Here is a 254,208-nt window from a genome sequence, read left to right as displayed (position 1 = left end):
GATTTCACCATGTTAGCCAGGCTAGTCTCCTGACCTCAGGTGATCCTCCCACCTTGGCCTCCCAAAGTGGTGGGATTACAGGCGTGAGCCATCCATTTACATTTAACGTAATACTGATAAAATAGTATTAAATCTGCCACTTAACTACTTTTTTTTATATGTTTTGTGTTTATTTTGTCTCTTCTTCCATTACTACCTGATTTTGTGTTCGATATTTTCTCATGTGCCATTTTAATTACTTCATTTATTTTATTATACATATTTTTGTTGTTTTCTTAGTGGTTTCCCTAAGGATTATAGTGGACAGCTTAATTTATAGTAATTTAACGTGAATGAATACCAATTTAATTTCAACAGGACACAAAAACTTGGCCTCTGTATTGATCCATTTTCTCACCCCTCCTTTGTGCTGTGTCATTATATGAAGTATTTATACTGCGTATACATACCAGCATAGATAACATAAACTATGCAAGTGTCTTTTAAGTCAGATAGGGGACCAAGTGTTAACAAAAAGTGAATATATACTGTGTTTTTTGGTTATCTATGAGTAACTTTTACTACTGCTCTTTATTTCTTTTTGTAGACACGAATTGCTATATAGTGTTCTTTCATTTCATCCTAAAAGATTACATTTAGTATTTTCTGTGGGCAGGTCTGCTAATGAGAAATTGGCTCTTTGTTGTTGTTTTAATTTAGAAATATCTTGTCTGGGCACGTGGATCATACCTGTAATCCCAACACTTTGGGAGACTGAGGCAGGTGGATCACCTGAGGTCAGGAGTTCAAAACCAGCCTGAGCAACATGGTTAAACCCTGTCTTTACTAAAAATACAAAAATTAGCTGGGCATGGTAGTGCACACCTGTAATTCCAGCTACTTGGGAGGCTGAAGCAGGAGAATCACTTGAACCTGGGAGATGGAGGTTGCACTGCCGAGATCGCTCCACTGCACTCCAGCCCGGATGACAGAGCAAGACTGTCTCAAAAAAAAAAAAAATTAGAAATATCTTAATTTATCCTTCACTTTTGTAGGGCAGTTTCAGTTTCACTGGATGGAAAATTCTTAGTTGACAGTTTTTTATTTCAGCACTTCCTTTTTTTTTTTTTTTTTTTTTTGAGACGGAGTTTTGCTCTTGTTGACCAGGCTGGAGTGCAGTGGTGAGATCTCAGCTCACTGCAACCTCTGCCTCCTGGGTTCAAGTGATTCTCCTGCCTCAGGCCTTCCAAGTAGCTGGGATTACAGGCACCCGCCACCACGCCCAGCTAATTTTTTGTATTTAGTAGAGACGGGGTTTCATCTGTTGGCCAGGTTGATCTCGAACTCCTGACCTCAGGTGATCCACCCACCTCGGCCTCCCAAAGTGCAGGAATTACAAGCATGAGCCACTGGGCCCGGCCTCTTTCAGCACTTTCAATATGTCATCCCTTTGCCCACTGGCCTCTGTGGTTACTGATGAGAAATCAGCCATTAATCTTACTGAAGGTGTCTTGTATGTAATGGGTCATGCGTCTCTTGCTATTTTCTAAATTCTCTCTCTGTCTTTGTCTTTTGATAATTTGATTGTGACATACTCAGGTATGGATGTCATTGAATTTATCCTTCTTGGAGTTCAGTGAGTTTCTTAAACATGTACATTAATGTTTTCAACAAATTTGGCAAATTTCAGCCATTATTTCTTCAAATACTCTTTCTACTCTTTTTTCTCTCATCTCCTTTTGAGCTCCGATTGTACCTATGTTGTTATACTTAATGTCTGTATTAGTTTTCTAAGGTTACTATAACAACGTTTCACAAACTACAACCCTGAATGGTTTAAGATAGCAGAAATGTGTTTTTTCACTTTTCTGGAGGCTAGAAGTCCAAATCAAGGTGTGGGGAGGGCCATGCTCTCTCTGAAGTATCCAGTAGATAATACTTCCTTGCCTGTTCTAGCTTCTTGGGTTCCATGGCAATCCTGGGAATTTCTAACTACTAGATGCTTCACTTTAATCTCTGTCTCTGTCTGTCATATGGCTGTCTTCCCCTTGTTTTTATCTACATAGTCTTTTCTCTGGGGGTGTCTGTCTCTTTGTCCAAAGTTCTCTTTCTTATAAGAACAGCAGTCATTTTGGATTAGAGTCTACTCTAATGACCTCAAGTCATTGGACCTTAACTTGATTACATCTGTAAAGACCCTTTCTAAAGGGTCTTTTCCAGGGTCACATTGACAGATACTGGAGGTTAGCACTTCAGCATACCTTTGGGGGAATACAATTCAACTCATAACAGTGTCCCACAGATCACTGAGGCTGTGTTCATTTTTCTTCATTATTTTTCCTTTCTGTTCCTCAGACCGGATGGTCTTAATTGACCTACATTTAAGTTCACTGATTCTTTCTTCTGCCAGCTTAAATCTGCAAATGAGCTACTCTAGTGAATTCTTTATTTCAGTTATTGTACTTTTGCATATTCAGAATTATTATTTACTTCTTTTTGTATAATTTTTATCTATGTTCTCTGTTTAAGACGTCAGTCTTATAGTTTTCTTTAGTAATTTACATTTGTTTTCCTTGGTGGTTGTGTGTGTGTGTGTGTGTGTGTGTGTGTGTGCTTTGTTTTGTTTTGTTTTGAGACAGCATCTTGCTCTGTCTCCCAGGCTGGAGTGCAGTGGCATGATTATGGCTCATTGCAGCATTGACCTCCCACCACGCCTGGGTAACTTTTTCATTTTTTTTGTAGAGACAGGGTCTACCTATATTGACCAGGCTGGGCCTGAATTTCTAGGCTCAAGTGACCCCCCACCTTGGTTCCCAAAGTGCTGGGATTACAGGCCTGAGCCACCGTGCCAGACCCTCATTTGGTTTTTCAACCAAACAGCTGATTTAACATCTTTGTCTAATAAGTCCAGTGTTTGGACTTCCTCTGGGACAGTTTCCGTTGACCGGTTTTTGCCGTGTATGGGCTATAATTTCTTGCTCCTTTCCTTGTCTAATGTTTTCTTTTTGAAAACTGGTCATTTGAAATAATATAATGTGAAATGCACCATGGAATACTGTGCAGCCATAAAAAAGAATGAGTTCATGTCCTTTGCAGGGACATGGATGAAACTGGAAACCATCATCCTCAGCAAACTAACTCAGGAACAGACAACCAAAACCAAACACCGCATGTTCTCACTCATAAGTGGGAGTTGAACAGTGAGAACACATGGACACAGGGAGGGGAACATCACACACCGGGGCCGGTCGGGGGGTGGGGTACAGGGATAGCGAGAGCATGAGGACAAATACCTAATGCATGCTGGGCTTAAAACCTAGATGAAGGGTAGATGGGTGGATGGGTGCAGCAAACCACCATGGCACATGTATACCTATGTAACAAACCTGCATGTTCAGCAAATGTATCCCAGAACTTTAAGTAAAATTTAAAAAAAAAGAATATAATGTGAAAACTTTGGCATTTAGAATCTCCCCTCCTCTAGGGTGTTTTGTTGTTGCTGTTTGTTGTTGTTGTCATTTGTTTGTTTCACAGCTTTCCTGAGCTAATTCTGTGAAGTCTGTATTCTTTATTGTATGTAACTATGGAAGTCTTTGTTCAGTTATCTTCGTGATCACCCGATGACTGGGTAGAGATTTCCCTAAATGCCTGGAAGCAGTAATTCTCCCAGTCTTTGCTAAAAGGCTTTATGTGTTTGCTGGGGCACATGTTATTTATTTATTTATTTATTTAGAGACAAGTGTCTCACTCTGTCACCCAGGCTGGAATGCCGTGGCACAATGTCGGCTCCCTGCACTCTCTGCCTCAAGGTATCCTTCTGCCTCAGCCTCCTGAGTGGCTGGGACCACAAACACAGACACATGCCACCACACCTGGCTAATTTTTGTATTTTTGGTAGAGACAGGGTTTCACCATGTTGCCCAGGCTGGTCTCAAACTCCTGAGCTCAATCGATTTGCCCACCTTGGCCTCCCAAAGTGCTGGGATTACAGGCAAGAGCCACTGCGCCTGGCCTTTCAACATTTAGCCAAGTAGTTTATAACTCTGGCTTAGCTTTTCACTTCCTGCTCACTAGGGATTCAGGGTGTTCTCGGATCTTTCCTGACCATCTTTATAGCACTGGTCACATTCATAGCCCTTTGCATACCAGTGGCCTTCTAGATTCCCTTAAATATATCAGAGCTTTCCAAAGACCCTAAGGACATCTCATCCCCAACTTTTGATTTTGAGCTTATTTGTTGTTGTTGTTGGCCTATTATTTACTCAACTGCCTCGGGCATCCATAATGTTGTCTTCAGCAAATACCCTGGGAAAAAAGCGGTTTGTCCTGAATGAGCTTTGGTCTTTTCTTGTTTTGTTTTGTTTTGTTTTGTTTGTTTTTGAGATAGAGTTTTGCTCAGCGGCCCAGGCTGAAGTGCAGAGGCACGATCTCAGTTCACTGCAGCCTTCACTTCCTGGGTTCAATAGATTCTCGTCCCTCAGCCTCCTGAGTAGCTAGGACTACAGGCATGTGCCACCACACCTGGCTAATTTTTGTATTTTTAGTAGAGACAGGGTTTCATCATGTTGGCCAGGCTGGTCTCAAGCTCCTGACCTCAAGTGATCTGCCCACCTCGGCCTCCCAAAGTGCTGGGATTACAGGTGTGAGCCACTGTGCCCGGCTACCTGAATGCACTTTGAATCACGTCAAATAAAGACAGTTTTGTCCATGGGGTTTTCTAGGGCACCACCAGACATCACGTAGTGACAGTTCTCTGGGAACGGGACTTTGAAGAAGCTGCTACTCTGTTCTACCTCCTCCAGGGGCTGCCAGGCTGCATTTTTTAAGGCTGTTGTGGAACTAGAAAGATGGAGATTAGAATAATGCAAGTTTAAATGCCCTAAAACTCACTGCTTTTATCAAGATTCAGCCATTTTTCTTGATTAAACATCTGCCAGATTGTTGTATGTCTTTGGCTAATATGCAGAGTTCTGAAAAAACTGATTCTGAACATTTTTTACAGCATTTTGTTGCTTCTATGGTGATGATTTTCAGAGATTTTTATTCTGCCATTTCCACCAACTTCTCTCAATACGTTGTTTTTAGATACCTTATTTTTCAACATACTCACTGAACTGTATTCTGATTGACTATTGGCAGTTGCCAGGAAACCAAATCAATTCTCAGAGGATAAAGATTATAATGAGAAAATCCAGAGCCCTGTGAAGTAGTTTCTGCTTAAGTACCCAGCTTCATCTCCCACCACTCTTCCATTGTTCTCTGGCATTAACGGCGCTAAGAACAATGTCCCTAAACTGCACATTTTCCACCTTTGCATTACATTCTTTCAACTTTTTAAATTTATTTATTATTATTATTAATTATTTTATTATTATTTTGAGACAGAGTCTCACTCTGTTGCCCAGGCTGGAGTGCAGTGGCGTGATCTCAGCTCACTGCAACCTCCGCCTCCCAGGTTTGAGCGGTTCTCCTGCCTCAGCCTCCTTAGTAGCTGGGATTACAGGCGCTCACCAGCAGACCCGGCTAATTTTTGTATTTTTAGTAGAGATGAGGTTTCCCCATGTTGGCCAGGCTGGTTTCGAACTCCTGACCTCAGGTGATCCACCCACCTCGGCCTCCCAAAGTGCTGAGATTACAGGCGTGAGCCATCACGCCCAGCTCATTCTTTCAACTTTTATCTCTATTTTATAAATGAGGAAATTGAGCTTCAGAGAGTTTAAGTGCCCTTCTGGAAGTTAAATAGCTAGTATATGGAGTGCAGAGACCAGAATGAAGGTCTGTCTGACTCTGAAGCCAAATTCAATATTCTTTGAGAGAAACTATTTTTAAAGGAATTATACCAATTTATATGTTTGAAAAAGTATTGTCATAACTTTAATCTGTACCTCATATTTCTCAAACACATTTTGGAAAATGGGCATTTAAAGTGTGATAAGAAAATTATTTCTTTAAAGGAAACTTGAGGTTTGAGTTATTTCTAACAAAACTCTAATAATCTCTAAACCCAGATTTTTTGTATCTGAGATTAATGTAACATTAAATAAAATCTTCTTTATGTATAGGAACAGGTTTAGAATAATAAGTTTTAAGATCTTGAAGAGATCTTAGAATCCTCTCTTCTAATTACCTCATTTCATTTTATTTTTTATTTTTGAGACAGAGTCTTGCTCAGTCGTCCAGGCTGGGGTGCCGTGGTGCGATCTTGGCTCACTGCAATCTCTGCTTCTCGGGTTCAAGTGATTCTTGTGCCTCAGCCTCCCGAGTAGCTGGGACTACAGGCACCTGCCACCACGCCCGGCTAATTTTTTTGTATTTTTAGTAGAGACGGGGTTTCGCCTTGTTGGCCAGGCTGGTCTCAAACTCCTGACGTCAAGTGATCTGCCCGCCTCAACCTCCCAAAGTGCTGGAATTACAGGCATGAGCCACTGCGCCCAGCCTAATTACCTCATTTTACACATGAGAAAACTGATGCCAGGAAAGATGATGCCTTGTCCAAATGAGTTAGTAGCAGGTGGTTGCCGCTGATCTTTCTACCACATGGTCTCCTAATACCTTCCCTGGCCCTGGAGTCAAGCAGTAGTCACAGGTATGGGAACAGTCACCTAAACACCAAGTTACTCAATGTGTAGACCACTAATGTCCACTATCAACACACTGCAAGCTTGTTTGTAAGGCAGAATCTCAGGCCCCACCCCAGGCTTAAACCTTTTAATAAGATCCCCAGGTGACTCATATACACATTAAGTTCTAGAAGCATTGAGCCTTGGCTCCTACCTTTTTCTTCCCCTGAGTCTCAGTCTCATCACGGTTTCACCAGTAGGCAAAACCAATGGTGAAATAGTTTCACTTCTGCCTCTCTATTACCCAATATCATGAACTTGCCTGGAGCCATCAAAGCTTTTCTGATTTTTTTTTCTTCCTAACAGTATAAATAAAGAGTATAGGCTACCAAGTAAGTAAGACACTGTTCCAGATAATTCAGAACAAAATGATGCATTAGGTCCTTCGCTCTGAGTAGCCAGAAGTAGGGGGAAAGCCTGGAGGCTTTGGAGAAACAAATGACTTGTCCCCAACTCATCCTTCTGTGTCTCTTCTCTGCATACTTCCAACCCCTGCCCTCCCCCATTCTGTTAGTGTGTCCTTCAATTGGCCAGTGTGACTAATCATTTAGTATGAATTAGTTTAAGGTCTTACTCCTCCCAGGAATATTTGCAAAGAAGGGAAGGGTGGAATTTCAAGCATGCGATTCTGGCTCAGGAAAGATTTAGCTTGGTAAAGGGAGCCACCAAATCACGTGAAACTAGGCTTGGGCCATGGCTCCATTTCAGAAGAGCCTAGTCTTCCATTCGTAGCACAAAGGTTATCTTTGCTCCTAGGTCTGTAAAATTCGCATTGTCTTATATGTAGTATTGCATGATTTTGAAAACATGTTAGATAATTTATTTTGTGTAAGGCTCATAACTATTCTGTGAGAAAGCTGGCATCATCTTCATTTTACAGGACTTAAAGTTGTTTGGGGCCTTTTAGCTTCCGAACCAAACTACAGGCTCCTTGCAATATGCTAATAAAATTGTCTCTCTTATGGGCGTTTGTTTTTTTTCTTTTTTTTTCTTTTTGAGATGAAGTTTCACTCTTATTGCTCAGGCTGGAGTGCGATGGCGCCATCTCAGCTCACTGCAACCTCCACCTCCTGAGTTAAAGCGATTCTCCTGCCTCTGCCTCCCAAGTAGCTGGGATTACAGGAATGCACCACCATGCCCGGCTAATTTTTTTGTATTTTCAGTAGAGACAGGGTTTCTCCATGTTGGTCAGGCTGGTCTTGAACTCCCGACCTCAGGTGATCTGCCTGCCTTGGCCTCTCAAAGTGCGGGATTACAGAAGTAAGCCACCGTGCCTGGTCATGGGAGTTTCTTATGACTGGTTTTAGTTTTGTTTTGTTTGGTTTTGTTTTGTTTTGAGACGGAGTGTTGCTCTGTTGCCAGGCTGGAGTGCAGTGGTGCAATCTTGGCTCAGGCTCACTACAACCTCTGCCTCCCGAGTTCAAGCGATTCTCCTGCCTCAGCCTCCCAAGTAGCTGCGACTACAGGCATGCACCACCACACCCGGCTAATTTTTGTATTTTTAGTAGAGACGGGGTTTCACCATGTTGGCCAGAATAGCCTTGATCTCTTGACCTCGTTATCGGCCCGCCTCGGCCTCCCAAAGTGCTGGGATTACAGACGTGAGCCACAATGACCAGCCTGGTCTTGTTTGTTGATTTATTTTATTTGTACACATTTTTTGAATAGATCATGCTCTCCTAGATTCAGTGTTTGAGAAATAAATTCTTCATGATACTCACTCTTCTGAGGGTATTTTCTTTTCATAGCCCATTCTTGTTTCACCGGTACCTTCGCCGCTTCCTCCCTACCATATCATCATGGCCATCATTGTTCTTTTGGAATGCAGGACCCCTTTAGTCTCCAAGAGAACTGATTCTTATGTTGGAATTCTCTCTAAGCCAATCTGTTCAGAATACTTTGACACGAATGAATGGCCTCACCAAGGTGGACCAGTTCAGAGAAGGCTGACCAAGGAAGCAAAGAGCCTGGAAATCAGAACAGGAGAAGATTTTGCAGGCTTGGGACAAGTGTCTTCAATTATTTAAAGAGTTGTGATGTGAAAGAGAGATTATGTTTTTTCTTAGGGGTAGAGGTAGATTTACTGTGAAGATAATCTGGTTTAAGCTTTAGGGCTATTGTGTGGCCTCCTTCCAAGACGCTGTACCTAATTTTGAATCTTTAAATTTGTGTTATTTCAACTAAAGACCTCCTCCCCCACCACCAAATTACAGTATATGAGTTTCACAAAAACTGGATATACCCCTTTCTGTGTGGAACCAGAGAGCAAACCAGGACCTAGGATAGAAGTGAAAATCTCACATAAGGGTATTCGTTCAATATATTAGTTCAGTAAAAGAAAATCTTTCCATGGGCCAAGACAATGCCACCAGGAAGTAGGCTGTGGTAGGCACCTTCTTTTTTTTTTTTTGAGACATAGTCTCACTCTGTTGCCAGGCTGGAGTGTAGTGGCGCCATCTTGACTCACTGCAACTCCACCTCCAGTGTTCAATCGATTCTCCTACCTCAGCCTCCCAAGTAGCTGGGACTACAGGCGCCCGCCACCATGCCCAGCTAATTTTTGTATTTTTTTAGTAGAGACAGGGTTTCACCATGTTGGCCAGGGTGGTCTCGATCTTCTGACCTCGTGATCCACCCACCTTGGCCTCCCAAAGTGCTGGGATTACAGGCGTGAGCCACCGTGCCAGGCTGGTAGGCACCTTCTATAGCTACCCACAGTTATTTGTCTCAGCAACATCCCCTCTTTGAGGCTAACAGAATTTGGATTTGTTCAAAAAGTTAAGGAGAGCCCTTGGTCTCCAGCTCCCAAGGGTGAATTCTGACTGGTCTAAGCCAGTCATGGTATTCTCTTTCCCTATGGCCTTTAATTGGTATGAGTTAGGGCAGGTAGTGTAGTTCTCGCTGGAGACAGGGGGTGCTGATACTTTCTTCTCTGAATTAAAAGACAAGGCTTCAGATAAAGGTCTTTTTCCCCTTCCCTTTTATTCCTGAAACTCAAGAAAGCTGGAGATAAGCATCCATCCTGTGGCCAGTAGGCTAGAAGCATGAGAACCAAGGTCAACATGCTGAGGGTGGCAGAGCAGAAATGGTAAAGGGGCTTAGGATCCTGACAGCATTGTTGAGGAGCAGAACCAGTACTAACAGCTGCCTACCTCTAGATTACTTATGTGAGAAAAATAAACTCCTTATTTTTCAAATAACGGTTAAAATTTCCCATTACTTCCAGCCAAATGCATTTTTCCTTGATACAGCTATATTTAAGGAGAGGGCTTTCTCTGTCTCTGGTGGAAGTCAATTTTCTGGTGAATTTATCACAAAACGTGTTACAGAGGGTCCCTATGTCTAGAAGACAGGATTTGGGGAGACAATGACTTGTTATTAGGAATAATTTCACAGGCCGGGCACGGTGGCTCACGCCTGTAATCCCAGCAGTTTGGGAGGCCGAGGCGGGCGGATCACGAGGTTAGGAGATCGAGACCATCCTAGCTAACACGGTGAAACCCCGTCTCTACTAAAAATACAAAAAATTAGCCAGGCGTGCTGGCAGGCGCCTGTAGTCCCAGCTACTTGGGAGGCTGAGGCAGGAGAATGGTGTGAACCCGGGAGGCGGAGCTTGCAGTGAGCCGAGATAGCGCCACTGCACTCCAGCCTGGGTGACAGAGCGAGACTCCGTCTCAGGAAAAAAAAAAAAAAAAAAAAAAAAAGGAATAATTTCACTTAATTAGAACATGAACAACTTTCTATGACTTGGGCCCTTAAGTTTCATCCTCCTTTCCTCAAGTCTTCATATTTCCTTTAGCCTATAACCATCTTTCTCAACGGATTTCTCTAACCTCATCCACAGCCTCCTTCAATTCCACCTTTTTTTTTTTTTTGAAGATGGAGTCTTGCTTGCCTTCCTTGAACAGACAGACCTGTCCCCTTGCAGGGCCTTTAGCCCTTGCTGTTCCCTTCGGTTCTCCCCAGCTGGCCACAGGGTTCCTCCCACACCTCCTCTAGGTCTTCACTCAAATGCTACCTTTTTTTTTTTTTTTTTTTTTTGAGACTGAGTCTGGCTCTGTCGCCAGGCTGGAGTGCAGTGGCGTGATCTGGGCTCACTGCAACATCCGCCTCCTGGGTTCAAGCGATTCTCCTGCCTCAGCCTCCTGAGTAGCTGAGACTACAGGCAGACGCCACCATGCTCAGCTAATTTTTGTATTTTTAGTAGAGACGGGGTTTCACAATGTTGGCCAGGCTGGTCTCGATCTCCTGACCTCGTGATCCGCCCGCCTCGGCCTCCCAAAGTGTTGGGATTACAGGCGTGAGCCACCGCGCCCAGCCAAATGCCACCTTCTTATTGAGACCTGCTGTCTGTATAAAATCGCAAACCCTCACTGCCTGTCGTTATTCCCTACTTGTACTTTTCTCTTTAGCATTTACCAATGTCTAACAGTATTTAATTTCACTAATTTATCTCGTTTATTTTATGTCTCGTTTATATTCCTGCTATAACGTAAACTCTAGGAAGGATTTTTGTCTGTCTTGGTTGTCTGTCGTATCTCGTGTCTAGAACACAGAACTCATAGTAAGCAGGCACTTCAATAAATTACCTGTAGAATGAACGGACTGAATGCCACCTTGTTAAAGTACCCCCCTGACCACACTCTGCTAAGCAGTAATCTTTTTTTCTCTTTCCCAGTTTTATTTTTCTTCATTTACACTTAATCACTTTTTGACACCTATTTGTTTACTGTTTCTCACCCCAGTAGAGTGAAAGTTACTTTAACAGCAGAGATTTAAATGTATTTTAATCCCTACAAAGGAGAAAAAGGGAGGAAATACGTGAGAGGCTCTCAGTAAGTATTTGCGAAGGAATTAATCTCTTGAACGAATGGATGAATGAATCTAGCAGCCAGCTCCACCAGCCTCCTTCGTGATAGGACTAACCTGGGGTCTGTCTGTGGGCGTGCGCCTCCTCCGTGGGCGGAGGGCCGCAGCGGGAGCTCGGTTTCGGCAGCGCCCCATTAAACCAGCCGCGGACGCCCGGCTGCTGGCGCTAGTTCCAGCCCGGCCTCGCCAGTTTTTCTCCAGTCGCCCTGCCGGCCAGTTTCCGGGGCGGTGTCATCGCCCGTTTAAGAGCGGAGCGCTCCGCCCTGGGGGCGGTGCTGGGAAGGAGCTTTAAGGGGCGGACGGGCGGGAGGCCGGGGTCCTCTGGGGATTAGAGCCGGTGGGCTCGTTGTGGGCGCCATTTCTCGGCGTCTCCCGAGGAGCCGCCCCTTCTTCAGCCTTGCTCGGCTTTTCTCCCCTCTGGTCGCCGGGGCCGCGCCGTACTCAGCTCAGGTAAGCGCGAGGCCCGGCGGCCCCGCGGTACAGCCCGCTGCCCTCCTAGCCGAGTGGACCCTTCCTCGCCCGCGCCTGCGGTGGCGGCCTTGTCCCCGGGGAGGCGGGCGGGGGCCGCACCCAGACCCTAGGGCGGCCGGCCCCTGGCGTGTCGGGCCGGCAGGGCATTAATCCCGCCGGAGGGAGGGGCGGCGGCGGCCAATGAGGCAGGGCCGCCGAGTTTCGGTCGATACCGCGCGACGGGCCGGAGCGAGGGCCCGGGGCAGCCGGGTTAATGTTTGCCTGGCGGACGCTTTCCTCGGGCCGCGGGCACCGCTCGCTGGTCCGCGAGACTGCCGTCCAGCGGGAGAGACAAAAGTCGCAAGGGAAGGGGAAAAACGAACTGAATTTGTGTCACGGTCTTGGGGACTTTTCGAGCTAACTTGCATTTGAGAAAAACTTGAGTCTCTTGGGAACGGAGAGGCAGGTGTGTTCCCAGGAAAGACGAGGTCTGAAGGGCCCGCCCCGCCCCCACCCGGGACGGTTGTCGTGCTAATGATGGGTTCTTTGGTGTGTAAATGTTAATTGTCTCTGTGGTTACTCGAATTTTACCTAAGAGCGAGACCCAACTCTTAAAACGTTTGGCAATATTTTAGACTAATATTAAAAGTTTTTAAAGAATTACGGGGAAAATTCCCATAACCGTGTACATTTCTAATGTAACCCATAACTGCATTAACTCAGTTTCTAACATAACCCGTTGCTGAGCTCTAGTTAACCTTATTGGATTATTTGTGCGTATAAGGATGGTGTGCAGGCTTTAGAAAATAGGCTAACTTTATTCGAAAACGATATGCGTAACTGCTGTTGAATTACTCGCTTGCATTTTCTTTATTGGGATTACTGGGACAAAATATAGTGTTACCTTAATGGCATTTGCTGTATGTTGTTATATTGCTTTATGAAAAAGCAATTACCATATTGTGGCCACCAGTCATGTAAGAATGTACATATTTCATGACTAACTTTTGGGTTTTGGATACTTTCTTTACCAACTTCTGATAACTTAGGATTGCTTAAATTTGCATTTTATGATTCTAAAGGAAATCCTTCTAGTTAGGAACTAGAGTAGAAACTACTGTTTTTTGGAAGCCACATAGACCTACCATCCAAAAATTCCACTGTGTCATTCTAGTGTGTCAGGCGAGATGTGGGTTAAGCCAGCTGTTGGGCCAAAGTAGTGAACAAGCCAGACGAAGCCTTTGTCCTTGTGTGTGAGTGGGAGAAGTAGCTAGTAAAAAAATAATAATTAACAGATATTTAATGACAATTTCTTTGTTATAACGAAAAGGCTAAGAGTACTAAAAGAGACATCGAATTTAGACTCGCAAGTTTGAGATTGCTTTTCTGAGAATAAGACATTTGAACTATAAGTTTGAAGTTAGTCCAATGAAGTGGGAACGGGTGGAAGAGAGGTGAAGTGGAAAAAGAGCATTCCAGAAAGGTGGAACAGCTAATGAAAAATGGTCCAGAATTAAAAAGACTCATGGGCCGAGCAGAGAGAGTACAAGAGCAGAGCAAACAGTGGGGAGTAGGCTGACAGATGGGTCAGGCAAGTAGGAGGAGCTGCATCTAGGACCAGGGCCATTAAAGATTTTAGAACGGGGATCAGATTTGTGGTTGCCAAAAATCCAGTGGCTTCAACATGAAGAGTGGAATTGGAAGAGTGCAGGTGGGAAGGGAAAAGTGAGTATGAGAAGACTTTTTTCACAATTATTAAAAAAACCCCACAACTTTTAATGACCCATTCATATTATTTTTTTTTTTTTCCATTAAAAAAAATTAGGCCAGGCGCAGTGGCTCACGCCTGTAATCCCAGCACTTTGGGAGGCCGAGGCGGGTGGATCACGAGGTCAGGAGATCGAGACTATCCTGGCTAACCTGGTGAAACCCGCCTCTACTAAAAAAAATAACAAAAAATTAGCCGGGTGTAGTGGCGGGCACCTGTAGTCCCAGCTACTTGGGAGGCCGAGGCAGGAGAATGGCATAAACCCGGGAGGCGGAGCTTGCAGTGAGCCCAGATTGTGCCACTGCAGTCCAGCCTGGGCAACAGAGCGAGACTCCGTCTCAAAAAAAAAAAATTAGGTGGGGTCTTGCTATGTTGCCCAGGCAGGTCTTGAAATCCTGGCCTCCAGCAGTCCCACCTTAGCCCCCAAAGTGCTGGGATTACAGACGTGAGCCACTGTACCCAGCCATATGTTCTTGTTGTGACCTCTGACATGCCCCTCTTCAGAGAGAATCTCAACAGTTTACCTGTGTGTCTGTTTAGTGTCTCTGTGTGTGTGCATGTATCCCATCTCAGTGTAGGATAAAACTGTCTTCAGTGTTCTGTGATTTGATTTTTCACTTAGAAATTTTGTCATATCTAAGTCAACTATTTATTTAAAACAACTGTATTACGGCTGGGCTTGGTGCCTCATGCGTGTAATCCCAGCACTTTGGGAGGCTGAGGTGGGAGGAATCCGATTCCCTGAGGCCAGGAGTTTGAGACAAACCTGGCTAAGTAGCAAGACCCTGTCTCTACAAAAAATCATTTAAAAAACCGTTAGCCCGCTGGGGTGGCATGTACCTGTAGCCCTAGGTGGGAGAATCGCTTGAGCATGGTAGATGAAGGCCGCAGTGAGCCCTGGGTGCTAGAGTGAGACCGTCTCTAAAAAAAAAAAAAAAAAAATACATAAAAATAAAACAACTGTATTGTATGCCATTGTGTGTACCATAACTTGTTTAACTGTTTGCACATTGATGAACACATTTAAAATTTTCTTAAATCAGTTATGCCCCGAAAAATCCTGTTGCTACAACTTAAAGCACGTGTGTGATTTTTTTTTTCTTTAGGTTATCCTTCTGGAAATAGAACTGTTGAGTAAGGAGTATGCATGTTACAATTTTTAATATTGGCCTGGGAAGGTGGCCTACACCTGTAATCCTAGCACTTTGGGAGGCCAAGGCGGGCGGATCACCTGAGGTCAGAAGTTTGAGACCAGCTTGGCCAACATGGTGAAACCCAGTATCTACTAAAAGTACAAGAATTAGCTGGGCGTGGTGGCTGGTGCCTGTAATCCCCGCTACTCAGGGGGCCAAGGCAAGAGAATCACTGGAACCCGGCAGGCAGAGGTTGCAGTGAGCCGAGATCGCGCCATTGCACTCCAACCTGTGGGACAAGATTGAGACTGTCTCAAAAAAAAATAAATAAATAAAAATTAAAAACATATTAATAGCATGGTCAAGTCTCCCTCCAAAAAAGGCCAATGTATGAGGATTATTTTTTCTCACATTCTTTTTAACACTATCTTGAGTCTTTAAATGACAGACAATATCTTATTTTTTTTCATTTGGATTTTCGTGGATACTGTTAAAGGTGTTCGTTTTTATGAACATCTTTTAAATTATCTTTTAGGACTTTTTCGTATCTTGCTCTTTTTTCTTTTTGTGATATAGAGTCTCACTCTCACTCAGGTTGGAGTGCAGTGGTGGGATATCATAAAATGTTTCTTGGGAGATATTGGTGGAGTTAAAAGGAATATGTAGGGATTCTGTGACACAGGATTTTAGAAATCTGGGATAACAAGTACGGTCTTAGGCGGCTGAAATGAGACTGGATAGCAAGTTCCAAAGGGAGAAATATCTGGAAACAAAAAATCTGGAGAAAGAGACTGGGACCAGGTATTATATATGAGTGTTTGGGACACTGGAAAGTTATCTAACTAAAATTTTAGTTATTTCCTTGGGATTAGTTTACCTAATTACACAAGAGTATACATGTGTAAAATGCGTAGGTTAATCTTCAGTGTATAGACATTTTAATATGGTAGTATCTTAAAAATCGGATTTTATCGGGTTTATAAATAAATCTAGTTGAAAAAGTCATTTAATCTGAAGGCTACTCTTGAAAAACAGCATTCTCCTGAATTCTTGTGCTTCCTCTCCCGAGGCAGTCATTTTCACATTTTAAATCAAATGCTCTTACTGCTAATTCTTGATTTTTTAATTTTAGTAATGACTTGTTGGCTTGCTGTTACACATGATGAGGACTTAGCTCTTTCCATATCTGTATCCCCTACCTCTTATTATATACCTCCTCTCTGTTGTAGTTGTTGTTTGATCAGTATATAGTATTTGACATTTAAATCATTAGCAGCTGAGTCGTGTAGTGTATTGTGATTTACTTTTCCTTTTCTGCACAGCTTCTTGTTTTCTTTGGAATTAATAGTCTTTTTGGCTTATTTGTTGGCTTATGTGTACTTAAACTCTTTGTTGTGCAAATGAAACACATTAGGATAGCAAAGTGACTTTTTGTGTTTCCATTTAGTGTGCTATGTTTTAAAACCTGTTTTAACTGTTTTGATTAACATTAATGTTCTTTATAGAGTTAAGGAAAAAAGTAGCATTAAAGTACTTTGACATTAAAAAGATTTATGTTAAGTAGTTATTTAAAATCTGTATGTAATAGAATATTTGACAAAACTTAGGAAATTTGAATTATATTTGTATTTTAGCTGAAATAGGTGATTGTTTTTATATTTTTATTATGAATGCTCAGAAAAGAAATGAAACTTCTCAGGATTATTTTTGAGACAGAGTCTCGCTCTGCCACTCAGGCTGGAGTGCAGTGGTGCATCTCAGCTCACTGCAAGCTCTGCCTCCCGGGTTCATACCATTCTCCTGCCTCAGCCTCCTCTAGTAGCTGGGACTGCAGGCACCCGCCACCGCACCCTGCCAATTTTTTTTTTTTTTTTGAGACGGAGTCTCGCTCTGTCGCCCAGGCTGGAGTGCAGTGGCGCCATCTCGGCTTACTGCAAGCTCCGCCTGCCGGGTTCATGCCATTCTCCTGCCTCAGCCTCCCGGTAGCTGGGACTACAGGCGCCTGCTACCACGCCCGGCCAATTTTTTTTTTGTATTTTTTTAGTAGAGACAGGATTTCGCCATGTTAGCCAGGATGGTCTCAATCTCCTGACCTTGTGATCCACCTGCCTTGGCCTCCCGAAGTGCTGAAATTACAGGTGTGAGCCACTGCGCCCGGCCACTTCTCAGAATTTTTATGATCATCAAAGGATACCTTAGTGTCTGACATCATCTTGGGATATACAAGATGTTGTACGTATAATTTATCCATTTAGAAGACCTGATGAACTTCATGAATGTTTGCCTTCTGCCAAATCAGTTCCTGATAAAATGGTCCAGTAAATTTAGAAAGCTCCAAACTGTAGCTGTGTCTTATACATACAAGTCTTTTAAAACTTTGAATTAAAGTAGCCAGCTGTTTAAATTAATTAATTTACTTTTTAATTGACAAATAAAAATTGTGTATATTTATCATGTATAATGTCTTGAATATTTATAAAAAGTAGCCAGTTTTAATGATTTTTTTTTCAAATTTACTTGACCAGGAGCCCTTTTTATTTTTTATTTTATTTACTTATTTTTTGAGACAGTCTTGCTCTGTTGCCCGAGCTGGAATGCAGTGGCTCACAGGCATGCATCACCACACCTGGCTAATTTTATTTTTAGTAGTGATTAGGTCTCACTATGTTGCCCAGGCTGGTCTTGAACTCCTGGGCTCTAGCAGTCCTCCTGCCTAAGCCTCCCAAAGTGTTGAGATTGCAGGCGTGAGTCACTGCACCCAGCCCAGGCATCCTTTTTAGTAGCATTTCTATTAATGTCCACAGGACTTGACTAAATAATGCCATTTGACTGACTGCAAGTTGTGGAGAATCTCATTTTTTTCCTGATGCCATCTTTTTCTCTCTGTTTTTATAGTGACAAAAATGCTGAGTTTCTTCCGTAGAACACTAGGGCGTCGGTCTATGCGTAAACATGCAGAGAAGGAACGACTCCGAGAAGCACAACGCGCTGCCACACATATTCCTGCAGCTGGAGATTCTAAGTCCATCATCACGTGTCGGGTATCCCTTCTGGATGGTACTGATGTTAGTGTGGACTTGCCAGTAAGTAGGTCTTGCTGAGCTCCAAATTGTTTGCGATTACTGTCTTTGTTTGTTTGTTTAAAAGCTTTGTATTGATAACTTCTGGATGGAAATAGGTAAAGGTATTATGGGTTAGTATAGATCAGGCACTGTAACATTCAGGTACATGGATCAGATACCTGTAGACCAAAAGTACTTGGATTGGTGGTATTTCTCTTTGGAATTAGTGGCAATTACCTGAAACATTTAAATGATAGGGCAGTTACTGGCATGAGTCCATTTCGTGTGTGTTTATATGTGTTCTTTATGATGGCAGCACATGATGTAGTCTAGTGGATTTCTGACAATCCTTGTTGAACCATTATTAAAACATTGTGCATCTTTGAGAATAACAACACTTAAATGTGTACTGTAAGACTTTTAGCTTCTATGCACTTCGGTATTTTTTAAAACTCTTCTTACTTTCTTCTAAATAAATCTTTTCCCACAATTGGGTTTACTTGCAGACATTAATGAGGTGAAGTGAGAAAAAGGACTTTCTACATACCCCTCAGCTCTAACTGCCTGTCTCTTTGCTCCCGAAGTATTTTTCATTGTAGGCTTTTCATACACTGTGGTCTTTATCTCAAGACAGGCTGTTGTAATTATATTTGCATTTTGGATAGTTTTTTTTTTTTTTGCAGAAATGCATAATCATAACTCAGTGTGAAACAATCCGACATGTTTGAAAGGGGTTAGCTTATTTTTTTACAGGCCTTTTTGGGTAGAGGAGGGGAAGAAAAGGTTGGCTTTTTGGTTTTGGGCAGTTGAATATTTTTCTGAGTTGCTTACTAATACCAAATCTCTTTCCCATGTCTTTGTTCTGCGTTCAAAGACTTAACGGTAAATTATGTCATTTGATGTGAGCTTCATAGGATGTTCCTTAATGTCTTTCCTCCCCACAGACTTTTTAGTACACACTCATCTACCCAAAATTCAATTTAAAAAGTCTCTTTAGGCAAAGTGATAGCCTACATGCTGCTGTAATACATAATTGAATAAGCTCGGGAAGACCTTAAACTCACCAAGTTAGAGTATAAGGAATTGGAGAGTTTGTTTAAATGGATGTTCTGATTAACTTAATAATTTGGAATGTATTAGATATGTACATTATACATTTTAAAATCTTAGAATATGATAAAATTAATCAAAGACTCAGGATTTCTTGAAGTGTTTTGAAGTCATCATTATGGGTATTTGTTATCTTTGTCTATAAGAATGTATATTTTTAGGGTTTTTGATTCTGGACAACTTGAAAGCATCTAAATTTTCTTCCTGTAAGTGCTTCTTGAGGGTTTATCAGACATTCCAACATGAAATGTTTTTGTGAGGACAGTTTTCATGCTCATTTCTTATTTGATAAGAATCTTAAGAGTTGTGTTTACTATTTCATTAAAATATTGGATATGTGGTGAAAAGCCTGAGATTGCTGTGTAAGAGACTGGAAAGAAATTTCTTATTACCTAATGTTTGAAGTATGAAGTCTCAGGGTTGTTGATTGATAAGCTGATAGTAGGAGAGTAGAATTTGTAAAAAAAAAAAAAGCTTTTTAAAAACGCAGTGCAGTATGGAGGAGAAATAATACTAGCTTTTAAAGTAGTGGAACAAATGGCGGTTACTGATCTGGGATGGTTTCCTAAGCTTTGTATGCTTGATGAAGTTTGTAAACTAGCTGGTCTCTCATGGGGACAATTGCAGTGAAACAGCTGGAGTTATAGTTTGGACTTTTTGTGAAACAAGAGCAATTGTCGGCCAGGTGCAGTGGCTTATGCCTGTATTCCCAGCACTTTGGGAGGCTGAGGCAGACAGGCCCCTTGAGGCCAGGAGCTCGAGACCAGCCTGGCCAACATGGTGAAACCCCATCTCTCCTAAAAATACAAAAATTAACCGGGCGTGGTGGCATGCGCCTGTAGTCCCAGCTACTCAAGAGGCTGAGGCAGGAGAATCACTTGAACCCGGGAAGTGGAGATTGCAATGAGCTGAGATCGCGCCACTGCACTCCAGCCTGGGTGACAGAGCAAGACTCCATCTCAAAAAAAAAAAAAAAAAAAAAAAAGGAACAATTGGGCAGGGCGTAGTGCTCATGCCGCCGGTAATCCCAGCACTTTGGGAGGCTGAGGTGGGTGGATCACAAGGTCAGGAGTTTGAGACCAGTCTGGCCAACATAGTGAAACCCTATCTCTACTAAAAATACAAAATAGCTGGGCGTGGTGGCGGATGCCTATAATCCCAACTACTTGGGAGGCTGAGGCAGGAGAATCGCTTGAACCCAGGAGGCAGAGGTTGCAGTGAGCCGAATTCACACCACTGCACTCCAGCCCGGGTGACAGTGCGAGACTCCGTCACAATAAAAAGGAACAACTGTCTTTCCAATTCTATAGGTGAAATTGTACTTATTAACCTAACTCTAGGTACATGCATGGATATAAAGTGGTCATTGGCCTGTTTTACTAAATTGTCACTAAAGGAAAAAATAGGCCAGGAGAATAATAATTTCTAAAAAAGAAAAAATGATTTCCCCTTTTCAGATTTATTTTCTCAACCAGTCTACTGTGATTCTGGGAGAAGATTTAGAATTGATCTTAGAAATTGAATGAAGCACATACTCATTTCCCATTAGGATAAGGGTCACTAGTGATTATAGCTAGCCATCTTCTTCCTTCAAAGAAAAAAAATTAAATAGAGTGAGAAGGCCTTTCAGTGAATGACAAAGGTATCAGGTAGAAATTTATATCTAATTTTTAAGTTTTTTCTTGAAAATACGACAGTAAACTTGTTTAATTTAAGAGCTTAGTATTGGTAAATAGCTTGTAATGTAAAATCCTTCTAAGTTTTAAATTAGGAAATGTTTGGTCAATTAACCAATAGATAACAATTTTTTTTTCCTTTTTTTAAATTATACTTTCAAGTTCTGGGATACATGTGCAGAACGTGCAGGTTTGTTACATAGGTATACACATGCCATCATGGTTTGCTGTACACATCAACCCGTCATCTACATTAGGTATTTCTCCTAATACTATCCCTCCCCTAATCCCCCACCCCCTGACAGGCCCTGGTGTGTGATGTTCTCCTCCCTGTGTCTATGTGTTCCCATTGTTCAACTCCCACTTATGAGTGAGAACATGTGGTGTTTGGTTTTCTGTTCCTGTGTTAGTTTGCTGAGAATGATGGTTTCCAGCTTCATCTGTGTCCCTGCAAAGGACGTGAACTCATCCTTTTTATGGCTGCATAGTATTCCATGGGGTATATGTGCAACATATTCTTTATCCAGTCTGTCATTGATGGTCATTTGGGTTGGTTCCAAGTCTTTGCTATTGTGAATAGTGCTGCAGTAAACATACATGTGCATGTGTCTTTACAGTAGAATGATTTATAATCCTTTGGGTATATACCCAGTAATGGAATTGCTGAGTCAGATGATATTTCTGGTTCTAGATCATTGAGGAATCGCCACACTGTCTTCCACAATGGTTGAACTAATTTACACTCCCACCAACAGTGTAAAAGCATTCCTATTTCTCCACATCCTCTCCAGCACCTGTGGAGGTCTGTGGAACAGAATAGAGAACCCAGAAATAAACCCATGCAGTCATGGGTCAGATGGTTTTTGACAAAGATGCCAAGATGTTAAAAAGAATAGTCTTTTTAACAAATGGTACTTGGGGAAGTGGGATTGCCATATGCAAAAGAATGAAATTGGGCTCTCACACTGTATACAAAAATTAACTCAGAATAAAGACCTAAAAGTATAAGCTAAAACTATAAATCCTTAGAAAAAAAATAGGCATAATTTTTGGAATTTCTTATTGATATATCATAGTCATACATATTTTGGGGGTACATAGTGCTATTTCGATACATGTATATAATGTGTAAATGGTCAAATCATGGTACATGAGATATCCATCACCTCAAACATTTAGGAGTAAATCTTTAGATCTTGGATTTGTCACCACTTTCTTTTTTTTTTTTGATATGGAGTCTCACTCTGTTGTTCAGGCTGGAGTGCAATGGCACGATCTCAGCTTACTGCAATCTCTGCCTCCTGGGTTCAAGCAAGTCTCCTGCCTCAGCCTCCTGAGTAGCTGGGATTACAGGCGCCTGCCACACACCTGGCTAATTTTTTGTATTTTTAGTAGAGACGGGATTTCATCATGTTTGCCAGGCTAGTCTTGAACTCCTGACCTCAAGTGATCCACCTGCCTTGGCCTCCCAAATTGTTGGGATTACAGGCGTGAGCCACCGCGCCTGGCCTGGCACCACTTTCTTACATAGGACATAAAAAGCATGATCAACTAAAGTAAATAAATTGGACTTCATGAAAATGAAAAATTTTTCATTTAGCCTTCAAAGGAGACCATCAAATAAGTTACAAGACTGTCACACAGAATAAGAGAAAGTATTTGCAAATTATATATCTGATAAGGGACTTGTATCTAGGATATATAAAGAACACCCAATTTAAAAATGGGCAAAGGATCTCTATAGACATTTCTCCAAATAGGTTATATAAATGACCAGCAAGCGGCCGGGCGCGGTGGCTCACGCTTGTAATCCCAGCACTTTGGGAGGCCGAGGCGGGCGGATCACGAGGTCAGGAGATCGAGACCACGGTGAAACCCCGTCTCTACTAAAAATACAAAAAATTAGCCGGGCGTCGTGGCGGGCGCCTGTAGTCCCAGCTACTCAGAGAGGCTGAGGCAGGAGAATGGCGTGAACCCAGGAGGCGGAGCTTGCAGTGAGCCGAGATCGCGCCACTGCACTCCAGCCTGGGCGACAGAGCGAGACTCCGTCTCAAAAAAAAAAAAAAAAAAAAAAAAAATAAATGACCAGCAAGCACATGAAAAGAAGCTCGACATCATAAGTCATCACAGAAATGCAAAATAAAACCACAGTGAGATACAGCTTTACACCAACTAAGAAGGCTGAAATAAAGTCGGATAATATTAAGCGTTGGTAAGCATATGGACGAATCAGAACTCTCAGACCTTGCTGGTAGGAATGTAAAATGGCGCAGCTGCTTTGGATAATAGTGTGGCAGTTATTCAAATAGTACCACCTGACCCAACAGTTACATTTCTAGGTATATTTCCAAGAGAATGGAAAACATGTTGCACAAAAGCTTGTAACGGATGTTCATATCAGCATTATTCATAATAGTTAAAAAGTAGAAACAACCTGGATGCTCATCAATAGGTAAATGGATAAATAAAATCTGTAATATCCATATAAAGGGATGTTATTTAGCCATAAAGGAAATGAAGTGTACTGCTAAAACAGATGAATTTTGAGAACATTATTCTGTTAAAAGAAGGTATTCACAAAAGACCATGTGATTCCATTCATGTGAAATTCCAGAATAGGGAAATCTGTAAGGGAAAGAAAATAGATTGTGCTTGCTTAGGGCAGCCTGAGTGAGTGGGAACTGACAGGGTGGTAGGGGTTGACAGCTATAATATATGGACTTTCTTTTTTTTAGGGATGGTGTCTTGCTACGTTGCCCAGGCTGGATTTGAACTCTTAGGCTCAAGTGATGCACCACTCACCTCAGCCTCCCAAGTAGCTGGGACTACAGGCACATGCCACTGTGCCTGGCTTAGGGTTTCTTTTTGAGGTGATGAAAATGTTCTAAAATTGATTTTTGTGATGGTTGTATATAACTGTGAATATACTAAAATCTAACGAACTGTTTATTTTGAATGGGTGAAGGTATGTGACTTATAGCTCAATGAAGCTTTTTTTTAAATTTCTTTAAATTTTTTTTTTTTTTTTTTTTTTTTTTGGAGATGGAGTTTCGCTGTTGTTAGGCTGGAGTGCAGTGGCGCGATCTTGGCTCACTGCAACCTCTACCTCCTGGGTTCAAGCGATCCTACTGCCTCAGTCTCCCGAGTCACTGGAATTACAGGCGCCCACCACCACACCCAGCTAATTTTTGTTATTTTTAGTAGAGAAAGGGTTTCACCATATTGGCCAGGCTGGTCTTGAACTCCTGCCCTCAGGTGATCCCACCCGTCTTGGCCTCCCAAAGTGCTGGGATTACAGACGTGAGCCACTGCGCCTGGCCGGAAGTTTTTTTAAAAAAAGAATGCATTGATTTTTGTGTATTTGTATTTTATTCCACTTAAGATTTTTTAGTAGTAAGAAACATGACTGGGTATAGTGGTTCTTGCCTGTAATCCCAGCACTTTGAGAGGCCAGGGTGAGAGGATAGCTTGAGTCCAGGAGTTTGACTAGTCTGGGCAACACAGGGATACCCCGTTTCAACAGAAAATAAAAGAAATTAGCCAGGTGTCATGGTGGACACTTGTGGCCCCAACTATTCAGAAGGCTGGAGGTGAGAGGATTGCTTGAGCCCAGGAGGTAGAGGCTGCAGTGGACTATGATCATGCCACTGCACTCCCGTGTGGGCAACAGAGAAAAAAACAACAAAAGAAAGATATATAGGTTTAATTTAGAGGTGATATGCTTGATTTGTTACAGAAGAAAAAATCATGCCTGGAGACTGCTACGGTAATGTAGATACAAGATCATGAGGCTGCAGACTTACAATGACAGTGAGGCTGCATAGGAAAGAGTGCCTGCTTAGTACATGGATATGGTTGGTGGGAGGGGAGTGAAGACTAGTGCTTAGTACTTGGATATAGCATGGGGAGGGAATAAACATGAGTAAAATACAGTTCTAACTCTGATGAGAGGGGGGTATATCAATTATGTCAAAGATCGTGAGAAGATAATCTGCTGTCATGAAGAGAGAAAAAGGATGGAAGTGAAGCAAAGAGTTTTGGTGGGATGGTGGGTTTGAAAGCCGGATTTTAGAGGGCTAACGGAATTATTATTGGAGACAGTCATATTTTTTGGACCTCTTATAGTCCCTTGCACATTGATTAGTTTGTGGAAGTGCGTGAAGGGAAAATGCAGGATTGCTATGAGATTTGGCAATAGAGGGAAGGAAGGAGATAGCACGGCAGCTGGAGAATGGCTGGTTAGGACAGATCTGAGTTTCTTTAAATGAGTAGGAAAAATGTTCCTCAGTAATTGCGTTTTTTGTTGTTGTTTTTGAGATGGAGTCTCACTCTGTTGCTCAAGTTGGAGTGCAGTGACATGATCTTGGCTCACTGCAACATCTGCCTCCCTAGTTCAAGCAATTCTCCTGCCTCAGCCTCTCAAGTAGCTGAGATTACAGGTGCCCACCACTATGCCCAGCTAATTTTTGTATTTTTAGTAGAGATTTTTAGTAGTGTATATACAGTATACAAATTTTGTATTTCGTATATTGGTCAGGCTGGTTTCAAGCTCCTGACCTGAAGTGATTCACCTGCCTCAACCTCCCAAAGTGCTGGGATTATAGATAATTGGTTTTATATACATAGGTAGAGATGGGAGGAAGAACATTCTAGGAGAAATACCTTCTGCTGAGAAAGACGGAAAGCTGATGAAAAGATAATACCGAAACCGCCTATAATACACCTGTTGTTGTTTTTGAGTTTTTATTTTTCTTCACTTTAGACTAAATCCTAAATTTTTTGTGGACTATAAGTCCCCAAACTAATGCTTTCAGATCTTTACTTTTAAAACTGGAAATTGTACTCAACCTAAAACTCATTATTTACCTTGTAGTACACTGTCCGTTTAAATGCTGTGCTAAAACTATAGATAAAAATACTACCGCCTTTGTCATGCAAGCCTTGGAATCCCAGCCCTGCCTGCATGCACACACTCAGCTGCAAAGGGGTTCCACTCCTCTCACCTTAGGGTCAGCTCCTATTCCCACGACGCCCCGTCAGCAGGAAGAAGCCAGAGTTATTGATGGCTTTTTCCAGTCTTCGTAGCCCACACCTTGAGAATAAGGTGCTATGAAACACAAAGGGAGGGATTGAAACTGCCTTGGCAAAATTATGACTGAGGAAATGATGACAGTGAAAGAAATCAGACCTAATTGACTCCATCTTGCTTCTAACATTTAAGCTGTCCTTATTCATTCCTGGGCATAGGCCTAACTAACTTTGGAAAGGAATTCAGTTCATGGTTTGACTGTGAAACAAAATTGATAATAACCATTTCCCGAAAAGACCCCCTTCTTGCCTGGGGACCAGCCTGGCTTTGCAGGACTAACAAATTAGCTACAAGATTAGAAATTACAGTTTAGGGGTCATGCAGCCTCTGGCTCCAAGAGTCTGAACTTCCCCAAATTGCTCCTGAGGATAACATCACTATTATAAAACCTAAGATCTGTGCTTGAGATATTTTGCAGACCCTGCACTGAATGGATCAGCTGACACCATCCAGATCGGTAATCTGGCTCAACCAGTTCTGCCATCCCATCCAGGAACAGAAGACAGCAAGAATAGCTCACTTTGACCCCTGTGATTCCATCTTCAACCTGACCAGTCAGCATTCCCCACTGCCCAAGCCCCTATCTGCCAAATTATCTTTATTTTATTTTATTGAGGCGGAGTCTGGCTCTGTTGCCCAGGCTGGAGTGCAGTGGTGCAATCTTGGCTCACGGCAACTCCTGCCTCCCAGGTTCAAGTGATTCTCCTGCCTCAGCCTCCTGAGTAGCTAGGATTACAGGCGCATGCCACTATGCCCAGCTGATTTTTGTGTTTTTACTAGAGATGAGGTCTCAACATATTGGCCAGGCTGGTCTTGAACTCTTGACCTCAGGTGATCTGCCTGCCTCAGCCTCCCTCAGCCTCCCAGAGTTCTGGGATTACAAGTGTGAGCCACCATGCCTGCCCTCAAATTATGTTTATTTTATTAATTAATTTATTTATTTAGAGATGGAGTTTCACTCTCATTGCCCAGGCTGGAGTGCAGTGGTGTGATCTCGGCTCACTGCAACCTCGGCCTCCCAGGTTCAAGTGATTCTCCTGCCTCAGCCTCCTGAGTAGCTGGGATTACAGGTGTGTGCCACCACACCCAGCTAATTTTTAGTAGAGACAGGGTTTCACTGTGTTGGTCAGGCTGGTCTCATACAGGTGTGTGCCACCACACCCAGCTAATTTTTAGTGGAGACAGGGTTTCACTATGTTGGTCAGGCTGATCTCAGGTGATCCACCCGCCTCGGCCTCCCAAAGTGCTGGGATTAAAGGCATGAGCCACCACGCCCGGCCCCAGCCTCAAATTATCAGTAAAAGCTCTGATCCCGTAATGCTCAGACTGATTTGAGTAATAATAAAACTCCAGTCTCCCACACAACTAGCTCTGCTTGAATTACTCTTTCTCCATTGCAATTCCCCTGTCTCGATAAATCGGTTCTGTCTAGGCAGTGGGCAAGGTGAACCCATTGGGTGAACCCCTTGATGAACTTAATCATTGCAAAGAGGAGGTGAAGTGAGGACTGGATCTGAAAGAGGTGGTGACCTGAAATAAATTTGTTAGATGGGGATAAAGAACATAAGTAGCAGGTACTGGTGTAGATACAGATGACTAATGAATTTGTAGTGGGCCAGAACTTTGTGGGTCTGTTTTCACTTTCCTGTGTCCAGTTTGTTCATTTTCAATAGCTACAAGGTGAGAAAAACATTTTATTTTTAATTTACGAAAATAAACAAGACATTGACCCTGTAATCAAGATCTCACATCCATATTCTACACACTCTGACCATACTGGACCTTCTTACTGTTGCCTAAACATGATGGACCCATTACAAGTCTATGCTGGCTTTATACTAATTGGAATTATAGGTACAAGATAGTACAGAGGAAGCAGGATTTATTCTCTGTGGGATTATTGGAAGGCAACACTGATATACTGGTTCTTGAGAAACCAGAATCAAGAGTTCATTAGAAGGGCCCAGTGTGGTAACTCACATCTGTTATCCCAGCACCTTGGGAGGTTGGGGTGGGAGGATTGCTTGAGGCCAAGAGTTTGAGACCAGCCTGGCCAATGTAGCCAGACCTTCATCTCTACAAAAAAAATTTTTTTTAAGTTCATTAGAGGCATAAAGGACATTCTAAGCAGAAAGAAATGCACTTTGCAAGGGTTCAGAGGCATGACCTATTGGGGAGATTATAAGCAGATAAAAATGCTGAAATGGGGCTGGGCACGGTGGCTCATGCCTGTAATCCCAGCACTTTGGGAAGCCGAGGCAGGCGGATCACGAGGTCAGGAGATTGAGACCATCCTGGCTAACACGGTGAAACCCCATCTCTACTAAAAATACAAAAAAATTAGCTGGGCGTGGTGGTGGGCACCTGTAGTCCCAGCTACTTGGGAGTCTGAGGCAGGAGAATGATGTGAACCCGGGAGGCGGAGCTTGCAGTGAGCCAAGATTGAGCCACTGCACTCCAGCCTGGGCGATAGAACGAGACTCCCTCTCAGAAAAAAAAAAAAAGCTGAAATGGGCCGGGCGCGGTGGCTCACGCCTGTAATCCCAGCACTTTGGGAGGCTGAGGTGGGCGTATCATGAGGTCAGGCATTCCAGACCAGCCTGGCCAACATGGTGAAACTCCGTCTCTACTAAAAATACAAAAATTAGCCCAGCCTGGTGGGCACCTGTAATCCCGGCTGCTCAGGAGGCTGAGGCAGGAGAATCGCTTGAAACCGGAAGACAGAGGTTACAGTGAGCCAAGATCATGCTACTGCACCCCAGCCTGGGCAACAAGGGTGAAACTTCGTCTCAAAAACAAACAAACAAAAAAGCTGAAATGATAGAGGAAATAGGCTGTGATATGTAATAATAAGCAAGGAACAGCTAGGAAGGACTATTTTGTGCCCTGGAGTTTGCACATTAATCTGTAGATGATGAGGAATGATGAAAGGATTTTAAAGAACAGAGTGACATTCTGTGTGGCAGTTTTAGGCAGATCACAGTACATTGGCAGCTTCTGTCACTTTGTCTTCTGACTCTTGCCTCCAGTCTTTTCTTTCCTAAACCCTTCCTTAGACTGTCAAGATTTCAGATCTTTAGTTTTTATCTGGGTTAACAGAATTCTATTCACATTTCCAGGCCCAGTTTTGAATATAGAATCTTCTGAAGCCTTTAATACTTGAGGCAGAACGAACAACTCACCCTCATTTCTTTAGCATTTTGTTATACTACAAGAGTAACATTCACATTTATTGTGTTTAAAGTAGTTGTTTATAATTTTATTCTTAGTTAAGAACCTTGTGATTGCTTGAGGGCAAATATAAGCATATTCATCTGTATAACTAGCGTCTAACACATAATAGGTGTCTGTCTAGGAATTGAATATTATGTCAAAAATGTATTTTTCCTGTAATGAAAATTTTCCTATATGTACTGTTAAGTGCATAATGAAATTAAAAACTCTGAAAATATAGAATGGGACAGAACTAATTGACTTAGAACACCATTTCTAAGGTTGATACTAGCAGGTTGATAATTATTTCTCAAATTATGATTGAGTCAGGTATTCACTCACCCAGAATAATATTGTCATGACCATGCTTTCCATCTCATCAATGATAACATTTTATTTCTGGGTTAGAATCAGAAATCTTCCTGAAACCAACATACTACAGTTACTGCATTTACTTCTTATCTGTGACTGATTTTCATGAAATGGTATAGTTTTTTCTCAGGAAGGCTAGACTCAATGAACTTTTTAAAGAATTACATGCTATCTCTAAAAGTAAGATGTTCTGAGAAATTCTTTTTTGGGATATCAGAATTTTGTTATTAGGTTGGTGCAGAAGTAATTATGGGCCAGTCATGGTGGCTCGTGCCTGTAATCCCAGCACTTTGGGAGGCCAAGGTGGGCAGATCACCTGAGGTCAGGAGCTCGAGACGAGCCTAGACAACATGGTGAAACCCCGTCTCCATTAAAAATACAAAATTATCCGGGCGTAGTAGCAGGCACCTGTAATCCTGCTACTTGGGAGGCTGAGGCAAGAGAATTGCTTGAACCTGGGGAGGTGGAGGTTGCAGTGAGCTGAGACCACGCCACTGCACTCCAGCCCAGGCGACAAGAGCGAAACTCCATCTCAAAAAAAAAAAAGTAATTATGATTTTTGCAATAGTTTTTAATGGCAAAAACCACAATTACTTTTTTTTTTTTTTTTTTTGAGACGGAGTCTTGCTCTATCACCCAGGCTGGAGTGCAGTGGCCCGATCTCGGCTCACTGCAAGCTCCGCCTCCCGGGTGCACGCCATTCTCCTGCCTCAGCCTCTCCGAGTAGCTGGGACTACAGGCGCCCGCCACCACTCCCGGCTAATTTTTTTTGTATTTTTAGTAGAGACGGGGTTTCACTGTGGTCTCGATCTCCTGACCTCGTGATCCACCCGCCTCGGCCTCCCAAAGTGCTGGGATTACAAGCGTGAGCCACCGCGCCCGGCACCACAATTACTTTTGTACCAACCTAAAATAGATTGTGCATTGTTGCCCACGTGATATGGCTCACACTTATAATCCCAGCACTTTGGGAGGCTGAAGTGGGAGGATTGGTTGAGCCCAGGAGTTTGAGACCAGTCTGGGTAACATCGTGAGAACTCTGTCTCTACAGAAAAAATAAAATACTAGCCAGCTGTGATGGTGCACACCTGTGGTCCCAGCTGCTGGGGAGGCCAAGGTGGGAGGATTGCTTGAGCCGAGGAGGTTGAGGCTGCAATGAGCCAAGATCCCACCACTGCACTCCAGCCTGGACAACAGAGTTGTCCTGTCTGAAGAAATAAAATCATGCATCGTTTACTTAAGGAACCTATAAATGTCTTGTGTTCACTATTGGTTGTCTTAGAACTAGCATCTATTAAGGAGGAGTCAATGTATAACTTTGAAAAGGTTTTTGTTCTGAGGAGGCAGCTGTCTAGCTGGCAGAAGCCCATTCATTCTCACCTTAGAACACAACTGTTGTATTTCAAGAGTCTAGCAAATGATGCTTTGGCAGAATAAGGAGGAGAGTTATTTTTAAAGCAATGCTTCCCTTTGGTCTTGAAGCAAATATAGAATGTTGATGGAATATGAAATTGATTCTAGAGATACGCCTTAGAGTGAAGGGAATGGAAACATATAAGTTTGGTACCAGATAAATGAATTCAGCAGAAGACTTCTGTGGCTTTCTGCTGTAGTGCAGAAATATTCTGTAGTGTAGAATAAAAATACTTGTAGTGTAGTGATTGCCATTAGCAAATTTTAGCATAATTAAATTTGTTAGCTGGGCTTAGCGTGACCACGCTTATAACCCAGGACTTTGGGAGGCTGAGGCAGTCAAGACCAGACTGGGCAACATGGCAAAACCCTGTAAAAAAAAAAAACACAAAAATTAGCCAGGCGTCATGGTGCACACCTGTAGTCCCAGCAGCTTGGGAGGCTGAGCCGAAAGGATTCCTTAAGACCTGGAGGTCAGGGCTGTGGTGAGCCATGCATGCCACTGCACTGTAACCTGGGTAACAGAGCGAGACCCCGTCTCCAAATTAGTCAGTCAAACTGTTAGCAGTGCTTTGTTGTTGTTATTATAAGCATTGTTTAAAACCAGTAGTTTTCTTTTTCATTTCCAATAATGACTTTCTCCTCCTTTTCCATTGTGTTGCTGGAACAGATATGTTGAAATATTCAATTGGTTTGTTTTATTATTTAAACACACACACACAGTTGGGAATTTTGCATTTGTTGTAATTTCTGCTTGGGATTCATTTTCTCTAGATAATTACATAGTTATGTCACTCAGTCTCTTTTCAAATCTCCCTTATTAAATGGGCCCCATGTAAACACCATTCCCCATAGTTACCTTGTTCTGTATAACCTTTATCACTAGCTAGCATAATGTTTTCTTCCCTTGCTAGGATGTAAGCTTCTTCTAAAAAAAAAAATTTTTAAAAATTTTTGTAAAGATAGGGTCTTGCTGTGTTATCCAGGCTAGTCTTGGAACGCCTGGCCTTAAGTGATCCTCCTGCCTTGGCTTCCCAAAGTGCTGGGATTGTAGGCATGAGCCACCATGCCTGGCTGTTTTTTTCTTTAATCGAATATGAGCTGCTTGAAGGCAGGGGCTTACCTGTTTTGTTTTCCTGTTTAGTTGCTTAGAACAGTGCCTGGCACATAGTAAGTGTTCTATTAATGTTTGTTCAATAAACCAACCTCAGTGATAGAGTGCATGTAGTCCCAGCTACTCAGGAGGCTGAGGTGGGAGGATTGCTTAAGGCCAGGAGTTTGAGGCTGTTGGCACTGTGATCACACCTGTGAATAGCCACTGAATTCCAGCCTGGGCAACATAGTGAGACTCCCATCTCTTAAAAAAAATTGTTGAATAAATCAAATTAGGAATAGTATTTGAAACAGACCTTTAATTTTAAAACAAATTCATCCCTGAAGGAAGTTAAGATCATTCCCAATCATAAATTTTTAGTGAGAATTCTTGCCCTGTTTGGGACAAGATATTGAAGTAATAAGGGCTTCTAGTGTCCTCTCCTAAGATTAACCCATGAATGATCATAAAACTTAAGATAGAAAAATTAGCCCCAGGTAAGGAGTGTTGGTACTGGAGTGTGTGTGTGGTAATGGTTGCTGCAGTCTGGCTTAGGGGGCTGCTACTGTGGCTGTGGAAGGATAATTGAGGTAAAAGGCAGTTTGGATGGAGGTCTTATCCCCCTGCTCCAAGTTTGTCTTGATAATTAGTATCTCTTTTAAGGGGTGTGATAGCAATAACTCAGACAGTGGTTGGAAGTGTCTTCAATAATAGCACTGCCTAAAAAATTTCTCACCTCTAAAAATCCTTATCCCTAAAATTCCCTTACCTAAATTTCCTACCCTTCCTCCGCCAAACTCTTAGAGGTCGGTGAATTATATTTAAAAAAATGCCTCCTTCCCAATGCTACTTTCCTTTTTATCTGTGGACAGAGAATGAATTATTAACCTGAGGGAGTTGTTTGTATAATGGAAAGTGATTAACTGTGATTTTCTCCTTGTTAGGGCTCTCCTCCCTAGAATTCTTCTATTCCCCCAGGGATTTCTCAGTGCTAAATGTTGCTGATACAGACTAGAGTCAGGCCTTTCTCTTGTTACACATAATCTAGAGAAAGTAACTCATGTTTCCAAATGAATATGTCCAAAATAAGGAGACAAATGAGCACAAGCACCTCAAAAGTCAAGTAAAAGATAACAAACTGTGTATGTGTGTGTTTTCTTGTTTTATGTTGTTAATATCTTTATGTATATAGTAGAAGCAAAGGCAGATGGAATAAAAAGAAAAGTCTAATATATTTTCTAAAAGATATTAACAACATGAAACAAGAACAAAAACTTACTTAAAAGGACCAAAGGAAAATATTAGGTATAAGAAGTATAATCTATAGAACACATTTGATGGGATGAAATTAGGATCAGTTAACGTGAAGGAGAAATTAGTGAGCTGGAAGATCATATTTAGGAATTCTTTCCATAGGAGGAAAGAAAGGATATAATAGGAAGCATCAAATAAAAATTAAGCAATAAATGAAATTTAAAAGTAGGAGTTCCTTTTTCCCCTAAGATCAGGAACAAGATAAAGATATCTGCTGATGTTGAACAGAATGTTCAACATAGTACTGGAACTTCTGTCCAGAGCAGTTCAGCAGAAAAAAGAAATGCATCCAAATGGGAAGGGAAGAAATAAAATTATCTCTGTTTAAGATGACGTAATCTGATATGTGGAAAACCAAAGATTTTGCGGAAAAAAAAAAAAAACCTTTCGGTGCTAATAAGTTAGCAATGATCTGAAAACAAAATTAAGAAAACAATTTCATTTATAATAGCATCTAAGAGAATAAAATGCTTAGGAATAAATTTAACCAAGGAGGCAAAGGACTTGCAGTATAAAACACTGCTGAGAGGAATGAAAGAACATGTAAATAAGTAGGAAGATATCCCACGTTCAAGAATTTGGAGACTTAATCTTGTTAAGAAGACAGTACTACCCAGAGTGATCCATAGATTAAATGCAATTCCTATCAAAATCCCAATGATGTTATTTGCAGAAATAGAAAAACCCATTCCAAAATCCATATGGAATCTGAAGGGAACCCAAATAGAGCCAAAACAATCTTGAAAAGGAAGAAGAAAATTAGAGGACTCACAGTTCTGATTTATCTCAAAAGTTACTATGAAACTACAGAATCAAAAACAGTGTGGGGCTGGGTGTGATGACTCACACCTGTAATTCCAGTGCTTTGGGTGGCTGAGGCAGGAGGATTGCTTGAGACCAGGAGTTCAAGACCAGGCTGGGCAACATAGCAAGACCCCATCTCTACAAAAGAAAAAAAAAGCAGTGTGGTACTGGCAATACAGACAGACATTGACCAATGGAATAGAATAGAGAGACTAGAAACAAACACTTGTAAATATGGTAAAATGATTTTTGACAAGGGTGCCAAAACCACTCAGTGGAGAAAAGACAGTCTTTTCAACAAATGGTGATGAGAAAACTGGATACCCACATGGAAAAGAAAGGAGCCAGACCTTTTCCTTATACCATATACGAAAATTAATGTAAAGATGGCTCAAAGACATGGAGAGCTAAAACTATAAAACTCTTAGAAGAAAACAGGGAAAAAATCTTCATGACATTAGATATGGCAGTGATTTTATAGGATATGGTAACAAAAGCACAGGCAGCACAACAAATAAGTTGGACTTCATCAAAACTTTTGTGTATTAAAGGACACTGCCAAGAGAGTAAAAAGACAACCCACAGAATGTGAGAAAATATTTGCGAATCAGATATATGATAAGAGATTAATATCCAGAATATATAAAGAACTCCTACAACTCAGCAACAACAAAAAGCCAATTCGAAAATAGCCATAGAACTTATACATTTATCCAAAGAAAATATATAAATGGCTAATAAACACATTAAAATATTTTCAACATCACTAATCAGAACAGAAATTTGAGTCAGAGCAACAGTGAGAGAGACAACAGTGAGAGATACCTATCAAGTGGCTGTTTTTAAAAAGTAAAAGAGAAAGTAACAAATGTTGGCAAGGATGTGGAGAAACTGGAATTGTTATACACTTTTAGAGGGAATGTAAAATAGTGTTGCTGCTGTAGAAAACAGTTTGACAGTTTCTCAAAAAGTTAAACATATGGCTGGGTGCAGTGGCTCACGCCTGTAATCCCAGCACTTTGGGATGCTTGAGGCCAAGAGTTCGAGACCAGCCTGGCCAACATGGTAAAACCCTATCTCTACTAAAAATACAAAAATTAGCCTGGCATGGTTGTGCACCTTAGTCCCAGCTACTTGGAAGGCTGAGGCATGAGAATCGCTTGAACCCTGGGGGTGGAGATTGCAGTGAGCCTAGATCACACCTTTGCACTCTAGCCTGGGTGACAGAGTGAGACTGTATCTCAGAAAAAATAAAAAGTAAATAGCTAAACACAGAATTAGCATATGACCCAGCACTTTTACTCCTAGGTGTATACCAGGAAGAGTTGAAAGCAGGAACTCAAACAGATACTTACACACCAGTGTTCATGGCAGCATTATTCCAAACTGAAAAGGTGGAAAAATCCCAAATGTATATCAACACTTGAAGAAGTAAAATGATATTTATATGCAATGGAATATTTTTCAGCTTTAAAAAGGAATGAAATTTTGATATATTTTGCAATACGGATGAACCTTGAAAATACTATGAGTGAAATAAGCCAGAAACAAGAGGACAAATATTGTTACAATTCTACTTATGTGAGATACATGGGGTAGGCAAATTCTTAGAGACAAAGTATTAATGGGAGAGAGGTTACTAGGGGTAATGGTGAGGGTAAGTGGGGGATGATTTTTTTTAATAGGTATAGTGTTTCTGATTGGGATAGTGACAAGTTCTGGAAATGGACAGTGGTGACAGTTGTACAACATGGTGAATATTTTCAATGGCACTGAATTTTATACTTAAAAATAGTTAAAATGGCAAATTTTGTTATACTTTAAAAAAAGAAGTGAGGCTGATGTCTGTGAAGTTGGGTGAATGTACTGGAAATTCCCAATGTGGTTGGAGAACTTAGGCATTGAAAGTAATTTTGTGGCCAGGCGCGATGGCTCACACCTGTAATCCCAGCACTTTGGGAGGCCGAGTTGGGCGGATCACCTGAGGTCGGGAGTTTGAGACCAGCCTGACCAACATGAAGAAATCCCATCTCTACTAAAAATACAAAATTAGCCGGGTGTGGTGGCACATGCCTGTAATCCCAGCTACTCGGGAGGCTGAGGCAGGAGAATCGCTTGAACCCAGGAAGCAGAGGTTGCAGTGAGCCGAGATCGCGCCATTGCACTCCAACCTGGTCAACAAGAGTGAAACTCTGTCTCAAAAAAAAAGAAAGTAATTTTGTGAATAAGCTAGAAGAAGTTGTTTAAGAAGTGGGGTATCTGACTTACTGATCTCAGGTGACATTCCAGGTGAAATCTAGATCAGGTATGTATTCCTCAGTGAATTTGAACTTGGAAGAAACAGCAAAATTCAAATTCTAGCCTCATCATTGTTTTAAATGTAATTTTGTCATATTACTAAAGCTTTCTGAACTTTTGTCTGTATTTTATATATATATATATTTAAATGGATAAGTAATTTATGCTAAAAAATGGCAGCACTGAAGTAGGAAACTTAAAATGACAAAGGAGAAATATTTGAGAAAACAGTAGAGGTTGACGTCTAGAATTAAAGAAATATGAAGATCTCAGGTTGAGGAGGTCCATATAGAATACAATATGATTAAGAAAAACTCATACTTGTACATAGTACAGTGAAATTAAAGAGTCTAAAAGTGAACAAGTAACATTACGAAGAAACAAAATTGAGATTGACATCACACTTACCAATAGCAGTGTTGACTGCAAGAAGATAATGGAATTTTTTTTTGAGTATTGGAGAAAGTATTGAAAGAAACTGAACCTTGACATTTCTACCCATCCAACTGTCATTCGAGTGAGGGCATGATTAAAATATTCTCAAATATAGAAGGCCAAGGCCTTAGAAGATAAGCCATACAAAAGCCACATGGGAAACATTTTTGGAGAAAGAACTCAAATGAGCATGTGCTAATCTAGCAGATGCTACAAGACATGCAGTGTACACGTGTAAGACATGTACATTTTTGAAATACCCAAGTAGAAGTTGTTGTCTTTAAAAAGTTAGCTAAGAATAAAAAAGAAAAAATAGAAGTATGTCTATAAAACTTGATGGGAATTGGGCGGAGGGGAGATTAGAGGACATGAAGGCATGGTCAAGTTCTTGTCTTGATGAAAGGAAATAATAGATGACAAATTTACTTATCTAAAAAAGCAAAGGACAAGTTGAAATAATAAACAGGTCAGTTAAAAGGCAGAGATTGATACGATAAACTATATGTTCATTTTTTAATAGGAAATACTATAAATCACAATTTAGAATTCTACAGATGGGAGAGGCGTGGATGAGCAATTATGAAAATTGAGGATCCCAACAATGCTTTTGCTTATGTGGATTATACCTACCAATAGTTACAGTATTAGAAATTAAAACTGAAAAAATTTTAAATATTTATTGATTAACTGATTAATAAATAATTGATTGTCTATTAATATAGCAACAACATACCCCTTTTATGTTAACATAATATAAAATATATAAAAATAACTGTTTTCTAAAACAACAAAGAGCTTAGAAAAGTGGCATTGTTTTAAGCGCTTTTGCAAATCTGTTTAATGTCTGCTTTAATAGAAGGTACTTGGATTCTCTTATCTGCTTCTACGTTTACTGTGTTGCAATGTGTTGTTTTGTTTCAGGTATATGAGAAACCTAGGACCTCATGAATCTTTTGAAAGAGTCTTGGAAACCCTCGGTGATCTTGAGACCACATTTTGAGAACTGCTTTTTCCATACAAAATTTCTTTGCTATTTATTACCCTACGATTTGATGTCTTCTGCATCATCACAGTACTTTTCTTATGATCTTGTATTCCCTCCTACCTCCCAGTTTTATTATTTCTTATCTCACATTCTCTTCCAGTTTGACTGATTCTTCTCCATCAAGCCTTCATTGATTATTCTAGTTTCTGTCTCTTCTCTAAAATCTGTTTGCAAGTATAGTTTCACATATTTTGTACTAAAGTACTCTTAAGTTTTTTGTGTTTTCTTTTTCTGATGACATTATGGCCCTTTTAAAGTAGGGACTCTAAAAATTGATGACAACACAAGAATTTATCCTTACACACAAATATTTGTATCTCAAAATAGGTAATTTTTGTTGGTTGATTGGAAGTAACACTCTCCAGGAAAACATAGAGATCACAAATTTGTTTTTGGCCTTAAGTGATTTATTAGAAAACTATAATGTCTTATCCATTAGCTGCCACATGCTAATACTTTTGGTATTGCAAGTCCTCCTTTCTTCAAGAGATCTTGTATAACTAAAACTTTCTTTTGTTCAGTCTTGTTGATCTTATAAACCATTTATTGATTTACTTATTTTCTTGCCATTTCAGAAAAAAGCCAAAGGACAAGAGTTGTTTGATCAGATTATGTACCACCTGGACCTTATTGAAAGCGACTATTTTGGTCTGAGATTTATGGATTCAGCACAAGTAGCAGTGAGTAACTGTTTTTTGGAAGTTTTAGCATAAGGAGAAGAAACAGGAAATTTCAGATGATATACTAATTGCTATAGGGCTTTATATTCTTGATGTGTTATTGTGATACAAAGCTTTGACACTGCTCCCTCCCCCCACCCCCTTGCTTTAGCATCACCTGAAGTACTTGTTTTAAAAAATGTGAGTTCTGGTCCTAATTTCCTAACCTGAATTACAAGAACAAAAGTTTCCAGGATGGGGCTCCAGAATCTTTGTTTTTAATAACTATTGACTTGATTGTTGGGCACACGAGAATTTGAGAAACACTGTGTACTGGAAAGAATGCTAGAATGGGAGTTTCGTGGGCTCTTGGGTAAACAATAGTAGTTTTTAATTTGCAAATTAAGGTGAGTAGACTAGGATATCTCTAAGTTCCCTTTCAGATCTGTGATTCTGTATCTATAAATAGTGGTACTTTGGCATGCATTTCTGACGAGAGAACAGCATATACATAATAGAGTAGAAAGTTGGAGGCTATTCAAATAACTAATTACTATATTAGGATTTTACTGGAGGATGCTTGAAAGAAAGTGGCAGATGAAAACATTGGGAGGTGGTTTAGTGGTTATATCATTCAAACTGAATGCCCAAGGTATTAAATAATAAATTGGCAATATTTACTCTCAAATAATTGGGATTAGGTAGTCTTTAAGCAGGGAGGTTATATTTTCCTTCAGGAAGTTTTATGTAGAGATATGTAGGATTTGGAATGGGCAGAGATTGAAGTCAGGGAAAGTTATTACAAATACTTTAGGATAAAAGTAATATTAAGGCCTGGACAGTAGGAGGCAGAGGAAGAGACCACAGATGATAAGGATATCATGGCATTAAGCCTTTTTTTCTAGAAGTGTGTGTGTGTGTGTGTGTGTGTGTGTGTGTGTTTGGAGGGGAACTCCTAGCTGGCTTTATAAAGCATCTGGGCTAAGTTTACAGCTGTTAATAATTTTAGCTGTCATTTTTTTGTGACAGCCCTTCCCATCATGCCTCCAAATTAAGTAACCATGAGCATTTGGCAGCAGGGTATTGGTTAGGCAAATTTTGGTGCATCCTTGCAATTAATACTATGCAGCTCATTAAAAATAGCTGTTTTTGGCCATGCATGGTGGCTCACGCCTGTAATCCCAGCACTTTGGGAGACTGAAGCGGGAGGATTACGTGAGGTCAGGAGTTCGATACCAGCCTGTCCAACATGGCAAAACCCTCTCTCTACTAAAAATACAAAAATTAGCCGGGCATGGTGGCGTGCCCCTGTAGTCCCAGCTACTCAGGAGGCTAAGGTGGGAGAATCGCTTGAACCCGGGAGGCAGAGGTTGCAGTGAGCTGAGATTGCACCACTACACTCCAGCTTGGGTGACAGAGCGAGACCCTGTCTCAAAAAAACCAAAACAAAAAGGTGATTTTTATTAAAAAAAAAAATAGCTGGGCGTGGCGGTGCATGCCTATAGTTCCAGCTAGCTGGGAGACTGAGGCGAGAGGATCCCTTGAGCCCAGGAACTTGGAGTTGGAGGCTGCAGTGAGCTGTGATTGCATCACTGCACTCCTAACCTGGGTGACAAAGTGTGAGACCCTATTTCTAAAACAAAACAAAATGGTGATTTTTAAGTATTAATATGCTAATTGATATGGAGTGGTAGAAGTAGTCATAAAGGATTATAAAGCAGTATAATTGAATTTTTCTATTTTTTAAAAAAATCTGGGCCAGGAGCAGTGGCTCATGCCTATAATCCCAGCACTTTGGGAGGCTGAGGAGGATCACTTGAGGCCATGAGTTTGAGACCAGCCTGGGCAATATTGCAAGACCCTGTCTCTACAAAAATAAAAAAATTAGCTAGGCATGGTGGTGTATGCCTGTAGTCCTGGCTACTTGGGAGGTGGGAGGATCGTATGAGCCCAGGAGTTCAAGGTTGCAGTGAGCTATGATCATGCCACTTGCACTCTAGTCTGGGTAACAGAGCAAGACCCTGTCTCTTAAAAAAAAAAAAAAAAAAAGATATATGGCAATGCATATACATGAAAAAATTGTGAAACTATTTTTCATAGTTTCAGAGTTTCCGATCTCTTGGTGATGTTAGTGTAGGAGATGTTTCTTTTATTTTTCTTTCTAATGTTCTTAATTCTCTTTTATTAGACTAAATTCACTAATGGGCAAAACTCACTAATGGCAGGGAATTAGTCTTACGTACCTCTGTCCAGCAGGTGGTAGGCACACAAAACATTTGTTGAATTTAATTCTGGACTTCCGTTTAGTTTGATAAAATCTTGGTTGCCTATTAATTTTAATATCATTCAGCTTTCACTTCTAGAATAATAGTAAAGCCTTACAATCAGATGAATAAACAGATGATATTAAGGATAGACAATCTATGACTTCCTGTTTATTGAGGCAGTGTGAGGGAAAAGAAGGCAAAAGTATGCCAAAGTTAGGTTTGAGGTACTTAATATTTAAGTAATTGTGGAAAGAAACATGCAATCATTACTAAGTTGTATTATTAGCTCTTTGCTAATATCAGCAATTACTGAATTCCATATTGATATTTTTTCTCTCATTTGATACACATAAAGTGCCTTTCTTGTCATAATAATAAATTTTTGGTAAAGCCAGGATTAGGATATTTAATCTCTACGCTTTAGTTCTGGTTTATTCCTTCCAGTAATCAGAAATCTAGGCATTAAAATTAAACTTATAGGCTTATCCTTACTTCATTTTATTTTTGCTTCACTAACCACTCTAAACTATGAGTTGAACTGGAAGAAGAGTTAGTAGATTAAAGATACTAAAAATGAACTCCAGATGAGCTCAACTTTTCATGTTCTTACTCACTTGATTCCATGAGTCTCATGACAAAAACAAACAATCAGCTTGTTGTGTGGCCATATTCAACCTCAGAATGAAATGAAACCAAAGTGGGGTGAGGGGCAGCGTAAAAAGCGACCAAGGAATTACATGCTATAATTTCACCTTCAGCATATGGCATGTCCATATATATAAAGTTAATGTGCCAAATTTTAGTTTATTGGTCACTATAGATCAGTCCAAAACGTCTGTGACTGTAGAATTATGGAGTCATCATGGAGATAATCAAAGTTAGTAAATGGATGAAGCTAAAGTTCACTTTTCTTCTTATATAGACATATAATCTGAACTCTGTTTTTTAAATTGTTTACGTTTTATTAGACTGGGTTGTTTTATGTTCATGTACAAATATTTAATTTCATAGTTGAAACAATCTCATGTTTACAGAAAGTTGCAAGGATGGTATAAATAACCATTTTTCTGGGACCATGTGAGAGAGAGTTATAGTTAAGATGTCCAATCATGCCTGAATTCTTTAGTGTGTGTTTCCTGTAAGCAAGCACACTTCATAACTCAATGCAGCCATCAAAACCAGGAAATTAACACAATGATAGTACCACCATCTTGTCTCCTTAGACTGTATTCAGATAATGCTAATTGTTCCTAGTATGTTCTTATACTGGTATGTTCTTAGTATGCTCTTATACCCAAAAGATCCTGCAGAATCATGCTTTGCATATTTTTTCTTTTTTTAAAATTTTTATTATTATACTTTAAGTTTTAGGATACATGTGCACAACGTGCAGGTTTGTTACATATGTATACATGTGACATGTTGGTATGCTGCATCCATTAACTTGTCATTTACATTAGGTATATCTCCTAATGCTATCCCTCCCCCGTCCCCCACCCCACGACAGGCCCCAGTATGTGATGTTCGCCTTCCCAAGTGTTCTCATTGTTCAGTTCCCACCTGTGAGTGAGAACATGCATTGTTTGGTTTTCTGTCCTTGCGATAGTTTGCTGAGAATGATGGTTTCCAGCTTCATCCATGTTCCTACAAAGGACATGAACTCATCCTTTTTTATGGCTGTATAGTATTCCTTGGTGTATATGTGCCACATTTTCTTAATCCAGTCTATCATTGATGGGCATTTGGATTGGTTCCAAGTCTTTGCTATTGTGAATAGTGCCACAATAAATATATGTGTGCGTGTGTCTTTATAGCAGCATGATTTATAATCCTTTGGATATATACTCAGTAATGGGATGGCTGGGTCAAATGGTATTTCTAGTTCTAGATCCTTGAGGAATCGCCACACTGTCTTCCACAATGGTTGAACTAGTTTACAGTCCCACCAACAGTGTAAAAGTGTTCCTGTTTCTCCACATCCTGTCCAGCACCTGTTGTTTCCTGACTTTTTAATGATGGCCATTCTAACTGGTGTGAGATGGTTTCTCATTGTGGTTTTGATTTACGTTTCTCTGATGGCCAGTGATGATCAGCATTTTTTCATGTGTCTGTTGGCTGCATAAATGTCTTCTTTTGAGAAGTGTCTGTTCATATCCTTCGCCCACTTTTTGATGGGGTTGTTTGATTTTTTTCTTGTAAATTTGTTTAAGTTCTTTATAGATTCTGTATATTAGCCCTTTGTCAGATGGGTAGATTGCAAAAATTTTCTCCCATTCTGTAGGTTGCCTGTTCACTCTGATGGTAGTTTCTTTTGCTGTGCAGAAGCTCTTTAGTTTAATTAGATCCCATTTGTCAATTTTGGCTTTTGTTGCCATTGCTTTTGGTGTTTTAGACATGAAGTCCTTGCCCATGCCTATGTCCTGAATGGTATAGACTAGGTTTTCTTCAAAGGTTTTTATGGTTTTAGGTCTAACGTTTAAGTCTTTAATCCGTCTTGAATTAATTTTTGTATAAGGTGTAAAGAAGGGATCCAGTTTCAGCTTTCTACATAGGGCTAGCCAGTTTTCCCAGCACCATTTATTAAAGAGGCAATCCTTTCCCCATTTCTTGTTTTTATCAGGTTTGTCAAAGATCAGATGGTTGTAGATGTGTGATTTATTTCTGAAGGCTCTGTTCTGTTCCATTGGTCTATATCTCTGTTTTGGTACCAGTACCATGCTGTTTTGGTTACTGTAGCCTTGTAGTATAGTTTGAAGTCAGGTAGCGTGATGCCTCCAGCTTTGTTCTTTTGGCTTAGGATTGTCTTGGCAATGTGGGCTCTTTTTTGGTTCCATATGAACTTTAAAGTAGTTTTTTCCAATTCTGTGAAGAAAGTCATTGGTAGCTTGATGGGGATGGCATTGAATCTATAAATTACCTTGGGCAGTATGGCCATTTTCACGATACTGATTCTTCCTATCCATGAGCATGGAATGTTCCTCCATTTGTTTGTGTCCTCTTTTATTTTGTTGAGCAGTGGTTTGTAGTTCTCCTTGAAGAGATCCTTCACATCCCTTGTAAGTTGGATTCCTAGGTATTTTATTCTCTTTGAAGCAATTGTGAATGGGAGTTCACTCATATTTGGCTCTCTGTTTGTCTGTTATTGGTGTATAGGAATACTTGTGATTTTTGCATATTGATTTTGTATCCTGAGACTTTGCTGAAGTTGCTTTTCAGCTTAAGGAGATTTTGGGCTGAGACGCTGGGGTTTTCTAAATATACAATCATGTCATCTGCAAACAGGGTCAGTTTGACTTCCTCTTTTCCTAATCAAATACCCTTTATTTCTTTCTCTTGCCTGATTGCCCTGGCCAGAACTTCCAACACTATGTTGAATAGGAGTGGTGAGAGAGGGCATCTCTGTCTTGTGCCAGTTTTCAAAGGGAGTGCTTCCAGTTTTTGCCCATTCAGTATGATATTGGCTGTGGGTTTGTCATAAACAGCTCTTACTATTTTGAGATACATTCCATCAATACCTAGTTTATTGAGAGTTTTTAGCATGAAGGGCTGTTGAATTTTATCAAAGGCCTTTTCTGTATCTATTGAGATAATCATGTGGTTTTTGTCTTTGGTTCTGTTTATATGCTGGATTACGTTTATTGATTTGCGTATCTTGAACCAGCCTTGCATCCCAGGGATGAAGCCCACTTGATCACGGTGAATAAGCTTTTTGATGTGTTGCTGGATTTGGTTTGCCAGTATTTTACTGAGGATTTTTCATCGATGTTCATCAGGGATATTGGTCTAAAATTCTCTTTTTTTTGTTGTGTCTCTGCCAGGTTTTGGTATCAGGATGATGCTGGACTCATAGAATGAGTTAGGGAGAATTCCCTCTTTTTCTATCGATTGGAATAGTTTCAGAGGGAATGGTACCAGCTCCTCTTTGTACCTCTGGTAGAATTCTGCTGTGAATCCGTCTGGTCCTGGGCTTTTGTTTTGGTTGGTAGGCTGTTAATTATTGCCTCAATTTCAGAGCCTGTTATTGGTCTATTCAGGGATTCAACTTCTTCCTGGTTTTGTCTTTGGAGGGTGTATATGTCCAGGAATTTATCAATTTCTTCCAGATTTTCTAGTTTATTTGTGTGGAGGTGTTTATAGTATTCTCTGATGGTAGTTTGTGTAGTATTCTCTGATGGTAGTCTGTGGGATCAGTGGTGATAACCCCTTTATCATTTTTTATTGTGTCTGTTTGATTCTTCTCTCTTCTTTATTAGTCTTGCTAGCAGTGTATCAATTTTATTGATCTTTTCAAAAAACCAGCTTCTGGATTGATTGATTTTTTTTGAAGGGTTTTTTGTGTGTCTATCTCCTTCAGTTCTGCTCTGATCTTAGTTATTTCTTGCCTTCTGCTAGCTTTTGAATGTGTTTTTTTTTTTTTTTTGAGACGGAGTCTCGCTCTGTCTCCCAGGCTGGAGTGCAGTGGCACGATCTCGGCTCACTGCAAGCTCCGCCTCCCGGGTTCACGCCATTCTCCTGCCTCAGCCTCTCCGAGTAGCTGGGACTACAGGCGCCCGCCACCACGCCCGGCTCATTTTTTGTATTTTTAGTAGAGACGGGGTTTCACCGTGGTCTCGATCTCCTGACCTCGTGATCCGCCCGCCTCGGCCTCCCAAAGTGCTGGGATCACAAGCGTGAGCCACCGCGCCCGGCCCTGAATGTGTTTGCTCTTGCTTCTCTAGTTCTTTTAATTGTGATGTTATGGTGTCAATTTTAGATCTTTGCTGCTTTCTCTCGTTGGCATTTAGTGCTATAAATCTCCCTCTACACACTGCTTTAAATGTGTCCCAGAGATTGTGGTATGTTGTGTCTTTGTTCTCATTGGTTTCAAAGAACATCTTTATTTCTGCCTTCATTTCGTTATGTACCCAGTAGTCATTCAGGAGCAGGTTGTTCATTTTCCATGTAGTTGAGTGGTTTTGAGTGAGTTTCTTAATCGTGAGTTCTAGTTTGATTGCACTGTGGTCTGAGAGACAGTTTGTTATAATTTCTGTTCTTTTACATTTGCTGAGGAGTGCTTTACTTCTAACTATGTAGTCAATTTTGGAATAAGTGTGATGTGGTGTGGTGCTGAGAAGAATGTATATTCTGTTGATTTGGGGTGGAGAGTTCTGTAGATGTCTATTAGGTCTGCATGGTACAGAGCTGATTTCAATTCCTGGATATCCAGAAAGTTAACTTTCTGTCTCGTTGATCTGTCTAGTGTTGACAGTGGGGTGTTAAAGTCTCTCATTATTATTGTGTGGGAGTCTAAGTCTCTTTGTAGGTCTCTCAGAACTTGCTTTATGAATCTGGGTGCCTCCTGTATTGGGTGCATATATATTTAGGATAGTTAGCTCTTCTTGTTCAATTGATCTCTTTGCCATTATGTAATGGCCTTCTTTATCTCTTGATCTTTGTTGGTTTCAAGTGTGTTTTATCAGAGACTAGGATTGCAACCCCTGCCTTTTTTTGTTTTCCATTTGCTTGGTAGATCTTCCTCCATCCCTTTATTTTAAGCCTGTGTGTGTCTCTGCACATGAGATGGGTCTCCTGAATACAGCACACTGATGGGTCTTGACTCTATCCAATTTGCCAGTCTGTGTTTTTTAATTGGAGCATTTAGCCGATTTACATTTAAGGTTAATATTGTTATGTGTGAATTTGATCCTGTCATTGTGATGTTAGCTCGTTATTTTGCTCGTTAGTTGATGCAGTTTCTTCCTAGCATCTATGGTCTTTACAATTTGGCATGTTTTTGCAGTGGCTGGTACCGGTTGTTCCTTTCCATGTTTAGTGCTTCCTTCAGGGGCTCTTGTAAGGCATGCCTGGTGGTGACAAAATCTCTCAGCATTTGTTTGTCTGTGAAGGATTTTTATTTCTCCTTCACTTATGAAGCTTAGTTTGGCTGGATATGAAATTCTGGGTTGAAAATTCTTTTCTTTGAGAATGTTGAATATTGGCCGCCACTCTCTTCTGGCTTGTAGAGTTTCTGCTGAGAGATCCGCTGTTAGTCTGATGGGCTTCCCTTTGTGGGTAACCTGACCTTTCTCTCTGGCTGCCCTTAACATTTTTTCCTTCATTTCAACTTTGGTGAATCTGACAATTATGTGTCTTGGAGTTGCTCTTCTTGAGGAGTATCTTTGTGGCGTTCTCTGTATTTCCTGAATTTGAATGTTGGCCTGCCTCACCAGGTTGGGGAAGTTCTCCTGGACGATATCCTGAAGACTGTTTTCCAACTTGGTTCCATTCTCCCCTTCCCTTTCAGGTACACCAATCAGACGTAGATTTGGTCTTTTCACAGAGTCCCATATTTCTTGGAGGCTTTGTTCATTTCTTTTTGCTCTTTTTTCTCTAAACTTCACTTCTCGCTTCATTTCATTCATTTGATCTTCAACCACTGATACCCTTTCTTCCAGTTGATTGAATCGGCTACTGAAGCTTGTGCATGTGTCACATAGTTCTCGTGCCATGGTTTTCAGCTCCATTTCAGGTCATTTAAGGACTTCTCTACACTGGTTATTCTAGTTAGCCATTCATCTAATCTTTTTTCAAGGTTTTTAGCTTCTTTGCGATGGGTTCGAACTTCGTTCTTTAGCTCGGAGAAGTTTGATCGTCTGAAGCCTTCTTTTCTCAACTTGTCAAAGTGATTCTCCATCCAGCTTTGTTCCATTGCTGGTGAGGAGCTGCGTTCCTTTGGAGGAGAAGAGGTGCTCTGATTTGTAGAATTTTCAGTTTTTCTGCTCTGTTTTTTTCCCCATCTTTGTGGTTTTATCTACCTTTGGTCTTTGATGATGGTGACGTACAGATGGGGTTTTGGTGTCGACGTCCTTTCTGTTTGTTAGTCAGGACCCTCAGCTGCAGGTCTGTTGGAGTTTGCTGGAGTTTCTCTCCAGACCCTGTTTGCCTGGGTATCATCAGCGGAGGCTGCAGAACAGCAAATGTTGCAGAACAGCAAATGTTGCTGCCTGATCGTTTCTCTGGAAGCTTCGTCTCAGAAGGGCACCTGGCCGTGTGAGGTGTCATTCGGCCCCTACTGGGAGGTGCCTCCCAGTTAGGCTACTCGGGGGTCAGGGACCCACTTGAGGAGGCAGTGTGTCTGTTCTCAGATCTCAAACTCCATGCTGGGAGAACCACTACTCTCTTCAAAGCTGTCAGACAGGGACATTTAAGTCTGCAGTTTCTGCTGTCTTGTTCAGCTATGCCCTGCCCCTAGAGGTGGATTCTACAGAGGCTGGCAGGCTTCCTTGAGCTGAGGTGGGCTCCACCCAGTTCGAGCTTCCTGGCTGCCTTGTTTACCTACTCATGCCTCACCAATGGTGGGTGCCCCTCCCCCAGCCTGTCTACCACCTTGCAGTTCGTTCTCAGACTGCTGTGCTAGCAGTGAGTGAGGCTCTGTGGGTGTGGGACCCTCCGAGCCAGGAGCCAAGATATAATCTCTTGGTGTGTTGTTTGCTAAGACCGTTGGAAAAGTGCAGTATTAGGGTGGGAGTGACCCGATTTTCCAGGTGCCGTCTGTCACAGCTTCCCTAGGCTAGGAAAGGGAATTCCCTGACCCCTTGCACTTCCTGGTTGAGGCGATGCCTCGCCCTGCTTTGGCTCTTGCTCGGTGGGCTGCAGCCACTGTCTTGCAGCCACTGTTCAACAAGCCCCAGTGAGATGAACCCGGTACCTCAGTTGGAAATGCAGAAATCACGTGTCTTCTCCGTCGCTCACGCTGGGAGCTGTAGACTGGAGCTCTTCCTATTCGGCCATCTTGGAACCTCCTGCATTTTTTTTTTTTTTTTTTTGAGACAGAGTCTTGCTCTGTCATCCAGGATGGAGTGCAGTGGTGTGGTCTTGGTTCACTGTAACCTCCACCTCCCAGGTTCAAGTGATTCTTCTGCCTCAGCCTCCTGAGTAGTTGGGACTACAGATGCACACCACCATGCCCGGCTAATTTTTGTATTTTTAGTAGAGACAGGGTTTCACCACATTGGCCAGGCTGGTCTTGAACTCCTGACCTTGTGATCTGCCCATCTCGGCCTCCGAAAGTTCTGAGACTACAGGCGTGAGCCACCGCACCTGGCCATGCTTTGCATTTAGTTTTCATGTTTCTTTAGTTGCCTTGTTGCCTTTAACCTGGAATACTGTGGTTTCCTCAGTCTTACCTTGACTTTCATGACTTTGAAGCTTTTGAAGATGCAGGACAGTTATTTTGTATATTGTCCCTCAATTTGGGTTTGTCTGATGTTCCCTCATAAAGTAGAGTAATCTTGGCACCTTTGGCAGAAAAATAACCGAAGTGATCCTGTGTTTCATTCTGTCCTATTGGGTGTCATATACTTTCATTTGGTCTCATTACTAGTGATACTAAATTTGATCCCTTGATTAAGGTGTTTTCTACTAGGCCTCACCACTGTGAAGTTACTCTTTTTTCCCTTTGTCATTAACTATTTTGTGGGCAGTTACATTGAGACTCTTCTTCATCAAACTTTCTATTTATTTATGAACTAATAGATTCCTGTTTTATTCAATGGGTTATATCTGTTACTATCATTTAATTTGTTGCTCAAATTTTCGCAAGTATGGTCAATGGAAGCTGCTTCAAGATGTCTTCTATGTTCATTTGATATGGCCCCTTCATTCTTTGAGCTCTGCCTTACTTTCTGGCTTATGAAGGTATGCCGTGTTCATCTTGCAGTGCCCTACTCCAGCCCTGGAATTAGCCAATTCTCCAATGAGTCTTGTGGCCAGATTTAGGGAATATGTGTTTATGTTTATTTCTCCATATCTCTCTCTCTGTCTCTCTCTCTCTCGAATACCATGAATACCATAACTTCAACACCCATAAATAATTGAAATTCCAGTCTAACACTACAGGGCTTCTTGAAGTTTTTTTTCTCTTTCCATATCTGTAGTTCTCTTCTATAGAAACCAGGCTATGATTATCACCAGTAGGTTTACTATATTGATCACTCAGCATGTATGGAACCAGTCTCTAGCCTCTCCCTGTGTAGATACTGGTCTTGCTCAGACAACCTAATTATTTCTGGACTGAGTTATTATTTTTTATTTTTATTTTTTGCTGTTTCTTTGATCTTGGATGGACTGAATTATTTGGAAAAAGGAAGGGATTGTGAAACTTGTCACCTTACAAATACACAGTGGAACATAAAGCACTCCTTTGACAATTGTATTGAAGAGTTATTACCTCAGAGGTTTGGTTTGGAGTAGGAGGCTTAAAGAGAAGAGAGAAGGCATGCTTAAGTAAAAGAAGGAGTCGGTTTTAGTTAGCTTGACGATATCATTTTTTTCTGTAAAGTAGGCCACTTAAAAAAACATGAGACGGAATTTACATACCATAAAGTTCACCATTTTAGATTGTACAGTTCAGAGTTTTCAGTATATTTAGAGTTGTGTAGCCATCATCACTAATTCCAGAACATTTTCATCACCCCCAAAGAAACCCTCTTACACATTACCAGTCATTCCCCATTTACCCCTCCTCCCAGCGTCTGGCAAACGCTGTCTATGGATTTGCCTATTTTGAAAATTTCATTTGAATGGAATCGTGTAATAGGTGGCCTTTGGAATCTGGAAATGTACTTAGCATAATGTTTTCACGGTTCATCCTTGTTGTAGCATATCTTAGTAGTTGATTCCTTTTTATTGCTCAATAATATTGTGTAGTATGGATATATCACATTTTATTTACTCATCCATTGATGGACATTTGGAGTATTTCTACTATTTGGCTGTTATGAATAATGCTGCTCTGAAGGCTGGGCATGGTGGTCTGTAATCCCAGTACTTTGGGAGGCTGAAGTGGGCAGATTGCTTGAGCCCAGGAGTTCGAGACCAGCCTGGGCAACATGGCAAAACCCTGTCTCTACAACATACAAAAATTAGCCAGGTGTGGTGGTGTGTGCCTGTAGTTCCAGCTACTTGGGAGGCTCAGGTGGGAGGATTGCTTGTGCCAAACTTTTCCAGTGATGGCACCATTCCACACTCCCTACTAGCAGTGTATGAGGATTCCTGTTTCTCCGCATCCTTGCCAACTTGTGATTTCCCCTTCTTTTTGGTTTAGTCATTCTAGTTGGTATGAAATGGTGTCTCATTGTGGTTTTGATTTGTATTTCCCTAATGACTAATGATGTTGAGCATCTTTTCATGTGCTTATTTGCCATTTGTATATCTTCTTTGGAGAAATGTCTGTTCAAATCCTTTGCCTGATTTTTAAAGTGTGTTATTTGCCTTTTTGCTGTTGAGTTGTAAGAGTTCTTTATATTTTCCGGGTACTCAGCCCTTGTCAGATACATTTGCACATTTTTTTCCCCTACTTTTCACTTTCTTGATAGTGTCCTTTGACAAAAGTTTTACATTGTGATGAAATCCAGTTTACCTACTTTGGTTGCTTATGCTGTTTGTATTATATCTATGAAACGATTGCCTATTCTGAGGTCATACAGATTTACATGTTTTCTTCTAAAAGGTTTTTTTTTTTTTTTTTTTTTTTTTTTTGAGGCAGAGTCTCACTCTGTCGCCAGGTTGGAGTGCAGTGGTGCAATTTCGGCTCACTGCAATGTCTGCTTCCCCGTTCGAGCAGTTCTCCTGCGTCAGCCTCCAAAGTAGCTGGGACGACAGGCATCTGATTGATTTAGAGTTAATTTTTGTATATGCTATGAAGTTGGGGTCCACCTTCATTCTTTAGCATGTGAATATCCAGTGATCCTAACACCACTTGTTAAAATGACTGTTCTTTCCCCATTGAAGGGTCTTGTTGCATGCTTGTTGGAAATCTATTTACTATAGACTATAGATATGTGGGTTTATTTCTGGATTCCCTCTTCTGTTCCATATATATATATATATATATATATTTTTTTTTTTTTTTTTTTTTTTTTTTTTTTGAGACGGACTTTCACTTTTGTTGCCCAGGCTGGAGTGCAATTGTGCGAACTTGGCACACCACCACCTCTGCCTCCCGGGTCCAAGTGATTCTCCTGCCTTAGCCCCCCAAGCAGCCAGGACTACAGGCATGCACCACCATGCCCAGCTAATTTTTTAGCAGAGATGGGGTTTGTTCATGTTGGCAGGCTGGTCCCGAACTCTCGACCTCAGGCGATCTGCCTGCCTCAGCCTCCCAAAGTGCTGGGATTATAGGCATGAGCCACTGTGCCTGGCCTGTTCCATTGATATTTATGTTGATCCTTATGCCAGTACCACAGTGTCTTGATTATGGTAACTTTGTGGTAAGTCTTAAAATTGGGAAGTGTGAGTTCTCCAGCTGTCTTCTTTTTTCAGTATTCTTTTGGTTATTCTGAGTCCCTTGCATTTCCATATAAATCTTAGGGTCAGCTTATCCATTTATGCAAAAAAGGCAGTTGGAATTTTCGTAGGGATTGCATTGAATCTGTATATCAATTTGGAGAATATTGCCGTTTTAACAATCTAAAGTCTTCTGATCCGTGAACATGGAATGTCTTTCTATGTATTAGTTTTTTTTGAGATGGAGTCTTGCTCTGTCGCCCAGGCTGGAGTGCAGTGGTGTGATCTCGGCTCACTGCAACCTCTGCCTCCCGGGTTCACGCCATTCTCCTGCCTCAGCCTCCCTAGGTTTTTAATTTTTTAAAACAATGTTTTATAGTTTCAGTTTATAGAAGTCTCACTTCCTTGGTTAAATTTATTCCTAAGCATTTTATTCCTTTGATACTATTTTAAATGGAATTGTTTTCATAATTTCATTTTTGGATTGTTCATTGTTAGCATATAGAACTGCAACTGATTTTTATATATTTATTTTGTATCTTGCTGAACTTGTTTATTAATGTGTTTTTATGTATAAGATCATGTCATCTGCAAAAAGATGGTTTTATGTCTTCCTTTAGAATCTGGATGTCTTGACTTTTTTTCTTTCCTTTTCTTGCCTCAGTGCCCTGGCTAGAACCTTCAATAAAATGTTGAATAGAAGCAGTGGGAGTGGACACCCTTGACGTATTTCTGATCTTAGTGGGGAAAATGTTCAGTCTTCTACCATCAAGTATGATGTGGGAATTTTATAGATGCCCTTAATCAGGTTGAGGGAAGGTCTTTTCTATTCCTAGTTCGTTGAGGCTTTCACAATGAAAGGTTGTTCAGTTTTGTCAATTGATTTTTCTGCATCTATTGAGAGGATGATGTGAGGTTTTAAAAAAAATGTGTTTATATGGTATGTTATGTTTTTTTTTTTTTTTAATGTTGAACCAACCTTGAATTTTTGCGATAAATCCCACTTAGTCATGGTTTATAGTCTTTTTTTTGTTTTGTTTTGTTTTTTTTTGAGATGGAGTCTTGCTCTGTTGCCCAGGCTGGAGTGCAGTGGCGTGATCTTGGCTCACTGCAACATCTGCCTCCTGGTTCAAGCGATTCTCCTGCCTCAGCCTCCCAAGGAGCTGGGATGACAGGCATGTGCCACTGTGCCCGGCTAGTTTTTGAATTTTTAGTAGAGATGGGGTTTCGCCACATTGTCCAGGCTGGTCTTGAACTCCTGTATGCAAGCGATCCTTTTGCCTCAGCCTCCCAAAATGTTGGGATTACAGGCGTGAGCCACCACACCTGACCACTGGTTTGCCAGTATTTGGTGATTATTTTGGTAGTATATTCATAAAGGATATTAGTCTGTAGTTTTCTTGTGACTTTTTTTTTTCTGGTTTGGGTGTCAGGGTAGTGCTGGTCTTGTAGAATGAGGTGGGAAAACCATCCCTCCCCTTGTATTTTTTTGGAAAATCTTGTGAAAGATTAATGTTAATTCTTTAAACATTTGGTAGAATTCGTCATTGAAACTATCTGGTTCTGGGCTTTTGTGAGAAGTTTTTGATTATTGACTCATTCCTTTCCTTGTTACAGGTGTATTCAGATTTTCTTTTCTTTCCATTTTGAGACAGGGTCTCACCTTGTCACCCAGGCTGGAGTGTAGTGACGCCATCACAGCTTACTGCAGCCTCAACCTCCCAGGCTCAAGCGATCCTCCCATGTCAGCCTCCTGAGTAGTGGGGACTATAGGCCCGCACCACGCCTGGCTAATTCTTTATTTTTTTGTAGAGATCAGGGCTCACCATGTTGCCCAGACTGGTCTCAGTCTCCTGGATGCAAGTGATCCTCTTCAGCCTTGCAAAGTGCTGGGATTACAAGTGTGAGCTACCATGTCTGGCCATGTTCTCTGTTTGTTTTTTGTCAGTTTTTCAAGTAGGCCACTTTAGAGAGTAAAAGGGGTACTTAATAAATGAGGGGTTGAGATAGTAGGTACAAGCCGCCAGTATTATTCTGGTAAACCAGAATATATAGTCATCTTTGTTTTAGTGGACTCAGAATACTTCCCCATCGTCTATTTCAAAATCTAAATGTAATTTAATATCCTTTTATATAGTCCAGTGATGATCTTAAACTTAGAGTTATGAAATCTATGGACTCTTTCCCTAGAAAAATGTACATACACATAACATTTTGTCTATACATAGTAATTCAGATCTCCCCAAAGCCCAACTATGAATTCTCCAATTTAGTAACCCGTCTTTAGCAAGGGAATAACCTATAGCTTAAGGGAAGATGGATAATGGTATAAATTTGTGAGTTTTTCTGTTTAAATCTTTAAGACAGTTATGCCATCAAACATTTATAATCTTTTTTTTTTTTTGCTGTTCGTACAACTTTGTTATTAAATCTCATTGTATAACTAAACAAATATTTTTATGGTAATATATTCTTTCTTGATGAAGGCTTGGGGAAACACTTTTTTTTTTGCTGTCATAAAAATCGTACATGTAGCAAAGCCACCCATGACAGGAGCATTGCCAATATTAGTGGTTGAAAAAGTGACAATTTTGGGTAGTTTCTTGTATACAGGACTTTCCACAGTAGAAGTAATATATTTTTCATTTTGATATTGAGTAGTTTTAGGTTAGTACAATAAGACTTTGCAAAATAATTGGAGAATTAACTGTACCGATTTCCTGGAGAACACATTTGATACATTTTGAAGGAACAGTTTTAGTCTTAAAATCAAATGTTTACATGGACCAGGCAGGAGAGCGAAAGAAGGGAAGCAAGTTGGTGTGCACATTAAAGATTTTGCATGGTTATTTACTTCCAAGAAGAAATATGGTTTCTCTCATTTAAAAAAAAAATCTTGCTGCATACTTGTTTTGTTTTGTATTTTCCTTTATTTTTAAATAAAAGGAGCAGGGTTTTGCTGTCTGTGTCTGCCCAGGCTGGAGTGCAGTGGCATGATCAGAGCTCACTGTAGCCTTGAACCCCTGGGCTCAAGTGATCCGCCCACCGCAGCCTCCCAAGTAGGCAGGACTACAGGTGTGCACCACCATGCCTGGCTAATTTAAAAAATAATAATTTTGTAGAGACTGCCCAGGCTGTTCTGGAACTCCTGGCCTCAAGTGATCCTCTTGCTTTTGCCCTCTAAGGTGTTGGGATTATAGGTGTGGGCCACTGTGCCCAGCCTTTTTCTCATTTTTGATAGGGATAGAGACAGAGAAATATAGATAGCGTGATGATAAATCATAGCCGATATCCAGCAGACTGTAGAGGATCAAAGAGGATTGGTGGAGGGGATGTGATGAAGTGGGAAGCATATTACCTTTACCTGCAAAAGAGTATACGGCAACTACCACCTAGCTCCAGGCATTTGCTGTTAAATAGGTTTGTTGTACCAGCATTGCTGGATCTTCAGGTATTTCAAGAAAAGCTGAAATCCAGATTTCTAGGTTAAATTGTCTATTTTTAAAAAGTTGTTAAACGTATTTTTAAAAATAGCGTGGCTGATGGAGAAATCAAAGAAGATAAAAGTAAATGGAAAGACATTCTACATTGAATGGAAGACTCAACAAAGATACCAGTTCTCCCCAAATTGATATACAGGTTTAATGCAGTTTTTCTCAAAATTCCAGTAAGATCTTTTGTAGATATAAGTAAGATTATTCTAAAATTTGTATGGAAAGACAGAGGACTACTAGAATGGCTAAAGTAATTTTAAAAAAGGGGAATAAAATGGGAAGAACCATGCTACCCAATTTCAAGACTTACTATATAGCTTTCATAATCAAAACTGTGGTATTGGCAAAGCGACAGACGTGTAGATCAATGGAAAGAAATAGCCATACACAAATATGACCTCTGATTTTTGTCAAAGGTGCCAAAGTAATTCAATGGAAGAATAGTCTTAATAATGGTGCTGGATTAGAACCTGTGGAAGAAGGAAAACAAAACAAAACAAAAAAAGTGCTCGAGCAGCTGGATATCTGTAAGACAAAAAAAACCTTGACTTAAACCTTATACTTACACAAAAATTAACTCAAAATGGATAATGAGCCTAAATATAAAATGTAAAACTATAAAACTTAGAGACAAATAAACAGGAGAAAAATCTGTGGGACCTAAAGTTTAGAGAAGAGTTACTAGTAAACATGATACCAAAAGGATGATTTAAAAAAAAAAGATAAAATGGACTTCATAAAAAATTAAAAACTTTTGCTTTGGGAAAGACCCTGTTAATAGAACGAGAAGCTAAGCTACAGACTGGGAGAAAGTATTTGTATATCACACATTTGATCAGGAAGTCGTGTCTAGCATATATATACACAATGCCTAGCTGGGCACAGTGGCTCACGCCTGTAATCCCAGCACTTTGGGAGGCCAAGGCAAGAGGATCACTTGAGCTCAGGAGTTCGAGACTAGCCTGGGCAACATAGTGAGACCTTGTCTCTACAAAAAAAAAAAAAAAAAAAAATTAGTTTAGTTCTGTGGCTACTTGGGAGGCTGGGCAGGAGGATCGCTTAAGCCTGGGAGGTGGAGGCTGCTGTGAGCTGTGACAGCCAGTGCACCTCAAACCTGGGCGACAGAGCGAAACTGTGTCTCAACCAAAAACGAAACAAAACAAGCTCCTCAGCTCAACAATTAGAAAGCAAACAGTCTAATTCAAAAATGAACAAAAGACATGAAGAGACATTTCACCTGAGAGGATATACAGATGACAAATTCATGAAAAGATGTTAGACTAGCCATCAGGGAAGTGCCAATTAAGATCTCAGTGAGATGTTTTCACTACACATCTATTAAAACAGCTAAAGTAAAACATAGTGACAACTCCAAATGAATGTGCAGAAATGGGATCTCTCATACATTGGTGTTAGGATCGTAAAGTGATATCACTACTCTGGAAGATAATCTGGCAGTTTCTTTTAAAACTAAACATATACTTAAACCATAGGACTCATCAGTTGTATGCCTGACCATTTATCCCAGAGAGATGAAGACTTATTTCCACACAAAAACCTGAGCATGATTGTTCATGGCATCTTTATTTGTAGTAGCAAAAAACTTGAAACAACCACAGTGTCCTACAGTAAGTGAATAATTAAACAGTGGCACAATCATACTGTGTAATACTACTCAGCAATAAAAAGAAAAAACTATTGATATATAATAACTTGGATGGATTTCAGAGGGCATTATGCTGAATAGGAAATAAAGCCAGTATCAAAAGGTTATATATAATATGATTCTATTTATGTAACATTCTTGAAATGACACAATTATAGAGATTGAGATCAAATTAATGGTTGCTAAGGGTTAGGGATATTGGAGTTGGAGGAGTGGTGACCATAAATGAGTAATGTGAGAGAGTTCTTCGTGATAATGGAATATTTCTTTATCTTGATGTGGTATTAGGATAGGAATCTAAATGTGATAAAATGACACAGAACTATACATGCACTTTGTACCAATGTTAGTTTACTGATTCTAATATTGTACTGTAGTTATGTTAAAATGTAAGCATTGGCAGAAGTGTACACAGAACTGGGCCTCTTCTTACTATCATTCCAACTTTGTGTGACTCTCTATTTCATAATAAAACCTTAAAAAATAAACATAGCGTGGAACAAACAAACCATGTCTTGGGAGCAAAATTTAATCCTCATACATGTTTGTGCTTGGTGAAGTTTGAAAAGGGTATATTTAGAAATTAGAATTTTAACTGGTTCAGGGAAGTGGTTTTTTTTTTTTTTTTTTTTCTTTGAGAAGGAGTCTCACTTTGTTGCCCAGGCTGGAGTGCAGTGGTGTGATCTCAGCTCACTACAGCCTCTGCCTTCCGGGTTCAAGCAATTCTCCTGTCTCAGCCCCTCGAGTAGCCGGGACTACAGGCATGCACCACCATGCCTGGCTAAATTTTTTTTTTTTTTTTTTTTTTTTTTTTTTTTAGTAGAGACAGGGTTTCACTACGTTGGCTGGGCTGGTCTCGAATTCCTGACCTCAGGTGATCTGCCCTCCTCGACCTCCCAAAGTGTTGGGATTACAGGCATGAGCCACTGCACCCGGCCTATTCAGTGAAGTTTTTAAAGAAAAATAAGTTACTTAGATGGTAGGTATCATGCATCAGGTGTATCTTGTATAACATGATACTGTATATTATGCTTTTAGAAAAGGGAAACATAGATAGCATTTCTCATAAATACTTAAAAGAATTTTAAGATGTCAGTATTATGTTTTGTCTTTTTCTTAAATTGGTTGGAAAGCTTGTTCTGTAATTTTTTTTTCAAAACTTCCTTGGTTCTTGATGTAAGCATGGGTAGACGGATGGTCCAACATGTGGCACCTGTGGAGAATAGAGCTGGTAGTTGCTCACTAGCTCTCCATTTTTTATTTTTTATACTGAATTTTGATTTTTTTGAGATCACTAGATTAATAATATAAGCATTTCTAATAAAGAGAAGAAGATGACAAGGATGCCTACTATTACCATTGCTACTTAATTTCATAGTAGAAGTACCAGCAAATGCAGTTATGGAAGAGAAAATTATAAAGATTAGAAGGAAATGAAATTATCACTGGCAAATGATTGCATTGTATTCAGGGATTCAACTGAGAACAGTAGGATTCAGTAAGATAGCGGGAGGTGAAAAACATAGAAATAAATAACATGTTAAATGTATATATGTGTATATTGTAACACACATATTTGCTGAACAATGAAGAACTAAAAAGTTGAAGGAGTAAGTCTAGAGAAGGATGACCTTGTTGAATTTTTCAGGAAAACTCCTGATCTTACTGGTGCCCAATAATGATTGTTTATAATTTATGGCTAATAATATTCTGAAGTTGATCATCTTTGTAAATCCTTGTCAGTATTCTGGATTTTTAAAAAATTAAATTAGAAGGAATGGAATCATCAGGTCAAAGAGATAGACTTTAAAGCTGTTTGATTATATTTACAAATTAAACTTATCAGTGTATGAAAGTAACAGTATGTTTTCTTTTATCTAGATAGTGTTTTGTTTCAGTTAATGTTTATTGCTACATTATAAAATACTGTATTATGAATATTCAATAATTCATTTAAAGAAATGTAGATATAATTCATTTTATTTGTTCAATAATTATGGGGTTTGACGCCATAGTTTTTTAATTTGATCCTCAGAAAAATCTCCTGTGAAGAATAAAAGGTTTAAGTGAGGTCTAGTGATTTCTAGAGACTGGATTTGAATTTATGTATTTTCATTCTTAAGATTAAGATATGGACTGAATACCACAGAGAATTCTGTTTAAAAATAGTGATGAGGAGTGTGGGAAATAAGATCATATAAGGCTCTGATGAACTTTTACTGGGTTCTAAAAATGTGTTTAGCTGTTTTAAAATAGAGGGTATTTTGAAGTGGTCAGAATGTGAGTTCGACTATATTGTAAATAGATACATGGTTGAACAGTAATAAAATAAGTGGGCTGGGTGTGGTGGCTCACAGCTGAATCCTAGCACTTTGGAAGGCTGAGGTGGGCAGATCATATGAGGTCAGGAGTTCAAGACTAGCCCGGCCAACATGGTGAAAACCTGTCTCTACTAAAAATAAAAAAAAAATTAGCCAGGCATGGTGGCTTATGCCTGTAGTCCCAGCTGCTTGAGAGGCTGAGGCTTGAGAATTGCTTGAACTAGGGAGGCAGAGGTTGCAGTGAGTCAAGATCACACCATTGCACTCTAGCCTGGGCAACAGAGTAAGACTTGGTCTCAAAAAAAAAAAAAAAAAAAAAAGTGAATTAAGTGTAAAAATGACTGTCAAAACCTAGTGAGCTCCTATGCAATTTTGGTAGCAAGCTGTCTCCCTTTTTAAAGTGTATTTCCAAAATAGATTATGTACTTTATCTCTGGAAAGTGAATATATAACCTACGTAACTCGTGAAAAAACTACCATATTGCCCTTATAGAGTGTATTATGCTTATTACCTGGGTGGCAAAATAACCCGTATACCAAACCCCCATGACATGCAATTTACCTGTATAGCAAACCTGCACATGTACCCCTGAATCTAAAATAAAGGTTAAAAAAAAAATCCCAGCCACTGGCTGGGCGCAGTGGCTCATGCATGTAATCCCAATACTTTGTGAGGCCGAGATGGGCGGAACGCCTGAGGTCAGGAGTTCAAGTCCAGCCTACATGGCAAAACCCCGTCTCTATTAAAAATAATAAAAATTAGCCGGGCGTGGTGGCGGGCGCCTGTAATCCCAGCTACTCAGGAGTCTGAGGCAGGAGAATCGCTTGAACCCAGGAGGCGGAGGTAGCAGTGAGCCCAGATCGCGCCACTGTACTCCAGCCTGGGTGACAAGAGTGAAACTCCGTCTCAAAAAAAAAAAAGAAAAATCCTTAGAGCATACTAATAATATGCAGAAAGGCACAGTGGAAGATATATTTTAATGGTGATTTAAGTCTTCATTTGGAATGTCTTATAATACAGACTGTTAAACTCAAAAAAAGTAGTCAGAAAGTTTATAGTGGAATCAAGATCAAATTGAAGTGTTTTCAGTTAGAACACAGTAATGCTATGTATTCATCCTCTCCTTCCTTAGTATAGGTTTTTAACTTTTAAGATTATTCAAAATGTAAAAATTTGTTTTAAAATAATTCTTTAATTCAGAGCATAAACCTCTAGTCACAGAAATACTTTTTGCAGAGGCAATTGGTTTGAAAGATGGTTAACATTTCTCTACTATAAGCTCTTTGGTCTTTGAGCCAGAGTAGTGGTGGTGCATTTCTTTATTAGAGGCATGTAGGTTAAGTGGTTAGAAGGCAGGAGTCATTCATTTGAACAGCTGTTTACAGACCATATTTGACCATAGAGTCTGGGATGAGGGTATGTGTATGTTAGTGTTTTATGGACACTCCTTAGGTGATTCTTTGTTTGGTTTACTTATGGCTGTTAGGTTTGTGGTTTCATATTACTTATATTTTAAGATACAAGTCGATAATTGTTCTCCCATGCCTAGTTCAATAGGATGGAAAGAAATGTGGCTTTCTACATCCTTTGATATATCTTTGTCAATTAAACTTTAAAAGTAGGAAATAGAAGGGAAGTTGTCTCCTTTTTAAGGTACAGTGAGGAAAGAGAATCTTACTAGTAATCTATATCTGTGTGCTTTCACTTTTATCTTCTAGTGTATTATAAACTCAACTCCTGAAGACCCTGATTCAAGGAAAACACTATCATATCAGTGCCTGTCTCTGAGGCCTGAATTTTCCAGACCTCGGTCTTGGAATGTGGAGGAGATGAAAGAAAACAGACTTGAGAATATGCAAACATGAACTCAGACCTTTCCCAGAAGAACATCACCCAGAACTCCCACAGCTCCTAAATCTCACTTTAAAATGTGTTTGATGCTTTATCTGAGTTTTGGGTCATCTTAAGGGAGTGCAGGTATTAGAAACTATTATATATAAGTAGAAAAGAGATGAAAATGCCTGCCTGAAAGAAAACTATGATCCTTTTTCTCACTAGGGTGATTTTATGTTTATTTACGTACTTACGTTTTAGAGATGGGGTCTTGTTCTGTTGCCCAGGCTGGAGTGCAGTATCATAGTTCCCTTGAAGCCTCAAACTCCTGGACTCAAGCAGCTCTTTCGCCTCAGCCTCCCAAATAACTGGGGGACTGTAGGCACATGCCACCATGCTCAGCTAATTAAAAGAAAATTTTTTTTTAGAGACCAGTCTTACTGTGTTGCCCAGGTTGGTCTCAAACTCCTGGCCTCAAACGATGCCTCTGCCTTAGCCTCCTGAGTAGCCGTGATTATAAGCAGGAGCTACTGTGACAAATTAGACTAGAAAGATATATTTGTGAGACTAGTCCTAAATAGTTTTAAACAGGGAGAAAGTTATAACTGTCTAAGAAAGACTTTAGATTGTTCTCTTTTTTTTTTTCTGAGATGGAGTCTCTCTCACTCTTGTCACCCAGACTGGAGTGCAGTGGTGCAATCTTGGCTCACTGCAACGTCCGCCTCCTGGGTTCAAGTGATTCTCATGCTTCAGCCTCCCAAGTAGCTGGGATTACAGGCGCCTGCCACCACGCCCAGCTAATTTTTGTATTTTTAGTAGAGACGGGGTTTCACCATGTTGGCCAGGCTGGTCTCAAACTCCTGACCTCAGGTGATTGCCTGCTTTGGCCTCCCAAAGTGCTGGGGTTACAGGTGTGAGCCACCTTACCCGGCTGAGATTGTTCTTGAAATAGTGTTCTATTTTTTAAAAAATTGTTTTCTTTTTAAATCCCTGAAAACTTATTCTGTCAAAATTTATATTTAGCCTATTAATTTTCAGTCCACTGATAATGTTCTTCACTCTGCCAACACACATGTGTGCACATACTCACACACTTGAAAAATTTTCTTCTTCCCTGTTTGAGGAAACTCTGGAAGGAATCAAGAGAAACTAGTAACATCTTGGGGAGGAGGAGTGCCTGTGTTATAGGGGGTGGGTAATAGGGGGCAGAGACTGGGGGGAACTGATGACCATATAGTTTTTGGTCATCCAAAAATTTACCAAAAAATTAAACCATTTGAATATATTACCTATATAAAACATTAAAATAAAGGGATCCGTTATTATTGCCTTAAGTAATATGTGTTCATCGTTGAGTAAGTGGATTATATAGGAAAGTGCAAGGAAGAAAAAAAAGCACTAGCAATTTCAACCAGCCGAGAGATAACATCTCTGTTACATTATTATTACAGATTATCTCTGTGAATGAAAATATGGATTTAATATAAAATTGTATATCTTGACAAAACAATTTATAATATCTTATAACCTGCCTTTTAAAATTTAACAATACAAGTAATTTTTCAAATTCTTAAGTATTTGCTTTCATTATTTTTCGTGGATATATGGTGCTCTATTATATTAAAATACTTTAACCAGTTCACTCTTGTTAGATACATAGGTTGTCCTAATTTTCTGTGATGTAATTTCTTGTAGGTAAATCTCCACACATCCATAATGGTTTCTAGGTGTAGAATTGCTGGGTTGAAGACACATATTTTTGAGACATTATCTGCTGTCTAGTCAAATTGCTTCCTTGGAAGGGTGGTGCTCATTTGCACTCACTATGGTGGATGAGAGGCTACATGAAATAGTGCCCAGGTGACCAGCCATGGAAGATAGGACAACTTCCAGTTCCATGGTTTTGGGGAGAAAATCTGGGGCATGAAAACTAGTTTTTTCTCTTACTCAGTATATGATTTGCATCAGGCTGTAGTAGGTATTTGTGTCAGTTAAGTCTGGAATATTTGGATATTGGATTTCTGGGCTGGACAGTGATGGATGAACTGTTTACTGCTGTAGGTTGAAGTATTTTCTACTGAAAGAAAATTGAATTGTTTTTTGCCTACTGGCAGGCCTAGTGTTCTGTTAATGGAAGGATGCAGACCGGAGCTGTTCCTATTTGGCCATCTTGCCAAACAACATTGAAAGTTTAAAGATTGCTAGATTGAAATAGGCTTAAAAGTAGATGTCCAACTGAATTTATTAAAAGATAAGAGTTGGCACAGTAGCCCACGCACTTGAAATCTCAAGAAAATATTGCATAGCATTTAAAAAATATTTGCTGAACATTTTATTTAAACATGGAAAGGTATTTTGCTGCCACACTAATAGTTCAGTGAATTGCACTTTTGGATCTTGGAGAATGGAGAGAAGCAGCTAGGCAAATAATTGGCAAGAAAAGTAAACAGTTACAATGCAGCTTTGTTTACCCACTCTGCCTATCTGCGTTTCTGAAATTGGATTCCTTGGCTCTGTGAACTAGTTAGCTTTCCTTTAGAGTGCTTGGAATTGAAAGCATGCCAGAGAGAACACAGTCACGTACTATATCTTAGTTGGATGTGTGTGTCCTGTCACTGTTAGGACTTGGTGGCATAAAGGAATTAATAATGAGAAGTGAGCTGGGAATGGTTTATCAGTGGAAATATCTGGAATAGGTTTTTAGGTCTATTTGTGTCATGGACATTTTGAAGTCTCATAGTCACAATGTTAACATTTTTTATTTGTGGAACAAAGACTTCTTTATTTAATAGATAGAACCTTGATTATGAGAAAGATCTAATTTTACTCTGAAGGTTCTTTTAAACAGTACTACCTCTGAAGAGCATCTGTTTTGTAAAATTTGGGGGACATTGTTTCACCTAATTTTTGGTTATAATCTGCTAATACATTTTACATTTTATTATAATATAATAATGAATCAGGCACCGGAATATGGGGATACTTTTTCTCTAATTTTAACAGTTTTGCAAGAGTCATTTATTTGGGAATAGTGAGGGAAATAAGGGTAAAACTTAGATTGTCAGCCTTGTTACTGAGGGAGCAGAGGAAGTGTTTTAAGAAGTCACATGATGGCTGGCAAGATGGTCGAATAGGAACAGCTCCGGTCTGCAGCTCCCAGTGAGATCAACACAGAAGGCGGGTGATTTCTGCATTTCCAACTGAGGTACCCAGCTCATCTCATTGGGACTGGTTAGACGTTGGGTGCAGCTCATGGAGGGCCAGCCGAAGCAGAGTGGGGCATCACCTCATCCGGGAAGCACAAGGGGTCGGGGAACTCTCTTCCCTAGCCAAGAGAAGCCATGAGGGACTGTGCTGTGAGGAACGGCGCATTCCGGCCCAGATACTACGCTTTTCCCATGATCTTAGCCACCTGCAGACCAGGAGATTCCCTCAGGTGCCTATGCCACAAGGGCCTTGGGTTTCATGCACAAAACTGGGTGGCCGTTTGGGCAGACAATGAGCTGGCTGCAGGAAGCCAGGGAGCCAAGTGGTCTAGCTCAGTGGATCTCACTCCCATGGAGCCCAGCAAGCTAAGATCCACTGGCTTGAAATTCTTGCTGCCAGCACAGCAGTCTGAAGCCGACCTGGGACGCTCAAGCTTGGTGAGGGGAGGGGCGTCCGCCATTACTGAGGCTTGAGTAGGCAGTTTTCCCCTCACAGTATAAACAAAGCCGCCAGGAAGTTCGGACTGGGTGGAGCCCATATCATAATGACAGGATCAAATTCACACATATAATATTAACCTTAAATGTAAACGGGCTAAATGTCCCAATTAAAAGACACAGACTGGCAAGTTGGATAAAAAGTCAAGACCCCTCGGTGTGCTGTATTTAGGAGACCCATCTCATGGACAAAGACACACTCAGGCTCAAAATAAAGGGATGGAGGAATATTTACCAAGCAATTAGAAAGTTAAAAAAAAAAGCAGGGGTTGGCCAGGCACAGTGGCTCACACTTGTAATCCCAGCACATTGGGAGGCCAAGGCGGGTGGTTCACAAGAGGTTGGGAGTTCGAGACCAGCCTGACCAACATGGAGTAACCCCGTCTCTACTAAAAATTCAAAAATTAGCCGGGTGAGGTTGCGCATGCCTGTAATCCCAGCTACTTGGGAGGATGAGGCAAGAAAATCTCTTGAACCCAGGAGACAGAGATTGAGGTGAGCTGAGATCACGCCATTGCACTCCAGCCTGGGCAACAAGAGTGAAACTCTGTCTCAAAAAAAAAAAATGCAGGGGTGGCAATCCTAGGCTCTGATAAAACAGACTTTAAACCAACAAAGATAAAAAAAGACAAAGAAGGGCATGGTAAAGGGATCAACGCAACAAGAAGAGCTAACCTAAATATATATGCACCCAAAATAGGAGCACCCAGATTCATAAAGCAAGTTCTTAGAGACCTACAAAGAGACTTAGACTCCCACACATTAATAGTGGGATACTTTAACACCCCACTGTCAATATTAGAAAGATCAATGAGACAGAAAATTAGCAAAGATATTTAGGACTTGAACTCAGCTCTGGACCAAGCAGACCTAATAGACATCTACAGAACTCTCCACCCCAGATCAACAGAATATACATTCTCCTCATCACTACATCGCACTTTAAAATTGACCACATAATTGGAAGTAAAACACTCCTCAGCAAATGCGAAAGAACAGAAGTCATAACAAACAGTCTCTCAGACCACAGAGCAATCAAATTAGAACTCAGGATTAAAAAACTCACTCAGAACTGCACAACTACATGGGAACTGAACAACCTGGTCTTGAATGACTACGGGGTAAATAATGAAATTAAGGCAGAAATAAATAAGTTCTTTGAAACCAATGAGATGAAAGACACAATATACCAGAATCTCTGGGACACAGCTAAAGCAGTGTTTAGAGGGAAATTTATAGTACTAAATGCCCACAGGAGAAAGCAGGAAAGATCTAAAATCGACACCGTAACATCACGATTAAAAGAACTAGAGAAGCAAAAGCAATCAAATTCAAAAGCTAGCCGAAGACAAGAAATAACTAAGAACAGAGCAGAACTGAAGGAGATAGAAACACGAAAAACGCTTCAAAAAATTAATGAATCCAGGAGCTGATTTTTTTGTAAAGAGCTCCTGAAGGAAGCTCTATTTTAACAAAATAGATAGACCACTAGCCAGACTAATAAAGAAGGAAAGAGAGAAGAATCAAATAGACACAATAAAAAATGATAAAATGGATATCGCCACTGACCCCACAGAAATACAAACTACTATCAGAAAATATTGTAAACACCTCTACACAAATAAACTAGAAAATTTAGAAGAAATGGATAAATTCCTGGACACATATACCCTCCCAAGACTAAACCAGGAAGAAGTCAAATCGTTGAATAGACCAACAACAAATTCTGAAATTGAGGCAGTAATTAATAGCCTACCAATGAAAAAAAGCCCAGGACCAGACGGATTCACAGTCAAATTCTACCAGAGGTACAAAGAGGAGCTGGTACCATTCCTTCTGAAACTATTACAAACAATAGGAAAAGAGGGACTCCTCCCTAACTCATTTTATGAGGCCAGCATCATCCTGATACCAAAGCCTGGCAGAGACACAACAACAAAAGAAAATTTCAGGCCACCGTCCCTGATGAACGTCAGTGCGAAAATCCTTAATAAAATACCGGCAAACCCAATCCAGCAGCACATCAGAAAGCTCATCCACCATGATCAAGTCAGCTTCATCCCTGGGTTGCAAGGCTGGTTCAACATACGCAAATCAATAAACGTAATCCATTACATAAACAGAACCAAAGACAAAAACCACATGATTATCTCAATAGATGCAGAAAAGGCCTTTGATAAAATTCAACAGCCCTTCATGCTAAAAACTCTCAATAAACTAGGTATTGATAGAAAGTATCTCAAAATAATAAGAGCTATTTATGACAAACCCACAGCCAATATCATACTGAACGGGCAAAAGCTGGAAGCGTTCCCTTTGAAAACCGGCACAAAACAAGGATGCCCTCTCTAACCACTCCTATTCAACATAGTATTGGGAGTTCTGGCCAGGGCAATCAGGCAAGAGAAAGAAATAAAGCGTATTCAGATGGGAAGAGAGGAAGTCAAATTGCCTCTGTTTGCAGATGATATGATTGTATATTTAGAAAACCCCATCATCTCAGCCCCAAATCTCCTTAAGCTGCTAAGTAACTTCAGCAAAGTCTCAGGATACAAAATCAATGTGCAAAAATCACAGGCATTCCTATACACCAATAATAGCCAAATCATGAGTGAACTCCCATTCACAGTTGCTACAAAGAGAATAAAATACCTGGGAATACAACTCACAAGGGATGTGGAGGACCTCTTGAAGGAGAACTACAAACCACAGCTCAAAGAAATAAGAGAGGACACAAACAAATGGAAAAACATTCCACGCTCATGGATAGGAAGAATCAATATCATGAAAATGGCCATACTGTTCAAAGTAATTTATAGATTCTGTGGTATCCCCATCAACCTACCATTGACTTTCTTCACAGAATTAGAAATAAAACTAATTTAAATTTCATATGGAACCAAAAAAGAGCCCATATAGACAAGACATTCCTAAGCAAAAAGAACAAAGCTGGAGGCATCACGCTACTTGACTTCAAACTATACTACAAGGCTGCAGTAACCAAAACAACATGGTGCTGCTACCAAAACAGATATACAGACCTATGGAACAGAACAGAGGCCTCAGAATTAACAACACACATCCACAACCATCTTATCTTTGACAAACCTGACAAAAACAAGCAATAGGGAAAGGATTCCCTATTTAATAAATGGTGTTGGGAAAACTGGCTAGCCATATGCAGAAAACTGAACCTGGACCCTTCCTTACACCTTATGCAGAAATTAACTCAAGATGGATTAAAGACTTAAACGTAAAATCTAAAACCATAAAAACCCTAGAAGAAAACCTAGGCAATACCATGCAGGACATAGGCATGGGCAAAAACTTCAAACTAAAACACCAAAAGCAATGGCCACAAAAGCCAGAATTGACAAATGGGATCTAATTAAACTAAAGAGCTTCTGCACAGTAAAAGAAACTATCATCAGAGTGAACAGGCAATGTACAGAATGTACAATGTGCAGAAAATTTTTGCAATCTATCCATCTGGCAAAGGGCTAATACCCAGAATGTATAAGAAACTTAAACAAATTTTCCAGAAAAAGACAATGCCATCGAAAAGTGGGTGAAGGATATGAACAGACACTTCTCAAAAGAAGACATTTATGTGGCCAGCAAACACATGAAAAAGAGCTCATCATCACTGATTATTAGAGAAATGCAAATCAAAACCATGAGATACCATCTCACACCAGTTAGAATGGCCATCATTAAAATGTCAGGAAACAACAGGTGCTGGAGAGGATGTGGAGAAATAGGAATGCTTTTTTTGGTGGGAGTGTAAATTAGTTCAACCATTGTGGAAGACAGTGTGGTGATTCCTCAAAGATCTAGAACCAGAAATATCATTTGACCCAGCAATCCCATTACTGCATATATACCTGAAGGATTATAAATCATTCTACTATAAAGACACATGCACACGTATGTTTATTGCAGCACTGTTCACAATAGCAAAGACTGGGAACTAACCCAAATGCCCATCAATGATAGACTGGATAAGGAAAATGTGGCACATATACACCATGGAATACTATGCAACCATAAAAAAGGATGAGTTCATGTCCTTTGCAGGGACATAGATGAAGCTGGAAACCATCATTTTCAGCAAACTAACACAGTAACAGAAAACCAAACACCGCATGTTCTCACTCATAAGTGGGAGTCGAACAATGATAACATTGACACAAGGAAGGGAACATCACATACTGGCACCTTTTGGAAGGGTGAGGACTAGGGCAGGGATACCATTAGGAGAAATATCTAATGTAGATGATATGTTGATGGGTACAGCAAACCACCATGGCATGTGTATACTTATGTAATGAACCTGCACGTTCTGCACATGTATCCCAGAACTTAAAGTATTAAAAAAAAAAAAAAAAAAGTCATCTGTCAGGTCTTAGGTCGTTTTTGTTCACGTGTGTCATAAGCTTGCTGTGGATATTGGCTAGATACTCTTCCTTCTCACCTCTTTTCTCATTCACTTTGGTTTTTCTCTTATGAAGTATTTCCTTGTGGTTATCAGTGTAGGCACAATGAAAAGTAACTTTTAGTAATTCAAATTTTAAAGTTCTGTCATCTGCTTAACTAAATTTTTGTTTTTGTTTTTCAGCATTGGTTGGATGGTACAAAAAGCATCAAAAAGCAAGTAAAAAGTAAGTGCAAAAAAAATTATTTGTGGGGGTAAAGGAAATAGAATATATTAGAAATTCTGATTTCTAATAGGACGTAAGAAATCATGTTTCAGATGAGTTTTTTAGCATTTCCATTTTCTAGAAATCATTTTATTCTGATACACTGAGCTACTCCCCAAGTCATATAGGCTTGATACTAATCTAGATTAAACTGCATTGGGGCTTAACTTTCCAGGAGAAAACCTTGCAGCTTGCAAATGGGATTGACTTTCCCCGAAATACTTAACGGTTATTTGCTAATTATTTGTGTTGGAATTTTCCTGTTTGGCATCTGCCCTAATATTGAAAGTATTTTGAGACTTTGTGATAATATTTTAAAATTAAGAAAAATGAAACAATTCACATGAAATGTTAGTGTCATTCAGAGAGAGAATATCATTGTTTATTCATTATCCAACTTGACTTTTTATCAGACTTACTAGGGCACCTCAACTCTTGTCTCAAAATAATGAGACCACTGAAATTATAGAAGTTAGTGAACTTGCTGAAGTGTATTTGTGTGGGAAGATTCACCATGAGCAGCCAATAACAAACGGTGGCTCAAGCCTGTAATCCCACGGTGGCTCAAGCCTGTAATCCCAGCACTTTGGGAGGCTGAGGCGGGCGGATCACGAGGTCAGGAGATTGAGACTACGGTGAAACCCCGTCTCTACTAAAAATACAAAAAAAAAAAAAATAGCCGGGCGTGGTGGCGGGCTCCTGTAGTCCCAGCTACTCAGAGAGGCTGAGGCAGGGGAATGGCGTGAACCCGGGAGGCGGAGCTTGCAGTGAGCCGAGATCGCGCCACTGCACTCCAGCCTGGGCGACAGAGCAAGACTCCGTCTCAAAAAAAAAAAACAACAAAAAAAAACACGTAGGCATTCTTCAGTGTAGCAGGTTTTCAGGGCTGTTACATTGCACAGTCAAGACTTTTATTTGATGCGTTTGGCTCTGAACTGTTAGAATTAATCTAGAGCTGTCTATTCTTGGGATGAGAGACAATAGTAATATGATGGCTTGGTACATTAAAAAAAAATCTAATTGAAGCCTATGATCTAACCTGCAATAATGCTATAAAAACCTGATCTTTTGTCTCACTTCAGTAGATTTTTGACCAATTTTCTGGCTGAAAAGTATTATTTAAGTAGTTTATTTTGTTAAAACCTTTTTTTTTTTTAAATGACAGTTGGTTCACCCTATTGTCTGCATCTTCGAGTTAAGTTTTATTCTTCAGAACCAAATAACCTTCGCGAGGAGCTAACCCGGTAAGAACACTATCTAGAATTGTGCCAGGGGTATTTTGATAGTTTTGAAAGACTGTCTTTATATTGTTTCCAATTTATAGCCAGCTAATAAAATGGATTCCTGTCCCCTGGTAACAAGACCTCAAATAATAGAATTTTATTCTGGGACGTGTTTTTTTAAGTGTATGATTCTTTTCCTTTATCATTTTCAAAATAAAGAGTTGGTTCCTTAGCATCCTCCAAAGGTGACTAGTGAGTTCTTTTTTTTAAGTATCACTTTCAACTCAGGAATGTTAACAGGATTGACATGTTTCAATACATTGCAATATTATATTTATTGTTGTTGAGAATAATCTATCTTTGGCCACAGGGAGTTTATTCAAATTGGCGCCCAACTTTCTTTACTAATTGAGATGCCATTAATTAATGAAAAACATCAGATTCTGATTGGTTTGAATAGTTTTGAATAAACCTTATGTTGTATATACTTATTTTAATTTTATCCTTCCTCCTTTGTATTTCTTCATGGTCTCTATTATAAATTCATTGCTCCATATACACATACTATTTATTAAATGAAAAAGTTGAGCTTTTGAGTTCCTTTAGAAGAGTTTCCTCTAGAACACCTTGACAATGAGATTGTAGCTATCATCTGCAGTTATATCCATGCCTGTATCCCTTCACATAAGAAGTAGATGTCTCGCTCTGTCATCTAGGCTGGAGTGCAGTGGCATGTTCTCAGTTCACTGCAACCTCTGTTCCCCCAGGTTCAAGCAGTTCTCATGCCTCAGCCTCCCAAATAGCTGGGATTACCGGCATGTGCTCCTACCCCCAGCCAATTTGTGTATTTTAATAGAGACGGGGTTTCGCCATGTTGGCCAGGCTGGTCTTGAACTCCTGGCCTCAAGTGATCCACCTGCCTCGCCCTCCCAAAGTGCTGGGATTATAGGTGTGAGCCACTGCGCCGGGACTATAATTAAGAATACTTCTAAGATCTAGTGTTAGATCAGTAGGGTGATTATAGTTTACAATTACGTATTTTACATTTCAGAATAGCTAGAAGAAAATAATTCCAATATTTCTAGCATAAAGAAAAGAAAAATATTTAAGGTGATGGATACCCCACATATACTGACCTGATCCTTACAAATTATATGAATGTATTCAATTATTTCATGTATCCCCAAACTATGTACATCTTTTATACATTAATACAAATAATTTTTAAATGAAATAATACTTCTCAAATTAGAAGTATAAGATTTTTTTTCACAGTAGATTGTGCTGTTGGGTTAAATTTGTGCCTTTTATTTTTCTTAGGTATTTATTTGTTCTTCAGTTAAAACAAGATATTCTCAGTGGAAAGTGAGTATTAGTTATTTAAGGATAAATGTACATTTTCATGAGTGGTTGAAAAATTATTTTGAAAGTAAGTTTATAGTTGCGAAAAAGAAATGGTCAACATAAAACGTATTATTTTCATTTGTCTTAAAATGAAGGTTACAAAATCAACTTGTCTAACAAACTTGTGTTTTGGTCTCAGATTAGACTGTCCCTTTGATACAGCAGTGCAATTGGCAGCTTATAATCTGCAAGGTAAGCAATTCTTATGTTGACTGTTAAGACTCAAGTATAATCCTTTTTTTGTGTGTTTTTAGTTAAAGAAGATTCTAATTATGTGCAAGAAAAGAAACAACACTGTTTTTGTATAAACTTGTATCAGTGTCGAACTCTGACTTTCACTTGTTTTAGAACATTATCTTTTTTTCTTCCCTTTCATGTAATTGCGCCCTTTCCACCTAAAGTGTTGAAATGTCATAGTCTACCTGATAAGTCTGTAAATGTTAAGATTGGGACTTCGGCTAACTTTTTCCTTACAAGAAATGCAGTTATATAAGAGTAAATTGTTGCCGAAGCCATATAGCTTAGCAGTCCTTTTGCTCCAAACCCACATTTTGTTCAGAAATAACCACAGATGAGTATATACTGTTCATTGTTCAGATTTTTCCCTGCTGCTTCCTCCCCCCGATTTTTTTTAGTTCCTTTCAGTTATTTCTTTAGGATTAATAATTTTAAAATTTTGGAAGACAGGGACTATATTTAGATTGGTATATGGGGTCATATTCAGTGTATATCAGTATATTCTTTTGTTTTTTTTGAGACAGGGTCTCACTCTTGTCCCCAGGCTAGAGGGCAGTTGCATGATTGTAGCTCTCTGAAGCCTTGAACTACTGGGCTCAAACGATCTTCCCACCTGAGTAGCTGGGTCTACAGGCCATCATGCCTGGCTAATTTTTGTACTTTCTTTTTTTTTAGAGACGAGGTCTTGCTATGTTGCCTAGGCTGGCCTGAAACGATCTTCCACCTCAGCCCCCCAAAGTACTGTGATTATAAGCATGAACCACCACACCCAGCCTTAGTAATATTCTTAATAGATGCCAGTTAATTGTCTTTTAACGATTGCTAAATTTTTTCATTTATTCACTATAAGGTCAGAGGTATTTCTTTATGGAAGTCTAGAAAGCAGTTTTCAAAGGTTAAGCACTGAAGTGTGAATACATTAAGAGAAAGATATGTAATTAAAAATATACTACCAACAATAAATATGAGATATATGTGTATGACTAATATGCTATATTTACTTTTGGAGACTTGTCTGAATATTACAAATTTTTGTAAGAAATTCCTAAGAAAGAATCTTTTTAATCTTAGCAATTTTCATTAATGAAATGGTTTTTGGAGGATTTAGCAGGAAATACATATAACTTTTGAAACTTATGTTTATAGCTGAACTTGGTGACTATGATCTTGCTGAGCATAGTCCTGAACTTGTCTCTGAGTTCAGATTCGTGCCTATTCAGACTGAAGAGATGGAACTGGCTATTTTTGAGAAATGGAAGGAATACAGGTATCTGGCATTTGACCATACTTTCTTTAAAATCACCACAACAGTTATTTCATATTCATTTTCTTCTGTTTCTATCCTTGGTATAGAATTTATTTTATATTTATTGTTACTTTAAAAATCATTGTTTTAAATTTCAGAGGTCAAACACCAGCACAGGCTGAAACCAATTATCTGAATAAAGCCAAATGGCTAGAAATGTATGGGGTTGATATGCATGTGGTCAAGGTAAGCATTGTGTTGTGATGCTTTTTTAAAAATTTATTCTTTGGAGGTTCACAGTGACTGTGGAATTTTTCAGTATGAGGGAGGGCATGGAGTTTGCATAAGCTAGCACTGGGTACTTTGGATGTATGGTTAAAAAGTTTGAGATTAAATACCGAATGACTAGAATCTCACAGCAAGGTTCATTATAAGAAAGAAGAGAAGCAACCAACATCCCTAACAAGGTACTTGGTCCTTTTAAGCTGTTATTTTTTTTTTTCTTTTTGTATACAATATATGTGGGTTTTTCCCCTCATATTTTATTTTTTAATTTTATTTATTTTTATTATTATTATACTTTAAGTTTTAGGGTACATGTGGACAACGTGCAGGTTTGTTACATATGTATCCATGTGCCATGTTGGTGTGCTGCACCCATTAACTCGTCATTTAGCATTAGGTATATCTCCCAATGCTATCCCTCCCCTCTCCCCCCATCCCACAGCAGTCCCCGGAGTGTGATGTTCCACTTCCTGTGTCCATGTGTTCTCATTGTTCAATTCCCACCTATGAGTGAGAACATGCGGTGTTTGGTTTTTTTATTTTTTTTACTATAAAAAATTGTTTTAAGCTTTCGAGCCATTTGTTATCCTTTTTACTTCCTATTATATGACTTACACTGAGTAGGCTCTGTTAAAATAATTCAGGAGGCAAAGTTGAAGATTTATAGCTTAAAGACTTTGATAAACTTAAGAACAGCTTTGTAGTGATTTAAGTTATTTCTAGTTTAACTAGTAACATTTTTCCAGAAAAGCGGTTGTATTAGTTCATTCCCACACTGCTATAAAGACATAAATTTATAAAGAGGTTCAATTGGCTCATGGTTTTACAGGCTGTACAGGCTTTTGCCTCTCAGGAGGCCTCAGGAAACTTATAATCATGGGGCAACGTGAAAGGCAAACAGGCACATCTTTACATGGCTGGCAGGAGGGAGAGAGAGCAAAGAGGGAGGTGCTACACACTTTCAGACAACCAGATCTCTTGAGAACTCATTCACTATCATGAGAACAGCAAGGGGGAAGTCCGTCTCCATGATTCAGTCACCTCCCACCAGGCCCCTCCTCCAATACTGGGGATTACAATTTGACACAAGATTTGGGTATAGACACAGAGCCAAACCATATCAGCAGTCTTTTCCAAAATACATGATTTAAGTGGTAAGTACAATATGGGAAGAATGTGGAAACAGCTTTCTTTGTAGTGGGAGTGTAACTACCCACTTTCAATGAAGATACACTTTAAAACTCTAGTGTTTCAATGACTAGAAATAAAAATATATGCATAAATTTTTCCGAGAATGTTATTATGGATACTCTTAATTGTTGAAAACATCTCATATATTAGCCTGTATATAATTAATACAATTCAATACAAAAATAAAATTTAAAAGTTGTGTCAATGTGAAACCTGTTTTTTACAAATAAAGCTAACACATTTTTCTCCCCTTAAATTAGGCTAGAGATGGGAATGACTATAGTTTGGGACTAACACCAACAGGAGTCCTTGTTTTTGAAGGAGATACCAAAATTGGCTTATTTTTTTGGTAAGCAAGAGTTATTGTCAAAGATACTTACTGTTGTTTTGGTTTTTAATGATTAAATAAAGTTAACACATAAACAAGTTTGGAAATCAAATAGTTTTGAAAAACTTGTCAATGAAAGCAATTGTCTTTTGTCACACTATTACGCATCATTATTCCTACTCTCCAGAGGTAATTATTAAAACTCTTCTAGCTGTATTTCCCATTAGTTTCAAAGTATAGCACAATCTCTATCTTGATATAAATATTTGTATTTTTATGTGTATCAGATGTTCACATGGGCACTTCCTCCCTCCATGTAGTCATGTCATTGCTTTTAATATTTATTATTCCACAATCCCTTTACTCCCTATTGTGTAAGAGGAAGATACTAATATTTTTATCCCTTCTCTAAGCTGTGCTCCTTATACTGTTCCAGCTTTTATTGTTCATACTTTTAAATTACATTTATGTTTTACTTTTACATCAAGGATAGATTTTACTTGGATTTCTTGGCCATAACTGAGTCCATCAGATTTTGTCTGGTATTCTAAAAGCTGACAATCAGGGTAGTGTTTACAATAAGATGTCTCTATCAGAATAGTACAGAGCTTAGGTGTTTACTTTTGTATACTAGACAGGGACTGTTAGCGCAAAGACCTCTGGCATCAAACTCAAATTCTGACACATCCAGTTACTTTAAACATAGCCTGCCTGCTATGTATAGTTTTAGCCATTTCTGCTTTATATATCCCATGAAACTGTACCCTAACATCTACTGGCCATAGATAAGGCAAGCTCTGTAGATTAAAGGACCCCAAAACCGCTGCTGCCTTTCTGAGTTCTCTGACTCAGATCCCTCACACTTAACTGCTGAATGCCGTCCCCTAGGCTCTTAAGCTCCCTCTCAGACTCCCCTCTTTACTGAGAGTTTCCTTTCCCTCCTCCCCATCTGGTGGTAGCCTTGCAGCTGCTGTCTCTGGAAGGTCACCTGCTATGAAGGACCACCCTTATCAGGCAACCCTTTCCAAACACTGCTCAATAAAGCCTGTTATGCAGTACATTTTCTTGATCAGCTCTGAAGTCCTGGAACTCACAACTGGTATTACATTTCCTTTCTTTTTAGCTTTTTGTTTTTGTTCTAGAGTTCTTGGCTTCCCCATCTCACATACCCCACACATCCCTTTAAATTACCTGCCTTTTCTTCTCCTCAAGCTTTTTTAAGTTATCAAGGGTTACATTAAATAGTTCTGTTCCCCGTGGAACTGTTTGTTGCACAGGTTACTTTCCAGCTTTTATCTTGAGACTTCCCTTTCCCGTGTTCTCAGTTAGAGTCCTGTGTGGTCCTCCCATGGTTTCCTTTTTCTTTGTCCTCCCTGCCCCCGCCAACTGCCTAAGTAAAGAAAGTAACTGCCTAAGAAAAGTAATTTGTTTGAATCCTTAAATGCCTTAAAATGATCTTTTTGTCTTTTATTCTTTCTTGATAACTAGGCCAAGGATAGAATTGTAGGTTGAAAATTATTTCCCTAAAAAAATTGAAGGTAGTGTTTCTTTCTTTTTTTTTTTATTCTTTAAGTTCTAGGGTACATGTGCAAAGCATGCAGGTTTGTTACATATGTATACATGTGCCAAGTTGGTGTGCTGCACCCATTAACTCGTCATTTACATTAGGTATATCTCCTAATGCTGTCCCTCCCCCCCTGCCCCCACCCCACGACAGGCCCCAGTGTGTGATGTTCCGCTTCCTGTGTCCAAGTGTTCTCATTGTTCAGTTCCCACCTATGAGTGAGAACATGCATTGTTTGGTTTTCTGTCCTTGCGATAGTTTGCTGAGAATGATGGTTTCCAGCTTCATCCATGTCCCTACAAAGGATATGAACTCATCCTTTTTTGTGGCTGCATAGTATTCCATGGTGTATATGTGCCACATTTTCTTAATCCAGTCTGTCATTGATGGACATTTGGGTTGGTTCCAAGTCTTTGCTATTGTGAATAGTGCCGCAGTAAACATATGTGTGCATGTGTCTTTATAGCAGCATGATTTATAATCCTTTGGGTATATACCCAGTAATGGGTTGGCTGGGTCAAATGGTATTTCTAATTCTAGATCCTTGAGGAATCGCCACACTGTCTTCCATAATGGTTGCACTAGTTTACAGTCCCACCAACAGTGTAAAAGTGTTCCTATTTCTCCACATCCTCTCCAGCACCTGTTGTTTCCTGACTTTTTAATGATGGCCATTCTAACTGGTGTGAGATGTATCTCATTATGGTTTTGATTTGCATTTCTCTGATGGCCAGTGATGATCAGCATTTTTCATGTGTCTGTTGGCTGCATAAATGTCTTCTTTTGAGAAGTATCTGTTCATATCCTACGCCCACTTTGATGGGGTTGTTTGTTTTTTTCTTGTAAATTTGTTTGAGTTCTTTGTAGATTCTGTATATTAGCCCTTTGTCAGATGGGTAGATTGCAAAAATTTTCTCCCATTCTGTAGGTTGCCTGTTCACTCTGATGGTAGTTTCTTTTGCTGTGCAGAAGCTCTTTAGTTTAATTAGGTCCCATTTGTCAATTTTGGCTTTTGTTGCCATTGCTTTTGGTGTTTTAGACATGAAGTCTTTGCCCATGCCTATGTCCTGAATGGTATAGCCTAGGTTTTCTTCTAGAGTTTTTATGGTTTTAGGTCTAACATTGAAGTCTTTAATCCATCTTGAATTAATTTTTGTATAAGATGTAAGGAAGGGATCCAGTTTCAGCTTTCTACATAGGGCTAGCCAGTTTTCCCAGCACCATTTATTAAATAGGGAATCCTTTCCCCATTTCTTGTTTTTGTCAGGTTTGTCAAAGATCAGATGGTTGTAGATATGTGGTATTATTTCTGAAGGCTCTGTTCTGTTCCGTTGGTCTGTATCTCTGTTTTGATACCACTACCATGCTGTTTTGGTTACTGTAGCCTTGTAGTATAGTTTGAAGTCAGGTAGTGTGATGCCTCCAGCTTTGTTCTTTTGGCTTAGGATTGTCTTGGCTATATGGGCTCTTTTTTGGTTCCATATGAGCTTTAAAGTAGTTTTTTCCAATTCTGTGAAGAAAGTCATTGGTAGCTTGATGGGGATGGCATTGAATCTATAAATTACCTTGGGCAGTATGGCCATTTTCACGATACTGATTCTTCCTATCCATGAGCATGGAATGTTCCTCCATTTGTTTGTGTCCTCTTTTATTTTGTTGAGCAGTGGTTTGTAGTTCTCCATGAAGAGGTCCTTCACATCCCTTGTAAGTTGGATTCCTAGGTATTTTATTCTCTTTGAAGCAATTGTGAATGGGAGTTCTCTCATGATTTGCCTCTCTGTTTGTCTGTGATTGGTGTATAAGAATGCTTGTGATTTTTGCACATTGATTTTGTATCCTGAGACTTTGCTGAAGTTGCTTATCAGCTTAAGGAGATTTTGGGCTGAGATGATGGGGTTTTCTGAATATACAATCATGTCATGTGCAAACAGGGACAATTTGACTTCCTCTTTTCCTAATTGAATACCCTTTATTTCCTTCTCCTACCTGATTGCCCTGGCCAGAACTTCCAACACTATGTTGAATAAGAGTGGTGAGAGATGGCATCCCTGTCTTGTGCCAGTTTTCAAAGGTAATGCTTCCAGTTTTTGCCCATTCAGTATGATATTGGCTGTGGGTTTGTCATAAATAGCTCTTAATATTTTGAGATATGTCCCATCAATACCTAAATTATTGGGAGTTTTTAGCATGAAGGGCTGTTGAATTTTATCAAAGGCCTTTTCTGCATCTATTGAGATAATCATGTGGTTTTTGTCATTGGTTCTGTTTATATGATAGATTACGTTTATTGATTGGCATATGTTGAACCAGCCTTGCGTCCCAGGGATGAAGCCCACTTGATCTTGGGGGATAAGCTTTTTGATGTGCTCCTGGATTTGGTTTGCAAGTATTTTATTGAGGATTTTTGCATCGATGTTCATCAGGGATATTGGTCTAAAATTCTCTTTTTTTGTTGTGTCTCTGCCAGGCTTTGGTATCAGGATGATGCTGGCCTCATAAAATGAGTTAGGGAGGATTCCCTCGTTCCATCGATTAGAATAGTTTCAGAAGGAATGGTACCAGCTCCTCCTTGTACCTCTGGTAGAATTTGGCTATGAATCCGTCTGGTCCTGGACTTTTTTTGGTTGGTAGGCTATTAATTATTGCCTCAGTTTTAGAGCCTGTTATTGGTCTATTCAGGGATTCAGCTTCTTCCTGGTTTAGTCTTCGGAGGGTGTATGTGTCCAGGAGTTTATCCATTTCTTCTAGATTTTTTGTTTATTTGCATAGAGGTGTTTATAGTATTCTCTGATGGTAGTTTGTATTTCTTTGGGATCGGTGGTGATATCCCCTTCATCATTTTTTGTTGCGTCTATTTGATTCTTCTCTCATGTCTTCTTTATTAGTCTTGCTAGCGGTCTATCAATTTTGTTGATCTTTTCAAAAAACAACCAGCTCCTGGATTCATTGATTATTTGAAGGGTTTTTTGTGTGTCTGTCTCCTTCAGTTCTGCTCTGATCTTAGTTATTTCTTGCCTTCTGCTAGCTTCTCAGTGTGTTTCCTCTTGCTTCTCTAGTTCTTTTAATTGTGATGTTAGGGTGTCAGTTTTAGATCTTTCCTACTTTCTCTCGTTGGCATTTAGTGCTATAAATCTCCCTCTACACACTGCTTTAAATGTGTCCCAGAGATTGTGGAATGTTGTGTCTTTGTTCTCATTGGTTTCAAAGAACATCTTTATTTCTGCCTTCATTTCATTATGTACCCAGTAGTCATTCAGGAGCAGGTTGTTCATTTTTCATGTAGTTGAGTGGTTTTGAGTGAGTTTCTTAATCCTGAGTTCCGTTTGATTGCACTGTGGTCTGAGAGACAGTTTGTTACAATTTCTGTTCTTTTACATTTGCTGAGGAGTGTTTTACTTCCAACTATGTGGTCAATTTTGGAATAAGTGTGATGTGGTGCTGATAAGAATGTATATTCTGTTGATTTAGGGTGGAGAGTTCTGTAGATGTCTATTAGTTCCATTTGATGCAGAGCTGAGTTCAATTCCTGGATATCCTTGTTAACTTTCTGTCTCGTTGATCTGTCTAGTGTTGACATTGGGGTGTTAAAGTCTCCCATTATTATTTTGTGGGAGTCTAAGTCTCTTTGTAGGTCTCTCAGGACTTGCTTTATGAATCTGGGTGCTCCTGTATTGGGTGCATATATATTTAGTATAGTTAGCTCTTCTTGTTCAATTGATCTCTTTACCATTATGTAATGGCCTTCTTTGTCTCTTTTGATCTTTGTTGGTTTCAAGTGTGTTTTATCAGAGGCTAGGATTGCAACCCCTGCCTTTTTTTGTTTTCCATTTGCTTGGTAGATCTTCCTCCATCCCTTTATTTTGAGTCTATGTGTGTCTCTGCACATGAGATGGGTCTCCTGAATACAGCACACTGATGGGTCTTGACTCTTTATCCAATTTGCCAGTCTGTGTCTTTTAACTGGAGCATTTAGCCGATTTACATTTAAGGTTAATATTGTTATGTGTGAATTTGATCCTGTCATTGTGATGTTAGCTGGTTATTTTGCTCATTAGTTGATGCAGTTTCTTCCTAGCCTCGATGGTCTTTACAATTTGGCATGTTTTTGCCGTGGCTGGTACCGGTTGTTCCTTTCCATGTTTAGTGCTTCCTTCAGGAGCTCTTGTAAAGCATGCCTGGTGGTGACACAATCTCTCAGCATTTGCTTGTCTGTAAAGTATTTTATTTCTCCTTCACTTATGAAGCTTAGTTTGATTGGATATGAAATTCTGGGTTGAAAATTCTTTTCTCTAAGAATGTTGACTATTGGCCGCCAGTCTCTTCTGGCTTGTAGAGTTTCTGCTGAGAGATCCGCTGTTAGTCTGATGGGCTTCCCTTTGTGGGTAACCTGACCTTTCTCTCTGGCTGCCCTTAACATTTTTTCCTTCATTTCAACTTTGGTGAATCTGACAATTATGTGTCTTCGAGTTGCTCTTCTTGAGGAGTATCTTTGTGGCATTCTCTGTATTTCCTGAATTTGAATGTTGGCCTGCCTCGCTAGGTTGGGGAAGTTCTCCTGGATAATACCCTGCAGAGTGTTTTCCAACTTGGTTCCATTCTCCCCTTCACTTTCAGGTACACACCAATCAGATGTAGATTTGGTCTCTTTACATAGTCCCATATTGCTTGGAGGCTTTGTTCATTTCTTTTTACTCTTTTTTTCTCTAAACTTCTCTTCTCGCTTCATTTCATTCATTTGATCTTCAGTCACTGATACCCTTTCTTCCAGTTGATTGAATCGGCTACTGAAGCTTGTGCATGTGTCACATAGTTCTCGTGCCATGGTTTTCATCTCCATCAGGTCATTTAAGGACTTCTCTACACTGGTTATTCTAGTTAGCCATTCGTCTAATCTTTTTTCAAGGTTTTTAGCTTCTTTGCGATGGATTCGAACTTCTTTAGCTCGGAGAAGTTTGATCATCTGAAGCCTTCTTCTCTCAACTCGTCAAAGTGATTCTCCATCCAGCTTTGATCCATTGCTGGTGAGGAGCTTGTCCTTTGGAGGGGGAGAGGCGCTCTGATTTGTAGAATTTTCAGCTTTTCTGCTCTGTTTTTTCCCCATCTTTGTGGTTTTTATCTACCTTTGGTCTTTGATGATGGTGACGTACAGGTGGGGTTTTGGTATGGGTGTCCTTTCTGTTTGTTAGTTTTCCTTCCAACAGCTGCATGTCTGTTGGAGTTTGCTGGAGGTCCACTCCAGACCCTGTTTGCCTGGGTATCACCAGCGGAGGCTGCAGAACAGTGAATATTGCTGAAGAGCAAATGTTGCTGCCTGATTGTTCCTCTTGAAGCTTCATCTCAGAGGGGTACCCGGCCGTGTGAAATGTCATCCGGCCCCTACTGGAGGTGCCTCCCAGTTAGGCTACTCGGGGGTCAGGGACCCACTTGAGGAGGCAGTCTGTCCGTTCTCAGATCTCAAACTCCGTGCTGGGAGAACCACTGCTCTCGAAGGTAGTATTTCATTTAGTTTTGCATCTGGGTGTTCTTGCTAGGGACTCTGAGAGACTAGAGTTGAACACCTTTACAGTTGTACCTTGATGCGTGAAGAACCTCGGGCAATTATCTTCCAATTTCTTGGGTGTTAAATCCCCTCATACCTTCAGCTTGTCCTATGGGCAAATGGAAACTGCTTCCAGGCCTAAGAATGCTTTAGGCAGAGAGATAAAGAAAGCTCCTTTTCTACCTTTTTATAAAGTTGTCTTGAGAGTTAATTAATACTTGTGAAGCACTTAGAAGAATACTTAGGGCAGGCCAGGTGGCTCACTCCTGTAATCCCCACCAAGGCGAGGGCTCACCTGAGGTCAGGAGTTCAAGACCAGCCTGGCCAACATGGTGAAAACTTGTCTCTACTAAAAATACAAAGATTAGCCAGGCATAGCATGGTGGCACGCACCTGTAATCCCAGCTACTCTGGAGGCTGAGGCAGGAGAATTGCTTGAACCTGGGAGGTGGAGGTTGCAGTGAGCCGAGATCACGCCACTGCACTCCAGCCTTTGTGACAGAGCGAGATTCTGTTTCCTTTCCTTTTCCTGCTATTATTTATTCGTTATTGTTTTAGTAAAGCTCTTGTAAAGTTATGTTTTACATCTATTTTATATGTTATATTTAAAGCTTAGTCAATCGGAGTGTCACATTGTTTTGACATTCACAATTTATGGAAATACAGAGTTCAAATGTGTGGTAGGTGGTTTGGAATTTACAAGTAGGGAGATACAGTTGGAAAGCGGGCCATAAAGCGAGGTTAAAAAAATTAAGATGTATTTCCTCAAACCAAAATTCCTGTTGAAATCAGTTGAGTCCGGTTGCAGTGGCTCACATCTGTAATTCCAACACTTTGGGAGACCAGGGTATGAGGATCACTTGAGCCCAGGAATTTGAGACCAGCCTGGGCAACGTAGCGAGATGCTGTCTCTACAAAGAATACAAAAATTAGCCTGGTGTGGTGTGGGAGTAAGGCTGAGGCAGGAGGACTACTGGAGCCTGGAAGTTCACGGCTGCAGTGAGCTGTGAACACACTACTGCACTCCACCCTGTGCAGTGGAGGGAGAACCTATCTCAAACAAACGGAAAGAGTTGAAAACCATCATCAGTGTTTTTCTTTATGGCTTTTTTTTTTTAAGCTTTGTGGTTGTTCCTATGTCTAATTCCTGTGCTGCTGCTCTAACACTGGAACAATTTTCTCTAGACCTAAAAAATCTCTTACACCATAATCGAGACCTATCAAATACATAGATTTCTTTTTCCTTAACATTTTTAATATCTGATCTGTGCAGCCTCAATTTTGTCAGATGTTGCTTTTGAAACATGTACTGTGTTTTTCTTTTTCCTGTCTTTTAATGGGCATTGCAAGTTATATTTACCCTTCTGTCAATTTTAAATTCAGGAGTTAGATGGTTAAATGTATTTGAAATAAAAACAATTTTTTTCATATTTAGAGAACATTTGTTTGTAATTTGGCTTTTATTCTCTTATTATATTATAGGCCGAAGATAACCAGATTGGATTTTAAGAAGAATAAATTAACCTTGGTGGTTGTAGAAGATGATGATCAGGTAGGAATGAAATTATATTGTATTACTTGTTTAACAGTGACTGTATTATGTGGTAACTTATTTCTCTAAAAGAGGGACTGTACCTCATTGTTTTAAAGAGCCACAGAATGCAAACAGTATAATTAATGCTTTAAATAATTTCCTTACTTGGGTCATTCCATGCTAAAAATATGGTTTTCTGCCCATAGGATGAAAAATAATATAAAAATGTCTTCTTGTTTCTTCATTGATAATATATCTGAGGTGTATAAAAAATTACATTTAAGTGACCCAGCCAGTCACCCAGGCTGGAGTGCGGTGGCACTATCATAGCTCACTGTAACCGGGCTCAAGTGATCGTCCTGCTCACTCAGCCTCCTGAGTAGCTGGGACTGCAGGCACATGCCACCATGTCTGGCTAATTTTTTCATTTATTTGTAGAGACAGGGGATCTCAGTATGTTGCCAAGGTTGCTCTCAAACTCCTGGCCTTAAGTAATCCTCCCATCTTGGCTTCTCAACCTGTTGAGTTTACAGGAGTAAGCCACTGTGGCAGACCAACTTTATCTCTTTATTAACTGATCAAAAAGATCTACCTAATAATAATAAAGCCTTTTGAATTAAAGATTACCTTTGTATCAGTTACAGTGTGGTTCTTAATTGATACATGCATGGATGCAACTCACATGCATTGTTCTTAATGCAAGAAGCCAGATTTAAAAAATTATGTATTGAACGACTCCATTTATATGATACTTTAGAAAAGTCAAGAAGAATTTTACTTTATGCAAATTAATAAATTTTAACATATGCATACAGATATAGATAAAAGCAATTTGAGCAAATTGTTAACAGTTGTTGAATCCAGACACTATGTATATGGGTATTCAGTTTTTCTGTATGTTTAAACATTTTTATAACGATGAAAAGATTTTTTTTGAATTCAGTTCTTTCATTTTCCTATGCTCAGTAATTTGACTGCTATACTTTTCCCGTTTTAAACACACAATGGGATACTATGCAGCCATAAAAAAGAATGAGATCTTTTTTGCAGTACCATGGATGGAGCTGGAGGATATTATCCTTAGCAAAGTAATGCAAGAACAGAAAACCAAATACTACATATTCTCACTTACAAGTGGGAGCTAAATGATAAGAACTTATGAACACAAAGAAAGCAACAACAGACACTGGGATCTACTTGGGTGGGGAGGGTAGGAGGAAGAGTAGAAAAGATAACTAACTGAAAGATAACTGGACTTAATCCCTGGGTGATGAAATAACATGTGCAATAAACCACCATGACACGTGTTTACCTATGTAACAAACCTCTTGTACCCCAAACCCAAAATAAAAGTTAAAAAATAAAAAACAGTGCTGCTCTGAACACTAAGGTGTATGTATATTTAGCTTTTGTACTTACCACCAAACCTCTTTCCAAAATATTTAATATGAGTTTATACTCCCACCAGCAATGTTATTGGTGTTTTTTTCTTTTTTTGCTAATGTTTGGAATTCTGTCTTTTTCATTGTAGCCATTCTCGTGGAGTAGAATGTGGTTTTAGTTTGTGTTCCCCTAATGACGACTCTGGTTTAGTACTTATTTATGTAGTTATTGGATATGTGGATATCTTCTTTATGAAGTGCCTACTCAAATCTTTTGCTCATTTTTCTATTAGGTCATGTGCCTTTTATTCATTGAAAAAATTTTTTGTATGTTCTGGATATTAATTCTTTGTTAGATATCAGTGTTGCAAGTATCATCTACTCCTTGTTTTGCCCTTTTTCCACTTTTGTTTTTAGATGACATGTAATAATTGTACATATTTATTGCATACAGAGTGATATTTTGATACGTGTATACAATGTGTAATTATCAAATCAGGGTAATTAGCATATCCATCTTTACTGTCTTAATAGTGTCTTTAAATAACCTTAAAAGTACCAAAAATTATAAAATAGATAACCATCTTATTCATGATCTAGATTTAACATTTTTTACATTTTGCTTCAGATCTCTTTTAGAGAAAGATAAATACAATTATGTACATGAATAAATAATACCAACTAAAGTCTAACCCCCTGACTACCTACCCCCTTTCTTCTGGTACCTAGTCACCAATTTTGGAGGGTATTATTCTCATATATATTTTGTAACTTTTTCCAAATATTAACACATATTAGAATTGTTTTAAAAACTTGCATAATTATATATATTTGCAGCTTGCCTCTTTTATCTAAACATGTACCTATGTAGATCTAACATATATATATGCTATTGTGTAATATGAATAAACAATAGCACATTCATTCATTCATCATTTATTCATTTATCCCTCTGTATAATTTTTTACATATGCCACTATTTACTTGACCATTTCTCTTTTTTTGGACGTTTAGGGTTTGTACCAAGTTTTACTATTATAAATGAGACTGAGGAAAAATACATCTTCATATATAACTTTTGATGTTTGGGAAATAATTTCCCCCAGAGAGGCAGTATAACTTAGTTGTTAGAGGTGTGTGTAGATTCTGGAGCAAGAGTAATGGCTAAGTTCATTTCTGGTTTTCTTTCTTAATAGTTTTGTGATTTTGGGCTTCATTTCTTTGAGCCTCAGTTTCCTTATCTATGAAATGGGGCTAATGATAGTATCTACTCATTGAGATAATTTATGTGAAATCCTTAGAAAAATTTCTATATGAATGTTAACTATTATAATTAGACTCATGGGAGTGTGGTTTACTAGGACAAAAATGTGAGCATTTTTAGGGCTGTTGATACATACTGCCAGATCTGATATGATTCCTCAAATTATAATTATACAGTTATCCCAAATAATGGCAGATGAAATCTCATTTTATGTCTCTCTCACAAATGAGATCATGTAAGTAGAGGGGAATAACTCCTAGGAATAATTTTGTATTGGCTGATAAAATGAGCAACTTGATTTCAACTCTGCCCTTATTATGTTGATACTATAAAGAGTGTCTGAATTTCAGGGAGCACACTAGATCCTTTATTTATGGATGTGTTTGTATATCAGAAATAGGAGATAGGACTGTTCGAACTAGTAATCATCCTTTTATATATACTTTTCTTTTTCAGGGCAAAGAACAGGAACATACATTTGTCTTTAGACTGGATCACCCAAAAGCATGCAAACATTTATGGAAATGTGCTGTGGAGCATCATGCTTTTTTCCGCCTTCGAGGCCCCGTCCAAAAGAGTTCTCATCGATCAGGATTTATTCGACTAGGATCACGATTTAGATATAGGTTAATTTTAATAGCTGTTTTATCTATCTTTCATTGCATACAGGCCAAAAAATTTAGGCCAACCTTCTGTTTTTTACAGATATAGTAACTAAGGTAGAGAGGAATAAGGTGGTTTGCCAGAGTCTTCCATTGGCCAAAATAAAATAGAAAAAGTGGTACTGTTATTGGTTATAATTTCTTGAATAGATGGGAAAACAGTAATTGTATGATGGCTTTTATGCCCCTCTGGATATTTACTTTATATATTAACCCACTCCCAGTTTATCTATTTAACAAGAGTTTTATGGACTTTCCACCCACCACTGGATACCATATAGAAAAGGGTTTCTTGCACTGAATGGGATATTAGTCTGGATAACATTTGTGGTTCTTTGTAAACCTGAAGGTCATTATTCTCATGACTCCTTGTTTGTTGTCATGAGTTAGAAATGTTTTGGTTTACTGGAGAGTGGATTATTGGTTGTGAGTTTTCTGCATGCCATGGAAATCAGTTAAAGGAGGAATGGATTGTACCAATAATGTGGCCAGTTGATTGTGTGGAGTTAATAGAAGTAGTATTGTATTCTACTTATATTAAAAGTAAGGAGGCATTTTCTGAACAGAATTTAAATGGAAATCAAGGAGAATAAGACAATAGTCTTAAAAACCATTTCTGGAAAATTATACTGAAAAGTGAATATCACAATTAGAAAAAGTAACTGAAAATATTCTTTTATTTACACACTTTGCACTGAGGAATGTAGATGGGAAAGGGAGGGAGTTTCCATAAAAGGACAGATATTCCAAACTTATTTAATGTGTACTTAGGTGATATGCATGCATACGAGAAAAACAAAACCAACATAATCTGTTGCATATTTCACAAAAGCCTAAAGAGTGAAAGAATGATATGGTAAAGAGAGAGATCAAGACTATTAGTAGTTGTTCCTGTGCGATGAAGTTTAGGATGATTCTTTTAAGGAGAACCTGAATGTAGACTGTCTTATTTGTGTGTGTTTTATTACTGTAGACCTAAAATTTCCCTTACTTCTGTTATGCCTCATTTAGTGGGAAAACAGAGTATCAGACCACAAAAACCAATAAAGCAAGAAGATCAACATCCTTTGAAAGAAGGCCCAGCAAACGATATTCTAGACGAACTCTACAAATGAAAGGTGAAGTGTAACCCTCTTTCAAAGGATTATTTTTCCATGACAATTAATTATGTGCTGGTGTTGTTTCCATAAGAGGAAGTTACCTGAATCTCTTCCTCAGGTCTGTTCCAGTCAACTAAAGTACTTTTCTGGCAGAATCAATTTCATGGGATACACAGACAAAAATTGCCTGTATTGTTAGCAGAGATTCAACTTTATGTTAATCCCAATTCAAATGATAGTCTGAGGTTATGTTCAGTTTTTGTATACAAAACTGTTTCTGTAGAGCAACATATTCTCTCCCTTTTTGACTTACAGATCTCATTCCAAAACATCCCTTAATCTCCTTAGGAATTTTAAAAAACATTTTTATTTATTTGTTTATTTTGAGATAGTCTCACTCTGTTGCTCAGGTTGGAGTGCAGTGGCATGATCTCAGTTCACTGCAACCTCCACCTCCCAGATTCAAGTGATTCTCATGCCTCAGCCACCTGAGTAGCTGGGATTATAGGCATGCGCCACCACTCCTGGCTTATTTTTGTATTTTTAGTAGAGATGGAGTTTTGCCGTGTTGCCTGGGCTGGTCTTGAACTCCTGACCTCAAGTGATCTGCCCACCTCGGCCTCCCGAATCCTAAAAGGATTACAGTCATGCCTGGCCAAAACATTGTCTTGTGATGAATTTTTTTTAAGTAAAATTTATTTCGTATTATAATATTAAGGATTCTATTAAATACTATTTTAAAATATATTCATCATTGTTATACATAGACATTTCCTAATTCATAATTGTTACTGCTGATTAAGATCAATTATATAAGAAAAAGCACTGTTTACTTTGACAAATAAATTAAACCTTGTGTTTGGTTTTAAACTGAATTTGCATTAAAATGCAAATTTAATTTTAAGTATTTCCACTGTCAGAGTCATCACCAGTTGTCCAAAAACAACTGTAATGATCTGATGTTTGGCAGTATTGACTTTTTTATAAAAATGATTTATACTCATAAGTTTTGGTGTGGCTATAAATGAAATATACAGCTATAAATGAATTGTGATGATTTTAAAACCCTAAGTTTTCTCTTGGTTTCCACTGATGATAATTCATAATCAGTCAGCTCACTGTGGAGGCTTACAGATTGGTTCTGTTTAAAAGGAGGAGATATATATGGATTGTATTGCTTTATTTGAAAAATGAAAATAATTGCCATTGTTGACTCTATGATGTGAATCCCAAAACACTTTGGTGAACTGAAGGTTTTTAGATTTATGGTTGGGGCCAAATGTGGTGGCTCACACCTTTAATCCCAGCACTTCGGGAGGCCAACGTGAGAGGATTGCTCGAGCCCAAAAGCTCAACTCTTAGGAGTTTGAGACCAGCCTGGGCAACAGTAGTGAGACCCACCCCTATCTCTACAAAAACATGAAAGACCCTTTCTCAAAGAAATAAATTTATGGTTTTGAAACATGGCTTGTAAAGCAATTAAAGTTTTGCTTTGAATAGTGCAGCAGTTTATCATGTAAGATGAAACTAATGAGGTGTTATCTTTTTTCTTCTGTTAGCCTGTGCTACAAAACCTGAAGAACTTAGGTAAGTAATGTTTTGCAACTTAGGAATTGATATAGAATGTTTGGGATTTATGTAGTTGCTATCATTAAACAAATATTTAAGACCTATCAAAATGTCAGGTTGTCAAAATGTCAAGTTGTCCCTAAGGCACCAGGGATATATCAGGGAATAAATGAACATTAATGCCAGATAAAATTGACATGATGAAAAATTAAAGCAGTTTAAGGAAGTAAAGAATGGGGTCGGGGCAGATGAACCATTCATAAAGAGAATGACATACATTTGTTATTGGCAAGTGGCTGAGGATCTAAAGATAAATTATGATCCTTATACATAAGGAGCACAAAGGAGAAAGGTTGATTTGCAAATAAACAGTTTTCTTCCTGGGATAAATCCCACTTGGTTGTGGTGTATAGTCCTTCTTTATGTTTTATGTTGCTGGATTTCATTAGCCTAGTATGTTTTTGGATTTATGTGTGTCTATTCATCAGAAATATTGGCCTGTAGTTTTCTTATAATGTCATTGTCTGGTTTTTTATGTAGGGTGGGTCATACTGGCTTTACAAAATAAGTTTGTATATGTTCCCTCCTCATCTATTTCTTGGGAAGAATTTGTAAATAATTGGTATTAATTATTTAAATGTATGGTAGAATTCACCATTAAAGCCACCTTTCTCTTTATGTGAAGCTTAAAAATTCTTATGAGAGATCTATTCAGATTTTCTTTTCTTCTCTTTTTTTTTTTTGTTGGGGCGGGGGTCGGGGGCATGCAGGACCTAGCTCTTTCACCCAGGCTGCAGTACAGCAGCTTGAGCATGGCTTGGCTCACTGCAGCCTCACCCTCCTAGGCTCAAGTGATCATACCACCTCTGCCTCCCAAGTAGCTGGGACTACAGGCACTTGCCATCATGTCTGGCTAATTTTTAAATTTTTTGTAGAGATGGGGCCTCCTTGTATTGCCCAGGCTGGTCTCAAACTCCTGGGCTCAAGCAATCCTCCTGCCTCTGCCTCCCATCTTGCTGGGATTACAAGCATGAGCCACAGCGCCAGGCCCTCCTGGATTTTCTTTTTCTTCTTGATTCAGTTTGGGAGTTTGTGTCTTTCTAGAGTTTTATCTCTTTTATCTATGGTATCTAGTTTGTGGGGATACAGTTTGTATTCCCTTTTCCTTTGTATTTCTAAAAGCTTCATAGTAATATCTCCTCATTCCTTTCTGACTTTTAGTATTTTGAGTTTTTTTTTTGTCTTGACTAGTCTAGCAAAAGATTTGTCAATTTTGTTGACGTTTTCAAATAGAAAAGCTTTTGGTTTCATTGATTTTTCTGTTTTTCTGTTTCATTAATTTTTGCTCTATGTTATTTTTTCCTTCTACTTGCTTTAGGTTTAGTTTGCTGTTTTTCTAGTATTTAAGGTGGAAGATTAGGTTATCTGAGATCTTTATTTTTTAACATTTAAAGATACTAAATTTCCTTTCAAGCACTGCTTTAATTCAATAGGTTTTGCTATGTTGTGTTCTTGTTTTTTGGTTACCTCAAATTATTTTCTAACTTGTGATTTCTTCTTTGACTTGTTTGATTACTTAGGAGTGTGTTGCTAAATTTCCATGTATTTGTGAATGTTAAAATTTTATTTTTTTCTAATTTTATTCCATAATGGGTGGAGGACATACTTTGTATGATTTCAATCCCTTTAAACTTACTGAGACTTGTTTTATGGCTCCTCCATATGAGTCACCCATGAAAATAGTTTATGTGTAGTTAAGAAGAGTATATATTTTGCTGTTTCTGAGTGGAGTGTTTTATAGATGTCTGTTAGTTTATTGTGTTCAGATCTTCTGTTGCATTGTTCATCTTTTGCCTAGTTTTAATCCGTTATATTAACAGTAGAGTATTGTAGTCTACAACTATTGTCTATTTCTCCCTTTAGTTCTTTCTGTTTTTGTTTCATGTATGTTGTGGATTTGGGGTAGGTATGTATGTGTTGATAATTGTTATATTATCCTGATGGACTGTTCCTTTTTATCTCTAGTAACTTTTGTTTTAAAGTTGATTTTATTTGATGTAAATATTGCCAGTCCAGTTTTCATATGGTTGCTTTTCCGTGATACAACCTTTTCATCAAGTCTGGAAGTTTTTACCCATTATTTCTCTAGATATTCTTTATGCTGTCTTTCTCTTCTCCTTCTGGAATTCTCATGAACATGTAAGTTGTTACGCTTGATGGCGTCCTACACGTCTCTGAGTCTGTTCGCTTCTCTTTATACGATTTTTTTTTTAGACTACATAGTCTCACTTGACCTGTCCTCAAGCTTACTGATTATTTTTTTAAACCACTTAAATGTTTGTTTCACTGGAGAGAGTATCTGCTTTTGTTTTCAAATTACCATTCTGAAGGTCTTGCTTCTGGTAGCTCCATTAATTAAATTTAATTAATTAATTAATTTTTTTTGAGATGGAGTCTTGCTCTATCGTTCAGGTTGGAGTGCAGTGGCATGATCTTGGCTCACTGCAACCTCTGCCTCCCAGGTTCAAGTGATTCTCCTGCCTCAGCCTCCCAAGTAGCTGGGATTACAGGCACGCACCACCATGCCCACCTAATTTTTTGGATTTTTAGTACAGACAAGGTTTCACCATGTTGGCCAGGCTGGTTTCGAACTCCTGACCTCAAGTGATCCACCTGCCTCGGCCTCCCAAAGTGCTAGGATTACAGGTGTGAGCCACCATGCCCAGCTGGCTCCATTAATTTTAATATTACTTATTATAATGAGGCTATATCTATGGTCTCATATAATGCTTAATAATTGGTATGCATTAGAGTCTCCTAGAATGCCTGTTAAAAGATTCAGACCATACCCACAAATCTAGTTTATTTTTGAATTTGTCTGTACTCTTACATGGCAGGTGTCTCACTAGACCTTTTTCGAAAGCAGTTGGTTATTTTTGGGTATTGAGTATCATCAGCCTCACCTTGAAATGTCCATTTTTTTTCACTTTGAAAGCTGTTAAAGCCAGTCCATGATTAGTGATTGACTATAATAGCACTCCGCTTTTTGAACAAGGACTCCCCTCAAGTTTCTTTAGCTGTCAATAGGCTGTTGAAAATAAATAAATAAATATAACAGGGAGGAAGTGAAATTTCTGTGAAATTCTCTCCATGAAATTTTTATTAGGTAAAAAAACAACATTTTGTGCCTTTTCTGTGCTGTATACTTTTATTTTTCTTGGATTTATTTATAAGCTGTGCTTTTCAGAAAAGTAGAGTAATGGCTGGGAGCAGTGGCTCATGCCTGTAATCCTAACACTTTGGGGGGCCAAGGCAGGCAGATCACCTGAGGTCAAGAGTTTGAGACCAGTCAGGCCAACATGGCAAGACCCCATCTCTACTAAAAATACAAAAATTAGCTGGGCGTGGTGGCGTGCTCCTGTAATCCCAGCTACTCTGGAGGCTGAGGCAGGAGAATTGCTTTAACCGTGGAGTTGGAGGTTGCACTGAGCCAAGATTACACCACTGCACTCTAGCCTGGGTGACAGAGCGAGACTCCATCTCAAATAAAAAAAAGAAAAAGAAAAATGGAGTAATGTTTGAGACTTTTCTGTACCTTTGGAGCTATTTTGTTTATTTAATGGATTATGTCTTGCTTTCTTGAAAAGGAAGCTGGGATATGGAATATTAGAGCTTAAAGTAAAAAGTGAGTACCTGCTAAAGTTAGCAGAAATGTAAACAAAGTATTCAGCAGTGGTACGTAGTTGAAAAATTAAGGCTTTTATTTGCAAAATAGGAGGTTGTTCTTTAAGATGTTCTGAAACACATTTCTGGTAAAATATGAATATATATGGTGCCTGTTTTGGAATTATGATTAACTTTAATGGCTAAATGTTAGTGCCTCTTCATTAGTGATGCTTTTGGCTCTGGAAAACATAACAGAAATGGTATATTTAAGGAATGATTTTTTTTTTAGACTAAGCTTTTAGAAATGAGATGTAGAGGGGGACCCAACTCTCCTGAAGGTTATTGAGCACCACCCATCGCAGTGCTTGAGAAAACCTGAGCTCCGACTGGCATGTTGTATGCCCTTTCACTCTTGCCCTTCCAGTTCTGTTTGTATGAACAGTTTTGCTCCATTGAACCATGGAAAACAGTACTATTTGAAAAGGCACAACTATTTGACCTGAAAAGCTTCTGCAGTTTTGTAAAATGCCCATTTGAATAACAGATTTTTTAATTGGCTAATGTCAGTCACTTTTCTTGTACTGTTTTGGCTCTTAACTATTCTTGTGAGTCATGAATACTATAAAGTATTTTAAGAGGTGATTTTTAAAGGATAGTTGACATTTCAATTGCTAGTACTTCTTATACAGGCTTAATATGCAGTCTTGAAGACAGGAAAGAGGGAAAGAAAAAATGGTAGAGGAAATCAAATGAGTAGAAGGTATACTATGTAAAAGCAAAAAGGGTCAGTTATTGTATGTAGTCCTTTAAAAAGGTAAGCTTGAACTAGGTTAGTAATGAGAAATAATTCAGTAATTCCTTCATATTCATGGAAGTGAAAGAATGTATATAATTATCAGAAAATAATGCTTTCTGCATTTCAAACAATTTAAAACAGGAAGCTATGATTCAATTAACATCACTTATAAGTATTTTGTTCTCATGTTATTCTTATTGATCACCTACTAAAGTTATTTCTAGTTAAAGGAAAAGCTTCAGAGAATAACCAAGGGACCATGGACTAGTAGGTCTAACTTCTATACCAAGCAGGCTGGGTGAGATTTCATTAAGACTTAGGATCATGGGTGTTCTAGGAAGAGCAACGTGGTTAGTAAAAAGAAATTGTGCCTGATGGGTGTAATTTGTAAAATTGCCATGGCAGTGGATCTGCACTAAATTGTTTGTTGTGTGTGTGTGTGTGTGTGTGTGTGTGTGTGTTTTGGAGGGGTGGGGTGGGATTTTTTTGTGTTGTTTTTTTTTTTTTGAGACAGGGTCTTTCCCTGTCACCCAGGCTGCAATGCAGTGACATGATCATGGCTCACTGTAGCCTCAACCTCCTGGGATCAAGCAGTCCTCCTACCTCAGCCTCCAAAGTATCTGAGACTACTACAGGCACACACCCTCACACGTAGCTATTTTTAAATTTTTTGTAGAGCTGGAGGTCTGGCTCTGTTTCCCAGGCTGGTCTCAAAGTCCTAGGCTCAGGCAGTCCTCCTGCCTCGGCCCCTGAGAGTGCTGGGATTTCAGGCATGAGCCACCACGCCTCGCCAATAGTATTTCTTTGAAACGTATTTTGTTGTTGTTGTAATCACTATTATTTGTATGTCGCTAATATTAACTCATTTAGTCGTTCTAACAGTCTCATGCAAATGAGTAACCCAAGGTGTGCAGAATAGACCTAGTGACACAGCTTGGCTTTGAACCCAGACAGTGACAGTGCAAGTTATGGTGACTCAACTTGTAATTGATCTGTAGTTCTTAAAAAAATAGAATATAAAATATGTTCACTCTTCATTCCCCAGCTTTTTAGCAGGGCCTCTCTTCATTCTTAGGTTCTTAACTGATTGGCTTTCATTATCAGGTAGTGGTTTTTTTGCCCTCACCTTGTTAGAAAGGCTTCTGGATCCTCTATTCAGAGGTTGTATTTGAGAGCTTTGCCTGTTTCCTCTTAGTAGAATGACGTGTTGGCTGGTTATAAAATAATATTCTTGATTACTGCTATGGGAGGTCTTTGCCAACCTGATAATTGGTAGTGATTTGCTTTTAAATCTACTCGGGGTACCCGAAGTATTCTTCCTTATCCTTGAAGATTAGTGACTGAACAATAAGGGATTGATTGCATTTCATTTTCTGTCTCATTTTCCTGAAACAGTACTGTCATTAAATCTATAAATTATTTTCTCACTTTCAAGGAGTTTTTTTATATCTATGAATTATTTTTTATATTAGTTGAATTTCTTACTTCAGGGATACCATTTATCCTTGTTTTAGAATGTCTGGCATTAGGAAACTTTTTTTCTCATTTTGTTGTGAGTTATAGTTCATATTTGAGTTTTTATTTTATTGAATTTTTTTTCTGCTGTTCTGTAGTTTCTATTCATTTTTTTGTATTATAGGTTGAGGGTTTTTTCAAGTGCTTTTTGTGGGGATGGCGGGGTGGGGATGGGTACAAACTAAACTGAAAAAAAAATTTTTTTTTTTTTTTGAGATGGAGTCTTGCTCTGTCACCCAGGCTGGAGTGCAGTGGCGCGATCTTGGCTCACTGCAAGCTCCACCTCCTGGGTTCACGCCATTCTCCTGCCTCAGCCTCCTGAGTAGCTGGGACTACAGGTGCCCGCCACCACGCCCAGCTAATTTTTTGTATTTTTAGTAGAGACAGGGTTTCACCGTGTTAGCCAGGATGGTCTTGATCTCCTGACCTCATGATCCACCCACCTCAGCCTCCTAAAATGCTGGGATTATAGGCGTGAGCCACCGTGCCTGACCTAAACTGAAAATTTTAGAACGTATTTATAAGTCATTTGGAGAGGAAGGTGTACACGCAGAAGTTTCAAACTTTCTAAACCTTTTATACTAAGGCCTTTTGAGTTATAAAATGCTGAGTTGTTGCCGACACTGGGAAATCTTGAGGGTAGGAATATACAAAAGAAGTGACAGATAAGTTTATGTGGGATTGTGTTGCTGTCTTTGTTAGGCCATCCTTGACAGCTGTTGTCCAATGAATAATCATTAGTTGTGAAGTATACCTCTAAAGCATGATTAAAATATAGGTATATGGAAACATCAAATGAACAACTATAGAAAAGCAAGTATTTGCCCATAAGAACAAATGTTTTTGGGTATCTGACATTCTTAGTTTTAGGTACTAGCAGTAGTTTTATTCTTTATTTGAAACAAAACGTTAATATCTTTAAAATAAATATTTTATTAGTGTATGTGTAATCTTACAAAATGAAGTCCTGAAATTTCATATAGGGTTTTTAATTGATTTTTTTTCCCATTACAGTGTTCACAATAATGTTTCGACCCAAAGTAATGGCTCCCAACAGGTAAGACAATACTAAGCTTCTAAAACACTGGATCACCCGTTAATTATGGTAACAGTAGTAGTATTGATTGGATTTTCATAGTGGTGTATGTAACCCTGCACAAATTATGTGCATTTTCTTTTCCTTTTCCCTTAAGTGATTCAGTAATAACTTCCTGTTATTTTATTCTCTAAGATTTTTTAAAGGAAACAGGTGCTCTATAAAACATTTTATGTCTCTGTGAATCCAAGAACGTAATTTAACTGACTACTAATATTTCATTCATTAACTATCTCTAAGGTGGGTATAAAATTCAAGCATTTGTATACATTTTAATTGTTGGCTTTGTAAATAGTACTCCATTTTAGTATTTGTTGGTGAAGAGATCTGTTATCTAGGCAAAATAGATAATTTTTATAATTTTTGTCCAAAGGCTTGGGGGATGAGATCTGCCCTGCTTGTGAGTCCTTCCATTTCCTCTGCACCTGTGCCAGTGGAGATACAGAATCTTCCACAGAATCCTGGAACAGACCAGCATGACAGGAAATGGTTTGTTAATTCCTTAAACTAAAATAAAATATTGCCTAGTTAATTGTATTTGGAATTCCAAGCCATAATCTTAAAGTACTTTAAATATGATTGAAAGCAAATTATTCATATTTGTGAGCTGCAAAGCATATTATTAAATAATCATATTGAGATGGGGAAAATAAGGATGTTGGTGATAAAGGGAGTGCAGTTGTCTAAATGAAGACCATCGGACAGCTGTCCTTACTTATTATTTATTTGAAACAAAACATTAATACATTTAAAATAAATCTGCTCTTATTAGCTTGATGTGGTAGTGGTGGATGATTCTCTGCTGAAAAAGACAGTAGAATATTTTCCCAGGTCTGTAAGGAAAGTATATCCACTACATGTTATTCCACACAACATGATGCTACTTTGAATGTGTTTTTCTCATTAAAGACGAAAGGTAAAGTCAGAAGCAAAACATGATTAAAATCTGATAAAGCATGAGATACCCTAAGGAGACTGAGAGAGAATCTGATGACAGGAAAAAGACACTTTAATTATTTAAACTTCCAGGTTCTTTTTTTAGATTAATAGTAAATATACAAATATGGATACTTTGTGTCTTATTGGAGTTAATCACTTGAGTTTATCCTTTCCCAAATAAATATATGTGGCTTGGTGGGGGCTCCTTGGGGATTATTTGATTCAGTGGTCATGTTGGGTGTATCACCTGTTCAAGTTATTTGTCTGTTTGTGAAATTTGATAATTCATAGGATTTTTCTCTTTTTCTCTTGCTCTTAGTTTGTTTAGTACCTGAAATCTAATGCATTTCTGTGGTGATCTCAAGGTTTTGGTCAGCTTTCTGTGCAGCCAGTTCTTCCTTCATGGTGGTGGGTCAACAGTGGTTGGTGATTATTTTCAGTCTTTGCTATGTAATTATTTTTCACTGTTATTTTGGCTTAACTAACTGCAAGGTGCTTGCTCTTGATATTTGGGCATATTTTTACTTCAGTTCCAAATAACTTGCGATTAGTTTATAAGATTGAGTTCCCTTCTCCCCCGGCCCCATTTTCTCCTTTTTATTTTCTTTCTACATGGGTGTATGGTGGTGATACTTTGTGTATATTTGTGTGCATCTGGGTACACACTTAAAAGTTTAAAGAGCGAGGCTTATAAATGTCAAATTTATTTTTAATAGTCATTTTTAGAAAGTTTCTTCAATTTCTTATGGAAAACACAGCTCCTGTAAGCAGTTATGTTTTATCTCATTGATGTTACCACCAAGTTCTGTTTGCAAGGAAAAATAGTACTGAGACTTCAGCTGTAAAAGAAGTGTCTTTTATGTGTTTGCCTTTTATGTTAATATGGAGTGAGAGTCTGATTAGTTGACATACTATATTACGACACTGAATCTTTGAGTTTTTCCATATTAATAGGTACATATTTAAATCTGTTTGATTTTATTTGTTAGGTGCTACTTGGTTTCTTTGATGCATCCTTTAGAAAGAGCATTGAATTTATTAAATTTTAAGGAAAATGAAAAATTTGGAGCTGTGTGTTCTCCTTTCTTTATGTGGTTGTGCTGAGACCTCCTTTGCTGAAATAGAGTAAAGTCGTGCTCTTTATAACATAATAAGCCTCAGTGTAGGTCAACAAGGGCATGGAACTGAATATAGAGCTGGCATGTTTTGGAGATAATGGACTCTCCCGCCTTAATTTCAAATGTGTTCTGCATTTCATTCTTTTTTCTGCATGCTTTGATTCTTGTTAATGCTTTCAAAAGAATATAAAGCAGTCCTCCTTTAGAAAGTGATAAATGGTTAAAATTTGGAAATGCTTCCTATGTTTGAACAATTGGGCAGAATAATGGACCATTCTATTTCTGGCAGATAACTTTCAACCAATTTAATCTAAACCTACTCCCTGTTCAAGTCTTCAGCATTTTTTTGCTGGTATCTTTTAAATGACACCATTATTAGAGCAAATGATTTGGCATATCAGTGGCTTAGAATAATCAAGTATTTAAAATTTCACGTTTTGAGGAACAATTCATGTATTGTAAACCCATAAATCATTTGTAAGCAACAACAGAAACAAAACTGAATAGTGTTTAGAAAATCTTGCATTGGTAGGGGAGAACATAAACCTAATTTAGTTTTCTAAATTTTTAGGACCATAACTTGAGGGTTGTGATTTTTGTGAGCCAGGTCTGATGAACAAATTGTATTTCAGTTAAAACAAAGATGATTTTGTTATAAAAAAAGCCTTCCAATTTTGTTTTGAAAAATTATTTTAGTTAATTTATTTTCAGTTTCCCTAAGGGATAAAGGTGAAGATTAATGTTTTGGTTGAGTTAGAAAGATAACACTTATTAAAAATGTATTTTTGCACATATTTTATATTTGGGGTGGTATTTTCCTTTGTAGTTATTTTAAATATGTGCTGCCCTTTCTGCCATGTCACAAGACTTTGATTTTCTTTCTTTCTACTGGAGGACTCTTATCAGTTCTAACCAAGAACTGCATGTATGCATGCTTCACTCTTAGAATTCTGTAGGCCTTTTCTATAGCACTGTAATAAAAGGTGCCTAATATGCTTACTAAACTACTTCTTGGAGAGGGTGTATCATCTCATCACATTATCTGTACCTGTTGAATTTCATTTTGAGGTCTTGTGAACTTTGATTATATAAGGAGCAATGATTCTCTATTGCTAATTGGGAACATTGATGTAAAATTACATGGCCTCTGAAGGTAGATTTTTTATTTTTAGTGCTCTTTCTGAATTTTGTTTCTTGGATTTCAGTTCTGTGAAATCCCATAATTTGAGGAAGAATTTTCACAGTTTTCCTTTTCCATGTATGCTTTTGTCCTTATGTAGAGTTCTTTTTTCAAATATTTGAAGTAAGTAGATTATGAATATTTTTTTCTTCTGATTAGAACCCCTAACAACATTTCTGCTTTTAATATTAGTAACCACATCAGGGACAGATACAGTGCCTTGCTTTCTGAGAATTTCTTCTTTAATTCACTTAACTGACTCAGGTTACTTACATGTATTTCCATATTGGTATTTTTCATTACATGTAACTTTGTGGATTTCCCCCACTTTGTTATTCTTGAATGTTATCATTGCATGGAGTAGATGTTGGTAACTACTCATAGCAGCGGTGCATGCTAGTCACATTACCTTTCACCTTTACTATCTCTTACACATCCATTTTCTCCTATTCCTATTGACTAACTGTGCTCCCCTCCCACTCCCCAACCATCCAGGCTCTCTGCTGCCAGTGACTGCTGTCAACGTGGTGGAAACCAGTGGAACACAAGGGCCTTGCCCCCACCCCAGACCGCACATAGAAACTACACTGACTTTGTTCATGAGCACAATGTGAAGAATGCAGGAATCCGTCATGATGTTCATTTTCCTGGCCATACAGCCATGACTGAGATATGAGTGTTGAGCCTCTTAGGCATTGGGACTCTTTGTCATGCAAGTTGATGGTATACATTATCTGGTGTTTATAAAGGATTGATCACATTAGGAGTATTTGGGAGAATTTACAGTGAGTCACTAGTTGTTTGGTGCTGTTTGTAATTGAATTCTTCCATGAAAGGGACAAGGAATCGAAGAAGCCATATACCATCAATGATAATGACAAATGTTTTGTGTTGAAAAGAGTGTGTATACCATTGTGATTTTGGAAGAGTTTTCAGATCTTAGTTGTTCACACATCACCAGACTATATCTCAGGAGAAGGTTTGTGTTTGTGAACAAGGTGCCCATTATTCCCCCACCACATGCCATCCAAAGAGATCGAGGTTAAAAGAATCAGACACACTAAAAACACACTGGAAGCATGTCCAGGCATAATATATCAGCCTTTTGAGATATTTATTAAAAACTTGTTCTTATACACTATTTTAATATGTCTAAAGTGACACATGCCTTAATTTAAGTGCCTAAGATTTTAATTAATGTAATTTTTAATTACAAACACTTTTACTTTTTAATAAACACAAATATTTTAACTTACCAAAAGATTTAGAGATCACATTAATAATGTGGCTCATATATAGAGAAATCTGAATGGTTACTTTTGAATGGTTAACTGATTAACATTCAGTTAACATAACAGTTAACCAGTGGTTAACTGAATGGTTACATTACTACTGAATGGTTATATAAAATGAAAAACGTATTTACTTTGTCTTTTCATTTTACTGGCTTTTCTCTTTCATCTCATACACCTGACAGATTACGCAGGTTTGCAATAGTCTCATAATCTGATCCTGTATAACCTTTAAAATAAAATTCTGAAGCCAAAACCATATGATTTTTAGATTGTATTACTATTTTTGATCCTTCCTGAACTTTAGAATTTCAAGCTCCTTGATTTAATTAATAGAAGTGAATTAGCTGGAAAAAAGTCCATTTCTGATAGGAAAACATGTTAAGGGAATCATTTATTCTGTCTTTTTTTAGTTTTCTTTTACATTTTAGAAAAATTTTCAAACTTTTAAACTATGTACATAGAAATTTACAGATTTTTATATTTCGAAGAGTTTATAATGCTTCAAGATAATGAAGCTTCATTATAAACAGCTTAACTCATTTAATGCATCCTGCTTACATCGAGGTTGGTTTTATATCTCAAATCCTTCCTGCCAGACAAAGATTAAGGTTTCAGAGGGCTTAATACTGGACTATTGGTTTAATACTGAATGGTTGGTTGCAGTTTGTCCATAGAAGACCTAAATAAGCAGAACTGACTAATATTTAAAGAATGAAATTTGTAGGCAGGTTTCAATCTGAGTTCAGTATAATTATGTGTAAGAGATGGCCACTCAAAGTATTTAGCACATCTTCTAAATATAAATAGATCTGTTATCTTAAAGAGCCCAGCTCCCACCTCTATAAGCCCATCATAGTTTAGCAAGCTTAAAAATGGCCACTAATATATGGCCCTTATAGTTGTTTTACACTTTACATAGCTCAGATGATAATTGCTAAGTATTGTCATTGCTGATTTTTTTTCTTAAAAGAGAGGAATTTGGATTATAACATTTTAAGCACAGAAGCTCTGGGTTGTGCCATTCAAGAAAAGATTTCATGGGTATGTATATCATTAAAAAAAAGTACTGTTTCTATAGTAAAAACCAAAGAGGCACAATGAAGTTGTAAGGTTTGACCTCACTCACTTTAAAATTATTCTTAATCTGCAGGACAGATGCTCATATAATGCCCCATATATATCTTAGCAGATTGTAATTGAAGAGTAAGATCTTCAGTTCATAATTGAAAGTGGCCATTTCTATATTTATAATTTGAGTTAATCAGTACTGTTACATTTAAAGGAAGATTCAGATCATGGTTTTTCTTTTGTTGAAAACCTTGTAAAGAATTGATTTGCGAATTCCTGATGAGAGAAACTGGATTGGAGGGGTGTTAGGGATGGAGGCAGCGATACGGGTGAGGAAAATAAAGGGCTAAGGCTGGATGGTAGTAAAATTAAACTTGTCTATTTTATAGAAGTTCCCATATGCTTCAGAATTTCATATCAAATATTGCAAATACTTGTTCTTTTTACTGATATTTGCAAGATGGATATATATGTTGTTTCCAGAGCTATCAGGTATTTATAAGTAGCTCAACCTAAATTAAATAAATTGTCACCAACCTATTTACACTCTACATTTTATTATGCCTGAAGAGTCAGTGATGATAAATTCGGAATTAGAGAAGTAACAATCTCCAGAAGCACCTTACTGGGTCACCATCCTTTTGATCAAAGGGTGTCATCAGCACAGAACTTAAGTATTATGTCATTTAATTTACAGTGCTTCAGCTAATTTTATTTAACATAATTAATTTAACATCTTGAATTAGGTTGGTTATAGTTTGACTGTTTTTACAGTCAAGGAAACTTGTAGAAACACAGCAAAGCTAGTGACCTTCACACTTTCATGCATGAACATAAATGAGCTCATAAGATCATTGTCTCTTTTTGTTGCATTTCAAAGGCGTTTACCTATCTTGGAGTAAGACCTAACGTTTCTGACCTTGATAGGATAATCATAGATAATATACTTTTAAATGAATTTGCAGAGAAAAATAAATTTTATTTGTCCTACTATGTGTATAATATGTCTGTTTTGAAAAGCACCTAGTATACAAACACTAATAGTGTAATACCAGTATAATTCAAATCATCTTTGTTTTTTTGGAGGGGAGTTTATTTAAAGTGTTGGCCAAAAAAATGTTATTTATAACACTTGGTTGGATCTTTTCTTAAAAATTTCTTTTTGTTGTTGTTCACTGTTCAAAAGATACATCGCCAGGTTGGATCTTTTTATTCACCAGTGTAAACTGAACAAGTGTGAAGGTGGTTGTCCCCTATTAGTGCATCGTGCCCCAGTGGTGGGAGATATAGTTGTTTGAGCCATGGTACTGTCTTTGGTCAGGGCACACTCTTCATTTTGAAACCATAGTTCATTGCTTTGAGAGGCTGTTATTTTAGTGTTAGTCTTTGAATATTGGTTTGAAAATATTACAGTTACTATTTTTTATGGTTGGTATTAGGACTTATGGATTTGCTAAAACAAAATCATCTTGTCTCAGTAACATTTTATCTCTTTCCCACCACATTCTTCCTTCCTGAATTTTAATATGTGTTATACCACATCATCAGTTACATCTTGCTTTCCAGGATTGTTGTGAATGCTTGTATGTGAGATGCTTTTACATAAGGGCTAGGATTTGGAGATACTTCTGTGGTGGGGAAACAACTTTCTCTCCTTCATTCTCCATGCCGGCCTCTTCCCCTACTCCCATGTATAAAATGTGATTTGTCAGATCCTTTCTAGATATTATGAATCATGTGGATTTAGATACGGTAGTCTTCCTCTACCTCCCTTTTGCAGAACATAAAAATTTCTCATCCTTTGTTCATAAAATTTTTTACTTTAGTCACATGAAAACATTGTGAGAACGGAATCTTGTTCTGTTAACGTTAACCTTGGTGGTGTAGAAATTAGGACATGAAGCATGTCACTTTCAGTGTAAAATATGTCAAGGAGCTTCATTTCTTTCATCAATTCTCGACAATTGCTAACGTAGTAATACACTTTAGTTGCTTTGAGCACTTTGAGCTGGTGAGAAGGGAAATACATAGTGTCTTTGTTAAAGAATGAGTGAAGAGAAGAGAAAATGTTAAAATAAATTAGTGAAAGGAAAATAACTTTGGCTTTTTTATTGTTGTTTTTATACTGAAGTAGAAAAACAATTGTTACTGTTCTTCCTGAAGGAATTGTTCTCACAATTTTATTATTATTAGATAATTACCTAAGCTTCTGTGTTACAAGCTGTGGCCTCAGTTCTAGGTGGTGGTGCTTGAGTGAATATTTTACATTTTGTTCCTGACAGCTGGCCAGCATTGTGTTTATATTGGCATGGAAAAGAGATATCTGATTCAGAGAACAACATTTTCCAGGGATTGTGACTGAAGACTTCCTTAATGGTGTAATAATGTACCTCCTCATAAAAACAGGTTCGACAGCTGTAGCTCATTTTTTGTTGTTGAAGGAAGTTTCATTTGTTTTGTTTTTAACTACTTTTAATAAAGAATTGAGATCCAATGTATGATTAAGATTTGTAAGAAATTGCAGATTCCTTAATAAATCTCACATCTACAGATATGACTAATCATTGATAATAAATGCAAGGTATTTTAAATTGTTAGGGGTAGAGTTAAAAATGAAAAATAAGAGGTTATGATAATAGGAAAATGATTGCTAGCTTGATTTACCTTGTGGAACTAGTTAGAGGAGTATTCAGATAAATTGTGGAAAACATTAGAGGATGCAAAATACCATTGGAATTTATACCCATTAACAGAGAAGAGTTTCTTATTGTAAAACTGTATTTGTAGCCCTGCCAATAGCTTCAGGAATTACTTAATTATAAACTCTGTAGAAGTTTGGAGATAAGATCTGTGTTTAATAACTTGCATTAAATCTTTTTGGGGATATCATCAGCAAAACTCTTGGATAATTAGAAAGACCTGGGAAGATTGGGTTCTCTGGAATATCTAGGTTATCACTTTGAAATTTCACAATCATGTTGGAGTAATAACATTAAAATATTTGAGTAGTAAAGGCATTGAATATCAGTCGGAGTCATCCACATTTGGTAAGGAGGCCTGAGGCATTTGTTGCAGTGAAAGATTTCAGGAGTCTTGTGTTGATATCTCTTTTTTTGATTCATCTCATTTGTTGAACACCTACCAGAGTACCTCACTGGGTCTTCTTTATACACAGCCACTTATAATTATGCCTTTCCACATACCTTTGAATTTCTTGACCCTCTTCCTGTTGTACACATCTGGTTAAATCCAACTCTGTATACTCTGCATATAGATGGTGAATGTGAAATACACACAGAATTTTTGAATGGTCTTTAAATTTTGACCACTAAGCCCAAGTGAGCCTTCAATGCTCCCTGGTACCATATTACATTTCCTTAATCTATTTGTTCTCCTACAATGCTGGGCTGACTTTCTCCTCTTTCAAACCACTTCCTCCCTTCCTACTTTTTGTTCTCAGCTAATAACCTTGCTTCCTACTTTATTGAAAACATAAGCAATCAGAAGAGGTCTTCTCTATACTCCCACCATTTTATCAGTGAACTTACCTGCTTTTGGGAATTTGTTCCTTGCTTTCCCTGCTGTTACTCTAGGTGAACCATCCATATTCTAAGGCCCAGGTCCTCACAAGTCATTTAGATCCTCACCTCAAGTTACTCAAGACCATCATTTGAGCAATCCTCCCTTTTGTTCTACTGTATCACTTTTCCCTTTCTACTGAAGTATTCTTATCAGAACAAAAACTTCCTAAGATAGCTCACATCATTTAAAAAAGAACTATCCCTTGAATCTACCTCTTTTGGCTTTTCCTCCATTTTCTTGTTTCACTGGTAGCAAAACTGTTTGCTTTGTAAGAATTGTCTATACTTACTATCTCTTCTTTCTCTTAATCTCTTGAACCCATTCTAATCAAACATTGTCCCTGACACAAAGGACTGGGTATGATTGTGCAGATTGTATACTGTACAAGAGTGCCACATTTAGGAGAATGATGTTCACATAATTTATGACAGTGATTTTCCAGCAGATGGCACTAAGTGTCTTGTTCCAAAAAGATGAGTGTATTTGACAGTTTGCAAGAGATGGAAGTGTCTTTTAAGAGGAGCATTGTTTTAATCCATATAAAGGCTCTGCCTTGAGCTAATAGTGTTATGCTACTACTCCACCAAAATAGCTTTATTAGATCACAAATGACCTCCATATTTCTAATCCCACAGTCCATCTTTTAGTCAGCTTAATTAGCATTCAGAACAGTCGCTCACTTCTTCACGAAATTGTCATCACCTAGCTTAGAGATATCACTATTTTTTATTGTCTTCTAACCTCCCTTCTAACACGCCACTGTCTTCTAACAAGCCATTGTTTTTAATCCCCTTTGCTAATGCCTACTTATCTCTCCAGCCCCTAAACTCTGTTTAAGGAGCTTTTCTGTAACAATTCATTCCCTTTGTAATATCATCCAGCATTATGGTTTTAAATGCTGTCTGTACACACTGGCAGTTTCTCAGTTTGTATCATCAACTTGGACTTTTAAATTTCCACACTTACATATCCAGCTGCCTGACATCTCTACTTAGGCATCTAATATAGGCATCTCATTTTTAAAATTCTTTATTTTGAGATAATGTTCAGCTTACAGAACAGTTTCAGGGATAGTACAGAAATTCCCACACCCTCCTGCCCTACCTTCCCCTGATTTTTTTTTTTTTTTTGGAGACCAAGTCTCGCTCTGTTGCCGAGGCTGGAGTGCAATGACACAATCTCTGCTTACTGGGTTTCAGCAATTCTCCAGCCTCAGCTTCCCGAGTAGCTGAACTACAGGAGTGCGCCACCATGCCCAGCTAATTTTTGTATTTTTTAATAGAAACGGGGTTTCACCATGTTGGCCAGGCTGATCTCGAACTCCTGACCTCAGGTGATCCTGATCCGCCCGCCTTGGCCTCCCAAAGTGCTGGGATTACAGGTGTGAGCCACTGCTCCCGGCCCCCTGTTGTTAACATTCCCGGCCCCCTGTTGTTGACATTGGTACAATACCACAAACTAAACTGGACCTTACTCAGGTGTCACTAGTCTTTCCACAAATTTTCCAGGATCTGACCCGAGATCCCATGTTACATAGTCCCCTTCAGCCTGTGACAGCCATTCCATGTTTTTCATGGTTGGCCAGATGCCTTGTAGAATGTTCCTTGATTTGGGTTTGTGTGGTATTTTCGCATAATTAGTTTGAGGCCGCAGATTTGGGAGAAAATACTGTAGAGGTGATATTGGCATCCCGAATTTAATATGTTCAAAATTGGACAACATCTATCTCCTGACCCCTGCAGTTTTTCCCATCTTTGTGGTTTTTGTAGCTTCGTAAGCGGCAGTTCTCTTTTTCGTGTTGCTAAGCATGTCTTGGGCTCTACTCTAGACCTACTGAATCAGAAACACTGGAAGTGAGGTCCAGCAATCTGTTTCACATGCCCTGCTGGAGATTCTGATGCATACTGAAGTTTGAGAAGCACTGACTTAGACCAGAGCACCTTATAGTCATCTTGACTCCTCTTTGTCTCATACTCCAGATGTCTTTCAGAATCAGTAAATTCTGTCAGTTCTATCTTCAAAATGTATCGAGGTCTACTGCTTGTTACCATCTTTACTGCTCCCATCCTGTTTCCATTTGTTGTCAGCCCTGCCCTCTTACCTGGCCTCCTAGCCATTGCCTTTCTCCTCTGCTGTCTAGTACTCCTTTCAGCAGCTGTAGTGATAACAGCAGATCATGTCATTTCTCTGCTTACACCTGCCTGTGTCCTTGTCTCAGAGTAAAACCTCAGATCCTCACATTGATAGAAACATGCTTTTTCCTCCCTTTATCTTCTGTCAATCCTGACCTTGCTTACATCCAAAGACTCATCTTCTTATACTGCTCAAACATACCAAGCATGTTCTCTCAGGATCTTTGTACTTTTACTGCTTCCTGAGTATTCCTCCCTTCAATCTCTTATGGTTCATTCCGGCACTATCAGGTTTCTTACTGGAGAAGCCTTTCCTGACCACTCTGAAATAATCATGTTCGCCGCCCTCTGCCCAGTCTTTTTATTTCCTGTCTGCCTTACCCTGTGTTATTTTTTCTCACTCCTTTCATCTTAGTATGTGTTTGTTTGTCCTCTCTATACAGACAGTCCCTTATGATGATTCTTAGGATTTTTCAGCTTTATGATGGGTCTGTCAGAGTATTGAGTGCATTTTTGACTTACAATGGGTTTCTCAGGACATAACCCTATTGGGTAAGTCAGAGGTATCTGTGTTTTTCAACAGAATGTACGCTCCATTAAGGGAGAGCATTTATTTTGTTTCCTTCTGTATCCTCAGACATTCCATATATATTATTTGATTGAATGAATGAATACCAAGCATGTCTTGGCACACCTGGTGATGCAGAAATAGTCAAAATACTGTTCTTGGCTTCAAGAAATTTATACTCAAATTGTGGAGATAAACAGTTTTACAAATAACTGATAAAGGGCTAAATCCAGCAAGCAAGAAGAGTAGAAGTGGTTGAAGTTAAGAAGCCTTCTTGGCATTTGCATCAGGTTTCCAGTGAAAAAGAATGAGGAGCTTTGAATGGATAAATCATTATGGGCCCAGGGACCTATAGGAAAAGAAAATTCTAAAGTAGCTAAGTGCAAGGTGTAGTCCAAGAATGATGAATCAGGTTTGAGTAAAGAGTATAGAATTTATGGGAAGGCATAGTGATAATAATAGCTAATACTTGAGTGCTTCTGTGCCAGACATTGTTCTGGAGGTACAGCAGTAAGTATTCACTCTAGCAAAGCATCCTCATTTAATCCTTATGAGGATCTATAAGGTATTCAGGCTAGTGAAGAAATGAAGGCACAGAACAATGAGGCTGGGCTTCAAACTCAGACAGCTTAGTCCTAGAACCCAGCCTTGGCTACTGTACTGCCTCCATAACTCTGTAAAGGTTGTTGGGGTCCAGATTGTAGAGAGTAAAAAGGAGTGTGATAATAATTCTATTTTAGGAGGCAGTGTGAAGAATGAATTCCAATTGGTGGAAGACCGGATTGTATTATAAAAATATGCTGCCTCCATTCTACATAATTGTTAAAGAATCAGGTCAGTTTTCATGTACTGTTACTAGAGGACATCAGTGACACATTGTTGAGTTTAAAACTTAAGTTGTTAAGTGTCTGAGGTTTGTTCCCATTTTTGTAAAAGCAACCAAATCATGTGTATATTAGTAAGTGCGCACACACACACACACACGCACACACACACAAGAACCTAACTAGATAAATAGGCTTTCAGAGAAGGGGGGTGAGGGTGACATTGCTTTTCTTAGCTATCATTCACAACTTTAACAATAAATTATTCCAAAGTATGGAAGGAGACAAGAAAAACTGCTTCATTTTACACAGGTAAGTGTCCATGAAAAGTAAGGAAATAGGTAGAAGAAAGAATGTCTTTACATATTTCTTTATACATTCTTTAGAGATGGATATGAACTAAGACATTACCAAAGCCACAGATTAAAAATATTATGTGTAACTACATTCAAAAAAATTTAAGTGTATAATTTAGTGGGTTTAGTTTATTCACAAAGGTGTACAACCATCACCACTATTTAATTCTGTAACATTTTTATCCCCAAAAGAAACCTCTTTCCTATTAGCAGTTACTATCAATTATTCCTTCCTCCTAGCCCCTGGCAAACACTAATTTATTTTGTATTTCTATAGATTTGCCCATTCTGGAAATTTCCTAAAAGTAGAATCATACAATGGGTGTTCTTTTGTGTCTGACTTTCACTTAGTGTGGTGTTTTCAAGGTCATCCATTTTAGCATGTATCAGTACTTGATTCCTTTTAATGGCTTAATAATATTCCTTTGTATGATGCCCAATGTTTTATTTATCCATTGTCAGTTGATAGATATTTGAATTTCTGCTTTTTGTGAATAATGCTATGAACATTCAAGTGTAGGTTTTTGTATGAACATGTGTTCTCAATTGTCATGGTTATATCCGTAGGAGTGAAATTATTGGGTCATATAGTAACTCTATTTTTAACACGTTGAGGAACTGCCAAATTGTTTTTCAGAGTGGCCACACCATGTGGGTTCCAGTTTTTCCACATCTTCACCAACACTTACTGTTACCTGTCTTTTTTATTACAGGCATCCTAGTTGTGAAGTAGTGTATTGTGGAGCTGGATGATGTTGGTTGGTATATTTTGATCTGCTTACTGACTTTTTGCTTATCTTCTTTAGAGAAGTATCTACAGACAGTTTCCAACTTAATGGCTTGACTTAAGAGTTTTCAACTTATGATGGTGTGAAACTGTTGTAATTTTGACATAATGTTGAAATTTGAATTTTGATCTTTTCCTGGGCTGTAATATGTGGTACATAAGATATTGAACACTTTGTTTAAAAATAGGCCTTGTGTTAGATGATTTTGTCAAACTGCAGGCTAATGTTAAGTGTTCTGAGCACAGTTAATGTAGGCTCGGGTAAGCTATAATGTTCTGTAGGTTTGCTGTATTAAGTGCATTTTCAATTTACATTATCAGGATGTAACCTCATCATCAGTTGAAGAACGCCTGTATTTCATTCTTTGCCCATTAAAAAAATTTGGTTATTTGTCCTTTTATTATTGAATTGTGAGAGTTCTTTATATATTTAAGATATAAGTCCATTAGCAGATACATACTTTTGAAAAATTTTTTATTCTCTGCAGTACGGTCTGTTTTGGAGAATGTTCCGTTTGTACTTGAGATGAATGTATATTCTGTTGGTGGAGCATTCTGTATATGCCTGCTCAGTCTTTGGTTTATAATACTTTTCATCTTCTATTTATTTATTGATAAGAAGATAAACTTATCTAGTTTTTCTGCTCGTAAAGTGAAAGAACTATTGTTGTCTATCTCAAAACTTCTGATTTAGCTTTATGTATTTGGGGACTCTGGTTTTAGTTACATGTATGTTTATAATTGTAATATTTTCTTGATGATTTTCCTTTTGTCATTATAAAATGTCCATCTTTGTCTTTAGCAACAATTTTTATCTTATAGTTTCTTTTGCTTGATGTTAGTATAGCCACTTCATCCCTTTTTTGTTAGTGTTTGGATGGCATATTTTTTCCTTTTTATTTCAGTCTTTCTGTGTGTTAGAATCTAAAGTGTATCCCTTGTAGACAGCATACAGTTGGATCATGTTTTTTAATTCATTTGCCAATCTCTGTCTTTTAATTGGACAGTTTAACATTTACATTCAGTGTACTTACTGATAAGGAAGGCCTTATGTCATTTCATTTGTTTCTGTATGTCATGTCTTTTTTTGTTTCTCACTTCTTCCATTACTGCCTTTTGTGTTAAGTAGATATGTTCTGGTGTACCATTTCAGTTCTTTTTTTCTTTCTCTTACTATTTTATTTATTAGTTTTTTGAGACGGAGTCTCACTCTGTCACCCAGCCTTGAGTGCAGTGGCACGATCTCGGCTCATTGCAACCTCCACCTCCCGGGTTCAAGTGATTCTCCTGCCTTAGGCTCCTGAGTAGCTGGGATTTCAGGTGCCTGCCACCATGCCTGGCTAATTTTTTTTTTTTTAATTTTCAGTAGAGACGGGGTTTCACCACGTTGGTCAGGCTGGTCTCGAACTCCTGACCTCATGATCCGCCCGCCTTGGCCTCCCAAAATGCTGGAATTACAGACATGAGCCACCGCGCCTGGCCCTCTCTAACTATTTTAAAACATTGTTTTCTTAGTGGTTACCCTGGAGATTACAATTAACATTTTATGTTATGTTGTGATTTGATGTTATGTGATGTGTTGTGTTATGTTATGTTATATTATGGTATGTTATTTTTCGAGACAAGAGTCTTGCATTGTCACCCAGGCTGGAGTACAGTGGCACGATCTCAACTCATTGCAACCTCTGCCTCCCAGGTTCAGGCGATTCTCATACCTCATCCTTCTAAGTAGCTGGGATTATAGGAATGCACCACCACACTCAGCTAATTTTTTGCATTTTTAGTAGAGACAGGGTTTTGCCATGTTGGTCATTGCTGGTCTTGAACTTCTGGCCTCAAGTGACCTGCCCGCCTCAGCCTTCCAAAGTGCTGGGATTACAGGTATGAGCCATACTGCCCAGCCTACTATTAACATTTTAATTTAAAACAATCTAGTTTGGATTAATACCAATTTAAGGTCAGTAGTACATGTAAACTTTGCTTCTATAGAGCTTTGTCTCCCACTTTGTGCTGTTTTTCTCATACAAACTATGTGCATTGTATGCCCATCAACATAGATTTAAAATTTAGAAGAAACATTTTTCCAGTATTCTCATCATTTCATCCAGCTTTCACAATGATTCTGCAGTGTGCTTTCCTTTTCCTATATGACTGAAGGAGGTAATTGAGTCTTCTGCACCATTCTGGTTCTTACCCTCATTTAGGAAGATTAGGAAAAGCCTTATACTGGAAACTTGAAAATAATGTTTCTTGCCAAAAGAAGGACAATTTTCTTAAAAGTAATGATGAATGGTGTTTTGTTTTGTTTTTTGAGATAGGGTCTTGCTCTCTCTTCCAGGCTGGACTGCAGTGGTTTGATCATGGCTCACTGCAGCCTCAATCTCCTAGGCTCAAGTAATCTCACTTCAGCCTCCCAAGTAGCTAGGACTATAGGCACATGCTACCACACCTGGCTAATTTTTTTATTTTTTGTAGAGATAACAGCCTCCTATGTTGCTCAGGCTAGTCTTGAACTCCTGAGCTCAAGTGATCCTCCCACCTCAGCCTCCCAGAGTGTTGGGATTGTAGGCATGAGCCACTACATCTGACCTAAATGTAGTAAGTCTTTATGCTACTACTGAAAAAAAGAATGAATGTCAAAATAGATAGTGTGTTTGTGAAAACAGTACCAACTGGGAATTTGCATAATATAAAAATCCAAAAGGATTTTTCCCTTTAAAGCTTCTACTAGAAAATAATAAAAACATCTTGGATGTTACCCTTGAAAATATTATTCATTTGCCGTTAATTTTAAAAATTTATTGTGAAATAAACATATAGAGAAAAGTCTATAAAACATACAGTTCCAGTTGAGTATCCTTCTTCAGGTTAATAAATAGAAATTACCGCCTCTTTAGAAGTTCTTCTGGTCTCTTAATCCAAATTCATGCCAACACTCTAACTCCCAAGTGAGTTGCCAGGGTTCATTGTCTTCCCCAATTCCTTATTCCTATCTCCCTTCTTCCCTGTGAGAAACCTGGCTTCTATTTGGTTGTAATATGTGCTAAACAGTTTCAGAATTGCTATACTCATGCCACTGTCAACAACAAATCTAAGTGACGTTTAGTATTTCTTCATGGTTCTCCTTTTTAGACTGAGAGTATATAGTTGAAGTATTGCACTTAAAATTTACTTGGATTAGTTCCCTTTCCCCCTCAGTGTGATTATGGTATTTATTTGGTCGTAGATGAATTTTAATTTTTCTAGATATTGCCTGACTCTCCTTCATTGAGGATTCTACATTCGACCAGCAGAGTATGAGAGTGCTGATACCTCTCATGGCTTCACCAACAAAAGATCAAGAAAGACTGGGATTTTTGCCAATCTGAAAAACAATATATGGTATCTAAGTGTGTTTTTTTTTCCTTAGAGCTTTATCGAGGTACACTTGATGCAATAAAGTGCATCTTTAAAGTGTTTTGAGTTTGGACGCACACCCATGAAACCAACACCATAATCAAGATTCATGATGAATATGTTCCATGTAGTTTTCATTTAAATCCCTCTCAGTAGCGTATTTGTATGTTTAAGAGCTATTTGCATTTTTTCCGTAAATCGCTTGTTCTTATCTATAGTCCCCCTCCCCCCTCCCCATTTTTAAACAAGGCTGTTGGCCTTTTTCTTCTCTACTTTTAAGAAGCTTTTTTATGGATAATTGGGATATTAACTCTATGTATTTAAGCTGCAAAAATATATTTTCAGTTTTTCACTTTTTATTTTGCTTTTAGTATTTTTGCTATGCAAAAGTTTTAAAAGTTTTTATATAAGCCGATTGATCCATTTTTTTCTTTAATAGTTTCTGGAATTTAATAGAGTTTTCCTCACTACTACATTTTAGAGGAATTCAGCTATTCTTGCCTCCAGCCCTGTATGGGTTAATTTTCTTACATTTGAATCTCAGATCCGTTTTGAAACTTGGTTTAAGATAGGAGTAATGAAATCTAATTTTGTTATTTTCCAGATGGCTTTCCAATTATGTCAACCCCACTTTTCAAGAAATTCATCATGGTGCTGAGGCAACTGTATGTCCACATAGAAAAGAATAAAATTGTACCCCCCTCTCAGACCTAAATTTATTTATTTATTTTTTCTTTAACTTTTAAGCTCAGGGGTACATGTGCAGGATGTGCAGGTTTGTTTATATAGGTAAATGTGTGCCATGGTGTTTTGCTGCACAGATCATCCCATCACCTGGATATTAAGCCCAGCATCCATTAAGCTATTCTTCCTGATGCTTTCCCTCCCCCACACCCCTGACAGGCCCCAGTGTGTGGTGCTCCCCCTCTCTTGTGTCCGTGTGTTTGCATCATTCAGCTCCCACTTACAAGTGAGAACATGTTTGGTTTTCTGTTCCTACGTTAGTTTAATGGCTTCCAGTTCTATCAATGTCCCTGCAAAGGACATGATCTCATTCCTTTTTATGACTGCATAGTAGTCCATGGTGTAAATGTGCAACATTTTCTTTATCCAGTCTGTCATTTATGGGCATTTAGATTGATTCCACTTCTTAAGTGCATAGTGCTGTGATGGTCATATGCGTGCATGTATTTCTACCATGGAAGGATATTATTTTGGGTATATTTCCACCTCTAGGTCTTTGAGGAATTACCACACTGTCTTCCACAGTGGTTGAACTAATTTACATTCCCACCAACAGTGTAAAACATTCCTTTTTCTCCACAACCTGACCAGCATCTGTTGTTTATTGACTTTTTAATAATAGCCTTTCTCCCTGGTGTGAGATGGTAGCTCATTGTGGTTTTGATTTGCATTTCTCTAATGATCAGTGATGTTGAGTTTTTTTTTTATGTTTGTTGGCCGCGTGTATGTCTTTTGAAAAGTGTCTGTTCATGTCCGTTGCCCACTTTTTAATGTGTTTTTTTCCTTATAAATTTGTTTAAGTTCCTTGTAGCCTCTGGATATTACCTTTGTCAGATGGATAGATTGCAAAAATCTTCTCCCATTCTGTAAGTTGGCTGTTCATTCTGCTGAGTTTGTTTGTTTTTGTTTTTGTTTTTTTGTTTGTTTGTTTTTGCTGTACAGAAGCTCTTTCCTTTAATTAGATCCCATTTGTCAATTTTTGCTTTTGTTGCAGTTGCTTTTGGCATTTTCATCATGAAATCTTTGCCCATGCCTCTGTCCTGAATGGTATGGCCTAGATTTTCCTCTAGGGTTTTTATAGTTTTGGGTTTTACATTTGAGTCTTTAATCCATCTTGAGTTAATTTTTGTATATGGTATAAGGAAAGGGGTCCAGTTTCGGTTTTCTGCCTATAGCTAGCTAGTTATCCCAGCACTATTTATGAAATATGGAGTCCTTTCTCCATTTCTTTCTTTTTTTAAAACACATGCTGAAGATTTATTTAGTTAATTAAAGAGAATCAGCAAGATGGTGTAACCCATCCAAAGGAGAATTTAAAAACATACGTAAATATAGGCGATCAGAAAAACCTGCAGTGAATTTACAAAGAGATGAAAGCAAGTCAACATCCACAGTAGCGTAATCAAATACATGTCTATTTGAGACAATTAATTTGCATTTCTGTGGGCAAAAGCACTTGCATGATTTTCAGCTCAGTATAATTTACATAATAATATTAAGCTCAAAGACAACAAAAAGCTAAGAAAACTCAATAGAGTACGCTAGATGAGTAAGCATTTTTTAATTTTAAAACCTTTCATAATTTTTTCCTCTAAGATTCCATCTACAGTGACTATTTGACCAGTTTAGAATACAAATAAATATGCTCCACTGTATTTATTATAACTTCTTATCTTGGATTTTTGAGGAAAAGAAAAACTTCAATTGTCTGAGATAGGTATGATAAAAATATGTGACAGGGTGCTGGGCCCAGTGGCTCACACCTGTAATCCCAGCACTTTGGGAGGCTGAGGCAGGTAGATCACCTGAGGTCAGCAGTTTGAGACCAGCCTGGCCAACATGGTGAAACCCCGTCTCTACTGAAAATATAAATAAAACTAGCCAGGCATGGTGGCACGTGCCTGTAGTCCCGGCTACATGGGAGGCTGTGACAGGAGAATCACTTGAACTCAGGAGGCGGAGGTTGCAGTGAGCTCAGATTGCGCCACTGCACTCCGGCCTGGGTGACAGAGCGACACTCAATCTCAAAAAAAAAAGAAAAAAAAGAGCTGTGGGCAAGTAGAAGCAGTTACCAAAAGTTTGCTAAAATGGAACATACACCCTAGGATTATTTAATTCTAATCACAATTGATGTGAACATAGACATGTAAACAGGTGCTCTTTAAAAAAAAAAAAACCTCTTATTAATAACATTAGTATAAAGAAAGAAAGAAGGTGACCATCTAGGCTGTGACACCTGGAAGCTCAAAAAACCCCAAAAAAGTCTTCATATAGTATTGTTTGGGGTTAAAGATTAAAATAATGAGGGGATTGAGAACTGTAAGTTTTGGAAAACTGCAAGTGAGATGGGAAAGAAACTGTTACAGCTTTTTCTTCTAATTGCTCCTTCAATTAAAATTATTTTAGGCCAGGTGCAGTGGCTCACGCCTGTAATCCCAGCACCCTGGGAGGCCGAGGCGGGCAGCTCACCTGAAGTCAGGAGCTCGAGACCAGCCCGGCCAACATGGCAAAACCCTGTCTCCACTAAAAATACAAAAAATTAGCTGGGAGTGGTGGCCAGCACCTGCAATCCCAGCCACTCAGGAGGATGAGGCAGGAGAATTGCCCAAACCCGGGAGGCAGAGGCCACAGTGAGCCAAGATCATGCCACTGCACTCCAGCCTGGGCAATAAGAGCAAAACTCCATCTAAAAAACTCCATCTAAAACATCTGTCCAATTGAAATGGTAAAAGCCATTGAAGGGCCTCTGCTATGGTCTGAAAGTTTGTGCTGCACCTTTCCCTCCAAAATTTATATATTTTTTATTATACTTTAAGTTCTAGGGTACACGTGTGCAACTTGCAGGTTTGATACATAGGTATACATGTGCCATGTTGGTTTGCTGTACCCATCAACTCGTCATTTACATTAGATATTTCTCCTAATGCTGTCCCTCCCCCAGTCCCACTCCTGACAGGCCCCAGTTTGTGATGTTCCCTGCCTTGTGTCCAAGTGTTTTCATTGTTCACTTCCCACCTGTGAGTAAGAACATGCAGTGTTTGGTTTTCTGTCCTTGTGATAGTTTGCTGAGAATGATGGTTTCCAGCTTCATCCATGTCCTTGCAAAGGACATGAACTAATCCTTTTTTATGGCTGCATAGTGTTCCATGGTATATATGTGCCACCTTTTCTTAATCCAGTCTATCATTGATGGACATTTGGGTTGGTTCCAAGTCTTTGCTTGGCCATCTCTGATGGCCAGAGATGATGAGCATTTTTTCATGTATCTGTTGGCTACATAAATGTCTTCTTTTGAGAAGTGTCTGTTCATATCCTTTGCCCACTTTTTGATGGGGTTCTTTTTTTCTTGTGAATTTGTTTGAGTTCTTTGTAGATTCTGGATGTTAGCACTTTGTCAGATGGGTAGATTGCAAAAATTTTCTCCCATTCTGTAAGTTGCCTGTTCACTCTGATGGTAGTTTCTTTTGCCATGCAGAAGCTCTTTTATTTAATTAGGTCACATTTGTCTATTTTGGCTTTTATTGCCATTGCTTTTGGTGTTTTAGTCATGAAGTCCTTGCCCATGCCTATATCCTGAATGGTATTGCCTAGGTTTTCTTCTAAGGTTTTTATGGTTTTAGGTCTAACATTTAAGTCTTTAACCCATCTTGAATTAATTTTTGTATAAGGTGTAATGAAGGGATCCAGTTTCAGCTTTCTACATATGGCTAGCCAGTTTTCCCAGCACCATTTATTAAATAGGGAATCCTTTCCTCATTTCTTGTTTTTATCAGGTTTGTCAAAGATCAGATGGTTGTAGATGTGTGGTGGTATTTCTGACCTCTGTTCTGTTGCATTGGTCTGTATCTCTGTTTTGGTGCCAGTACCATGCTGTTTTGGTTACTGTAGCCTTGTACTATAGTTTGTAGTCAGGTAGTGTGATACCTCCAGCTTTGTTCTTTTGGCTTAGGATTGTCTTGGCAATGTGGGCTCTTTTTTGGTTCCATATGAACTTTAAAGTAGTTTTTTCCAATTCTGTGAAGAAAGTCATTGGTAGCTTGATGGGGATGGCATTGAATCTATAAATTACCTTGGGCAGTATGGCCATTTTCACGATACTGATTCTTCCTATCCATGAGCATGGAATGTTCTTCCATTTGTTTGTGGCTTCTTTTATTTCTGAGCAGTGGTTTGTAGTTCTTGAAGAGGTCCTTCACATCCCTTGTAAGTTGGATTCCCAGATATTTTATTTTCTTTGTAGCATTTGTGAATTGGAGTTCACTCATGATTTGGCTCTCTGTCTGTTATTGGTGTATAGGAATGCTTGTGATTTTTGCACATTGATTTTGTATCCTGAGACTTTGCTGAAGTTGCTTATCAGCTTAAGGTGATTTTGGGCTGAGACAATGGGGTTTCCTAAATATACAATCATGTCATGTGCAAACAGGGACAATTTGACTTCCTCTTTTCCTAATTGAATACCCTTTATTTATTTCTCCTGCGTGCTTGCCCTGGCCAGAACTTCCAGCACTATGTTGAATAGGAGTGGTGAGAGAGGGCATCCATGTCTTGTGCCAGTTTTCAAAGGGAATGCTTCCAGTTTTTGCCCATTCAGTATGATATTAGCTATGGGTTTGTTATAAATAGCTCTTATTATTTTGAGATACGTTCCATCAATACCTAATTTATTAAAAGTTTTTAGCATGAAGGGGTGTTGAATTTTGTCAAAGGCCTTTTCTGCATCAATTTCAGAGCCTGTTAATTGGTCTATTGAGAGATTCAACTTCTTCCTGGTATAGTTTTGGGAGGGTGTATGTGTCCAGGAATTTATCCATTTCTTATAGATTTTTCTAGTTTATTTGTATAGAGGTATTTATAGTATTCTCTGATGGTAGTTGGTATTTCTGTGGGATCAGTGGTGATATCCCCTTTATCATTTTTTATTGCACCTGTTTGATTCTTCTCTTTTCTTCTTTATTAGTCTTGCTAGCAGTCTATCAATTTTGTTGATCCTTTCAAACAGCTTCTGGATTCATTAATTTTTTGAAGGGTTTTTTGTGTCTCTATCTCTTTCAGTTCTGCTCTGATCTCGGTTATTTCTTGCCTTCTGCTAGCTTTTGAATTTGTTTGCTCTTGCTTCTCTAGTTATTTTAATTGTGATGTTAGGGTTTCAATTTTAGATCTTTCCTGCCTTCTCTTGTGGGCATTTAGTGCTGTAATTCCCTCTACACACTGCTTTAAATGTGTCCCAGAGATTGTGTTATGTTGTGTCTTTGTTCTCATCGGTTTCAAAGAACATCTTTATTTCTGCCTTCATTTTGTTATTTACCCAGTATTTATTCAGGAGCAGGTTGTTCAGTTTCCATGTAGTTGAGTGGTTTTGAGTGAGTTTCTTAATCCTGAGTTCCGTTTGATTGCACTGCGGTCTGAGAGACAGTTTGTTGTGATTTCTGTTCTTTTACATTTACTGAGGAATCCTTTAATTCCAATTATGTGGTCAATTTTAGAGTAAGTGTGATGTAGTGCTGAGAAGGATGTATGTTCTGTTGATTTTTGGGGTGGAGAGTTCTGTCCTTTCTCCATTTCTTGTTTTTGTCAGGTTTGTCAAAGATCAGATGGTTATAGGTGTGCTGTCTTATTCCTGATTCCTCTATTCTCTTCCTCTGGTCTTAATGTGTCTGTTCTAGTACCAGTACCATACTATTTTGGTTCTTGTAGCTTATACTGTAGTATACTGTAGCCTATATTGTAGTATAGTTTAAAATCAAGTAGCATGATGCCTCCAACTTTGTTCTTTTTGCTTGGGATTATCTTGGCTATTTGGGCTCTTTTGTGGTTCCATACTAATTTTAAAGCATTCTTTTTTCTAATTCTGTGAAAAATATCAGTGGTATTTTAATAAGAATAGCATTGAACCTATCAATTACTTTGGGCAATATGGCCATTTTATTGATACTGATTCTTCCCGCTCATGAGCATGGAGTGTTACTCCGTTTGTTTGTGTCCTCTCTGAATTCTTTGAGCAGTAGTTTGTAGTTGTCCTTGCAGAGGTCCTTCACATCCCTTGTTAGCTGTATTTCTAGGTGTTTCCTTCTTTTTGTAGCAACTGTAAATAGGTGTTAAATTATGATTTGGCTCTCTGCTTACCTGTTGTTGGTGTATAGTGATGCTTGTGATTTTTGCACATTGATTTTATATCCCGAGACTTTGCTGAAGTTTCTTATCAGCTTAAGAAGCTTTTGGGCTGAGATGATGGGGTTTTTAGATACAGGATCACGTCATCTGCAAACAAAGATGATTTGACTTCCTTTCTCCCTATTTGAATACCCTTTATTTCTTTCTCTTGCATGATTTCTCTGGCCAGAACTTCCAATACTATGTTGAATAGGAGTGGTGAGAGACGGCATCCTTATCTTTTGCTGGTTTTTAAAGGGAGTGGTTCCAGCTTTTGTCCATTCAGTATGATACTGGCTGTGAGTTTGTCATATATGGCTCTTATTATTTTGAGGTATGTTCCTTCAATACCTAGTTTATTGAGAGTTTTTAACATGAAGGGATGTTGAAGTTTATTGAAGGCCTTTTCTGCATCTATTGAGATAATCTTGTGGTTTTTGCCTCTAGTTTTGTTTATGTGATGAATCACATTTATTAATTTGTGTATTTTGAACCAACCTTGCATCCTGGGGATGAAGGCAACTTGATCGTGGTGGATAAACTTTTTGATGTGCTCCTGGATTCAGTTTGCCAGTATTTTATTAAGGTTTTTTGGCATCAGTGCTCATCAAGGATATTGGCCTGAAGTTTTTTTGCTGTATCTCTGCCAGGTTTTGGTATCAAGATGATGCTTGCCTCATAGAATGAGTTAGGGAGGAGTTCCTCCTTTTCAATATTTTGGAACAGTTTCAGTAGAAATGGTACCAGCTCTTCTTTGTACCTCTGGTAGAATTCTGCTGTGAATCTGTCTGGTCCTGGGCTTTTTTTGTTGTTGTTAGCAGGCTGTTTATGACTGCCTCATTTTCAGAACTTGTTATTGGTCTATTCAGGAATTCAGTTTCCTCCTGGTTCAGTCTTTGGAGGATGTATATATCCAGGAATTTATCCATTTCTTCTAGATTTTCTACTTTATTTGCATAGAGGTGTTTATAGTATTCTCTGATGGTTGTTTATATTTCTGTGGGGTCAGTCGTGATATCTCCCTCATCATTTCTGTTTGTGTTTATTTGATTCTCTCTTTTCTTCATTAGTCTAGCTAACAGTCTATCTATTTTGTTAATTTTTTCAAAAAAACACTTCCTAGATTCATTGATTTTTTTTGAATAATTTTTTGTGTGTGTCTCTGTCTCCTTCAATTCAGTTCTGTTCTTGGTTATTTCTTGTCTTCTGCTAGCTTTGGGGTTTGTTTGCTCTTGGTTTTCTAGTTCTTTTAATTGTGATGTTAAATTGTTAATAAGATCTTTCTAGCTTTTTTTATGTGGGTATTTAGTGCTATAAATTTCCCCCTTAACACTGCTTTAGCTGTGTTTATTTACCCATGAGTCATTTAGGAGCAGATTGTTCCATTTCCATGTAGTTGTGTGGTTTTGAGTGAATTTCTTAATTTTGAGTTGTAGTTTGATTGTGCTGTGGTCTGAGAGACTTATGATTTCAGCTCTTTTGCATTGGCTGAGAAGTGTTTTACTTCTGATTATGTGATCAATTTTAGAGTAGGTGCCATGTGACAATGAGGAAAGTGTATATTCTGTTGCTTTTGAGTGGAGAATTATGTATTCATCTATCAGGTCTGCTTAATCCAAAGCTGAGTTCAGATCCTGAATATCTTTGTTAATTTTCTCTCTCAGTGGTCTGTCTAATATTATCAGTGGGTGTTAAAGTCTCCTACTATTATTGTGTGGGAGTCTTGAATCTCTTTCTAAGTCTCTAAGAACTTGCTTTATGAATCTGGGTGTTCCTGTATTGGGTGCCTATATACTTAGGATAGTTCTTTTTGATGCATTAAACCCTTTACTATTATGTAATGCCCTTCTTTGCCTCTTTTGATCTTTGTTGGTTTAAAGTCTTTTTTGTCAGGAAGTAGGATTGCAGCCCCTGCTTTTTCCTATTTTCCATTTGCTTGGTAAATTTTCTTCCATCTTTTTATTATGAGCCTGTGTGTATCTTTGCATGTGAAATGGGTCTCTTGAAGACAGCATACCAATGGGTCTTGGCTTTTTATCCAGCTTGACATTCTGTGTCTTTTAATTGGGGTATTTAGCCCATTTACATTTAAGGTGAGTATTGTTGTGAATTTGATCCTGTCATCAAAGGATCCTGTCATCAAAATAACTAGATGCTAGGTGGTTATTTTGCAGACTTGTTTATGTGGTTGCCTCATAGTGTCATTGGCCTGTGTACTTCAGTGTGTTTTTGTAGTGACTGGTAATTGTTTTTCCTTTCCATATTTAGTGCTTCCTTCAGAAGCTCTTGCAGGGCAGGCCTGCAAGAATTCCCTCAGCATTTGCTTGTCTGAAAAGGATCTTATTTCTTCTTCACTTAAGAAGCTTAGTTTGGTTGGGTATGAAATTCTGGATTGGAGATTCTTTTTTTTAAGAATGTTGAATATTGGCCCCCAATCTCTTCTGGTTTTTAGGGTTTCTGGTGAGAGGTCTGCTGTTAGACTGATGGGCTTCCCTTTGTGGATGGCCTGGCCTTTCTCTCTGGCTACCCCTAACGTTTTTTCTTTCATTTCAACCTTGGAGAATCTGATGATTATGTGTCTTTGGGTTGATCTTTGTGGAGTATCTTACTGGGGTTCTCTGCATTTCCTGAATTTGATTTTGGCCTGTCTTGCTAGGTTGGAGAAGTTCTCCTGGATATATCCTGATGTTTGTTTTCTAACTTGGTTCTGTTCTCCCTGTCTCTTTTCAGGTACCTCAATCCGTCATAGGTTTGGTCTCTGTACATAATCCCATATTTCTTTGAGGTTTTGTTCATTCCTTTTCATTTTTTCCCCCTCTATTCTTGTCTACCTGTCTTATTTCAGAAAGATAGTCTTCATGTTCTGAGATTATTTCCTCTGCTTGGTCTGTTCTGCTGTTGATACTTGTGACTGCATTGTGAAGTTCTCATATTGTGTTTTTCAGCTCCATCAGGTCAGTTATGTTCCTTTCTAAATTGACTGTTCTGGCTATCAGCTCCTATACCATTTTATCATGATTCTTACCTTTTTTGCATTGGATTAGAACATGCCCCTTTAGCTCACCAAAGTTCATTATTACTGACCTTCTGAAGCCTACTCTGTCAATTCAGCCACCTCAGCCTTTGCCCAGTTCTGTGCCCTTGCAGGAGAGGTGATGTGGTCATTTGGAGGAGAAGAGGCACTCTGGCTTTTTGAGTTTTCAGCATTTTTGCATTTATTCTTTCTCACCTCTGGGAGTTTGTCTACTTTCAGTCTTTGAGATTGCTGACCTTTGAATGGAATTTTTGTGGGGTCTTTTTGGTTGATGTTGTTTTCTGTTTGTTTTTCTTTCAACAGTCAGGCCACTCTTCCATAGGGCTGCTACAGGGGGTCTGCTGCAGACTCTAGTTGCCTTGGTTTTTCTCATACCTGGAAATATCACCAGTGAAGGCTATGAAACAGCAAAGATGGCAGCCTTCTTCTTCCTCTGGAAGCTCTGTCCCAGGGGGCACTGACCTGTTATTGACCCAAATGCTCCTATAGGAGGTGTCTGAAGACTCCTGTTGGGAGGTCTCACCCAGTCAGGAGGAATGGGTTCTGGGACATGCTTAAGGAAGCAGTCTGGCTGCTTTTTTGGTAGAGCAGGTGTGCTGCATTGCAGGGGACCCTTCCTCCTCTGAACCATTTAGACTCTCCAAAGCTGGCAGGCTGGAATGGCTGAGTTGACTGAACCACAGAGATGGCTCCTCCGGGAGCTCCATCTTAGGGAGAGATCAGAGCTCTGTCTGTGTAACCCTGGCTGGAGTGGCTGAAGCCCCTGTAGGGAGGTCCTGCCCAGGGAGGAGGAATGGATCAGGGTCTTGCTTAAAGAAGCAGTCTGTGCGGCCCATGGCAGCCCTAGGACATCTTGCCGGGGAGGCAGCGGCAGCCCCAGGCCCAGGTAATCCCTTCACGTCCCGCAGATACCGGCTTCCTGGCCCGGTTTCCAGTGCCCGGAATCCTTCCACTGTCTGTCTCTGCCCAGGGCAACCCAGGTGCAATAACGCCGACTCCATAGCACACCTGTTAGGCGATGAAGCCAGTGCAGCATGGAGAAAACAAAATAAGAAGAAAACCCGGAACAGGGCCTCTGGCAAATGGAGGCGAGAAGGCCTCAGAGAAACCCGTCCAAGATAGAGCAGGCTATTGGAGCAATCCAAACCCTGTGCAGCAAAAGAACGCCACTGCCCCGGAAGAGGCAGCTGATGCACTCCTTGTTTGGAGACGACAGGGCTCAGATGGAAGCTGAATGGCATGAGGCCCTGCGGGCTCTCAGAGCTGCTGTTTATTCAGCCCAGCTGCAGCCTGTAGATGGAGCCACCAGAAAGAAGAGCTGAAGGGTCTGCAGGCCTCAACTTTTATGGAGAGCCAAAGCCACTCTGGACACTTCTGATGAAGAGTTTAGGTTCAGTTTCTTTTAGCTTCTCCCCCAGCCTGGAACAATCCCCCTCCCTTGGGGTGGTGTAGGGATTTGTTTTGAGTGCAGAGCCTTTCCGGAACTTCTGTTGGCAGAGAACCCTGGGGTTGGTCTGTCCCTGTCCAGTCCAAGGATTTGGAGCTGTTGTGAAGGTGTGAGACCATCAGATAGGCACAAGACCCCACTTGTTTTCTGATGAAATGTTCTCTTTTTCAGAAGAGAGAGAGGTACGTTTAGAAAATATACAGTAAATTGGAGTGTTCAAGGTATTGTAGAAAGAATATTGTACTCAGTCTTTAGGATTAAATTAAGTGGCTGTTGGTAACAAAGATTAGTGGAGAAGGTATATAATCGTACACTGGTTTTCACTTTTGAAAGCAATCCCTGTCAAATGGTTTAGTGCTTGATGCTGTTATGTCACATTACCCTAATCTCTATTTTGGATAAAATTGGATAACGAGTGAAAAAAAAAAAAGCAGTCTGGCCACAATCTAGCAAAGCAGCTATGCTGCATTGGGGACCCTTCCTCATCTGGACCATTTGGACTCTCCAAAGCTGGCAGGCTGGAACAGCTGAGTCAATCAAACCACAGAGTTGGTGGTTGCCCCTCTCCCTGGGAGCTCCGTCCCAGGGAGATATTAGAGCTCTGTCCATATAACCCTGGCTGGAGTGGCTGAAGCCCCCCCCACAGGGAGGCCCCGCCCAGTGAGGAGGAATGGATCAGGGTTCCACTTAAAGAAGCAGTCAGACGTAAATTTAATAGTGATGAAAGTTTTAGAGTAATGTTCTTTTAAATAGGTCACTAAAAACGTGTGGCAAAAGAAAAATTGATTAAGTTTAGAGTTCATCAAATATTAAGACTGTTGTATTTCAGAGGCTGCCATCAAGAAAGTGAAAAGACAACCCATGGATTGGGAGGAAAGTATTTGCAACTTTTCTTGTTCTGTACAGAGATTTGTCTTTTTTCTAAGCTTTCTCTATGTTTGATTAGATATAGATTAATTCAGTCCTTCTAAATAATGGCCAGTTGTTAATGTGTTTCACTGCCTTCAGAAGATTTTTAAAAATCTCTTCTGCTCTTTTTTGTCCGTATACTGTCACACTAGAGTAGTTTTATGAGAAAGAAGTCAAACTTGTGTGTTCGTTATTCAATGTTTAATCCCTCATGAATGTCTTCTCTTTTGGTAATTATAATCATTATAATGATTATAATGGATAATCATTATCCCCTCTAATATTGCTTCTCTTTCATCATTTCTGTTTGTCTTTTTAGAATTTCTATTAAATGTATGTTGCAGCTTTCAATTCATATCAACTTCTGTATTTCTTATCTGTCGTGTTTGCTATGTCTTTTTTGTTTGTTTGTTTTTTTTTTGTTGTTTTGAGACGAAATCTTGCTCTGTCACCCAGGCAGGAGTGCAGTGGCATGATCCTGGCTCACTGCAACCTCTGCCTCCCAGGTTCAAGCAGTTTTCCTGCCTCAGCCTCTCGGGTAGCTGGGATTACAGGCGTGCACCACCACACCCAGCTAATTTTTGTATTTTTAGTGGGGACGGGGTTTCACCATTTTGGCCAGGCTAGTCTCAAACTCCTGACCTCAAGTGATCCACCCGCCTCAGCCTCCCAGATTGCTGGGATTACAGGCGTGAGCCACCGTACCCGGCACATGTTTGCTATGTCTTTATCTCTGTTACCTTCTTAGTGATTTCCCTAATTTTTATTAATATCTTTTAATTCAGTTATGTTTGGTCTAGCTTGCTGTGTTTCTTTTTTTTCAATGTTTAATTTGATGACACCTCTCAGAATCTGCTGTTGTTTCATAGCCTCCTTTCCTGTTCTATCCTATCCCTCCTTTATATCTCTCAGCACATTTAATATACTTACTTTAGATTCCTTTTTAGACTGTGTTATATCCTTTCTACTTTCTTAGCTGTAAATGCTCCTGTTTCTTGGGTTTGTTGGTTGTCTGTCTTAGCATCAGATACATGTGCTTTGTAATTTTTTGTTTGTGAGTTCAAATTGTCTTATGTTAAACAAATTTGTTTGTTTTCTTTCTTTCTTGCCATGCTTTTTCTGCCCTGTAAGTTGGTTTTGAAATTTCCTCAGCCTCACTTTTTGAAATCCTCAGCTCTGAAGGTTTTATAGTAGGGTCTTTCAGAGAAATTACCTTCAGTCCTTGAGCCCAGGATATGGTGGTCTGATTGTTGGTTGCACAGATATTTCTAATTCTTCCCTTCATTGCAGACAAAGTTTGTTTGTTTTTTTTTTTCATTTGAAACTTTAAAACTCTAAACTTGTAAATAGAACTTTTTCAGCCTCTGTTCCTGTCTAGAAAACCTGGTCCCCTGGTTTCAAGTAGTGTATCTGACTGTTGTTCACTGCCTCCTCACATGAGGTGTTTTGGTTTTCATTTTCCCCAATGTTGGATTTTTGACCCTGGTGCCTGTTTTCACTCTCAGCCCTTCACGTGCCCCCTCGCTTGAGCCACACTTCATTACTAGGAGTTCATCGCTTGTTTTTAGAAAGGGCTGAATATCCCACTTGCCTTGTCTCTTAGTTACTGTATTGATACATATAAAGTTAACTTTTCCCCATTTCTAGCTCATCATTTATAGATATAAGAACCATCTTACTTGTAATCATTGAAACGTACTTTAAATTACAAAAAGTCCACTTCTAATTTAACAATTTCCCCTTTCCCCATTCTCAAAATGTACAGTGGTGCAGTGGTGAATGGGGGTGGGGAGTGTTTGTCCCTTTTTTTTTTTTCTTTTTTTTTTCGTTTTGATACAGGGTCTCACTCCTGTTGCCCAGGCTAGAGTGTAGTGGCACAATCTCGGCTGACTGCAGCCTCCACCTCCCGAGTCAGGTGATTCTCCCATCTCAGCCTCCTGAGTAGCTGGGAGTACAGGCGTGCACCACCATGCCCTGCTAATTTTTTTGTTTTCAGTAGAGATGGGGTTTGCCGTGTTGCCCAGGCTGGTCTCAAACTGCTGGACTCCAGCAATCCTCCCACCTCAGCCTCCCAAAGTGGATTACAGGCATGAGCCACTGTGCCTGGCCTGTTTGTTCTTTTAGTCTTTACTTTCTCCCCTTATTCTTGTGGTGCTCACATTGAGGGATGAAGAAGAAAGAAGAGGAAAGGGGGCGAAGACTTACTTGGTTGGTTCTTTGGTAATCCAGCGATGGCATATGTGCAAATGCTTGCTCTTTCGTGCTTCTCATTAGAGTGTTTTCTCAGAGGCCACCATGGAACCAGTCACTTCCCCAACACAGGGACTATACTTCATATTTCACCTCTTCTGAAACCGTTCTTCACTCCCCTCATTTCTGGCTCAGCTCCTGCCCACAAGTACCCTTTTATTATTTAGATGATCTGACCTTGGTACATTTTGGAGTTTTGTTGATTGGGCTTAAAGTTGGACTTAACACTTGGCCCAGGGAAAGTACATGCATTCTTTTATTCCTCTCAACTTTTTATTTTGGAAAACTTCAGACCTACAGAAAAGTTGAATGAATGGTGGGTGAATAACCATATGCCCTTCCACTAGATTCACCAACTTAATATGTTACCATATTTGCTCGCATTTATTTCATTTTCTTGGCTGGCTAATGAGAATCCTAATGCAGACATGACATTACTTCATTCCTATGTACTTTTGCATGAATCTCCAAAAATCAAAGAGAAGTTTTTTATGTTATACTCTGAAAATTTAACATTGGTATGATACTGTTACCTAATATACAGTACCTATTAAGATTTTCCTCAATGTTTCAATACCTTTTGTAGCTGTTTTTCCTCCTGATCCAGCATATAATAAAGATTTCAGTTCATTTTTCATGTTTCTTTAATCATGAACAGTTCTCCCAGCCTATTTTTTTTTTTACCTTTCACAACGTTTGACTTTTTTTTTAAAGGAGTCTACACCAGTTCTTTTGTAGAATGCCTCTCAACTTAGATTTGTGTGATTGTTTTTTCATGATGAGATTGAGGTTAAACATTTTTACTAATGTTTTGTTAAGGTGATATCACCAGAGTTCTTTGTAAAAGTACTTTTTCCTGTATAATCTGTGGAGTGTCATTTTAAGATCAAATGGATTTTATTCCCTAACAGTCTTTTACCCTGTAGTTTTAGCATTCATTGATAATTTTTGCCCGTATCCGTTATTAACTTGATATTTGTAATATGGTAATGTTCTAATTCTGTCATTTCTTCTATAGAGAGAAGTTGGTTTGCTTCTGTAAAGAACAACTTTCCTTTTTTCTCCCACCTTCAAAAGAAATAATTTGTTGTCAGCATAGACTCATGGATTTTTTCAGTGTGTTATTATCTATTTCTGTAATTATGCATTTTGTTGTGCAGGTTGTTCCAAACTCGTCCTCTGGGGAGTCTATGCATTCTTGCCCTGCCAAACAGTGGAAACGCAGCTTGTCCAACTGCAGGCCTTTTCCCTCCATTGGTAAAGTTGGCTCCAGTCAACTTAACTGAGTTTGGACCTCTCATTGCTAAGGGAGGCACTTAACTCATGGGAAATATATTTACATATGCTCCCGAATGTGCAGATTCATATGCTGAATTTTCCTAAGAACACTCCCTGTGCCACCCACACCTGACATACGCCTGGTAGTTTGCGGCTCAGTAATCCCCCGCCACAGAATAAGATGCCTTTCTCCACTTTCACAGGTTCTTTTAGATCCTCCATTTACCTGATGTGATTTTACAATGCCCCATTCTCCTGGGGAAGGAAGGAGAAAAGTCACAGTTCTTTTTAGTCCTTTGAATTCCCTCACAGAATGCCTTTTGGGACTTTTTTGTCTTTTCTTTTATGGCCTAATGTGGTGCTCTAGGGCTCTCTTGTAGTCCTGTGCAGGTCTTTAGAATATGAGATGTATTGGTTTGCTGGGACTACTGTTACAAGGTACCACAAACTGAACTTTGTCTCAGTAAGATGTTAGAAGTCGAAGAGCAAGGTGTTGGCAGGGTTGCTTCCTTTGAAGACTCTGAGAAAGACTCTATTCTGTGCCTCTGTCCTAGCTTCTGGTGGTTTTCTGGCAGTCTTTGGTGTTTCTTGGTTTGTAGATGCATCACCCTGATATCTGCCTTCGTCTTCACATAGCATTCTCGCTATGTGTATCTGTGTCCAGATTTCCCCATTTTATAAGAATATCAGTCATAGCTGATTAGCTGCCTACCATACTGTAGTATCACCTCATCCTAACTTAACTATAACTTAATATAGTAAGATATATATATATATATATACACACTATATTAACTTATATATATACAGAGAGTTCCTTGTATGCTTTGGATAACTAACCCCTTATCAGATACATGATTTGCAAAAATTTCCCCCCAATTTGTGGCATTTCATTTTCATAATGGTTCTTTGACACTGAAACATTTTTAGTTGTGATGAAGTTCATCTTCAGTTTTTCTTTTATGGATACTTTTGGTGTCATATCTAAGAATACTTTACCCACCCAAAGTCACAAAGATTTTTTTCTTCTATATTTGTTCTAAAGCTTTACAGTTTTTACTCTTAACACTTAGGTCACTTATCCATTTTGATTCAATTTTTGTGTATAGTGTGAGGTAGGGTCTAAATTAATATTTTTGTGTGTGGATATCTGGTTGTCCTAGTACCATTTGTTAAAAAGTCTGTCTTTTCTCCTGATTTATCTTGTCAAAAAGCCTTATATTGTCAAAAGTTGCTTATATTCCATAATATAGACTCTCAATTCTGTTGTTGATTTACATGCCTGTCTTTGTGCCAGTATCAGCTTGTCTTGATTACTGTGGCTTTCTAGTAAGTTTTCAAATTCAATAGTGTACATTCGTTTTTGAAATTGTTTTGGCTATTCTAGCTGCTTTGCCTTTCATAAATCTTAGGATTGGCTGGTCAATTCTACAAAAAAAAATCCTGCTGGGATTTTGATAGTGAATACATTGAATTTACACATCAGTTGGGGAGAAGCCATCTTGAATATTAAGTGCTCCAATATGTGAACATTAAAAGTCTGTTTATTTAGATCTCCTTTATAAATGATTTTCAGTGTACAAGTCCTACATATCCTTTATTAAATTTATTCCTAAGTTTCCCTTTTGATGTTACTGTGAATGAAATTGTCTACATAACTTCAGTTTCCTGTTACTCATTGTTCATGTATAGATATACAATTGATTTTTCTTATATTGATCTTGTATTCTGCAACTTTGTGGAACTTATTTAGGTTATTTATTTAACCTTACTTATTAAGGTTATTTTTCTCCCTTAGGTTTTCAGGTGGGAGGGCAAACCAGTCCCTTTCACTCCATTTTGGCTGGGAGGAGAAGTCTACTCAAAGGGTTGTGAGAAGTGAATAAAACCATTTGAGATAAAAACTTTTCCATGAATCTTTTTCCAACAAAGACCTTGTTAGTATAGTTCCTCAGTATCCATGGAGGATAGATTCCAGGACCTCCCTGAGATACCAAAATCTGCAGATGCCCAAGTGCCTTATATGAAATGGTGTCGTGTTTGCATGTAACCTACATGCATCTTCCCATATACTTTAAATCATCTGTAGATTACGTAGAAAACCTAATACAATATAAATACAATATAAATGCTATGTAAATAGTTGTTAAACTGTATTTTTTTATGTTTTTTTTAAAATTTTTATTTTTGTTTTATTTTTGATTCATGGTTGCTTGAATTCACAGATGTGGTGGAAATTGCAGATACAGAGGGTGAGTAGTGTTTTAATTTTTTCATGTTAAATTTCTTGGTCTAAGTAAATTTTCTATTTCCATTGCAGCATTCCTCTGAATATTGATTTGCTGAATAGCCCAGACTTACTGGAAACAACGATTGGTGATGTAATTGGGGCATCTGACACTATGGAAACATCCCAAGCACTGAATGACATTAATGTAGCCACCAGGCTTCCTGGATTAGGGGAACCTGAAGTTGAATATGAGAGTAAGTAAATGTTCCATTATACATCAGTGATACCTTTTTATCTTCCTTTGAAATAAGATATTTAAATCAGCTTCTCCAATAATATTTTTTATACTAGTTCAACTTTTAAATTTAATTCAGAAGAGTTATGCCCTCTTGCCTTTTTGACTTAAGGGAACACTGAAATATTTAAGATAACATAATTGAGGTCATTAAACGTGTGTGTCATTTATAAGACATTAAACATTTAAGAGTCTTGGTCTTCAAACATGCTTTTTGCTTTTTTTCTAGAGTGGAAACATTTTCTAGGGCTTAGGATTGAATGAATGTTTGAGCATCCCATTAGCTCTTAGAAAGTATTTTGTTATTAATGAGGATTATTACTGCCTAGGCCCACAAAAAGAAATAACACAGAAAGAATGGTGCTTTAAAACACACACACACACACACACACACACACACACACACACACACACACACACACACATTTTTGAAGGTTAAAAGGAGACAGTAAATCTCTCATTGAAAATGTCTATGTATTTGTGAGTTTAGTTTGATATGAAAGCATAACTTGTTTATAAACAGCAGTTTCCTGTTGAATCTCACTGTAATGCATGTTCATTTTAAAGCAGCTTGTATTTATTTGGCTCTTGACAATTTGATTTCTACTGGAGGCTAACCACCATCATTAAACAACTCAGAAAAATGCCCTAAGTATGCTGTTGTCTCTGAGACTGTAGAATACAACAACAGTATTTAGTAATATAGAAATAAATGTTAGTGAAAAGTCACACAGTACTTCTGATTAATAGAACATGTTGAAGTATTACTGATAAGTGGTGCTAAAAATTTGTTTATTTCCTAAGAAATCACTACAAACAAATGTTCTGGTACATCATGGTTTTTTTTTTTTTTTTTTGACATCTAACATGTTTAAATTGTGCTTGTTAGTCTCAGGTCATTATTTAACTTATTACATTGGTAATTTCAAAGTAATTTGATTTTTTAAGGTAGTAGTCTGTTATTAGATTAAGAAAATGTCCCCCATTACTATTTCTCATGTACTTTCTCTGTAGTAATTTATTTCGAATAGTCCAGTTTTGACAGCCTTGCCCTGGACTCCACTTCTTGTTAGCAATGCTTGCTCTTGTTCTCACTTATATGTGGGAGCTACACAGGGACATAAAGATGGGAACAGTAGACACTGGGGATTCCTAAAGGAGGGATGGAGTAGGAAAGGGCTCAAAAACTTCCTATTGGGTGCTGTGTTCACTTTCTGGGAGATGAGATCAGTAGAAGCCCAAACCATGGCACCATATAATATACCCTTATAACACACCTGCACATGTACTCCCTGAATCTAAAATTAAAATTAGGCTGGATGTGGTGGCACATGTCTGCAATCCCAGCTACTTGGGAGACTGAGACATGAGAATCACTTGAACCTGGGAGGCAGAGGTTGCAGTGAGCTGAGATTGTGCCTCTGAGCTCCAGCCTGGGCCACAGAGCAAGACTCTGTCTCAAAAAAAAAGAAAGAAAAAATTAAGTTAAATTAAAATTTAAAAAAAGGAATTTGCTTTTTGTTTCTAGAAAGAATTGAGACCATAGCAAAGCCATCAGGATTTAGATTCAGCCAGAACCACGACTATCTTAATGCAGAGTATTTCCAGGGTTAAAAATAAAAATAGTCTCCTTTATAGAGATGGCAGTATTGATTTTATTTACATTCCATTTGATATCCATTATACGAATTCACAAAGTTTAATTTTTTCAGTGCTGTAATAGTGTTGTATTAGTATCACTTGAGTACATACTTTTTGCAAAATATATTAGCTTAGGATTTACATGGTAAAATGAACTAGGGATGCTTAAAAAAGATCAAATGAAATATAACTCTCCAAATATTTGGAAATCTGATATATCAAAGAATTAGTTTTATGGCACTTTATTGGTGAACCTTGGATGAGCAATTTGCAAGTATGGGGAAATAGATTGTACATCAGTAAGGGGAAGTTTTTTACCTGTTTATGCTGTATAATAGAAATAGGTTCCTAGCCAAGCACAGTGGCTCATGCCTGTAATCCCAGCACTTCGGGAGGCCAAGGCAGGTGGATCACCTGAGGTCAGGAGTTCGAGACCAGCCTGGCCAACATGGCAAAAGCTGGTCTCTACTAAAAATGCAAAAATTAGCCATCCATGGTGGCAGGCGCCTGTAATCCCAGCTACTTAGGAGGCTGAGGCAGGAGAATCACTTGAACCTGAGAGGCAGAGGTTGCAGTGAGCCGAGATCGCACCACTGCACTCCAGCCTGGGCAAAGAGTGAGACTCCATCTCAAAAAAAAAAAAAAGGTTCCTAAGAGTTAGTGAGCACCTCATTCCAGAAAGTATTAAAGCGGAGCTTGAATGTTTTGTCGAGGTTGTGGCAGAGGAAATTCTTGCATAGTGTGGGAGTTTAATTCATATGACCTACTCCATTCAGACTTAAAACATTTGCTCAAAATCAATCAGTGAGAACAATTAGAACATTTTTATGTTAAGAGTTTAAGGTCATCAATCTTGATATCCAGTTGTGTGTTTTATTTTGGTTGTAATGTCAAAATCCTGATTCACATAGGTAAGTAGTTACAAATGGTAACTAAAATAGCTTGTGCTGCATGGCAGGATGTTCCTTGGACAAAAAAATGTAGCAGAAAAAGGTTTTAGCAACAACAAAAAGAGTATTCAGGATGGAGTAATTTGAAGCATAAGAAAACCAGGAGATGGCAATTAAGTAAACGGATAGGGAAGATTTTGAGAAGACCAGTGTTGAATTACGGTTCTCAGCTTTGGTTGTACTTAAAATCACCTGGAGAGTTTTAAAAACTGCCAGTGCCAGAATCCTACCTCAAAAGATTTTGTTATAATTATTCTTGGGTGAGCCCTGGGAATGAGTGTTTCTTGAAAGCTCTCCAGCTGATTCTTAATGTGTAGCCAGGGCCTCTACTCAGTTAATTGATGGCCACTTTTAGAAGATCCCTTTGACCCAGAGGATATGATTTCAAAGTTTTCTCCTCTTTTCTTCTTTCTGATTATATGGAAATTATTAGGCATTCAACATTTTTTGTCAAGTCACAGTGTAAAATTTTATGCGCACATCAAATCTCTGCAAAATAAGATTATTTCAGGACAGTTAATTTTAAAAGTCTTCATTTAAAGATGAGTTGTGTTTAATGTATTATCTTTTCAGTGGTTAGAGGACTTTGTAATGTATTTTGCCACTAGGAAGAACATTATGAAGACAAAATGCTTGTCTTGCGTCACACCTGATGGTACCAATATATAATATGTTGAATCAGTGAATGAATAAATATATGTTCTTCATCAGTTTGTTCCACATAAATTTAGTTTTAGGCAGTAGTCAGGGCCAAGAACAAAGATGGCAAAGTGTTGAGGTTAGACATGAGCCTGGATTGTGGTTATGAAAGAAAAGGATCATGTCACAAGTGTTCTGTGCCTTTTGAGTCTCTTGGCTAGGTAAACCTTCTTAACCACACATGCTATGGAGATTTCACGTCTACTTGCTTTTTAGGAGTGCTGCAGATATAGGGTGGTGTTTCTGCTTAGGATTAACTCTTATTCAAATTAATGGACAGATAGCTGGTTATGGAAAGAAAATATATTTATTTTGTGTTTATGTGGATTATTACCTTTAGTTGATGATAACTGATGTTGAGAAGACAAAACAAAACCATACCGTCACACAACTAGCTGTGACAGCCTGGCAGACTGAGGGGTTATTTTGCCTTTTTTTTTTCTTTTCAGCGTTAAAAGACACCTCAGAGAAGCTCAAACAGCTTGAGATGGAGAACAGTCCTTTGCTGTCCCCTCGATCCAACATCGATGTTAACATAAACAGCCAGGTATTCAGATTTCCCCTGTGGATACCTGATACACATCTCCAGAGCTCCCAGAAATATTTTCTTTCCAAAGACAGTACTTTCTTTTTTCTTTAGCTGGGAAATCTGTCTGTGCTTAGTTCTTAGAAACCTGTTTTCTCATTTTAAAGGATGAAATATGTAGATGTTTAGGTGGGAAGGGCGAAACGTGCACAGCAATGTGAATTGTAAGGTGATTTCATGATTTAAAAAAAAAAAAAACACACACACACAGTCAAGATGAGTGTTAAACCTTTTATTTTGATTCACCCAGTCTGGTTGAAAGACTTGCTGAAGCCTTTTGAAATTACAGAAGGATTTGTTTTAAAGAGAGCTGCTCTGTGGTATAAACAAGAAAGAGAATAGAATTTCAGATGCTTTAACTTCATCTATCATTTCTTTCTCTCCCCTGTCCCCTTAGAATTTTTTTGTTGTGGAGTGGGGGATACATACCAATTACACCAGTCAAGCTTCAATTTATAGTTTGACTATGATTTTCTTATTTCTATGTTAAGTAACTTACAGAAAGAGCTAAAATAAATTGAATGAGATGGAAATTTTGTAATTAATCATATGAGCTACCAGATGGCCCCACTAAATGGAAGAGTTGATTTTAGGTAATGATCTGGAAATAGCCTTTTTTTTCTCTCTACATGTAGACAACTGATAACATGACCAAGATGAATTTTGTTTTTGTTTTAAAGAGGAAAGGAGAACGGCTGACTCACAGTGTTCTTCCATTCTTGGATAAGTAACTGGAATTTCTTTAGAGACCAGTATAGAGTAGAAAGTGATTTTCTTCTGTCTTGCACTGTCATTATTAAAACTGTCTTTCTGGATCCAAGCCTTTTTTTTCCACCTTTCTTTCTAATATATTTTTTCTTAGAAATAGCTGTTAGAAGGTGATTCAATTTCAGAAAGGCTTTCCATTTTCTTGACTTTTCAGTATTCTATCCCACTTGTCTGTTTGCTTTCATGGTGTCAGTTTTTAAATATATCTCTGTAAAGTAGGGGAATGCAGGACCAGAGACAGAAGGATAAATTGAAAACTTTAGATAAAAGCTTTAGATGATTAATAACTAATGGAAATTCAGTGGAGGACTGGAATGACCCTAAAGAATGAAGCCTGGTAAAACTTGGGGGTAGGGAGGAGTGGGGGGTGGGGATTGTTGGCTGTGCTCAGAGTTATGGAAATCTATTGAACAGCTACTTGTTTCTTTTGTAAAATGTCCAGCATATCTTGCTATGCTATAACTGATCCTCTGAGGCAGAGAGTCTACTGCATTAGTGTTGAAGCCTTGAAAAGATGAGGAGGAGTGTGGGTTCAGGATAGGAGAGTAAAGGAGCACTTTAGGTGAAGGACAGTGTGCCATCAAGGAACATTTGGGGGATCATACAGCTAGGAAGAATAACAATATTTAGTGAGGGTTTACTCTATGCCAGACAAGAATAGAAGGAAGGAGGGGATGGAGCAAGATGGCCAAATATAACCCTCCAGTGATCATCCCCCTTGCAGGAACACCAAATTAAATAGTTCTCCATACAAGAAAGCACCTTCATAAGAACCAGAAATCAGGTGAACCATCATAGTACCTGGTTTTAACATTATACCAAGGAAACAGGCACTGAAGAGGGTAAGAAAGACAGTCTTGAATGGCTGATGCCACCCCTCCCCTATGGAGGAGGGTGGCACTGAGAATCTGTGCTTGGGGGAGGGAGAACACAGTGACTATGGCACTTTGTATTGAAACTCAGTGTTGGTCTGTCAGAATGGAAAGCAACGCAGGGCACAATTTCGCTGGTGCCGACAGAGGCTGCATTTAGAACAACCCTAGCCAGAGAAGAATCATCCATCCCAGGAATTGGAACCTGAGTTGCAGCTAGCCCACCACTGTGGGCTAAAGTGCTGTAAGGTCCTAAATAAATTTGAAAGATAGTCTAGGCCACAAGGACTACAATTCCTGGGCACATCCTGGTACTGTGCTGGGCTCAGAGCCAGTGGACCTGGGGTACACATGACCTAGAGAGATACTGGCTGGAGGAGCCAAAGGAGTGCTTGCATCACCCTCTCCCAGTCCCAGGCAGTGCAGCTTACAGCTCTGGGAGAGACTGCTTCCACTTGAGGAAAGGTGAGGGAAGAGTAAAGAAGACTTTGTCTTGTAGCCTGGATACCAGTGTAGCCACAGTAAAAGCAGCAAGCAGAGTCCTAAAGCCTCCATTTCAGGCTCCACCTCCCAATGACATTTCTAGATATACCATGGGCCGGAAGGGAACCTGCTGTCTTGAGGGAAGGGATCCAGTCCTGGCAGGATCTATCACCTGCTGACGAAAGAACCCTTGGGTCAGTGGTTTCCAGGCAGTACTTGCCTTAGGCCTTGGGCAAGACCTGGTACCATGCTGGCTTCAGGTGTGACCCAGGGCATTTTCAGCTGTGGTGGCCATGGGGAGAGACACCTTCTGCTTGAGGAAAGGAGAGGGAAGAATAAAAAGAACTTGGTCTTGCAACTTGGGTAACAGCTCAGTCACGGTAAAATAAAGTACTGAGTAGATTCCTACAGTTCCCAACTCCAGGCCCTAGCTCCTTAGACGGCATTTCTGAACCAGCCCTGAGCCAGAAGAGAACCTGCAGTCCCACAGAGAAAGGCACAAGTCTGGCTGGATTCACCACTTGCTGATGGAAGAACCTTTGGGCCTTGAATAAACGTCAGTGTTGGCCAAACAATAGTCACCACATATCTCGGGTGAGACCCAGTACTGTACTGCCTCAGCACAGTGTCAGTGGGGAGCCACAGGGGTGCTTGTGTCATTCCTCCCACAACTGCACGCAGCGCACTGAGAAGAGAGAGACTGTATGGGAGAAAGTGAGGGAAGAGAACAAGAGACTCTGCCAGGTAATCCAGGGAATTCTCCTGGATCTTACCCAAGACCACCAAGGCTGTATCTTAACAAGCCTGCAAGAGTCACAGCCTTACTGGGCATGGGGTTCCGCCTAATGCAGATGTGGCTGGAGTGACCAAAAACTTACATCACAACATTCAGTTCCCTTTGAATAACTAGAACTCCTTCTCAAGACAGACGGGTACAAACCAGCCCAGACTGCAGAGATTACAAAAAATACCCAACTCTTTAATGCCCAGACATCAACAAGCATCCAGGATCATCCACGAAAACATGACCTCACCAAACAAACTAAATAAGGCACCAGTGACCAATCCCAGATTGACAGAGATATGTGACCTTTCAGGCAGATAATTCAAATAGCTGTTTCGAGGAAACTCAGTGAAATTCAAAATTTCACAGAAAAGGAATTCAGAGTCCTATCAGATAAATTTAACAAAGAGATTGAAATAATTTTAAAAAATCAGCAGGAATCCTAGAGTTGAAAAATTCAATTGACATAATGAAGAATGCATCAGAGTCTCTCAACCACAGAATTGATCAAGCAGAAGAAAGAATTGGTGAGGTTGAAGACAGGCTGTTTGAAAATACAGTCAGAGGAGACAAGAAAAAAAATGAAGCACTCCTAGAAGATCTAGAGTATAGCTTCAAATGGACAAATCGAAGAGTTATTGGCCTTAAAGAGGAGGTAAAGAGATGTGGTAGAAAGTTTATTCAAAGGGATAATAACAGAGAACGTCGCAAACCTAGACAAAGATATCAATATTCAAGTACAAGAAGGATATAGAACACCAAGCAGGCTTAACCCAAATAGGACTACCTCAAGATATTGAATAATCAAACTCCCAAATGTCAATGTTAAAGAATCCTAAAAACAGCAAGATAAAAGAAACAAATAACATACAAGGGAAATGTCAATGTTAAAGAATCCTAAAAGCAGCAAGAGAAAAGAAACAACATACAAGGGTGCTTCAATACATCTGGAAGCAGACTTTTCAGCAGAAACCTTACAGGCCAGGAGAGAGTGGCATGACATATTTAAAGTGAAGTAAAAATTTTTATCCTAAAATAGTATATCTGTGTTTGAAGATATCCTTCAAACATGAAGGAGAAATACTTTCCCAGACAAACAAAAGCTAAGGGATTTCACCAGACCTGTCTTATAAGAAATGCTGAAGGGAGTTCTTCAGTCTCAACGGAAAAGATGTTAATGAGCAATAAGATAATCATCTGACGGTACACAACTCACTGGTAATGGTATGTACAGTAACAAACACGGAATATTATAACACTGAAATTGTTGTGTATAAACTACTCATATCTTGAGTAGGAAGGCTAAAAGACTATCAAAAATGTAACTCCAACAACTTTTCTAGACATAATATAATAAGCCATAAATAGAAACAACAAGAAGTTAAAAAGCCAGGGGTGGGGGTGGCGGTTTGAAGTTAAACTATAGAGTTTTTACTAGTTTTCTCTTTGCTTGTTAATTTTTTTTTTTTTTTTTTTTTTGCTATCAGTGTTGTCATCAGTTTAAAATAACATGTTACAAGATGGTATTTGCAAACCTCATGGTAACCTCAAATAGAAAATCCTACAACAGATACACAAAGAAATAAAAAGCAAGAAATTTAAACATACCATCAGAGAAAAGCACCCTTCACAAAAAGGAAGGCAGGCAAGAAGGAAGAGAAGACCACAAAACAACCAGAAAACAGATCAAAATGGCAATAGTAAATCCTTACTTATCAACAATAATATTGAATGTAAATCAACTAAACTCTCCAATCAAAACAGAGTGGCTAAATGGATTAAAAAAAAAGTCCCCAATGACCAACTGCCTACAAGATGCACATTTTACCTGTAAAGACCCATAAAGACTGAAAATAAAGGGATGGAAAAAGATATTCCATGCAAATGGAAACCAAAAAAGAGCAGGTTATTTATATTAGATAAAATTGATTTTGAGACAAAAACCATAAAAAGAGAGACAAAGAAGGTCGTTATATATTGATAAATGGTCAATTGAGCAAGAGGATATAACATTATAAATAATATATGCACCTAAAACTGGGGCACTCAGATATGTAGAACAAATATTATCAGAGCTACACAGAGATACACCTCAGTACAATTGCAGCTGGAGAATTCACCCCACATTCAGCAGAGGATAGATAATCCAGAAAAATTAACTCAAAAAATTGGATTTAATCAGTGTAGACCAATGGACCTAATAGAACATTTTATCTAGTGGCAGCAGAACATACCTTCTTGTCCTCAGCACACAGATTATTCTCAAGGATAGACCATATGTTAGGTCACAAAAGAAGTCTGAACATTCAAAAAAAACAAATCATTTCCAGTATCTTCTCTGACCACAGGGAATAAAACTAGAAATCAATAACAAGAGAAACTTTGGAAACTATACAAACACATGGAAATCAAACAATATGCTTCCAAATGACCAGTGGGTCAATGAAGAAGTAAGGAAATTTTTTAATTTCTTGAAACAAATGAAAATAGAAACAAAACATACTAAAATCTATGGATACAGCAAAAGCAGTACTGAGGAAAGTTTATAGCAATAAGCACCTACATCACAAAAGTAGAACAACTTCAGATAAACAGCCTAGGCCGGGCGTGGTGGCTCACGCTTGTAATCCCAGCACTTTGGGAGGCCGAGGCGGGCGGATCACGAGGTCAGGATATCGAGACCACGGTGAAACCCCGTCTCTACTAAAAAATAGAAAAAATTAGCCGGGAGTGGTGGCGGGCGCCTGTAGTCCCAGCTACTCGGAGAGGCTGAGGCAGGAGAATGGCGTGAACCTGGGAGGCGGAGCTTGCAGTGAGCCGAGATTGTGCCACTGCACTCCAGCCTGGGCGACAGAGCGAGACTCCGTGTCAAAAAAAAAAAAAACAGCCTAATGATGCATCTTAAGGAACTAGAAAAGCAAGAGCAAACTAAACCCCAAATTAGTAAATTAGTAGAAGAAAATAAATAATAAAGATCAGAGCAGAAATAAATGAAATTGAAACAAAAAAATACAAAAGATCAATGAAACAAAAAGTTGTTTTGTGAAAACATAAACAAAATGGACAAACCTTTGGCCAGATTAAGAAAAAAAGGAAGACTCAAATAAATAAAATTGTAGATGAAAAAGGAGACTTATAACTGATACTGAAAAAATCAAAGGATCATTAGGGATTAGTATGAGCAATTATATGCCAATAAATTGGAAAACATTGAAGAAATGGATGAATTCCTAGACACATGCAGCCTACCAGGACTGAACCAAGAAGAAATCCAAAACCTGAATAGACCAATAACAAGTAACAAGATCGAAGCTGTAGTAAAAAGTCTCCCAGCAAAGAAAAGCCCAGGACCTGATGGCTTCACTGCTGAATTTTACCAAATATTTAAAGAAGAACTAATACCTGTCCTACTCAAACTATTCCAAAAAATAGAGGAGGAAAGAATATTTCCAAATTCATTTTATGAGATCAGTATTACCCTGATAACAAAACCAGACAAAGATACCTTAAAAAAGGAAAACTACAGACCAGTATCTCTGATGAATATTGATGCAAAAATCTTCAATAAAATACTAGCAAACTGAATTCAACAACTTATCAAAAAGATAAGTCATCATGTCCAAGTGGGATTTATCCTAGGATGTAATAAGGATGGGTTAGCATATGTAAATCAATCAAGGTGATACCTTATATCAGCAGAATGAAGGACAAAAGCCATATGATCATTTCAATTGATGCTGAAAAAGCATTTGATAAAGTTCAATATCCCTTTGTGATTAAAAAAAAATCTCTAAAAAAAACTGGGTATAGACGGAACATACCTCAACATACCAAAAGCCATGTTACAACAGACCCACAGCTAGTGTCATACCTGAAAGCCTCCTTTAAGATCTGGAAAAAGGCAAGGATGCCCACTTTATTCAGCTGTTATTCAGTGTAGTACTGGAAGACCTAGCTAGAGCAATCAGACAAGAGAATGAAGTAAAGGGCGTCTAAATTGGAAAGGAAGAATTCAAGTTATCATCAGATGATACTATTTTATATTTGGAAAAACCTAAAGAAAAAAACTATTAGAACTGATAAATTCAGTAAAGTTGCAGGATACAGATCAACATACAAAAATCGGTAGCATTTCTGTATGCCAACAGCGAACAAACTGAAGAAAAAATCAGGAAAGTAATCCCATTTACAATAGCCACAAATAAAATGAAATACCTAAGAATAAAAATAATCAAAGTAAGTGAAAGATTTCTACAATGAAAACTACAAAATAATGGTATGAGATATCGAAGAGGACACAAAATTTGAAAGATATTCCATCTTCATGGATTAGAAGAGTCAGTATTGATACAATGTCCATACTTCCCAAAGCAGTTTGCCAATTCAGTTTAACCCGTATCAAAATACCAATGATATTCTTCACAGAAATAGAAAAATCTAAAATTTATATGGAACCACAAAAGACTCAGAATAGCCAAACTGTCCTGAGAAAAAAAGAACAAAACTGGAGAACTCATAGTACCTGACTTCAAATTATACTACAGAGCTATAGTAACCAAAACTCATGGTATCAGCATAAAAACAGACAGACCAATGTAAGAGAATAGAGAAGCCAGAAATAAATCCATACATCTGCAGTGAACTTACTTTTGACAAAGGTGCCAAGAACATACACTGGGGAAAGGACAGTCTCTTCAATAAATGGTGCTAGGAAAACTGGATTTCCATATGCAGAAGAATGAAACTTGACTTCTGTCTCTTGCCATATACAAAAATCAAATGAAAATGGATTAAAGACTTAAATCTAAGACCTCAAACTATGAAACCACTAAAAGAAAATATTGGATAAACTCTCCAAAACATTGGTCTATGCAAAGATTTCTCAAATAATATCCCAAAAGCACAGGCAACCAAAGCAAAAATAGACAAATGGGATCACATCAAGTTAAAAAGTTCCTGCACAGCAAAGGAAACAGTCAACAAAGTGAAGAGATGACCCACAAAATGGTAGAAAATATCTGCAAATTACCCATCTGATAATGGACTAATAACCAGAATATATAAAGAGCTCAGACAACTCAATAGGAAAAAAATCTAATAATCTGATTTTAAAATGGGCAAAAAATCTGAATAGACATTTCTCAAAAGAAGACATACAAATGGCAAACAAGTTTATGAAAAGGTGCTCAACATCACTGATCAGAGAAATGCTAATCAAAACTACAGTGAGATATCATCTCACCCCAGTTATAATGGCTTTTATCCAAAAGACAGGCAATAATGAACACTGACAAGGATGTGGAGAGAAAGGAACCTTTGTACACTGTTGGTGGGAATGTAAATTAGTACAGCAAGTACAGAGTGCCTCAAAAACCCAAAAATGGAACTATCATATGATCCAGCAATCCCACTGCTAGACATATGCCCAAAAGAAAGGAAATCAGTATATCAAAGAGATATCTGCACTCCCATGTTTATTGCAGCACTGTTAACAATAGCCAAGATTTGGAATCAACCTAAATATCTATCAACAGATGAATAGATAAAGAAAATCTGGTATATATACACAACGAAGTAGTATTCGGCTATAAAAAGAATGAGATCCTATCATTTGCAACAACATGGATGGAACTGGAGGACACTATGTTAAGAGAAGCCAGGCACAGAAAGACAAACTTCGTATGTTCTCACTTATTTGTGGGAGCCAAAAAACGAAGAATTAAACTTGTGGAGATAGATGGCTACCAGATGGGAAGGGTAGTATGGAGGGTGTGGGGAAAAGTGGGTATGGTTAATGGGTACAAAAGTATAGTTAGAGTGATAGAATGGATAAGATATAGCATTTGATAGCATAACAGGGTGACTACAGTCAATAACTTACTGTATATTTAAAAATAGCAAAGTATAATTGGAATGTTTGTACACAAAGAAATGATAAATGTTTCAGGTGATGGATACTCCATTTACCCTGATATGATTATTACACATTGTATGCCTGTATCTACATATCTCGTGTGCCCCATAAATATATACAAGTACTATGTACCCATAAAAATAAAAAAGTTGTTTTTAAAGAATAGAAGGAAGAATTCAGTATTGTACTACTAATAAAGGACATTTGACTACCTTGCCTTAACTCTAGTCAACTTGAGTAGAGGTTGAGCCCCCGATCTGAAAATTTAAAATTCAAAATGATCCAGAATCCAATACTTTTTGAGCACTGATGTGATGCTTAAAGGACATGCTCATTGGAGCATTTTTTATTTTGGATTTTCGTATTAGGAATGCTCAACCAGTAAGTATAAAGCATATATCCCAAAATCTGAAAAAATACAAAATCCGAAATACTTTTAGTCCGAAGCACTTTAGAAAAGGGATGCATAACCTGTATTGTTGATTCATGTTTTATTAATGTGGTGCATTTTTAATGAAGGCTGATTTCTTTACCTCTACTACCAACAGTTGTTGTTTGCTTAAGGAATGCAAATTAATATTAATGTCGGCCTGACTAAAGTAATTTTAGGAAGAAAACCTACTGAAAATAAAATACATCATTCTAAAGTAAAGCATGATTTGTTGGATGACTTGCCCGAAGAACTGAGAATGTCTTATCCAGCAACCTAATCTTAAGGCTCAGACTAGCACTACTGACAGCAGAGTTGACAGTGTTGTAAGAGCCCATTGTAGAGGGATCACATCTGGCCTGCATTATGCAGGATTTATACAGTCACCTGACATGCCTTATGTACTGTTGGTTCAGTTCTAAAAATGTGTTTATTGCCTACTTTTTGTAAGATAAAATAATAAATACTGTGTGGAATTCACAGACGAATGACAAGTTCTTGGCCCTCAGGAAACTTTAGCCCTGTCTAAATCCCACAGAAGTTAATATTGCAAATGGCCATCTCCAGTGACCACCTTCTTTCCCAGGTCTATTATGCTAATTGAATTTTCAGATGATAACAGCTGGGAAGTACAGTTTTTGAAAGACAAAATCAGGATCCATGAAGGCTTGGATAGATTGGAATGACAGACTGGGTTTAAGAACATAGACTTTGACAAATCATCATAAGTACAGGGTAGGGTAGGGGACTAGAATATTACAGCAGCATGTATTTAAAAAGTAAGAATATGTAAATGAAGTACGAATCAGCTGCAAAAGAGCTATGTTGTCTTAATTCGAAGGGTTCAAAAGGGGAGGCTCAACTATTTTTTTCATTTCTGGATAGCACTCTAAAAATGATACAGAAAAGTGACAGTTTGAGAAGAGAAGGATCTGTATGGTGAAGGGTCTTGAAACTAAGTTACAACTTGGGATTATTAGCTAGATGATTGCCACGTAGAAATCTCAGGAGGGAGCATGTTAACCATCTTTAGATAAATGAAGAGCTATTATGTGAAAGAGGAATTAATGTGACTTGCTTTTTAATGGCCTCAGAGAAGAGTTAAGGTCAGTGAATATGTTAGAGGTATGCAGATTTGACCTTAACACAGGAAAGTGTTTCCTAACAGTCATCTGACCAAGGAAGTGGCAGGTTCTCCAGTGTGTGACATTTCTCAGGCTAAGACTAAAAATTACCCACCTCCTGAAGTATTTTGGTGGTTGGATGGACTATTGTAACTTCCAACTTTGAGATGCTGTGATTCTAGGAGTTGTCAAGATTCTTCTCTTTCTTCATCCCTCCTCCTCTCTGCAACTTAGTCTCTGTGCTTTCTTTTTTTAAAAAAAAAGGTAAAATATACATATATAATTTACCATCTTGACCATTTTTTAAGTGTATCGTTCAGTGGTAATAAATACATTTATATTATTTGTCTCCTTCATTATCCCCTTCCAGACTTCAGTCTTCTCTTGGCCTATGTCTGAAATCCATTAGGATTTATGCCATATCAAGATCTACATATTTTTCAATTACTTCCTTCCCCTTAATTGCCTAAGGCAATCCAGAATGTTCTTTATCTTCAAATTTTATTTCAGGAATCAGTTTTTCTTGTTCTTTGATGAGCAGTACTTTGTTTTAAAAGCATAAAGGAACAGAATCTCAACTGCACTCAGCGAGGACAGTGGGTACAATTAAGGCACATGTGACCTTTAGCAACTAGTATTTTTGGGCTAAAAGATGAAAAGTAGGCCATGAAGACTATTCTCTTGACCAGAGGATGGCAGATTATTTCAGTAAAGGACTGGATAGTAAATATTTTAGTCTTGGAGAACCTCGTAGTCTCTTTCACAGCTACTTAGCTCTGCCAATTGTAGCATGAAAGCAGCATGGAGGAATGAACATGGCTGAATTCCAGTAAACTGTTTATATGACAGGTGGTTGGCTAGATTTGCCCTTTGGGTTATAGTTTGCTACAATTTTAGGTTAGGCCCTACAGAGGCTGTTCCCTTTAAATCCGGAGCTCTTCACAGATAGATGATTGTAAGAGTTGCTTATGCCTGAAATAAGATATGGCTGCTTAAGACACATGATTTCCTGACTGTCTGAAGATGAACTTTCATCAGTCTGTTTCCTATTTCCATATAACTATAGTGCATCAGAGTTGATTACAGTATATTTTTAAAATATCTAGGAGGAAGTGGTGAAGTTGACTGAGAAATGCCTTAATAATGTCATTGAGAGCCCAGGATTGAATGCCATGAGAGTTCCTCCTGACTTCAAGAGTAACATTTTGAAGGCTCAAGTAGAAGCAGTGCATAAGGTAAGCTGCCTTTGATAGATAGCCCTGAAGTGAAAAGAGCATGGGATGTAGAGAGTTGCCTTCCCCAACTCTAAATTCTAATCAAGCTAGGTTAAGGATGCAGTCAGGGAGTTAAAAAATAAGAGTAAAGATGCTCAGGGGGATACGAAGGCTAAAAAGGTCAAATTTGTATAGAAGTGAGCCTTCAATGTTTGCCATTTTGACAGCCAGAAAGCCTTGTGATTTTTAAAGCCTTATTTCAGTATTAAATCTATAATTCTAGGTCTGTCTTTATCCATCCACTATTCCCCACAACCCATCTACCCTCAATTTGGCAATATGTTTATGTAATTAGCAAAAAGAGTGAGGTACAAGGTGAAGAGTTGGCTGTGACATGGTGAAGGATGGAGTAGGTAGGGACTAGCTTCCATGAGGGATGCGGCAGCCTTGCTCTCAAAATCAGCTTTTCCTTGGCTCTCCGTGACTTTCAAAGTTACATTCTGTCCTAAAACCAGGACAGAAGCCTGCCTCACTTAAGTGAGTTGTCAACTAGGATTTCAAATTCACCTGTTATTGAGAAGATGCACTTTACCCATCCTGTCCCCAGGTACAAGCCTTGAAGAGACCTGAGTGGACTTTAGGAATATTGTTCGTGTTCTTTATCCATTTTCTCCCCAGAATATAAACATGTTTTATAGCATATTTACATATAAAATAAATATAAAATATGATAGTATTGACTCTAGAATCTCATTTCTGTTCTACCACCTACTAGCTTTGTGACTTGGGCAAGTTAATTTCTCTGAGTCACAGTTTAATTATGTATAAAATAGGATAATGGTAGTACCTACCTTAAGGTGGGCTGTAAAGGTGAAATAAGGTAATTAAAGGACATGGAATAGTGCCTGGCACATAATGAGCATTTAGAAAGTGTTGACCCTCAATAGTTATAGTAGCAGTAGTAGTAATAGTTATTATTTGCTATGGTCTGAATGGTTGCATCCTCCCGCAAAATTTTTATGTTGAAACCTAATCCCCAAAGCCATGGTATTAACAGATGGGGCCTTTGGCAGAGCCCCCAAGAGTAGGAGGGAACTTATTTAACCCTTCAGCCATGTCAGGATGCAGTGAGAAGGCGCCATCTATGAGGAATGGGCCCTCACCAAACACTAATTCTGCCAGTGCCATAATCTTTGGTTTCTCAGCCCCCAGAACTGCAAGGAATAAATATTTGTTATTTATAGGCCACTCAGATTATGTTGTTTTGTTAGAACAGCCTGAATGGACTAAGAAATCATTACCTTACACTTCAGTTATCATTTTGGATCTTTCTTGACTTGAAGAATAGAGAAATAACATGAGTAGCCCTAAAGAAAAGGGATTTGATTTTACAGTGAAAAGACCTTCTCATGAAGAGAAATCCGGGATCACATACCTTCACTGTGAAATCTACTAAACATTTATGGAAGAAATATTAGCAGTTCTACAAAGTTTTTCAAAAAGATAGAAGAGGAGGGAACACTTCCCAGTTCCTCTTATGAGACTAGTGTCACCCCAATACCAAAACCAGAAAAAAAATTAGAAGAAACTACAGACCACTACTCCTCTTGAACATTAACTTAAAAGTTCTTAACAAAATATATTAAACACTTTATAAGTAGGATCATACATCATGACCAAGTAGGGTTTATCTTGGGGAAAATGTTGGTTTATCATTCAAAACCCAAATAGTTCACCATATTAAAAAATACATAAAATTGTCTCAATTCATGTAGAAAAGGCATTTCACAAAACTCAACACCTGTTCATGATAAAAAACTCTCAGCAAGCTAGCAATAGAATGAAACTCCTTCAGCTTGATAAAGAGCATTTATGAACAAATCTACAACATCATAATTAATGATGAAAGGCACGCCCACTGAAATAGCTAAAATTAAACACTGACCATCCCTGTGTTGGTGATGATGGAGCTCCTGCGGTGCAACATACATTGCTGGTAAGAACATAAAATGGTATAAACACTTTAGAAGAGTTTGGCAATGCATCAGCCATACACATATCATCTAACCCAGCAATTATATTCTTAGATATTTGCCCAAGAGAAATCAAAACTCAGGTTAACACAGATGTTAGTACATGAATGTTCTTTCTTCTTTCTTTCTTTTCTTCTTTATATGAAATAGCTAAAAACAGATGATTGTGATGTATCTATACAATGAAATGTCTGAATAAAAAGGAATGAATTAGTGATTTATACAACAACATGAGTGAATGTCAAAGACGTCTCCATGCTGCTCTAAAGAAGCAGATGGAAAGGATAGGTACTGTGATTCCAATTATATGAAATTGTGGAAAGTATAGATCATCATTTACCTCAAATAAGGGTTTTTTCATGGGATTATGTGGGAAGCCTCAAGGGAATATCGAGGCAGGGAGTGGGGGAGATAGTGGAAATGTTACATGATGTTGGCTAAACACTTGTATGCCTTTAAAAAAAATTTATTGAACCGTACTTTTTTAAAAAAGTTGGTGCATTATTGATACCAGGTGTGGTGCCTCATGCCTGTAATCCCACCACCTTAGGAGGCCGAGGCAGGTGGATCACTTGACATTAGGAGAGTTCAAGACCAGACTGACCAACATGGTGAAACCATGTCTCTACTAAAAATACAAAAATTAGCCAGGTGTGGTGGCACACACCTGTAATCCCAGCTACTCGGGAGGCTGAGGCAGGAGAATCACTTGAACCTGGGAGGCAGAGGTTGCAGTGAGCTGAGATTGTACCACTGCACTCTAGCCTGGGGGACAGAGTGAGACTCAATCTCAAAAAAAAATAAAAAATGAGTGCGTTACTGAGAACCATCTAGTAAGATCGTGTGAATTTGTATACCAAATAAAAAAATGAATCTTTGATTATTAATTTAAGTATGGGGTAGGATTGTACTAGGTACACTGCTGATATTTCCATAGATAAGGTATGATTACCTCTTATTTTAATTGAAGCAAACTGATATTTCTATTTTTACCAGAAAGAAATGTAAATTTCTTGTTACTTTAGTATCCTCAATAAAGATTTACTTTTTTTAATATTTCATTTTCTTAGGTTACAAAAGAAGATAGCTTATTAAGTCATAAAAATGCCAATGTTCAGGATGCTGCCACAAACAGGTACAGTTCTGGGTAGACTGAATTAAATTGATGTTCTTATCTACTACCTTTTTTGTCTTTTTTTCTTCTCAGTCTATCACCACATGGTTTCAGGATGTCTGTCTGAAAGATAGCTTGAGTTCACTCTGTTGTATCCGTTACAGACCACTTAGTACCTAGTTTTATATTATTTGAAGATGTTCCTAATTAGTCTGCCAACATTCCCATTTATCTTCAACTGATTCGAACCAACAGAGCAGAAACCATCTTAAAGATATGTGTAATCTTTTCAGTCACCTGGTAAGGAGTGTGTATTATTCTCTTACAGTAAACTTTCATGTCATCCTGTTATCACAATGGCCTTGTTCTTATCAACTTAACTTACTTGCCATGGGTTCTTATAGTAACTTGAGTTAACTTTCTTTGCTACTCCTTCCAAGTCTCTTCTGCCCTTCTTCCCTTTAATGAGTATTTTGGCACTTACTTGTCTTGTTAGTTAGGCTTTTATTCCATGCTTTATGGCCATTGACTTTCTTCACCACTGTGAATCTGATGTTCTGTACTTAGTGTTAAAAAATGTTGAGCAAATAAATGTGTTTCTTTTTTTACTATTCAAAACTTATTCAGTCAAGGGTTGTATGATTAATCATATTCAGTTCCAGATACCATAATCAACATAGCACCGCACATAGCATGCATAGTGTATAGCACTTTATATAATAGTTAGTACTCAACAAAAGTACTAACTGGTGATCAGGGTAAAGCTAGAATTACAACTTGACCTTGTAGCTAATTCTAATTGCCAGGCAGTGTCTCAGACCTGTAATCCCAGCACTTTCAGAGGTCAAGGCAGGAGGATCACTTGAGGCCAGCAGTTTGAGACTAGCCTGGGCAACATAGTGAGACCCTGTCTCTACAATTAAAAATAAAAAATTAGCCGAGCATGGTGATCCACGCTGTAGGCTTAGCTCCTCAAAAGACTGAAGAGGGACAATCTCGTGAGCCCAGGAGTTTGAGGCTGCAGTGAGCTATGATCGCACCACTGTGCTTCATTCTGAGTGACAGAGTGAGACCCTGTTTTTTTGTTTGTTTGTTTGTTTTAAAGGGGCCAGGCCGCGGTGGCTTATGCCTGTAATCCCAGCACTTTGGATCACCTGAGGTCAGCAGTTCAAGACCAGCCTGGCCAACGTGGTGAAACCTGTCTCTACTAAAAATACAAAAATTAGCTGGGCATGGTGTCGCATGCCTGTAATCCCAGCTACTGGGGAGGCCAAGACAGGAGAATTGCTTGAACTCAGGAGGCAGAGTTTGCAGTGAGCCGAGATTGTGCCACTGCACTCCAGTGTGGGCAACAGAGCAAAACTCTGTCAAAAAAAAAAAAGAAAAGAAAATTCTAATAACCACTGTTAGTACTAACATTTCTAGTACTATTGTTATTATTGAAGTCTTTCAGAATAAAATTTTTTGTTTGCCAGGAGAAGGGTAATGGGGACAGGACTGCCCCATGTTCATCAGAAGTTTCATTGAACTCTTGAAGCTGGAAAGAGCCTAGAACATACTTCCAGATTTATTTTTCTAAATGGCTGTTCATATTTTGAATAATCTGTTTTTCCCCTAGGATTTCAAATGCATCCTTTGAAATATACTAGGTTCTTGTATAAACATGGGTCTATTTCTAGATCTTTTCCTTCTCTGTTAATCTATTTTCCCCATGCTATACAACACTGTTTTGTTTTACTGGACCTCCTTTTTAAAAATGCAGTATTTTAGGCATGGAGACACTATGGAGAAGTATATAATACATACCTGTATACCAGATATCAAGCTTTGTCACATCTTAACATTTTACCATAATAGATTTAGATCAGTTTTCTTTTTTTATTGACATAATTCACATACCACAAAATTCACTCTTTAAAAACACACAATTCAGTAATTTTACAAAATTGTGCAACCATTACCACTATAATAATTCTAGAACATTGTTTGAGAATGTTCTAGGAACACCATAGGTCTAGAAACTCCTTACCCTTACTCCTTACCCTTTCCAGACCTTAGGTAAGGTAGAAACCTTCATACTCACTATAATACTCATCCTAGTTCTCATATATACTCATCCTCATTCTACTTTACCTAAGGTCTTCATACTCACTAGGATGAATATTATAGTGAGTATGAAGGTTTCTGCCTTACCTAAGGTCTGGAAACACTTTACCCATTAGCAGTCACTCCACATTCTGCTGCTTCCCCAGCACCTGGCAACCACTAATCTACTTTGTCTCTGTGTTTACCTGCTCTGGACAGTTTATGTCAGTGGAATTATATGTGTCCTTTTGTGTCTGGCTTCTTACATTCAACATAATACTTTCCAAGTTTGTCCATATTGTAGCATATATTGGTACTTTGTCCCTCCTTATGTCCCTCCTTATGGCTAAATAATATTTCATTGTATGGATATACCACATTTATTTATCCATATATCAGTCGATGGACATTTGAGTTGTTTCCACTCTTTAGCTATTATGAACAAAGTTAGAAATGGATATTTGTATACAAAATTTTTTTTGTAAATATACTTTCAGTCTTCCTTAGTATATACCTAGGAGTAACACCATTTCTCCTCAGTCATATGGTAACTCTATATTTAACTTTCTTAAGAACTGCCAAATGTCTTCCAAAATGGCTGTAACGTTTTTCATTCTTACCAGCAATGTATGAAGATTCCAATTTCTCCATGTCATTGACAGTGATTATTATTCTCCTTGTTTATTATACTCATCCTAGTGAGTATAAAGCGTGTCTCGTCTCATTGTGGTTTGATTTGCATTTACCTAAGGACTAATGATGTTGAACATCCTTTCGTATATGTCTTCTTTGGAGAAAATGTCTATTCAGATCACTTATTTTTGTAGTAACAGCTTCATTGATAAATTTGATTCAGATACCACACAATTCATCCATTTCAAGTGTGCAATTCAGTAGTTTTTAGTACATGTTCATACATTTAGTACATCCTGTATTTAGTACATGGAACCACCATCAGTAACAAATTTCAGAATATTTTCATCACCTCAAAAAGAAATCCCCTGCTCTTTAACTGTAACCCCATCTACCCTGCACTGCCTTTCCCCTAACCCTGAGGAAGCACTCTTCTACTTTCTGTCTCTATAGATTTGCCTATCTGGACATTTCATATAAATAATACTCTGTAATATGAGGTCTTTTGTGTCTGGCTTCTTTCACTTAGCATAATGTTTCCAGGGTCATCCATACTGTACTATTATGTATCAGGACTTTATTTCCTTTTATGGCTGTATAATATTTCATTGTATGGATATACCACATTTTGTTTATTCATCTGTTGATAGACATTTAGATTGTTTCCACCTTTTGAGTGTTAGGAATATTGCAGCTATGAATAGTCATGTACAATTTTTTGTTTGAACACCTGTTTTTCAGTTATACATCTAGAGTAGAATTCCTGAGTCATATGGTAATTCTATTTTTAACCTTTTAAGGAGCTGCCAAACTGTTTTCTACAAACACTGCACCATTTTCTATTCCTCCCAGTAATGAGTGAGGGTTATTTCTTTACACTCTTGTGGTATTTCACCGTACTTTTTTGTTTGTTTGTTTTTGAGACAGGATCTTGCTCTGTCACCCAGGTTGGAGTGCAGTGGCACGAGCACAACTCATTGCAGCCTCAAACTTAGGCTCAAACGATCCTCCCACCTCAGCTTCCTTAGTAGCAGGGACTACAGGCACATGCCACCATGCTCGGCCAAGTTTTTTATTTTTAGGAGAGACAAGGTGTCACTATGTTGCCCAGGCTGGTCTTCGAACTCCTAAGCTCAAGTGATCCATCCCAGCCTTCCAAAGTGCTGAAATTACAGGTGGGAGCCACTGCACCCAGCCTCAGTGTACTTTTGATTTGCATTTCCCTAATGATTAAGAATGTTGGGGATCTTTTCATGTGTTTGTTGGCCATTCGTGTAACTTCTTTGGATAAATGTCTGTTCAAGTCCTTTGCTCATTTTTTATTTTGTTTTCTTATTTTTTAGAGACATTATTGCTCAATCACCCAGGCTGGAATGCAGTGGCATGATCATAGCTCACTGTAACCTTGAACTCCTGGGCTTAAGTGATCCTCCTGCCTCAGCCCTCTCAGTAGTTAGGATTACAGGCACACACCACCCTGCCCAGCTAATTTTTTAAGCTTTTTTTTTTTTTAGAGACAGGGTCTCACTAAGTTGCCCAGACTGGTCTCAAGCTCCTAGCCTCAGGCAGTCCTCTTACCTTGGCCCTGCAAAGTGCTGGGATTATAGGTGTGACCTACTGTGCCTGCCCACCCCATTTATTTTTCTATTTTTTTTTCTAATCCCATGACAGATTACCCATTTTTAAATCGGGTTTATTTTATTGTTGAATTGTAGGAGTCTTTGACCAAATATCAATTCTTAATACCAGACTCTTACCAGATATATGATTTGAAAATTTTTTTTCCCATTCTGTGAATTGTCTTTTCACTTTCTTAGTGATGCCTTTTGATGCATAAAAATTCTTTGTTTTGATGAAGTCTAATTTATCTACTTTTCTTAGGTTGCCTGTGCTTTTGGTGTTTTATATAAGAAACCACTGCCAAATTCAAGATCATAGTGATTAACAGTTGCATAGCTTTAGCTAGAACTTCCAGTATAGGAAACTTATATTTAGATCTTCTGTCTATTTTCAGTAAATATTTTCAGCTGGGCATGGTGGCTTATGCCTGTAATCCAGGCTGAGGTGGGAGTATTGCTTGAGCCCAGGAGTTCGAGACCAGCCTGGTCAACATAGCAAGACCCCGTCTCTACAATTAAAAAAAAAAATAGCCAAGCATGGTGGTGCATACCTGTAGTTCTAGATACTTGGGAGGACTGCTTGAGCCAGGAGGTTAAGGATACAGTGAGTCATGTTCACACCACTGTATTCCAGCCTGGGTGACAAGAGTGAGACCTTGTCTCAAAAAAAAAAAGAAAGAAAAAAAAGGTATATGGTGTGAGGTAGGGGTCCAACTTCATTCTTTTGGTTGTGGATAAACAGGTGTCTCTGTCCTAGATCTTGGCAGTCCTATCGAAATCAATTGGCCATTTCCTTCTGGTCCTGGACTCTCAGTTCTATTCCATTGATCTATATGTCTGTCCTTATGCCAGTACCACACTGTTTTGATTAGTGTAGCTTTGTAGTAAGTTTTGAATTAGGATGTGTGAGTCTTCCAACTTTGTTTTTTTTTTTTTCCAAGATTCTTTTGAAAACTAAGGATCTCTTGCCATTTTGTATAAATTTTAGAATCAGCTTTTCCCTTTATGCAAAACAGGCTGCTGGGATTCTAATAGAGATTGCATTGAACCTGTAGATTGCTTTGGTTAGTACTATAATCTTAACAGTATTAAGTCTTCAAATACAAGATGTAGGATGTCTTTCCATTTATTTAGGTGTTCTTTAGTTTCAGTGGTGTTTTGTAGTTTTCAGTGTACAAGTCTTTTGCCTCCTTGGTTAAATTGTTTCCTAGGTATTTATATCTTTATGCTGTTGTAATGTAGTTGTTAATTTTGTTTTCAAACTGTTCACTGCTAGTGTATAGAAATACAACTGATTTTTGTGTATTTATCTTGTATTCTACAACTGTGCTGAGTTTAATAGGTTTTTTCTGCATTATTTTTTTTTTTTTTTTGAGATAGAGTCTTGCTCTGTCACCCAGGCTAGAGTTCAGTGGCATGATCTCGGCTCACTGCAAGCTCCGCCTCCCAGGTTCACGCCATTCTCCTGCCTCAGCCTCCCGAGTAGCTGAGACTGCAGGCGCCTGGCTAATTTTTTGTATTTTGAGTAGAGACAGGGTTTCACTGTGTTAGCCAGAATGGTCTCGATCTCCTAACCTCATGATCCACCCACCTCAGCCTCCCAAAGCGCTGGGATTACAGGCATGAGCCACTGCATCTGGCCCTTTTTTTTTTTTGGACAGAGTCTTGCTCTTGTCACCTAGGCTGGAGTGCAATGGTGTGATATCGGTTCACTGCAACCTCTGCCTCCTGGGTTCAAGCGATTCTCCTGCCTCACCCTTCTGAGTAGCTGGGATTACAGGCACCCGCCACCATGCCCAGCTAATTTTTGTATTTTTAGTAGAGATGGGGTTTTACCATGTTGGCCAGGCTAGTCTTGAACTCCTGACCTCAGGTGATCTGCCCACCGCGGCCTCCCAAAGTGCTGAGATTACAAGCATGAGCCACCACACCCAGCCAGTTTTTTCTGCATTCTATAAGATTTTCTATATAAATGATTATGGCATCTGTGAATAGTGATAGTTTTACTTCCTTATTTCCAGTGGGGAAGTTTTTATTTCTTTTTCTTACCTGATTGCTTTGGCTAGAACTTCAAGTACAGTGTTGAACAGAAGAGATAAAAACTAGCATTCTTATTTTATTTCTGAAAGAGATAAAGGGAAAGTTTTCAGTCTTTCACCATTGAGTGTTGTGTGTATGTTTTTCATATATACCCTTTACCATACTGTGGAAATTCCCTTCTATTCTGTTTGTTTTTATCATGAAAAAGTGTTGCATTTTTGTTATATGCTTTTTCTGCATCAATTGAGATGCTCATCAATTGAGATTTTTTCCTTCTTTCTGTTAATATGGTGTGGTTTTCTGATGTTGAACCACTCTTGCACTTCTAGAACAAATCCTATTTGGTCATGTTATATAAGCTTTTTAATATTCTTCTCGATGCAGTTTGATAGCATTGTTTTAGCTCATATATATTGATAAGGGATATTGGTCTGTAGGTTTCTTCAACTCCTGGCCTCAAGCAGTCCTTCTACCTCAGCCTCCCAAATTGCTGGGGATTATAGCTGTGAGCCACCATGCCTGGCTGGTTTGTAATTTTCTTTTTTTTTTTTTTTGAGACGGAGTCTCGCTCTGTCGCCCAGGCTGGAGTGCAGTGGCGCAATCTCGGCTCACTGCAAGCTCCACCTCCCGGGTTCATGCCGTTCTCCTGCCTCAGCCTCTCCGAGTAGCTGGGACTACAGGTGCCCGCCACCACGCCCAGCTAATTTTTTTGTATTTTTAGTAGAGACGGGGTTTCACCATGGTCTCGATCTCCTGACCTCGTGATCCGCCCGCCTCGGCCTCCCAAAGTGCTGGGATTACAAGCGTGAGCCACCGCGCCTGGCCCTGGTTTGTAATTTTCTTACAATGTCTTTGACTTTGGTGACAGGGCAATAATGTTGGCCTCATAGAATGATTTAGGAAGTGTTCCTTCTTCTGCTGTGTTTGGGAAGAGATTGAGGAGCATTATTGTTAATTCTTTAAATGTTTGGTAGAATTCACCAGTGAAGCTATGGTCCTGGGCTTTTCTTTGTTGGAAAGTTTTTGATTACTGATTCAATCTCTTCACTTTTTGTAAGCCTATTCAGATTTTACATTTTGTCTTAAGTCAGTTTTGGTAATTTGTTTTCAGGAATGTTTGCATTTCATCTAGGTGATTTAATTTACTGGAATAAATTGCTCATAGTATTTTCTTCAAATCCTTTTTATTTGTTTTTTGCTGAGAGGTTCCATACTTTTTAATTTCTGATATTAGCTGAATCTTTTCTTCCTCATAAGTCTAGCTCAATATTTGTCAATCTTGTTGATCTTTCAGTGAACTCACTTTTGGATTTCAGTTTTTCTTCTTTGTTTTTCTAGTTCCTTAAGGTGTAAAGTTAGGTTATTGATTTTAAGATCTTATTTTTAAATGTTGGGATTTACAGCTATAAATTTTATTCTGAGCATTGCTTTTGCTGCATTTCAAATATTTTGGTTTTTTTTATTCATCTCAAATTATTTTCTAATTTTCCTTGTGATTTCTTCCTTTATTGTTTTTTGAGAGTGTTTTATTTAATTTCTGTATTTATGAATTTTCCAGTTTTCCAATTATTTATAATTTCATTCATTATGGTAAGAGAAGATATGTGGTATGACTTTAGTCTCTTTAAATGTATTGAGATTTGTTTTCTGGCCTAACACATGCAGTCTGGTAGAGAATGTTTCGTATGTTCTTGAGAAGAATGTACATGTACATTCTGCTGTTATTGGGTGGAGTGTTCTATATATGTTCATTAGGGCTCATTGGTTTATATTATTGTTTAATTCTATTTCCTTATTGATCTTTTCTCTGGTTGTTCTACCCATAATAATGAACGGAAGTAGAATATTTAAATATCAAATTACTATTATAGAATTGTCTATTTTTTCCCCTCAGTTCTTTACATATTTTACTTAATATATTTGGGTCTCTGTTGATAGTTGTGTATATGTTTGTAATTGTTATATCTTCTTGATGGATTGAATCTTTTATCAATGTATAATGTTTCTCTTTGTCTTTTGTCCTTTATCTTTTGATTTGAAGTCTATTTGTCTGATATTAGTATAGCAACCACAGCTGTCTTTTGATTACTATTTGCATTGAATATCTTTTTCTGTCTTTTCAGTTTCAATCTATTCACATCTTTGGATCATAGTGAGGCTTGTAGATAACATATAGATGTATCATTTTTAAAAATTCTTTCTGCCACTCTCTACCATCGTAATTATACATTAATCCACTTACATCTAAAGTGATTACTGATAAAGGACTTCTTCCATTGTACGATTTGTTTTCTATATGTCTTTTGTCAATTTTGTTCCTCAGTTTCTCCATTACTGTCTTCTCTTGTGTTTAATGTTTTTTTCGTGGCATACTCCTTGATTTCCTTTGCATTTCCTTCCCTATATTTATTTATTTTTTTGAGACCAAGTTTCACTCTTGTTGCCCAGGCTGGAGTGCAATGGTGCGATCTTGGCTCACCGCAACCTCCACTTCCCAGGTTCAAGCGATTCTCCTGCCTCAGCCTCCCGAGTAGCTGAGATCACAGGCATGCACCACCTATGCCCAGCTAATTTTTTTTTTTTTTTTTTTTTTTGTATTTTTAGTAGAGACGGGGTTTCTCCATGTTGGTCAGGCTGGTCTCGAACTCCCGACCTCAGGTAATCTGCCCGCCTTAGCCTCCCAAAGTGCTGGGATTACAGGCATGAGCCACTGTGCCCAGCCCCTCCTTCCCTATATTTAAAAATGTATCCCTTAGTGGTTATTTTGGAATCAAATTAGCATCTTATACAGCCTAGTTTGAATTAATACTATATATAGCTTCAATACTCTACAAAACCTTTGCTCTCCTGTGTGTGTGTGTTTCTGCCCCTTTATATTGTTATTGTCACAAATTACCTATTTACGGGCCGGGTGTGGTGGCTCATGCCTGTAATCCCAGCACTTTGGGAGGCTGAGGTGGGTGGATCACAAGGTCAGGAGATCAAAACCATCCTGGCTAACATGGTGAAACCCCGTCTCTACTAAAAATACAAAAAATTAGCCGGGTGTGGTGGTGGGTGCCTGTAGTCCCAGCTACTCGGGAGGCTGAGGCAGGAGAATGGCGTGAACCTGGGAGGCAGAGCTTGCAGTGAGCCAGGATTGTGCCACTGCACTCCAGCCTGGCTGACAGAACAAGACTCCGTCTCAAAAAAAAAAAAAAAAAAAAAATTACATATTTACACATTGTGGGCCTATTAAAATTAATTTGTAATTGTTGTTTTATGTATTTATCTTTTAAATAATAATGGAATAAAAGAGAAGTTACACCCAAATTGTAAAATACTTACTTTTATGCTTACCTGTATAATTACCTTTACCAGTAATTTTCTCTATTTTTCTTTATATGGTTTTGAGTTACTGGGTAGTATTCTTTTCTTTCAGCTTGAAGATTCCCTTTAGCATTTTATGTAAGGAGTACCTACATGTAAGAAACTTTCTTGGCTTTTGTTTATCTGAGAATGTCTTAATTTCACCTTCATTCTTTAAGGTTAATTTTGTTGAATATAGAATTCTTAGTTGACGGTACTTTTTTTCGGCACTTTTAAATATGTCATCCCATTGCCTTCTGGTCTGCATGGTTTCTAATGAGAAGTTGGCTATTATTCTTATGAGGATCCTTGTACATGATGAGTCATTTCTCTCTTGCAACTTTTGAGAATCCCTTTGTTTTTGTCTTTTGACGTTTAATTAATAGGTCTGGTGGGGATCTCTTGAGTTTATCTTATGGAGTTCATTGAGCTTCTTAGATGTGTAGATTCGTGTATTTTATCAAACCTGTTGAATTTTCAAGTATTATTTATTCAAATAATCTTTCTATCCCGTTCTCTTCTCCTTATAGAACTCCCTTAATACATATATTGATATGCTTGATTATGTCCCACAAGTTTCTCAAGCTCTGTTCATTTTTTTCATTGTTTTTTCTTTCACCTCCTGATACTGAATAATCTCAGTTGACTGACTATTCTGCCTGCTTGAATCTGGTATTGAAATCCTCTAGTGATTTTTTTATTTAAAAAAAAAAAAAATGGAGACACAGAAGCTGGGCACCTCCCATGGGGCTTCCGCACACTGGGGCTTGCTCCCAGCTCCCAATGACTACAAGGGGATGAGTGAATTGAACTGGCAAGGAGCAACCCGCTCTCACCCTGGGCCTCTGGAATCCTGGCAGGAAGCGGCCCCATGACCACCACGGACATTTGAGTTGCTGGGAGAGCTGCTTAGAGAAGCGGTGGGGCAGCAAGCCAGCTGATGTGGAGCCCAGAGGGTTTGGTTCAGGAGCATCTGTCACGGAGCATGGCCAAGGACAGCCATCCCCCTAGGGTCAAGTTGCTCCCATAGGAAACTTTAGCCCGAGGAGAACTGTCAGACCTGAACTCTACAGGGCAATCTTGCCCATCAGGCAGGGCTGCTCTGAACTGAGCACCGCTTGGTCTGCTGGCCTCCCCCAGGACCCCAGCCTGGCCATACCTGCTTACAGGGAAGCCTCTGGTGCCCTGGGAGCCAGCATCCTGGCTTTTGCACTGGCAGACTGTGCCGGACTTGCAGAGAGTTCCTGTAGGGCGGCCCCCATGGCCATGCACCAGCCTTCCCACTCCCTCCCCCACACTTCAGCTTCCCCCTGGGGCTACACCAGTGCCCCACATCGCTTTGCTAGCATGTGTGTGCATGGGCTGGCTTTGTTTCCTTGCCCCACCAGTGCACCTATGTCCATGCACCCTGCCCTGCCACTGCTGCAGCAGGAGGGCAGGTCCCTCCTGTGTCCCACCAACTGTCACTGCAGTCACAACCTTGGCAAGCACAGGGCCAGCCAGCACTGTGGCAGGAGTGAAACTAGGCATGGAGAACAGCAGATTCTCCCCCATCCTGAGCAACCACCCCTGCCTGTGGTGCACAGAGCAAGCACACAGACCTGTATTACATAACAGTAAAGGGTTCAGTTCAACAAGAAGAACTATCCTAAATATATATGCACCCAATACAGGAGCACCCAGATTCGTAAAACAAGTTCTTAGAGACCTTCAAATAGACTTATACTCCCACACCGTAATAGTGGGAGATGTCAACAGCCCACTGACAGGATTAGACACATCATCAAGTCAGAAAATCAACAAACGTATTCAGGGCCTGAATTCAGCAGTGGGTCAAATGGACCTAATAGACATCTACAGAACTCTCCACCCAAAAACAACAATATACACTCCTCTCATCGCCACATGGCACATACTCTTAAGTTGATTACATAATCGAACATACAGTATTCCTCAGCAAATGTAGAAGAACTGAAATCAGAACAGCCACTCTCTCAGACTATAGCACAATCAAATTAGAAATCAAGACTAAGAAATTCTCTCAAAACCATACAGTTACATGGAAGTTAAATAACCTGCTCCTGAATGGCTTTTGGGTATGTAATAAAAATAAGGCAGAAGTCAAGAAGTTACTTGTAGCTAGTGAGAACAAAGATATGACATACCAGAATCCCTGGGACACAGCTAAGGAAATGTTAAGAGGGAAATTTTTAGCACTAAATGCCCACATCGAAAAGTTAGAAAGATCTCAATTTAACCACCTAATATCACAACTAAAAGAACTGGAGAACCAAGAGAAAACCAACCCCAAAACTAACAGAAGAAAAGAAAAAAAAAACAAAACAAATTAGAGCTGAACTGAAGGAGATCAAGACACAAAAAAACATTCAAAAGATAAATGAGGCTGGGCATAGTGACTCACGCCTGTAATCCCAGCAGTTTGGAAGGTGAAGGCAGACGGATCACTTGAGACCAGGTGTTCAAGACCAGCCTGACCAACATGGCGAAACTCCATCTCTACTAAAAATACAAAAATTAGCTGGGCAGTGTGGCGCACGCCTGTTATCCCAGGTACTTCAGATGCTGAGGCACAAGAATAGCTTGAACCTGGGAGGCGTAGGTTGCAGTGAGCCAAGATTGCACCACTGCACTCCAACCTGGGAAACAGAGTGAGACTCTGTCTCAAAAAAAAAAAAAAAAAAAAAAAAATCCAAAAAACCATGAAAGATCAATGAATCCAGGAGTTGTTTTTTTTTTTTTTTTTTTTTTTTTTGAAAAAATAATAGACTGCTAGGTAGACTAATAAAGAAGAAAAGAGAGAGGATCTAAATAAACACAATCAGAAACAAGAAAGGGGATATTACCACTGACCCCACAGAAATACACATAACTATCAGAGAACATTACAAACACCTCTATGCACATAAACTAGAAAATCAAGAAGAAATTAATAAATTCCTGGACACACACACTCACCCAAGGCAGCCAGGAAGAAAGTGAAACCTGAACAGACCAATAACTCCAAAAGTGAATCAGTAGTAAACAGCCCACCAAACAAAAAAAGCCCAGGATTAGATGGATTCACAGTTGAATTCTACCCAATGTGCAAAGAAGAGCTGGTACCGTTACTGCTGAAACTATTTCAAAAAATTGAGGAGGAGGAGCTTCTCCATAACTCATTCTATGAAGCCAGCATTATCCTGATACGAACACCTGGCAATGACACAACAAAAAAAGAAAACTTCAGGCCAATATTCTTGTTGAACATCGATGGAAAAATCCTCAACAAAATACTGGCAAACTGAATCCAGCAGCAGATCAAGCCACCATAATCAAGTAGCTATATCCCTGGGATGCAAGGTTGGTTCAGCATATGCAAATCAATAAATGTGATTCATCACATAAACAGAAATAAAGACAAAAACCACATGATTATCTCAGTAGATGCAGAAAAGGCTTTTGACAAAATTCAACACTGCTTCAGGTTAAAAACTCTCAATAAAATAAGTATTCAAGGAACATAACTCAAAATAACAAAAGCCATCTCTGACAAACCCACAGCCAACATCATACTGGATGGGCAAAAGCTGGAAGCATTCCCCTTGAGAACTGGCACAAGACAAGGATACTCTCTCTCACCACTCCTATTCAACATAGTATCGGAAGGCCTAGCCAGAGCAATCAGGCTAGAGAAAGAAATAAGGGGCGTCCAAATAGGAAGAGAGGGAGTCAAATTATCCCTGTTTGCAGACGACATGATTCTATATCTAGAAAACCACATAGTCTCAGCCTAAAAGCTCCTTAAGCTGATAAACAACTTCAGCAAAGTCTAAGGATACAAAATCAATGTACAAAAATCACTAGCATTCCTATACACCAACAATAGTCAAGCCGAGAGCCAAATCAGGAATGCAGTCCTATTCACAATTGCCATAAAAAGAATAAAATATCTAGGATTTTCTTGGTTTCCAGGGAAGTGAAGGATCTCTACAAGGAGAACTACAAAACACTGCTTAAAGAAATCAGAGATGACACAGACTAATGGAAAAACATTCCATGTCCATGGATAGAATCAATATTGGCTGGGCGTGGTGGCTCACTCCTGTAATCCCAGCACTTTGGGAGGCCGAGGCGGGTGGATCACAAGGTCAGGAGGTTGAGATCATCCTGGCTAACACGGTGAAACCCCATCTCTACTAAAAAAAAAAAATACAAAAAAAAAAAAATAGCCGGGCTTGGTGGCAGGTGCCTGTAATCCCAGCTACTCGGGAGGCTGAGGCAGGAGAATGGAGTGAACCTGGGAGGTGGAGCTTGCAGCGAGCCAAGATCGTGCCACTGCACCCCAGCCTGGATGACCTAGGGAGACTCCGTCTCAAAAAAAAAAAAAAAAGAATATTATTAAAATGGCCATATTGCCCAAAGCAATTTCTAGATTCAGTGCTATTTCTGTTAAACTACTGATAACATTCTTCACAGAACTAGAAGAAACTATTGTAAAATTCATATGGAACCAAAAAAGCCCAAATAGCCAAGGCAATCCTAAGAAAAAAGAGGTAGCTGGAGGCATTATGCTATCTGACTTCAAACTGTACTCCAGGGCTACAGTAACCAAAACAGCATGTTGCTGATATAAAAACAGACACGTAGACCAATGGAACAGAATAGAGAGCCCAGAAATAGTGCCACACACCTACAACTATCTGATCTTCGACAAAGCTATCAGAAACAAGCAATGGAGAAAGGCTTCCGTATTCAATAAATGGTGCTGGCATAACTGGCTAGCTATATGCAGAAGATTGAAATTGAACCACTTCCTTATACTATGTGCAAAAATCAACTCAAGACAGATTAAAGACTTAAATGTAAAACCCAAAACTGTAAAAACCTTGGAAGACAATCTAGGCAATACCATTCTGGACATAGGAACAGGCAAAGATCTCATGAAGAAGATGCTAAAAGCAATTGCAACAAAAGCAAAAATTGATAAATGAGATCTAGTTAAAGAGCTTCTATAGCAAAAGAAACTCAGCCAAGTAAACAAACAGCCTACAGAATGGGAGAAAATTTTTGCAAACTATGCATCTGACAAAGGTCTAATATCCAGCATCTGTAAGGAACTTAAGCAAATTTACAAGAAAAAAAATCCAACCCCACTAAAAAGTGGGCAAAGGACTTGAACAGACATCTTTCAAAAGAAGACGTATATGTGGCCAACAAGCATATAGAAAAAAGTTCAACATCATTGATCATTAGAGAAATCCAAATCAAAACCACAGTGAGATAACCATCTCAACCAGTCAGAATGGCTATTATTAAAAAGAAAATCAAACAATAACAGGCTAGGTTGCAGGGAAAAGGAACTCTTATACACTGTTGGTAAGAGTGTAAATTTGTTCAGCCATTGTGGAAAACAGTGTGGTGATTTCTCAAAGACCTAAAACAAATACCATTCAACCCAGCAATCCCATTACTGGGTATATACCCAAAGGAATATGAATCATTTTATCATAAAGACACATGCACACATATGTTCATTCCAGTACTATTCACAGTAGCAAAGACATGGAATCAACCTAAATGCCCATCAGTGGCAGACTGGATTTTTAAAATGTGGTGTGTACAACACCTTGAAATACTATGCAGCCATAAAAAAGAATGAAATAGAATGAAATTGTGTCCTTTGCAGAAACATGGGTGGAGCTGGAGGCCATTATCCTTAGCAAACACAGGAACAGAAAACCAAATACTGCGTAAAGTGGGAGCTAAATGATGAGAACACATGGACACATAGAGGTGAAAAACAGACAGTGGAGCCCGTCAAAAGGTAGAGCACAGGAGGAGGGAGAGAATCACGAAAATTAACTAATGGGTACTAGGCTTAATACCTGGCTGACAAAATAATCTGTACAACAAACTCCCATGATACGTTTACCTATATAACAAACCTGCACATGTACCTCTGAAGTTAAAAAAAAATTATACTTTTCAGCTTCAAAGTTAATTCCTTTTTATAATTTTTGTGAATATTCTATATTTGTTGGCACGTTGTTTTCTTGGTTTCCTTTGACTTTTTAAAATATTGATGCACTATAGATGTACTTTGTTTCAGGGTACATGTGACAATACGTTAAGCACTTGGTGGGCACCTAGGTCAGTTCCATATTTTGACTGTAGTGAGTAGAGCCGCAATGAGAATGGGAGTGCAGATGTGTTTTTGATATATTGATTTTCTGTCTTTTGGATGTTTACCCAGTAGTGGAATTGCTGGACCATATGGTCATTCTCTTTTTAGTTTTTGAGGAACCTCCATACTGTTCTTTAAAGTTGCTTTACTAATTTGCATTCCCACCAGCAGCGTAAGAGGGTTATCCTGTGGGTCCTCACCAGCATCTGTTATTGCCTATCTTTTTTATTATAAAACCATTTTAACTGGAGTGAGTCATAGTTTGGATTTTCATTTCCCTGATGATTAGTGATGTTGAGCATTTTTTCATATACCTTCCCCTACATGAATTTGTTGCACTTCTTTCCTAAGCTCTTTCTTTGAAAATCCTGCCTGTATCTGTACAGGTCCTACATGATGTGAATTTATCTTTTTCTTCCTAGTGCTGTGTTAAATGAGAATAATGTGCCCCTCCCCAAAGAGTCTCTTGAGACTCTGATGCTTATCACACCTGCCGACAGTGGTTCTGTTCTAAAGGTAAGAATACTTTTAATTCTTAAAATTTTTGCCAAAGACAGTTTTGAATTGAATCTTGCAGTATAACCAAGGGCATCTAGTGATTCCTGAGTGACACTGGGACTTAAGATGTGAGAAGAGCAGCCGAGCACAGGGGCTCACACCTATAATTCCAGCACTTTGGGAGGCTGAGGCATGCGGACCACTTGAGCTCGGGAGTTCAAGACCAGCCTGGGCAACATGGCAAAACCTGTCTCTACCAAAAATCCAAAAAATTAGCTGGTCATGGTGGCATGTGCCTATGGTCCCAGCTTCTCAGGAGGCTGAGACAGAAGTATCGCTTGAGCCTGGGAGGTGGAGATTGCAGTGAACTGAGATCATGCCACACTCCAGCCTGAGTAACAAAGTGAGACTGTTTCAAAAAAAAAAAAAGATGTGATAAAAGCATTGAGCCACAGTTCTCTAGGGAGAATCCTGTTGCCACACCACTCACAAGAGGATCTTAGGGTTTCTTCTCCAGTTTGTATGTACTTTGTTCATATTTTGGGGGTGGTTTTGAATGTTGGCTATGCTTCCACTCATATTTCCTTTTAAGATACAGTGTTGCATGCAAATGGTGACTAAGTGCTTCTTAGATGAAAGAATTAAGGGATCTTGTTGAATTCGTAGTTTCATTTACTCTAGGGCAGGGGTCCCTAGTCCCTGTGCTTCGGACCGGTACCGGTCCATGGCCTGTTAGGAACTGGGCCACACAGCAGGACATAAGCTGCAGGCAACCATTGTCACCTGAGTTCCACTTCCTCTCAGATCAGCTATGGTGTTAGATTCTCATAGGAGTGCAAACACTACTGTGAACTGTGCACACGAGGGATCTAGGTTGCTCACTCCTTATAAGGATCTAATACCTGATGATTTGAGGTGGAACAGTTTCATCTCGAAACTATACCCCACCCCCAAACCTGGTCCTTGGAAAAATTGTCTTCCACAAAACTGGTCCTTGGTGCCAAAAAGGTTGGGGACTGCTGCTCTAGGGAATGTAAGCTGTGTGAGAGCCTTGACCTGTTTTGTTCATTGCTGTATCCCTCAGGCTGGTCTCAAACTCCTGCCCTCAAGCAATTCTACTACCTTGGCCTCCCAAAGTGCTGGGATCATAGGCAGCCTAAGTGTCTCAAATAGTACCTGGTACATAATAGGTACTAAATATTTGTTGACTGAAACAAACTTTTTGAAGTAACAGGGACCTATCAGTAATTACATTGCAGCATAACCAGCTCATCCCAACTTCTGCCTTTTCTGTATCCACTTGCTAAACCCTTAACAATTCAGAAATCATGGAAACCCAGTTTATTGCCAATGAATGTTTTAATTTGCAAGTTAAATTAAAAATCGTCTTTGCATGAACACTCATCATTTGTCTCTTTTATTGCATAGTGTACATCTATTGTAATTTGTCAGATACTTCACAAAAAGGAAAAATTAAAGATCACTTGTATTCTCACTACTCAGTGAAAGTGTATAGTTGGTATTTAGGTATATAAGTATCTTTCAGATTTTTAGAGTTAAAGAAAAAACCCAACCTAAAATATCTTCAATCAGGAATTTCTTTCTGCTGATTAAAATCTGAAAAGATACATTGACTAATCGTGGAAATCATTAAGCAGAACCTGAGATGTTTTTGAAGCAGAGAAGGACATTTAGTTCAAAGATTTATTGCGTATATAGTATGTACCAGGCAACTTGTTAAGCATTAAAGATTCAAAAATGAATGAATGGAACATGGTCTCAGCTTAACTGCATAGAGAGAATCGTAATACATCGTGGTAGACTTGCACAAGCTGTTATGGTGCACTTAGTCCAGGCAGCAGGGTGGGAAGATGCGAGAGGAGAGAACAATTTTTCATGTTTTTATGATTTAAGTTGCATGTTGAAATATGAATAGGAGATTGTCCAAGACTTGAAGGCATATAGGCAGAAATGGAAATGTGTAAATGGGTGGCTGAGTGTGGTGGCTCATGCCTATAAGCCCAGCACTTTGGGCCAAGGCGGTAAGATGGTTTGAGGCCAAGAGTTTGAGACGAGACTGGGCAACATAGGGAGACCCCGTCTGTACAAAAATTTTTTAAAAATTGGCCAGGCATAGTTTTGCATGCCTGCAGTCCTATCTATCTTCTTGGGCAGCTGATGTGGGAGGATCGTGTAAGCCCAGGAAATTCAGGCTGCAGTGAGCTATGATTGTACCATTACACTCCAGCCTGGGTGACAGAGCAAGACTATGTCCCCCCGACCCCCCCCCAAAAAAAGAAAGAAATGTATGAATGAAGGGCCCTTTTTTGTTGTGTGCTATGCCCTAGTTTCCTATTGTTTATTGCCAGATTGGCATTTTATCTTTTGTTGTTTTAAAATTCTCCCAGACCCCCTCCCTCACAGTAGAGAATTGTGTCCTTTATAAGGTACTTCAAATACTGGTTAAACAAAAAGTATTAATTAACATTTATAGGGAGAGAGTTCATATTGTATTATTTTTACAAACAGAAGCACCCATAAGTCTAGATAAAGGAGCATTTGGAATTTAGGCATCTCCTTTATCCACTATCTCCTGTGCTGAACCTGTTACTGGTTTTTTGTTTTTGTTTTTTTTAAGTTCAAAGTGTGATATTACCATACAGAGTAGTACCATTCTCATCTAGTCTAAAAGTTAAAAGGCTGGGCACAGTGGCTCACACCTGTAATCCCAGGGCTTTGGGAGGCCAGGGTAGGAGGATCACTTGAACTCAGGAGTTCAAGACCAGCCTGGGCAACATAAGTGAGACCCTGTCTCTGTAAAAAAAAAAAAAAATTGGCTGGGCATGGTGGTACACACCTGAGTCGCAGCTACTTGGGAGGCTGAGGTGGGAGGATTGCTTGGGCCCAGGATTTTGGGGCTGCAGTGAGTTAGTTATGCTTGTGCCACTGCACTTCAGCCTGGACAGGGCAAGATCTTGTCTCAAAAAATTTTTATTTTATTTTATTTTATTTTATTTTATTTACTTTTTTTTTTTTTTTTTTTTGAGATGGAATCTTGCTCTGTCGCCCAGGCTGGAGCGCAGTGGCACGATCTCGGCTCACTGCAAGCTCCGCCTCCTGGGTTCACGCCATTCTCCTGCCTCAGCCTCCTGAGTAGCTGGGACTACAGGCACCTGCCACCACACCTGGCTAATTTTTTGTATTTTTAGTAGAGACGGAGTTTCACTGTGTTAGCCAGGATGGTCTCGATCTCCTGACCTTGTGATCCGCCCGCCTCGGCCTCCCAAAGTACTGGTATTACAGGCGTGAGCCACTGTGCCTGGCTGTATTTACTTTTTTAAAATTCGTTTTGAGGCAGAATCTCACTCTGTCACCCAGGCTGGAGTGCAGTGGTGTAATCTTGGCTCACTGCAGCCTCTGCCTCCTGGGCTCAAGTGATCCTCCCACCTCAGCCTCCTGAGTAGCTGGGACTACAGCTGTGTGCTACTGTGCCCAGCTAGCTTTGCTCAGTTTTTTGTAAAGATGAGGTCTCACTATGTTGCCCAGGCTGGTCTCGAACTCCTGGGCTCAAATGATCCTCCCGCCTTGGCCTGTCAGAGTGCTAGGATTACAGGTGTGAGCCACTGCATCCAGCCAAAAATATTTTTTTGTAATTAAAAAGTTAAGAGCCAGAATAGTCATAACCCTACCCAAGTTTTGTCTTACCAAGGGAGAATAGCTATTTGAAAATTTACACAGCACTTTAGCTTTTTCACATCCTGATTGTAGTATAGGTTTCCCTCCATGCAGAAGTGGAATCATTAACAACCATGATTTATGAGTGTCCCTGTGTGTTTAAAGGTTTAACACTAATCAGGCCTGTGTCAGAATTATAAATTGAGAGGATATGGAAAAAACTTAACATCTGATGATAAAGGGGTCATTTAACAACTCTAGATTCCTGTCTTCCATAGGAAGCTACAGATGAATTGGATGCCTTGCTTGCATCTCTAACTGAGAATCTAATTGATCACACAGTTGCACCTCAGGTAAATATGCTTTAAAATAGTATGATGGAAAGAAATTTCTGTTTTGAAAAATGTTCCTGCTAGATTCCAGTTTTTCCCTTTTTAATAATTCACAGTTAAACTTTTCATTTGATGAGTTTATATTTTAATAACCACTTAGCATTGCCTCTCTGTCCTAAACTTTTACCACTTTGAATTTGTGTATCACTGTATAGAAATCATGTGTCTATAAGCCTTTTATAATTCAACATCATATTAAATAACGAGAGAAAACATGGGGATAAAACAGCTTCTTAAGACAATAAGGAGGCCAGGCACGGTGGCTCAAGCCTGTAATCCTAGCACTTTGGGAGGCCGAGGTGGGCAGATCACGAGGTCAGGAGTTCGAGACCATCCTGGCCAACATAGTGAAACCCTGTCTCTACTAAAAATACAAAAAAATTAGCAGGGCGTGGTGGCGGGCGCATGTAGTCCCAGCTACTCGGGAGGCTGAGGCAGGAGAATGGCGTGAACCCAGGAGGCGGAGCTTGCAGTGAGCCAAGATGGTGCCACTGCACTCCAGCCTGGGGGACAGAGCCAGACTCTGACTCAAAAAAAAAAAAAAAAAAAAAAGACAATAAAGATATATTTAATTTTTAAAAAAGTTTTATAGAAAGAGAGCATAATAATGGCATTGAACATATCAATCATTACTATAGTATGGAAGATACTGTATGAAGTATAGTTGTCCCTCAGTATCTGTGGGGGATTGGTTCCAGGACTCCCCTTGGATACCAAAATCCACGCATGCTTAAATCTCATATAAAATGGTGTAGTGTTTGCATATAACCTACACATAGCCTCTAGTATATTTTAAATAATCTCTAGCTTACCTCGAATATCTAATGCAGTGTAAATGCTGGTAAACGGTTGTTATATTGTATTGTTTAGGAAATAATGACAAGAAAAAAAGTCTGCACATGTTCAGTACAGACACAACCATCCTTTTTTTCCCCTCCAAATATTTTTGATTCACAGTTGGTTGAATCCACAGATGCAGGGCTCATGGATATGGAGGGCCAACTGAAACAGTTCCTTCCCTCCAGGGAGGAGAGAGATAGAAATGACTAACTTTGCTGGATGCGGTGGCTCACGCCTGTAATCCCAGCACTTTGGGAGGCTAAGGAGGGCAGATCACTTGAGGTCAGGAGTTCAAGACCAGCCTGGCCAACATGGTGAAACCCTGTATCTACTGAAAATACAAAAATTAGTCAGGGGTGGTGGTGCACACCTGTAGCGCCAGCTACTCGGGAGGCTGAGGCAAGAGAATTGCTGGAACTTGGGAGACGGAGCTTGCAGTGATCCGAGATAGCGCCATTGCACTCCAGCCTGGGCGACACAGTGAGACTCTGTCTCAACAAAAAAAAAAAAAAAAAAAAAGAAATGATTAACTTTGTACCTTATGAGTGATATGAGGAGAATTGCTGTAGGGGCTAGATGCCATCCTGAAGGCTTGGAAATACAGATGATACTTTCTGTGGTACTGAATGTTTGCTTAGATCATTAATTCTCAAATTTTTGTGTATATCAGAATCACTTGGAGGGGATGTTAACACACAAGATTGCTGGGCCCCACCTCCAAGTTTCTAATTTTGGTATATCTTTAGTGGAGTCTGAAAAGTTGTGTTTCTAACATGTTCCCAGGTGGTGCAGATGTGGTCTGAGAACTACCTGTTGGGAATGACCAGCTTAGATTAATAAACAAAGACTATCAAGGATAAGAATTAACTGCAAGTCTGGAACAAAGTCTGTCAAACTATTTTTTGTTTACTATTTGTGATATTTTTTTCTCTCATTTCCTACTGTTAACATGCATCTAAAAAGTATTGGTAGGAAAATCATATTTTGTGGGTTTTTTTTTTTTTTTTTTTGAGATGGAGTCTTGCTTTTTCTCCAGGCTGGAGTGCAGTAGCGCGATCTCAGCTCATTGCAACCTCCGCCTCTGAGTGATTCTTCTGCCTTGGCCTCCCGAGTAGCTGGGAGTACAAGCGCATGCCACCATGCCCAGCTAATTTTTGTATTTTTAGTAGAGGCAGGGTTTCACCATGTTGGCCAGGATGGTCTTGATCTCTTGACCTCGTGATCTGCCCATCTTGCCCTCGCAAAATTCTGGGATTACAGGTGTGCGCCACTGTGCCCAGCCTGCGTTTTTATTCTTTTGGTGGTTATCTAATTTATTAACACCTGGACTTACATTAGGTTTTTCTTATGAGTATATAAGGCCACCAGTGCAAGGACTAGTCTAAATTACTAATAAAATGGGTAGGTTTCCTTAGTTTATAATTCTACACATAGATGGTCTATAATAGAAAGTTAAACATTTAAAAATAATATGTCAAAGGCCCTGTGAACCAGGAGCAATATGGGTGTTTTTATTGCTGCTTTCTTCATGCATACATGATAATTAGAGAATGATCTGTATCTAAACAGATTTTTCTGTGTACTTTCTTGTTGCTGTTTATTTGGATTAGTCACAATCCATTGTTCAGGCTGCTACCAAGAAGGCTATCATTATTTGTAATTAACTGAAATTTCAGAAAATAAAATGTTAAACTGAATACTGGGTGTGGGGTAGGGGCAGTCCCATTAAGTGAACTGAAAAGTAGTAATAGATTCTTGAATGGTAAATTTTTAGATAAGGGATTCCCAAAATTATGACACTTTCTTAAGTGGTGAGGGATAGCATCTGTGTTGTATAATAGAAAAGGGTCTTGAATTTAGAAGTCCATGTCAGCTCAAGGAACACCATTAAGAATTAAGAATTGCCCCCCTAGAATGGATTTCATAATAGATGTAAGTATCATAAGTATGAAAGTAAGTCAGTCTTTCCAAAAAGTAAATACATACATAAAATTATTTTAGGTGTCTTCCACATCCACGATCACACCCCGGTGGATTGTTCCGGTAAGTTCATGTTATCTGTGATTTTTCTTCTTTACCCTCTCAGGGTAAGGCCTAAAGGATTACTAGGTTCTTTGTTTTTCCTTAAAAACACGAAGGTTGTTATCAAAGCCTTGTTAACTGAACTTAATGGCTTCAAGCTAGTGGCTTACCCTTTCTGGTTGTAAATGTTTGTCAGGATGCTGGCAGAAACAAAAGTAAAAGTCTCAGATGAAGAATAGTTAACAAAACAAAACAGTCATAATTATCAAAACCATCTTCGTTACTCATAGTCATTAGTAAAGCTTGATTTGGAGCTGAAGTGCTGGCTGGGCAGGTATTGTTACCTCTGTATTTAGATGTGTGTGTATCTCCCACAGCAGAGTGGTGCCATGTCTAATGGACTTGCAGGATGTGAAATGCTTTTGGCAGGGAAGGAGGGACATGGTAATAAAGATGGAATCTCACTGATCTCTCCCCCAGCGCCATTCTTGGTGGATGCCGTGACCAGGTGAGAAAATTATTTCTCAATTGCAGTTCTTAGGCATCTGTTTGTTAGGAGGAAAAAAATAATAAAACTTATTATCTCTAAAGCAGCAATGCCAATTCTTCCCTAACTGAACTATATTGAAATTGGACAAATCTTTTTTCTGTTTGTTATTTAGTGTAGTGGCTTTTTTTTCTACAAAATTATGAAGTAGATTGTATTAGCGTTTATCAAGTCTTTGCTAAAGATATTAACAAACAGGCTTATCTTTAAATTTTAATATTTGTTTTAAAATCAATTTGTATTGTTTCCTTTGACGCTTTCCTATTATGATTATGCCTACTAGTAATAGTGATGAATGATGGTGCCCGTCAACACAGGCGAAGAGGTGCAGTATAAATGAGTAAGTTAGTTAGGGTACTCTAACATGTTCCTGAGATGGCTTTACCGATATATGTTGTGAGCTCATTTCAATGCATTGCTTGCTACAGACAGAAACTAGACTCAAAAACTAGAGCTTTTTGTTCAGCATCTGGTTCTTCAACTTTTGATTGCTAGAACCATAACTGCACCTGTTTTAGAAAAAATTTAGAATTGTCTTCACTCCTACCTCAGACCTTTTTTCTGAATATATCCCACATTTCACATATCCTCCTTGAAAATGTGGGTCGGTTGAAATACATGCTTTCCTAATTAGAGAAAGGTGGGGTGAATTATTAGAGATCATTAACTTGAAAGAAATTCAGTTTAATTTCAAAATTGTTCTCGTCTCCACAGTGTTTAAAGTAGCATATTACTCACTCAGCAAACACTTATTGAATGTCTGTGATGTACCAGGCATTGATTGATATCTGACATTAAAGATAACAGTGAACAAGACAGATGAGAGACCTGCATTTGGGAAGCTTACATCTAGTAAAAGAGCACTTTATACAAATGTAACAGATTATTTTTCTAAGCATTTGTATGCCTAATAATGATCACTGTAAAAATAGAGCTGCATACAGAGAACCCGATGGTAATGCTTTGTAATTGAATTTACACAATAAAATGTGAGCTCTTAAGGACTTTCAAATTAAAAATTACAGATGAAAGCAGAGCTTATCTCTTTCTTCCTAGAACTCATGGAAAGGAGTAATAAAGGGCTTAAAGAGATAAAAATTACAAATAAACCAGTGGAACAGAATAGAGTCTGGAAACAAACTCATATGTAATACAGTTTTCTGGTTTATGAAAAAAGTGATGGTGCAATGCTGTAAGGAAAGAATGCTCTTTTAGTAAATCAGCTGGACAGATTATTAGTTGTCCCTGTGGGGGAAAAAAAATAATCTTGACCCAACTCCATACCGTTTGCAAAAACCCATTCTGGATGGATTGCAGATCTAAATATGAAACATCAGATAATAAACTTACTTACAGAAGAAAATATGAGTGAACTTACTTGTGACCTTAGAATAGGCAAAGATCTTTTAAACAGCTCACAAGGAGCTTTTGTCTTACAGGAAGAAAATCACTTGAATTATATCAAGAAATTTTGTTCATCAAAAGATGTAATTTCAAGATATTATGGAAGGGGAAGCCAACAGAATAGGAGAGAACATTTGTTCTCCATCCCTCCTTCTGTCTCTCTCTCCCTCTCTCACCCCTTCCCTTCTCCTTCCTCCCCAACCTTAGTCTTAACTTTGTATGGCAAAGGACCCACTCATATCTAGAATGTATAAAGAGCTCCTCCAAATAAGTAAGCTAAAGACAGCATAATAGAAAAATGGGCAAAAAGCTTGAATAGGCAGTTCACAAACCAATATCCAAATGGCCAGTAAGCATTCTAGACAGTGTGCAACTTGATTAGTCCTTGGGGAATGTAAATTCAAACTACCATGTCACAGTGCTACATTATCACCAGAATGGCTAAAATGAAAGACATAATACCAAGTGTTGATGAAGATATGGGGCAACTGAAACTCTGTAAATTGGAGTGATCACATTGGAAATAGGTTTGGCAATATCTGCTAAAGCTGAACATATCCAGTGATTCAGTGATTCTATTTTTATGTACATACCCAATGGAAATATGAATATATGTCCATCAAAAGACATGTACAACAATTTTTATAGCACCTATATTCATAATAGTCCAGACTGAAAACCTTTCAACTGCACATTAGCGGTTGACTAGATAAATATTAGAAAAGAGCAGTGAAAATTAATAACTACAACTAAAATATAGCAGTATAGATGAATCACATAAACATAATTGTATTAAGTCTCTACTTCTGTGAAACAACTTACCACAAAACTTAGCAGCTTCAGACAATACACACTTATAATCTCATTTTCTGTGCCTCAGGAATCTGGATGTAGCTGATCTGGGTTCTCTGCTTCAGGGTCTCTTACAGGCTACAGTCAAATATTGGCGAAGGCCAGGTTTTCATCTGAAGGCTCAATGGAAGAAGAGACACCAGCCAGGGCTCTTGGCAGGATTCAGGATCTGAAGACCTGTTAGACTGAGGAACTCAGTTCCTAGCTGGTGATTGGCAAGAAGCTGCCCTCAGTCCTTACCATGTGGGCCTCTCCAAAGTAGTTGCTTACTTTATTCCAGCATGCAAACTGAGAAAGCAGTAGAGTCTACTAGCAAGACAGAAGTCACAATCTTGTATAGTCTAATCACAGAAATGACATCCTTTTACCTTTGCTATATTCTGTTGTTGGTTAAAGCAAGTCACAAGTCCTTTCCACACCCAAGGGCTAGAGATTACATAGGAGTGTGAACAGCTGGAGATGGAGATCTTTGGGGTTCATCTTGGAGTTTCTCCACTGTAATAAGGATAAACAAAATCAAGTTCAAACAGAAGCACAACTCTATAATGGTTACCCGTGATGTGCTAGTGAATAGAAGAGAGCCCAAAAGCAGCTTTGGGAGTGCTAGTAGTGTTCCATTTCATATTCTACATGCTGATTACAGAGGTGTATTCAATTTGCAAAAAGTTGTTCAAGCTGTAAACTCATGCCTTATGTGCTTTAATATATGGATGTTATAGTAATTTTTAAAAATGATGACTGGGTCCCATCTCCACAGATTAGATTTACTTTGCCGTGTTCTCTGTGTGATACTGTATTTCAAAGGCATCAAATCATGAGGACAAAGAACAGGATAGGAGACATCAGCAACTAAGAGACCTCAACAAGTTTTGAGAAGCAGCTAAATGATAAGTGGTAACCAGTTTAGCAGAGTGGAGTAAACTAAAATCTAAGCCTGAATAGGGGAGGGAGTAGAAGCAGAAAATAAAAAGCAAGCCAGTTCACACTGCAGAACCCTGAAAAGGCAATGAAATTGTAGGTACCAGATACTTGTGAAGATGGGGTACAAGGTGGGGCTGAGAATATGGGGATTGGTTGAAAGTATTTATGCCCATTTCACCCATCTGCCATCCCACCACCCTTGCTCATTTTAGCATAATTCTGAAGTTTTCCCTCGGGAGGAGCCAGGCCAGAGATGCTCTGGATCTGGGAATTTCCATTTGGAGTAAGGCTCTAGACCGAACACAGGAAGACTAACTCAAAGTCTACACACTGAAGGGTGAAATTTCCAATGTTCCTTCTTTTCTCAGTTTCCCGAATGCTGTTAGCTAAGTATAAATGTCTGAGTTAAAAAAGTAAGAGGCGTATTCTCTGGAGAAACCAACCAAAGAGAAAAAGGCCTGCACATACGTTTGTAGATCCTCTGATGAAATTGCCAGGAATCTGCCAAATCATCACCAGGGAACCCATTCGTTGATGCGTTTTGTCCAAATATACACAGGCCCCAGACACGCGCCAGAGAGAACTAACGATTGTCAGGTATCTGAGGAAAGACCAGAACAGGTAAACTGAAAAAGAAGGAAATAAAGGCAATGTAAATTTTGACAAATAGAAGTAGGAAAAAAAGGCAATGTAAATAACAAAAGAAAAGGTCACAAAATGATAGTATCATAAACATGCAACAATAACAGGAAACTTAAGGAAAAAAAAGAAAACAAGGAAGCATTTTTAGTAATTATTAACTGTATTAAAAGTGAAATCCAAAAAGTGTGTAAAAGATAAAATTGAGACAATCTCCCAAAATGTGTAGAATAGAAAGATAAAAACTGGGAGAGAAAAGAAAATTGGAGGATTGGCCTAGGAAGTCCTATATATGAATCATAGGAGATCTAGAAAGAACAGTCAATGGAAGGAGGAAATTGTCAAAGAAAGGAATCAAGGGTTCTCAGAACAGAGGACTTGAGTTTCTAGATTAAAGGGGTCTATTGAGTACCCAACACAGAGAATGAAAATAGACTACACCAAGGAGCATCATGAATCTTTAGGAGGTCAAAGTTAAGAGAGGATGTAAGTCTCCAGCAAAGGGGAAAGACAGAGTACGTACAAAGGATTGGTAACCAGAGTGGCCGCAGACTTTACTGACAGCTGGAGATAATGGAGCAGTGTGCTTTCTGGATTCTGGAGGGCAATAGTTTCTCACCCAGAGTTTTCCCAAACTATCAGTGAAGTGTGAGATTAGAATACATTTTTAGACATACAGTTTCCCTAAAATATATACTTTGTATGTAGCCTTCCTCAGGAAGCTACTGGAAGATGTGTTCCATCTAAAGTGGGAGATATGTTCCTCTTTTTTATCCAAAAAAGAAGTCATGGGACCCAGGAGGCAGTAGAGAGGTACAGGGATTTACCCAGAGAAAGGTGAAGTGAAGTTCCAAGGTGGTAGCTGCCCAGTGGGTCTAGAAAGGATCCTGTCCAGATTCAAAAAGGAGGAGATAGAGTTGCAGAAAGGATTTTGCCAAGAAAAACACAAACAGGCTCCCCACCCTCCAGTTTTTAAAAAATTATATTACGTGTCTGAATGTACTGAGAAGAGATCCATGGTTTACCTGAGAGGTTAGGGATAGATGAGAGATTTGTATAGAAAACTGAGAAGTACTCAGGAGCTGAGGCAAGGAGATCGCTTAAGACCAGGAGTTCAAGACCAGCTTGGGCAACATACTGAGACCTCGTTTCTAAAAAACAACAACAAAAAAACCCCACTAAGCCGTCACAACAACCAAAAAATGAGGCAGTTATTCAGTCCAGGGAAAATAAAAGTTATATAAAACATGAAATATACTGATAGTTTTGAAAATATTTACATAATTACAACAAACACTGAATTTTAACATCATCAAAATTGGTCATATAGCTGTGCTGAAAAGATAAGAAGGCAGGATTGTGGGGCTGGGGAGAGGGTGGAAGAAAGGTAAGCCTTCATAGTCCATAGGAGGAAGTCACTGTACAAACACCTCACCCAGAACAGTCTGAACTTTGGGGGGTTGTGAGGCAGAATCTCTGGAGGCAGGTTTGTTTAAACATTGGCTGCTGGGCCCCACCCTCATAGTCCGATTCAGTATATCTGGGGTGGGGTCTAAGAGTTTGCATTTCTCCCAAATTCTAGAGACCCCACTTTGAAAACCAGGGACACAGAAAAGTGAAGGAAAATGCCAGGAAAAGAACCAGTTGAAAGTGTTTGTCCCTCGAAGTAGGAACAGAGAGTGGTACAGGTGACTGCTGTTTCATTTACAAATCTTGTTACCACTTTCGACATTTTAAATTATGTCCTTTGTATTATGTACTTTGATATCATTTTATGTCTTTAAACATTTTTTTTAGAGACAGTATCTCTCTCCATTACCTGGGTTGGAGCGCAGTGTCATGATCATAGCTGACTGCAACCTCCAGTTCCTGGGCTAAAACAACCCTCCTGCCTCAGCTTCCTGAGTAGCTGGTCTACAGGCATATTGCCACCCTCACCTGGCTAATTTTTTTTTGTTGTAAATATGTCATACCACTTTGTTGCCCAGACTGGTCCCAAACTCCTGGTCTCAGTCGATTCTCCCACCTCCCTAAGTGCTGGGATTGCAGGCGTGAGCCACCTTACCCAGCATGTTTTAACTTTTTATGAAACCAAATTAGATGTCGTTACTTCCTTGTATCAAAACTCATTCAGTTCACTGATAGCAGAAACTCATGACCCCTCATGCAGAGCCCATGTCTTTTTATTTTTCACACAGCTCTAACAAAATAGATTAACTGGTAGGAACACAGACACAGCCATCTAGGAATATGTAAAGAAACACAGGGCTGGGTGCAGAGGCTCACGCCTGTAATCGCAGCACTTTGGGAGGCTGAGGAGGGCAGATGGCTTGAGCCCAGGAGTTTGAGACCAGCCTGGGCAATATGGTGAAACCCCATCTCTACAAAAAAATACAAAAATTAGCCAGGCGTGTTGGCACAGGCCTGTAGTCCCAGCTACTTCTACTTTTGGGAGGCTGAGGTGGAAGGATCATTTGAGCCTGGGATGTTGAGGCTGCAGTGAGCCGTGATTATGCCACTGCACTCCAGCCTGGGCAACAGAGCAAGACCCCGTCTCACAGAAAAAAAAAAAAGGAGCAGCAGCAGCAGAGAACAGCCTGAGAGTATTGCCCTTGTGCTCAGCACAGCACTGTTCTTGATACTCATACTAACCCTGACTCATTAAGAAATGGTTAAGTGTGTGTTTGGCATATTTGTTAAGTAGGGAAAATTGTGCTATCTTTTTTTTTTTTTTTTTTTTTTTTTTGAGATGGAGTCTTGCTCTGTCGCCCAGGCTGGAGTGCAGTGGCGCGATCTCGGCTCACTGCAAGCTCCGCCTCCCGGGTTCACGCCATTCTCCTGCCTCAGCCTCTCCGAGTAGCTGGGATTACAGGCCACTGTAATTAGCCACCACGCCCGGCTAATTTTTTGTATTTTTAGTAGAGACGGGGTTTCACCATGGTCTCGATCTCCTGACCTCGTGATCCGCCCACCTCGGCCTCCCAAAGTGCTGGGATTACAAGCGTGAGCCACCGCGCCCGGCCTGTGCTATCTTTATATTTTATTTCAAAATGAAATAAGCAGTGTTTATCCAGAAATTTCCCTTCTATGGAATATCTCATTGCCAGGTTGGGTGTTACTACATATTGACTTAGGTCTGTAATCTGCTGTACCCTCAAAATGCTCTGTGTGGCACTAATGGAGACATGAATGTCCTCCCCCAAACCCCAGGGTTCCCTGAGTAACCCATTCTCTCTTCCTTTCAGCTCTGGTCCCACTTTGGCAGAAGAAGCTGTCCTGAAGCAGAAGTGTTTACTGACCACTGAGCTCTGAGGGCCTGTAACTGGAATATGCAGTTCTCTCCAGCATTCCGTCCTGGGATCCATTTCAGCTAGAGTATGTTGGATTCAGGAGTTTGTCCATTATTTGTAGGTAAAAAAAAGCTCCACGTAGATTTGACTTCAACTCCGTAAAAAAGACAGCTGTATTTTCCGTCCAACTGGAAGTGTTTAATCACACTGCATAGCTGCCCAAACGAGAGTGTTTGGTCTTGAACTTTCTATACTTTTATAAATGTTACAAATTCCCAAAACAAGGGAATTTCTTTTTCTGGGGTTTCCTTCAAACTCTTGGCTCCACCTAGCGGTTGTATTTGTTCATAACAACTTCGTAACAAGCCTGCCTCTGCCTTTTGAAAGCTATTTCCATCTAGTATCAGGGTGAGCATCCTTGATCTGGCTGCCTGTTAGAGAAACTGCACTTTTCCCTGACTTACCTAGAAATCAAGAATTTAGGAAATTAATGTGGACACTATAAAGGCAGACTTAGGGCCAACCTTTTTTTTTTTTTTTTTACAATTATTACAATACTAAAGAGAAGTTTAGAATATAGAGAGTTTTTAAATGTCTCCCATTCTTTTGATATCTTACTGTACTGGCTATCTTAATATTTCAAGTTTACCTCAAGATAAACCCTGAGAAGAACTACAGAGAAATCAAATAAAATCCTGTCATATTCTTTTCAGCCTGCCTTTCCACAGGAAGCACTCACAGGCACCACACATGTATCCTGTAACTTATCAGTGGGGTGGGTTACTGTTGAAGAGACCCTGGGGCATTTACCTCAGGCATCTGCACTCCTCCCAGCCCGGTGGGGAATGCAGGCCGCTGTAGTCTCAGGTAATGAAGGCACAGCACATCAGTACTCCACATTGGTTCCAATTTGGACATCGACTTCATTTCCTTTCAGTACAAGCTGAATAAATTTAGAGCCTTCAAACTGGAAAAAAAAAAATGAAACAAAACAAATACACCAGGACCAAAATAGAGAATAGGAACAGGGGTGAAGGGATGTTGTTTCTTAAATACCTACCATATATGAAGCTATACACAGCATATACTTAAAGAACTTGCATTGCACTAGGAATTCTGTGTTAGTTTAAAAGAGATCTCTAAAACTTCCCCATCCCTTTGGGCCTGTACAAAGAAATTCTGGGTGTTAAAATAATATATACTCATCACAGAGAAAGTATAGCAATGTCCATCTGTAATTCTAATACCCAGAAATAGCACTATTTAGCTTTATAATTTTCGAATGAACAAGGTAAACCTCAGTTGCCATGGGGAAGGAGGAGGATGTGGAAACCATATTGATAAAGTTGTTAATCCCTTGTTACGGAGAACTGATCTTAAGCTATACCTCCTGGAATTTGCTTTCTAGTTTTCTGTCCTGCAATATGTATATAATTAAGCACTAATTTGTACTGCTTAGCGTAAAAGAACATCCAATCTTAGATCTTTAAAACTTCATGGATTGGACTTTCCTGGGCTCCTTGTAACATAATCATGTGTCCAGGCAAACACACACTAGTGTCTGGCTGGAAAGCTCAGGAATTTTAATCTTGCACTGTTTCCCAGGGAGCTGTAGTGATTGGAACCCACTTTTGCACAAAACATTTTTGCAGAAGGAAAGTCGACACTTCTTGCTGGCTGCCTCCCCTTAGCCATTATGCTAAAAACATCTTCTGAGTTTCACTGGTGGGGCTCTTGCCAGTTCTTAATTATAGGACATATTTTCCCAAAGCTGAAAGTGACATCTAGAACCAGGGGCTTGACCCAGGACATGACGGAATGAGCATCAAATTTTCAGTGTCTTGGCAACCGTAGATCTCCTACAGGGTTACCGTTGTGCTGCTAACCACAGAGCAGCTGAGGCATTATGGCTTGGAAGACCTAAATTTCCCATCCAGTTCAGGAGGTGGCAACATCCTTATTTGAAACTTCCTAAAATTAGGAATTAGGTAGTTGGACATAGTCTGTGATGTCTTTGGATACCCGTATTCTTGACAGTTAGAATATTGATAGGGACTTTGTTAAAATTCACTTGAATTTCAAGCTGAGAGGAAATTTTGTCTCATGCCCTGACATGAAGTGGCAAACACGGAAGTTAATACTTGAATGCTGAATTGGCCCCGACAGATTAGATGCCTGTCGGGGATTGGTTTCCTGTCATAGCTGCTGCTGCTACCATGCCCAGAGCTGCTGTAACAGCCCTTCCTGTTCTGCTCCCCTGAGAACAATGTAGTGGGGAGAGGCAGGGCTGAGGAGGTCTGCGAATGTGGCGGGTAGGGAAGGGGAGATGTCTGTCTCTTGAGAAGAGAGAAGCATATGTGAACTCATCAAGGATGCTGGCAAAGAGAGGTTGGAGATGATAGTGGGTGAGAAGCAGGCTGGTGAGACTGGGCTGAGGTTGGAGAAGGGACAGCCCGGGGCACTGCTGAGGGTTTGCTGTGCACGCCTCGGAGCGTGGTGGGGTGGCGGGGAGCAGATAGTGCTGCCTCCCTGCGGGCAGACAGGAGAGGAACCTCAACTCAGTCCATTTCATAGCCCTGATAGGGGAAGTGGGAGTTGACAGGGTGGTTTAAAATAAGATGTGAAGGTTTCAGTTATTTGCTCTAGACTTTGCCTGAGAACTTGTAAATTAATCAGTAAGACCAGTTTGTGACATGTCAGTAGCATCATCCTTTGACACAGAGGAGGTCATGGTCATTTCATTCCTACTCTTCAGGAGATATGCTGAACAGAGGAATGATTCCGTTGCTTGTGTGCTTACTTCCTTAACATTTATACATTGTTTCAAGAAAAAACTTTTAAAAATATTTCTTATAGTCTCCTGACATTCGTCTCTAGCCTTTGCCTTTGTACAATCACAGATATCCTGTGGAGGTTTAAGGATGAAAGCCCTGAGCTGTTCTTGGGTTCTTGGATCTGGACTACTTGTTATCTTATGCTTCTCACTTCTGGTTAAAACTTGCACCTCTTCTCTTAGCTAAGCCCCAAAATGAAGATTTCCTTCAGAAGTCTTGCTAGCAGAATTATTTATCAGTCACAGAGAGAAAAATCTGCTATTTTTCTAAGTAAGAGTCTTGAGAAGCAGAGTTTTTGTCTTGTCATTGAGAGGAGTCAGCAGTCTTGTTCTGTAAAGGACCAGAGATGGTAAATACTGTCCCATTCAGCTCTGCTGGCGCGGTGCAGCACAGCAGCAGCAGCAGCCCGAGCACAGCTGTGTTCCTGCGGAGTCTCCTTTACAAAGCCGCTGACCCCTGATGTGAAACTTTGTAGAGCAGCAGAGTGGCTGTGTGACACAGGATGCTGGCAGGTACTCAGATAGGTTCTGCAGTGTTACCTGTCACTTGGAGGCAGCCAACACTTCTGGACATTGCATCCTCATTCACACATGTGGCAGCTGAACGAGGTGCTGTTGTGGGTGTCTCAGCTCTGAGAGTCTTTGTGAGTTCCCACTGATTTTTAATTATTCATGCCCTTGGCCATGTAGTTGCTTGGAAACCTGGGGTCTTCTGCAGACTGAAGAATGCCCATTTCTAGATTATTTGTCCTTTTTATCCTCTCAAAAATTTAAACACTGTACCTCTTCAGTGGTCAGAAGAAAGTTGGAAACTTTTCCTACATATTAGGCATTAGGATGAGGACATTTGTTTGAATTACAGAAATTTGCCCTGAGCTGAACTCGGTTGTGTTAACACATTGGTAGAGCTATGATTCCTTCCCAGTTCCAAGATATAGGATCTGTAAGTCCCTATGTCACCACATTGCTTGAGATGATCATTCAGTTACTTGTCAGGATTTCTCCTCTTCAGGGAGATTTTTTTTTTTTATAGCACAGATCCCTTTGCCCCTTTTATCTCCTTATCTGGATATAAGTGGTTATGAGGGTCTCACTAACTATTTTGTGTTTACCTTTTATATGTGTAAAACTGCAGTAGCATTTAAAGTGTAATTTATTTTTCTATCAAGTGCACTATTCATTTAGTGTGTTCCAGTTTTATATGACTTGTATTAGAAACACTGCACTGAGTTGTTTGTACACTGAAATGAGAACCCTAGATGTAACTCTATTCAAATAAAACTTCATGAGACATTCATGTTTTTGTGCACTGTTTCTGTTTCTTGGAACTGTGATTCCTACATGCTGACCTCAGCAGAGTTGTTAGACCAGATCCACTGTTGGTACGAACCTGAGGGAGTGAGCAGAAGCAGCCGCACCGTTTTTAGGTTGATTTCCGTGTTTGTGGTATACATTTGGGAGTAGCGGCATTTTCAAAGGTTGAAAACCTCATTGGTCATCCCCAGCATATCCTGGATGGCACAGTGGTCATTCCAAGGAGCAGCATGGTGCAGTATCACCACAGCTTTGGGCATCGGATCTGGGCTCTACTGCTTAATACCTCAGGTTTTTTGTCTGAAATGGCACATGAAGTATGTGTCACAGCATGTAGTAGAGAGTATGCAGGTGTTGACTACTTCCCTTGGCGCCCACCAGTCCCCAGCCTTCTTTAGGTTTGCACTGTACCATCCAGTGAGGAACAGTGTCACCTGGGTTGGTTTCAGGACTTCTGCTGGGCAGAGTCATACTGCACCATATGGGTGTTGGCAAAGCTGAGAAAAGTTGGAAGTCTTCTCTTTCCCTCTCCCCTCTGTTTTCTGCCTGGGAGAGAGGCCCAGTTGGGCCCCGGAAACTAAGGAGCTTTTCTCTGCTCTTTGGAGATGTATGGAGAGGGGCTGGAACCCAGATTCAATCACCTGTACCAGGAGCTCTTCTAAAAGGAATTTTTTGGCAATAAGTAATGAAAGCCACCAATAAGTAGCAAAAACAACTCACTGGAAAGATAAGGACTGACAGGAAGATGGAGGATGGGCAGCAGTGGAGGTGGAGGGAGTGTGGATGGTGTCTCCACAGGCGCTGCCTTAGAGGGCACCCTGGCCAGGCTGTGGTTCCCCAGAAGGAAGGGGAATGGATACTGGGCTACCAAAACCACCACAAAATAAACCCATCGTGTCACCCAGAATGGGCTTTTGTGGCCAGCACCAAGAAAGGCCTGGAGGGGCTAAGAGGGTGCAGATCTCAGGTCACTAAGGTTATTGTCAGGCCCAAGAAAAAGAACTCACCATTAGTTTGGTGGCAGGGTAGTGAGTCAGAGTGATCTGTCTCTGGCCCCATCCTTGTCCCAGCAGATGTTCAGCCCACTGTGCTTAGATTCCCAGGCTCGTCCTGAGGAGAGACCAGCGGGGTGGCAGAGCAGCCCCTCCCCCACAGCAGGGAACCCTCTGCGGCCCAGGCTGGTGTATCCTTCACACTAGAAGTGCACCAGGCAAGGAAAACAGTCAGCACATGCTCTCAAGCTAGCAAATCATGATGTTAGGGCAGGAACTGATTTTCAAGATTACCAGTCCCAGCCCCTCCGTGTGTAGATAAGGAAACGGGTCAAGAGAGGGACAGGAACTTGCCCTAGGTCACACGTCTAGGGATGGAAATTCAAGTCAGCGTCCAGGACATTTTCCCTCAGCACTGCTTGTCTTGGCTCCCTAGACTAGACTTGCAGTAAAGAGTAGTCTGAATCTGCCATGTCCCCAAGGCCCTTCCAACCTGCATCCAGAATTTCCACAGGGGAAGTTAATCTATTCAAACCCCCATGGCTCCAAGCAGTGCCTTCCCAAAGGAGAAGAAAACCATAACATGGATCTGGAGGGGGCTTCTGCCATCCTTCAGGGTTCCCGAGGGCCTGAAGTAGCCTTTCCTCTTGTCTGGGTTGTAGCCGATACCCTTTACCTTGGAATGATCTTTCCGTTTACCTTGTGCTGTCCCCTCAAGAGCTCTGAGTACCATCTAGGTGGTGAATTCATAGGTATTCACGGGAAAGCTGCACCGTCTCCCTGGAAACTCTCACTTGGTTTGCTGCTGATTCTTAATCTTGTTCCAGGTTAGGAACTCTTGCAAATGCGGAAGCATGGCAGCTTTGCATGCAATTTCATGTGCTCGGCCATGCATGGTGGCTCACACCTGTAATCCCAGCACTTTGGAGAAGCCAAGGTGGGTGGATTTTTTGAGCCCAGGAGTTTGAGACCAGCCTGGACAACATGGTGAAACCCTGTCTCTACAAAAAAATACAAAAAATTAGCCAGGCATGCTGGTGAGCACCTATAGTCCCAGCTACTCAGGAGGCTGGGAGGATCGCTTGAGTCCAGGAGGTCGAGGCTGCAGTGAGCTGTAATCCACTGCACTGAAGCCTGGGCAATGGAGTGAGACCTTGTCTCAAAAAAAAAAAAATTCATTTACTCATTGATCTCCCAGGGATTCTCAGGCTGGAAGCCCTGCTCAGTGGACTAACAGTGGGAATGTCAGGCCAAGGAGCTATTGGGATGGAATGGGCAGAGAAACAGGCAGCCCTCTGGGGCAGCTGGCAACTCCTCAGCTTTGGTGAGTAACAGACGCTCAAGAAATGCATGTCCAGTGAAGCCTTCAAGACATACAAAGTTCTCTGCCTAAAAGATTAAAGCACACAACACTTTTAGGCCAGCCGTTTTATATGAATTAGTACTGAATTACAACATACTACACCCTGTTGGAACTCCATCCACCAATCCCTCTGCCTTATCCTTGTAAAATGGGGATGATTCTAATCCTTCCTCACAGTGTGGGAAGTTAAATGAGTTAATACTGCAGAGTGCTTATAAGTAAAAGTGCTAACAAATGTTTCGAGTGTGAGGTCTTGCCATTATTTATGGTGGTGGTGGTCTGTTCTTAGCCAATCTTAATTTCTTTGCGTTCTTCCCACCCATCTGGTGAATTACCATCACTGGAGAGATCCAGCCACCATTTCTGAGGGCCTGGTCTCAGCTGCAGGAGGGAAAGCACCCACAGAGCAGATTCCTGGTCACAACTTCTTGGGTCCACCTCACCTCTAGGACTCAGTTGCCTGGTCTGTTTGTACTCCAGGGCTCCATGGCAGCTGTCTCATAGTCTCCACTCTGTCCCTCCTCAGGGGCCCCTCACACTCTAAGCAAATGACCTCATGTCTACCTTGCAGATCAAAGCAGAAAGCATCAGGTGGGAGCACTCTCAGCAGCCCTTCCTGTGTCTGCACCCACGTTTCCTCCTCCCTCCCCGGTCAAACGGAGGTGCTCATTCCACAGCTTGTGTCCCAGGTCCCTGACATCTCCCTTCTAAGGAGACTTACTCTGTGGATCTTTTTCCTATCTCCTGTATCTTTATGCTATGCTTCTCTAAACACCGTTTTGCTATAAAATTGAAACTTTCCAATTATTTCCCCCTTTAAGACAGGCAGTAGAAAGTTCTTTCTCACAGCTCCCTCTGGTGTCCTCCGTGTTCTCTCCTTCACAGCCACACCTCCTGAATGGGTTACCCTCTGTCCTGAGTACAGCCACAGTAATCAGGCCTTCTTGGCCTGACCTCATGACAGCATTCGATGTCCTCTTTTCAACTACCCCTCTTTTCTTGGTTTATTGGTTAGGAGAGGGTAGATTACACTGTAGTCATGACCTAGAAAATCTCAGTGGCCTACAAGGGCCAACAACGTCATTTGCAGGGTCTACTGCAAAATGAAAATGCAGAGCCCTATTAAAAAATTCCTGAGGATTCAAGATGGTGACAGCAGAGCATTAAACCAAACCCAGGACTCTTCTCAGTGACAGACATCCACAGAGCCAGCTCTGCTTACCACGAAGTTCATTTCTCATGCCACATTTCCATTGCAAGTGACAAGAGGGCTTTCTGCTCAAAGCCATGTAGAGACCCACGCCAAGAGACTTGATGTGTATTTATGATCTCAGAGACAAGGAACCACACTTGGGATTGTCACATTTTTGCCTACAAGTGACACACATCACAGTTGCTTGCATTTTACTGGCCAGAACAAGTCACTCGGGTGTGTCAGAGTTCAAAAGGTGGGCAGGGCACTGACTACTTGGCAAAGTAATATAGCATCCTACATGTGGTTTAACACCACCTTTTCCTGGTTATTCTGCCAGTCTGACCACTACTTGGTCTCCTTTGTCCGACTTCCCTCTTCTGCGTGTTCCTTCAAAGCTAGGGACCCTCATTCTCGGTGCCACCTATTGTGATTCCCATGCTCCCGAAGCTTCAAATCCATCCTTGTGCTGGTGCCTCCTAAATCCCTGTTACCCAGATCTCTGCCTGGATTCCCATTCCTAGTTCCATTTGGATTTACAAAAGCACCTTAGACTCAGTATATCTTAAGCCAAACTTAAAAGTCTTCTGCCAAAGCCCCCCTCCCCTCCACCTGCCAAAATTGCTACTTCTCAGTGGCCTGATCTCATTGAACTATCTGAACTGACTTTGATTTGTGTTTCTCCTCCCCTGTCTGATCAGTCTTCAAATCCCACTGAGTCTGTCTCTGAAATACCTCCTTATCTCTGCAGCTACATCCCTTGAGTAAGTCAGCATCTGACCTGAGCTACTGCAGTTACCTTCCCATTTGTCTCCCTGCATTCGGCCAGTCCAATCAATTTTCCAGTCTATAGCCAGAAATAGGTCATGATCCTCCTCTGAACTCCCTCAGTGGCTTCCCATTGCCTTGAAAACAGAATCCAGATTCTCTATGGCTCCCACGGCATGTTCTACAGTTCTCCCTTGTGACTGGGCCTTTCCTTATTCTGCCAAGAACTTGGTTCTCCAAGGTATTACTTGGAGGGTCCTTGTTTTGGGGTCAGGTCACATGTCACTTCTCCAGACGTCCCTCTGAGAACCCCAGTATCAGCCTGTCCCCCTTTGCAATTGTTACTTGTTTAACTGTCTTCCTCAGTCATATAAGCTCATCCACTGCAGCATCTGGGCACCCAGCACACTGTCTGCCATGCAGTTGGTGCTCACATATTTGTCAAATGAATGCTGAATTGATTAAGCACTCACTATGTTCCTTTGTTTCCTGCCGGGAACTTAATTTAGGTTTCCCCATTTGGTATTCTTTATCAAAACATTTTAGGTGCTTATAAGGAGCCCACAAGTCTTGCTGCTAGTAGATGTTGGACCAGGATTTGAACAGGTCTGTTTGACTCAAATGCCTAAGTTCAGCATTTCTCAAACATCAGGCATTCACACATAAGTGACCAATCATCCTGGTTTCCCCTGGGCTGAGAGGGTTCCTGGGACATGGGACTTTCAAAACACACAAAAAAACAGGAATGTCCAGGGCATACCCGGGACCATTTGTCACTCTATCCACCACTGTCACAATCTTTGCCACATGTGTGTTAGTTACTTAATGTTCGTATTTTTATATTTTTGCTTTTTTTTTTTTTTTTTGAGATGGAGTCTCGCTCTGTCGCCCAAGCTGCAGTGCAGTGGCGTGATCTCGGCTCACTGCAAGCTCTGCCTCCGGGTTCACGCCATTCTCCTGCCTCAGCCTCCCAAGTAGCTGGGATTACAGGCGCCCGCCACCATGCCCAGCTAAATTTTTTTTTGTATTTTTAGTGGAGACGGGGTTTCACCATGTTAGCCAGGATGGTCTCAATCTTCTGACCTCGTGATCCGCCCATCTCGGCCTCCCAGAGTGCTGGGATTATAGGCATGAGCCACCGCGCCTGGCCCATATTTTTATATTTTATCAACCTGCTTTCACGTAGCCTCATCCTAAAATGTAAATTGCAGTTTTTAATGGGCTATTTGTATTTTTTCTAATATGCATTTAAAAACAATTATTAAAATGAAAAATGTGTCATCTGTATATCACATAAAACCATCTCAAACATCCCCAGGGGTTGGCTTGCCACACTCTGGGAAACCCTGGCCAACCCATGCACTGCCCCAGGCCCATGAACTGTTCTTCCTTCCTGCTTCTGAGCTCTCCTGCAGAAGCACCGTGCTAGCCCCTCTTGTAGCTGGAGTGTCAGCACTGTGCCTGCTATGATATGTAGGTTAGCTCTTTCAGTGGCCACAGCCACTCCACGAAGGTGGTTATCACAAAGACATAGATGAGCAACCTAAACCTGGGGAGGTGGGGACAGTTGGTAAGCTGCTTGTCTGAGGCAACATGGATGGTGCTTATCACATTCAGTATATGAACCTGGGTCTGCCATGATCTGTCTCAGGCAAGACCAGAAGCATGGGCATAGCTTCTTGGGCAGGCCTGGTTGATTTGGGCTAGCCTTGAACTCTTCAATTGTCTTTTTCTCAAATATGGTCTACAGCTCTTGTCCTGAGCTCTTTGACCTCTGCCTTGACACTTCCCATCAACTGAAAACTGCCTGCATTCACACCAGCCCTCTCCACCAGGTCCATTTCTGGGACACTATAGAAAGTCTTGCCTCCACTGAACCCACTCAGATAACCTGCTTTGCAGCTCAGCATACGAGTATGTGCACATGGCTTCACAGTATTCTCTGACTTCCTCTCCTGTGCAGGGCCAGGTCTAGGGTAAAATAAGTGAGATGCCTGGAGCACAAGATGGAAGAGGCTTCCAAAACATGCTAAGATTTTGAGAGAACAATCCTGTCACTGGCTTTGAGATGCTTCAGTCTAGTTTCCAGAGTTTAGTCCAGGGAAACTGGGGGTCTGGGAAGTCAAACTTATTGGAATAATGAAATATATTTTTCCTTCATTTTGTTGACATTTGCACTGATAGCACAAAAACAATGTTGGGTAAAACTGGGCACCTTGGGGCAAATCAAGAGCAATGGCACCAGGCTGTATGAGGAGTCCACTGCCATTTGGTGGGGGTTTGAGAGAGCCTGAAGTGAAGATTGGAATTGGAAAAATGGAAACAGCTCTGAAAAACAGATTTTATAGAATTTGAGTCCAAAAGGGTCAAAACAGCTGCTCACAGAAGTGTGTGGAATTTTCACTCTGTTGTCACATTGCTTAAAAGGCCATAAAGCTAAAGATTTACTTGGCTTAATAAGGCTCCTCTTTCATCAGTTATTTCCTGGATGACATGGCCTTAGTGTGACACACCAAGGTTCCACTCCACTGGAGGAGGAAGCCCTTCCCTGGCCTGCATGTAGACACAGGTTATGTAGGGATTTCGGGTTGTGGGGGGCGATGATCAGGCCATATTGAAGCCTGGTGCCTTGTGAAGGGAGGGCAGTCATGATAAAGTATCATAGAGGACAGACTTTGAAGCAGATGAGGATACTGAAGTCCATAAAATAGAAACAATCTGAGATAGGCAAGCACCAAAAATAAACCTGAGTTCATAGCAGCCATATTAACAATAGTTTAAAGGTCAGAATAGCCCACATGTCCATCACTGGATAAATGGATAAGCAAAATCTGATGTATCTGCAATGGACTATTATTCAGCCACAGAAAGGAATGAAGTACTGATAAATGGTACAACATGGATAAGCCCTGAAAACATGCTGTGTGACACAAGCCAGGCACAAGAGGTCACATATTGTATGATTCCGATAATATGACATATCAAAAGCAGGCAAATCCATAGAGAAAGAAAAGCATATTACTGGTTGCCAGAAGCTGAAGCGTGGGGAATTTGGAACAAGTACTTAATGAGTCCCCTTTGGAGATGATGAAAATGTGTTGCAACTTGATAGAGGTGATGGTTGCACAATACTGTGAATGTACTAAATGCCACTGAATTGTACACTTTTAAATAATTTATGTTTTGTGAATTTTACCTCAATAATACAAAAACACTGAAGTGAGAGCAAGGAAAATTACCAGGAAGAAAGGTAGACATTATATAATGATGAAAGAGTAAATTCACCAAGAAGACATAATCCCAAATGGGTATGCACTAAACAAAAGAGCTTCAGAATACATGAAGCAAAAGCTGATAGAATTGTAAAGAAAAATGTACAGATTCTTGATTATAGCTGGAAATGTCTTCAACATCCCTCTCAATAAACAGAAAATCTGTAAGGATATGAAGACTTGGACAATACTGTCAATCATCCTGACCTAACTGACATTTATAAAACACTTCACCTACTAGCATTATAATGCACATCATTTTCTAGTGCACATTGAAGATTTACCAAGATAGATTGTGTTCTGGGCCATAAAACAAGTCTCAATAATTTCTAAAAGATTCATATCATGCAAAGTATATTATCTGACAATAACGGAATTAAACTAGAAATCAGTGACAGAAAGGTATCAGGATCATCCTCTCGTATTTGGAAATGAAATAACCCACTTCTAAATTACTTACTGGTCAAAGAAATTAAAAGGAAAATTAAAAGTATTTTGAAATAAATGAATATAAGAACATAAAAATCTCAAAATTTGCAGGCAGCAGCTAAAGTAGTACACAGAAGAAAACTTACAGCACTAAACACTTATATTAGGAAAGGTCTCAAATCAGTGACCTCAACACTTACCTTACAAAAACAGAAAAATGAGAAAGTAATCAAATCCAAAATAAGCAGAAATAAAGACACACTAAAGAGTAGAAATCAGTGAAAAAGAAAACAGAAAATTTATAGAGGAAACAAAAGTAGCCAAAGATGGTTCTTTGAGACCAATAAAATTCATAAGCCTCTCATGAGTTAAATCAGGAAAAAAAAAAGCAGAAGTCAAAAATTACTAACATGAGGAATATGAGAGATGATAGAATTACAGAATCAACAGACCTTATAAGGATAATTAGGGAGTACTATGAACCTTTTATGCCAATGCATTTGGCAACTTAGAATAAATAACATATTTCTTGAAAGACACAAAGTACCTGATGGACTGATGTAAGGTGCTCGTTTCTGTTTTACCTAACTTGGAATTCAGGCCAGAAGAGCAGTGAGCACCACTCAAGAAATTCTTCAAGCAGAACTAGCAACCCTCAGACACCTGGAGCCAAAGATAATAGTTGAAACATGTAATAGACTGCCTGTGTCAAAACTGGGGAAAAATTTTTTGGGAAATTAGGACATTCAAAGCAGCCGTTTATACTGGGGAATTTAGAAAGCCACACATGTGCCCAGGGCAAGATCCATGCTCAGAAAAGACCTAAATTTTCACCTGGGGCTTATTCCTAGACATAGTGCAAGCCATAGTGCAAAGAAAATGCCTAAACGTTAAAGGAGGGTCCTAGGACACTGAATTTGCAAGGCCTGGGAGAGATACTTTTACTTTTGTCTGTTTGTTTTAGCTCCTGGCATTCAAAGAAATCTGTCAAAACACAAGCTGAACATAACTGACCACACCCAACAAGAATTATTACAGTCTTTCCAATAATATTTTGAGCAAGTCACTAAACAAATGGACTATTATGTCCTTCACCAATTAGAAAAAAACAAAAACAGAAAAACCTGAGCAAAGGGGAGAATTTGATATCCAGAGTTAATACATTATAATATTTTGATGTCCAGTTTTCAAGAAAAAAATCACAAGACATACAAAGAGGAAAATATGGCACATTCAGAGGCAGTAAATATACAACAGAAATCATCCCTGAGGAAGGCTAGACATCAGAAATTCTAGACTTTCTTAAATATGCTCAAAGAGGTAAAGACATGGACAAAACACTAAAGGAAAACAGAACAACTATGTATACAAAGTAATATCCGTAAAGAGGTGGAAATAATAAAAAGGAACAGAACAAATGCTGGAGCTGAAAAAGTACAATAATTGAATGAAAATTCACTAGAGGGGTTTAATAGCAGATTTGAACAGATGAAAGAAAGAATCCATGAACTTGAAGATAGGACAATTGAAATTATCGCATCTGAGGAACAGCAAGAAAAAAGAACAAAGAAAAGTGAACAAATCCTAAGGGACCCATTGGACTCCATCAAGCAGACCAATATACAAATAGGAGTTCCTGGCTGGCCTGAAGGTAGTGATTCATCTCAAATGATTGTTCACAGTCAGTCACAGATTGAAATCCTTGTTCTACTTTTTCTTCCCTTCTCACTACTGTATTTGACTAGTCTTTTTGAAAAAAGAAAAAAACAAATAGGAATTCCAGAAAGAGGAGAGAGAGAGAGAAAGAGTCAAATAATATTTGAGGAAATAATGCCCATAATGCTCCAAATCTGATGAAAGACATAAACCTACAAACCCAAGAAGCTTAACAAACTCTGAGTAGGATAAACTCAAGACCGCATCAGAGACATTGTAATCAAATTGCCAAAGCAAAGACAAATGGAGAGTCTTTAATGCAGCAAGAGAGAAGTGACTCATTATGCACATGTGAATAAGATTTATGGCCAATTTCTCATCAGAAACTGTGGAGGCCAGAGATAGCAGTACGACATTCGAAGGGCTGAAAGAAAAAAAAAAAACAACTGTCATCCAAGAATTCTATATCCGTCAAAGCTGTCCTTCAAAAATGAGGAAGAAGTTGATATTTCCAGACAAAATTAGAGGGAGTTTGTTACCACTAGCCTTGCCCTACAAGAAATGCTAAAAGGAGTCCTTCAGGTTAAAAGGAAAAGATGCTATATTAAAACATCACATTGTGCACTGTGAATATACAAAATTTGTATTTGTTAATTATACCTTAATAAAGCGGGGGACAGGAAGGAAAGATGCCAGACAGTTGCTTAAAGTCATATGAAGAAGTAAAGATCTCCAGTAAAGGTAAATATATGGGCAAATATAAAAATAGGTATTATTATAACATTGGTTTGTAATTCCACTTTTTATTTCCTGTAGAATTTAAATGTATAAAAATAATTATAAATCAATACTGAGCACACAATATATAAACATGTTAATTGTGATGACAACAACAGCATGATGAAGGAGAGCAGAATGGAGCTCTCTAGGAGCCAAGTTTTTATATGCTATTAAAGTTAAGTTGGTATTAATTTAAAATAGACATAAATTGAGCATGCCAAATGTAATACCCATGCTAATCACAAAGAAAATATCTAAAAATTATACAAAAAAGGAAATAAGAAGGGAATCACATGGTTCACTACAAACAGTCAACATAAAAGAAGGCAGTAATGGAGGAAATGAAGGACAAAAAAAGATATGATATAACAAAACCAAATAGCAAAATGGCAGAATTGAGTTCTTCCTTATCTATAATTACTTTAAATAACTTAAACTTTCCAGTCAAAAAGAAGATTGGCAGAATGGATAAAAAAAAATGATGTCTGCAAAAGAGTCACTTTAGATTCAAAAACACAAATAGATTGAAATTGAAATGATGGGAAAATATATTTCATGCAAATAGTGACCAAAAGAGAACAGGGGTGGCTATACTAATACCAGAAAAAAATGGACTTTAAATGCAAATTGTTACAAGAGACAAAGACATTATATATTAATAAAATGGTCAATTCATCAAGAATGTATCAGTGTAACAATTATACACATATATGCCCCAAACAAGAGGTCACCCAAATATATGAAGCAACACTGACAGAATAATCGGGAGTAAAAAATTCTACAATAATAATTGGAGACTTCAATACTTTACTTTCAGTAATAGGTAGAATAACTGGACAGAATAGCAATAAGAAAACTCTACTTTCAGCTGGGTGTGGTGGCTCATGCCTGTAATCCCAGCACTTTGAGAGGCCAAGGTGGGTGGATCACCTGAGGTCAGGAGTTTGCAACCAGCCTGGCCAACATGGTGAAACCCCATCTCTACTAAAAATACAAAAAATTAGCCAGGCGTGGTGGTGCATGCCTGTAATCCCAGCTACTCAGGAGGCTGAGGCAGGAGAATTGCTTGAACCCGGGAGGCAGAGGTTACAGTGGGCCAAGATCGTGCCATTGCACTGCAGCCTGGGCAACAGAGCAAGACTCTGTCTCAAAAAAAAAAAAACAAAAACCAAAACTCTATTTTCAATAATAGAATATCTAGACTAGACAGAATAGCAATAAGGAAATAGAGGATGTGAACAACAAAATAGACCAATAGGACCTAACAGATATATACAGAGCATTCCATTCAATAGCAGCAGAATGCACATTCTTAAGTGCACATGGAATATTCTCCAAGGTAAACCATATATTAGGCCACGCAGTTGACTGAATGTTCCCCCCAAATTGATAAGTTGAAAGCTTAATCCCAGTGTGATGATATTTGGAGGTGAGGCCTTTGGGAGGTAATTAGGTCATGAGGGTAGAGCCCTCATAAATAGGATTAAGTGTCCTTATAAGAAGAGACCAGAGAGCTAGAGAGCTAGCTAGCCCTCTTTCCATCATGTGAGGACACAATGAGAAGTTGGCAGTCAGTTTGCAACTTAGATGACCAGAATCCAACCTTGCTGGTACCCAGAGTTCAGGTTTCTAGCCTCCAAACTGTGAGAAATAAATTTCTGTTGCGTAAAAGCCACCCAGTCTATGGTCCTTTGTTATAGCAATTCAAACTGACTAAGACAGGCAAAAAAACAGATCTCAGTAAATTTAAAAGTATTTAAATCGAGCCAGGCATTCATGCCTGTAGTCCCAGGTACTTGGGAGACTGAGATGGGAAGATTGCTTGAGCCCAGGAGTTTGAGGCTGCAGTGAACTATGATTGTGCCACTGCACTCCAGCCTGGGTGAGGGAGCAAGACCCTGTCTCTTAAAATTCATTTTAAATACTGAAATAGTATCTTCTCTGACCACAATGAAGCTAAAATCAGTAACAGAAGAAAAATTGGAAAATGTAAAAATATGTGGAAATTAAAACACTTTAAAATCAACCAGTCGTCAAAGCAGAAATCACGAGGGAAAGGTATAGCTGTAAATGGCTACATTTAAAAAGAAGAAAGATCTCAAATCAATAACCTAACTCCATTGATTGAAGCAGTAGGAAAAGAAGAGAAAACTATTCTTAAAGCTACCAGGAGGGAGGAAATAATCAGAATTAGAGTAGAGATAAATAAGAGAATAGAAAACAATAGAGGGAATCAACAAAACCAAAGATTGGTTCTTTGAATAGATCAACAAAATTGGTAAACCTTTAGTTAGACTTAGTAAAAATGAGAGAAGACACAAATAACTGAAATCAGAAATGAAAATGGGAACAGTAACAGTTCTATTACTACCAACCTAATTAAAGGATTATAAGAGAATGCTATGAACAATTGTATGCCAACAAACTGGATAACCTAGATGAAATGGACAAAATCCTAGAAACACACAACTCCTCGAAAGTGAATCATAAAGAAAATAATGGATAATCTGACTAGATCTACAACTAATAAGTGATTGAAACAATAAAGAAAAGAACAAAGAAAAGTCTAGGATCAGATGGTGTCACTGGTGAATTCTATCAAACATTTAAAGAAGAATTAACACCAGTCCTTCTAAAGTCTTCCAAAAAATAGAAGAGGAGGGAATACTTCCTAACTCATTCTATGAGGTCAACATTGCCCTGATACCAGAATCAGATAAAGAAAATCATAAGAAAATTACAGACCAATATCCCTTAAGAATATAGATGCAAAAATCCTCATAGGAATATTAGCAAACTGAGGCTGGGTATGGTGGCTCACGCCTGTAATCCCAGCACTTTGGGAGGCCAAGGCGGGTGGATCACGAGGTCAAGAGATTGAGACCATTCTGGCTAACATGGTGAAATCCCGTCTCTACTAAGAATACAAAAATTAGCCGGGCATGGTGGCACACACCTGTAGTCCCACTACTCAGGAGGCTGAGGCAGGAGAATCACTTAAACCCAGGAGGTGGAGGTTGCAGTGAGCTGAGATCATGCCATTGCACTCCAGCCTGAGTGACAGAGTGAGACTCTGTCTCAAAAAAAAAAAAAAAAAAAAAGAAAAAAGAAATATTTGCAAACTGAATCCAACAGCAATTAGAATGATCACACACAATGACGAAGTGGAACTTATCCCAAGAATGCAATGGTGGTTCAACATCAGAAACTTAAAGTAATACATCACATTAGTAGAATGAAAAAAAAACACAGCATCATTTCAATTGACACAGAAATGGCCTTTGACAAAAACTAATGCTGTTTCATGATTAAAAAAACACTCGGAAGGACAGGCATGGTGGCTCACGCCTGTAATCCCAGCACTTTGGGAGGCCAAGGTGGGCAGATCACTTGAGGTCAGGAGTTCGAGACCAGCCTGAAACCCCGTCTCTACTAAAAATACAAAAATTAGCCAGGCATGCTGGTGTATGCCTGTAATCCCAGCTTCTTGGGAGGCTGAGGCATGAAAATCCCTGGAACTCAGGAGGGGGAGGTTGCAGTGATCCAAGATCACGACACTGCACTCCAGTCTGGGCAATAGAGTGAGACACTGTCTCAAAAACCAATCAACCAACCAACCAAACAAACAAAAAAAAAACCACTCAGAAAACTAGAAGTATATGGAAACTTCTTTAACATAGTAAAAGCCATATATGAAATACCCAGAGCTAGCATCATACTCAATGGTGAAAGACTAAAAGATTTTCCCCTAAGATCAGGGTCAGAACAAAGATGCCCACTTTACCACTGCTGTTCCACAATGTAGTGGAAGTTCTTGCCAGAGCAATTAGACAAGAAAAAGAAATGAAGGGCATCCAAATTGGAGAGGAAGAAGTAAAACTCGATTCGCAGACGACGGATCCCATATATAGAAAATCCCAAAGAATCTATAAGAAGGCCACTAGAGCTAATAAATGAATTCATCAAAGTTAATGGGTACAAGATCAACACACAAAAATCAGTTGTGGTTCTATCTGCAAGGAACAATCTGAAAATGAAATTTAGAAAATAATTTTACTTAATAATACCATCTAAAAGAATAAAATACCTAGAAATAAATTTTACCCAAAAGATGGCTTTAACCAAGAAGATGAAAACTTACACAGTGAAAACTTTTAAAAATGGCTAAAAGAAATTAAAGACCTAATTAAATGGAAAGACATCACATGGTCATAGGAAGATTTGATATTGTTGTCAGTACTACCCAATGCTATCTACAGAGTCAATGCAATCCTACTCAAATACCAACAGCGGTTGGTATTTGAAAAACTCATTCTCAAATTCATTTAAAAAAAAATCTCTGCAAGGCACTAAACACACACACACACACACACACACCTCGAAGTAGCCAAAACAATCTGTAAAGGAAGCACAAAGTCACAGGACTCACACTTCCCAATGTCAGAACTTACTACAAATCTACAATAATCAAAACAAGTTTGGCATAAGGATAGATATATGGTCCAATGGAACTAAGAGTCCAGAAATAAGCTCATATGTCTATGACTGATTTTTGACATGAGTGCCAAATGGTGAAAGATCTCTTCAACAAGTGGTACTGTGACAACTGGATTTCTTTCCACTTGCAAAAGAATGAGGTTGGCCTCTCCCCTACATGGTTCATAAAATCATGTAAATAAAATGTTCATAAAATTGTTGATCAATGGACCAACATCTAAATATAAGAACTAAGCTTAAAACACTTGGAAGAAAGCGTAGGGATAAATCAGGTCCTTGAAGTTGGGAATGGGTTCCTACACATGACACCAAAAGCATGAGCAACACCAACAAAGAAAAATTGGGCTTTATCAAAATTAAAAACTTTTGTACATGAATGGACATTACCAAGAAAGTTAAAAGACAAAGTACAAATGGGATAAAATATGCAAAATATATAACTGATAAGAGATGAATCTCCAAAATACATAAAGAACACTCAACAACAAAAGATAAACAATCCAGTTAAAACACAGGCAAAGGTCTTGAATAGACATTTCTCTAAAGATATGCAAATGGCCAATAAGCACATAAAAGACGTCAACATCCTTAATCATTAGGATAATGCAAATCAAAACCACAGTAATGGCCAGGCGCCGTGGCTCACACCTGTAATCCCAGCACTATGGGAGGCCGAGGCAGGCGGATCACGAGGTCAGGAGATCGAGACCACAGTGAAACCCCGTCTCTACTAAAAATACAAACAAAAAAAAAAATTAGCTGGGCATGGCGGCAGGCGCCTGTAGTCCCAGCTACTCGGGAGGCTGAGGCAGGAGAATGGCGTGAACCCAGGAGGCGGAGCTTGCAGTGAGCTGAGATTGCGCCACTGCACTCCAGCCTGGGTGACAGAGTGAGACTCCATCTCAAAAAAAACCAAAAACAAAAACAACAAAACCACAGTAATACAACTGCATCATCTACTAGGATAGCTATGCATTTTATTTTATTTTTGAGATGGAGTCTTGCTCTGTCGCCAGGCTGGAGTGCAGTGACGTGATCTCAGCTCACTGCAACCTCTCTCTCCCGGGTTCAAGCAATTCTCCTGCCTCAGCCTCCCAAGTAGCTGGGATTTACAGGCACGTGCCACCATGCCTGGCTAATTTTTTGTATTTTAGTAGAGATGGGGTTTTACCATGTTGGCCCACATGGTCTCAATCTCCTGACCTCATGATCCGCCCACCTCGGCCTCCCAAAGTGCTGGGGGTTACAGGCGTGAGCCACCACGCCTGGCCGCTATACATTTTAAAAAAGGAAAATGTTGATGAAGACATGGAGAAATGGGAAACCTCATACATTGCTGGTAGTAATGTAAAATGGTGCAGGTGCAGCCAGTGTGGGAAACAGTTTGGCAGTTCCCTAAAAAGCTAAACATAGAATTTCCATATGATTCAGCAATCCTCCCCGAAAGCACATGTTCACTAGAATTTAAAACAATAACTCAAACAGATACTTGTATGTCAATGTTCATTGCAGCATTATTCACAATAACCAAAAGGTAAGAATAACCCAAATGTCCATTAATGGATGGGTGGATAAATATACAATGGATATACCACATGTATATTTGTGTGTGTGAATCTTGAGGACATCATGCTAAATGAAATAAACCTTATGCAAAATGACAAATACTGTATTATTCCACGTGTCTGAAATATCTAGAATAGTGAAATTCATAGAGATGGAAAGTAGAATAGAGGTTACCAGGGGTTGGGGAAGGAAGGGAATGGGAAGTTATTGTTTGATGGGAACCCAGTTTCTGTGTGGGATGATGAAAGGGTTTTAGAAGTGGATAGTGTTGATAGTCGCACAACAATGTGAATATAATCAATGCCACAGAATTGTACACTTAAAATGCTTAAAATGGCAAATTTTGTAATTTTATATATATATACACACACACACACACATATACATATATACATGAGTGTGTATATATAAAACTACTTGGCCAGGCATGGTGGCTCATGCCTGTAATCCCAGCACTTTGGGAGGCCGAGGCGGGTGGATCACCTGAGGTCAGGAGTTCAAGACCAGCCTGGCCAACAGGGTGAAACCCCATCTTTACTAAAAGTACAAAAAATTAGCTGGGTGTGGTGGTGCGCACCTGTAATCCCAGCTACACGGGAGGCTGAGGCAGGAGAATTGCTTGAACCCCAGAGGTAGAGGTTGCAATGAGCCAAGATCATGCCATTGCACTCCAGCCTGGGTGACAAAGCAAGACTCCATCTCAAAAAAAAAAAAAAAAAAAAAAAAATACACACACACACGTGCACACATAATGGTATGTGACCCAGTTGAGGCCAGTGAGATGGGAGAAACCAGCTAAGGGCTTCTGGGGAACGTTTCCTCATTCCTAGTGAGAGCTGATGGATGAGCCATGGTCTCTCCTGTTTCTCTGGACCTGGCCTCTGGAACTGCTGCAGCCATCTTGTGAACAGACTGAGGATTAAGCCAACAGGGGGCCACAGACAGACAGATGTGGGTACCTGAGGATGTCATGGAGCTACTGGACAGCCTAGGAAACATGGTGATACCTGTGTCCACTAAAAATCAAAAGCATTAGCTGGGCATGGTGGCATGCGCCTGTGGTCCTAGCTACTTGGGATACTGAGGTAGGGGAATTGCTTGAGCCTAGGAGGTTGAGGCTGCAGTGAGCCATGATCGCATTGCTGCCCGCCAGCCTGAGCGACAGAGCAAGATCCTGTAAAAAACAAAAACAAAAAATGCTACTGGACCAGTGGACTGCTACGAAGTCAGTCCTATATGGGCTTTATAGTTTCATAAGATGATTTTCTTATTAAAAAAAAAAAAGGAAGTGTTGGAGGCAATTAATAAAGAACTCGGCCAGGCGCGGTGGCTCACGCCTATAATCCCAGCACTTTGGGAGGCCAAGGTGGGCGGATCACGAGGTCAAGAGATCAAGACCATCCTGGCCAACATGGTGAAACCCTGTCTCTACTAAAAATATAACTAGCCAGGCGTGGTGGCATGTTCCAGTACTCTCGGCTACATGGGAGGCTGAGACATGGTCTCTCCTGTTGAGGAGAGGCTGAGGCAGGAGAATCGCTTGAACTCAGGAGGCAGAGGTTGCAGTGAGCTGAGATCACGCCACTGCACTCCAGCCTGGTGACAGAGCAAAACTCTGAACCAAAAAAATAAATAAATAAAAATAAAGAACTCGAAAAGTCCAACTCTTTACTTAGACTTAAAATAGAGAATTTAGAAAAAAAAAACTGAAAGATGAGAAATCCAAATATTTAGACAAATTGGTTTGATGTCTGACCTCACCAGATCAAGATGAATGAAAACCTCCTATTTCAAGTAGCTGCAACCAAAGCAACCTTCAAAATCCATCACAAGAAAGAGCAGGTGCACTTTGAGAGGCCGAGACAGGCAGACCACCTGAGGTCAGGAGTTCAAGACCAGCCTGGCCAACAGGGTGAAACCCCATCTCCACTAAAAATACAAAAATTAGCTGGGCATGGTGGTGCATCCCTGTAGTCCCAGCTACTCGGAAGGCTGAGGCAGGAGAATTGCTTGAACCCAGGAGGCAGAGGTTGCCATGAGCCGAGGTCACACTACTGCACTCTACCCTGGGCAACAGAGTAAGACTCTGTCTCCAAAAAAAAAAAAAGCAAGTGTAGACAACATTAGAAGATGCTTTGGAGGCCAAATCCTGTCTTCAGGGAAGTCTGGCACTGCCCTCCGGCAAGGCCAAAGAATGGAGAGGAAGAATGAGCAAGCTTAGGCCCCAGAAAGAATGGCTGGGAGGTAGGAGCTTGGGTTTGGATGTACTGAAGGAGAGATGACCTAGAAAATGAACCAAAAGCAGTTTTAAAAAAATATGTGTAGGCTGGGCACGGTGGCTCATGCCTGTAATCCCAGCACTTTGGGAGGCTGAGGTGGGCGGATCATGAGGTCAGGAGATTGAGACCATCCTGGCTAACACGGTGAAACCCCGTCTCTACAAAAAACACAAACGAAATTAGCCAAGCTTGGTGGCGGGCACCTGTAGTCCCAGCTACTCAGGAGCCTGAGGCAGAAGAATGGCGTGAACCCGGGACGTGGAGCTTGCAGTGAGCCAAGATTGCGCCACTGCACTCCAGTCTGGGCGACAGAGCGAGACTCCGTCAAAATAAATAAATAAATAAATAAATAAAAGTATTGATGTGGCTGAGTTACATACTTATTTGAAAACTCTTACGGGAAAAAAAGAAACCCAAGGAATATTAAATTAACTGAAGAAGATAAAATAATGGATTGCTTCAAGACCATGTGAAAAAAAAATCTCCAAACCAAGAAATCCATACTGCAGTCAGAAAAGCACAGTTAGAAGGGGAGGGGCAGAAACAATTCTGGCAGAAACTTCAAGTCCTTTCTGAACTCGTGAAAAAGAATTTTCACCCAATATTTAGCCTTTCCAAAGCAGCAAGCAGTCCCGCATTCCCAGAGTGACTTTGGGGGAAGTCAGAAATTGCACAAGTGATTATGGTAAAGACTGAAGAATGTTCCAGAAAGAGGACCTACAGGGCACCCCGCGGATGAAGTGCAATTATGTACCTCCCTAGCGTGAGCGTCATGGATCATTACAGGGACCCAGGCACCTGGACAGGGCTGAGTGGCTCCGAGGCATGGTGTTACTCTAGGCTGCAGGAAGCCGCCCAGGAGTGCCGCTGCTCAGCCCTCCACTGCAGGCCCTGACCCGCCTCCCCTGGCTGAAGTGGGAAAGACTGAGGTTAGCCAAGGGCCTCTGTCCTGAACTTGCCTCAGTGACCAGGAAGTCAGTCCAGCCCCTCCAAGTCACAGGCGGCAGCAGGACTTCCTGCCTGGGCTTGTGCGGTGGGGAACACACAGCCTTTCCCTCCCTTTCCAGGTCCCAGCCATCACTTTCCCATGCTTTGCTTGTGCCTTTGACCTGAGCCCAACCTGCCACATAAAAACACGTCAGGACAGCCTGTGAGCCCAAAGAGGGTATAGTAGGTCCCCCTGGGGTAGCACTGGGGTGAGGAGGGGCTGCTGCAGTCGGTCCAGGTCCCCACACCACTGCACTGAGCCAAGGTTCCATGATTCCAGCCTCCTGGTACTTCTGGGATGAGAGGGCCACTGGGAAACGAAGGCGCTCGGCCTGCGAGGGTGACAGTTTGTGTCCGCTCTAGAGAGGGTGGAAGGCAAAGAGGTAGCCCCAGGACTTGAGGGCAGCCAGGACCCGCCGCTGGGGGAGCTAAGGAGCCTCAGGCCACCCCGGGCTGCAGAGCCCAGGAACTCTCAGCCATGGCTGACAGGTGGATGGCACGTTCTGGAGGACTGGGTTGTGCTGTCCAGGCCAGGCTCCTGCTGGTCAGAGGGCCAGCTCAGCTCATGGCCCCAGCCACAGCTCCCTCTGGCTGAAAGGGTGTGTGTCCCTCTGGCAGAGACTGCACTGTCCAGGGAGAGGAAAGGTCTGGGCAATGCCAAGAGGGCACTGGGCTTTGTCTGCTGTGGGTGTGGAACAGAGCTTTCTGTTTCTGACTGGCCTCTTGGGGGTAGAAGCAGTGAGCCCCAGGGTCCAGAGCCACGCTGGCTACAGCTCTGCACCCTCTGACCCCAGCCATGGGATGAGGTCCCCTGGTTGTGCCCAGCACGTATATGTCCATGGTCCAGCAAGCACAGTGGCTCTGGCTGGCCTTTGTCTCTGTGGCCTTGGAAACTTTGCCCTTCCAATGCCACTTCCAGCGGCTGCCCTGCTGTGGCTGCTCAGCCCAACTTCTCTGCCAAGGGGCTTCCGGATGCTTCTCACTGCACCCACGCCCCAGCTGGCCACCAACTTCCCTTCTCTGTGCTCCAGAGTCTCACCCCTTATCCCCTTTGGACAATCCAGAAGCTGGCTCAGGAGGATGGGCAGACACACTCATTCACCCATCCATTTTTTTCTTACGTTTACAATATGCCAGGCCTATCAGGGACCCAGGGAAAACCAGCGCAGCCCAACCCTCAAGGAGGTCACAGTCCTGTGACGGAATCAGACGTAGAAACAGATCGTGCTGAGGCCGCAGGGTAAGGGCTATAAGATGGAAGCCAGAGACCCCCCCACCCATCCACCCCCATGAGATCGGAGGTGTCAAGGAAAGCCTCCTGAAGGAGGTGGCACTGTAACTAAGACTTGAAGGAAGAGCAGGAATTTTACCATCAGCTACAGACCTTCATAGAACCCCAAACAGAGAGATGGACTAGGGTGAGGACTGCAAGTTTAGCTTGGTCCTTGAAGGCATGGGCAGATTCTGGAAGCTGCCAGCATTCACAAAGGGGAGAGGCTGCTGAGAACCCCACAGAGGAAGAGTTCAGAGGGCGTCTCCTCCCTCTGCCAACAGAAGCTCCCACTGCCGCTGGCACCGAGTGGTGCTGGGGATGTGTGCAATGGTGCTTTTCCATTCTGGTGCTTCCAGAGCTTCTGTGGACACGCAGCTGTCAGTCACTGACTCTCGGGGAAGGGACCAGTCGGGGGGTTTCTGGGTCTGCTGTGCATTCCTCTGTCAGGCGAGCCTCCTGCTCAGCACTCTGTGACCCCACACTGCCATGAGGGATTCTTGGCAGCAGAAGGACCCTGGTCACCCTGCCCCGAAGTCTGGGAGAGAAGTCCTGACAGGCAGCAGGGAGGCTCCCAGAAGGCCATGGAGGGCAGTGGCTGTTCCCGTGGCTGAGAAAGTCTCCCCAGGCTGGCAGGAATCCTCCTGCTTTGGATTTAGGCCCACTCATCCTGGGCTAAGGTAGGGCTGAAGGTGGGCAGGTTCTAGGGGCAGCTGCCCTGTGACTCTTATTGTTGGGGTTGAATCGTGTCCCCTGCCATCCCCACAAAAGATGTATCCAAGTCCTAACCCCTGATACTTAACATTTGTGACCTTGTTTGGAAATGGGGTCTTTACTGATATAATCAAGATAAAATGAGGTCATACCGGATTCGTTTGGGCCCTAATTTAGAGACTGGTGTCTTTATAAGAGGAAGATTTGGACACAGAGGCAGACATACAGGGTGAGAAGGCCATGTGAGGACAGAGGCAGAGATTGGAGTGTTGCAGCCACAAGAAAAGAATGACAAGGATTGCCAGAAGCCACCAGGAATGAGGAGAGAGGGGGAAAGGATCCTCGTCCAGAGCCTGACAAGGAAGCAGGGCCTTGCTGACACCTTGATTTTGAACTTTTACCCTCCAGAACTGTGGGAGAACAAACCTGTGTTCAGTCACCCAGTTTATGGTATTGCTGTGGCCGCCACAGGGACTAACGCACTGTATCCCTGGGTGAACTGCCTTTGGCTTGTGCCTCTGTCCCTTGTCCTAGCAGCCAGGGGTTGGGGCTGTGTCTGTCAGTGAGTCACCTGGGGACCCATACCCAGTGCTTGCTTCCCTTGCTTAGGAATAATTTGTTGATCACCTACCAGGCACAGTGGGGTTATAAACAGGCAGGGCCCAGCTGACACTCAAACTGCGGGAGGAAAGCACAAGAAAACCTGTGATGTTTGTGGCCCACCCAGGGCAAGCCACTTGGGGGTGCCCGTGAGCAAGTGCAGGGATGCTCTGACCCACGGCATCATGGACCACCAGAGTGGCTGCAGGCCGAGGGCCGGCACAGCTGCAGGGGATGCCTGTAAGGCTGGCTGGGGGTGCTTGGTGGGAAACCCTTGGGGTACTCCAGCCCCACTCAGGAACACCAGAGTTCAGCCTGGCTCCTGTGTGTCTCAGGCCGTCATTGCTCACAATGGTGACCACGCTGGTGATTTCACAAAGTTCACCCCCCAAAGATGACCCTGGGAGGCGTCAGTGGCCTGTCCTGGGTCACATAGCTCCCCTGTGGGTATTTAAACCCAGGTCTCAGCCCCTGAGCAGAGAGCTCTTTTTCCCAGGACTTTTGCTGTCAAGGTGTGTTCTGGCTCTGGCTCTAGGATGGTGCCACTGTATTCTGATAGCCACATCTGTGCGATTTCAAAGTGCCAGAGTGAATGGAGGGGAGCAACCAGTCTGCAGCAGAGAACCCTATGCCCTGGATTCTCTCACTCTGAAAGTGCTGACAACCATGGCAGCCACTTCCTCCAGAGCTGAAACAAGCCCCATGGCTGGACCTGGGAGCAGTCTTTGTTGGGGCAGGGGACCAATGCCCACAGGGCTTGTAAGAATCTGAGGCTGCTCAGGGTGGGCTCAGGTTCCAGGTGACACCACACAGGAAGTAATGGGGCCTATGGGGAGACCCCCTTTCAGCTATTGAATGTGGGCTGTGACCAGGCGTAGTGGCGCATGCCTGCAATCCCAGCACTTTGGGAGGCCGAGGTGGGAGGATCACTTGAGCCTGGGAGTTCAAGAGCAGCCTGGGCAACATAGGAAGATCCCGTCTCTACTAAAAATTAATACAAAAGAATAAAAAAAAATGAATGCAGGCTGTCATCAGGCGGGCTGGCTGTGTTAGACGCAGCGCAAGGGGAGAGGAAGGCCCTGCTGTGAGCGGAAGGGGAAGCCCGAGGCAAGGACCAAGGGCCCGGGGGCCTGGGGCGGAGCTGCTGCTGCCCTCTGCCCTCCTGGAGGTGGTCCCCTCTGGAGGCCCCTTTGCCTCCCCACCAAGAAGTGCTCCTGAATTGTCCCCCGCCTCAGCACTTGGGTCACATCTCAGTCTCAGCTTGTGCTAAATTCCTCATTCTTCCTACCCTGCCCCTCCACCTTATTAGATCCGCCACACACATGGCTCAGACCTTCTTCCTCTGTGTACTCACTGGCCCTGGAGCAGTCGTTCTAGAAGCTACCTTCCTGAATATAAAAGTTAGACATGCTCATTGTAGAAAAACGGTTAAATACAGAAAAGTAGAAAACTAAAGCACTGGTGTCACTTTGGCTTACTTTTTTCCAGACTTCTTTTTCCCACACACCTTAACAAAGTGTTTTAGCCCGCATTTCCCTCCTTAGCCCCCGTCTTGCCACCCCCAGCTCCACTCAGCATAATATTGAATTTTCTTGGACTCAGTATGCAGAGAATTTACTCAATATTCAAAAAATTTACCAAGTTCTGTGTAAAACATCTTTTTAAAAGACTGCCTAGACAGGGCACAATGGCTCACACATGTAATCCCAATGCTTTGGGAAGCCAAGGCGGAAGGATCGCTTGAGCCCGGGAGTTTGAGACCAGCCTGTGCAACAAAGCAAGATCTTGTCTCTACAAAAAATGAAAAATAAAAATTTAACTGGGTATAGTGGTATAGTCCCAGCTACTCAGTAGGCTGAGGTGGGAGGATCACTTGAGCCCGGGAGTTCAAGACCAGCCTGGACAACTCAGAGACCTCGTCTCTACCAGAAAGACAAAAATTAGTCAGGCGTGATGGCACGTGCCTGTAGACCCAGCTACTTGGAAGGCTTAGGTGGGAGGATCATGAGCCCAGGAGGTTCCAGGCTGCAGTAAGCTATAACTGTGCCACTGCACTCCAGCCTGGGTGACAGAGCAAGACCCTGACTCAAAAACAAACAAAAAATTCCAGCATATGTATGTATGATGTATTTAACTAACCCCCAATTCCTGGGCATTTAGGTTCTTTTTTTTTTTTTTTTTGGCAGTCCCCGCTCTTCCCCCACTATGCGTGGAAGCCCTCAGCTTGGAGCTCATCTTCCACACCATCAGGTGGGAACGATGGCAGGCCTGCACCCTTGTGGCAGCTGCACCCCCCTTTGCCAGGGTCCGTCTGTGCCCTGACCTCAACCTAGGGGAATAAAGGAAGAGTTCTGGGGAGGGTTTTCCTTCCTGATTAAAGGAGATGCTTGGGTAAACTACTGTTCCCTTCTACTGGCCATCCCCTCATCTGTAGGGGACACCTGCAGCTGTGTCAGGTGACTTGGGCAGCTATCACCAACAGCTGAGGATGAGGGTGACACAACGGAGAGGTGGGAGACAGCACTGAGACCCCTGGTGAACTGTTGAACAAGGGACCCTGCTCACTGGCCACTCTGCCTCTGGATTTCTTGTAACGTTCCTTATTGTTTAAGTCACTGTCAGTGATCCCCAGAGGCACCCCGACTGATGCGTTCATCGTCCATCTCCACTGTCCTGGGCCTGCCCATGCTGTGACACCCCGTTTCTGCACCAGGCTCACCTCACACTCAAGCACTACCTCTTCCTCCTCCCTGGGGCAGCTGTCCACAGGTCCTGCTTGGTTCCAGGTGGTCCCTCCCGTGTCACTGTACTTGTATCACTGGAGGCTCACAGGCCTGGCTGCCCTCCTGAGGGCCGCACCTGCACCTTTTTCCTTTCTGGACAGGCCAGCCATGGACCCCTGGGTGGCCTGCATGAAATGTCCCCCTCTCATCTGCCAAAGGCCCTCAAACAGTTCTCCAGGGACCTCCCAGGCAAGGCCCTCCTTCCCACTAATGGCTTCTGCCTGACACCTGTTGGGAGGATGGTAGCCATCATGGACTAAGCTAGACCAGACACCCTGGCCCCGTCTGGCCTCCCGAGGCTGAGGCTTGGGTCTAGGTGGCCCCAGCTGATCCCTCAGATGTTGAGAGTGTAGTTAACACTTTCAGAGCCCCTGTGGGTCATAGCATGCACCCTGGGCTAGAGCAGAGTCCAGTCTGGTTCTCAGGGTCAGCTGGAAGACCAGGTTCAGGTGTCCCATCCAAGGGGATAAGAAGTGGGCAGGGAACAAGGCCTGGATGTGAGGCTGAGCCCAGCTGGAACCCAGAGGAGGGCAGGGCAGGCCTTGAGTATAGCAAGGAGCCTTAAGTGATGTTCAAGACAGCAAGGGCCCCAACCAGGGAGCCCTGTCACTGAACAGGCTGCAGAGTGGGAGGTGGGGTGGCAGGAATGGTGGGCAGCTGGGTGGTGGGGGTTTGGGTGCTGAGGGGCAGCCCTGGCTGCATGTGTCACACTGGCCTGGAACCCTGGCCTGTTCTCATTGGTTACTGGTTATGGAGTGTGTAGGGGGCTGGCCTGGGAGGGTCTCAGGCTGGTGAATGAGTCTGAACTTCCCACTGGGTTAAAGCCTGAAAGGGCCAGGTCAAAATGCCAGCATGGCCGTGAGGGATGGGACTTCTGCCATGCATGAGTGGCCAGTCATATTTCAGCTCTGCTGCTCAGGCCAAGAGGGGGCCAGTGTAGGGGGCCTTGGTGTGGAGAGAAGGAAGGCAGCTACACGTCCAAGAGGGCAGGCCTATGACAGGGCTGGGAGGGAACAAGAGACATGATGGAACACGTGGTCCAAGATCCTGTCCCGGAGTGTTGCTGATGCTCTGCTGAAAGCACATGGTCCAGCTTCGAGGGCCCAGCACGGCTACGCCGCAGGGTACCGGGGCTCCAGAGCCAGGGGTGGGGCAGGGGTACAGGCAGAGGGACTGGGAGGGAGCGAGAGAGCTGCTGCGGTGGAGGAAGGTTTCAAAACCCACTTCCACTCTCCCTTCCCCGCAGTGACACTGTTTAACAAACAGGACATCCTGAGAGCAGAGAAGGTGGCCGGTGAGCTTAGGGTGTGACTGTCCCCCCGTTTCCACGTGGTAGTCAGGATCAACTACCCCAGCCCACGGGAAAACCCCCACCTCCCCCTTTGACAGACCATCATGGGGAAATAGCGTTGCCGCTGCAAAACAAAGACAGAGGCTTATGGCCAGGTTCCAGGGGATCCCCCAGGCTCCTCTGAGCACGTCCATGTCTCGTGCTGAGATTAAATGGAAGATGCCAACAGGACCAGCAAAGGGCTCAGGCCCCCGAATGAAGGTGTGAGTTACCCTGCTGTGTTCAGTGACCTGACTAACTGAGGTGCTGCAGAGGACAAGGATCAGGAGTGGAGAGAGGCTGTCCTGTGCTATGTTGCAGAAATAAAGACAGTCACCTGTGTTTTTCCTTCCCTGCTATGTCCTGAATAATTAACCTTTTAATTTAAAGACTGAAGGGATCTATACCTCTCTTCAGTGAATGCCTCAACTAGACACTTCCACATGTTCCATTATTATCCTGTCATAAATTTATTCTCCATTATTCAGTTAAAATTATCAAATTTCATTTATCATATTACCCCTGCACCAAAAATAGTCAAAACACAAAAGCATAAGACCCCCTGAGAATTAAAACGAACAAAAATCTATTCACCTTTTACTACCCCAACAATTCTAGGTCTATCCACAGTAATATTAATCATTCTATTTCCTGCCATGCTATTTCCAATTTCTAGTCATCTAATTAGTAATCGATTAATTTCCATTCAACAATGATAATTCAACTTGCACTAAAACAAATAATAATTACCCACAACATTAAAGGATGAACTTGATCCCTTACACTGACATCCCTAATTATCTTCATTGCCTCAACCAACCTCCTCCGCCTTCTACCCCATTCATTTATACCAACTACCCAATTATCAATAAATCTAGGTATAGCAATCCCCTGTGAGCAGGTGCAGTAATTACAGGCTTCCACGTTAAAACAAAAATCTCCTTAGCTCACTTTTTACCACAAGGCACATCTATGCCACTTATCCCTATACTAGTACTCATTGAAACCATTAGCCTATTCATTCACCGATAGCATTAGCTGTGCGATTAACAGCCAACATTACAGCCGGCCACCTGCTAATACATTTAATCAGAGGACCCACACTAGTACTATCAACTATTAGTCTTCCCATAGCTTCAAGTGCTTTCATTATTCTAATACTACTAACCATTCTCGAATTCGCCATAGCCCTTATTCAGGCTTATGTCTTGACACTACTAGTAAGCCTTTATATGACAACACATAATGACCCACCAAACACATGCCTACCATATAGTCAGACCCAGCGCCTGACCACTGACAGGAGCTCTCTCAGCTCTCCTAATAACATCTGGCCTGGCCATGTGATTTCACTTTAATTCTATCACTCTTTTAACCCTAAGCCTACTAACCAACACACTAACTATACACCAATGATGACGTGACATTATCCGAGAAAGTACATTTCAAGGCCACCATACAACGATTGTCCAAAAAGGCCTCCAATAGGGAATAATTCTATTTATTATCTCAGAAATATTCTTCTTTGCTGGTTTCTTCTGGGCATTCTACCACTCTAGTCTGGCCCCGACTCCAGAATTAGGGGGACATTGACCTCCAACAGGCATTTTTCCCCTCAACTCCTTAGAAGTACCCCTCCTAAATACATCTGTATTACTTGCATCAGGAGTTTCAATTACTTGGGCCCACCACAGCCTAATAGAGGGTAATTGAAAGCAAATAATTCAAGCATTCTCCATCACAGTCACCTTACATATTTACTTCACCCTCCTACAAATGTCAGAATATTTCGAGACCCCTTTTACTATCTCTTATGGAATCTACAGCTCAACATTCTTTTTTTTTTTTTTTGAGAGGGAGTCTCGCTGTGTCGCCCAGGCTGGAGTGCAGCAGTGCGATCTCAGCTCACTGCAAGCTCCGCCTCCCGGGTTCACACCATTCTCCTGCCTCAGCCTCCCGAGTAGCTGGGACTACAGGTGCCTGCCACCACACCTTGCTAATTTTTTTTGTATTTTTAGTAGAGACGGGGTTTCACTGTGTTAGCCAGGATGGTCTCGATCTCCTGACCTCATGATCCACCCGCCTCGGCCTCCCAAAGTGCTGGGGTTACAGGCGTGAGCCACCGCGCCTGGCCCAACATTCTTTATAGTCACAGGTTTTCACAGACGTCATGTTATTATCAGATCAACATTTCTCACTATCTGCCTCCTCCGCCAATTAAAATTCCACTTTACATCCAACCACCACTTTGGCTTTGAAGCCGCCGCCTGATATTGACACTTCATAGATGTAGTATGACTATTCTTATACGTCTCTTTCTACTGATGAGGATCCTACTCATTTAGTATAAATAGTACCATTGACTTCCAAACAATTAGTTTTCCATAGTATCCGAAAGAGAGTAATTAACCTGACACTAGCCCTAGTAACCAACACCTTACTGGCCCTATTACTACTAATAATTACATTTTGGCTCCCACAACTTAACATTTATATGGAAAAATATAGCCTCTGTGAATGCGGATTTGACCCAATAACTTCCACCTGCCTCCCCTTTTCCATAAAATTTTTCCTAGTAGCCATCACATTTCTCCTCTTTGACTTAGAAATCGCTATACTACTGCCCCTACCATGAGCCCATCAAACAAACAACCTGACACTAACAATCAGCACAGCCCTTATACTAGTTATCATTTTAATCCTAGGCTTAACTTGTGAATGAACCCAAAAAGGATTAGACCGAGTTGAATTGGTAAGTAGTTTAAGTCAAAATAAATGATTTTGATGCATTAGATTATGATAGGCCATATTTACCAAATGCCTTCTATTTATATCAATATTATATTGGCATATACCATAGCACTACTGGGAGTATTAGTCTATCGATCCCACCTGATATCCCTATTATGCCTAGAAGGCATCATACTATCAATATTTATCATAATTACTCTTACAACTTTAAATATACATTTTGCTGTAGCATCCATAACACCCATCATCCTTCTAGTATTTGCTGCCTGTGAAGCCGCAGGTCTTGCCTTACCAGTTTCAATCTCTAACACATATGGTCTAGATTACGTAAAAAACCTACACTTACTTCAACACTAAAAATGATTATTCCAACAATTATACTGTTACCAATAACATGATTCTCTAAAAATTCTATAATCTGAATCCACATGACTACCCACAGTCTACTCATCAGCCTCATTACCCTGTTATTTTTTAACCAATTCAATGATAACTCACCCAACTTCTCATTAATCTTTTCTGACCCGCTGACATCCCCCCTTCTAATCTTAACAGCCTGACTACAAACTCCAGCAAGCCAATATCACCTGCCCAAAGAATCATCCCCATGAAAAAAAGCTCTATATTTCTATATTGGTTTCCCTGCAGATTTTAATTATAGCATTCACAGCCACAGAACTAATTATATTTTATATCCTCTTTGAAGCTACACTAATTCCTACCCTGATTATCATCACCCGCTGAGGAAAGCAACCAGAGCGCCTCAATGCCAGCTCATATTTCCTATTTATACACTAGTAGGATCCCTCCCTCTACTTGTTACACTTGTCTACATTCAAAATGCCTCAGGTTCACTAAATATGCTAGTAATGATATTTACCACCCAAGAACTATTAGCTTCCTGATCCAATAATCTTATATGACTAGCATGTATTATGGCTTTTATAGTGAAAATACCTCTATACGGACTTCACCTGTGACTCCCTAAAGCCCACGCAGAAGCCCCTATTGACGGCTCAATAGTACTTGCAGCAGTTCTCCTAAATCTAGGCGGCTGTGGTGTAATATGGCTTACCCTTATCCTCAGCCCCCTAACAGAATATATAGCCTACCCGTTCCTCATACTATCCCTATGAGGAATAGTTACGACAAGCTCTATTTGTCTATGACAAACCAATCTAAAATCACTTATTGCCTATTCCTGCATAAGCCACATAGCACTTGTTATCATAGCTATCCTCATCCAAAAACCCTTGAAGCTTTACAGGTGCAGTCACCCTTATAATTGCCCATGGACTCACTTCATCCTTATTATTCTGCCTAGCAAATTTGAACTATGAGCAAATCCATACCCAAACCATATTATTTACACGAGGCCTTCAAATACTGCTTCCACTAATAGACTCTTGATGACTTCTAGCAAATCTCACTAACCTTGTCTTACCCCCTACCATTTATCTAGTAGGAGAACTCTTTGTGACCATAGCTTCATTTTCCTGATCAAATATCACTATTATGCTTACAGGACTTAACATACTAATTACAGCCCTCTACTCCCTATATGTATTAATCATGATACAACGAGGGATACTCACATATTACATTGACAGTATTAAACCTTCCTTTACATGAGAAAATACATTAATATTTATACATGTCGCACCTATCCTTCTATTACCCTTAAACCCTAAAATTATTATGGGGTTTACATGCTGTAGCTATATTATAACCAAAACATTAGATTGTGGATCTAATAATAGAAGCCTGCAACTTATCTCCCAAGAAAGTACGTAAGGACAGCTAACTTGTGCCCCCATGCCTAACAACATGGATTTTTCAACTTTTAAAGAATTAGAGTTATCTATTGGTCTTAGGAACCAAAAACATTGGTGCAACTCCAAATAAAAGTAATAAATATGTATTTTTCCACTACTATAATCGCCCTAATCCCCTTAATCCTACCAATTATTATCACCTTAGTCAATCCCTGCAAAAAAAGTTCATACCCAAACTACGTAAAAATATCTATCATATGCGCCTTCACCATTAGCCTCATCCCAACAATGTTTATATGTACAGACCAAGAAGTCATTATCTCAAACTGACATTGAATGACAATCCAAACTCTTAAACTCTCACTAAGCTTCAAACTACTTTTCCACAATATTTATCCCAGTAGCACTATTTGTTACCTGATCTGTTGTAGAATTCTCAATATGATACGTAAACTCAGACCCTAACAACCAATTTTTCAAATATTTACTTATTTTCCTCATCACAATATTAATTCTGGTCACCACCAACAACCTCTTTCAACTTTTTTTTTTTTTTTTGAGAAGGAGTCTCGCTCTGTTGCCCAGGCTGGAGTGCAGTGGCGCGATCTCGGCTCACTGCAAGCTCCGCCTCCCAGGTTCATGCCATTTTCCTGCCTCAGCCTGCCGAGTAGCTGGGACTACAGGTGCCCGCCACCACGCCCAGCTAATTTTTTTTGTATTTTCAGTAGAGACGGGGTTTCACCGTGTTAGCCAGGATGGTCTCTATCTCCTGACCTCGTGATCCGCCCGCCTTGGCCTCCCAAAGTGCTGGGATTACAGGCGTGAGCCACCGCGCCCGGCCCTTTCAACTCTTTATCGTATGAGAAGGCGTAGGAATCATCTTTCTAATTGGCTGATGATACAGCCGAGCAGATGCTAACAAAAGCAGGCCTCCAAGCAGTTCTGTACAACCGCATCAGCGATATTGGCTTTATTTTAGCTATAGCATGATTTCTCTTATCCTCCAACATATGAGACTTTCAACAAGCGTTTATTCTAAACCCTATCCCCGACCCCCTTCCATTAATTACTTAGCAGCAGCAGGAAAGTCAGCTAAATTCAGCCTCCATCCCTGACTCCCATTCGCCATAGAAGGCCCAACTCTAGTCTCAGCCCTACTCCACTCCAGCACTGTAGTTGTAGCAGTTTTCCTACTCATCCGTTTCTACTCTTTAATAGAAAATAACCTATTAATCCAAACCTTTACATTATGTCTAGGGGCTATTACCACCTTACTTACAGCAATCTGCCCTTCAGCGCCAGGGGAATGCCCGACAGCTACCTTCTCCCCCGCGACCGCCGGGCTCCGCGTCCTGGGCGAGCCGCCCAGTTCCGGAGAGCAGGAAACTGGGGAGGGCTCCGGCCACGCCTCGTCAGCCCCGGAGCCTCCACCAATCCCGGGCGCGGAAAGACCACGCCCACTGCTGGCCCCGCCCAGCACCTGCACAGGTGCAGTCTCCACCTCAAGCCAGCTGGGCCTTATGATAGTCACAATTGGTATTAATCAGCCGCACCTAGCATTCCTTCACATCTGCATACACGCCTTTTTAAAAGCTATGTTATTTATGTGTTCAGGGTCCATTATCCATAACCTCAATGATGAACAAGATATCCGAAAAACAGGAGGACTATTCAAGACTTGACCTTTCACTTCCTCTTCCCTTATTATTGGCAGCCTTGCACCTACAGATATGCCTTTCCTCACAGGCTTTTACTCTAAACACCTTATCACCGAAACCGCAAAAAACACCATACACCAACACCTGAGCCCTTTCTAGTACTCTTATTGCCACCTCTTTAACAGCTGTCTATAGTACCCGTATTATTTTCTTCATTCTAATAGGACAACCTCGCTTCATCACTCTATTATTAACGAAAACAATCCCTTCCTAATTAACTCAGTTAAGCACCTAACAATCGGCAGTATCTTTGCTGGATTCCTCATGACCAACAGTATTATTGCTGCTTAATCCCCCCCAAACAACTATACCACTTCACCTAAAGCTCACAGCCCTAGGTGTAACCACCTTAAGCCTCTTACTAGCAATAAGCTCAAGCTCATAATAAATAATCTTAAACTGAAGTACCCATTACAGATATTTAACTTCTCCAATATGCTAGGTTTTTATTCAGCCACAATTCGTTGTTCAACCCCCCACTCAAGCCTATTCAGCGGTTAGGCTCAAGGTTAAGGCACAGATTTTAATTTATTAAACTTTCATTTTCTTTATTTTCTCTTTCCCCCATGATAATATAGGACAGCAGTTCTCAAATGCTTTGGTCACAAGACCCCCTCACATTCTTGAAATGATTGAGGACCTCAATGAGCTTTTGTTTATGAGTTATATCAACATTTAGCATCTTAGAAATTAAAGCCAGTAACTCTGAAAAACATTTATTCATCCACTTTAAGACTATACATCCATTACATGTTAACTTAAAAAATTTTTTAAACCTATATTTTCCAAAAAAAAATATATTTCATCAGTAGGAGTGGCATTGTTTTGCATTTTTGCAGATCCTTAAAGCCTGGCTTAACAGAAGGCTACTGCATCCTCATAGCTGCTTCCGCCTTCGGTCTGTTGCAGTATGGTATCCTGACTGAAGAAAAACACATGGGGTTGGGAAAGGAAGGACCTTGAGGACCCTCAAGGGTCCTTGGACCACACTTCTGAGAGCATGGTGTGGCAGCCGACTTTAACCCATACATTCTAGAACAGAGAAAGCCATGACCAAACCAGACAGAGAGACACCTGCAGATATCCTGGGTGGAGGGCTGGAAGAAGTATTAACAGCTGATGAAGCAGCTTGGCATTGCCTCTGTGTTCTCCTAGGGAAGGGATAAACCACTGTCTTGTTGTGAGGCATGGTTGTGTTATGTCAGGTGGTAGCCTGATTTCTGAGGTGTGCGCATGGGAAGATGGGGGTGAATCAAATAGCCAAGGAAAGTGATGTAGTGGACTTTTGTCATCTTTGGCATTTGAACACCCTTCCTTTTGGGAAAATCTTTTATCGAGTGAGTTCTGGCAGAGTCCTGCCTCCTCCTCCTCCTTGAGACAAAGGAGCCAGATGCTCTCTCCTCGCACATTCTGGGAGCTACAGAAGGAATACATACCTGAGGTTTGCCCGACCATATCCTCCATCCTGGTACTTAATCTTGAGCTCATGGAAGACAGCTGAGGAAGTACTCGCAGCAGCAGGGGTGAGGCTGGAGGCTCCCTTTTTGTGGGTGTCATGCTGTCGGTGGTGGCCGTGGCAACTGCTGCATCTCCAGCAAACGCTCCCTGTGGTGCAGCCCTGCCTGGGTTTCCAGCCATGCAACTTCCCGGTTCCCTGCGAACTTGCTGGGCTTCATCCCATCTTTCCTGCCCAGCTGAGTGACCTGTATCCCAACAGCTTCCTTCACTGAGTCAGGACCCTGGCAGGGCCGGGCGGGATGAACTCCCTCACCGTCTGCTTCTTCCACCTACATGGCTGGGCTCCCTGCACCCAGGCTTGGCCTTTCCAAAGCGCCTTGCATAGCCCTCCGGAGCAGCTTTGGATTCCTGCACTTTCCTAAAACTGTCCTGTGTGGAGCACTCCGGCCTCGCCACTGCTAACTGAGGGGCTGGAATGCAGGGTCTTTCTCATCTCACCTCAAATCCCCAACAGATCCCTTCTAATGGAAACAGCTTTTAAAAATTTCAGGATATTTGTAAAGCACAGGGGAAACGAACCATGGATGATCTGCCACACAGTTTGTGATTCCTTAACCATTTTGTAACACTGAGGTCACAGAGCGACAGCCCCCCGTCTGGACTGTGCTTGTTCCTTGGCCACGCACTGCCTCACCCCACAGAGGTCAGGCATGGCCCTGTGTTGTGGCCAACAGAGAGTGAGCAGGGGCTGTATTTGTGCTTGCAAGGTAGGGCTTGGCCTCTTCTGCTTCTGCCATGAGAAAGAACACGGCCCAAGGTAAGCTGCTACTTCAACCAGGGACCCAGAATACGGGACATGTTGTGGAGCAGACCTGATCAGACCCCCAGCCTGGAGCATAACCTAGAAGCCAACTTGTAGACTACCCAAGCATGGGAATCTAGTTGTAGACCACCGAGATTTCTGATGCTGTTTTGCAGCAAAAGCTGACTGATAACATCACAGGAGAAATAGTTACAGAATTTGACACATGCTGAACGCTGGATAATCAGTGTTTCATGGCAGTTAGGTAAATCCCAGGCACTGCTGAAGTGCTCGCAGCCTCACAGACCAAACGACTTCCTACAAACTGTCTCTTCTGTTTTTACCTAATGGTCCTGACAGAGGATGGCCTACCTGATGAGAAAGCTTGTTTCCACACTAGACGCTGGCTTTCCAACACCAGATAGCTTGGGGGAAGAGGAGGTTAAGATGGGCTGGGGGGTTGTGGGGGACCCCTCAGGTTGGAGAGTTTGCACCAGGTGCCAACAAGCTCCTGGCCTGAAACTGTAGCCAGGAGGGGCCAGTGGTCCCACTGCAGCCTCCAAACCTGCCTCCCAATTCCTCCAGCACTGCCTGCCCATGCACCCCTAAATCTTACTGAAATGAAAATCCACGTCTTTGAGATATTCTTTAGGGGTGGAGGGGAGGCACTGGGCTCCTGAAAACAAAGATGGGCTTAAAGTTCTAGGTCACCCTGAGGCTAGCAGCATCCTTCCCTGCATTTTGCAAAAGCTGTACTGGGCTCTTTCCCTCTGTGGGTGCGGCTCACACTTCTCACCGTACAGGACACTTTGCATGGGCAGGGCCATTGCTCTCCACTGCATCCCCACTGCCTGGCACCATGCTTGGCTCGGGGTAGGCCAAGAAATATTGAGAATATGAATGAATCAACGAATCCTTATTTATAAAAAGTTACATCCACTGCTGCTCAGGGCTGCCAGCTGGTGTAAACTGCCAGTGTGAGAGAGACAGAGCAAGCTCGCTCTCAGACAGCGAGTTCAGTCCCAGCCAACTAAGCCCAGCTGTAGCTCCCTCAGGCATTCTGGCACTCAGATTCCTAGCGCTGGCTTTTGTTGAGAGCATGTGTACAGAGCATGTTATTTTAATGTTTTATATAGGGCAAAAATAGTGAATTTAGGGTTATGTTTTTTTCTCCAAACCCAACAAGTTTGCCTCATGGCAGGGTAAAGAGTGTGGAGCCCAGTTGAGATCACTTTTAGTTAAGTTACTAATAAGAAAAGTGGACTCCATCCAGTCTTCTCTGCAGTAATAACACCAACACTCCTTTTTGTTTTGACCTCCTTTCAAAAGTATTTATTTGTTCTCAGACGAACATTACTCTTGCAGGATCTGGCTTCTGCCCTGATTCCCTGGTGTAACACCAGCACCTAAAGAAACACTGTACTTGCCAGGAGCAGTGGCTCCCACCTGCAATCCCAGCACTTTGGGGGGCCGAGGCGGGCAGATCACCTCAAGTCAGGAGTTCGAGACCAGCCTGACCAACATGGAGAAACCCTGTCTCTATTAAAAATACGAAATTAGCCAGGCCTGGTGGCGCATGCCTGTAATCCCAGCAACTCGGGAGGCTAAGGCAGGAGAATCGCCTGAACCCAGGAGGCGGAGGCTGCGGTGAGCTGAGATCGAGATTGTGCCATTGCACTCCAGCCTGGGTAACAAGAGTGAAACTCTGTCTCAAAAAAAAAAAAAAAAAGAAAAGAAAAGAAAAAAGAAACACTGTACTTATCTACAAAGAGAATTTGAACTGTTGTTTCCCTATTGCTGACAGATGAAAGTTTGGCCCTTAAAATGACACCTGCTTCTGCTGACCACTTCCGGTTAAGGCCACTCTCTCCATCTTTCCAATGACAAGTAATGCTTCACATTACAGCCAACCAACAGTTTAAGATTCTTAGAAATGGACAAACCACTTGTTGCTTATTTCCACACAGTTACTACCTGTATGGAAAAATTCAAGGAGCTAAATAACAGTGTCACTTTATGGCCTGGTACCACACTGGAGCGTGTCACAAGTTCCCAAGGGCAGTGGCCTCTTCCTCTACTAACGGGTACTACCAGAGACCTTGGTTACTAACACCTAAATATTAAGACCCACGGGATTTGCAATCCCTATATTCATGCTTAGTACTCTGGTAAGATCCACACGAGGCACATACTGTTTTATGCAGTTTTCAAGGACATCCGCAATAGACACATATCTTCAGACGTAAGCTTTAAAAAATTACCTTAACATAATACATGGTAATGCAGAAAACTAGAATTCAACATATTACACTGCTAAAATATTCATATAAATACTATATATGCATGGGTTCATTCCATTAGAAAAATTCACCTATCAGAATATTAAAGACCAGTATCAGCAAAGCCCAAGGAGAAAGTATTTTAACAGTAGGAACACTAAAAATATCAACTATGAGGTTTATAAACAAGTGGTGGGAAAGAGAACTCTTTACATTTGCTATTGTTATGACAGGCACAATCTGAAATACAATTTTAGATTAGCAGTGTATAAAAATACTTTTTAAACAATACTTTTGATAGGTACAGTAGCATTTAAACGAACAGCTGTGTAGTTATTACTTTTGATGACCTACTAAAACAATTCAACTTACTGCTCCCAGCTACACCTGAAAGTGCGAACCTGGAAAGCAAGTCTCTTACCCAGGTACACACCACACACACCCACATACTGAAACCACCTCCATCTATGATGCATACTGATGAGGCGGTGATCTCAAACAGGGCGTGAGACAACAGTGTTTGAAGCCTGTTTCCATTTCCAGGTTTGGGATGAATGAACAAGAGGCAAAGGCAAGGTGTAGTCTGTGTGTGCCTGGGTCCTCTCTAGGAGTTTAATCTGGCATATCAATATTTAACTTGGGAGGCGGGGGAACGTATTTCCCAGGGCTCTGAGTTATAACTACTCTGGCCTTCTTTCCAAATATTGGAGCAATTTTCGGAGCTTCTGGAACTGATGTTTCTTCAGTATCTTCACTATCTTCGTGATGGAGATCATATGAAATGTTCCCATATTCTCTTAAAAATGGGAAAATTTCAAGCAGAAACTGACAGAAGTCTCTGCGAATGCCAAACCACCAATGATTGCCCCCCTTTCCCCTAAATGTTGTGGCCATTAAAGTTAGTAAGGAAAGCCAAAGGGGGACAAATACGGAGACGTAGGAGAATGTATTGTGGCCATCCAATCTGTGAACCAGCAGGACCTCAAAAGTGAGCAGAGGCACGACAATCGTTATCCAACTGATAGCCATGGTCACGTGTGTTCTTCGCTGCTCGGCAACCACATCCAGGGACCGCAGGAACAGGAGGGACCAGACGATGTAATAGAGGACGACCAGGCAAAGGAACGACATGAGGATCCACAGGGGCACAAACACCACCAGCCACGGCCAGTGAATAATCCTGTCCAGCTTTAGGGCGATGAAGATGAACTGCAGGATGTTGACCGAGCACAGGATCTCCAGCTCCAGCGACCTATCGTGTCGAAAGCCCCAGACGCAGGCAGCCACGGACACGGGGGACACGAAGAAGAGAGGCATGAAGACCAGCAGCCAGAAGTGGGTGCCCCTCTCCACCCTGTCGCAGACCAGGACTTCGAACATGAGCAGCAGCAGGTGGATGCCCACAGCGATCAGCATGGCTTTGAACTCCACACAGGCCTCTCCCTCGGTGCGGTAGCGAGGGTTGCGGGCCCAAACGCCCGCGCCCACGGAGGCGCCTGCGACGACTAGAAGCTTCCACAGCCATATAGGGGCAAAGACGGCCCAGTAGCTCCATTGGATGATGCCGTCCAGGCGGAGGGGCAGCAGCACCGAGAAGAGCAGCAGGCAGGTATAGATGAGAAACTTACTAGGGTTGAAGTCCTGGAACAGGCCCCTGGGGTTCATGGCGGAGGCCGCCGCTTGCCTGCCCGGGCCTGCTACACCGCGACGCTCGGCGCTTGCGTCTCCGCGGCTCCCCCGGCTGCCGCCTCCCGGGCCCGGCCCAAGCCGGCTCCGGGTGGACGAATGCCGGGACGACCAGGAGGAGGCTCGGAGCGGCGACGCGGAGAGGCCGGAACACGTGCACGCGCGGTCACGTGGCCCGGCCGGAAGCGCGCTAGGGCGTGGCGTGCGCGGGCACGGGCGGCGCAGCGGCTACAAACTGGGCGCTGCCTCGGTGGCGCTGCCTCGGTCCCGCCGCCGCCCGCCTTCATTCCATACCCATCAACAAGGCACCTAATGCGTGTGGGGCCCGGAGGGGCCTGGCGCGGTGCTGACTCCCCAAGCGGCCCGCGACCTTGGGCGGACGCTGCCAGGCGACTCCGAGAACATGGAGGCGGGAGTGAGCTCACATCCTCCCTGCCGGCCGGGGCGGGCCCTGCGGGGGCGGGGCCGGGCGGAGAGGGCGGGGCCTGGGCCTTGGCACCCTACCCCTCTCTGCCGGGATTCTCGCCTCCACGCGCTCGCCGCGGCTCCCCGGGAACCCGCCCGGGGCTAGGGCGCCCGCGGTGAGCTTCCAGCACGCGGCGCCCCGGGAACCCGCCCGGGGCTAGGGCGCCCGCGGTGAGGTTCCAGCACGCCGCGTGCGCGAGTAGAGGCGGGTGGCCGGGCTAGTGCGGGAGTTTACTAGCGAGGGAGCAGGTGCCAGTAACTGAACGGATGCAAGGCGGTGTGCCTGAGCCCAGACCTGTGGGGGCCGACGCAGGGGCGACGGCGGGTGTATCCCTGGCTCAAAGGAAAAGGCCCACGCGTAGACTTAGTGCACGAGGTGGGGGGGGGGGGCCTTGCCTGGGATAAAGACTCGCGGGGCAGAACTCCGCCTGGCGGAGCAACGGACGTTTCTTAGGCTGCCTGCGAAGTGGCTGTGCAGAGATCCCAGGCGGCAGCGGCGCTCTTGTACCTGTCCCTCTCACTCCAGAGTGGAAGGTGCTGGTGAGGGTGTTAGACCCCACTCGGCCCCTGGACAGCGTCCCGCGGAGCAGGGGAGGAAACTGGATCCAGACCGGGGTTGAGGGTTGCTTCCTGCCCGAGGTCACCCGGCAGGTTAACGGAGAATCGCGTCGCAGATACAGGGCTCCTACCTTCAACTGTCTAGTTCTCATTTTGACTTATTTGGCCCTGTCTCTGTGTTATTCTCGCAAATCAATGTTTTCCTTTTCCTTTGGAAAAGGGTACTGGACCAGAGGTCAAGAAATTTGGGTTCTTGTCCAGGCCGTGCCACCCATCAGCTGAGAAACCTAGGCAAATTCACCTCTTTCTCTCTGGGCCTCAGTTTCCTGGTCTATGAAGTTGGGGGACAGACCTGGGTGGTGTCTAAGAGCAAGGCTGCAGCGAGTCTGTGATTTGGAGCACCCCTTTCGCCCTCTGGCCGGCTGGGCAGACCCTGGAGGATTTCTACCTGTCTTCCCCGCTGTCCCACTGCTCAGCAGAGTCCTGGCTGCCCTCCTTCCTGCCCTCACCAGTCTCTCCTAGTCCTGTTTCCCGAAGTGGGTATGGGATGTTGTCACGCAGGTCCTGGGCTCTGAAGTGGAACAGGCCATCAGAGGAACACATCACCTGTCAGGGCCTCCGGCGGAGTAGCCCTCCTGCACCCTCACAGCCCTGCCCCAGGCAGGCATGAGCAGGGTGTCCAGGGTGTGGGGCGGACAGTCCCAGCCCCCGAGGCGCTCTCCACAACTTCACTTCAGCCACAGCCAATCTGTGGCCCTGGGGAAGGGAGTCCAGCTGAGTGAGCTTCACCAGTCCTCAGGCTCAGCCCTGAAGGCTGACTTCATAGATGTGTCTTCAGGGCCTCTTGTTTCTGGAGAGCCTTATCTCCCTCCACTCCTCCCCTAAACAGTTGCTCCAATCTGTCTGTTTTACACATTGGTCTTTTTTGTACGCTTTTCTCCCAAGAAGGATTTGTCAACTAAAAATTTGTAAAAGTGGAGAACCCCCTCACCAATCCAACCTCTTCATCTGTGAAATGGGCTTGGAAAAGCACACAGGATTGTTTTGAGGATTAGATGAATCAATACATGGAACTTTGCACTTTGCATTTAGAGACGTACAAGTAATTGATATGACCCCACTAGGAAAGCAGAGCCCGTGGAGGGGAGGTGCTGCCAGGAGCGCCCCCACCCTCCGGGAGCTGGTGGCAGAGTCAGGTCCTCTGGACCCTGCGAGAACAGAAGTCCTTCCCAATCACCTATGTAGTCAGATGAACTCGGGGCCTCTGCTGCCATCTTTGTAGCAAAGACAGAGCTCAGAGCATATTTTCCCACCTTGAGCTCCTCATTCAGAACAAGTGCACCCTGTCCATCCAAGAAGCGGGTATCGAGGTGACCTGTCACAGTGCAACAGTGGCTCTGCTGCTCAGCTCCTGAGGGAGGGCAGACCCAGCTTCCAGGCTTGTGCCACAGGGTAAGGGATACTGTCTGCCATCTGTCCCCAGCTGGCTTCCTTTGGCCTGCAGGCCTTGACCCCTCCCCCATCCTGTCCTGGGCATCAGACACCCCTCCTTCACTGTTTTCCCTGATGCGGCCAGTCTCTCAGACACCCGCCTTTGTCTTTGATTTACCTGTAAAGCTAACGTGGATTGTTTGCTATGTGCCAGGTGCTGGTGGCACAGCAGTCCCCAAGGCTGGTGCACAAACCAAAGTGTGAATTCATTCACTTACAGATGGTGTGTGTGGATGCGGTGCTCCAGGCCACCGGCATGGGCTGCTATCCCCCAGTCAGGGTGTGCAGGGGCACATGGCCCCAGAGGGCAGGGGCTGACATGGTTTGAAGGTCACTGTCCTAACGGATGGGGAAGTCCTGGGATGTGTCCTCACCCTAGCCTCTCTCCCCTGCTTGGCATCCTTGGTCCCAACTTTCCCGTCTGAACTGTGAGGCCCTCCTGAGCTGATCCCGGCACACCTGGTGGCCAGGGCCCTTATGGTCCATGCACCAGCCCAGCCAGTCTGCTGCTTCCCCCTGAGTGTGGCCCACCCCGACATGGCCTCTCTCTCCTTCCTGGGCACCAAGACCCAGGACAGGGCTTCAAGCCCTGAGAAATCTCGACCCCTGGTGGACCAGTGACCGTTCTCTCACCTCCCACAGCATCTGGGTGCCAGAGGTGGGGTGGGGCAGGGGCCTTGTTCCTATCCTGAGACTCATTTCACTGGGTGTTGTCTGTTTGGCCCTCTGTCCTTTCATGAGATTTGAGCTCCACACACCCAGCTAGCACAGTAGCAAATATTTGAGAGACATTGGCTGAATGAGTGAAGGAATGCATTCAATACTACTCATGACTGCGATGCCCCTGTCCCAGAGGAGATGCTCCTGTGGCCAGCATGGCACCGACAGTGGGACCCGTGTCCTTTCACCGCCAGCATCCTAGGCCCTGTTCCCTCCACTCTCCAGCCCAGGTGATCTTTCTTCCTCGGTAACCAATTGCCACAGGTGTATCCGTTTAAAGCAGCAGCCAGTTACTGTCCGCCATGAACTGAGAGTCAGAAGTCAGCATCATATGCCCAGCCAGTGCTCCGCTTGAGTCACAAGGCCAAGATCTGGGTGTGGGCACTCCAGCGGTGAACCTGCATTCGAGTTCTGTGTTGGCAGGATGCAGTTCCATTGAGTTGTGGGACTGAGGTTCCTGTTGCCTTGCCAGCCGTGGCCCTCGGGGTTCATTCTCAGCCCCCTGTGTTTCCTGACTTGTGGCCTCCTTCAAAGCCACCCATGGTGGGCTGAGTCCTTATGTCTGGAGTCTCTCTTCTGCCTTCCTTGTTTTAAGAGCTCCTGTGATTACTTTGGGTTACTCAGCTAACCCAGGATCACCTCTCTATTTTAAGGTCAGCCTGTTAGTAACCACAATTCCATCTGCAAATTCCTTAGAATTCTGCTCAGTACCAGCGGTCAGGCCCAGCTCGGCTCTTCCTGCCCCACAACGGCCACCGCTCAGCAGGAGCTAAGCTGGGTCTCCAGGGAGAGTGAACCCTTGCCTGGCACCCTCCACAGCAGACCGGGGTGACAGTGACATCTGGGCATGGTCCTAGTCACAGCAGCTGGAAGCTGGTGGGAGTTAGGTTTCCCCTGTAGCCCTCTGGCTGCAGGACATGGAATGCCGTTGCTGAATGTCCTCTGAGGGGCTGGCTTGGGACAGGGGGATGACCTGCACAGAAAGCCCGGGGAAATTTTCCCTTTTGGCCGGATGTGTGGATTTGCTCACATCAGCTTCTTCACAAGGAAGCCACAGCCCACCTGGCCCTTGTGCCAGCCTCATTGCTCACCATTACCCCTTGGCCCCAGTCTCTAAATGAAGAGCATGCTGTCACCTCTACAATAGCCTCCCCCCATCTCCCTGCCTCCCCTACTGCCAGCACACACACACACCAGTGTGGTAGTGTGCCCACGGGCATGGACTTGAGTCACCCCGGCCCAGGTGCGAGTCCAGGCTCTGTGACCTTGACAGATGACTTAGTTTCCAGCCCTGATCTGTGAAATGGAGAGAACCTCCCAAAACTGTGACGGCGAAAGGAAACAATGTAGGAAACCTACAATGGCTCCATTATTTCCCCCCAGTGGTGGCTGTTAACTGCCTCTCAGCAGCAGATTGTGTGTCCCCTCCCTCGGCTCCCACAGAGTATCATCCTGTTTGCTCATCTGACTCTCTGGACTCCCTGTGACTTTCTCAAGGACAGGGACCCATCTCTTATCTCTGTGTTAGCAGTTTCCAGCACAGGCTCGTACCCGGTAAGTGAATCTGGAAAGTGCCTGCGGGCAGAAAGGCGGGAGCTGATGTGACATCTCCTGTGGGCTGAGCAGCAGAGCACGGGAACCTTCCTGAGACAAAGCAGCTTGTCTGAAGCTCACAGGTCCCAGTGTTACAGGGAGGTGCTGCTGGGCTTGCATGAGAACCTCCTGGAGCGTGACAGCCCCTCACGCTCGCACGTGGCTTAAGAGTTCAAAGCACGATATCATCTGGAGCTCACTTCAGAGACAGAGGTGGCAAAGCACTAACCTCATTTGACAGATGGGGAAACAGTCCCAAGACCCACAGCCGTGGTTCTCTGCTAACTCTGCAGCTGCAGACTTTCCACAGGGCCCTGATGTTGGCCAGGCGGGCGTCCCTGCCCTGTTTATCAGCTCTGTCCGGTGAGAATGGCTCCCTGAAGAGCCAGCCTCTGGCTGGGACCCATTGAGACTTAGGCTCCTGTTTTAGCAGCTTTTTCCTTCCTTAACCCATGTATTAATTTAACACATACATATCAAGCATCTTCCCTGTGCCCCAGGCCCTTGTCCTGGATACACACATAGCAGTGAACGCTTCAGGTGGCTTCTCCTGTGCTGGTCCCTTCTCAGTTCAGGTGTCATCTCCTTCAGGGTCACCTCCCTGACCACCCCACCCAAAGTCATTCTCTCACTTGTGTCTCCTTATTTCTCCTTTTCTTATATGGTCACTTTAGAAAAAGCTGGAAAATGCAGACTAGTTTAAAGAAAGCAAATGCTGTAGTCTTAGCACCTACAGAAGATCACTGTGAACATTTTACTGTGTTTTTCCTTCCAGTCGGTCTGCTCGGCAAAGAGATGTCATCCTCCACATACCCATTTGATTTTGCTTTTTTACTTAGGGTTAATTCTAAAACTCACTTCACATTTTAACGTCTCTGGATCTTGCACTGTACAGTGGCTGATTTTTTTTTTTTTTTTTTTGAGACGGAGTCTCGCTCTGTCGCCCAGGCTGGAGGGCAGTGGCGCGATCTCGACTCACTGCAAGCTCCGCCTCCCGGGTTCACACCATTCTCCTGCCTCAGCCTCCTGAGTAGCTGGGACTACAGGCGCCCGCCACTGCGCCCGGCTATTTTTTTTTTTTTTTGTATTTTTGGTAGAGACAGGGTTTCACCGTGGTCTCGATCTCCTGACCTCGTGATCCACCCACCTCGGCCTCCCAAAGTGCTGGGATTACAGACGTGAGCCACGGCACCCGGCCGATGTTTTACAGGCACTGTCAGCTGGTGTTAACATTCATCTCTTTCTAGAGGTTGTATTCGTTTCTGCCAGTCACCTGGGGCACTGCCAATTTGACATAACCTTAAATTCAGTTACAGGATTTGCTTGAGGTGTTCCAGGCCATATGTTTGTGCAAATTCAGACTCAAACCAGCGTGAGTACTGGCTTATGCACGTCCTCTGGGGCAGTTTTGTTCCCTCCCTGCATCCGGGTCCATGGCTGGGACACTGGCTCTTTCTGCCTCACGAGGCTGCTTATCATTCTCCTCACACCAAAGAAATAGCCCTTTAGGATCCCAGCTTTACTTAAACGTCTCTTATTAGATAACCATTCTGGGTATTTTTTTTCTTCCTTAAAGGTACATGAAATGGTGGTGTGTTCTCTAATTAACAGTGTCTTAAATGTGATGAAATGCCATAGATAGAAACACTTCTCAGATTTCCATAAACATGTGAACATCTTTTCAGTGGCCCCACAATATTACATTAAGGGTAGTGCAATACTTTACTCACCGATTGCCTTGTGTATTTTAGTTTCGTTCTTTTATGACATGAAGGCACTGTGCTCTATCTCACGGCTTCTTTGCATCCAGATTGTTTTTAAGGGTAGATTCTCAGACATAGACGCGCCATGGTGAAGGAATGAATACAGTCGTCTCCCCTTATCTGAGGTTTATCTTTCCAAGTTTTCATTTACCTGCAGTACACCGAGGTTTGAAAATATTAAATGGAAAATTCCAGAAACAACTCCTAAATTTTAAATGGCATTCTGTTCTGAGTAGCGTGACAAAATCTTGCTCTGTCTAGCCTGGGACGCGACCCCTCTCTTTGTCCAGCATCTTCACACCGGGCGTGCTCCCTGGGCGATCACATCAGCTGCCGCCAGATCACTGTCCTTCTGTTCAGGTCACCCTTGTTTGACTTAATAATAGCTCCAAAGCACAAGAGTACTGTGCCTAATTTACAAATTAAACTCTATCGTCGGTGTGTTTGCACAGGGAAATACATAGTGTATATAGGGGTTTGGTACTATCTGGGGCTTTAGGCATCTACTGGGGTCTTGGAACATATCCCCTATGGATAAGGGGGGACAACTTTATTCTAAAGACCCTTGACACATAAAGCCTAGTGTATGTTTTTTCCTTTTTTTTTTTTTTTTGAGATGGAGTCACTCTGTCACCCAGGCTGGAGTGCAGTGGCCTGATCTCGGCTCACTGCAACCTCCACTTCCTGAGTTCAAGCAATTCTCCTGCCTCAGCCTCCTGAGTAGCTGGGTGGTACAGGTGCACCACTATGCCTAGCTAATTTTTGTATTTTTAGTAGAGATGTGGTTTCACCATCTTAGCCAGGTTGGTCTCAAACTCCTGACCTCAGGTGATCTGTCGGCCTTGGCCTCCCAAAGTGCTGGGATTCCAGGCGTGAGCCACTGTGCCTGGCCTTTTACTCTGTTTTCTGTGTTATCTTTGAGGAAATGGAGTCAGTGCCACCCCAAGTTGGGGTGTGAATCTGCCTGTATTGATAGCAGCTGGCAGAGCTTATTTAGAAAACTCCACAGGGTTGAAGAATTAAAGAGGCTGAAATCAAAGGTAGACTCAAGTATAGGGCTGTGTAATATTAAAAGTCAACTAAAAATAGGGCTAGTTTTGATATGTTTGTGAGTGTGCACATGCAGAGGTTGGGGTTTTCTGGGTCAGATCACAGCCTTCAAATGTTATGAACAACACAGTGAGCATTGGGATCATTTAATTTGAGGCATTCACATATAATTAAATATAATTAATTCAAACTAGTGTTTTGTGGAGGTGAGTGGGAAGCTTCCTGAATTATGGAATTAGGCAATCCAGGTATCAGTTGTACTTAAGTTGACATTACTGAAATATTTTCAAAAGTTTTCATGTACAATTTAAGTTTTTTCCCCAGTCTCATTTGCACTCTTAATTTACTCAGCAAAACATTTTTTTCTTGGACAAAGGTCATTCCCAGCCCGGCTCTCACCTGGCTTTGTCATAAATTCCAAGAAAGTGTGATGTGGACAAATGATGTGCTTCCTGCGTCAGAAACAGATGTTTGTAAAATTGTAATCCTAATTTCACTCTGGGTTGCCTTTCATTCTTCCATTGCCTGGTGCAAAGCAGCAAAAAAATAAAATAAACGCCTCTGCACGCCACTGAGAGCCAGGCCTGGGAACCCCATGAACAACGTGGGGCTCCTGACTTGAAGGGGCATCTAGCAGTACAGGAGGCAGCACAGCCTGGTGACTCAGGGGCCACAGGAGCATGGCCCTCCCCTGTCAAAGCTGACTTCTCATTTCTCAGCACAAAATCCATACGCTTTACTGTGCCCTTCAGGGCCCTGGCTGACCGGCCGTGGCCCATCTCTGTGGCCTCGCCTTACTGCCCGCTGGGCTCCTGTGGCCGCCTCAGCTTCTTTCTGCTGCTCAGACTCCCAGACTGGAGCTGTTGCTGCCTCAGGGTATTGCTTTGTGTGTTTTCACAGATGCCTTTAGCAGGGATAGACCTAAAAGAGTCTGGGCAACATGCTTAGCCTCCAAGCAGTTCACTCATCACTCAGCTGCTATGGCCAGACTGCCTGCTAGTGCCCGGTAGGTGCCAGGCCCTGGGGAAGGAAGCAATGCCTTGTGGCCCTTGTTCCCAAGGACCAGGCACTTTTCCACGCAGTTAAGGTGCACAAACACGAAACACCGAATAACCCTGAAAGAGCCAAAGAGAGGACCAAAGGTCACTGGGCTGAATATGATGAAAAGTCAACTAAAAACCAGAAAAAAAAAAAACACTGGAAATAAGCTATAGGGCAGTGATCAGGGGAGAAGCTTGTGCTCTCAGCTGCAACAGAACCCCGAGGAGACCACTGCCGAGAGGGTGCCCCGGTGTAGTTAAGCATGGGCCAAAGAAGGGACCACCTGGGTTCAAACTTGGCCTCGTCATTTCAGCAGCTGTGTGTCCTTGACCAAATGGCTCAGCCTCTCTGAGTCTAGGTTTTCTTATCTGTACAACGGGGATATTATCTACTTCACAGGATAGAGGTGAGATAATAGAGATACAGACCTGGCACTTTCAGTAGATGCCCGCATGGGCACGTACTCCTCTCCCACGCCCCACCCTGTGTTGCTGTAGAGGAGAGTGCCCAGGGAGATGTGTGCTCGAGTCAGCTGGGCATAACTAAGGACACCTTAAATTGTGTAACCAGGTGACAGACACCTCATTCATTCTCCACCCCGGGGCTGGTTCTGCTTTATAAATTAAGGGGGCCAGGGTGGCCCAGAGGTCCCCAGAGGTCCCCAGATGCAGGTCCAAGTGCAGCATTGCTGGCTACACACAGGCAGATTCTGGGGCCTCACCCCGAGAATCTTGGTGATTCAGACTTACCAAGTCAGAATCCTTGGGGGTGAGGCTCAGAAACCATTTTTGTAAGTCTTTCCAGGTGATTCCAAGTACAGCCAGGTCTTCGCACCCACACAGCCAGAGGGCCCCTGAAAAGCTTTCTCAGCCTTTGCAGTCTGTTTCTGGCCCCATCAAATGTGCTCAGCAGTGTGGGTTTGGTTCAGTGTTCATCCTCCACTTTCATCAGAGACGGGGGTTCTCTTGGTCCTCACTCATGGGAGGAAGCCGCAAGCGGAGACAACTAGGTGGAGAAATAAATCTCTAGCAGCTGCCTGCTGCCCTGCTCTGGAGGTTGTCTGCGAGGAGGGGAAACAGCTAACTTCTAAGAACTGGGGTGCTTTCTCCCCATCTATCAGCTGAATCGAAACTGAAAATATGCCTCCGAGGCTGGAGATCCGTGACAGGATTGAAACCTTGACGAGCAATCCCTTCTCATGTGGCTGCTTTCCACCTGAGAAAGAAAATGAAACTCCTCGGAGTTCCTGCTGGTCTTAGATTTTTCTCTCGTAAAGACACGAAAATTATTTACCATCACTGAGGTTCTTTCCAGATTGCCCCAAACAGCCATAACTTTCCCAGCTTTATCTGGGGGATATTTAGGGTGGTGAATTGCTGTTCACATAGTGAATTCCTATTGCAGATCCAGCGTTACTAGATTTCCCCCGTGAAGACAGGTCATCTCTTGAACTCTGAGTGCTCTTACAGAGCAGGGGGGTTGAAGAAAGAGGTTCTCCCTGATGGTTTCTAAGTGGGTGCTTTAAAAACTTCAGTAAGAGCCTGGCACAGTGGCTCATGCCTGTAATCCCAGCACTGTGGGAGGCCGAGGTGGGCGGATCACCTGAGGTCAGGAGTTTAAGACCAGCCTGGCCAACATGGTGAAACCCCGTATCTACTAAAAATACAAAAATTAGTTGGGCATGGTGGTGCATGCCTGTAATGCCAGCTACTCGGGAGGCTGAACCTGGGAGGCAGAGGTTGCAGTGAGCCAAGATCGCGCCATTGTACTCCAGCATGAGCAACAAGAGCGAAACGCCATCTAAAAAAAACAAAACAAAAAAAACCTCAGTAAGAGTGGAAGTGGTTTACGACTATTGGTGCCACAGCAACAGATACATCAGCAAAAGGGAACTTCAGGAACAATATGGTCGGGATGGAGGTGTTGGAGGTTGTTTTTTTGTTTTAATTAACAAAAAAACAGGAACACATTTAGAAGTAAATAGAGGGCCCAATTTTCTCTTTTTGATCTGAAAGGGGCTTCAAAAAATTGTTTTCAGTGTTAAATAGAATAACAATGGCAATGAAGATAGTGAGAAGCGCTACCATCTGTTTAGCATGATGTCCCCGTGGGGACTGGGGGAGAGATTTGCTCCCGTTACAGGGGAGACTGAGGCTCAGAAGGGTCAAGTGCCTGGCCCAGGCACTTCGTCCTGTTAGAGGAGGGCACAGCTGCCTGCCGCCCCTCCTTCCCCATCTCTGCCTCTCTAATCTTCCTTGAGGAAGATTCCATCAGAGGCTTTAGTTACATATTCCTACACCATGCCTAGAACATAGTAGGTACTCAATAAATCCAACTTTTCCTGAGTTAGTGGTGAGGAAAAGCTGGACTCAGGATCAGGCTGCCGGTGAAGCCTGGCCTGTAGCTTGCCAGCTGTCCCAGCCTCAGGGTCCTCACACCCAGACGTGTGCGCAGTAACAGAGCACTTCTTGCCTGCAACAGTGCCTGGTTCACAGTGTATGCCAGTTAAGTGATCCATATTATTATTTTATCTTAAGAGGACTTCCAGCCTCCAGAACTGTTGATAAATAAATGTTTGCTGTTTAAGCTACCAGTGTGTGATACTTTGTTATGGCAGCTTGAACAGACCAGGATATTTAGAAAATAATTATTTAAAAAGAACTCTTTTTTTTTTTTCGAGATGGAGTCTCGCTCTGTTGCCCAGGCTGGAGTGCAGTGGCTCAATCTCGGCTCACTGCAAGCTCCGCCTTCTGGGCTCACGCCATTCTCCTGCCTCAGCCTCCCGAGTAGCTGGAACTACAGGTGTCCGCCACCTTGCCCAGCTAATTTTGTTTTTGTATTTTTAGTAGAGACGGGGTTTCACTGTGTTAGCCAGAATGGTCTCAATCTCCTGACCTGGTGATCCGCCCCCCTCGGCCTCCCAAAGTGCTGGGATTACAGGCGTGAGCCACTGCGCCCGGCCTAAAAAGAATTTCTAAGCAGACGTTTGATAGAGCACTGACGTGGGTGGACATTCATTCTGTCCCATCCCTGCGCTGTGGTGGAGGCGGGCTGCTCTGGGACTGGCCGTGTGCAGGATTGCTGATGCCTGGGCTGGGGTGCCCTCCTGTTTAGAGAGGGGTGCTGTTACAGAAGTCAGGCTGTCTTTGATCTTTACCCACTGGTTCTGCAGACTGTGAACCCTGGCAATGCTTCGGCATCTTTTCTGCCCCCTTTCTTTCTTGGATTAGAAAGAGGCCCTAGGCAATAATACCATTCAGGACATAGGCATGGGCAAAGACTTCATGACTAAAACACCAAAAGCAATGGCCACAAAAGCCAAAATTGATAAATGGGATCTAATTAAAGAGCTTCTGCACAGCAAAAGAAACTATCATCAGAGTGAACAGACAACCTACAGAATGGGAGAAAATTTTTGCAATCTATCCACCTGATGAAGGGCTAATATCCAGAATCTATAAGGAACTTTAACAAGTTTATAAGAAAAAAGCAACCCCACTCAAAAAATGGGCAAAGGATATGAATGGACACTTCTCAAAAGAAGACATTTATGCAGCCAACAAACATATAAAAAAAAGCTCATCATTAGAGAAGTGGTCATTAGAGAAATGTGAATCAAAACCACAATCAGATACCATCTCATGCTAGTTAGAATGGTGATCATTAAAAAGTCAGGAAACAACAGATGCTGGAGAGGATGTGGAAAAATAGGAATGCTTTTACACTGTTGGTGGGAGTGTAAATTAGTTCAACCATTGTGGAAGACAGTGTGGCGATTCCTCAAGGATCTAGAACAAGAAATACCATTTGACCCAGCAATGCCATTACTGGGTATATACCAAAAGGATTATAAATTATTCTACTGTAAAGACACATGCACACGTATGTTTATTGCAGTACTGTTCACAATAGCAAAGACTTGGAACCAACCCAAATGCCCATCAGTGATAGACTGGATAAAGAAAACGTGGCACACATACACCATGGAATACTATGCAGCCATCAAAAAGGATGAGTTCATGTCCTTTGCAGGGACATGGATGAAGCTGGAAACCATCATTCTCAGCAAAGTAACACAGGAACAGAAAACCAAACACTGCTTGTTCTCCCTCATAAGTGGGAGTTGAACAGTGAGAGCACATGAACACAGGGAGGGGAACATCACACACTGGGGCCTGCCGGGGGGTTGGGGGTTAGGGGAGGGATAGCATTAGGAGAAATAAGTAATGTAGATGATGGGTTGATGGGTGCAGCAAACCACCATGGCTCTTGTATACCTATGTAACAAACCTGCATGTTCTGCACATGTATCCCAGAACTTAAAGTATAATAATAAAAAAAAAGAAGGGAGAAAAAAAAAAAAAAAAAAGAAAGAGGCCTTCTGGAAGTTGTGTTCTAACCCCTGTCAAGATCAGTGTTTTGCATGTAGCTTTGGAGATGCGATGGGAGTGTGAAAAGTCACTTACTGTTTGGGTCTGTGCTAAGAGCCCACCCACTTCATGCCAGTGGAGCACCTCCTACAGCATTCCACAAGGAGTGCCATCTCTAGATAGCATGTGAGAGGGTGGGCAGCACGGGTCAGGGTGGAGACTCAGGTGCCATGTGCCCACCTGCAAGACTGGATTCTAGCTTTTATTTTGTCCCAATCCCTCATTTGGACACAGCTGGATTCCTCTCTTAAGATAAAATAATAATACGGATCACTTAACTGGCATACACTGTGAACCAAGAAGTGCTCTGTTACTGCGCACACGTCTGGGTGTGAGGACCCTGAGGCTGGGACAGCTGGCAAGCTACAGGCCAGGCTTCACCGGCAGCCTGATCCTGAGTCCAGCTTTTCCTCACCACTAACTCAGGAAAAGTTGGATTTATTGAGTACCTACTATGTTCTAGGCATGGTGTAGGAATATGTAACTAAAGCCTCTGATGGAATCTTCCTCAAGGAAGATTAGAGAGGCAGAGATGGGGAAGGAGGGGCGGCAGGCAGCTGTGCCCTCCTCTATCAGAAGGAGGGGCTGTCGGGCCAGGCTGAGGAGGACAGAGGCTGCAGAACCCCAGAGAGTCTCTGCTCTCCAGCCCGGGTGCAGCTGCCCCTTAGGCAGACAGCCTGGAACACATCCGCTCATTAGTGGCCTACCCAGGCAGCTGGCCGAGCGCCTGTCCCCGAAGGCCTCCCTGAGCTCAGAGGCTCCCCAGTCCTGGCACCGAGGGTGCAATCCCCAGAGCTGCTTTCCCAGGCTCGTTGCACAGGCAGGTGCAGCCCAGGTGTTTGACAACTTTGGCTTCAGCGTCATGGCCTCCACATCTAAGCCCTTGTGGGACACCCAGGGGTTTGAGCTCAGCAGTGAGCTCAGAGCTTGAGCTTGGGTTGCAGAATCCAAAAATCAATTAATGTGGGGCTTGGGGTGGAATCTGTCTGACCAGTGGTTTGGCAAAGTCTTCAATCACTGTGAGACAGAAGATGTGTGCTGCGTGCTGTGGCTACGGCGTACATGGCTGCAGCTGCTGCCAAATAGGAAAGGCCCCCGCAGTGCCTCCATCCCCCAGCCCTGCCTTTCCTCCCAAGTGCAGTGGGGGTGTCTTGAGTCAAGGGGCTCTCTAGGCACTCTGCCTCCTCCGTAGTCCTCCAGACCCCCTTTACTTGAAGACTAAGCAACTAGCCCTTTGGCAGTCAGTTCTAAGGGTGAGGGGCCTGAAGTGTCAGCAAGGGTAAGAGCAGAGGCTTGAGGGGCAGAGGCAATGGATGGGAGCCAGTGAGGCCACAGCATGAGCCAAATCTCCCCTCTGATCATTTTGGACCAAATGCAGTGAGCATGAGTTGGAGGTGTCCCCAAATTGTAATTATCTGGGGTCTTCCTCTGTCTCTTCTTTTCGGGTTAGTTTGGCAGCGGATGTGAGGAAGGTGCTCTTCATCAGTCACTGGGTTCATGAATGGTCCTCATTTCCCGAATCCTTCTGGATCATTCTCTGAGTTCAGCAGGGGCATGTCTCCCTGGGCTGACAGGTGGATCTCCAGGTGCATCTGGCTGCAGCAGTCTGGGAGGGGGCCCGAGGTGCATGCAGATCTTGAGTGAGTCTCAGAGAAAGATACACAGGCCCCACATGTGTGTGCACACGCACACATGGGCATGAACGTGGGTACGAGGCATGTGTGCTCCACACACTGACTTCACTGGGAACACTGACCCCAGCTGCAGAGAGACCGGAGCAAGGGCTGAGGGAGGCTGAGTGAGGGAGCGCTTAGCCCTGGGAGGGCGCCCGGGAGAAGTGAGTCATTGACCAGCGGTCATGGTGGGTTTGCTTTGCGGAGCCATCTCTGGAGCCTGAGGTCACAGGGTCTCTAGCGCTGGCCCTTCAAGTTCCTGGGAAGGGTTTTGACAGGGAAGTTGTCCACAAGGGCTTTCCCCCGCTGGAACACTGCCTAGCCTGCTCAGAAATGCCCCATGTCTGTGGCAGGCTTGCTGTTCCTCCTGCCATTCCAGGCTTTCTGCTGCCCCTCCCCTCCCCTCCCCTCCCCTCCCCTCCCCTTCCCTCCCCTTCCTTTCCTTTTTTAAAATACAGATGGGGTCTCCTTATGTTTTCCAAACTGGTCTCAAACTCCTGGGCTCAAGCAGTCCTCCCACCTTGGCCTCCCAAAGTGCTGGGATTGCAGGTGTGAGTCACCGTGCCCAGTAATTTGTGTAAGCATATCTCGGATTCTCTGCTAAACCATCTAGTCTTTCCAGTCACCTCCTGGTCTTTCCTGCCTCCTGGCCTTCCTTTATCTCGGTCCCCCGCTGCCTGGAATGCTCTAGTTCTCTCTCTTTCTCTCCCTCTTTTGTGTTGGTCAGAATCCTCATTGTTTTTTAAGCCCACTCAAGCTCCACCTGTCCCAGGAAACATGGTGGCCTACTTTAGTCGAAGAAGACTCTTAGCTCTGAAGTTCTTTGAAATCATCTCTTCCCCTGAGACTTCAGTTTCCTTACCTGTAAAAATGAGACAATACCATGTCATGGTTTGTTGTGAATATTCCCTGTGATGACCTTCATAACAGTGGCCAGCATGCAGTAGGTGCTCAGTGAAATCCTCATTCCTTTCCTGCTTTACACCAGGCACAATAATACAGATGTGAGATGCAGACCCTGGCCTCTTGGGAGGGAGCAGGGCTGGGGTGGAGGAGGTGCCTGGGCGAGGGGTTCCATACCTACCCAGGGAAGGGAAGGGATAGCAAGAAGCCTTTGAGAGGACCTGCTACTGGGCTGGGTTTGAAGGACAGTTAGAGGCCATTGGGAACACCTGAGGAGCAGGAGTACAGTGAGGCAGTGAGGCAGGAGGAGGACAGGCTGGGAGGATGGGAGACGGGTGGTGGGAGGGGCTGGGTGCGGGGCACTGTCGGGGGCAGCGGGAGAGAAGACGAGAGCCTGAACTTTATGAAGAGGTGAGGAAGTCACTGAAGGAGTTGAGGGTGGGGGCAACAAGTGGGAGAGGCTGAGCCAGGAGAGGCGGCTCAGTGGCCTGCAAGGGTGGGTGGGGACCAGTGGAAGGCAGCCCTGACTCAGGCTTAGTCAGAGATCCTGGTCCAAGGTCCCCTGCCCACTCCCCGCTGCAGCCTCACAGCGCCCTTCCTGGAATAAAAGGTGGAAAATGCGAGTTTGCTGTTTGGGGCTGCCGTTCAACTTGCCTAGGCAGGGAGGATGATGGCCCTTCCTGAGGGCCGACCGCTTCCACGGCCCTGCTCAGTCCCCATCTCCTTGCACCCACGTGGTAACCAAGCTCCCCACCCTGACAGCTGGCTTGCCTTTCCTGGGGGCGGTTTGTCCCTCAGGGACTTCGCTCCTCTGTTCAGCCTCTGCACAGCCCCTCAGCTGAGTTGGTTTCAAGTAAGCAGAGCACACAGAGGATTTGAACACCAGCCATGCGGTGCTGGGGAGGAGGGCAAGGAGGAGAAGGGTGGCAAAGGCAGCCACACGCTCCACCTGTTCCTCTGGATGCCCCCCCTCCTCCTGGAGCCCCGTGAGGGCCTGTGTTGGTCCCTGTTGTGCCCTGATCCCCAGCACCATGCCTGGGGAACCGTTAAATGGATGCTTATTGAACGCCAGGGTCGCTGTCTCCAAGTCCTAGGTGTATCGCGGGTGCACAGAACCTACCTGCCTCCGCCTTGGATGCCCCTCCCCCACCGCAGTAGTATAATTGCCCAGGATGTGGGGCAGGGGCAGAGCGACAAGGGTGGGGGAGATGACCCTCTCCGCCCTCCCCTCAGCGAGGCCCTCTGCCAGAGTGTCACTGTGTCCTCCTCCGTGCATTCTGAGGTAAGCGCGACTGGGAGTGTGGGCCCAGGTGACCCACACTGTTCGCGGGGGATGGGGCAGTCAGGAGGGGCGTGGCCTCCACTCCATGCCTCTGAAATGTGCTGGCCTCTGTCTGGAAATTGCTCATTTTTCTTACCACTGAGCTTGGCAGCCATTGGGGAATTTCTGGAGGGAGGGGGGATCCTGGAAGGAAACCACCGTGGGACCTGTTGTTTCCCCAGAAGCCTAAACACAAAGAGAGGATGGAGTGGAGGTGGTGCTGCAGAGGGGGCTGTTTTTTCCCTTAAGACAAGCCGCCTCCTGTCGGAAAAAGGAAGGCCATTATCCTTTCATCTCATGTTTTTTTCCTCCAACCCCGGGTCTCTGTGTGGGATTTCAGCAGCGGGAGAGGGGGTGGCAGGAGGAGGTCTCTGCATGAAGCAGCGGCAGTCAGGTGGGTGCCTGCCCTCGGTGTGGATTGCACTTCGAAGCCCCACAGTGACCTTGTGACTTGCCTTTTGTTATCCTCATTTGCCAAAGGAAGCTCAGAGAGGTAAACAGACTTGCCTGGGGTCACACAGCAGGTACTCATGGAGCTGCTACTTTTTTTTTTTTTTTGAGACAGGGTCTCCCTCTGTCACCCAGGCTGGAGTGCAGTGGCGTGATCTTGGTTCACTGCAACCTCCACCTCCCAGATTCAAGTGGTCCTCCCACCTCAGTCTCCTGAGTAGCTGGGACTACAGGTGCATGCCACCACATCTGGCTATTTTTTTTTTTTATTTTGTATTTTGTAGAGACAGGGTTTCACCACGTTGCTCAGTCTGGTCTCGAACTCCTGGGCTCAAGGATCTGCCTGCCTTGGCCTCCCAAAGTGCTGGGATCACAGGTGTGAGCCACTGCACCTGGCAGGAGCTGCTATTTGAACCCAGGTCTGTGTGGTGCCAAAGTCATGTTAAAGCTTCCTCCTGGGTGGGAAGAATGGCAGGCCTACACAGGCCTGCTATCCCCAATTTTATTCTAGATCATTCCAGGCCTTCCCTCCATCAGAGCTTACTGTTTCCATGACCTCCTGGGTGTCTTTCCTGTCATGTCTTCTCCTGCATGTGCTGCCAAGTCAGTGTGAGGTTGGCTTCTGGGCACCTGGGTGAGTGTGTGGGGACTTGGGGAGATGGCATCTGGTGGGATTTCAGGCTGCCACACACTCAGCCTTTGGGTGGACAGAGAGAGCTGGGTTTGGGAGGACAGGAAGCCTATTGCTAGGAACTGGGAACAGGAGAAAGTCGGTGCCCACAGCTGGAAGGGAGGCAGCAGTCACAAGGACCCCAGATCCACTGTCACAGGGTGTGTGGTTGTTCTTAGTCCTGTGGGAGCTGACGGGCGGGTTAACTTGGATGCACCAGCAGAAAGCCACAAGGCTGAGACTGCCTGGTGGCGAGAATCATGCACCATGTGTCTGGGCCCCTGCCTCCCACTCTCCCAGAAGGGCTCATCCTCGAGCCTGCCCAAGGGGAGAACAGAGGTGGCCCTGGCTGTAAATAATCCCCAAGAGCCACAAGGCCCAAGGTCCCCTGCAGGGAGAGAAACAGCCTGTTTGTCTCCTAAGAGCCAGAAGGGGAGAAAGCTCAGGAGAGAATCTAGTTCACAGGGTGAAGATCCATGGATTGCCTGCTATGAGCGGGGCTTGAAGGTGTGTGGGTCCAAAGAGGAAGGAAACAGCTTCCTCACACCCTCAGGATGGCTGCTATTAAAAGAGCAGAGAGGGCCAGGCATGGTGGCTCATGCCTATAATCCCAGCACTTTGGGAGGCCAAGGTGGGTGGATCACCTGAGGTCAGGAGTTCGAGACCAGCCTGGCCAACATGGCAAAACCCCGCCGCTACTAAAAATATAAAAATTAGCTGGGCGTGGTGGTGTGCACCTGTAATCCCAGCTACTTGGCAGGCTGAGGCAGGAGAATCGCTTAAACCCAGGAAGTGGAGGTTGCAGTGAGCTGAGATCGTGCCATTGTACTCTGGCCTGGGCAACAAGAGCGAAACTCCATCTCAAAACAAAAACAAACAAAAAAACCAGAGAAGAACAAGTGTTGGAGGACATGGAGAAATTGGAACCTTTGTGCACTGTGGGTGGGAATGTGTAATGGTGCAGTTGCTATGGAAAACAGTATGATGATTTCTCAAAAAATGAAGCAGAATTAATATAAGATCTGGCAGTTCCACTTCTGAGTGTATACCCAACAGAATTGAAAGCAGGGTCTCAGAGATATTTGCACACCCACATTCACAGCAACATTCTCACGATAGGCCAGAGGTGGAAGCAACCCCAGTGTCCATGGGCAGGTGAGTGGATAAACAGAGTGTGGCACACGCGATGGAATGATCCCTCAGCTTCAACAAGGAAGGAAGGACAGGCCATGACACAGGTGAACCTTGAGGACATTATGCTAAATGGAATAAGCCAGTCATGAAAAGACAAATACTGTATGATTCCACTGAAACCTGGTACCTGGAGTCGTCAAATTCACAGAGACAGAAAGTAGATTGGTGGTTGCCAGGGGCTGGGGGCACAGGAGGGAAGGGGAGTGAGTGTTCAATGGGTGTAGAGTTTAGAGTTCTAGAGCTGGATGGTGACGATGGCTGCACAACACTGGGAATTTACTTAATACCACTGAACTATATACTTAACAGCTAAGATGGTGACTTTTATGTCATGTATATTTTACCACAATTAAAAATAATTTTAGACCAGCCACAGTGGCTCACGCCTTTAATCCCAGCACTTTGGGAGGCTGAGGCGGGTGGATCACAAGGTCAGGAGATCGAGACCATCCTGGTTAACATAGTGAAACCCCGTCTCTACTAAAAATACAAAAACCAAATTAGCTGGGCATGGTGGTGGGCACCTGTTGTCCCAGCGACTTGGGAGGCTGAGTTGGGAGAATGGCGTGAACCCGGGAGGTGGAGCTTGCAGTGAGCTGAGATCGCACCACTGCACTCCAGCCTGGGCAACAGAGCAAGACTCTGTCTCAAATAATAATAATAATAATAATAATTTTAAAATTAAAACAAAACAAAAAATAAAGTGGCCTGGTGTAGTGGCTCATGCCCGTAATCCCAGCACTTTGGGAGGCTGAGATGGGAGGATCACTTGAGGCCATGAGTTCGAGACTAGCATGGGCAACACAGCAAGACCCCCATCTCTGCTTTTTTAAAAAGTAAATAAAAAAAACAACAAAATGGACGTGGACTAACTGGCTTCCAGGGGCCAAATTGGCATGGTGCCCTTGGCATTGTATTATGTAATCTTCCCATCAACCTCTGTGAGAGAGAGCTCCCTTCGTTCAGATGCAGAAACTGAGGCTCAGAGGTATGCCTTTTCTCGCCCAAGGCTTTCACTGGTCTTTATGTCTCAGGTGAGCGCTGATTCGGTGCATTGTGCTGGGCTGTAGCATTGGCACTCCATCTGCCAGGGCTTCTGATTTCAGCTGGGGGCCCTCATGCACTCAAAACAAGAGAAGAGGACGAGGGCCATGTAATTGGTTGTAAAAATGTGTGGACAGATCAGGGAGGCCTGAGTCATCAAGAAGCCTTCTTAGAGGAGGAAGTGGGAGAAGTCCAGAGGCTATGGCTGGGCCACCACCCTCACCCCAGCCCTTACCAGGACTCTGCTGGGTGGGAACAGGCTGTGTGGGATTCCTCAGGAGAAGGGCACATGCCACTGGAGCCATGGGGAGGAGCAGGGCCTGGGGAGCACCTCCCTCCATCCTCCTGGTGCAGGAGAGATGCCACACACTGTCTCATTGGAGTCCCCAGCTGTCCTCACTGGGGGATCTTTTCACACCTGGGGAGGGAGTCTCTCTGCCTGAGAGCTGCTGTTTCTTGGGCCTGCCACTCTGGCCTCCCCTCTCAGCAGCTGGGGGATTTGACGCTGTTGGTGGGTGTGGGCCCCTGAGATTTGCCCACCTGGAGATTCCTGGGCTTGGGTAGGGTTGTCAGATTTTGCAAATAAAAATACAACCTGCCCAGTTAAATTTGAATTTCAGATATAAAAATGCCTCAATCTTCATATAAGTATGGCCCCTGTATTGCATCGGTATTTCATGTGGCAACTCTAGTCTTAGGGCTGTGTCTGCTAGAAAAGGGGCAGTGGATGATGCTCTGGGTGTTCCAGGGCCTGCCACAGACATTGACTGTATTAGTCTGTTCTCACTCTGCTATAAAGAACTACCCAAGACTGGGTAATTTATGATGAAAAGAGGTTTAATTGACTCACAGTTCCACAGGCTGCACAGGAACTATGGCTGGGGAGGCCTTGGGAAACTTACAATCATGGCAGGAGGTGAAGGGGAAGCAGGCACATCTTCACATGGCAACAGGAGAGAGACAGAAAAGGGGGAAGAGCCACACACTTGCAAACAACCAGATCTCGTGAGAACTCACTCACTATCATGAGAACAGCAAGGGGGAAATCCATGCCCATGATTCAATCACCTCCTACCAGATCCCAACCCCAACATTGGAGATTACAATTCCATATGAGATTTGGGTGGGGACACAGAGCCAAACCATATCATTGGACATCCAGGCCCAGGCCCAGCCTGTCCTGGCTCTGCCGAGACACATGAGGTGATCTTGGAGGGAGCTGTTGCTCAGTGGGAGCTGACCAGGCAGGTAGCAGGGGCTCATCATTACCTGCCATGATGGCTCACAGCCTCTGTTCCTGCCAGTATGCTGTGTGTCTCGCAGAGCCTCAGTGGGAGACTGGCACTGTCAGTAAGCTGGGATCAGTAAGCCGAGCTCTATGTGGGCCTCCCCCATCTCCTGCCTGTGTCACCAAGGCCTCCAGATAGCCCTCTGGCTGCAAGCACCTTTCCCTATGTCTACCACCTCAGGCCAACCTCACCAGGGCACCCCAGTTCCTGAATAGCATCCCTTCATCCTTGAGTCTCCTAATCACCCTTCTAGCCATTCCCTCATCCATCCACCCACCCACCCATCCATCCATCCATCCATCCACCCATCCATTTATCTGTCCACCCATCCATGGACAGATATTTGTTAAGACTGACTGTCGGCCAGATGCTGTGGCAGCCACTTTGATGTATAACACCCCAGCTGCTAGGCGGGATGAAAAGAATTCATAGATATGACCTCTGCTTAGCCAGAGGACCCAATTTCCCATGCTCAGGCATCAGGTGACCTGGGGCCAGATTGTCCAGAGGCAACTTTTGGACACCAGCCACTCCTCTAGGAAGGTTCCCGGAGGTGCCTTCAGGCTGTGATTCGGTGGGAGCAGAGCACTGGGAGGCCAGGAGTCCCAACAGTCAGGGAGCTGAGCTGGTTCTGCCCGAGGTGTGTGAGATGCTTCCCCCCATGGTCTCTGTCTTTTTCGTGTGCCCTGGTGCCGAGCGCCCACTCAGGAAGAGGGAGAGCCGTGGGACCTTCGAGGCACACTTTTCTGGCTGCTGGTGCCTGGCACAGCTCCTGCAGATAGCAGAGGCTCAGCATGGGCTCGTTGACTGACTGTCACTTTATAGATGAGAACACAAATGTCCAGAGAGTGGAGGTGACCTGTTAGAAGTCACACAGCTTTGCAGCATGGGTGGGAAGGTGGTGGACTGGGGCAGGGAGCACGGATATGGTTGTCAGGCATGCTTGCTTTCAGGCTTGGTCTGCCTCTCACCAGCTGTGTGATTTTGGAAAGACATTGAACTCTCAACTTGATAGGCCTCACCTGTAAAGAGGACATCACAGCTCCCTTTCAGGCTGTGAGATCCTGAACTGCTGAGGGGAGGGGAGGAGTGCTCTGCAGTGTCACTTGAGAGGGTCCCCATGGCCACACCTGCCCTAAACAAGTCCCCTCAGGGCCTGCTGAGCCCTGGGCCTCTATCTCCTACCTGTCTGGGGTCAAGGCAGGGAGCAGTGGGCCCCAGCAGCAGTCAGCAGGAATCGGACCTCCTGCTAGTCGGCCTTCCTGGCGCCCTGCAGGAACCAGGAGGCCTTGCTCCGGGGTGTGCACAGCTGCCTGGAGAGCTTTCTGTGATTTATGGCCCAAGTGCCAAGGCTGGATTTACCGCCTGCACGGGTTGTGCAAGGAGGCCCCTCCCCCGGGGCAGGGCGTGGAGGGGAGGAAGCCGTGAGCCCCTGCATCTGGAGCTGTCCCAGTGGGGACCAGGCCTTGGTGGGGACCTGCCAGAGATGCTGCCTTCCCACCGTGGAGCCCACCCCAATGTCATTGCTGCTTTATTTTTGTTCCTGTCTGCCAGAGTTCTCCTTAGCCATTGTAAAAAATTAGAACCGATAGAAAACAGGGAATCACCCTTTGATCCCCACCCCAGAGATGCGCATTTTAATGGTTTGGTGGTCTTACCTCCCGGTGGAGCTAGGGTCTGGGGCCTTCTCAGGTATGTCCTTTTATCCCCCCACACCACCCCGCATTCCTTGAGCCTCTGACCCTTTGGCCTTTCCCTGCTCTCAAGCAGATGCAGGGAAGGAATGGGGCTGTCTATAAAAAAAATCCACAATTTAAAAATGCTGCTCATAAAAATTCACCAGGGCGGGGTTTGGTGTTTGTGGGTGGGACAGAGTGACAGAGGCTGCATGGGGCTTTGCTGAGGGGCCAGTCCCAGTCCTTGGGTGGCCCATTGCACTGCCCCTCCTGAGGGCTGGAGGAGGAAGGGGGATGGGCTTGGGAGACAGAGGGGCATCTAAGTGCACCCCCCCGCCCCCACCCCCGTCCTAGAATCAGCCTCCAGCAGTAAGCAGTGACTAAAGGGCCCTGAGGCCTCTGACCTGTTGACTCTCTGAGACCTGGGGTCTCCTCTATGAAGTGAGGATTGCTGTGAGGGGCCAGGAGAGCACAGCCGAATGTCTAACAGTGCCAAGCCCACCACCAACATTCTTTTCTTCCTCCTCCCCCTTCCAAACTCAGGTCTTCATGTCCTCTTTGGCTGTCTGTCCAGCCATCCAGGGCTGGCTGGCTGCTAACGTCATGTGCATCTGCAGATCAGGAGCACCCCTGGGCCGAGGACCTGGATCCGCCTGGGTGCGGTCAGCATGTAGGATAGGTGGGCTGCAGGTGTGGCTGTGGTTCCCAGGGAAGGGCAGGTGTCTGTGACTGGACCCTCAGGTGCTCTGACGTTTAAAGGGCAGCAGAGGTCACGGGGAGTGTGAGGGAGAGCCTGTGGCTGAGTGCAGTCCCCGCTGCGTCCGGTGTCGGTGTCGAGGCAGCATCCAGGGAAGCTCTTGTGGTGCTGTCAAGAGGACAGCTTAGCTGGGGAGGGAGGGAGGGGCCGAGCAGGGTCCTGGCATGCTCTTGGATGAGGTTGGCTTCCTGGTAGGCTGCAAATCATATTTCACTTTGGAAAGAGCTCAGCGCGGAATCTAGACACTTGAATCTCATTTTATCTCGCAATGGAGTACTTCGCAGCTGTCACCCCATGGCGGCTTTTATCTGGTTACCTGGAGGTCGGTACCAGATCTGCAGCGGTTGTTCCTGTGCAGGTTGTGGGAAGCTCAGAGCATGCGTCTGCGGGAAGAGGGAAGGGGGAGGACACGAGAGGACATGCAGTGGGGATGAGCAATAGTGAGGAAGGCCTATGTCTCAGTTACAAGACAGACTTGACTTCACTTCTGGGAGATAACTCTTTGTAAACTATGACAGCAGAAAGATAAGTCCAGCTAATTAAATAATTTAAAATTGAAATTGAAATGCATGAGTTTTTTTCCTAATGTGTTTCCCAAGTAGCTTTGTTCCTGTTGGAGGATGAAAGCTTCTCCTTTAGCGAATGACTTGGGCCTCTGACTTTCTGAGAGCAATTCCCAGGAACATCTGGTGAGTGCCTGCTGGCTGGCTGGGCTGTAGGGACCACCTTGAGAAATGGTGATGGGGAAAGAGAAGCCCTCAATACCACGCTTAGGGAAAAGTGGTTTTTAAAGTCCCTCGTAAGTCTGTTATAGTGGCAATGACTAAACTGAGAAACAGGGTCAAGTGTTTGAATATGTTTGGGAATCAGTAAAGGGCAAGAGCTTTTTTGGTAGGTGCCAGCAAAAGGCTGCAAGGAAAGGAAGGCTCAGGGCTACTGCTCAGGCTTTCCATGAGGGTTCCCGCGACGCATTGCCCTTACCTGGTGCTTTGCGTGAGAACTCAGGAGTCTGAGCTTTTTTTGGGTGAAGGGTAGATCCCTCCATCCTAGTGATGTGAATTAAAGATCTTAGGTCCTCCTCTAAAGACCTCCCACAGCCTAGAACTTCAGGTTTTCATCAAGTGCCCAGGATGGAGGGGGAATGGAGCTGTAACTAGCCATTTATTCCTGCATGTGAATGAGCCTGTGCAACCAGTGCCTGAGAACAGGACCAGACAGCAGGAAGTGAGGCGAGAACATCTGGGCACTGAGGGGTGGCGAAACGCAGAGGGGAAAGCTGAGAGAAGGGCCGAGGGCAAGCCCCTCTTGCTATGGCTGCTTGGAATAGCGTCTATCCAGAATCATCAGCAGGTGAGAATGGCTGTTCCCCCATCTGTAGATTGGCAGCCTTTTTTCTTTTCTAATTGATGCGGTCACCAAAGATCAAATGCCCACAGGGATGCCCACAGAAGCTTGCTGGGCCTCTTTCTAATAATACCGTCTATGTATACACTCCTGCCAGCTCATGGAAGCAAGTCTCCACCGCTGGCTGATGTTCTGGGAAATCCATACCCTCCCCCATTTCCTTCCTGGCTTTTGAGTACCCATGTCCCTGGTGTCAAAGCACCTCTAGGGATCTAAACTTCAAACCTTGCCTCTGGTTCCTCTGGGGTTTGGCAGGAAGACTGTTCTGTTTGGTCTTCAGCTCTCTTCAGCTCTCTTGCTCCCTTCCTCCTGCAATCTCTCCAAATCTCTGATCTGAGAGCTGATTACCCTCTCTAGCCCTCTGGACCCCACTGTACGTGGACCCCCAGAACAGCACCCTAACCTGGGTTCCACATCCACCCCTCACAGCCCAATCTCCCCATCACAGTCAGAGTAATTTTTTTTCTTTTTTCTGTCAGCTTCTTGCTGTGTCGCCAGGCTAGGGTGCAGTGGCACGATCTCAGCTCATTGCAACCTCTGCCTCCTGGGCTCAGCCTCTGCCTCCTGGACTCAGTCAGTCTCCTACCTCAGCCTCCCTGGTAGCTGGCACCACAGGCGTGCACCACTGTCTGGCTAATTTTTTTATATTTTACAGAAATGGGGTCTCTCCATGTTGCCCAGGCTGTTCTTGAACTCCTGACCTCAGGAGATTCACCCTCCTTGGCCTCTCAAAGTGCTGGGATTATAGGCATGAGTTACCACGCCTGACCCAGAGTAATCTTTTTAAAACCAAAATCAAAGCATGTCAGCCTCCTGGTTTGAACCTTATGTTAGTATTTTTTTTTTTTTTTAGACGGAGTCTTGCTCTGTTGCCCAGGCTGGAGTGCAGTGGCATGATCTTGGCTCACTGCAACTTCTGCCTCCTGGGTTCAAGCAATTCTCTGTCTCAGCCTCCCGAGTAGCTGGGATTACAGGCATCTGCCACCACGCCTGGCTAATTTTTTTGTATTTTTAGTAGAGATGGGGTTTCACCATGTTGGCCAGGCTGGTCTCGAACTCCTGACCTCATGATCCACCCACCTTGGCCTCCCAAAGTGCTGGGATTACAGGCATGAGCCACTGCGCCCGTCCGTGTTAGTCCATTTTGTGTTGCTATAAAGAAATACCTGAGACTGGGTAATTGATAAAGAAAACAGGCTTAATTATTAATTAGCTCATGTTTCTACAGGCTGTACAGGAGGCATAGCACTGGCATCTGCTCCTGGGGAGGCTTTAGGAAGCTTCCAGTCATGGCAGAAGGCATACTGGGAGCAAGTGCATCACATACTGAGAGCAGGGATAAGAATAGGCGGGAGATGCCACGCAGTCTTAAAAAACCAGACCTCGTGTGAACGCAGAGCAAGAACTCACTCATTGCCAGGGGGCCAGCACTAAGCCATTCATGAGGGATCTGTCTCCATGATCAAAACAGCCCCCCACCAGGCCCCGCCTCCAACAGTGGGGATTAAATTTCAACATGAGATTTGGAGGGGTTGATATCCAAACCATATCAAACCTCTTCAGCAGTTTCTACCGCACTAGGAGTAAATTTCAAACTCTTCCGTATAACCGAGAAGCCCCTGCATCACCTGGCTCTTGCCTCCCCTTCCAGCCCTATGTGACTCACTTTCCCCTGCTCACCATTCCAGGCCTCCTGGCCATTCTCAGCACTACCAAGCTTTCTTCTGCCTCAGGACTTTGCACAGGCTTATGCCTCTGCCTGAAATACTCTCCTGTCCTTCCTCCCACCCCCAACTTTTGCTAAGATTGATTTTTCTCATCCCTGAGGTCCTAGCTTAAATGTCACTTCCCAAGAGAGAACTTTTTTGACCACCCTGTCTAAAATAATTTGTAATGACATAATTTGTAATTATCGGGGTGCTTGTCTGTTTACTGGCCTCTTCTCTGTCCTTTTGTGTGAGTTGTTCACCTTGCATCAGTCGGAGCAGGCTAAGCTATGTGCAGTAACAAACAACTCCCACATCGTAGTGTCCTCAAACCATAAGGGCTTATTTCTCAGTCATTCTAAATGTCCATCACAGGTTGGTAGGGGGCCTGTGCTCATTGTAGAAACCCTGGCTGATGGAGCAGTCACATTTCCTAACATTCTCAGTAGCCATACCAAGGACAAGAGAGCTCTGGAGGGTCTTATATTGGCAATTAATTTCTCCAGCCTAGAAATGATTATGTGTCATTTCTGCTCACAAGTGATCGGTTAGAGCTAGTCACATGGCTCCACCCAACTACAGGGCTAGGAAGTCCCCAGTGCTCAGAAGAGAGGAGTAGAAATATTTGTCAGACAGCACTAAAGACTCCCACAGTAATCAATAAATACTTTAGAAGGATGGAGTGTCTAGAATGCTCTTTCCATGGCTGCAGTCGTTTATAGCATCCTTAAGGAGTCCTGCTGGGGATCTTGTATTCCTGCTGCTCAAGCCTCTGGCTCTGCCGGGAGTCAGAGTTCTGGTAGGGAAACTCAGCAGACAAGAAGTCCCCTAAGACCTGGAATGAGCCACCTTAGAGGCAGCCGAGGCTGGTGGTCTCTTGGTGCCCTTCTCCTGTTGGGACACGTTTCCCCTATTGGTGTCCTGTGTGAGACAGCCCCGCCAAAAGGGTCCTGCCACTCCTCTCTGAATATACTACACAGCTCAGGGTCTGGCATGTCCAGGATCTGAACAGATGATCCTGCTGGAGGAGTCCCAGTAGGACCCCTCCGAGTTCTAGGCAGGCAGAGAATGAATGCAGCATTTCTCAGAAAGCATTCCTTTGCATCCTGTTACCAGTGCAAAGGAATGGCACTTCAGCACCCCAGAAAAGGTAGGGAAACCTCCTGCATCTGCTGTGGGTCCTAGGGGATGGGGGGCAGGTGGGAACAGGAGAATCCTGGCCTGTGGCCTGATTTCTGATCTTGTTCCTTCAACTACCATACCCTTTTCACTTGGGTAGGCTGCTGCAGCTGCTCTCTTCTCTATACTTGCATTTGACAAAGGGTACCACCAAAGCAGGCCCTTTCCACCAGGATGCACGCGGTCACACTTGATACAGATGGGCTTTGGGAGATAAGGCTGTGCCAGGTTGGTGATCACGCACTTGACTGTACATCGTGGCCTCTGGTGGCAATCACTATGTAGGCTCACATTCCT

The 254,208-nt window shown here is 41.5% G+C and overlaps 2 protein-coding genes, 1 long non-coding RNA gene and 3 pseudogenes across 9 annotated transcripts; 4 read left to right on the top strand and 2 right to left on the bottom strand.

Annotated features, from left to right (window-relative positions):
- Positions 1-11,604: 11,604 nt before the first annotated feature.
- Positions 11,605-186,570, top strand: EPB41L5 (erythrocyte membrane protein band 4.1 like 5). 6 transcript variants are annotated; one of them, XM_055261067.2, is made up of 25 exons: positions 11,736-11,918; positions 17,715-17,902; positions 38,319-38,423; positions 69,572-69,614; positions 70,819-70,897; positions 72,197-72,241; positions 72,420-72,472; positions 73,664-73,784; positions 73,922-74,009; positions 75,500-75,588; positions 84,153-84,222; positions 87,307-87,476; positions 88,524-88,630; positions 90,172-90,199; positions 97,173-97,215; positions 97,628-97,743; positions 132,635-132,798; positions 136,579-136,676; positions 148,197-148,325; positions 151,408-151,472; positions 167,783-167,876; positions 171,812-171,886; positions 174,767-174,808; positions 175,165-175,295; positions 182,396-186,570. In XM_055261067.2, exons 2-25 carry the CDS (start codon positions 17,723-17,725, stop codon positions 182,460-182,462), a joined length of 2,202 nt encoding a protein of 733 aa, XP_055117042.1. In that variant the 5' UTR covers positions 11,736-11,918; positions 17,715-17,722; the 3' UTR covers positions 182,463-186,570. The 6 variants fall into 6 exon arrangements, with proteins under 6 accessions (XP_063487372.1, XP_055117042.1, XP_055117044.1 ...); XM_055261068.2 differs by having other exon boundaries at positions 11,737-11,918; positions 175,168-175,295; XM_055261069.2 differs by lacking the exon at positions 174,767-174,808.
- On the top strand, positions 122,740-132,622 carry LOC134735600 (UPF0488 protein C8orf33-like; annotated as a pseudogene).
- LOC134735601 (uncharacterized) lies at positions 174,254-187,697 on the bottom strand. The gene is made up of 7 exons (XR_010118847.1): positions 187,595-187,697; positions 186,664-186,887; positions 183,251-183,407; positions 180,176-180,301; positions 178,980-179,112; positions 177,561-178,085; positions 174,254-175,332 (listed from the first exon to the last, which is right to left on the bottom strand). It is a non-coding gene; the product is annotated as an uncharacterized lncRNA (long non-coding RNA).
- A 25,541-nt stretch (positions 187,698-213,238) lies between these two features.
- On the top strand, positions 213,239-214,423 carry LOC129472174 (ATP synthase subunit a-like; annotated as a pseudogene).
- Positions 214,424-217,732: 3,309 nt separating this feature from the next.
- LOC129472173 (NADH-ubiquinone oxidoreductase chain 5-like) lies at positions 217,733-219,810 on the top strand (annotated as a pseudogene).
- Positions 219,811-222,872: 3,062 nt separating this feature from the next.
- Positions 222,873-225,839, bottom strand: TMEM185B (transmembrane protein 185B). 2 transcript variants are annotated; one of them, XM_055261655.2, is made up of 2 exons: positions 225,479-225,839; positions 222,873-225,301 (listed from the first exon to the last, which is right to left on the bottom strand). In XM_055261655.2, the coding sequence occupies exons 1-2, from the start codon at positions 225,511-225,513 to the stop codon at positions 224,461-224,463; spliced, it is 876 nt and encodes a 291-aa protein (XP_055117630.1). In that variant the 5' UTR covers positions 225,514-225,839; the 3' UTR covers positions 222,873-224,460. The 2 variants fall into 2 exon arrangements, with proteins under 2 accessions (XP_055117630.1, XP_055117629.1); XM_055261654.2 differs by having other exon boundaries at positions 222,873-225,836.
- Positions 225,840-254,208: the final 28,369 nt, after the last annotated feature.

Source organism: Symphalangus syndactylus, chromosome 22, assembly GCF_028878055.3.
Source record: "Symphalangus syndactylus isolate Jambi chromosome 22, NHGRI_mSymSyn1-v2.1_pri, whole genome shotgun sequence".
In the NCBI taxonomy this organism is placed as follows: domain Eukaryota; kingdom Metazoa; phylum Chordata; class Mammalia; order Primates; family Hylobatidae; genus Symphalangus; species Symphalangus syndactylus.
The sequence above is the reverse complement of the archived record's forward strand: the minus strand, read 5'-3'. Positions and strand labels throughout refer to the sequence as shown.

What these genes read in the sequence shown, in the direction of transcription:
- TMEM185B (XM_055261654.2), bottom strand. Translation starts at nt 225,513, where the DNA reads ATGAACCCCAGGGGCCTGTTCCAGGACTTCAACCCTAGTAAGTTTCTC.
- EPB41L5 (XM_055261067.2), top strand. Translation starts at nt 17,723, where the DNA reads ATGCTGAGTTTCTTCCGTAGAACACTAGGGCGTCGGTCTATGCGTAAA. An exon ending in TTGTAGAAGATGATGATCAG is followed by an intron (nt 84,223 to 87,306) that starts GTAGGAATGAAA and finishes TTTCTTTTTCAG; the next exon opens with GGCAAAGAACAGGAACATAC. An exon ending in ACAGTGGTTCTGTTCTAAAG is followed by an intron (nt 167,877 to 171,811) that starts GTAAGAATACTT and finishes TGTCTTCCATAG; the next exon opens with GAAGCTACAGATGAATTGGA.